Genomic DNA, 238,991 nt, shown 5'->3' with positions numbered 1-238,991 from the left:
TTTCTGAAAGCCAGTTTTTGCTTTTCTCAATATCCATCTTGATCTTTGTTATATCTTCCTGTTGAATGAAGGCCCTAACTCTATCATCTTCATAATATTGCAAAGGGTCAAAGTCCTTATTAGGTTGTAAAGCCAAATTAGTTCTTATTGCTTATGTGGATGTACCAATATGAAACCAAATCTAACTTCCTACTTAACAAATAGATCGATAATGCTTGTACCACATACCCTTGTGACGCTGGAGTTGATAACAAGCCTTTATTGTAGCTAGTGCAGATGAACAGGGTCCTAGAAACCAAAGAAGGCAGACTTTTTCATTGCAATGACTTGCCTTCTTCACAAAATTCTACATACATATTTAGTCCCCCATGAAAGAATGTATGATCATGCCCTGATTTTATGCGGGTTGGATATTCAGTCAATTAACACTGAAGAAAAAATAAAACTTAGTTTAACAAATGATATATTTAGCTAGTGTTGGCTTTTTTTGCTGGGTTCATATATTAAATATTTCAGATTTTTATTGTTTTTCTCCTAGCTTCTGAACCGTAAGTTGTCACAGTCATCAGCTCTGGCTTCTTTTCTCCTTAGCCTCCATGGCTTCTGATATTTTTCCATGAAAGAAATCTCTACATCACTTTTCAGGTTTGTTATGAAGTGAATTGACGAATATAAAGCATAAGAGAAAAAGAAAATATGAGGAAGTATTGCCTTAGTACATTACAGAGAGAGAGAATGTGTGTGTGTCTGTGTGCATGCATGTGGTGCATTCTTAGCTCTGTACCGTGTAACAATTCTTCCTTCACTAGAAAATATGAGTTTTTTTTTTTTTTTAAAGTTTATTTATTTTTGGGACAGAGAGAGACAGAGCATGAACGGGGGAGGGGCAGAGAGAGGGAGACACAGAATCGGAAACAGGCTCCAGACTCTGAGCCATCAGCCCAGAGCCCGACGCGGGGCTCAAACTCACGGACCGCGAGATCGTGACCTGGCTGAAGTCGGACGCTTAACCGACTGCGCCACCCAGGCGCCCCGAAAATATGAGTTTTATAAGTAAACTGCCACTAGTGTTTCTACAGCATAGTACTGAAAGGCCGGAGCTGTTCCATTTTTTTTCAAATCATGTATGATATAACAATAGAAGGAAATTACAACATGAGATTTTCTGTAGATCTTTTATATCTTTCACTTTGTTATGATAAAGTTGTTATCTTTCAGTGAATTTTCCACCTCTTTATACAAACAATACTAACATATTATTGATGTAGCCTTCACAGGGTCTCTCAAATTTATTTTATTTTTCTATCTACCATACTTGCCCGGGTCTATGCTATTGAATTATTAGAATACTTTTATTTTATTTTATTTTATTTTATTTTATTTTATTTTAGAGAGACAGAGAGAGAGCACGTGTAGGGGGAGAAGGGTAGAGGGAGAGAGAGAATCTTAAGCAGACTCCAGTGCAGAACCTGATGCAGGACTCTATCCCACAACCCTGGTATCCTGACCTGAGCTGAAATTAAGAGTTGGATGCTCAACCAACTGAGCCACCCAGATGCCCCTATTTGAATACATTTAAAAATTTACATTCCAAGTTCTTGTCTAATGGACAAACGTATATGTCACTGTCCAATTAAGCTTCCTAAATACTTCCTTCCTTTCTTCCTTCCTGCATTCATTCTCTCATATATTCATACTTAAACTCAATACATCCTGGTTGAATGCTCACTATATGCCATGCACAGCAGGAAGCACTGGTCAAGTGGGAAGATTGAGATAGGTAGATATTTACATTAAAGGAGGAGTACAGTAAAAACTAGTTACAAGTTTATCCTTGGTGTGTGCTAAGTACTTTATAGAAATTATTTCCTTTAATTACTAAAATAAGCTTCTGAGATAGATGTCATTGTTATTTGCATTGTATAGATGTAGAAATTAGACCCAGAGAAATTAGATAAGTTGCCCAAGATCATTCAGCTAATAAGTATAAAGCTTTTTTTCTTTTTTTGAGGAATTTGAACTCAAGCAGTCTCTCTTGAAAAGGCACTCTCTTAACTGCCATACTATACTTCCAACTGACAATAATAATAATTTTTATTGGGAACTTATAATATGCTAGGTACTGTGCTAAATGTCTTACAGGTAATATATCATTTAATTCTTTTTTTTTTTACTTTTTTTTTTTATATGAAGTTTATTGACAAATTGCTTTCCATACAACACCCAGAGCTCATCCCAAAAGGTGCCCTCCTCAATACCCATCACCCACCCGCCCCTCCCTCCCACCCCCCATCAACCCTCAGTTTGTTCTCAGTTTTTAACAGTCTCTTATGCTTTGGCTCTCTCCCACTCTAACGTCCTTTTTTTTTTTTTTTTACCTTCCCCTCCCCCATGGGTTCCTGTTAAGTTTCTCAGGATCCACATAAGAGTGAAACCATATGGTATCTGTCTTTCTCTGTATGGCTTATTTCACTTAGCATAACACTCTCCAGTTCCATCCACGTTGCTACAAAAGGCCATATTTCATTTTTTCTCATTGCCACGTAGTATTCCATTGTGTATATAAACCACAATTTCTTTATCCATTCATCAGTTGATGGACATTTAGGCTCTTTCCATAATTTGGCTATTGTTGAGAGTGCTGCTATGAACATTGGGGTACAAGTGCCCCTATGCATCAGTACTCCTGTATCCCTTGGGTAGATTCCTAGCAGTGCTATTGCTGGGTCATAGGGTAGGTCTATTTTTAATTTTCTGAGGAACCTCCACACTGCTTTCCAGAGCGGCTGCACCAATTTGCATTCCCACCAACAGTGCAAGAGGGTTCCCGTTTCTCCACATCCTCTCCAGCATCTATAGTCTCCTGATTTGTTCATTTTGGCCACTCTGACTGGCGTGAGGTGATACCTGAGTGTGGTTTTGATTTGTATTTCCCTGATAAGGAGCGATGCTGAACATCTTTTCATGTGCCTGTTGGCCATCTGGATGTCTTCTTTAGAGAAGTGTCTATTCATGTTTTCTGCCCATTTCTTCACTGGGTTATTTGTTTTTCGGGTGTGGAGTTTGGTGAGCTCTTTATAGATTTTAGATACTAGCCCTTTGTCCGATATGTCATTTGCAAATATCTTTTCCCATTCCGTTGGTTGCCTTTTAGTTTTGTTGGTTGTTTCCTTTGCTGTGCAGAAGCTTTTTATCTTCATAAGGTCCCAGTAATTCACTTTTGCTTTTAATTCCCTTGCCTTTGGGGATGTGTCGAGTAAGAGATTGCTACGGCTGAGGTCAGAGAGGTCTTTTCCTGCTTTCTCCTCTAAGGTTCTGATGGTTTCCTGTCTCACATTTAGGTCCTTTATCCATTTTGAGTTTATTTTTGTAAATGGTGTGAGAAAGTGGTCTAGTTTCAACCTTCTGCATGTTGCTGTCCAGTTCTGCCAGCACCATTTGTTAAAGAGGCTGTCTTTTTTCCATTGGATGTTCTTTCCTGCTTTGTCAAAGATGAGTTGGCCATATGTTTGTGGGTCTAGTTCTGGGGTTTCTATTCTATTCCATTGGTCTGTGTGTCTGTTTTTGTGCCAATACCATGCTGTCTTGATGATGACAGCTTTGTAGTAGAGGCTGAAGTCTGGGATTGTGATGCCTCCTGCTTTGGTCTTCTTCTTCAAAATTCCTTTGGCTATTCGGGGCCTTTTGTGGTTCCATATGAATTTTAGGATTGCTTGTTCTAGTTTCGAGAAGAATGCTGGTGCAATTTTGATTGGGATTGCATTGAATGTGTAGATAGCTTTGGGTAGTATTGACATTTTGACAATATTTATTTTTCCAATCCATGAGCAGGGAATGTCTTTCCATTTCTTTAAATCTTCTTCAATTACCTTCATAAGCTTTCTATAGTTTTCAGCATACAGATCCTTTACATCTTTGGTTAGACTTATTCCTAGGTATTTTATGCTTCTTGGTGCAATTGTGAATGGGATCAGTTTCTTTATTTGTCTTTCTGTTGCTTCATTGTTAGTGTATAAGAATGCAACTGATTTCTGTACATTGATTTTGTATCCTGCAACTTTGCTGAATTTATGTATCAGTTCTAGCAGACTTTTGGTGGAGTCTATCGGATTTTCCATGTATAATATCATGTCATCTGCAAAAAGCGAAAGCTTGACTTCATCTTTGCCAATTTTGATGCCTTTGATTTCCTTTTGTTGTCTGATTGCTGATGCTAGAACTTCCAGCACTATGTTAAACAACAGCGGTGAGAGTGGGCATCCCTGTCGTGTTCCTGATCTCAGGGAAAAAGCTCTCAGTTTTTCCCCGTTGAGGATGATGTTAGCTGTGGGCTTTTCATAAATGGCTTTTATGATCTTTAAGTATGTTCCTTCTATCCCGACTTTCTCAAGGGTTTTTATTAAGAAAGGGTGCTGGATTTTGTCAAAGGCCTTTTCTGCATCGATTGACAGGATCATATGGTTCTTCTCTTTTTTTTTGTTAATGTGATGTATCACGTTGATTGATTTGCGAATGTTGAACCAGCCCTGCATCCCAGGAATGAATCCCACTTGATCATGGTGAATAATTCTTTTTATATGCTGTTGAATTCGATTTGCTAGTATCTTATTGAGAATTTTTGCATCCATATTCATCAGGGATATTGGCCTGTAGTTCTCTTTTTTTACTGGGTCTCTGTCTGGTTTAGGAATCAAAGTAATACTGGCTTCATAGAATGAGTCTGGAAGTTTTCCTTCCCTTTCTATTTCTTGGAATAGCTTGAGAAGGATAGGTATTATCTCTGCTTTAAACGTCTGGTAGAACTCCCCTGGGAAGCCATCTGGTCCTGGACTCTTATTTGTTGGGAGAGTTTTGATAACCGATTCAATTTCTTCGCTGGTTATGGGTCTGTTCAAGCTTTCTATTTCCTCCTGATTGAGTTTTGGAAGAGTGTGGGTGTTCAGGAATTTGTCCATTTCTTCCAGGTTGTCCAATTTGTTGGCATATAATTTTTCATAGTATTCCCTGATAATTGTTTGTATCTCTGAGGGATTGGTTGTAATAATTCCATTTTCATTCATGATTTTATCTATTTGGGTCATCTCCCTTTTCTTTTTGAGAAGCCTGGCTAGAGGTTTGTCAATTTTGTTTATTTTTTCAAAAAACCAACTCTTGGTTTCGTTGATCTGCTCTACAGTTTTTTTAGATTCTATATTGTTTATTTCTGCTCTGATCTTTATTATTTCTCTTCTTCTGCTGGGTTTAGGCTGCCTTTGCTGTTCTGCTTCTATTTCCTTTAGGTGTGCTGTTAGATTTTGTATTTGGGATTTTTCTTGTTTCTGGAGATAGGCCTGGATTGCAATGTATTTTCCTCTCAGGACTGCCTTCGCTGCGTCCCAAAGCGTTTGGATTGTTGTATTTTCATTTTCGTTTGTTTCCATATATTTTTTGATTTCTTCTCTAATTGCCTGGTTGACCCACTCATTCGTTAGTAGGGTGTTCTTTAACCTCCATGCTTTTGGAGGTTTTCCAGACTTTTTCCTGTGGTTGATTTCAAGCTTCATAGCATTGTGGTCTGAAAGTATGCATGGTATAATTTCAATTCTTGTAAACTTATGAAGGGCTGTTTTGTGACCCAGTATATGATCTATCTTGGAGAATGTTCCATGTGCACTCGAGAAGAAAGTATATTCTGTTGCTTTGGGATGCAGAGTTCTAAATAGATCTGTCAAGTCCATCTGATCCAGTGTCTCATTCAGGGCCCTTGTTTCTTTATTGACCGTGTGTCTAGATGATCTATCCATTTCTGTAAGTGGGGTGTTAAAGTCCCCAGCAATTACCACATTCTTATCAATAAGGTTGCTTCTGTTTATGAGTAATTGTTTTATATATTTGGGGGCTCCGGTATTCGGCGCATAGACATTTATAATTGTTAGCTCTTCCTGTTGGATAGACCCTGTAACTATTATATAATGTCCTTCTTCATCTCTTGTTACAGCCTTTAATTTAAAGTCTAGTTTGTCTGATATAAGTATGGCTACTCCAGCTTTCTTCTGGCTTCCAGTAGCATGATAAATAGTTCTCCATCCCCTCACTCTGAATCTAAAGGTGTCCTCAGGTCTAAAATGAGTCTCTTGTAGACAGCAAATAGATGGGTCTTGTTTTTTTATCCATTCTGATACCCTATGTCTTTTGGTTGGCGCATTTAATCCATTTACATTCAGTGTTATTATAGAAAGATACGGGTTTAGAGTCATTGTGATGTCTGTATGTTTTATGCTTGTAGTGATGTCTCTGGTACTTTGTCTCACAGGGTCCCCCTTAGGATCTCTTGTAGGGCTGGTTTAGTGGTGACAAATTCCTTCAGTTTTTGTTTGTTTGGGAAGACCTTTATCTCTCCTTCTATTCTAAATGACAGACTTGCTGGATAAAGGATTCTTGGCTGCATATTTTTGCTGTCTAGCACCCTGAAAATCTCGTGCCAATTCTTTCTGGCCTGCCAAGTTTCAAAAGAGAGATCAGTCACGAGTCTTATAGGTCTCCCTTTATATGTGAGGGCACGTTTACCCCTTGCTGCTTTCAGAATTTTCTCTTTATCCTTGTATTTTGCCAGTTTCACTATGATATGTCGTGCAGAAGATCGATTCAAGTTACGTCTGAAGGGAGTTCTCTGTGCCTCTTGGATTTCAATGCCTTTTTCCTTCCCCAGTTCAGGGAAGTTCTCAGCTATGATTTCTTCAAGTACCCCTTCAGCACCTTTCCCTCTCTCTTCCTCCTCTGGGATACCAATTATGCGTATATTATTTCTTTTTAGTGTATCACTTAGTTCTCTAATTTTCCCCTCATACTCCTGGATTTTTTTCTCTCTCTTTTTCTCACCTTCCTCTTTTTCCATAACTTTATCTTCTAGTTCACGTATTCTCTCCTCTGCCTCTTCCATCCGAGCCGTGGTGGTTTGCATTTTGTTTTCCATTTCCTTTAAAGCGTTTTTCAGCTCCTCGTGACTGTTCCTTAGTCCCCTGATGTCTGTAGCAAGAGATTCTCTGCTGTCCTGTATGATGTTTTCCAGCCCAGCGATTAATTTTATGACTATTATTCTAAATTCACTTTCTGTTATATTATTTAAATCCTTTTTGATCAGCTCATTAGCTGTTGTTATTTCCTGGAGATTCTTCTGAGGGGAATTCTTCCGCTTGGTCATTTTGGATAGTCCCTGGTGTGGTGAGGGCCTGCAGGGCACTTCCCCTGTGCTGTGGTGTATAACTGGATTTGGTGGGCGGGGCCGCAGTCCGACCTGATGTCTGCCCCCAGCCCACCGCTGGGGCCACAGTCAGACTGGTGTGTGCCTTCTCTTCCCCTCTCCTAGGGGCGGGATTCACTGTGGGGTGGCGTGGCCCGTCTGGGCTACTTGCACACTGCCAGGCTTGTGATTCTGGGGATCTGGCGTATTAGCTGGGGTGGGAAGGCAAGGTGCACGGCGGCAGGGGGGGCAGGCCTAGCTCGCTTCTCCTTAGGTGATCCACTTCAGGTGGGGCCCTGTGGCAGCCGGAGGGAGTCAGATCGCTGCTGGAGGTTTGGCTCCGCAGAAGCACAGAGTTGGGTGTTCGCGCGGAGCGAGCAATTTCCCTGGCCGGAGCCGGTTCCCTTTGGGATTTTGGCTGGGGGATGGGCGGGGGAGATGGCGCTGGCGAGCGCCTTTGTTCCCCGCCAAACTGAGCTCTGTCGTCCGGGGGCTCCGCAGCTCACCCTCCCTTTGTCCTCCAGCCTTCCCGCTTTCCGAGCAGAGCTGTTAACTTATGACCTCCCAGACGCTAAGTCGCGCTTGCTGTCTGAACACAGTCCGTCAGGCCCCTCCGCTTTTGCAAGCCGGACTCGGGGGCTCTGCTTGGCCGGCGAGCCGCCCCTCCGCCCCGGCTCCCTCCCGCCAGTCCGTGGAGCGCGCACCGCCTCGCCGCCCTTCCTACCCTCTTCCGTGGGCCTCTCCTCTGCACTTGGGTCCGGTGACTCTGTTCTGCTAATCCTCTGGCGGTTTTCTGGGTTATTTAGGCAGGTGTAGGTGGAATCTAAGTGATCAGCAGGACGCGCGGTGAGCCCAGCGTCCTCCTATGCCGCCATCTTCCCAGAATCCCGCCTCATGGAACTAGTTTTAAAGGTGGTTTAGGTAGTCCAAATATTAACCATTATTCTAGGGAATGGGTCTTTCAAGCAGTTAATGGTGATGAGACAAGGAAGGCTGAAATGTGCATGGTGCAGAGACAGTGTGGACATTAGTGGTCTCACAAGGATATTGGTGCATTTGGAAGCAAACTCAATCCAATCAGTTGCATATATATGGCAGACATGACAAAATTAATCACTGTGAAAATAACACATTATTTTGCAAATATTACATCTTTTCTTTTTAAAAATGAAAGCATATTCCTACATGAAACCATGCAACAAAATAAGTTTTAAGTTGATAGAAATCTAAGTGTGAAAGACAATAGTTGCATTTGTGAAAGAAAATATAGGAAAATATTTTTATGACCTCAGGGTAGAGGTATTCACAGCATTCAAATGCTATATAAAATTTTCATCATTAAGAAAAATGTGATACATTTGACATTATTAATATTAAATACTTTAATACAAAAAATTAGGAGATATTAAAATTGTATATAGTCAGCATGAGATTACTATAAAGGACTTAGTGCAAAGAATTCCTAAAATTCATAAGAAAATGATGAATGAGACAGAAGAAGAAGGACAAAAGAATAGAAACAGTTAACTAATAGAAAAGCAAGTGTGGTAATAGCCAGTAAAACTGTGAAAAGATGTTTAGCTTCATTGTTAATCAAGGAAATTAAATTTAATTAAGATTACAATTACATTTGGCTGTTATTCAACATCCTTCATTTTGGTAAAAGGTCTGACTTAGTGATGCCAAGGATGTGTGGCAATGGAAACAATGTAGGGAAGCAATAGAAACATTGTTTAAACATTGACCTGGGAATAGAAATTGGTAAAACCTAGTGTAGTTAAAGATGTGCATTCTCTACAACCTGCAGTTTAGAGAAACTCTTGTATATTTAAATAAGGAAAAGTTGCACTAGTAATCGTTGCAGCATTCTTTGTTGAAGTAAACTAGATATCCAGCAGAAGGGTAATGAGAAGAAAATTGTGGGAAATTAATACAATGAAACACTAAACAGTAAAGATAAATAACTGCACACAGATATCAAATGTATGAATCTCAAAATCATGTGGTTAATGCCACACGGAAATTTAGAGAATAATGTAGCTGTTATGATGCCATTTATGTGCAGTCTATTTAGCAGCGATATATAAATCTGCACGGACATGATAAATACAAGATGGCAATTCCTTTTTAGAAGAGAGAAGAAAGGGTTTCTCAGAGGTAGCTAGGAGGCTTAAAATATATCTGCAATATTTATTTCTTTAAAACAAAGAAGATCTGAAGTAAACTTACAAAACTATTAACATTTGACAAAGCCAGTGGTCATCCCATGGGTCACCTAATGTCATGGTTTAAGTATCTTTTTTTTTTTTTTTTTTTGCTGTCATATCAGCAAGTCTTGAATTCATATCTCCAGATTTTTTGCTGTAAATTCCCCAAATTGTTGACTCAGACTTTTGAACTCCTGATTCTTTTAAATTTTTTTAAGTTTATTTATTTATTTTTAGAGAGAGCAAGAGAGCGTGAGCTTGGGAGGGGCAGAGAGAGAGAATCCAAAGCAGGCTCTGCACTGCCAGCACTGAACCAGCACGGGGCTCGAACCCATGAACTGCTCACTCATGACCGGAGTCAAAATCTCCCCAGGCATCCCTTGAACTCCTGATTTTAATTGGATATCGCATAGACATCCCAAACTCAATGTGTAAATGCCAAACTCGTGAACTTCTTGTGGGAACCTGGTCATCCCTCAGTGTTTTCTATCTTCATCTTCTCTTTTCTTCCAGTTTCTCAGGCCAGAATTCTTGGAATCATCCTTGAGTCCTTTTTATATTTCGCATACCACACCCAGTCTTTCAGCCAACCTCATTTCTCCTCCTCCAAAATTCACACAGAGTATTTCCTTTTCTTGCTTTTGCCTACCCTTCATATCCTGTACAATCTACCATCATTTCTTGATTATTGCAGTAGCCCCTAATTGGCCTCTTACTTCTGCCTTGGTCTCCTTCGCTATGCTCTCAACACAGCAGCCAGAGTAATGCCATAGAAGGAAAATCAGATTATTTCTCTCCTTTGCTCAAAGCCTTCCAAGGAGTTTCAAGTCAGTCAGAACAAAAGGACCGCTGGAATCTTTTGCTCTCTATGCTTCAACCTACTCTCCTTTACTTCTTAGGCCTCATTTCCTACTAATCTCTCCCACGGTCTCTGGCTCTGTCCATGCTGGCCTCCTTTCTGTTTTGTCCCCACCTCCACCCCCACTCCCAAGCTTCTTAGGATATAATTGACATATGACTTTGTACAAGTTTTAGGTGTAAAACCTGATGATGGGATGCACGTCTATATTGCAAAAGGATCACTGTAATAAGTCAGATAACACATCTGTCACCTCATAATTACCTTTTGTGGTGAGAGTCTTTAAGACCCACTCTTCTAACTACTTTCGAATATACAATACAGTATTGTTAACTGTAGTTACCAAGACGTATGTTAGATCCCCAGAACATACTCATCTTAAATCTAGAAGTTTGTACACTTTGACCAACATCTTTCCACTTTTTCCATCCCTTAGCCCCCCCCAGCAACCACCATTCTGCTCTGTTTCTATGAGCTTGTTTTTTGTTTGTTTGTTTTTTGTTTTTGTCTTTGGCTTATTTCACTGATCATATTAGTCTCAAGGTCTAACCATGTTGTCACAAATGGCAGGATTTCCTTCTTTTTTATGACTAAGTAATATTCTACTGTATGTATGTGCTGCATTTTCTTTTTCGTTCATCTGTTGATTGACACTTAAGTTTTTTCCATGTCTTGGCCGTTGCATTTCTTGAAAACAACAGTTGCTCTCCCACCTCTCAGCCTTTCTACTTGCTGCTATATTTGTCCGAAATGTTCTGACTCAAACAACCTTTAACCCATTGCTCAAATACTTTCTTAGCAAGGCTTTTCCTGACCATCTTGCTTAGAATGATACCACCTGTGCATCCCAGAACTCACTATCCTATCTCCCTGCTTTATTTTTTTTCCTTCACGCTTTATCATCTGGAATAGAATATATTTTGTCTTTATATTTCTTTGTCTTCTGTAAGTTTTTGTTAGTAAATAAACTTCACAGAGACATTAAAATTTTTTTTTAATCTGTTTTGTTCACTGACGTATTCGGAGTCTGGAAGAGTACGTGGCACATAGCGGGCATTCAATAAATAGTTTGGAATGAGTGAATAGTAGGTTCACAGGTATCATTTATTCTCTAATCTTTTCTCTGTGCTTGAAATATTTTACAAACACACACACACAAACTCCCACCAATAAGCAAGCTAAAATAATCAAGAAGGGTCTCTCAGTGTCAGAAATATGATATTTTATGGGTGGGGCTATATACTCTTCAACATTATTTGGTACCTACTTCAGTCCCACACACAAATAAATTCTTAATACATGCTTTTTATTACCACAGAGAAAATTCTACAGATATTCCAGCCACTTCTTATTTCTTCAAGAGGTGCATTGAGTTTTTTAAAAACATGTTTTGCTTTTTAATAATTATAAATTATTCATAATTATAAAATTAAGGATAGAGACCCATTAAATAAGTTCATAGATTAGACTAAAAAAAATTACATGTGTGTTATACTGTATGCTTTTTGGTTTTTTTCCCTCAGTGATGACCCAGCTAATTTTATTCTCTTTTTCTTTTAAAGTTTTTATTTATTTATTTCAGAGGGGGGAGCAGATAGAGAAGGAGAGAGAATCACAAGCAGGCTCTATACTCACTGTGGAGCCCAATGCAGGCCTGATCTCATGATCGTGAGATCATGACCTGAACCTATATCAAGAGCCAGGTGCTTACCTGAGTAAGGCACCCAGGTGCCTCTATCTTTTTTTAAGAAGGAAGAATTTGGTTAACTTGCACACTGGAATTCCTCTAGACCTCTCAGTGATGATTTTGAAAGGACTAAGCACAACAGTGGTGGTAAATATAACTAATTTCTAGTAAACATTTTCACCATTCTTATTTATTATAGAATTATATGTATAAGAAAAGAATGACTCATCTGACATTAATGAAGTCTAATTTATACTCTTCTTCTCTCTCTCTGCCACCATACACAGTCCCAACACCTTTCACACAGAACTGGGAAGAACCTAGTTTCTATAGTATGAAAAATGAAATTTCAATCGATCTGTTAGAGTAAAAACTGTTTTGCCTAGGTGAGATCGTTAGCTTTTTATTTTTCTTAGATTGCTACAACAAATTACTTTACATGTTAGAACTAAAGTTCCTTTTAGTTCTTTGTTTTTCTTGGCGAAAAATTCCTGTTGTATTACTATATAAGACCAACGCCTTCATTGTTTGTCCCAATTTCTAATTACATTAGTTATTTGCTCTAAAATATTGTCTAGTAATGGTATTTATTAAGTGAAATAAGTTTCAAATGTTCAAATAATCTAATAATTATTTTGTCAGTAAGTTATCATGGGCCAGTATAGTTGTGTCATCTTGTTATCTTCTTGGATTTCAAACTGGTGCAGGAAAATCAGTGTAGGAAAAATTAAAAATCAGTTGCACCCAATTAGGATTTCTTATAGCTTGGGAAGTGGCAGCCAGCTTGGTATTGCAGGTCTCTGACACACTCATTCAACATCTAACCTAGACATTGAGACCTACTATGTGCCCAGCTTTGTGTTGGGTTCTGGGAATACAACAGGGAACATGAAAGATACATTCTTGCTCTCGCAGTGCTCACAGTCTAGCAAAGCAGATATTAAACAAACCAATACAGGGATACTTCTTTAAAATTATGAATACTACAATTTAATGCAAAGGGTGTGAAGAGGGTTGGCTAGAAGGACTGGGGCATTTTCAAGCCACATCTGAAAGATGAAGCTGATTAGTTGGGTGTGTGGTAGCGAGGGGTGGGGCAGGAGAGGGACACCATGACAGGAAGTGGTCAACGAGCTCAGGGTACAGAGAGTGATGTGAGACGAGTCTGGATCATGCAGGTTTCTGTAGGCCTCAGTGAGGATTTTGAATAACCGAAGAGCAACAGGAAGCCACTGAAATGTTCAAACCACATGAGAGACATGATCAGGTTTACATTTTTAAAGAACTGCTTTGACATCGATATGGAAAAAGGATATAGTCCTTTTGGTTGTGTGCAGTATTGCTGCAGACTAAGAGTGGTTCTGAAAATTGATAATGCCTTGTTTCCAGAGTCCATTCTAGGATAGTACCTGGAATTTGATTAAATTCTTTTAGTCAGTTATTTCTGCCTTAATTCTGGGGTGGTTTTCAGAGATTCTGTTTCTAAATCCAATGCTCTTAACAGACTGTTCATGTACTTTGTTCTTGAGTTTATGCCACTTGTCATCAACAATGCCAAGGAGCTGGTGTTTTCTCTGGTGGTTTTGATGCCCTGGAAGAAAAGAAGGGCATAAGCTCACCATGGACTCATTCTATGGGATGTACCCATAATGCCTTGCTGATTGTAATAAAGTGAAAATACAAATAACAGATGCTGATTTAGATCCTTCCAAGATATTTAAATATGGCTCAAATAATTTCAGTTTCTATATCTCAATCTCTAACATGTTTATAATTAGGGTAATATGAGTTGTAATGGTATCTGCCAAATCTTTTTTATGAATGTTCTCTGAATGAGACTCATAAATAGCACTGTCAGCATATTTTAATAATTTATTTATTTCCTACAGCTAAATCCTAAGATGTCAGAGGACAACGAGAAATCCAGAAATGACATCATTTCTATTACGTCTTTGGAAACTCTTTGATAGGAGGTAACAGATCAGTAAGGATTTTAAGAGAAAGAAGTCTGCCACCTCCAGAAAATTCTGTGCGGAAGATGAGAAAATACCAGGTACATTGTTGATTAGCAGGGCTTAGTCAGGTGGGGGTCCTAAGACCCTTTCCCTGCAAGAGCTTCATTAACAATATCCAGCATTGTACACATTGATAATCTTGTGTTCAGAGAAGGAAAAACTAATTTTCCTAAAAAAATTAATAGCTACAAATCAGGTATGCTCTAAATACCATCCATGAATTACAAAGATAAAATAATTTATTCTCCTTTTGGAATAATTGTAAAATGAAGAAATGTGTAATGAGGAAAAACCTACTAATAGGATCTTCACAGAGTTAAGTGCTGTTAACATATTGGTGCATTTCTTTGTAGTCATTTTCCCTTTTGTATTATTAAAAATCTCTTAAAACAATTTTGTAACTGTGTAATCTATAATCTGGCCATGCTATTATTTGATTATTTCCTTTTGAAATATGGAAAAATAGATAAGAAAAAGAAGAAAAGTCTATACTCACCTCCCACAGATAATCACTATTAAAATTTTGGCATATAATCTTTCAGTCATTTTTGTTCATATAGTGTATTTTTTTTACAAGAAAATCCTTTTCTAGGGGCGCCTGGGTGGCTCAGTCAGTTAAGCATCTGACTCTTGGTTTCAGCTCAGGTCATGATCTCCTGGGTTCATGAATCTGAGCCCCATTGGGCTCTGTGCTGTTGGCTTGGGATCCTCTCTCTCCTCTTTCTGCCCCTCTCCCACTCAAACTGTCTTTGTCTCTCTCAAAATAAATAAACTTTAAAATATTTTTTAAAATTATGAAAAAATGAAAATCCCTTTCTATATTTTAACCTGTTTCTCCACCTACCAATATATAATGGGCATTCTTTTTCTGTGCTATTAAGTATACTTCTATAATAGCACATTGTTTCCTAAATTTTAAACAGCTTAAAAAAAAAGATGACACAGGCCAAACACATCTAGTAAACTTAGGTTATTTAGAAAAGTATCAAAAAAGTGAAAAATCACTAAAATTTTACCCCTCACCAAAGTTGCTTCTATCAACTTTCTGGTGACTGTCTTTCCAAATATTTCAGTGTATACATATTTATAAATATACACACAATTTCAAAATGTACATGTGGCTTTATTATTTTTCCCCATTATACAGTCTGTTTTGGAGAACTTTCTATTTCAATGAGCTAGAAATAAACTTTTCCTTTTAGTATTTGCATTACATTCTATAATATATAGAAAATATAATTGATTAATATTATTTTTTGTTATATTTTAATTACTTTGCTATTATAACCTGTGCTATGAATCATCCTATCCTTTTCTATTTACTTAAAGAAGTAACTCCTGGATCTAAGATGATGAATTTTAGGACTTTTCATCTATACTGATACATTCTTATTTAAAAGGCTATAACAATTTTGTCCTTATTTTAATATGAATACAAGCAATAATAGTGATATGTTATCAATTTATCAACTCTTATGTGAAAAACGCTGTGCTAAGTTACACAGTTAGTGAGTCATTGACTTAGGCTGGACTCGAGAACCAGCTCCTTGTGACCATTCAGCTCTAATGATTACCTTCATCAGTGGATGACAGTTCCTACTTTTTCTTTCTGAAGTTCCTCTCGACAAGGGGTTTTAATCTTGATTCTTTGAACACCAGTAACATGAGTATCCTTTCAAAATTTAGAATTCATTTGCATCTCTTCCTTATTAATTTCTTTCATGTCCCTTACTAGTGCTGTAGTATTTTCCTTTTGCTTATTCATTGCTAAGAGGTATGCATATTTAAAACATAATATTCCTTGTCATATATGATGAAAATATTTTCTTAGTCTCCATACTCTATTTTGTGCTGAAGGAAGCTTCTGTTTCTAAGGTGTTATCTGCATCTCCAAGGGTATCCTTTCACCTGTAGTTAGGCCATGCTACTCCTGTCAGGAGCTAACATTACTTAATCTGTTCTCAGGAATTCTTGAGTCCATTGATTCCATATTGAGGAGGTAGACAGTGAAGGAGAGCTAAATAAGGACACACCCCGAGTTCTGGAAAGGAAAGTTTGTCATGCATATTGGCTCTGGCAGCATTCTGTCTTGCATACGGTAGTCCAGATATTAAAATATTATACCCAATGACTGCTTCTATTTACCCCATTCAGACTAATGAGACTTCTTCTGGAAATCACTGGGCAAAAGTTCTATTTCTTCTTCAAGAAGGGCAGCATGCTACACTCCTGAGCAGTTTTTGTGATTATGCCAAAATTTGTCCGGTCTTATAAATGATATCTATCTCAGTTGAATATTAGTTTGAAATAGACTTTTTTCTTAGACTCAATCCCACAGATTTGGAATCCCAGAGCACTGATTTTCAGCACAATGGGTTAAGGAAATAATAGCTGAGGAGACAGAGAGGAAAGGCAAATAATCATGCTTGTATAAAATATAGATGCTTGCACTTTATTTAGGAACCCCAAGATCCAATTCGATGGGCTACTTCAGTGTCCTAAATGGTAAAACTAATGGCCCAAGATACTGAAGATTTGTTTCATAGATATCAAATGTATTGTCCTAGAAACATCTGTTTTATTGTTGACTTTTTTTCTATTTCTTTGTCTTTTAGAATACAAATGCAGAAAAATTTACTGAAGAAAATCAAAAGAGACAGCTAAACTAGAGAAAAGTGAAGAATTCACCTATCTATTGAAAAAGAAATTAAAGAAAATCATAGTTATGGAATAAAAAGACTAGGAGATTTTCTCCACACATGCTTTGTTAAATCTACAAAATTTACTGCAAAAATGGATGGGTTGAATGCCTGCTTCAGATTATGGATGGAATACTATTCAAAACCAGGTATAGAAGTATATTGACTTTAGAAACATTTTTGAAATAAATGGTCCAAAAGAACAGAGAAAAAGAATTGGTATTGGCCACAGAATTTCCGATTCTTCTGTCCTTTATGACTTTGGGAAATCTTTTTGATGTCTAAAGAGTAAGATTTTCTCTTGTTTAATTCAGTAATAACATCAAGGCAATTTGTGTCTGTTATAGGTATTGGTGGATGGATTCAATCTGAAAGGCAATTCAGTAAACAGTTCTTCAAGACCAGTCATGAGCTGAGTACCTTGTTAAGTGCCCATAGGGCTTCTGAAGAGAAGTGCACTGGCCCTGCTCGAAAGGTGCTTAATGATCAGTCTCAATGACACAGGCACATGTTGTTCTAACTGCAACATAGTGAAATAACCACAACCGCATGTATATTTTCATATATATTCAATTTTTACATATATGTAGAATAAGAATAATAATTTAGGGACGCCTTGATGGCTCAGTGGGTTAAACGACCAGCCTCGGCTCAGGTCATGATCTCGTGGTTTGTGAGTTCGAGCCCTGCATCAGATTCTCTGCTGTCAGCATGGACCCCTCTTTGGACCCTCTGTTCCCCTCTCTCTCTGCCCTGCCCCCATTTGTGCTCTCTCTCAAAAAATAAACAATTTTAAAAAAGAATAATAATTTATATATAAATTATAAAGAATTTTATATAAAATATAATACATTATATAAGAATTATATATAATTCTTTAATATAATAAAGAATCTAAAAGAATTTATATATAGTACATATATATATATATATATATATATATATATATCTTATTTAACTCTTACAATTCTTTGAAGTAGGTACCATTACCCTGATATTACATGTAAGAAATCAAGTTTCCAGGAGAACAAATTATGTGCCCAAATGTCAGTGGCAGAGCAAGGATTTTTTTTCTTATGAAATTTATTGTCAAATTGGTTTCCATACAACACCCAGTGCTCATCCCAGCAGGTGCCTTCCTTAATGCCCATCACCTACTTTCCCTTCCCTCTGACCCCCCAATCAACCCTCAGTTTATTCTCAGTTTTTAAGAGTCTCTTATGGTTTGCTTCCTTCCCTCTCTAACTTTTTTTCCCCCCTTCCCCTCCCCCATGGTCTTCTGTTAAGTTTCTCAGGATCCACATTAGAGTGAAAACATATGGTATCTGTCTTTCTCCGTATGGCTTATTTCACTTAGCATAACACTCTCCAGTTCCATCCACGTTGCTACAAAAGGCCAGATTTCATTCTTTCTCATTGCCAAGTAGTATTCCATTGTGTATATAAATCACAATTTCTTTATCCATTCATCAGTTGATGGACATTTAGGCTCTTTCCATAATTTGGCTATTGTTGAAAGTGCTGCTGTGAACATTGGGGTACAAGTGCCCCTATACATCAGCACTCCTGTTTCCCTTGGGTCGATTTCTAGCAGTGCTATTGCTGGGTCATAGGGTAGATCTATTTTTAATTTTTTGAGGAACCTCCACACTGTTTTCCAGAGCAGCTGCACCAGTTTGCATTCCCACCAACATTGCAAGAGGGTTCCCGTTTCTCCACATCCTCTCCAGCATCTATAGTCTCCTGATTTGTTCACTTTAGCCAGTCTGCCTGGTGTGAGGTGGTATCTGAGTGTGGTTTTGACTTGTGTTTCCCTGATGAGGAGCGACGTTGAGCATCTTTTCATGTGTCTGTTGGCCATCTGGATGTCTTCTTTAGAGAAGTGTCTATTCATGTCTTTTGCCCATTTCTTCACTGGGTTATTTGTTTTTCAGGTGTGGAGTTTGGTGAGTTCTTTATAGATTTTGGATACTAGCCCTTTGTCCGATATGTCATTTGCAAATATCTTTTCCCATTCTGTCGGTTGCCTTTTAGTTTTGTTGATTATTTCCTTTGCAGTGCAGAAGCTTTTTATCTTCATGAGGTCCCAATAGTTCATTTTTGCTTTTAATTCCCTTGCCTTTGGAGATGTGTCAAGTAAGAAATTGCTGCGGCTGAGGTCAGAGAGGTTTTCTCCTGCTTTCTCTTCTAGGGTTTTGATGGTTTCCTGTCTCACATTCAGGTCCTTTATCCATTTTGAGTTTATTTTTGTGAATGGTGTAAGAAAGTAGTCTGGTTTCATTTCTCTGCATGTTGCTGTCCAGTTCTCCCAGCACCATTTGTTAAAGAGACTGTTTTTTTTTCCATTGGATATTCTTTCCTGCTTTTCAAAGATTAGTTAGCCATACTTTGTGGGTCCAATTCTGGAGTCTCTATTCTATTCCATTGGTCTATGTGTCTGTTTTTGTGCCAATACCATGCTGTCTTGATGATTACAGCTTTGTAGTAGAGGCTAAAGTCTGGGATTGTGATGCCTCCCGCTTTGGTCTTCTTCAAAATTACTTTGGCTATTTGGGGTCTTTTGTGGTTCCATACAAACTTTAGGATTGCTTGTTCTAGCTTTGAGAAGAATGCTGGTGCAGTTTTGATTGGGATTGCACTGAATGTGTAGATTGCTTTGGGCAGAGCAAGGATTTTAATAAGCACCCTTACTCCAAAGAATATGCACAAATTAAATAATCAGTAAATTGGTGAACAACAGTGTTATAGATGAGGGCCAGAGAATGAACATTTTTGATTGAAGGGGAGATGAAAGATACTTATTGCCTAATTATGGCCACAGGGCAGTAAATATTAAAAGAGTAAATCATGGAAAGGTCATCTTAAAAAATGTCAATTGAGCCCATACTCTATATTAATCCTTAAAAGTAATAATAACTACTGCCATGATGGTATCATTTTATATGGATTGGGTTGTTTAAACCTTATAATAGCCACATGAGGTGAAACCTATTATTAGTGTCCTTGTTATGTGTATAAAGAAAATAGGGCTTACACCAAACCTCAGGGCAAATCCAAGCAACTTCCCACAGCAAGAGTCTCTAGAGCTGTACTGTTCACAAGTAAAACAAATTAATGTTTGTCAGAAGCTAGTATTTAAAAAAAAAAGAAAAGAAAAGAAAATAGCACTGAGACAGAACCTTCCAACTTCCTAAATTAAACACAAGCAAGTTAAATTTTAATTCCAGATAAACAATGATTTTTTTTTAATATAAATCTTTGTCATGCAATAATATATATCCCAAACTGGGTCTTGTATATTTTTATTTGCAAAGCTGGCATCACTCTTCTAACTCAAGAGCCCACCCTCGTAACTGCTATGATATACTGGTTCCTATGTGTTCCTTAAAAAAATTTTTTTTAACATTTATTTATTTCTGAGAGTCAGAAAGAGACAGTGCATGAGGGGGATAGGGGCAGAGAGAGAGAGGGGGACAGAATCCGAAGCAGGCTCCAGGCTCTGAGCTGTCAGCCCAACCTATATGTTCCTTAATTACTGTGGGTGATTCATATGAATATGCTTTTGTTTTTTATCCTGCAATAAAATTTAAGTTAAGTTTCTGAGGGTTTTATTATAGATATCTTGCCTAAATTAAATTATGCATGCCAATGTTTTATTCCAATAGAAGCAGAATCCAGAGATACAAACATAATAATTACCTTGATGAAAAGGATTCACATAATCCATCAAAAATATTCAGAACTATTATAAAATACACATCAACCAAAAATAGCCAAATATCTAAAATATGTTGAACTAGATAACTTGATACACTCATTATATACTCAGGTAGATGCTAAATATTACATGGCATTGTTATATGAGTGTGTGTGTACATGTATATGAAATATTCTACTGAATATATTTAAAATTAATGTGTACTAATTACATTAATGTACAGTAGATTAAGTTAATGGTTAGTCATGTATTATTCTATAGAGATATAGATCTAATATTTTTTGTCAACATGTATTTACCGAGAATAATTGTTTTATTCATACCAGGGTTGCTATGGTCTGGAAGTTGGTGTCCTCCCTAAAATTCCTATGTTGCAATTCTAATCTCCAGAGTGATGGCGTTTGGAAGTGGGTTCTTTGGAAGATGATTAGGTCATGAGAGTAGAGCCCTCATAAATGGGATTAGTGCCCTCATAAAAGAAATCCCAGCGAGCCAACTTATCCCTTTACCATGTGACCTGACAGCAAAAATATAGGTGTCTGGGCAGGCTCTCACTTGGACTTCCTGGCCTCTAAAACTGTGAGAATTAAATGTTTATTGTAGATAAGCCACACAGTTTATGGTATTTTTGTTGTTGTAGCCTACATGTACTAAAAACAGGAGCTCCCGCATCTTAGAATCAACTCTACAAAAGCCCACAGGGCCCTACATATCTGTCCTTGATTACCAACCTCTTCCCATTTCCAATCATTCCATTTGTTGAGTGAACAGGAATCCTTCTGTCTTAGAGCATTGCATCAGCTGCTGCTGCTTCTTTTTTTTAGTTTATTTATTTATTGCGAGAGAGAGAGAGAGAGAGGAAGAGAGAGAATCCGAAGCAGGCTCTGGACTCTCAGAACAGAGCCAGATGCGGGTCTCTCTCTCACCAACCATAAGATCATGATCTGAGCAGAAATAAAGAGTTGGACACTTAACCAGTTGAGCCACCCAGGTACCCCTCAGCTCCTTCTTCTATATGAACATTTGTTCTTTCAGAACTTGGCATAGCTTACTCCTTTGGTTGTTAATGGTTTAGATGAAAACCCATTTCATCAAGGAAACATTTAAGGCCTGCTTGAGACCATCCAATCTTAAGTAGCATTTCCTCTACTCTTCCCCCTTCTCAGTGAGAAATGTCTCTCCTACTCTTTTTTGACAGCATGTCATTATCCGATTTTTTTCATATATATTTTGTCCGTTTATTTATTACATATTTCTCAAAATTAGAATGTAAATTCCATAGAGGTAGCACTGACTTCTTAAATTTTCTATCTTCAGCTGTTGCTTCCAAAGAATCTCTTTGAAGAGGAAATATTTTTTTAATGTTTTTCATTTTATTTTTGTGTGAGAGAGCATATGCAAGTGGGGGAGGGGCAGAAAGAGGGGGACAGAGGATCTGAAGACAGCTCTGTGCTGATTGCAGAGCCTGATGCAGAGCTTGACCTTACAAACCATGAGATCATGACCTGAGCTGAAGTCGGATGCTCAACTGACAGCCACCCAGGTACCACATGAAGAGAAAATATTTTTTAAGTCAAAATACTTTCCAAGTAACGACTCAAGAATCATGAAGATAGTGCATTTAGAAACCGGGAAACTGCATTTGTGCTATTACTTGGTCTTGTGAAAAGTGTAGATACTTTCTGTCAGCAGAAGAATTGGAAGGGGTGGGGGAGAGGACATCAACTCAGGATACTGGCCAGCATGATGAGACATAGTTAGCCTTCTACTTCTTTCTGACCAAGTCCTTCCTTTTTTTTTAAATGTTTATTTTTGAGAGAGAGAGAGTGAGAGAGAGAGAGAGAGTCAGAGAAAGAGGGAGACACAGAATCCAAAGCAGACTCCAGGCTCTGAGCTGTCAGCACAGAGCCCAAAGCGGGGCTCGAACTCATGAACCTTCGGTCATGAACTCATGACCCAAGCAGAAATTGGATGTGTAACCCACTGAGCCACCCAAGTGCCCCAGCCTTACAAAATTTTATGGCTTGTAAGATATTGAAAGAAGCATGAAATAAGCATCTTGATGAAGCAAAGCAAACTACTACATGATTGATAATAATTTCTTTGCCTAGATTAAAAATTATAAAATAGTATACACATCTAATATTTAATATTATTTTAGGCAAAGGAATCAGGTACTGAGAAAGATATTTCTAAATATTCAGTTCACATGGGAACAGCTTGATTTCAGTTAACATACATGCGTCCTTACTTATTTCTAGAAGAAAGAAGTGATCCAGATCTCAGAGTGCATCATTTTATAACATTTATTTATTTTTGAGACAGAGAGAGACAGAGCATGAACAGGGGAGGGGCAGAGAGAGAGGAGACACAGAATCTGAAACAGGCTCCAGGCTCTGAGCTGTCAGCACAGAGCCCGATGCGGGGCTCGAACTCACGGACCATGAGATCATGACCTGAGCCGAAGTCGGACGCTTAACCAACCAAGCCACCCAGGCGCCCCTTTTTTCTTTTTTTTAAAAAAATTTTTTTTTAACATTTATTTATTTTTGAGACAGAGAGAGACAGAGCATGAACAGGGGAGGGGCAGAGAGAGAGGGAGACACAGAATCTGAAACAGGCTAGAGTGCATCATTTTATTCCAGACATATGGCAAGTATATACTGAAAAAAATCAGCAGTCTGGAAAAGTATAGAAACTTGATGGAAACAATTGGTTCAGATTTCATTGTGCACAACCATAAAATGTTTTTTTAATGTTTATTTATTTTTGAGAGAGAGAGAGAGAGAGAGCAAGTGGGGGGAGGGGCAAAGAGAGAGGGAGACACAGAATCTGAAGCAAGCTCCAGACTCTGAGCTGTTAGCACAGAGCTTGATGCGGGGCTCGAACTCACAAACCATGAGATCATGACCTGCGCTGAAGTCAGATGCTTAACTGACTGAGCCACCCAGGCGCCCCCTCAAAAATTGGTTTTATTAAATGTTAGAGCCTGGATTAAAAACTAGGCATTCTAACTCCAGTTAGACTGCTCTTAACCATTATGCCATGTAGTTGTAATATTCATCCACTTAATTTCAATTCTGAAATATAGTGCCTAATGTTTAATGATATGTATTTGACAAAAATTTTCTGTTTTTCAAAAGTAATGGTGCTTTCATATTATGCAAATGTAGCAGCCATTCGTAGTAATGTACCATGATATATCATAAATATATGGATTGTTATATACATATATGTTTTGAAGAACTTCACTTTTCTACACCCCTTGCTGACCTTTAACTTATGAACAGAAAAATGGAAATTATGAAGAATAGCAGGTTTTGGTAATTCTGAGTTCAGCCTGAGGTTCCCCAACTCAAGCTAAAAAGAATGCAGGGAGTTTGACTGCATGGTACTCTGGGAAAGTCCCTTGCAGAGATGTCTGTTTATTTATTTATTAGGGAATTTTTATCCAAGTTTAAGTAAAGAGTTTTGTAGGAGAAAGTGATGTGTGAGTTATTTCCAAAAAACAGAAAATGATGGTTCCCTTAAAGACCTCCCATCTTGAACACCAGTGTCTCAGAAGGAACTTTGAACACTAATTTACCTTAAATGCAGTTGATGTCAAACTAAATTTGACATTAAATATGTATTTTCAAAAAAATTGTGATTTTTTTTTCTTATCTAGAGGGAGCTTCTCGACATTGTAGATAATAATGAATCCGCTGTGGGGTGACTGGGTAGCTCAGTCAGTTGAGCATGCAACTCTTGATTTTGGCTCAGGTCATGATCTCACGGTTTGTGAGTTCAAGCCCTGCATTGGGCTCTGTGCTGATAGCACGGGGCCTGCTTTGGATTCTCTTTCTGTCTGTCTCTCTGACCCTCCTCTGCTCATGCATGTGTGTTCTCCCTCTCTTTCTCAAAATAAATAAACATTAAAAAAAAATGAATCGGCTGTGATTGTTGTTCTGACTTCATCAGGGAAAGCTTTCTGCTTCATACTACCGCATGGAGAAAATCGTGAGAGAGGGCAGCGAAGGGATAGTTGTTTATGTTGCCCCTACGGAGGCGTTGTGTCCATGTGACACTGCATATCTCACAGTAATTTTCCTCAACTGTAGTTTGTGTCCTCAGTCATAGGGAGGTACCACAATCTATAGGCTCCGGCATTGCTGTCATGGATGTGAGTGCTTATGTGCTTGGGACCTCGAGCCAGTGTCTTACCTTAGTTTCTTCACCTGCAAAAGGGGATAAGAATATTTACTTTATGCTGTTTTCTAATCATTAAGTGAAATGTATGTAAAGCATCTAATACATTGTCTGGATGCAAACAATGATCAATAATTGGAACCATTCACACTTACCTTATATTCATTTTATTGCTTAAAACTCTCTAGGTCCAAGTTATTAAAAGACAAGATTTGACACTTTTGACAATTATGCTAAAGGAAACCATTCGATGTCTGTGCCAGGATTACATGACTTAAGAGAGCATAGACAAGTTCATGAGAGAAAGAGGGAGAGGCAGAAGCCCATCTCAGTTTTGCCCTTGCTGGGGTTCGATATGCTCTGTGAAATAGCCCCTGATTATTGCAATAGGTTTCTTCCTTTATGGCTACTGTATAAAAGAGTCTGGAAGCTCTTGGCTAAATCAGAACTTTTCTCTTCATCTAGAAGGCACTCAGGGTGTTCTTTCTTCTCTCTTTCCATATGAGAACCCTTAACTGCAGGCCTTAGAGATGCACTAGGAAGAGAGATTCAGATTGCTAATGTTGGAAAGGGTCGTCTCTATTGTATGACCCATTTTTCTCACTTTACAGATGAGGAAACTGAGGCTTAGTGAAATTAAGTAATGTGTCCATCGTTGGATGGCTTATTTGATTTTTTAATAAAAAATAATCATCTGATTTCACCTGTACAAATATATCACATTTATATGGCATAGATTGTTGTTTGTTCGCTGTTTCTGGCTGTCACATCAATAAGCACTGGGTGATATATTATACATTAGGAAAACTTTAAAATGGAACCAGTGGGAACCATTTAGGTGAAAAATACAGTTGATCCTTGAACAACACAGGGATTAGGTGCATTGTCACCCCCACCACTCTGTGCAGTCAAAAATCCAAGTATAAGTTTTGACTCCCCAAACCTACTGCACTGTTTTTGCATGAAAATTGTTCCAGACATTAGTTCACTTTAAGCAATGTTTTGCAGTCTTGTCAATAATTATTGAAGAGCAGATTGTATATTTTAGGACTTAAGGCTCTTGTTAATCAAGTGGTAGAAACTGTCTGTAATTTATTTACCAAAGGGCTACGCAAAGGATTAGCGGTGTGTGGAGTTTCTACAAGAGATTAGTGTCATGACACCTTGAGTTGTCAGGTACGTCACAGACATGTACATGTAATGGATAATAACACATATTATGGCACTCCATTATACACTTAAAGGCTTTACTACAGGGATGAATTAAATTCACAATCACCCTGACAATTATATTTGAATGGATTAATTATAAGATTTTTCTTAATAATTTGGTCAACTTTCAAATAATTATATTTTCTTTTAATGTTTTATTTATTTTTGAGAGAGAGAGAGAGAAAGAGAGAGAGAGAATGTGAGTGTGGCAGGGGCAGACCAAGCGAGAAACACAGAGCTGTCAGCACAGAGCCTGATGCGGGACTTGAACCCACGAACAGTGAGATCATGACCTGAGCCAGAGCTGGATCCTTAACAGACTGAGCCACCTAGGTACCCTTCAAATAATTATGTTTTCTATACAAAGTAGAATGCTTTTCTTATCTGACGTTTCAACATGAGTAAGCAGCTTCCTCTAATGGTGACGGTTTCAAATTGTGATGATCTCATATTCCCAATGTCCTGTGTGCAAGAATATTTCTTAATGAAATAAGCTTAACTCCTTTTGAATGTATCAGTGACAACATGCATCTATTACACAAATTCATTACATTTTCTAACAAAGGAGATGGTTGTTTTAATGGAAATGTCAATATGCATGTTTTGTCTAAAGTATTTTATTAATGTTTAAATGTTTAAATGTTTAGAAAACTTAAGTTTTTTATTTTTAATTTTTTTTAAAACAAACCAATGTTTCTCTATTCTTTAAAAACAGCTATTGGTGACAGTGCCTCAGTTTTGGAAATACTCTTGTTATCACAAGAGTAAACAAAACTGGCAAAAAGAATGAGATACGTCATATTTTATGGAGTATACTACCTTTCAATGCCATTACCCCAGCTAAAGATTTTTTTTTTTGTATATAAAAATATGTAGCTTATATATTTGTTTTTTAAACTTTTTTTTTTAATTTTTTTTAATGTTTATTTATTTTTGAGACAGAGAGAGACGAGCATGAACGGGGGAAGGTCAGAGAGAGGGAGACACAGAATCTGAAATAGGCCCCAGGCTCTGAGCTGTCAGCACAGAGCCCGACGAGGGGCTTGAACTCACGGACCGCGAGATCATGACCTGGGCCGAAGTCGGTCGCTTAACCAACTGAGCCACCCAGGCGCCCCTGTAGCTTATATATTTAAATAAAGATGGCATTCCTATGGATGGCAATTAAAATAAATATTAATTTAATTATGGAGGGACTGTCTCTATATACTGGTGGTAAAAGGTAAGTCTGGAAGCAGTTGGGAATCAGGGCGAGAGAGAAAATTCTAGATTAAGAGTAACAGGAGCAGAAAAAAAGGATCCCAGAAATCAGTGGACACACCAATGACCAATTAGCAAATATAATTTTTTTTCTTTCTTTCTTTCAGCTAGAGAACTTTTATCACACTGAACTGGCTATCTTTTAAGGGATACTTTCCTCTTTACTTATTACCAGGTATATTACCAGGTATATTGATATTTACTTATTACCAGCTATAATTAGACATGTTTTTTCTGTTTGTTGGTTTAAAATGCGTCATACTCTCAGTCTGCATTAGTTTGATTAATTCTATTAGGAAGTAATTAAAAAAAACAAAATAGAAAGAAGCAAACAAACAAAAAATAGACTAAACAAGTAAACAAATAGGCAGGTTGCAAATTTAGAAAGATGATATGTAATTTGAATATTACTTCTTAGTTCTTTTCTAATGCAGGTGTTGAAGGTTATCTATTGATCTTCAATTACTGCATTAGCCACACTTGAAGTATTTAATTTTTTAATCATTCAGTTTAAAATGTCTTTTAATTTCCATCATGATTTATTTTTGTTCCACTGTGTATTTAAGAACTATATTTCCTAATTTCCAAAGTTACTTTTTCTTTAAACTATCTTTTGATTTTGTATTTCTAGCATAGTTGCGTTAGGTCAAGAATTCGTCTTATATTTTTCATCCTGTGCAGTTCAGATTAATAAGGGATTTTCATGGTGGCAATACATGTTGAGGCAATGAGATAAGCAAGCATTCTCAGTAGTACTTATAATAGCATAAAATATATGAAGTAGTCTGGAATAAATCTTTAAAAACATGTGCAAGCCTTTTATAAAGACATCTTTAAACTTTACCAAGTGATATTTAAATATATATATTTTTAAAAAGAATAAAAGTATTTAAATACAGATACAGAGAGGAATAGTCCATGTTTTTCTATTGGAAAATTCAATATTATGATTATAGTTGCCTGAATTTTTAGCTCAGTTTAGACACACGTATTATTAGGCCCCCAAATTGTTGTATAGATTCAGTACAATAACAATAAAATCTTCCACATTTTTTCCCCTTGTCTTTCCATGTTGTGGGTGGGGGTGGGTAGGCCCGATGGGAGGGAGAAGTTGATTACCTGATTCTGAAATTTACCTAAAAACACGAAAGAACCAAAGTAGCGAAGATACTCTTTGAAAAAGAAGATCAGGTTGAACAAACTTGCTCTATCAGGTATCAGGATTTATTATAGACCTGTGATGATCAAGACAGTGTCTACTGAAACCAGAGATAAACATATAGACAAAATGAGCCAGAGAACCCAGAAACAGAACCGCACACATTTTATTTAAGACAAAAGTGACATTGCAAAGGGTATTGGAAAAATTGGGAATCCATATGAAAAATAAATAAAATTAGATCACTTCTTCACATCATATACAAAAATCAAACCTACATGGTTGAAAAGCATAAATGTGAAAAATAAGTGAATGAAACTTTAGAATACAATATCTGGGGGTACCTGGGTGGCTCAGTTGGTTACGCGACCAACTTTGGCTCAGGTTATGATCTCACTGTTTATGATTTGAGCCCTGCGTTGCTTTCTGTGCTAACAGCTCAGAGCCTGGAACCTGCTTCAGATTCTGTGTTGCCCTTTCTCTCTGCCCCTCCCCCCCCCACTCTTTTCTCTTTCTTAAAAAAAAAAAAAGCATTAAAAAAATTAGAATATAATATCTGAAGAGAATATCTTCACTTCTTAGGAGTAAAGATCTCTTTGTTTTTGAAAGAGATCATGGGGGAGGGGCAGAGAGACAGAGAGAGAGGGAGAGAGAATCCCAAGCAGATTCCGTGTTGTCAGTGCAGAGCCTGACATAGGAGCTCCATCTCACAAACCGTGAGATCATGACCTGCACCTATATCAAGAGTTGGACACTTAACCCGCTGAGCCACCCAGGCGCCCCAGGAAAGATCTCTTAAACAAGACCTGTAAAGCACAAACTATGAAAAATAGGTTAGCCAATTTGACTATATTAGAATTCAGAATTTTTATTCATCAAAATATTTCATTAAGATCATGAAATGACAAGGCACCGAGTGGAAGGTATTTGTAACTTATAACGGTCCAAGAACTCTCATTCAAAGTATATAAAAATTTCCTTCAAATTATGAAGGGAAAAGTTATTCACAAAAGATTTCCAAGTGTCCAATACATTCCTGAAAAGGAATTCTCCTGAAATACAAATTAAAATTACAATGAGATACCTCCACCAGATCAGTAAAAATTAGAATCTGACAGTATCGGGTGTTACAGAGGAAGGAAAGCAGCAGGAAAACTCCTACGCTGCCGGCAGGTGCTGCTTTGAAAATCGTTCTGACAAAATCTGATGAAGATGGCGATATTTGATGAACAAGGAATTCCAGTTCTGATTATGTACCCTAGGACCAGAACAATAAGATTTAAGATCTTCAAAAATGAGACGAGTAAGACAATTAAATTAGCACAGCATAGAATAATTGTGGTTTTAATTAATGAATTATTTATTTATTTAGAAAGAGAGAGAGAGAGAGAACAAGTGGGAAAAAGAGGCAGAGGGAGAGGGAGAGAATCTTAAGCAGGCTCCATGCTCAGCATGGGGCCCAACGTGGGCCTGGGATCCCACTACCCAGTGATCATGACCTGAGCTGAAATCAAGAGTCACAGTCTCAGCCAACTGAGCCACTCAGTCGCCCCAACAACACAGAATAATTGTAACATAATATTGAGCAAAGGAAGCTAGACACAAAAGAACACATGCTATGCAATTCCAATTATAAAAACTTACAAAACTGGCAAAATCAACTTGTGGTTTTTTTCTGCATACACACACACATACGTATATGGAGAGAAGTATAATGAAAAAGGAGAGATAATTTTTTTTAAAGTTTATTTATTTTTGAGAGAGGCAGAGACAGGATGCAAGTGGGTTAGGGGCAGCGAGAGAGAGGGAGACCCAGAATCCGAAGCAGGCTCCGGGCTCCGAGCTGTCAGCACCGAGCCTGACACAGGGCTTGAACCCACAAACTGTGAGATCGTGACCTGAGCTGAAGTCGGACGCTCAACCGACTGAGCCACCCAGGCGGCCCGAGACATAATTTTTTTAAAGCAACACAAACTTCAAAGAAGGGGGATATTATAATATAGATTTCTGAGGTGCTGGGAACATTTATCTTGATTTATGGGCATGTTGCTTTGTTAATCTGAATATCACTTTGTTAATACGAGAGTCTATATTTTCTACAGTTTATTGAATGTTATATTTTATAATAAAGCAAAGATTAAAAAAGAATACGAAATTGGTATCAATCTTAGATATGAATAATTACATTGGACAGATCGCTATACATAAAATTATAACATCTATTGCTATTTTAATGTTTACTATGGGCAGTTGTTCTAAACAATTTCCAGCTATAAAGCTATTGACTTTTCAGAAAGATCCTGTGATGTAAGTAGTATTATTTTACCTACTGAATTGAAGCAAAGAGAGATGAACTTTCCCAAACTCATACAATGTTAAGTGACAGAGCCACGGGTAGAAAGCAGGCAGGCTGCTTCCATTTCTGTGCTTTAAATGCTCTTTAACAGGAACCCATGGGGGAGGGGAAGGAAAAAAAAACAAAAAAACAAAAAAAGGACGTTAGAGTGGGAGAGAGCCAAAGCATAAGAGACTGTTAAAAACTGAGAACAAACTGAGGGTTGATGGGGGGTGGGAGGGAGGGGCGGGTGGGTGATGGGTATTGAGGAGGGCACCTTTTGGGATGAGCACTGGGTGTTGTATGGAAACCAATTTGTCAATAAACTTCATAAAAAAAAATAAATGCTCTGTCACATTGCTGCACAGAGATACAGAGCTCTCTCTACATGTTAAAAAGATGAGGTTAAGTGTTCTCAAACATTACAATGAATTTAAAAGCTACGAAATGTTTATATAGAGTTATTTTAAGGCTTTTACGTCTTTGGTGGTTAAAACACTAGTGACTGATTCTTACCAAGTTCTCATTTCATCATTATAAATTCTGTATTTGTCTCTGATTTATCATTCTCCGGCACGGCAAACACACTCATGATTGTTGCACTTTACTAAAATGACTTTGTTATCAATATATTTTTGGTGTCCTTACATGCTTTTCTCTTTCTTTTTTCTTCCTATTTTGAAGAAAAGTCCTTTGAAATCTTCTCTTTACTTCTCCACTGTTCCTGTTTCATAGTGACCTTGATTTTTCATAGTAAAAATCAGAAATAAAGCATACACACAGGATTTTTGAAGCTGAGTTGTTTTTTTCTTTTTCTTATTCTACTACAGATGCTCTATGTAGAGCATAACATACATAAGGATCTAATTTTGCTAAATCAAACTTTATTATTAGTTGAGAATTTTTGCAGAAATTATTTAAAATCAAGTCTCATAAAGTCGTTCCTTTGTTCACATGTTACTACTAATTGTACATATCACTGTGGCAAACTTATAATGAATCATTTCACTTATCTTGCCTTTATTTATAGTTACAGGGCTCAGGCTTTCCTCTAGATTTCTGACTAGTATAGAATGAATGCTCTAGGTACATTTGCAGACTAAGGCCTGGAGTAAGTAATTGATATCAAATGAATTTATTTTATAATCATTTTTGTCTGTGTTTCAGTGGGATATTTCAGCCTATGTTTCAGTTTTTCATTTTGTCTGTATTTACTCAGAAAGAGTAAATGTTTTTATTTTGTAGAGTATTTTTTCATATTATTTTCTTTTTATGACAATCTATAATTTAGCCACTATTTCATTTGTAAATAAAAGTTACAAAATGTGTGGCTTTTGTTCTCATTTATAAATGTTATTACCCTGGCAGGTAATAGTAGTTTAGCTGTCATAATGCATGATACAGGAAGTCATTTCTCAATATATTATTGGTAAAGTCTCAAATCCACGTTAATTCTTCTCAAAATCATGTTGGATTCTTTGACCAGCTTTGTCAGTGGGTGAATGAAGTATTGAATGTGGAGAGAGAAGGGAGTAATAAATTCTGGTAGCACATTTTGGAATAAATTGTAACTGATTTTATGTTGAACCAATTTAACCACGTTGTCAGTTTCACCGTCTGGAGGCAGAAATCGGAGTAGAAGTTTGGGCACATCTTCTTGTTATGACTTGGTGTCCCTCCCTGGCACTCTCTGTTAGTATCAGTCATCCTAAACATCTCACTGAGTAAGCCTGGGTTTTACATTCATTTTTATCACTATTAATAGACATTTAATTGTATCCAGTCATGAATTATTTAAAATAATCTCTAAAACCAAACCAAAACAAACCTCTCTTCGAAGACTTGTTTTCCCTGATGGTGAGTGATATCCTGAAACCAATATTGGACTGTATGTTAACTAACTAAACTTTAAATTAAAAAAAAGACTTATTTTCTTTAAATTTGGTTGTTTGACTAGAAAGCATTTTCTCTCACCCTTGGATTAGATGTGGTTTCCATACTTCCATACTTAACCTGATTCCTCCCGAACTTTGTGTGAGATACTTTGATACTTAGGTTCTCAGAAAGCAGCAAAAGGCACTTAGTTTAGAACCACCCTTTGCACACTACTTTTCTATGCAAAACATCAACAAATGTTTTCAAAATGAGACAACATGTACAGTGGAAATGGATACACCCACTATATTTAGTCAATGCATTTCTTAAGGAATTTCAAAGTATCAGTTCTTGATATAAAAAGTAACAACTGATTAAACTGTGTGAACACAAATACAGTTTTTAATGTGTTCAAAATTAGAGGAGATTCTATTCTTTTAAAATCACCTTTTAGGGGCACCTGGCTGACTCAGTCAGTAGCACATGCAACTCTTGATCTTGGGGTCGTGAGTTCAAGCCCCACACTGGGCACAGAGCCTACTTAAAAAAAAAAACTATTTAAAAAATCACTCTTTAATAATGTTTCTTAGCAAACAAATGGTATCCTAGATTTGTTTTTCTGTGACAATACCTATCTTTTTCTGCTGTTATAACTAGGCAGTTGGTGTTAATTAAAAGATAGTGGCAAAACATTGAGAGCACAGCGGAAAATTCTAACTCATCACACATTTTGTGTTTGATGAAACAACAAAGAAAAAGAATAGAAAAGCCATTGTACAGAGTTAAACTGGGTATGACTATCGTAACCTGGGAGAAGAGCTCAGAATTACTGAGCACATTCTATGTGCTTGTGACAGATTAGAGTATTTTATACATTTAAAACAATTTGGTCTTTACTTAACCTCTGAAAGGAAATCAATTTTATTTTAATTTACAGAGGAAATAAAATAATAAATTAATTCTAGGAGATTAAGTAACATGTTGAAGTCCACACAGCTAATGGTGAACCTATTCAAGTTGAAGATTAAGCTCTTTCCAAAGATTATTTAGAAAAAAATGTGGCTCCTGCAAAATTTCATGTGGTTAAGAATAATGTAACAAGGATGTTTCACACCTTATTTTATAAGAACAAAATTAAAGTAAAAAACCTGTCTGGAGGGAGGTTTTGGCATGTTGAGAAATGGTTGCTTTGAAATCCCTTATTTCATTTGTGGCTAGAGCTATGCTCTCATTCCTGTTTCATACCACAAGAACGTCATTTCTCATGTGTTTTCTTGATGTGTGGATTATTCGTTGTTCTTCTACATCTTGCCTTTGCTTTTCAATCTCTTTATCTGGAGCGACTTTTCCTCCACATGTGAGCAGACTCTATGTATTCATTATTTCAATGACATAGTCTAGAGGCACAGCTCAAATGCCTGCCACCTTGATTCTTTCAGCTCAAGGGCCATAGTATATCCTATATTATGACATTTTCTACTGCCTATTGTGTTTTTTATATGCTTTATTTTTTTTTAAAAATATCTGACATTTTAAATATATAAGTAAATAGGCAATATTATTTATATATTAAGTATATATATTTATCTATATCATGGTGTCTTATATTTTATATGTACTCTGAATATTTTACTACTGAATGAATGAATGTTGCTATATCTTATACACATATGACTATTTCCATGAGGATTCTCTGAAGTAGTATACAAATCATAGTTTTCTGGCTATTTTCCAATGAAAAGCTGAAAATCCCTATGTAACATTCATGTTTTTACTTAACAAATATTAAAGTACCTAGAATGTGCCAGACCCATTCTAGTCCCTGGAGACAATAGGAAACAGATTCTTTGTTTCATGGAGCTTAAATTTTAAGGGCATAGTGATTAAGCAAGATGTAGAATAAGTCAAAAAATATATGCATAAATTTAAAAAATAGCACGTTAGGTAGTACTTAAAAAATCAAGTGCAATATTGATAGAGACATATGGAATATCAGCTTCTTAAATTTTAAAAAAATGGACAAGGGTCAAAAGAGGACACATATTCTTTCTGTGGCCTGGTAATATTATTCTCAAAGATAGGGAGATGACATAACATTAATAGTAATAGTAATACCTAATGTTCTTAAATAAATAACTATATGACTATACATAGATTATATCTCACAGAGGCATGCTTTACAATAATACATAGAGAAATAAATTAGAAAATAATAATTAAATACCAGGAACTGAAAAAGAAGTTGTAGATTATAATTGAAAATTAAGACCGGGAGGAAAAGTGGAGCACGTACATGCAGCAGAGGTCACTGAATCCTCTTTCAAGTTTCTTCCCTCTGCACGGCACTGGTTCTAGTGTTTTATTGACAATGGGTTCATGTATTGCTCTCTCTAGGACTTCTGATAGTTGTAATATCGTAATTACATCATTGCTTCGAAAGCAAATAGGTCTTAGCAGTCATTTCAATCCTCTCTTTGCAATATATTATAAAGAACAATACAATGATGTGTTTCCTAAAGGATAGGAACTTTCTCTTTGAACACTGTCACCCATGTGCTGCACTTACACTCAACCATGTAAGTAGAAACCAATTTGGAAGTAAGTATTCAGTTTGTTAAAAATCTGCATATGGGATGTAACGTTAATAATTTTCTATTTTATAGCTTTTAGGTAGAGAAATATGGAATACCTTTAGACCCTTGATTTTCTTCTTGGGAAACCATATTGCTTTATGATGCTATGGTATACCTTTGGCCAGAACGGCCAAGAATGCAGGTGTGTGTATAGATATATTCTATGGCTGACATTTCTAGTTCTTTGTCTATGCCAGTCCATCAGGAATAAACATATTGGTGAATGGTATATCTTCTGGATTAGATAAGAACAGCACATTTCATTGTTAAGAGGATAAACTCTAGAACTGGGCAAAATAGTTATATTTTCTATATATGCATTTTTCCCTGCCAATAAAGATAGTAATATCTATTGTATAGAGTTATTATAAAGATTAACTGAGTTGTTTGTAAAGTGGTTACAATAGTGTCTTGCCACATATAGTTTTAAAGTGAACATTTTAGGAACTTTAATTTCTTTTATCTCTAAAGCTAACTGCAATATTAAAAAATATTGTGTGTTGGTAGGTTCTAATGAAAGCAGAATCATATGCAACCATTACTTAGAGAACAGACCTGTTAGCCTATATGCAGTTAACTGAATATGGGTGGGTATTGACTGCTTGAGAGATTTACTTCATAGTAGTATAAATGGAAAGCTTTAGAAAGATGATGACTTCATTTTCCTTGGCATTTGTGGTTCTTTATTTTCAAGGATTTGGAACCTGAAGAATTTGGCTGCTTCAAAAATAAAGTAGTGATTGAGAGGGCAGATGCAAAGAAATATGAAAAGGAACTGAAAAAGGAAAGGATTTACTGGATACAGCTGGACCCAAGCAGGGTAGTTAACACCATTAGAACTTATTTAAATAGAAGTTTAACATGGAATGAGTCAGACTTCTTCATTTAGCTTCAAGAGAATCACTCATAAAGCTCTTGCGGATTTGAAAATGGATATCTCATTACCATGCTTTGCTTTTCTACCTTAAATTTAGTTAGCTAGAGGTGGAAAGGCAAAAAATTATTACTTATATCCTAGCTTGGACAACCCATACACGCTGGTACCATATCCTTTTTGAATCTGAACTTCAGACAATAAAACTGAAGTTGGGGGGTACCTGGGTGGCTCGGTTGGTTGAGCGTCTGATTGGCTCAGGTCGTGATCTCATGGGCCATGACTCTGAGCCCTTCATCTGGCTCTGCACTGGTAGTGTGGAGCCTGCTTGGGATTCTTTCTCTCTGCTGCTCCCCCACTCATGCTTTCTCTCAAAATAAACTTAAATAAACAAGCAAAAAACCAGTGGGCTATTGCTTTTCATAGAAGGAGGAGTTCCCTGATTTGTGATGCCACTGGATCATGCCCTGATTTTCTTCTCCAATATATTTCCAAGGAAGACCTTTTGTCTACTTACTTGGAAAGGTAAATGCTCAGTTTTTCTCTGTGACCAAAAAACTGAATATATAGGAGGAGTGTTAAGAAGTATGCTATTTATCTTACTTTAGGCTCTATTCTTTGATGATATTCCATTAAAAAAATACAAATGACAGTTTACTTTTTGAAAAACAGGTACTACAATATTTTAATGGCATGAGCAGTGTTACCCAGGGATAACTGATGGGACTACTAGAAGGAAAAGAATATGGATAAACACATTCATATATGCCAACATGTAATTGACCACTTGAGACCCTAGATTATGTTTAAGAGGTAATCATTTTTTGATCAGCATGGTCTCAGGTAATGGAAGATGTATTTCAATCTGTTTCTGGATCCCATCTCCTCATGCCATGTGGGAAGGAACCCATTTGTTTCTTTTTAAATTGTAATTGCGGGGGCGCCTGGGTGGCTCAGTTGGTTAAGCTTCCAACTTCGGCTCAGGTCATGATCTCGCGGTCCGTGAGTTCAAGCCCCACGTCGGGCTCTGTGCTGACAGCTCAGAGCCTGGAGCCTGTTTCAGATTCTGTGTCTCCCTTTCTCTGACCCTCTCCCATTCATGCTCTGTCTCTCTCTGTCTCAAAAATAAATAAACGTTAAAAAAATTTTTTTTTAAATTTTAATTGCGTACTGACTTGGGCATACCACCTGATCTGCCACCTGATGTCAAGAATTACTATTATATTAAATAGACGTTTTCAACACTAGCTGTTTATTAAAGTCACCTGGGGAGCTTGGTCTCATTTCTAAAAATTCGGATTAGATTGGCCTTGCCTGGGGCCAGGGAACAATGTTCTATGAAATTTTGATGTACAGCTACAGGTGAGAATCTTTGGTTCATCGTTGCCATTATCTGGCATTTAATACATCGGGATGTATAGATGCCAACCTAATCTGACTTAATCCTCTTGACTTGCCATCTCTTAGGAGGTGGCACTTTTAGCCTCCAATTAGTTCCATTCAATACCCTCTCCAGCAGACACTAACCATAAATTTCTTTCCCTTCAAACTTATGACATGTCTCATGGCAATAAACGGTGACATTCAGAACATGAAAATCCTCTTCTTATTTATTGTTATCTTGTCTAATAACTTTTGTTTGGTCAATTTACATTCTTTTCACCTAACATTCTAGTTTTAAGTATTTATTTTTTAAAATTGTTTAATTTTAGATATTCTGTTGAAAATATTCATAGACCAAAAGTGTATGAATAGGATATCAGTTGAATGAATAAATGAATAAAATTCTCTCTTTATTTATTACCAGACATCCTCTGGTATTACAAGTCATGGTACATTAGACTAAATTCTGCTTTCAATCAAGATTTATGTGGCCAGCTTTTTCTGTCATGATATCATTTTCATTCTAAATTAATTTTTCATTGGGAGGATGCTTATAAATTTTTCCCAATCATTTTACTAGATACACCTGCAGTTATTTTGGTTTTTTTTAGTTATATTGTTTCTTTGTGGTTTGATATGGCTTTGATTAATGTTATAATTTTACATGATGGGGATGTCAACACACTTTCCAATTATGAATTAGGTACCTCTCAACAGGTATTTAACAAAGTCTAAGCTGGTATACTTTAGTCTTAGAGTTACTAACATTTTTTCTTGCATTACATCTATAACAATCCTTGGCTTCTCTGTGGTTCATGGAAGGCAATTTCTTCAGTAAGTCTAGTTTTACTATGCTCAAAAAGAACTTTCATTGTAGGTGTCATTGTTTAAAATTTCTTTTTCTTTTTCTTTTTTTGTATTTTTCTTATTTTTCTAGTTCATTTTCTGTTTTAAAATTTTTTTAAGTTTATTTTTGAGAGCGAGAGAGAGAGACAGAGAGAGTCTTAAGCAGACTCCACACTCAGCATGAAGGCCAATGAGGGGCTTGATACCCCAACCCTGGGACTGTGATCAGACCCTAAATGAAGAGTTGGATGCTCAACTGACTGTGCCACCCCATGCCCCAAAGATTACTGAACACCCCAGGTGTTTTGTAGAATATGCCTTGATTGGAATTTATCTGGTATTTTTCGCATGATTAGACTAGGGTTATGTGTTTCTTGAAGGAAGACCACAGAGGTAATGTGCCACTCTTATATTAAAAATCAAGGGTATGACTACTGACATGACTTACTACTATTGATGTTAATTTTGGGCATCTGGCAAAGATAGTATTTGTTAGATTTCTCCACTATAAAGTTACCTTTTATTCCACTTTCCCTACTATCCTCTTTGAAAAAAGTCACTATGTACAGCCCACACTTAAGGAGTAGGTAGTTCTATCTCTCTCTTTTTTTTTAAGTTTATTTATTTATTTTGAGAAAGAGAGAGAGCATGGGAGCAGAGAAGGGGCAGAGAGAGAGAGAGAGAGAGAGAGAATCCCAAGCAAGCTCTGTGCTGTCAACATAGAGCCTGATGCAGGGCTCAAACCCACCAACCATGAGATCAGGACCTGAGCTGAAATCAAGAGTCAGACGCTTAACTGACTGAGCCACCCAGTTGCCCCAGTTTCACCTCTTTATAGTTGGAGTATCTATATAAATTATTTTGAATTCTTTTGCGCAGAAAATGTATCTTTTCTCCTGCATTTAGTTATGTATCCAACATTTATTTTTACCAGTATGGACACATAGATATTTATTTTATGCTTTAGATTATGGTTCAGTGCTACTTTACTTTTTTTATTGCTCAACTTTCTCCAGTTTTGGCCATTGGGAGCTCTTTCACTTGCTTCCTGAATTTCTTTGCCATGCTTCCATTATTGTGTTGTTATTGCTGCTGTCATTGTTGATCACTTTTTTACCTTCTAGCAAAATAAGATGCTGTAGGCTCACATTTTATATCCCTTGTCCCAGTTTTAGAAATATTCTTTTCTCCAAAGAGACTGAATTTTTTTAAGGCCAGTCTGAAAAACTGTTACAATCAAGAGGAACCTAGTAACACATGTCTACTAAATGTAAAGTGATACTCTGGATGGATCCAGGAAAAGGACACTAGGTAAAAACTAATAAAATCTGAAAAAAGCATGAACTTCAATTAATAATCCAATATTTTTTCATCAATTGTAACAAATGTACAGTACAAATTTAAAATATAATAGAGGAAATTAGATGCAGAGTATTTAGCAATGCTGTGTTATATTTGTAAATCTAAAAAAATTTTAATATAGAGTTTATTTAGAAATATGTTCCATACATGAATTAAATGATGTGTTCTACAGGTACTGGCTGTACTTTTCTGTAAGAGTTCTTACTTTAAATTTGTTTTATATATATATATATATATATATATACACATACATACATATAGTTGTTGTTGTTTGGTCCTCTATTAATTACTGAGGGTAGAATTATTAAGAGTGGAAAGTGTTAAAATCTCTTACTCTTATTGTAAATTTTTCTATTTCTCTTTGTAGTTTTGCCAGTTTTAATTTATATGTTTTAATATAAACTATATTGTATAAGGACAAAATACATTGAAAGCTCCCTGAGGAAAAATGAAGAGATTACTATAACAGAATGACATCTGACTTCCTGAAAACAAAAATGGAAGCCAGAAATAAGTAAAAATTTACCTTTAAAAACTGGAAGAAGGAAAGAAGGGAAGATGGCGGCGTAGGAGGACGCTGGGCTCACCGCGCGTCCTGCTGATCACTTAGATTCCACCTACACCTGCCTAAATAACCCAGAAAACCGCCAGAGGATTAGCAGAACGGAGTCACCAGACCCAAGCGCAGACGAGAGGCCCACGGAAGAGGGGCCCCTCCTGAAGTGGATCACCTAAGGAGAAGCGAGCTAAGCCTGCCCCCCCTGCCACCTTGCACCTTGCCTACCCACCCCAGCTAATATGCCAGATCCCCAGCATCACAAGCCTGGCAGTGTGCAAGTAGCCCAGACGGGCCACGCCACCCCACAGTGAATCCCGCCCCTAGGAGAGGGGAAGAGAAGGCACACACCAGTCTGACTGTGGCCCCAGCGGTGGGCTGGGGGCAGACATCAGGACTGACTGCGGCCCAGCCCACCAAATCCAGTTATACACCACAGCACAGGGGAAGTGCCCTGCAGGTCCTCACCACACCAGGGACTATCCAAAATGACCAAGCGGAAGAATTCCCCTCAGAAGAATCTCCAGGAAATAACAACAGCTAATGAGCTGATCAAAAAGGATTTAAATACTATAACAGAAAGTGAATTTAGAATAATAGTCATAAAATTAATCGCTGGGCTTGAAAACAGTATACAGGACAGCAGAGAATCTCTTGCTACAGAGATCAGGGGACTAAGGAACAGTCACGAGGAGCTGAAAAACGCTTTAAAGGAAATGCAAAACAAAATGGAAACCACCACAGCTCGGATGGAAGAGGCAGAGGAGAGAATAGGTGAACTAGAAGATAAAGTTATGGAAAAAGAGGAAGCTGAGAAAAAGAGAGATAAAAAAATCCAAGAGTATGAGGGGAAAATTAGAGAACTAAGTGATACACTAAAAAGAAATAATATACGCATAATTGGTATCCCAGAGGAGGAAGAGAGAGGGAAAGGTGCTGAAGGGGTACTTGAAGAAATTATAGCTGAGAACTTCCCTGAACTGGGGAAGGAAAAAGGCATTGAAATCCAAGAGGCACAGAGAACTCCCTTCAGACGTAACTTGAATCGATCTTCTGCACGACATATCATAGTGAAACTGGCAAAATACAAGGATAAAGAGAAAATTCTGAAAGCAGCAAGGGGTAAACGTGCCCTCACATATAAAGGGAGACCTATAAGACTCGTGACTGATCTCTCTTTTGAAACTTGGCAGGCCAGAAAGGATTGGCACGAGATTTTCAGTGTGCTAGACAGAAAAAATATGCAGCCGAGAATCCTTTATCCAGCAAGTCTGTCATTTAGAATAGAAGGAGAGATAAAGGTCTTCCCAAACAAACAAAAACTGAAGGAATTTGTCACCACTAAACCAGCCCTACAAGAGATCCTAAGGGGGACCCTGTGAGACAAAGTACCAGAGACATCACTACAAGCATAAAACATACAGACATCACAATGACTCTAAACCCATATCTTTCTATAATAACACTGAATGTAAATGGATTAAATGCGCCAACCAAAAGACATAGGGTATCAGAATGGATAAAAAAACAAGACCCATCTATTTGCTGTCTACAAGAGACTCATTTGAGACCTGAGGACACCTTTAGATTCAGAGTGAGGGGATGGAGAACTATTTATCATGCTACTGGAAGCCAAAAGAAAGCTGGAGTAGCCATACTTATATCAGACAAACTAGACTTTAAATTAAAGGCTGTAACAAGAGATGAAGAAGGACATTATATAATAGTTACAGGGTCTATCCATCAGGAAGAGCTAACAATTATAAATGTCTATGCGCCGAATACCGGAGCCCCCAAATATATAAAACAATTACTCATAAACAGAAGCAACCTTATTGATAAGAATGTGGTAATTGCTGGGGACTTTAACACCCCACTTACAGAAATGGATAGATCATCTAGACACACGGTCAATAAAGAAACAAGGGCCCTGAATGAGACACTGGATCAGATGGACTTGACAGATCTATTTAGAACTCTGCATCCCAAAGCAACAGAATATACTTTCTTCTCGAGTGCACATGGAACATTCTCCAAGATAGATCATATACTGGGTCACAAAACAGCCCTTCATAAGTTTACAAGAATTGAAATTATACCATGCATACTTTCAGACCACAATGCGATGAAGCTTGAAATCAACCACAGGAAAAAGTCTGGAAAACCTCCCAAAGCATGGAGGTTAAAGAACACCCTACTAACGAATGAGTGGGTCAACCAGGCAATTAGAGAAGAAATCAAAAAATATATGGAAACAAACGAAAATGAAAATACAACAATCCAAACGCTTTGGGACGCAGCGAAGGCAGTCCTGAGAGGAAAATACATTGCAATCCAGGCCTATCTCCAGAAACAAGAAAAATCCCAAATACAAAATCTAACAGCACACCTAAAGGAAATAGAAGCAGAACAGCAAAGGCAGCCTAAACCCAGCAGAAGAAGAGAAATAATAAAGATCAGAGCAGAAATAAACAATATAGAATCTAAAAAAACTGTAGAGCAGATCAACGAAACCAAGAGTTGGTTTTTTGAAAAAATAAACAAAATTGACAAACCTCTAGCCAGGCTTCTCAAAAAGAAAAGGGAGATGACCCAAATAGATAAAATCATGAATGAAAATGGAATTATTACAACCAATCCCTCAGAGATACAAACAATTATCAGGGAATACTATGAAAAATTATATGCCAACAAATTGGACAACCTGGAAGAAATGGACAAATTCCTGAACACCCACACTCTTGCAAAACTCAATCAGGAGGAAATAGAAAGCTTGAACAGACCCATAACCAGCGAAGAAATTGAATCGGTTATCAAAAATCTCCCAACAAATAAGAGTCCAGGACCAGATGGCTTCCCAGGGGAGTTCTACCAGACGTTTAAAGCAGAGATAATACCTATCCTTCTCAAGCTATTCCAAGAAATAGAAAGGGAAGGAAAACTTCCAGACTCATTCTATGAAGCCAGTATTACTTTGATTCCTAAACCAGACAGAGACCCAGTAAAAAAAGAGAACTACAGGCCAATATCCCTGATGAATATGGATGCCAAAATTCTCAATAAGATACTAGCAAATCGAATTCAACAGCATATAAAAGAATTATTCACCATGATCAAGTGGGATTCATTCCTGGGATGCAGGGCTGGTTCAACATTCGCAAATCAATCAACGTGATACATCACATTAACAAAAAAAAAGAGAAGAACCATATGATCCTGTCAATCGATGCAGAAAAGGCCTTTGACAAAATCCAGCACCCTTTCTTAATAAAAACCCTTGAGAAAGTCGGGATAGAAGGAACATACTTAAAGATCATAAAAGCCATTTATGAAAAGCCCACAGCTAACATCATCCTCAACGGGGAAAAACTGAGAGCTTTTTCCCTGAGATCAGGAACACGACAGGGATGCCCACTCTCACCGCTGTTGTTTAACATAGTGCTGGAAGTGCTAGCATCAGCAATCAGACAACAAAAGGAAATCAAAGGCATCAAAATTGGCAAAGATGAAGTCAAGCTTTCGCTTTTTGCAGATGACATGATATTATACATGGAAAATCCGATAGACTCCACCAAAAGTCTGCTAGAACTGATACATGAATTCAGCAAAGTTGCAGGATACAAAATCAATGTACAGAAATCAGTTGCATTCTTATACACTAACAATGAAGCAACAGAAAGACAAATAAAGAAACTGATCCCATTCACAATTGCACCAAGAAGCATAAAATACCTAGGGATAAATCTAACCAAAGATGTAAAGGATCTGTATGCTGAAAACTATAGAAAACTTATGAAGGTAATTGAAGAAGATTTAAAGAAATGGAAAGACATTCCCTGCTCATGGATTGGAAAAATAAATATTGTCAAAATGTCAATACTACCCAAAGCTATCTACACATTCAATGCAATCCCAATCAAAATTGCACCAGCATTCTTCTCGAAACTAGAACAAGCCATCCTAAAATTCATATGGAACCACAAAAGGCCCCGAATAGCCAAAGGAATTCTGAAGAAGAAGACCAAAGCAGGAGGCATCACAATCCCAGACTTTAGCCTCTACTACAAAGCTGTCATCATCAAGACAGCATGGTATTGGCACAAAAACAGACACACAGACCAATGGAATAGAATAGAAACCCCAGAACTAGACCCACAAACGTATGGCCAACTCATCTTTGACAAAGCAGGAAAAAACATCCAATGGAAAAAAGACAGCCTCTTTAACAAATGGTGCTGGCAGAACTGGACAGCAACATGCAGAAGGTTGAAACTAGACCACTTTCTCACACCATTTACAAAAATAAACTCAAAATGGATAAAGGACCTAAATGTGCGACAGGAAACCATCAAAACCTTAGAGGAGAAAGCAGGAAAAGACCTCTCTGACCTCAGCCGTAGCAATCTCTTACTCGACACATCCCCAAAGGCAAGGGAATTAAAAGCAAAAGTGAATTACTGGGACCTTATGAAGATAAAAAGCTTCTGCACAGCAAAGGAAACAACCAACAAAACTAAAAGGCAACCAACGGAATGGGAAAAGATATTTGCAAATGACATATCGGACAAAGGGCTAGTATCTAAAATCTATAAAGAGCTCACCAAACTCCACACCCGAAAAACAAATAACCCAGTGAAGAAATGGGCAGAAAACATGAATAGACACTTCTCTAAAGAAGACATCCAGATGGCCAACAGGCACATGAAAAGATGTTCAGCGTCGCTCCTTATCAGAGAAATACAAATCAAAACCACACTCAGGTATCACCTCACGCCAGTCAGAGTGGCCAAAATGAACAAATCAGGAGACGATAGATGCTGGAGAGGATGTGGAGAAACGGGAACCCTCTTGCACTGTTGGTGGGAATGCAAATTGGTGCAGCCGCTCTGGAAAGCAGTGTGGAGGTTCCTCAGAAAATTAAAAATAGACCTACTCTATGACCCAGCAATAGCACTGCTAGGAATTTATCCAAGGGATACAGGAGTACTGATGCATAGGGGCACTTGTACCCCAATGTTCATAGCAGCACTCTCAACAATAGCCAAATTATGGAAAGAGCCTAAATGTCCATCAACTGATGAATGGATAAAGAAATTGTGGTTTATATACACAATGGAATACTACGTGGCAATGAGAAAAAATGAAATATGGCCTTTTGTAGCAACGTGGATGGAACTGGAGAGTGTTATGCTAAGTGAAATAAGCCATACAGAGAAAGACAGATACCATATGGTTTCACTCTTATGTGGATCCTGAGAAACTTAACAGGAACCCATGGGGGAGGGGAAGGAAAAAAAAAAAAAAGAAAAGAGGTTAGAGTGGGAGAGAGCCAAAGCATAAGAGACTGTTAAAAACTGAGAACAAACTGAGGGTTGATGGGGGGTGGGAGGGAGGGGCGGGTGGGTGATGGGTATTGAGGAGGGCACCTTTTGGGATGGGCACTGGGTGTTGTATGGAAACCAATTTGTCAATAAATTTCATATATATATATAAAAAAAATAAAAAAAATAAAAAAAATAAAAAAAAAATAAAAACTGGAAGAAAATAGGGGAACCTGGGTGGCTCAGTCGGTTAAGCGTTTTACTTCAGCTCAGTTCATGATCTCATGGTTCATGAGTTCCAGCCCATGTCAGGCTCTGTGTTGACAGTTCAGAGCCTGGAGCCTGCTTCAGATTCTGTGTCTCCTTCTCTTTCTGCCCCTCCCTTCGGTCTCTCTCACACTGTGTCTCTCTAAAAAATAAACATTAAAAGCAATTTTTAAAACTGGAATAAAATAAGGGTCAACTTCGATTTTTACACACAGCAAAACTATTCTTCCAGAATGAGGGCAAAGTGGAAAATTTTGGACTAATAAAAACTAGGAGTGTTCATCATCTCATCCAATCACTAAAATAACATTCTAAACAATTCAGGCCAAATTAAAGTAATTTCAGGAAAATAAAAGGTGGTCAAATATACACAAAAGATTCTAGAAAATGGTAAAAGTGGGTACAATAAAACATTTTTGTAACAAATGTTTTAGTAAATATTTTTATAAAACATTTCTTACAAAAATGTTTTACTGTATCAACATTTACCATTTTTATTTAGATAAAGTAAAAATGTTTTAATGTACCCACATTTACAATTCTCATTTTCAAATAACACCTTGAAATAAAAAAAGACATAAAATATGTTATAATAGTATATGCTTCAGAAATGGAAGTTATTTGAGGTAATGTTCAAAGGGAGGATAAAATTATTGATCACTTTTTGACCTTTATAAGATAAATACAGATTATATAAATTTGTCAGTACCCACTTAAAGAACAGAATTTAAGTGTATAATGTCCAAACTACAGAGGAAAAATAAATAACATGAGAAACATCTAAATCAACGGAAAAGTAATCAAGAAAGCAGACAAAAGTATGTAAAACACAAATAGCACAATATAAAATTGTAGCTAGGTAATAAAATCTATCAATTATATTAAATATATTGTATGCATATAAACTTAATGACTCTGATAGAACTTTTAAAAAAACGTGATTAACAAAATATCCAACTAGGCTTGATTGTTTGGAACATATTTAAAACGTGAGAAAAGGAAATGATTGAAAGGAAAAAAAAATGCACAAATAACCAAAAGAAGGCTGATGTGGTTATGTCTATATCAAATAAAATATATTTTAAACGTGTATTTATTATTTATTTTTGAGAGAGAGAGCGAGCACAGGAGGAGCGAGAGAGAATCCTAAGAATCCCATCGCAGGGCTCGATTTCAAGACCATGAGATACTGCCCTGAGCTGAAATCAAGAGATGGATGCTTAACCGACTGAACGACCCAGGTGCCCCAAAATAAAATATATTTTTAAGATAAACTATTTGTTAGAGATACTGTTAGTCCCGCCATTAGAGAGGTATACTTATTTAATATTTTTACATAATATCACAAAGTCAAAAGAAGAAAGCCTAATTTTAAAAAAGCACATAGAATTGATAAATAAAATACTATATTGCTAAACTTATGTGGTACAGCAAAGCTAGTACTTGAGGAAAATGTGAGACTATAACTGTTGTCCATTTTGAAGGGAAGAAAACCTAAGAGAGAATCAAGACAGAACATAAACAACCTCAAGTAGGTAAGGTAGGGAAAAGAGAGATTATAGCTGATGGCTTCAGTTTTTTTTCTGAGAAATGTGAGTCAAAATAGCATTTTAAAATTGAAGTAGGAACGTAAAAATCCCAGGAGCTATCCTTTATTCATATATCTGATCTCTCCTGAGAACACTATTCCTTACTCAATGATGCAATCATATGTTGTCCAGAATAATTTAAAAGTCTCCTACCAGATCATTCAGCTTTCATTCATCACCTCCTAAAATTAGTTCATAGAGAAGCCAAAACAATCATAAATATTAACCATATCATGCAACTCCCCTTTCTCTTAAAATCTAAGTTCCTCACAGTAGCTTTTTTAATGCTTGATATGACCTGGTTCTTGCTTTGCTTCTGATTTTATTCCCTACTCATTTCTCTTCTTAGAAATCTTTCAATATAAACTTAATACTCCTTTTCTAACTAACCTATTGCTTTTATTTCTGCAAAAAGGAATGCTTACTGAATGACTTTGATTTCACATTATTTTTAATCTGAAAATGGTAGGTAATTGCAATATTAAGGTAAAACATTAAAGTGAATGTAAAGCTCTATGAGGCTCACAATTATTTATTCCGAATGAAAATGCAGTTTCTATTTTTGGTGACACTAGCTTCCATTGCCTGTTACTCATAATTTCAGGGAGTCTGATCCAGTCAACATTTAGTGGCTATGTATACCTCTATGTATTTGTATGTTAAATTTGTTTTTCAGATTTTTTTCTACCTTCCACCCATAGGAAGTAAAGACTACTTCAACCCTTGCTTTGTAATATGCCATTAAATCTGTTGTTTTAAAGAAGATTCTGTTTATCTGGATGCCTTGAACTTTTGACAGGTATTTATGCTACATGCCTTTTGTTACAGTTGTATACACTGGATCTGGAACATCCATTCAGTGAGCCAAGATAAACCATGTCTATTCTGAAACATTTGGAGACTACATAAAATATTTGAAAATGGGTTCTAGATATATGATATGAATATGATTATATTTAACGAAATTTTAAGCAATCATTGGCTAAATAGATTAGCTTTCTTCACAATATTCTTGCTTTGGTAAATATTATGGAATTTAAAAATACTATGAAGGAGAGGTAACCATACCTTTGGAGTTCCCAATTGGTTCCAGGCACCAATGATTGTAAATGGACTATCTACAATGGTCTCAGTTCAGACTGGTTTCTAGAAATACACTGGGAAATAAGATGAAAATTGCCCTGCTTAAAAGTGATGATCTTCAAACAGATACTACTAAAAGAACAAACACATTTTAATATTTGTAAAATAAAATGTTTTAAACTTTGCTAAAATTAATATACTAAGCAACAAAGAACTCTTTCAACATTTTTGAAATCTAATATTCCATATGATATAGGTAAGTTAGACATTAAGCAATTAGAGAGACAAGAAGTGAAGTTATTGAAAAATTATGTGATCAGCTCTTTAGATGTCCAGTCGTGCAGGAAGATATGGAGAAGACCATCTAGGAAATGTGTTCTTCTATGATATTCTATTACCTAAGATAGGCTCTTAGAGTCTAATGTGAGCAAACTAAAGGGTCAATTTCCTTTGGTTCTCAGACTTATGGTCTTCATTGCCAAAACAGATGACAAAGAGTTGCCAAAGCAAAGGGACACTGTTTCATATTATTTAAATTACTTTAATTAATATAATTATTTCAGCTCAATTTTATAATAAGTCTCATAAGATGATGGGAACAAAAAACAATGTACTGTAAATAAACTCACTGTGACATTTGATTCTATTTTACAGTACCCTTATTCAACACAAAAGCATGCTTTTAACTTTCATGCTTTCAAGCATATGGAAAATTAAGCCCATGTTTTTTCTGTTTTAATTACCCCTGGGCTCTGCATATATTAAAAAAGAAACTTTTTCTATAAATATATATAGTCTAAAGCCTTTTAGAAATTAAATTTCAAAAAAATAATTAATGGCTCAAAAATATATAAGATACTGAAATGTTCACAATTCTTGGTTCAACGTTTTTACACCTTATGTTTACTTTTCACTGTCATGCAGTTGTAATTATTCCTCTCTCCCTCTAATTTTTTTTTACCATTTTCTGTTATACACACACATTTAATATAAAACATTATGGAATACCTAATTATAATAAAAGTATTATAATAATATAATAAATAGTATATTAAAGCAATATGCAATGCCTAATATAAAATGTGAAAATATACCATACATTGTATATAGTATGTAAGTAGATATAATAACACGTTTTGTGATAGAAATGTTTAATTGTCCCTTGGGGTATTACATTTGGAAGGCACACTACCAGAATTGCTTAAAATCTAACTTGATATTTTGATATATGTCTGTGTAGCTATTATTAGTTGTCCGACATTTATTGATATCCTTCAAGCAACCAAAGATCAAGTTCATGTTAGAATTTTGTTTTATATATTCTTTGCAATTCTTGGTCACAGAGGTAAGATTTAAATCTATTTTCACTAATTTAAGGTGTTAGTACAAATTATCTCTACTAATATCTCCTTTATTAGTTTATTTGTTTGATATTTCTTATTTGTTCGATATTTCTGAGATCAAGAGACTGAGTTTAACATGATAAAATTAATTTCTAGGAATACATGAATCAAGAATGTTTTCTTATTGGATATTCTGGACTCGTGTCCCATTTGTGCCACCACGAACCTGTGAATTTTGTTTTAGTAAGCTTGCTGGTGAAAGGTTTATTTCACAGGTTGTATAATCCAAGCAACATAAAAGGTAAGCAAATAAGCTTTTCTCATACTTTTACTCATTAGACTCTGTGCACAAACACACACACACAAACACACACATACACACACACAGACCACATGTGTATATTTACATACAGCCATACATTCCCCAGAACTGCATTTACTTTGGACGGCATGCCATTTTTTAACTGCTTTTTCTTTTTTTTAAGTATTTTTTTAAGTTTATTTATTTTGAGAGAGAGAGAGAGAGAGAGAGAGAGACAGAGAGAGAGAGCATGCTTGAGGAGAAGAGCGTGTGTGCCCAGTGAGGGAGGAGGAGCGAGACAGGGAGAGAGAGAGTCAATCTTAAGCAGGCTCTGCTCTGTCAGTGTGGAGTCATATGGGGCTCAAACTCACAAATCTTGAGTTCTTGACCTGAACTGAAATCAAGAGTTAATCAAGAGCTTATCTAACTGAGCCACCCAGGTGCCCAACTGTTTTTTCTTTTAATGCAGTTTGAACATTTTTCTTATTTTTGTTGTTAAAGAGGTTTATGGAAATATTAAAATATTTATCAGTGTATTTGTAATGTTATGTAAACATTCTTAATGACCATTTAATATACTTTACATTTGAAAGAATAAACACTTGAATAATAAATATTCTTCTTCTGAAATCACAAGGCATTTTAAATATATATTAATTGATATAAATTTCTATAATTTATGTAAAGTCACCAATTTTATCTTTTTTTGCATCTGGTCATACACATGAAAAATAAGTCTTTGTGGTATCCTCACATTTAGGTCCTAATCATTAGCTGTCTTGTAGTAAAATATGAAGGTAACTGTTCAATGTCAAATATAAACCATAGGACTATATTGGAATCACAGTGTTGTCACTTGTAATGATTTTATTTTTTTAATTTATAAATTATTTTTCCCTTTTCCATAACTTTTCCATAATGACATCAACTAGAGAATAATAAAGTAGATATGATCCAAACTCAAATGCAGACAGCTGGGAAGAGGAATATATAATTAATATTCTATTGTTCATTTTATTTTTGGTAAACGGCCTAACTTATTAGAATAATATAAAAATCATTAAAATAATATTATAGAACATACCTTAGTAACTACTAGATCAAACCATAAAACCTTTAATCTGTTTGAGTCTATATTTTTCCATTAAAGGATCCTACAAAGTAATCGTCAGTGAATTTTACTTATTTTATAAATATTGTGTGTATTGTATCACAACATTAAAAGAATAAGAAAACTGAAATAATTTTTGCTATAATTCTATCGGTGTAAACACATCAAATTAACTTTTTTTTACTTGAAATCTGGAAGCTTCATTCTTAGTGTTCTTCATTTTTCCAGTAGCGGGAGGCAGCCGTGGCCTGTTTCCAAGTACTCACTTTAATATGTGTTGTGTACTCATTCATTTACTGTCTAGTGATTGAGTGGCTATCAGCGTGGGCATAACACTCTGCTAAATACTGTGGCAGATTGCAAATCAGGAATCAAACATAGGTTTTCCGTCAAGGAGATTTTGTTCCTAAAATACTACAAGGTTTTGGGTATATGCAAATGTAGGAGATAAATACTCCAGGGAAAGAAAATATGAGGAACAAAGTCATGTCAGCGGGAGCTCTAGTGAGCTCTCTTTTGACTGTAACGTGTGCCAAGAGAGAGTGAGTGGGCATAAACATATGGTCTGGAATGGCAGATAAAGAATTTGGAAAGCAACATACGGTCTTCACTCCTTAGCAAGTTTTGAACAGAGGTAGAAAAACTGAGTGGAACAAAGAAGCAGAAGGAGGATTTGAAGCCTATGATAGAATCCCATGGCAATTGTAGAACTAAGGCAAATGGCTATTCATTTCCCCCTCTACATTCCTATAGCTAACAGTGGGGACAAGGAGGGGCACCTGGGTGGCCCAGTCGGTTGAGTGCCTGACTTCCACTCAGGTTGTGATCTCCAGGTTCTTGAATTTGAACCCGGCATCAGGCTTGCTGCGGTCAGTGTGGAGCCTGCTTTGGATCCTCTGTCCTCCTCTCTATCTGCCCCTCCCCCGCTTGCACTCTCTCTCTCTCTCTCTCTCTCAAAAGTACACATTAAAAATAAAGAAAACAAAACATTAAAAAAAAAAGAAAACCAGCAATCTGTGTCAATAGAGGGTCAATTAGTTTGCATTACTATAAGGTAATATTGTAATTTATTAAGAATTTACCAAAGTCTGGAAAGTGACTTTTTCAAATCTGGTTTAGCTTGAAAATTTAAGTTTGGGTCTTAAGAACTGGCTCAGGGTATTTCTAAAATGACGAATTTTGTTCTTTAAAGTTTTGAAAAGTTAAACCCTTTATTTTGAACAGGCCAAAAGACATTTTCTGATGTGATGCAAGCTTTAGTAGTGGTGTTAGCAGATCTTTTTGGAAGAAAATGTCTTCCTCTGTGTGTGAGAAACTTTAAAAAGAAATGTTCTCATTCAGTGGTAAGAAAAATATATACCCCAACTTTATAATTTCATGTAAAATCTTTCCATTATAACATGTACTACGATCGTATTTTCCTAATAACAAAAATTTTGGTGTCATTAGTTACTTTTGCTTCATCCTGCCTCAGTCAATGAGGAAAGATTGAAGTCTTCTTTAAAAATGAACAACTTTATTTCTGATAGAGATTCTTAGCAGCAAGCTAGTAACATGATTTTTTTTTAATTACATTAAAGATGATCTCAGGGTACGGGGGTGAATCCATTGGTTGAACATCCAACTCTTGATTTCAGCTCAGTTCATGATTCCAGGGTTATAAGATCGAGCCCCGTGACAGGCTCAGAGCTGAGCGTGGAGCCTGTTTAAGATCCTCTCTCTCTCTCTGCCCCCTCCCCCATTCGTGCACTCTGTCTCTAAAAAAAAAAAAAAAGATCTCAATATTATATTCAATAGTGAAATAATAATCACAGTAACATATATATTTGAAACAAGAAGTGTTTCATTTTAGCAGCCATTTGAAAATATTTTTCTCGGAATTGTCATTGTCAAATGTCAAGAAGTAAAAATGCAATGTAACTATTGGAAAAGTAAGGTTAGTGAGCATGTGGTAGGGTATTTTAAAGCCAGATAACTAGACTCCAGCTCTGCCACTGAGCATAGAAACGGCCTTAAGAAAATTTCTTTATCCAGTCCTGTTATTATCTGTAAATTGGGGATCCTAATACTATCTGCTTCAATGGATTGCTGTGAAGATTAAATGAGTTAATATATGCACTTGGTGCTCTTAGCTCCTATTTTCACAATTCCTGTTATTTTCAGATGAAATGACCGGCTACTAAAAAAAGCCAAAAGAATCAACAGAAAAGTGATTACAATTAATGACAGTTTAGTAAGTCTTCAAATGCAAAATAGGTTTAATAAAATGTAGCTTTCCCACATACTAAAGTTACAAAGAAAAATATAATGTAAAATAATCTTACTAACAATAAAAAATGGAAATTCACATGATACTATTGTTCACTTGTTAATTTGGCAAGATTGCAATTAATAGTTATATTGACAGGACTGTAAATAGATATATCCTTTAAAATATTCTTTAATGTAGTGTTTCTACTTAGAATTTATAATAATTATATAATCAAAGATACACACAAAAAGATTGATGTAAAAATTTACTTCATTAGTTTCCTAAGGCTGCTGTGACTAAGCACCACAACATGTGTGGCTTAAACAACAAATATTTTTGGGCTCTTGGTTCTGGAGGCCAGAAGTGCAGGCATGATTGGTTCCCTCTGAAGACTGAGGGAGAGTGTTCCATGCCTCTCTCCTAGCTGCTGGTGTTTTGTTGGCAATTTTTGACATTCCTTGGCTTATAGTCACACCAGCCCAATCTCTGCCTTCATGTTCATGGTGTTCTCCCTGTGTGCATGTCTCTGTGTCCAAGTTTCTTTTTATAAGAACACCAGTCATATCAGATTAGGGGCCCATCCTACTCTAATATGACTTCATCTTGACTAATTATATCTGCAATGACCCTATTTCCAAATAAGGTTACATTCTGAGACGGTGAGGTTTAGGATTTCAACATGATTTTTTGAAGAATACAGTTCAGTCTATGACATCATGCTTGCTTATAATTGAAAATTGGTGCTACCTATCACATCCAACAAAAAAAAAAGGTTAGATGAATTTTAGCATACTTATATGTGGCTATCTTATATGCAGCCACAAAAATTCATCTTTGCGAATAATATTCTGTCACATTGGAAATGCCCTAGATATTATGTTGAGCATAAACATTAGACCATAAAAACTGAATACAACAACATAAATGTGTGTATAGAAGACTAGAAGGAAATAGTATATACCAAAATCCTTATGGCTCTATCTTCCTGTGTGGTAGGACCACAAATGACTTTAATGTTTCTATTTATACTTTGCTGTAAGTAATAGTATTCATACTTAGAAATATACTTCCATCCAGACTTTTAAAAATATTTTCACTCTGTGTCTCACAGACTTTGGTAATCTGCTTTTGTTTCAAATATCTACATTTATCTACATTTCATTGTTACTAGGTAATTCTAGATGATCTTCCCAAGGACTTTGCTACAGTGGCAACTGTGGAACCCAATAACATAATTAAAAAGAATTTTGGTTCTGGGGATCGTGGGTGGCTCAGTTGGTTAAGTGCTGATTATTGATTTTGACTCAGGTGATGATCTCACACTTAGTAGGATTGAGCCCCGCATGGGGCTACGTGTTGCCAGCTGCTTGTGAATTCTCTCCCTCTGTCTCTGCCTCTCTCTCTCTCTCTCACAAGATAAATAAATAAACTTAGAAAATATTTTGGTTCCTTCCTCCTAATGATTTCTAAGTTGACTGACATGAAAAAAGCATACCAACTACCGTTGTCAAAAATTGATGATACTGTGAATGTCTGTGAACAGAATGTGAGGTCAATAAAAGAAATAAATGTAAATATTTTGAGATAAAACTAAACTTCAGAAAATGAGGACAAAACTATTGCGAATAAATACACAGGAAACAATCTTTCAGCTCTATGCTCTAGAAATTTTATACTAGAAAGGACTTATATTATTTGGAATTAACTAATCCACCATGGATTTGACTTGACATTAAATGTGTAAAATATTTCTATGTTTTCTAGTGTCATTATAAGCTAACAAACTATTGCGTGGTCTAAATTTATTCTAGAATATCTCCTCTCCTATTGATGCTGTTTGCCTTTTAGTAGATAATGGCATTCTTAACTAGTTAAACTTTCAAATCTGGATAACTTTGAAAATATAAGAAAAGGAATTTTGGCATATTTATTTACTTATATACTTATTAAATTTATTTATCTATTTTGAGAGAGAGAGAGAGAGAGAGAATCCCAGGCAGGCTTTGCACTGTCAGTGCAAAGCCTGATGCAGGGCTCAACCTCATGAACCATGAGATCATGAGCTGAGCCAAACCCAGGTGGACACCCAACCAACTGAGCCACCAAGGCACCCCTGGCATATTTATTAAGGGCCATTAGTATCTTATACTTCTTTGAGGACTAGGGGGGACAAGCAAAGAAGGTATTTCCTATGTCTTTGAGGAAAGGATAGAATAAATGAAAATGAAGATAACACAAACATAAGGAAAATTCTGTAATCTATGCCAGTAAAGTAAAGGTATTGGAAGTAGGAGATATACTTAGTGCCCCAAAATGAAAAGATGGAGAGAAGGAGAGAGTACTAAGAGGAAAATGGAAAGGGGGCAGAATTTCCTTTCCCTTATCTCCAGAAGCAAGGAGAAAAAAAGTGAAACAGTAAGGTTTGCTTTGGTTTATTCATATTTCTGGATAGATTATTATTTTGGAATGTAGAGGCTTATGAAGGGTAAGAGAAAATGGTCAGTTTATTCAATCATGGAATAAGAAATCAGCTAGTAATGAGTCAACTTCATGGAAAAGAACTTAATTGTTCCCAGGCAATTGCCTACATTTGGGAGTTAGAGGGGTAGGTATAATTACTTTTCCTATTTGCCTCTGGGATGATTTCTGTGGCAGGCAAAATAATCCCCCTCCCTTAAAAAAAGTCTGGATGCTAATCTTGGGAACCTATGAATATGTTATGTTATGTAACAAAGGGGCAACTGACATTGTAGATTGAACTAAATTTTCTAATTTGTTGACTTTGAGATGAGGAAATTATCCTGGATTTTCTGGATTTATCCAATGTAATCACAAGTGTCCTTATAAATGAAAGACAGGGGCAAGGGAATCAGAGTCAAAAAGACATAGTACAAGAAAGATTTAACTGATCATTGCTGGCTTTGAAGGTGGAAAAGGGCCATGAGCCAAGGACTATGCTGCAGCCTAACGGGGCTGGAAAAGGCAAGGAAATAGATTCTCCCCTCTGGTCTCCAGAAGGAACCGACACAGCTCTGACTACACTTTGGTTTTAAGCCAATGAGATTCATTTTAGACTTCTGACTTCCAGAACTTCCATAACAAATTTAGATTGTGTTAAGCCAAAAGTTTGAGGTAATTTGTTATATCAGCATTAGGAGGCTAATACAACTTTTAAGAAAAGGGACATGTGAATAAAAAAACAGTAGACAAATAATAGGTCATATTTTTTTAGGTTTCTTTTAATGGAGATAAAATTCATATAACATACAATTAATCATTTTAAAGTATATAATCCTGGCATTTGGCATTTGGTATGGTAAATGTGTGATCATCACCTTTATCTAATTAAAACAAATACAACCAAATGATGGTTGTTTTTTTCTTTTTCTTTTTTAAGGTTTTTATTTTAATGCCACTTGGTTAACAGGATCAGATGATTGTAACTATTAAAAATTGCAGAGTTTCTTACTAATAAATCCAAGTCACGCATTTAATTTTGGGAGCTTAAGGGTAAACATCAAACACTAGTGTTTTGCCTCTAAAGTTGGGATTGATTGAATACTTAATGTGGGAGTGATATGGATGAAGCTAAATTAGCATGATTTTCATTCTCATTCAAATATGTTATATAAAGCATAGTCCCGAGTGAAACTTCAATTATCTGTCCCCCAAATAAAACAACAATGCTCCCTTCTTGTAGATTCTATCTTCTATGTTACCATATGACAGGAAAATACTACAATGTATCTTCTTAGCAGTCAGCTGGGTCTGAAAAAGAAAGACAAAGAGAAAGGGACAGACAGACTGACAGAGGAAGACACAGAGAAGTGTATATAGGAAAGGCAGAGATACATAAAGAAAGAGAGAGAAACAAAGACATAGAGACAGATAGGGAGAGAGAAGTAGGGAGAGATAAAAAAATGAGAAACAAATACAGAAAGACAGAGAGAGATGGACAGAAATAGAAATAGAGACAACATGGACAAAAAGGAGAGACAAGCATAGAGAGAGATTAACAGAGAAAGACAGACTAAGAGAATGTGACTGGAAAAAAAGAGAGAGCAGTATAGACAAAGTAGAGGGGTAAAGAGGCACAGCTATGACAAAAAGTGGAGAGAACAACAGAAGATAAGCAGTAGGTCAAAGAGAAACAACGAAACACACAGAGCTAAGTGTGTTATATAGTACAAGAAAGCAGTCAGAGAAGAGGATGGAAGGAAGGACCGCAGGGAGGCTGGGAGGGGGAAGACAGAGAAAAACTTGAGTGACATGACAGTAGCTCCTTCTCCCAAACTCACACCGAAGTGGGGCGGTAGGAGTGAGTTTGACAAGATCTAGAAACGTTCCTCTATTGCTTTTGCCTCCTGGTGACTGGCAGGAATTTCTTCCCTTCTGTTGGAATATGAGAGTTAACATAAGAAAGTGGTAATGATGTCAATTTTAACTCTGTTACGAGAAATTTTGTAGTTCCTGTAGCTTCAGAGGAATTAGCTGACAATGAAACATATTTTAAAGGACAGATGGATGGCATTGGTTCTTGACCTGGGATTCTCAGATCCATTAGTGTCCAGTGAAGCTTATTTCCTGCTTTGTAAATGGTGTTTATCTAATTTCTGAGGGGATAGACATGGAATTACCCAACCGGACCAACTGATGACTGCAAATAATAACGCCACTAACACATGCCAGGATGTTTAGCGTAGGAAAAGAAAAAAGCCTTCCTGGAGATAGAATTCTTAAATTTTCACCTTAATTATTTTCCTTTTTTTAAAAAAGTCAGTAATTTCCCTAATAATAGTGATATAAACAAGTATGACTTTTTTTACAATAACTTGTGTTTAAAAGAAGAATTGTTTTAAATTAATTTATTTGATTTTCTAGTTGACTTCTTATTCAACTTTTCAGGTAAAAGATGTAAAAACTCTGAACTGGGCTCTCGCCTGCTCCCCGGCCCGGAGAGTAGAACTGCTGTTTCCCCGTTTGCTCTCCTGTCCAGTACAACTGATCAAGATTTCTTCCCTATGAATGTGGTAAGTGATGTATGTGAAATTTTCTTTTATTCCATGTATTCTTTTAAAAGAAACAATTTTTACATGATTGTAATACTAGCTGTGTCCAGTGAAACAAAGCCACTTTACTCTTATTCCATAATAGCAGTACTTTGCATGGAAGTAGAAAAAAAAATTTTTTTTTAGAACAACTTGAGTAGTTTTAGTATCACAATAATTGATATAGGTAAGGAAAACGGTGTTAGTTTCTCGATTAATCATTATGTATGAATTGTGTCTTGCTGTGAATTACTATACCGTAAGCCTTTGCCACTCCAGGTGCAAACCAAAGACCAACATCAGTATCCTCTGCTAGATATGATGAAATCTTGGGAGCCATCTCAGAACTATTGAGTTCAAAATGCACAAACATTTGAGAAACCCTGCTATAAGTCATTTGAGGGCAGTTTGTGTTTGGTTACTTGTATGATCCCTCTACCTACAAGTGGTGTATGATACAGAATAGGAACTCAGTAAATATATATCAAATACTTTATGTATGTATGTTATTTAAATCCAAGTTAGTTAACATATATGTACATATATATACGTATATACATATATACACATACATATATATATGCATGTATATATATGTATATGTATTGTATATATACATATATATGTATGTGTATATATGTATGTAATGTATTACAATATATGTAATAATGATTTCAGGAATAGAATTTCGTGATTCATCACTTACACGCAACACCCAGTGCTCATCCCAACAAATGTCTTCCTTAATGTCCATCACCCATTTAGCCCATTCCCCCACCCAACACCCTGCCAGCAACCTTCAGTTTGCTCTCTGTATTTAAGAGTCTCTTATGGTTTGTCTCCCTCTCTGTTTTTATCATATTTTTGCTTCCCTTTTCTGATGTTCATTTGTTTCGTTTCTTAAATTCCACGTATGAGAGAAATCATATGAAATCTATCTTTGGCTGACTTATTTTGCTTAGCATAGTACACTCTAGTTCCATCCACGTAGTTGCAAATGGCAAGATTTCTTTTTTTCTTTTTTTTTTTTTTTGATCACCGGGTAATATTCCATTGTATGTGTATATACCACATCTTTATCCATTCATCAGTCGGTGGGCATTTGTGCTCTTTCATACTTTGACTATTATTGATAGTGCTGCTATAAATATTGGGGTCTGTGTGCCTCTAAAAATCAGCATTTTTGTATCTTTTGTATAAATACCTAGTAGTACAATTGCTGGGTCCTAAGGTAGTTCTATTTTCAATTTTTTGAGGAACCTCCATACTGTTTTCCAGAGTGCCTGCACCAGCTTGCATTCCCACCAACAGTGCAAAACAGAGCCTCTTTCTCCATATCCTTGCCAACATCTGTTGCCCCAGTTGTTAATTTTTGCCATTCTGACAGGTGTAAGGTGGTATCTCATTGTGGTTTTGATTTGTATTTCCCTGATGATGAGTGATGTTGAGCCTTTTTACATGTGTTGGTTGGCCATGTGGATGTCTTCTTTGGAGAAGTGTCTATTCATGTCTTTTGCCCATTTCTTCACTGGATTATTTGTTTTTTGGGTGTTGACTTTGATAAGTTCTTTAGAGATTTTGCATACTAACCCTTTATCTGATATGTCGTTTGCAAACATCTTCTCCCATTCTGTCAGTTGCCTTTTAGTTTTGCTGATGGTTTCCTTCACTGTGCAGAAGCTTTTTTACTTTGATGAGGTCCCAATAGTTCATTTTTGTTTTTGTTTCCCTTGCCTCCAGAGACATGTTGAGTAAGAAGTTGCTGCGGCCAAGATCAAAGAGGTTTTGGCCTGCTTTCTCCTCGAGGATTTTGATGGCTTCCTGACTTACATTTAGGTATTTCATCCATCTTGAGTTTATTTTTGTGTATGGTGTAAGAAAGTGGTCCAGGTTCATTCTTCTGCATGTCGCTGTCCAGTTTTCCCAGCACCACTTGCTGAAGACACTGTGTTTATTCCATTGGGTATTCTTTCCTGCTTTGTCAAAGATCAGTTGGCCATATGTTTGTGGATCCATTTCTGGGTTCTCTGTTCTGTTCCATTGATCTGAGTGTCTGTTTTTGTGCCAGTACCTTACTGTCTTGATGATTACAGCTTTGTAATAAAGTTTGAAGTCTGGGATTGTGATGCCTCCTGCTTTGGTTTTCTTTTTCAAGGTTGCTTTGGCTATTTGGGGTCTTTTCTGGTTCCATACAAACTTAGGATTATTTGTTCTAGCTCTGTGAAGAATGCTGGTGTTATTTTGATAGGGATTGCATTGAATATGTAGATCGATTTGGGTAGTATCGACATTTTAACAATATTTGTTCTTCCTATCCAGAAGCATGAAATCTTTTTCCATTTTTTGGTGTCTTCTTCAATTTCTTTCATAAGCTTTCTATAGTTTTCAGTGTATAGATTTTTCACCTCTTTGGTTAAATTCATTCCTAGGTATTTTATGTTTTTTTGTGCAGTTGTAAATGGGATCAATTCCTTGATTTCTCTTTCTGTCGCTTCCTTGTTGGTGTTTAGGAATGCAACTGATTTCTGTGCATTGATTTTATATCCTGAAACTTTGCTGAATTCAAAAATCAATTCTAGCAGTTTCTTGGTGGAATCTTTCGGGTTTTCCATATAGAGTATCATGTCACCTGCAAAGAGTGAAAGTTTGACCTCCTCCTGGCCAATTTGGATGCCTTTTATTTCTTTGTGTTGTCTGATTGCAGAGGCTAAGATTTCCAATACTATGTTGAATAACAGTGGCGAGAGTGGACATCCCTGTTTTGTTCCTGACCTTAGGGGGAAAGATCTGTTTTTCCCCATTGAGGAAGATATTAGCGTTGGGTCGTTCATATATGGCTTTTATTATCTCGAGGTATGCTCCTTCTATCCCTACTTTCTTGAAGGTTTTTATCAAGAAAGGATGCTGTATTTTGTCAAATGCTTTCTCTGTATCTATCGAGAGGATCATATGGTTCTTGTCCTTTCTTTTATTGATATGATGAATCACGTTAGTTGTTTTGCAGGTATTGAACCAGCCCTGCATCCCAGGTATAAATCCCACTTGGTCATGGTGAATAATTTTTTTAATGTATTGTTGGGGCCAGTTGGCTAATATCTTGTTGAGGATTTTTGCATCCATGTTCATCAGGGAAATTGGTCTATAGTTTTCCTTTTTAGTAGGGTCTCTGTCTGGTTTTGGAATCAAGGTAATGGTGGCTTAACAGAAAGAGTTTGGAAGTTTTCCTTCCATTTCTATTTTTTGGAACAGCTTCAAGAGAATAGGTATTCACTCTTCCTTAAATGTTTGGTAGAATTCACCTGGAAAGCCATCTGGCCCTGGACTCTTGTTTTTTAGGAGACTTTAGATTAATAAATCAATTTCCTTACTGGTTATGGGTCTGTTCAAATTTTCTGTTTCTTTCTGTTTCAGTTTTGGTAGTGTATATGTTTCTAGGAATTTGTCCATTTCTTCCACATTGCCCATTTTATTGGCATATAATTGCTCATAATATTCTCTTATTGTTTTTGTTTCTGCTGTGTTGGTTGTGATCTCTCCTCTTTCATTCTTGATTTTATTTATTTGGATCCTTTCCTTTTTCTTTTTGATCAAACTGGCTAGTGGTTTATCAATTTTATTAATTCTTTCAAAAAACCAGCTTCTGAATTCATTGATCTGTTCTACTGTTTTTTTTTTTTGGTTTCGATAGCATTAATTTCTCCTCTAATCTTTATTATTTACTGTTTTCTGCTGGTTTTGGGTTTTATTTGCTGTTCTTTTTCCAGATCCTTAAGGCATAAGGTTAGGTTGTGTATGTGAGATCTTTCTTCCTTCTTTAAGAAGGCCTGGATTGCTATATACTTTTCTCTTATGACTGCTTTTGCTGTGTCCCAGAGGTTTGGGGTTGTGGTATTATCATTTTCATTGACTTCCATATACTTTTTAATTTCCTCTTTAACTGCTTGGTTAGCCCATTCATTCTTTAGTAGGATGTTCTTCAGTCTCCAAGTATTTGTAACCTTTCCAAATTTTTTCTTGTGGTTGATTTCGGGTTTCATAGCATTGTGGTCTGAAAATATGCCTGGTATGCTCTCGATCTTTTTGTACTTACTTAGGGCTGCTTTGTGTCCCAGTATATGGTCTATTCTGGAGAACAGTCCATGTGCACTGGAGAAGAATGCATATTCTGCTGCTTTAGGATGAAATGTTCTGAATATATCTGTTAAGTCTATCTGGTCCAGTGTGTCATTCAAAGCCATTGTTTCCTTGTTGATTTTTTGATTAGGTGATCTGTCCATTACTGTGAATGAGGTGTTGAAGTCTCTTACTATTATGGTGTTACTATCGATGAGTTTCTTTATGTTTGTGATTAATTGATTTATATATTTGGGTGCTCTCACATTTGGCACATAAATGTTTACAATCGTTAGGCTTCTTGGTGGATTGACCCTTTGGTTTTGATATAATGCCCTTCTGCATCTCTTGATAGTCTTTATTTTAAAGTCTAGATTGTCTGATATAAGTATGGCTACACCAGCTTTCTTTTGTTGACCATTAGCATGACAGATGGTTCTCCATCCCCTTATTTTCAATCTGAAGGTGTCTTTAGGTCTAAAGTGGGACTCTTGTAAACAGCATATACATGGATCTTGTTTTCTTATCCATTCTGTTATCCTATGTCTTTTGATTGGAGCATTGAGTCCATTGATGATTAGAGTGAGTACTGAAAGATATGAATCTATTATTATGATGTTTGTAGAGTTGGAATTTCTGGTGGTGATCTCTGGTCCTTTCTAAACTTTGTTGCTTTACGTATTTATTTATTTATTTATTTATTTATTTTTTCATCTTTTCTCCCCTCAGAGAGTCCCCCTTAAAATTTCTTGCAGGGCTGGTTTAGTGGTCACAAACTCCTTTAATTTTTGTTTGTCTGGAAAACTTTTTATCTCTCCTTCTATTCTGAATGACAGCTTGCTGGATAAAGAATTCTTGGCTGCATATTTTTTTGATTCAGCACACTGAATATATCTTGCCTCTCCTTTCTGGCCTGCCAAATTTCTGTGGATAGGTCTGCTGCAAACCTGATCTGTCTTTCCTTGTAGGTTAGGGACTTTTTTTCCTTGCTGCTTTTATGATTCTCTCCTTGCCTAAACATTTTGTGAATTTGACTATGATATGCCTTGTTGATGGTCGGTTTTTGTTGAATCTAATGGGAGTCCTCTGTGCTTCCTGGATTTTGATGTCTGTGTCTTTCCCCAGGTTGGGAACGTTTTCCACTATGATTTGCTCACATAACCCTTCTACCCCTATTTCTCTCTCTTCCTCTTCTCAGACCCCTATATTCGATGTTGTTCCTTTTTAATGAGTCACTGATTTCTCTAATTCTTAAATCATGCTCTTTTGCCTTAATCTCCTTCTCTTTTTCTGCTTCATTATTCTCTATAAGTTTGTCCTCTATATCACTGATTCTCTGTTCTGCCTCATCCATCTTTGCTGCTGCTACATCCATCTGTGATTACAGCTCAGTTATAACATTTTTAATTTCATTCTGGCTATTTTTTGCATCTTTTATCTCTGCAGAAAAGGATTCTAAAGTATTTTCAACTCCAGCTAGTATTCTTATTATCGTGATTCTAAATTCTGGTTCAGACATCTTGCTTGTATCTGTGATGGTTCAATCTCTGGCTGTAGTTTCTTAGTGCTCTTTCTTTTGGGGTGAATTCCTTTGTTTTGTCATTTTGAAGGGAGAAAAGGAATTAATGAGGTAGAAAAATTAAAATTAAAAAAATTAAAATTAAAAAATATTAAAATTATAAAATTAAACACACACACACCCACACACAAATAGAATAAATGATGCCAGATCCTAGGTATGTTTTGTTCTGGGTGTTGAAAGTGGTTTCACAGATTAGAGAAAAAAAATGGGGGGAAAGAAAAAAAAAAGGAAATCGTTTGAGAATTTGAAAAAATGAATACACTGAGTTAGAGTAAAATGAGATGATCGAGGTAAAATAGAATTTGAAAAAATATATACAGAAGTAAAGAATATGGTAGAAAAAAACTGAAGAAAAATATTTTTATCAAAATTAAAAATAAAAATGAATTTTTCTTTTTATATATTCAAGAAAAAGAAAAGAAATGAAAAAGAGAAAAAAGGAGAAAAAAGAAAAAAAAGGAAATCGTTTGAAAATTTGAAAAAGTGAATACACTGTAGTAGACTAAAATAAAATGGTGGAAGTCAAATAGAATTTGAAAAAAATTTACATAAAAGAAAAAATATAGTAAAAAAATTAAAGAAAAATATTTTTAATAGATATTGAAGGTAAAAATGAAGTTTTTCTCTTTTTGCATTCAAGAAAAAAAGAAATGAAAAAGAGAAAAAAAGAAAAGAAAGAAAAAGGCGATTGAAAATTTGAAAAGGTGAATACACTGAAGTAGACTAAAATAAAATGATGGAAGTAAAATAGATTTTGAATAAATTTACACAAAATTAAGAAATATAGTAATAAAAATTAAAGAAAAAACATTTTTAATAAAAATAGAAAATAAAAATGTATTTTTTCTCTTTCTGTATTCAAGAAAAAGAAGTGTAAAAGAGAAAAAAAAGAAAGAAAATTGAATGATGGACCTGCTAACAGATTGAATTAGGACTGAAATTACTTCGTTTTCCTCTATAAGTCAATGTGGTGCTTTATAGTCCATAAACTAAGCCGGCAGTGAGACTTGAGTTCTTGAAGAATGAGGTTGGTCCAGTTGGGCGGGGCTCAGTGTAATGGCTCCGCTTTCCACTAGATGGCGCTGCTAGCCTACTTTGGTGGAGCGTTGTGGCGCTCGTAGGTGCGTATGTGCATGCGCGGGAGTGGTAAAAATGGTGTCACCCAGCTATCCAGTCTGTTTTCCTGGATCAGCAATCGCACACCCATCCTCTGTCTTCAGCTTTCGTCCACTCCCTGCTTTTTCACTGTCTGTGACCAGGCCCCAGGCAGTACCTCTCTCCGGAGATTGGCTGAGATGCGGCTGCTTTCCCCAGCCTCTTCTGAAGGACTGAGGCTTTGACCGGTTCTGCCCCTCTGCGGGAGCGTCTCAGTGAGCAATGGCTGAATGTCATCTGACCCAGGAACGCTTGTGGGACCCTGCTGCTGCCGGTGCCCCGAGACTGCGGCCAGGTGCCAGCCCGCCCCAGGAAAAGTTTGCGAGATAGTGTAGCAGCAGCTTTTCAGGGATTGTGGAAAATCACAACACGCATCTGGCAGGCTTCACTCTTAACGACCTTGTTTCAGCACCAGCGAATGTGACCACCCTCTGGGGTCTGGTGGGACCAGGTGGCTTCAACAGTCTCTACCAAATGTCCTTCCAGCAGTGGAACCGCTTTTCTCCGCTTTTCACTCTGATCCTGGGGATTCGCCCTTCCCACCAGAGCACTGCCAGGTATGGAGCTGTGGAGTTGCAGACTGCGCTCCCTTTGTTTACAGTCTCAATAGAATTTAAACCCTCTCCTTTCTCCTTTCTCCCTTTTTAGTTTAGTCTCTGCAGCTGTTTCCAATTTTCCACTTTCTCTCCAGCTCCTCTTGGGGAGCGGTGCTTTTCGCGTGTTCTCCACCCCACCCCAGTCTCTCTCCTCTCTCCACTCACAAAAGCACCTTCCTTCCTGCGCCTCTCGCTCCCCAAGTTCACTTCTTCGCGCCGGGTACCTGCTGAATTCTGTGGTTCAGTTTGTGCAGATTGTTGTGTTAATCCTCCAGTCAGTTTTTTAGGTGTGTAGGATGGTTTAGTGTTGGTCTGGCTGTATTTCATGGACACGAGACACACAAAAATCTTCCATGCTGTTCTGCCATCTTGGCTCCTCCCCATAATTTTCATTTTTTTAAAAAATTATAACCATTCTAGGGGGTGTGAAGTGATACCTATCTTATTGTGGTTTTGATTTGCATTTCCCTAATAACTTATGATGTTGAGCATCTTTTCATGTTATGGCACAATATGTATATTCTCTTTGGAGAAATGTCTATTGGAGACCTTTATCCAAGTTTAATTGTGTTGTACTTCTTTTTGTTCTTGATTTGTAGATATTCTTTATATATTTTAGATATAAACCCTTTCAAAATCTATGATTTGCAAATATTTTCTCCTATAAGTCGTTTCCTTTATTTGATAATGTTCTTTGGTACGCAAAAGTTTTTAATTTTTTTAAGTTTATTTATTTTGAGAGAGAGAGAGAGAGAGAGAGAGAGAGAGAGAGAGCACACAGGTAGGGGAGGGGCAGAGAGAGAGGGGGGAGAGAGACAGAATCCCAAGCAGGCTTTGCACTGCTAGTGCAGAGACCAATATGAAGCTTGAACCCACAAACAGTGAGATCATGACCTGAGCCGAAGTCAAGAGCTGGATGCTTAACCAAATGAGCCACACAGGTGCCCTAAAAGTTTTTTATGATGGAGTCCAATCTATTTTTCCTTTTGTTTTCATGCTTTTGGTGTTATAGCTAAGAATCCATTTGCAAATCAAAGTTAATGAAGAATTATCCCTGTGTTTTCTTATAAAAATGTTAAGGTTTAGCTGTTGAATCCATTTGAATAAATTTTGATATATATCATTGATACATTTAAAAATAAATTTTGGTATATGTTGTGACATAAGGGTCCAATTAATTCATTAACATATGAATATACAGTTTCCTAGCATCATTCTTTGAATTATGTTTTCATTCAATAGTCTTGGCACCTTCTCAAAGACCAACTGGCCATAGATGTATGGGTTTATTTCTGAACTCTCATTTATGTTCTATTATTCTATACGTCTGTGCTTGTGCTGGTACTGCACTTTTTTGATTACTATTTCGATTAGCTTTTAAAACAGGGAAATGTTTCTTCCAACTTTGCTGTTTGTATTCAATATTGTTTTGGGTATTCAAAGTCCTTTGCTGTTCCATATTAATTCAAGGATTGCTTTTCCACTTTTACAAAAAGGGATAAGGGAATTCTGATAGGGATTCCAATGAATCTACAGATCACTTTGTGTAGCATTGTCATCTTATCAGTATTAATTCTTCCAATCCATAAACAAATGTGTACTTCCATTTTTTAGCTCTTCTTTAATTTCTTCCAGCAATGTTGTAGTTTTCAGTGTGCAAGTCTTTAACCTTGAATAAATTTATGCTTAGGTATTTTCTTATTTTGGATGCTATTGTATTTGGATATTTTTAAGTACCTTGCTTGTGTATAAAAACACAACTGATTTTTGAATGTTGATATTGAACTCTATAACTCTAAAATTTATTGCCTCTAATACTTATTTTGTGGATTCTTCAGGAATTTATCTTTCTTTAATGTTTTTAATTTATTTTTGAGGGGGAGAGAGAGAGAGAGAGAGAGAGAGAGAGAGAGAGAAAGAGAAGTAGAGAGAGAGGGATACACAGAATCCGAAGCAGGCTTGAGGTTCTGAGCTGCCAGCACAGAGCCTGACATGGGGCTCGAACTCATGAAATGTGAGATCATGACCTGAGCTGAAGTTGGATGGTTAATGGACAGAGCCACCTAAGTGCCCCGTCAGGAATTTCTATATATGGGATCATGTCATCTGTGAATAGAGTTTTGCTTTCTCCGATGTAGATGCCTTCTTTGTTATTTTTCTTATGTAATTGCTCTGACTAGTCCTTCCAGTAAAATGTTGAATAGCAATGGTGAAAGCAGACATCCTTGTTCTGTTGATGACTTTAGGAAAAACATTTTGGTCTTTTATCATAATGTTAGCTGTGTTTACCATAAATGTGCTTTATCATGTTGAGGAAGTTATCTTGTCTTCCTAGTTTGCCAAGTATTTTTATTGTGAAAAAGACTTTTATTGAATGCTCATACTGCATTAACTGAAGTGATCATATGTCTTTTTACTTCACTCTCTTAATATAGTATATTACACGATTGGTTTACTTATGTTGAATCACTCATACATTCCTGGGGTAAATCCCACTGAGTCATAGTGTATAATATTTTAAAAATGCTGCTGAACTCAGTTTGCTGGTATTTTGTATCTATATTTGGATTTTTGTATCTATATTCATAAGGGATATTGGTGTGTAGTTTTCTTGTGATGTCTTAGTCTGATTTTAGTATCAGGCAATACAGTACTCATAGAATGTAAGTTAGGAAATGTTTCTACCTCTTCTGTTTTCTGGAAAAGTTGAAAAAGATAGGTTCTAATTCTTCTTTAAATGTTTAGTAGAATTACAGGGCTCCTGGGTGGCTCAATCAGTTAGGCATTCAATTCTTGATTTCCATTCAGGTCATGATCTCATGGTTGGTGAGATCGATTCCCACATTGGGCTCTGTGCTGACAGCATGGAGCCTGCATGGGATTCCCTCTCTCCCTCTCTCACTGCCCCCTGCCCCATTTGTGGACTCTCTCTCTCTCTTTCTCTGTCTCTCAAAACAAAAACTTAAAAAAAAAAAAAAAGCTTAGTAAATGTTTAGTAGAATTAACCAGTGAAGCCAGCTAGGCTGGACTTTTCTTTGTTGAGAGGTTTTTGATAACTGATTCAATTTCTTTACTTATTACAGATGTTGTTCGATTTTCTATTTCTTTTGAGTTGGTTTTGATGATTTATGTGTTATTAGGAATTTGACCATTTAACCTAGATTATATAAATTTTTTTGGTGTGCAATTAGTTGTTCATAGTACTTCTGTATAATCCTTTGTATTTCTGTAGCATCACTAATATCCTCACATTCATTCCTGATTTTATTTATTTGCATCTTCTTTCTTATTTTCTCTGTCAACCTAGCTAAATGTTTGTCAATTTTGTTGATCTTTTCTGAGATCCAACTTTTGTTTTATTGCTCTTTCTGTTATTTTTCTATTATCTATTTTATTTATCCTCACACTGATCTTCTGTCTTTCCTTCTGTTAGCTTAGGTTTTAGATTGTTCTTTTCTTTCTACTTCTTTAGGGTATAAAATTAGGTTGTTGATCTGCGATCTTTAATCTTTTTCAATGAAAATGGTATTAACTGGTATAAATTTCCTTTGAGGACTGCTTTCTCTGTGTCCCATAAGTTTTGGTATGTTGTGCTTTTACTGTCATTTATTTCTAAGCATTTTCTGATTTTTCTGTGATTTTTTTTTCTCTGACTCATTGTGTGTGCTGTTTAATTTCCATATATTTGTTAATTTCCATGTATTTGTTTAATCTCCATATATTTGTTAATTGTTAATTTGTTTAATTTCCATATATTTGTTAATGATTTTTAACTTCACTCTGTTAAAAATGAAGATACTTTCTATGACTGAAAAGATACTTTCTATGACTTCAGTATTTTTCAGTATATTGAAACTTGTTTTGTAGACCAGCATATGGTCTCTTCTGGATAATGTTTGATATGTACATGAGAAGAATGTATGTTCTGCTGTTGTTGGGTATAGTCTTCTAAATATATTCATTAGGTCTAATTGGAGTATGGTGTTAAATTAGTTATTTCCTTATTGATCTTCTGTCCAGAATTTCTATCTATTATTGGAAGTAGGGTATTGAAATCATCAACTATTATTTTAGAACTGTCAGTTCTGTGCCCTTCCATTTTGTTAGTGTTCATTTCATACATTTGAGGGCTCTTTTGTTTGGGGTTTACATATTTTTAATTGTTATATCTTTTAGATGAATTAAACCTTTTCTGAGTATATAATGTCTTTTTTATTTCTTGTAACAGTTTTTGAGTTAAAGTGTATGTTGCCTGATATTAGTAAAAGCTACTCAGTTCTCTCTCTCTCTCTCTTTTTTTTTTTGCTATTTGTATGGAATATCTTTTTCTATCGTTTCACTTTTAACATCTTTGAGTCTTTGGATCTAAAGGGAGTCTCTTACAGACAGTATATAGTTAAATCATGTTTTTTTTTTTTTTTAATCCATTCTGCCAATCTTTATTTTTTGATCCACTTACATTTAATCCATTTTACATTTAAAATAATTACTGATAACAAAGAACTTACTTTTCTCATTTTGGTACTTCTTTTTAAAAATATTTTTTTTTGTTAATGTTTATTCATTTTTGAGACAGAGACAGACAGAGCATGAGTGGGGGAGGGGCAAAGAGAGAGGGAGACAGAATCCAAAGTAGTGTCCACGCTCTGAGCTGTCAGCACAGAGCCCGACGGGGGGCTCTAACTCATGGACCACGAGATCATGACCTGAGCCAAAGCCGGACACTTAACTGACAGAGCCACCCAGGTGCCCCGGTACTTGTTTTTTATAAGTGTTATGCCTTTGTGTTGTTTGTTTCTTAAGGATAGTTTCTAGTAATTTTATCCATTAATGAGTATACTTTAATGTTTTTTTCATGTTTTTTGAGAACTGTATGTTTTGGATACTATGACGTGGTAATTCTAGAATTTTTTTTTTCTTCTTAAGTGTTTGTTTTTGTTTCCATCTGTTCACAGTAGCTGTAGCTTTGTTTAGTGACTTTCCTAAACACTTTTTATAATGTCTCTATTCTTCATCATGTGTGGTCTCTGAAGTCTTTGTTTCTTTAGTCACTGTTTTGACAGAGATTTCTTTGAACACAAGAATGGACAAGAAAGAGTGAAGAGGAGGAGGAGGTGGAGGAGAAGGAGGAGAAGGAGGAATTAAGAAAAAAATTTCTTCCATATTTTGTAGATTGGCTGTATGCTGAGATATGCCTTTCAACACTTAGACCATTTAGAACTCTGCATTGCCCTTCACTTTCTGCTTGGACTAATCCTAGAGACCAATAAGTTGACAGCTTAGAGTCTTCTCAAGTCTTTTCAGTGTGTGTCCTGCCTCAGGCATGTGCATGACTTTATAAATCCCCATATATAGGGGGAATATATAGGTTTCCCATATTTTCTTCACAGGCTTTCATCACTCAGTTGTACTGCCTCAATTGTAATCTTTTGCCCTAGGCAGCTGCAAGTGGTTCATTTGTCTTAGGATTTTTCTTCCCCGAGTGAGGTCTGGTTTGGACAAACAAAGACAAGTGCCTCACCTTGGTCCTTTAGTGAGCTCCCAGACAGAGTTAAACATATTCTGTGTTAATAAGCCAGATATGCTCCGCAGAGGTCCACAGTGGCTGGTGTCTTCACAACTGCCATTGAGTTGGGAGGAAGATGGGAAAAGAAGAAATAAAAATGTCACAAAGCTTTCCTACCTCGTGTGACTGTTTTCTTGATTCAGAGTTAATTACTATTTTCCAGAGTTCTGACAAAGTTAATTCTGGCAGCTTTTGCATGATTTTTTTGATGCTTCTTTGGAAGGATGGGCCCTTAGAGCAGCCTACTCTGCTGTTTTCAGTGTCATCACATATTTGGCATTGTTTTTAACATACGTGAAATATTTAACTCTGATAATAATAATATGCTACTAAATCAGAACACTCATTTTATTTTTTTAGCAAATGATTAGCCTCTTTACATGTTTAATCTATTTGGGCCTAAACCGAGCATAGTAAAATACTGAATGCAAAGGACACAAATACCTTTCTGCAGTCTTTCCGTATCTGGTTTTATTTTTTTCTGGACTAGCCAGTAATTCAGGTAATTTACTATTTCCTTTACTGTAGATGGGTAACAGACCAAAAGCAAATTTATTCCTTTAAATGTTTGTCTTTTTTTCCCCTATAAGTTAAATATGGGAGATGTTTTTAATTTAACCAGAGATTTTTCACTTGTTACTTAGTCCATCAGGTAAACATTATTTGTGCATTGGAAGATGATATAAACAGCTAAACATCATTAAGCACAAATAACAATGATGATAATTTAAACAATTTCTTTTATAGGACTTCACTAAGTGAATTAAGTGATGACAAAGATGACAATGTCATCTTGGCATGTAAACAACTAAGTGAAGCAATCAAGACAAAAAAAGACATTGGCAATGTTAATCTTTACCTAAGTACTGGGATGCTGGAAAACAGAGATGGTCAAGAAATTTTACCACCATTTTGAGTTTCAGAAAATGGCTTTCTAATAGAACCATTCTTCCTCATCCCACTTAGCTAAGACTTACAGATGACCTCCTGTTTACCTATAACAATCCTACACCCACCCACCCATCAAATTCCTTTCCTTGCCTCATAAATGGTTAACTGGACTGCTTTCCTCTACTGACCAATCTGGACAAGATACATACTAACTTGACTTGACTAAACTTTACTCAGGTTTCTGCCTTCCCACAGGTCCCCGACTTTAATCCGCCCTTTGTCTCCTGCTGAAAATTTACTGGAAGCATTCACTGTTCCAAATCAACTGTCTAATCTCAGATCAATGACGGGCAATGTTACCAAAGACATTCCCAGATGAATTGTCCAGCCACACCACAAATTCATCCCATCCCCCCATACCTGATTCTTTCTAGCCTTGTTTATTCACCCTTAGAAATTAAAAATTCTTTTTCTGGCTACCCTTGAAACTCCTGTAAATCTCGTGGTCAGAGCATTCTCTCTACTGCAGTCTCTTTCCCTACTGCAGCTCCTCTTTCCAATTATTGCACTAGTCCTTTTGATAAAAATCCCTCCCTATCTAAGTCTAGATTTGTATTTGATTTGGCAACACAATGCTGTACTAGAGAAATAAAAGGTATTACCTAGCTGAAGTGTAAATTCCACAATTTATTGAGCTACTTACAGAAATATATCCTAGCAAGGAAAATTTGTATTTAAATATCTAAATTCTCAGTAAGAATTCTAACATTTTTCTTATTAAAAATTGCATGTGAAAAACGTTTTATCTGGAAGAATAGCTATACTGAATGTCTCAAACAATTACTACCTTTGATGGAAATGTTAATGATATTTTTTAAAGATAAAAATCAAAGCCAGTTTAAAATGGTATAACGTCATACACCGTAGCAGTAAGTTTAAATCTTGAAAATGGTTTCAGAAGTCTAATTATTCTTAAATGTTTTATGTTGTGCCCAATTACTGTGTTCTAAACTTCCTATATCATTTTGCTTGTAAGAAAACAGGTTCTGAGAACATTTTTCATTTCTCCTGAGACTGGTAGAGACAGATATATAGGAACTGGGTTACAGGGTATTGCAAAAAAAATTCCATGTGGAGTAAAGCACTCCTATCAATTTCACCAGTTCATCTAGATTTATTGCATGTGTCCTCATTCTCCTTGTTTGACTTCATTAACTGCAGCTTCCTGTGATCTTGGATTTGTGTTTTCTCTTGTGTATAATGGGAGCCCTCCGTTACGGACTCACCCATCTCTGTTTCTGCTTTTATTCTTGGCTAGATTGTGGCATCAATCTAGATTCTCTCCCAGATGTGATCTCAGTGAGTATTTCTCCTTTGCTGCTCCTAATTTACTGAGTTTTCAGACACATGAGAGGCCAGGCTTTACTGATGGTACAAAGCACATAACTTCCTAATGACTTTGGTGCAGATGTGAAGAAGGGATGATAAAAACAATGAGCAATGGCTTTTCTGACATTGCATGGGCAAATAATAGGTTTCTTAGGCACTAATACTAAAAAAATTAGCTAAACTGCCTTTACCAGAATGATTGTCAAATACACAGACACATACATACTCACACACACATACAAGCATACACCCAATTTACATCCAAGTCTCTTACGTGTCTAAGCCTGACAAACATCTATCGGGTTGCATTTTGCTGTTTCATATCTTCATTTTCTTTTACATAAAGGCAGTTTTAGATGTTTACTCTGGGTTTATTGCATTTGTACAGAAGTCTTGAAAATTTCTCTGAGGGGGATGGCCACACACTGTGTTTTCTTTTCCCTAAGAATGCTAAAGGACAGTTGTAAGCAGACTCGTGCTCTAGGGAATTGAAAGTTCACATTTAAATAAAATATATTTCAATGAAAAAATTTTTTATTATTCCATTATACACAATTTAATAAATCACTGATTTGGATAATAAGTACAAATCTAGCCTCCTATACTTTTATCAATAGATTCTTCTTTGGCTCAGAATGATTTTAAAGATAGCAGAAAAAATATGATTCTACAGTTTTGCTACAATGCTTCTAACAATACAAATTTATCACAAACTCTATATTTTGACAAGTCTGTAGAGAGGAGTGTGCAGTCCTGCAAATCCATCTCTTGATTTAGTAATCTTCAGCATCACCAGCACAGATGGCGAGCAGAGCTTTCTCATAATGCCCTGAAGCAAAGTTCTGAAAACAAACAAACAAACAACGTATTTGAAAGAAAATGTCTTAGTATTTCTAAAAAAGAAGTGTCATTCCTCTGAACTATAGTCAGAAAGATCCATGGGCCATTAGTGTTTCCAAAATTGTTGTCTTTTTTCATCTAAAGGTTTAATATGTCCTGAGAACTATTCCCAGTGGAAGTTATCGAAAAATAATAGCATGGTGATAGGCAATAGAACAGGGTTTCTATAAAGTTGATTTAACCCTGATGTGTATTTATAAAAAGAATAACTTACAGTAGAATTAAATCTCCTCAACTTTAGGAAGAGGTGTCCTAATATTATTGTTATAAATCAGTTTAGAGTCTTGGAGGGGAAACTGGCAATAGGTCTCCAAAGACTTAAAAATGTTTATACTTATTAATGCAGTAATTCCACTTCAAGAAATATATTCTAAGGAAATAATGATCAATTATTGACGAACACAAAAATTTACATTCGAAAATATAGACAACTTTATGTATGATAGTGAAAAAGTAAAAAGCAATATTTAATAATGTGGGGTAGTTTATGTATTTTATAACTTATACAGTGGGATACCATAATTCAATGAAAGTATTCCTTTATGTAGTAAAGCATATTAATGTTTACATATATTTTGAAAAAGACAGAACCTACAACATTTCATTACTGGTTATCTGTGGTAGAGAATAAGGCAATTTTTATCTTCTTTTTATGGTCTTCTATAGTTTCTAAGTGTTTCAAAACGATAATAGCAATAAATAAATGGAATCATAAAAACTAAGTTAAAAATCAACTATCATATTAATATTCTCTCACACAAAGTCATGTAATAATAATTCACTGCTTTAAGTGCATGTAGTAGTGTTACATTAATTATATGTAAATAACAGTAGACTTTGAGGTGGCTGTGGCTAATTGCAGTAGTTTATTTGTTTAGAAAATGTATTAGGACAGGCAGTTCTCAAAGTTTAGGATATTGAAGGTAGGGGCAAGGAGAGTTTTATCAGAACCAAGGAATAAAATTCCTCTTAACTGTTGCATCAAGTCCTGCATTTGGAAACCAATTTGGCCACAAAAGGCCTAGAGGGCCATCTGGGTTTTTGTGGTCCTTTGGTCCTTGGGCTGTTATGTTGCTTCTGGATCACTCTTTTAATAAACTAAAAAGCTATTTTATGCAATTGAACATTTCAGTGTAAAACAATTTGTATAAGTAACAACATCTACCTGTGTGCAAAGTATAAGTGAAGATATATGCTCAGGGCCCTGTGCCTGGTTCAATGCTCTCCTGGTGCCATCCTCAAATTCTTTATAAGTTTTTGAAAGAGGAGTCAGACACTTGAATTGCAGATTGGGTGCCCCAAATTACCTATCTAGAGCCCTATATAGTCTAATAATTCTTTGCTAGGTTTTATCAAAATCCAGACTAAAGTTTAGACATATCAGAATGAAGAAATGGACTTGTTCACTTCTGAATCATTGCTGCTTTGCCCCTTAAGGGGTAAAGAGATGGGTGTGTACACAAAGAATTTTATGTTACTATCAACGTTAAATTCCTCCAAATTACCAGTTTATGGGATTGGACTGTCCGCCCTGCCTTCAATAACAATATGGGAAGAGAGCTGAATTGACCTAAGAAACCTCTTCACAATTAGTGTGGTCTTTTTGTAAAATGTATTTTTCCTGATGCTGATCATGCTTCAAAATTGAACTGATAAAGCACAATTACACAAGTAGGGATGAATATTTTACATGACTCTATCAACAATTTTTGTTCAAAACACATCAAAGAGAAATAAATTGTGTTACTGAGGTAAAGGGATTTTCTCATTCAGCACCTGTCGGTGCACTAAAGGCTGTCTGATGTACAAAAGTAGCTTATCTTTGTTAGAATTGTTAACTTTTTATTTTATTATTATTTTTTTAATATTTATTTATTTTTTAGAGAGAAGTGCAAGTGGGGGGAGGGGCAGAAAGAGAGGGAGACAGAAGATCTAAAGCAGGCTCTGTGCTGATGGCAGAGAGCCCTATGTAGGGCTCGAACTCCGGAACCATGAGATCATGACCTGGGCTGAAATCAGACACTTAACCAACTGATCCACCCATGTGTCTTATTAAATTTTTAGATTCTAACATGAAGTTGTTTATATTAAAGCTCTTATTTCAGTTTCAAAAGGGACAAAATATGGGTCAAAATAAATCATGTGTAGATTTACCTTAATGTCATGAAATAGGGATTTTCCGTATCTCTCTTTGTATCGTTTCCTGATGGTCATCAGGTCTATTTCACTTCTGGCAATTAGAATCCTGATTACGGTTTTATTATGGAAACCAAAGTCCTAAAAGATAGAGAAAAGGAGGGAAAAAAATAGAAAATGGTAGAAGTTAATCTAATATAGACTCATCCTCTTTTCTGTGACTATTTATTCCTCCTGTGATCCTCGAACACTGGCATTGCGATCTGGGAAGTGCCCGAGTCATACTCCCAGTGTCCTCTGTGACTTCTCCCTCTCTCTTACTGTGTGTATACCGTGAAGCAGTCTACCTATTTGACTTCTTTCATTTGCTTTACTAATTTATTTTGTTGAAATATACTATTGGTTCCAGATGTACATCATAGTGATTCAGTATTTTATACATTACAAGATGATCCCCCAAATCTAATTTTTTACCATACAGTTTTTTGCCATATAGTTATTACAATATTACTGACTATATTCCCTATGCTGTGTGTTACATCACCATGATTTATTTATCTTATAACTGGAAGTTTGTGTCTCTTAATTCTCTTCAGCTATTTTGCCTATTCCCCCACCCCTCTCCTTCTGTGACCAAGTTTGTTTCCTGTACCTGTCTGGTTCTGTTTTGTTTATTCATTTGTCTTGTTTTTTAGATTCTACACGTAAATGAAATAATATGGTATTTGTCTTTCTCTGTCTGACTTATTTAGCATAATACCCTCTAGGTCCACCCATGTTGTTGCAAATGGCAAGATTTCATTCTTTTTTATGGCTGAGTAATATTCCAGTGTGTGTGTGTGTGTGTGTGTGTGTGTGTGTGTGACACATTATTGATGGACACATAGATTGTTTCTTGGCTATTGTACATAATATTACAATGAACATAGGGGTGCATATATCTCTTCAAATTGGTGTTTTTGTTTTCTTTTGAATAAATACTAAGAAATGGAATCGCTAGATTGTATAGTAGTTCTATTTTTAATTTTTTGAGGAAACTCCGTACTATTTTCCACATTGGCCGCACCAGTATACATTCCTACCAACAGCGTATGAGGATTCTCTTTTCTTTACGTCCTTGCCAATCACTTGTTATTTTTTGTCTTTTGACAGGTGTGAGGTGATATCTCCTTGTGATTTTGATTTGCATTTCCCTAATGATTAGTAATACTGAGCATCTTTTCATGTGCCTGATGGCCATCTGTATGTTGCTTCCAGTGGGACTGCTGAAGCTGGTGTGTGGGTGAGAGGTCCAAGGCATGCTGGGCAGCTCTAGCAGGTTGGGTAGAGCACCTGCACCCTGTTCATGTCTCTGTTGTCAAGGTGGAGGGGGAATATGAAACCTGGTGCTCGTTCACACCTCTGACCCTGGAGAGAGTTCCAGCAGTTCCTTGCCTATTTGGTGACTACTTTAAGGTTAATGAATGAATTTCCTTTACTTATAGTCTAGTTGCCCTTCAAACTGCTGTTTCTTCACTGTGCCGAGGGCAGGTCAGTCTGTGTATGGGCCCCTCAGTGAGTTCACTTCCTACTAAGGTCCTTGTGTCAGGATTATTATGTTTCCAATTCTCCCATCTTTCTCTATGTTGTGAGAAACATTATCGTTTGTTGTGCAGAAGCTGTTCAGCTTTCAGTTCTTCAAGAGGAACTGCCCTCTGTGTAGGTGTAGATTTGGTGTGTTGGTGGGAGGAGGTGAGTTCAGGGTCTTCCTATATCACCATCTTGGGACCCCTTTCTATTTTGCTTCTTAAATGCCTTGTGATTTCTATTTCCATTGCGACTCCCTTGAGGCTGGCCCTTATCATTTCACCCTGATTCTGCAATAGTTCCTTTCTTTAACAGCCAACTTTTACGCTGTCTCCCTCACACTGCATTATGAAATGCAAATCTGATCATGTACTCTTTCTAGGTAAAAATTCTTCTAGGCCAGGGAGGCAGGTGGGTTTTGAATTCTGTTAGATGAACATTGGTATGTCTGAGTAAGATAGCAATTGCATTTTTATTTTATAGTCTATTATTAAAAATCGTAAAAATAAAAATTCCAGATATTTGAAATATTTGCCGAATTTAACTCAAATACTGTAAAATACAAAAATCAACTTCTGTATACTAGCTCCAGAAGGAATATTACTGGACAGACCAATTTTGATTTGTCTTTTCAAATGGAGTAATGGGGACATCCAGTGGCCAGTGAGCATAATTTTTTTGAGCATAATAAAATTTTTAATGTCTGAATGTTTTGGGAATAGACCTGCCAAGCAAATTTTCATAATTTGATGTGATTCAATTAAGTGATTTTACCCAAGTTTCCATATTTCAGTTGTATATCATTCATTAGAGTGTACTGGAGAAAAATCTCTGTAGATGTTCTTTGATTAACAGTAGTATAAACAGCTTTGGCCAATATTTTACATTTGAGGTTATCATATATCAACAACTCAATTATTCGAATATACAATCTTCTTCTTTACCTCCAAACCAGTTGTGAGTACACATATCTTTATTTTTGCATTGAAAGACACACAGAAGGAATAGGATTTTTATTCATTATTAGAATAAGTAGCCCTCTTCTTGGACAAATTTGGAATCAGAGTAATTGTGCTTCTTTTCCCATGGTCATTCACAAGTGAAACTTCATTCTGGTTTTGGGGAAGGACACTATTGAAATTGTTCAATAGCATTGCCCGATACATTATTTAATTTTTTAAAAATCAAATCAACTTTTTCTGCTTGGAAATAGAATAAAATAGGGGAAGGCCGTGAACATTAATCTTCCTTCTGTGTTCTGAGGATACATAGGTTCTTGTACGTAAATAAAAAATACTCTTTACACAAGATATATAATAGAAATATTCTTGAATATTATATTATCCCAACATGCTAGCTACTTTTAATGAACTTGTCTGTAAAAATTACTTTGGTGATAAAACACTATTAAAATTGTTGTATTACTGACTTAAAAAAATAATTTTCACTGAATTTTTGAAGCCATGATATATATGCAATGATTCGTATCAGAACTTTTCTTTTTCAAAATATGGGTCACACACGTTATGAATAAAGTGTGCATTGTCTCATGCATTTAAGTTTTTGTTTCTTTAAAAAAAATGCACCAAAAGATGTGTGATTGACTATCACACTAAACTATGAAAACTATTCTCATTTAATTATAAAATAGATTTAGAGTTTATTATTGTCTAGCCATCTCTTTTTAAGTGTTTTTTAAGATAGCACTTTATGTTTAAAAATAATTACTAACATTATTTTGTGTTTTCTTAAAACACTGAATTCTATTTTTGAACCTGTATGCAAATATATTCATTTCAAACAAGAAATGCTCAAGTGAAAAAATGTATTATACACCAGAATGAGACCCACCAAAGAAATAATGCTCTGCTTTGTATACAAATTGAGTTACCTGAGAAGTATGACTCCTTGGGGCCTATCTCCCCCCATGTGCTTTAGTTAGTGATTTGAGAAGGTAAACATGATTTCTGGAGAAATTTTTAAAAATATGTGGGTCATACTTACATGGATTGCATTATATAGCCTATAAGCAAAGTAGGCTGGTTTGTCTCGAACACATAGAACTAGAAAAAATCAGAGAGAAAAAAAGAAAGTTTGAGAGTGACAATATGTATTTTCTTCAGAATTTGGGAAACAATGAGAATACTTCTTTTTTTTTTTTTTCTGTTAAAATCCTGGAAGAGTGATACTTTTTGAGTTCTCTGTGGGATCCCTCATTGTACATTGCAGTAAAATTTCCACATTTAGAATACTGGTAAAACCATAACACCTAGAAAAATATAAAGCAACAATATTATAATGATTCATTCAGATTTTCATTTAGTCTATCTCTACCTCTTGGAGATCTGTAGTTCCTTTGCATAGCCTAGAGAAGAAAAATGTGTGCTCTTATTTGAAGATTAAATAGATCACTATTACAGATTTTTATTATTGTATAATTCAATGTGCAGTTGGCTCATTTTCCCAAACACTATTTTTTTAAATGTTTATTTATTTGTTTTGAGAGAGAGAGAGGAGAGAGTGAGCAGGGGAGGGGCAGGGAGAGAGGGAGAGAGAGAATTCCAAGCAGGCTTTGCATTGTTAGCACAGAGCCTGATGCAGGGTTCAATCTCACGACCTTGAGATCATGATCTGCACTGAAATCAAAAGTGGGATGCTGAACCAACTGAGGTACCCAGGTGCCCCTTCCCAAACACTATTTTTAATCCTTGGTAGACCTGTGAGTAGGCCTGAAGTCTCTTAAAGAAAAACTGGATGGGCCATAAGGGACCTATACCAGTGTTAGGAGTCATCTAATCAAAGCATTATGGCATTAGAACCACCAAGAGCCTAGTGAACAATTGTCCTTGATAGAAGTCAGTTGATGATCATTGACAGTCAATAATGTCTATTTGAATAAGTGAATAAATTAATGAATAAGTAACGTATGTGAGGCTTTAACTTTTAGGCAAAATAAGATAATCACAACAGTGTTTTCTCTATAATTCAAATGCTAATTTTAGGTTGTGAGACCATGCCTTCATCTTTTACCTTTATTTATAACTGTGAACCTCCTAGCACTCCCGAGTCACTGCTAGAATGTGGGCACTTTAAAGACAGGGGCTTTTGTTGTGGCTTTTGTTATTTCACTGTTCCATTTGCAGTGCCTAAATCAATGGCCAGAATGGTAGATAACTCAATAAATGTTTATTGAATAAATGAATGAATCAGTTACATTGTTTTCTGGTATTTCTCATGTCCAGTATTTCTTCTCACTCACTGCTGTGTTTGTGGTGTGGTCTACAGTGGAAAAAGAGCTATCCTGAAGCTCAGATGACATGAAGTCCTAGTCATAACTTTGTTGCTCATTAGTTGGCAGACTTTGAGACCATACTAACGTCCTTGGGCCTTGTTTGTTACATGAATTGTAATAAGATACACGGTAATTAAATTATGTTGAGACTTAGCCAAAATAAAAGCACCCTATCCCCAGAAACACATACAAATATTCATATATTGTATACTATTTCAAGGATTTCATAGAACCCACCAAATCTTTTCATGGAACCCTAGCTTCAAACTCCTTTCCAAGCTAAGCTATACACATTCTGTTACCTGTCATCTTCAATGTCCATGAATATCTGTGCCGTTCTAGGAATGGAAAATCAGACTGTCCATTTATTCAAAAAATACAAGTGATTACTTGATGTGTTCTTTATGGTGATATTTTACAAACACCCTCCATTTGTAGGTCCTGCAATGTGTGCTGTCAAGTCACAGCACAGCACAAGGTACAACATGGGTAATTTAATAGTAGTTGTTAGGAACAGCTACTACTGTTTACCTCTCTGTGGGAAGATATCTTTTCTTTGGAAAGAGCTGGAGGTATGTCTCTCTCACAATAGCCTGCAGAAGTCACTACTAAGTAACAACTTGGTAAATCTTTTTTTTTTTTTATGGTAGAACTTACCCCTAAAGGCAAAATATTAGAGACAGTGACAAAAAATTATTTTCCTCTTGGGAAAAAGAAAGCCATATTGCTAGGATTTATCTGCTCCTTAAAAAGGGAACGGAGGGGTGCCTGGGTGGCTCAGTCGGTTAAGCAGCCGACTTCGGCTCAGGTCATGATCTCGCGGTCCGTGAGTTCGAGCCCCGCGTCGGGCTCTGTGCCGACAGCTCAGAGCCTGGAGCCTGTTTCAGATTCTGTGTCTCCCTCTCTCTGACCCTCCCCCATTCACACTCTGTCTCTCTCTGTCTCAAAAATAAATAAATGTTGAAAAAAAAAAAAAGGGAATGGAAGTCAGTAACGAATTGAAAGGTGTGAGATCCCAATTGCCTGAGAGAATATCTGAGAATTCGGTGTTGCCTAGTATGAAAGTTGAACCAGTTACTAGGGAAGGGTATTAGTTCATTAAGTTATCAACTTGCCATGTTAGTGCATTGCGTCAATAGCTAATGTACCTTTCCTGTATAGAATTAACATCCTTACTAAATAATTAAATTCAGGGGAAAGTGACTCAATGAAGAGCATATTCATGCATCTTTAATTCAATCAGAGCTAATTAGCATTTATTCTGGGATAAAAAGTCTTCTGTACACCAAATAAATTATTACTTACCAATTGCAACTAGCAACTCTTGGAAGTATCCATCATAACATTCATTAATGGCATCTACTAGGTCTTGCCCAGAAATATTTTGAAATTCCTGGAAAACTTCAACAAATTGATAAAATTCAAAGGAGAGTTTATACATATTATAAATTTACAACATACATATTGATTATATTGCTATAAATAGTGAAAGTAAATAAAACATAAAGGTGCAGGTTGAGTTGGAGTAGGCTGTCTTTTACAAATTTTCAGAGTGTTTTATACAAGTAGAAACAAATTAATAAATAAAAGGAACAGAAAGGTATAGAAGTCAAATAAAGTGCCAGCTAATATTAATGCACCTTTAAGACCCATATGGCAGCTTTGCATAGATCATGACATTAATAATAATCTCCTTGACTTGTAATGGACTAAACTATGTTCACTATAGTCTCTTCAGGACAACACATAAAATGCCTAATAGGAAATAGCTAATATATTTGAGTAAATTCTCCATCAAAAACAGAGATTATTTTAAAAGATTCAGTACTTAAAGATTATATAATTCAGTTATTAGAAAAAATAAAATTATAAGAGAACTTAATTCCTTAGTAATGTCATTAGATGAGACAGATCTGTATAAACATAATTCAAAATAAGCACTTTTGTCATAGCTATATGAAACATTTCCCTTTTCTTTCTGCCAGTTAACAACTTACTTTGTATTACACAGTTAAGTAGCTGAAAAGGAACTTGATTAACAATTACCCAGCCATAGTTGTTGATAACTTTTGTTGCACAGGATCATTTGCAGCATGGTTTTGTGTTCCCCTGTCTTCTGTTGACAGGCTTCCCACAGGACCTGAAACATCATACAGCTAGGAAATAGCACCACAACCACCTCAGACATTTTAACAAAGGTTTTCCATCGTCATTTTGAGATCTGGTTCTAGTTACCATTGCATCCTGAGCAGCCATTGCAGGATCTGTGTATCCTTCTTCTCTGGTTCCCTGCAAAATAAGCACAGGTTTTCCTTTGTAAATTTTCTTAATTAACGGTCCATATAGGATTATTAGGACAAAAATCTTTGATAATTCCTGAGAAAATTCTATCATTATTTGGAGTCTACATTTGTTGAACGCTATATGAAATATAGGTCTTTTTTTAAAAAAAAATGTGCCGTTTGTAAATGTTTATTTATTTATTTTGAGGAGGGGTAGAGAGAGAGGGAGAGAAAATCCCAAGCAGGCTCCACACTGTCAGCACAGAGACCTACACAGGGCTCCATCTCATGAACCATGAGACCATGACCTGAGCTGAAATCAAGAGTTGGATGCTTAACTGACTGAGCCACTCAGGCACCCCTAAAAATATAGGTTTCATCTTGTCTTTGCACTGGTGGTAATCTTTAAAAGATGTTAAAATGCTTTTCACTCTTCCAGCTCTCTGTGCAGAGTCTTCTTCCCATCAAACTGGGCATCCAAGGTCTGGCAGTGGGCAGTACAGGTGGATTTAACATTATTAGAGTGAAAGAATGAGTGAATATTCAGTCTCTGACCTGTAAAATAGGATATATATGACAATAAAATAATCATTAAATCCAAATTTTGTGTAGTAAGAATGTTTTGCAAATTTGTTTCATGCCCAGCACCACCACCCCTTTATGACCAAGGTGATTGAAGAGATGTCCATCACAAACAGGCAGGAAGGATGGCTAGCCAGTGCAGCAGCCTGTGGTTCCCAAGAATTATGATGGAAAGAAGGGAGAAAGAATTAGGAGAGATATGTTATGAGACAGTTCATTTAACCTTTCCCTTGGTTTGAGATCTGGAGGGAAGGCTTTCTTTTTCTTTTTCTTTTTCTTTACTTTTTTTAATTAAAATTTTTTTTTCAACTATGCAAGAGAACAGTGAAAATAGGGTGGCTTTTGCTCCTTTCTTCTGTTTGAACTTTGGAAATGGCCACATTGTAATGAACTCAGGGATATAACAAGATGGGGCAGAGGAAAATCAAAATACTACTCTCTTGAATTAATATCAATCCCTAAATAGGATTAATGGGCTACTTATCTGCTCCTGATGGAGAAAATTTCTCATCTGGATCAAATTTCTTATCTGTTCTTGATGGAGGAACTTGTATGCTAGTTGAGAACCTGGCTGTGGAGGCTGACAGATACAGTTGTTTTATAACCATGACAGAGACAGATTGTTCTAGTAGCCAAGAGCTATAAGGTGGACTATACTGGTGGATTGTGTGGGACCTAGAATTTAGGGGGATTATTCAGCTCCAGTGAGAACAAAGATGAGGCTAAACATAGAAGGTTACTTGGCTCTGATCAAACTGAGACAGAAAAAGGTTCATAAATTGACCAGCTGCATGGTTTGGCAGCTAATGTTGAGAAATGCTCGTATCCTGGACATCTACATCTCATAGGCTACATGTCCAAAGTTGCCCGGAACCACCATTCCATAGCCAAGATGAGCAAGGATGGAGGCAGTGTCTTCATGATCTGAGGACACTATCACTCTCATAATGATATCTCGTAAAACACACACACATGCTTCTCCACCAAATGCTCTCTTGGTGAGAAGGAGAAGGGACGGCCAGAAATCTGACAGTTGAGTATTTACCTTAATAACTGTGTAAATAATATTGAACATGGACTCACATTAACTGTTCAAAGTATTGTATGGATTAAATTTGCTATATTAATATAATTAAATATTAGGTTTCCTTGCTAACCAAAAGCTGGAGGTATATGAGAAGGATCAATTTATTCATAAATAAATACACTATACACTTTAGTGAGTCAATGTGTAACCCTGGAAAATTTAATATGTTTTATCACAACTTAGAAGTTGTATCAACTAGAATTATCCAGCTAAGGAAAAGTTGATACAAACTTATCATACACATTTCTTCTGCCTCATTTCATTTGCCTAAAACATTAGGTGACTAAGACTGCATATGTGTAACTCTTACTTAAAAAATCTGTGTATTATTGTTATTATTATTATTATTTTTAGAGAAAGAACGCAAGCAGGGGACAGGGGTAGAGGGAGAGAGAGAGAATTTGGGGATCCATTATGGGACTTGATCCCACGACCCTGGGATCATGACCTGAGCCCGAGTCACCCAAGCACCCCAAAAATCTGTGTATTTTTGTAAGCAAGTGTGTACATATGGGCAAGGAATATAAGACAATGCTTGAGTGCAAACATAATTTTATTAAGTGGTAGAATTATGGGAGTTATTTTGCCTTCATATTGCAGAAGTTTTAAGGTGCAGGGATCTTGGGGTTGTATAGTTTTGTCTCTTATCTTAAAGATAAAAAATAAATAGGCTTACAGATACTAAATGAATTCCTCAAGGTCTTATTATTAAGAAAAATATGATTATTTGATTTCAATGCCATTTCTGGCCTGAGATTTGGTTACTATACTCTTCCCTTAGCCGAAAGAACTCATTATTTTTAGATAATATCCTCTGGCCAGTCTCTTATGGCTTTAATTTACCCAAGCAATAAATGACTGAAAGCAATAAATGTGCTATATCCTCTATGAACATATGTTGTTTCTTTAACAATATAAACTTATCATGGCAATTCATAGTCCTCATCTTATATGACCTATCAGTAGGATTTGATGCACTTGCTCTCTCTCCTTGCTATGCCTTCATCACTGGACTTGCAGGATCCTGCCCTCTCTTTTTCCTTCTGTTCTATTTCATTGGTTACTCCTTCTCAATCTTACATATTAATCCCCTTTTACTTTTCAGTCTCTTAATACTGGAAAGTTGTAGTACACAGTTTTCGGTCTTTGTCTGTGTCTATAATCTTTCCCTTGTTAATCTTAACCATTCATGTGGTTTGTATGCTATCTGCTTTGTAGTGATACCCAATTTTACATCTCTAGCTCAGATCTATCACCCAAATGTCAGATGCATATATTCTAAATGCCAAGTGAACATCTTCACTTGGTTTTCTAATATACATATTAGACTCAACATGTTCAAATCTATCTTCTGGTCTCCCTCTAACTCAAAGACCTCTTACATCCACAACCTTCCACATCTCATTTTATAAAACTCCATCATTCCTCTTGCTAAGACTAAAAAACTGAGCAATATTTTATTCCTTCTTTTTTTTTTAAGTTTATTTATTTTTGAGAGAGAGAAAGAGAGAGAGAGAAAACACAAGTGGGGGAGGCAGAGAGAGAGGGAGACACAGAGTCTGAATCAGGCTCCAGGCTCTGAGCTGTCATGCTGAGCCTGACATGGGGCTCAAACCCACAAACTCTGAGATCATGACCTGTGCTAAAGTTGGATGCTTAACCCGCTGAGCCACCTAGGCACCCCTTCTTCTTTCTGTTTTACTTTTAAATCCTCTACCCAATTCCTGAGGAAATAATATGCACACTACCTTCAAAACACATGCAGAATCTGGGCACTTTTCATCACTGCCAGTGTTCTCCTAGGAGTCCAAGTTAACATTATATCTTGACTTTGTTGATCATACAGTATCCTTACAGGCTTGTTTCTATCCTGTCTCCCTACTTTTTTTTTCTCAACACAGCATCTAGTGTGAATATTTTAAAGCATAAGATCATAATATTCCTTTTCCCAAAACCCAGAAATGATTTACCTTTGCCCATTTCAGAGCAAAAGCCAAAGTCCTTAGAGTGGCTACAGGTTTGACCTAATTTCATCACCTGTTACTTGTCTGACATTACCTACCACTACTATAGTACATTCCTTTGCTTGCTCAGATAGCACCAGCTGGCTCCTTGCTATTCTTTACAACCATCAGCCATTCCCTTGCCTTAGAACTTTTCTCTAACTTTTTCCCTTTGCCTGTATTTCCCTATTATAGCCATTCATTTGCTAACTCATTCTTTTCAAATGTTTGTTCATATCTCATCTTCTCGAGGACATTTACCCTGACCAACCTATATAATATTGCAGCCTACCTACTATGCCCAGCCCAACAGTTTCTATCCCCATTATCCTACTCTGTCATATCTTTCATCACTTTCTAACATTCTATATAATGTACCTGTTCATTATGTTCACTAGATTTTTCTTTAATTGTTCCTATTCCCCCACTACAATGTAAGCTTCTTAAGGACTGATGTGGTCTTTGTCTCTATTGTTCATTGACAATTCCCAATTGTTTAGAACCATGCTTGGCACATTGTAGGTACTTGACAAATACTAACTGAATCAATACTAAATGAGTGGAGGAAAGATAAAGAAGTGGCTTTTAGATAGCAGAATTCAAAGATCAGTTATATTACTACAGCTTTGTAATATAACTTGAAGTCTGGAATTGCGCTATCTCCACTTTTATTTTTCTTTTTCAAGATTGCTTTGACTATTCGGGGTCTTTCGTGGTTGCATACAAATTTTAGGATTATTCATTGTAGCTTTGTGGAAAAGCTGTTGGTATTTTAATAGGTATTGAATTAAATCTGTAGACTGCTTTGGGTTGTATAGACATTTTAACAACATTTGTTCTTCCAACCCATAAGCATGCAACGTCTTTCCATTTGTTTGTGTCATCTTCAATTTCATCAATGTATTATACTTTTCAGAGTATAGGTCTTTCACCTCTTTGGTTAAATTTATTCCTAAGTGGTTTATTATTTTTGGTGTAGTTGTAAATTAGATTATTTTCTTAATTTCTCTTTCTGATGCTTCATTGTTAGTTGTATGGAAATGCAACAGATTTCTGTAGATCAGTGGAACAGAATAGAAAGCCCAGAAATAAACCCACAATTATATTATAATATATCTAAAATATATTATTATAAATATATATTCCTGAGACAATGGAAAGAAAAGCAAAACTAAAATATTGGGACTACATCAAAATAAAAAAGCTTCTGCACAGCAAAGGAAATAACCACCACAACTAAAAGATCACCTAATGAATGGGAGAAGATATTTGCAAATGATATATCCAATAAATGGTTAGTATCCAAAATACGTAAAGAACTTAAACAGCTCAACACCAAAAAACACAAATAACCAAATTAAAAAATGGGCAGAAGACGTGCATAGACATTTCTCCAAAGAAGAAATCCTGTTAGCCAATAGACAAATGAAAAGATGCTCACCATCACTGATCATCAGGGAAATACAAATCAAAACCACAATGAGATATCACCTCACACCAGTCAGAATGATTAAATTGAACAAGACAAGAAACAACCAGTGTTGGTCAGGATGTGGAGAAAAAGGAAACCTTGTGCACTGTTTTTGGGAGTGCAAACAGGTGCAGCAACTGTGGAAGACATAATGGTTCCTCAAAAATTTAAAAATAGAGCTATCCTATGATCCAGTAATCACATTACTGACAATTTACCCAAAGAATATGAAGACACTAATTCAAAGGGATATATGCACTCCTATGTTTACTGCAGCATTATCTACAATAGCCAAGATACAGAAGCAGCCCAACCGTCCATCAATAGGTGAATGGATCCTGAAGGTGTGGTATATATATAATAGAATATTATCTAGGCATAAAAAAGAATATCTTACCATTTGCAACAACATGGATGGATCTAGGGAGTATTATGCTAAGGGAAATAAGCCAGTCAGAGAAAAACAAATACCATTATGATTTCACTCATATGTGGAATTTAAGAGACAAAACAAATGAACAAAAAAAATAAAGAGACAAACCAAAAAACAGTTACCAGAAGGTATGTTGGGGTAATGGGTGAATTAGGTGAAGGGATTACGAGGATACATATCTTGATGAGCACTGAGTCAACATATGAAATTGTTGAATCACCATATCGTACAGCTGAAGCTAGCATAACACTGTGTGTTAACTATACTGGAATTAAAATAAAGAATAAAAAAAGATCAGTTAGAAGATGTAGGAAGACTTTCCAGATCACTGAAGTTTTCTTAGTGATTTCCAATCAAACTATATAGCTAAGTAAACACCTACGCTTACAAAGTTTGTGGTAAATATTTAAGAATTTTCTGCAGTTCTGGGTATATGAAATATTTTTTGAAACATAGGATTTTTGACATTAAACTTAAAATGGTGCTTGTCTCTTTACTTCTTTGTGCCGTTAATTACCCAAAGCACTTTAAACAGACTGGTAGATTAAAAAAAATGTGAATAAAGTAAGTTTGTGATTTAGTTTTTTCCACCAAGGCAGAGTCAAGCTAATTTCATCATGTAAAAAGCCTAAGACAGCAGCATGGTGTGTGTAATTGATGGAAATGTCAAAGAAATGGCATCAATGAGTATAGAATTTGGGTTAGGGGCAAAGTAAAACTGTGAAAAAAAGAAATTAAGGGACTTAAAATCTAGCTGAAAATATTTGGACAAGGTAATTTGAATACAGATGATCACTGAAAACTCATGGCAATGCATCCCCTGTGGTCGGTCTCACTGTACCAGTTTGAGAAACCATTGTAAGGAAAATCCGGACAGCCAAGCATCCAATTGGGTAGTTTCCATTCTTTCTGTGAAAACATTTATCATCTCCAGTGTGATTTGCACATGCTGATTAATTAATCTCCAAGTGATTATTTTTTTTAATTATTTGACAGATAATTAGATCTCCTGTAAATCTAGTTTAATAAAAGCATGCACAAAGTGTTGAAAGTCCATTTAATGATTGGCATTCGTTTTCAACAAGATGTTCTGGCTGAGTTGTTTCCTTATTAGAAACATCCCTTTTGGAAAATACTTTAAAGATTAAGTAAAAAAATCTCTCCCAGAAAATATGACAATAATTTTCAACACTTTCATTTCATGAATACCTTAAGGCTCCTATGCTCCAATTCCCTCAATCTCTATTAATTCACAAAAAGAGGTGTGCTTAATTTTCATGATGTTAAAAAGATGAAAGCCATGGACAGTCTTTAGTTTGATTCTGAAAATAAAAATGTAGAGGGAAGTAGTGGATGTAATTTCAACAATTGAAGAATTTTAAAGTACTTGTATTGGGAGGGAATTAAAAGAAGAATGGGTTCACATTCCTTAAATTACAAAGTAAATCTCTCTAATCTGAATCTTAAGAAGGTTAAATAATAAATATAAGGACATAGAACTGATTTATGATAGAGCCAAGTGGAAAAGAAATATAGAGTGTTACACAGAGTATATCTATCTATCTATCTATCTATCTATCATCTATCTATCGCCTATCATCTACCTATCATCTCTCTGTCATTTATATATACACCGAGAAAGGGAGATTGAGAAAGAGAAAGAGAAAGACAGAGACAAACCGACAGACAGACAGACAGACACACACACACACACACACACACACACACACACACACAGAGTGAGAGAGAGAATAATGGTCCCGACTACAGGGTGAAAGATATTTGTTTACACTGAAACAGTCGTCAGTTATCTGGTCAAAACTCACCAGCTCTAAATTGCACAACTCTTTAGGAAGAAATTCCATTTCTTTTTTGTAAAATGTCCGGACAAATTCTCTCTGAAGTGGTGTACATACCAGATAATGGTCAGAAGTGATAAACTTTTTCAGTTACCTAATTCACTTTTTATCTTTTCCCAACCTTCTACATTTACTGATCCAAATGCTAAATCAGAAGCTCCCAACTGAACAGCCACTGATGTAGAAGTCAGGAGTCAATGGAAAATCTTCAAAATATTTAAAAATCTAAGAGAAATTATATATTTTATTAAGCAGTGTGAATTGCCATGAGACTTCTGGCCTTCAAAAAGGCTATTATTAAAGAAGATTGTACTAAGATATATCTTTATGTTTATTACTTCCATTTTCTATTGTAATGTAATGTAAGTAATTTTTATGAAATCCATATTATTTTATACCTATAAAGTGTGTTTTACATTTTAAGAGAAATGTACTGTGAAACCTTATAAGTATATAATCTTTAAGTAAACTATTTAATTTTCCTTGGCTTGTAGAATTTAAGTCTCTATTCACCCTCATTTTTTGATATTGTCTGTTGGAAGGAAAACTACTACACAGAAAAGCTATTTCAAAGTTAAACACACACACATAATTTCATGTTTGAACTCTGGAAAATGAAATTAGGAAGTAATACTTTATACTATAAAGTCATAATCCAAATTAGGTAAAATCCCATGGTGACATAAATCAGTGTGTTGTTTTAAAATATGTGTGTCTATGTAGATAATATTATTCTACATACAAGTACACATACATATATACTTTATCAATAATAAAGCATTATTGTTTAATTTCAGGAAAAAGGAAGTGTGATTATGAATAAGATTGATTGCCCTATTACAATGAGAAAACACTGTTTACTGACTTTTTCCTCCATGACTTATTTTCTGTCATGCTAAATTTTCAGAATGGTGTGTTTTATTTTTTCCTGGAATATAAGAATCTTTGCTTTAAAAAAAATATACACTGCAATCTTGATTATGAGATGTCGGTACTTTTAAGTGGCTTACAGTTCAACCACTGAAGAGGTACAGAAATTTTAAGAGGTCATTTGCATATCGGTCATTGACAATTTGTCAAATAGAAGTAGAACTGGAGTGGAGTCAGATGGGGTTGGAGTTAGGAGAAATTAGATTTAAACAAGGCGGGGATCGTGCACTTAGTCCTATTTCCATATTGGCCTTCTCATTCAGTATATGTGTAATGGTAATCTCTCTGAGCCTCAGTTTGCTCATCCCTGCAAGGAGGGGTTATAGTCATTGGGTTCCTTGGAAAGCTGACTCTGAGATGGAGATCAGCACATCTTGCTTGTTATGGAGTGTGCTTGGGAGCAACACTCATGGAAGGGAGAAGAAAGAAGCAGGATTCGGCAGCAGAAGCTCGACTGTGATATAGCTCTAATGGAATGCAAAGTTATCCTAATAAAATACATTTGTTTCTTACTAGAGAATGTATATTTTTCTTTAACAAGGTTTTTAAAAAATTTTTTAATGTTTTTTATTTATTTTTGAGAGAGACAGAGAGAGGGAGATTGGCAGGTGAGGGGAAGGGAGAGAAAGAGAGAGGGAGACATAGAATCTGAAGCAGGTTCCGGGCTCCAAGCTGTCAGTGCAGAGCCCAATGTGGGGCTCAAACTCAGAGACTGTGAGATCATGACCTGACCCGCAGTTGGACACTTAACCTACTGAGCTACCTAGGCACCCAAAGAATGTATATTTTTCTTTAATAAATTGAAATAAATTTCTATTTGGATGTTAAGAAAATAAACGCTTGTTTGATATTAAGATGGAACTCATCGGTTTACAATGGAACTCTTGGCTTTCCTCTATTAGGGGCAATGGCTATGCCAATGTGAATTTCTGACTGGAAACTGTTGTTTTAATTTATATTTTGCAGCCTCACTAGTTGAAAGTTTAAACTGTTTTTTTTTAAATATTTATTTATTTTTGAGAGACAGAGAGAGACAGAGTATGAGCAGGGGAGGGCAGAGAGAGAGGGACACACAGAATCCTAAGCAGGCTCCAGGCTCCGAGCTGTCAGCACAGAGCCTGACATGGGGCTTGAACCCACAGACCGTGAGCTCATGACCTGAGCTGAAGTCAGATGCTTAACTGACTGAGCCACCCAGGTGCCCCTCATTAGTTGAAAATTTAAAAAAAATAATGATCCTTTTAAACTGAGAGAATGTTTTGTTTTGTTCTGTTTTTGTTCTTTAGGTGTTTAGTTTGTATTTAAATTCCAGTTAGTTAAGACACAGTATAACATTAGCTTCAGGTGCAAAACACAACGATTTGGGGAAAAAAAGTCAGCATATGACTATGGGCCTATTTTCCTGAAGAGCTGGGGAATACTCTTTTTTTCCTAACCTGAAGTTTCCTTGTTTCCTTTAATTTTTTAAAACTTAGCTGGGACATCAAGAATTCTAACTGCTTTCTCTGTTGGAAGACGGCCAGTAAGACAATCTGAATAATAAAAGAGAGGGATTGTTGATAGCTTTTTTTTGCCTAAATACATGTCCCTTGCCTCCTGCTGGGTTTTCTCATGGTTTCTTGTCTCACTTCATCGTATATTCAGGGTACATCTGATTGATTTGATCAGTACAAACTCAATGGGAATGGAATTAAGAAATTAAAGAGATGATAAGAAGGGGAAACTAGTTTTTATTCTTAATAAGTTAGATTCTCTTAATTTAAGTCACAAGCGAGGCTCTCACTATGTTTCTTTCCATTTGTTGTGGTAAATTAGCATGACACGTGCAACTTAATTTTTTCCTACTTACATGGAGATGATAATAGATAAAGTCTTCCCAGTCATCTCTCATTCTGCCAGAAATTTCCCTGTGGCTCTCTATTGCTTACAGGAACCTCGTCAACCTGGCAATGCCGGCCAGCAATTTAATCAGACAATTTTTCCTATTTAGCAGGAGTCCTTCCAGTGAGCCAGCATGCTCAAGCAAGACGTTTCTACTTACCCTGAACCACCTCCTTCCTCTTCCCCAGGTGTGCAAATGATGTTCCTTTTCTAGAATTCTCATAGACCTATTGTATATTAAGCCTCATTTTTTACTGCAGCAAGCATTGAACTTTATTCACTCAGACTTTTAAAAGAATTTGTTCTTTGTAGCATTTATTTCCAAAAAGTCTGACTTGCTTTTTATGTATCATATACCGAGCCTAGTTCTAAAACTGTAAACTGTAAACTCATGATTGGGAAACTACTGGGAAAGGCGGATATGCAAACACATCTCACATTATGTGGTAACACTGAATAAAAATACATAAGACAGGCTTAGAGGAGAGCAATTCCTGTGAAGTAGAAGAAGACTTTGAAGGGTATGTTCAATCAGAGGCCTGATGGGAAATGATTATTCCCACACTAGTTTTCACACCAGCATTTTTGAAATTTGCTTTGTTGGAAAACAACCAAACAATCAATCAATGAAATACAGGTAAATGTTGGACAATATTTTTTCACACACACATGCTTTATGTATGCCAAAAACAAAAGAGAAGGAATAAAAGATTAAAATAGAGCTGGGTTTTTTTCTCATATGAATTAATTACACATGTTAAGATTAGTTATATAGAAATAAAAAATACAGCTAATATGTTCAGATTAACATTGTATAATATGTATATAGTATATAGTGTGATGAACGTCATCATTCTATGAGTTAGATTAGAAGTACGGCCAAGAAACTTTCACACAGTGATCTTTCAGAAGATCACTTAAAATGGTGATATGTCAAAAAACATAAAGCTTGGATAGAAATGTAAAGACATTTACTTTTAAAGTACTTATAAGAAATAATGCAGAACATTTTTATTTGTTTGTTTTTTTGTTTATATATTGCTCTCCTTTTGAAAATTCTCTTTGTGCCCAATATAGTCATCCTCATAGACTTCTTGCTTATTGCCAAGTATATCTTCATCCTTCCATCTTCTGTTGCTCACTGGCCTGTCTTGGTTTCAGTTTTCAAGTCTCATTTTCACACTGATAGGTGATCACCAAACTTATTTCATCTTCTTTGAGGACAAAAAAACAGACTATAAGGGGAATTAGCTGATGGAGGTCTAGCCAATGAAATGTGAGCAAAAGTGATAGATATCACAGTGAGGTCCATAAAAGTTCCCATGAACAATCCTCCACCCTCTTTCTGCTTCTGTAGATTGTGGATTGGAATGATGAAATTAGAAGCAAGATGTGAAGATGGATTAGCCACTAGATGGAAAAAGAATGAGCCTCTGAATCACTTTTTGGAGGAGAGCTGTAAGCTGATCAAGAGAGCCCATTCTGGTTTTCATGTGAATTTGATAACTGTCATTTACTTTATGCTTTTGGCCATGTATTACAAGAAAGAGATGAGCTCAGCAAATAATTGCCTGGTTTGCAAGCTGAAATAAAAGAGGTAGAGAGAAAGTCTAGATATTTGGTGTCCCTAACAGTTAAAAGGGGGAACCACTGATCCCAAGCAATGTAAGCTGGAACCTGAAGAAGATTTGAAAAGCAAACACCTGTTAAGACTCAGCCCTGCAGCATGTATCTGACTAAATACGTTATCTGAGAGGACTTCCAAGGAACTGGCTTTTAGTTGTGAAAAACAAGAGGCATGGTCAGGGAGAGTGCAAGGATGCAAAGAAATAGGTCTAGGAAAGAAGTTCTGGTATGACTAAGTGGTATACAGTATTCAGTGGAATCAATTACATTAGACTTCTTCCAAGTTTCTTAGAGATTTACATTTCCCAAAACATCGTAAATCCAGATTAAAGAAAAGTATGCTACTCAAGCTGCAAACAAACTGTTAGATGTCTACATTTGCCAAAATTGAGCTGTGAAAGAGATATAAGCCTCATGGAGGATATACTCCACAGCACCACTACAGATAAACCTGAACAGGACAAAGGGCAAGGAAGAACATCTCAGAGTTTGGCAATAGTGGCCATAAAAATGTTGAGGCTAAAAAAAATTCCAGGAACTCATAGAAGCAATTGGAACCAGAGGGGCTCAGAGAAAAGGAAGATAGGACATTCCATGGTCCATCCCATATTTTCATCTGATGATTCTGACTCCCCTCCTGAGTGTGTGGGGCCTTGGACTCCTGAAGGATCTCAGGCAGAATTCTTACCCTACTCTTCTCCCTCTTGGGTCTTTCTCCATCTTTCTACATATCATTCTTCCACCTTTCTTCCCTAGAGGGCTATCATTTATTCTTTTATCATTAAAGACAATGGAATTTTTTCTTAATTTTACATCCCCATGTAAAAAACCTGTCTACCTACAGTTCTTGGTGAAATTTTATGCTAGCTACTGACTACTCAGTTATGTTCTTGACATAAAGAGAGAAGTTTCGGGATTTTAGAAATGCTTGCTTCATTACATGCATTACATACACACACACACACACACACACACACACACACACACTCTCATACGACGTAAAACCAAGCCAAAATACTGGTTCCTAAGACACTTTTTCCAGTTTGGACATCTAGGTCTTCTTTTGTTAGTAAAGAACTGAATATCGATTCTCTTTACATTCCTGAATGCCTTTGCTGAATTGGATGACAGATTATATAAGACAAAGGTTAATTATATCTAAAAATATTATTATTGTTACAATGCTAATGTGTGGGATGTTTTTAAGAAATATTAATTGGATAGAAATAATACCATTTAGTCAGTAAATAAAAATAAAATGTGTCAAATTTTAATTTGAAGCAGTATTCCTTTGTGTTCATGTATAATACCACGGAATTTTCTGAGGTAGAGCTGAGGATCAGATGCTGGCATGTGCGAGTCTATAGAAATCAATTCAAATTCTGGATTTCTACTTATTAGCTCTTTAGACAGAGAGCTAGAACCTAGTAAGTTTTGTTTTACATTTTTTATTTATAAAATGCTTATAAGAATATTTATATTACAGTATTTTGTAGTTATTAAGTGAGAAACATGCTACTACTAGGCTATACTAGGACCTCAGAAGTTAGTATGCACCCAACCTGTTTAGTAGCTTTAAAAAAATAGAAATAGAATTATAATTTCTCATTAGAATTATAATTGTAACTGTAATATTTTAAATCTTTTAACTACCTTATAAGGTATAATTACTTATGTATATTTCTATAATCATAACATCTTATATGTAGTAGATTTTTTTGAGAATAGAAATGGTATATCATTCATATTTGTTAATTTCTATATCCAAATCAAGTTTCTATTATAGTGGTTGGAATTTAGCTGGCATTCAGTAAACATTATTATCCAGAATTTACTGTTAAACTGGAGTTTTCTGTTCTATTTTTTGAAAAGGAAACATATATATTTTTTAATAATGCAAAATGGTGTGAATTTTTGAATTTCATACCTGGACCAGGTTCATGAGAGTATCCCTGAAGTGTCCTGAGGTCTCTGAGTAAATGTCCTCTTGAAGGTTGCTGTTGTATTCTGGGGAAAAAAACTTCCATGTTAAAGGCATGATTTATTATAGAACCACATAACAATGTGCTTTGTATAAGTTAATGCTATTGCCCCAGTTGTGGGTGGAGAGCACAGGAAATACAATCGATCTGTTGACATCTCTTTGTCTTGAAGCCAATTTTCTAAACAGTTCTCCAAAGAAATGTGGTAACTAACAGTAGCATAGGCACAGGTCTGTTTTCTTAAAAAAAGATTGTCTTTATTCCAAAATTGAAAAACACCATTGAAAGTCGTTTCACATTCTCTAATTCTCAAAATTTGCTCTTATGCATTCTATTTCCATAAACTGCTACCCAGCCCAGCACTTTCCCCAGGTGCTCTGTCTCATTTTAATATGTAAAAAAATGTTTATTTATTTATTTTTGAGAGATAGAGTACAAGCGGGGGAGGAGGAGGGGCAGGCAGAGAGAGTGGGATAGAGATAATCCCAAGGAGGCTCCATACTGTCAGCTCAGAGCCCCAACGCAGGGCTCCAACTCATGAATCTAGAGCTCACCTGGTGAGATCATGAACTGAGCTGAAATCAAGAATCAGATGCTTTGGTTAAGCTTCCGACTTTGGCTCAGGTCATGATCTCACAGCTTATGGGTTCAAGTCCCATGTTGGGCTCTGTTCCAACTGCTTGGAGCCTGGAGCCTGCTTCCGATTCTGTGTCTCCCTCCCTCTCTGCCCCTCCCCCATGCATGTTCTGTCTTTTTCTCTCTCTCTCAAAAATAAACATTAAAAAATTAATTTTTTTAAATTTTTAAATTTATTTTTTTAAAATATATGAAATTTATTGTCAAATTGGTTTCCATACAACACCCAGTGCTCATCCCAAAAGGTGCCCTCCTCAATACTCATCACCCACCCTCCCCTCCCTCCCACCCCCCTTCAACCCTCAGTTTGTTCTCAGTTTTTAAGAGTCTCTTATGCTTTGGCTCTCTCCCACTCTAACCTCTTTTTTTTTTTTTCTTCCCCTCCCCCATGGGTTTCTGTTAAGTTTCTCAGGATCCACATAAGAGTGAAAACATATGGTATCTGTCTTTCTCTGTATGGCTTATTTCACTTAGCATCACACTCTCCAGTTCCATCCACGTTGCTACAAAGGGCCATATTTCGTTCTTTCTCATTGCCATAAACATTAAAAAGTTAAAAAGAATCGGACGCTTAACCAACTGAGCTACGCAAATGCCCCTCATTTTAGTATTTTAAGTGAAGGTTCTTCATCCCCACTGGGAAATACCCCTTGTTTTTGTTCAAATGCAACAGAGCTGACTGTCTAGAATATTTTCTTGATATTCAATGTGAGGCAATACATGAAGCAATGCAATTTAAAGCATTATATCTTTTTAAAAAAATAATTAGCTTATCTGCTCTTAAAATGTGTAGAAATTTGGTTTTGTGATAGATCACAGTGATGATGAGATTTATGCAAAGTGAACCAGTTACCCATATTTGTAGAATTTGCTAAGTGCTCATTGAACTTAGCCTTATTTCGTCTATATACCTGGTCTCTTCAGGGTAAGCGATAAAATGCTCCTGAACCACAGTGCTGGCATTTACCTGTATTAATGTAAACACTCACCTCATAGAAACTTGTAATTCTTTTCCTGGAAACTTTGCTTAACTTGATTGTGCAGAGAATTGTTTCATTTTTGGTAATATAATCATCAGTTTTACTCAGTGAGTTGATTGGTCTTGAGTAAGTGATATATCAAATTTAAGAGTGTCTTAGAAAAAACTTTAAAACACATAAACTGAAATATTTTGTGTGTTATTTGAAAAATATGAAGTTTACGTGTGTGTAAAATATATGCACATATGTATATTTCCTTACGCAAATAGTAGGCTTCTCGCATCTGGAAAATTTCTCCATTTGTTCTTGAAGCTAAAATATCAATGAGGCAATTCTCTTCAGTGCCTGCTCCCTGTCATACAGAGAAAGAGAGAAATATAAAGGCATTTGTATTGGGAATAATAGTGCATCTTATGTATAATAAAGATTTACAACATTCCTGATATTCTGAGAGATGGCAGAGAGGAAAGAAAGGATGTTTGGGATAAAGATAGGTCCTATTCAGTTCTGGCTCTGCTATTTACTAGCTGCTTGACCCTGAGGAGATATTATTATCTGAAATCCTATTCCTTCATTTAGAATAAAACAACATGGGACTTTCTAAATAATGTGGAAAAAGATGTTTGAACACGGCTCATGGCACTGATATTTTTGCTGCTAGAATATCATTCTTTGGAGAGCTGAAATTAGAACCTGGGTCTCCTAGTTTTCTAAAGATGCTTCAGGGACCACTTCCTGCCTCTCCCTAAATGTGAAATTTTGTACTATTGGTCTAAACATTAGGCTGGGTGCTTTTTATGGTCTCTTACAGCTATATGGACAGATTTTTTCTCTGATTTTTCTCTGTTGTTATAAAAACAACACATATTCCAGAAAATGTTAGAAATCCTTACCATTCCATGTAATATTGATAAAATGTAACAGTTTATTTAAACAGTAACATATGACTTCCTTCTTATAGTTGTGGTCACATCATTTAGCAAGAGGTAGGAATTGCCATATGCAACTTCAAAAAAGCAATTAGTTGAAATTCATATGAATTTTATACAATGTCTATTCTCATCTGCAAATATGATGGCCAAAATCCAAGTTCCCTTAATTTTTCCCCTTTCCTGTCTCCTGTCACACATTGTTTGCAGATTGCATAATCTGGTCATTGGCAGGAATCGTATTGGAATGACTGCAATGGTTCTGCAGGTGTTTAATATCAGCAGTTGGAAGATGTTAAAAAGCCTTTTGTACCCAATCCCTAGCCAACAAAGTCTCTATCAAATCTGTAGTCAATTTATTTCTCGGAAATGACTTTTCTGTAAAGAATTATTATAATTCTTCAGAAGTAAAAGTTTTATACTTTAAATTAAAAAAAAAATTAATATTTATTTATTTTTGGGAGACAGAGAGACGGAGTGGGGGAGAGGCAGAGAGAGAGGGAGACAGAATCTGAAGCAGGCACCAGGCTCTGAGCTGGTCAGCACAGGGCCCCGTGTGGGGCTTGAACCCACCAAGTGCGGGATCATGACCTGGGCCAAGTCAGACGCTCAACTGACTGAGCCACCCAGGTGCCCCAAAAAGTTTTATACTTTTGAGCAATAGTTTTTGGAAAGGAGTAACTTGAGGTTACAAAAATAAACAAAGATATTATCTATATTTTGTCTCTGACTCAGTATCCCACTTTTACTTAGTGAGTCCAATTTTTACAAATAATTTGAAGAGGTTCACATGTTTTATAACATTTTTGCTTAATATATGAATGTGTACTAGGGAGTGATAAATATGGACAGCCCTGGAGGCTTATTTTGTTTTTTTGGGGGGGTTTTTTTGGTTGTTCAACATAGAGCTGGGTCAGTGAATCTGAGTTTGTGCAGCAAAAGAATAGGCTGATCCAAGCTCCTGGGCTGTAGAATCCCTCTCTTCCTAACAGGGTCACTTCACCTGAGCACAGCATCGTCACTGTTTTATTTATTTATTTATTTATTTATTTATTTATTTACTTACTTACTTGCTTACTTATTTTTTAACGTACATTTATTTTTGAGAGACACAGACACAGTGCAAGCTGGGGAGGGACAGACACACAGGGAGAGAGGGAGACACAGAATCCGAAGCAGGTTCCAGGCTCTGAGCCGTCCGCACAGTGCCGGTTGCGGGACTCAAACTCGCGAACTGAGAGATCATGACCTGAGCCGAAGTCCAGCCACTTAACTAAGCCACCCAGGCGCCCCTCACTGTTTTGTTTTTGCTCAGATATTCTTTCCCCCACCCCTGATCACATACAGGAACATCACAGGGCAGTTCCCTCTCTACTGAAATATTGCCCTGCACTTGTTAACAGGTATATTTTTGTATCAGAATAGTACCTTCATGGCATGCCAGAGTTCGTGAGCGTCATAAGAAGGTGGCGGGTACATGAGGCCAACCATGACATCTTTGAAGTGATCTGAAAGTTTCTCCTTCAGGTCACCAATTAGGTCCTATGGATGGAAAAGTAAATACTTTCATTATATTAGGTACTAACTTTACAAGAGAAATGGGATAATTGCAGAAAGTCTTCTACTAAGATGTCCTTTCCTATGTCATTTCACATAGTAAGAAGCCTGGTTTTGCATTACAGGAGTGGATGGACTTGATGGGTTCGAAAGTGTCTTATGTAATCATATCTCTGCATGAGAGGTCATGTACATGGACATTCTAGTCATGTAAATACAAAATGATCTTCTTTCCCTAATCCCAGCCCCAACTTCTGTGTTGATCTCATTATGAAAATAAGTAAAATTTGAAACCTAAAAACATTATAGTTGAGAGTTCTTAGTTTTCTTATATGGAATTAATGAAACATTGGTCCTTAAATAAAATATACATTTTATTTTATCATTGAAGCAGTATCTATTAGCAGGAGTTCATGGTTATACTATTGCCAAAAAGCTGTGTAAATGAATTGAGTAATCTAAGAACTTTCATCAAATAGCCACGGTAATACATTTGTTTAAAATATTGAAAGTTAAACACTTCAGGAGAAAAACAAGCATGCTGAATTTTAGTTCTTGGAATACAGATTATAGAAGTATAAAATTGATCATTTTAATTTTCACTTTTATTTTATTAGTGTAGACTGGCTGTTTAAAAATGTGAATGTTAAATGCATTTTTTGTAGGGTTACAAAGATATTTGAAAGATGTTTAAAACTTAACATTTCTTGCTAAAATATATAGAGTATATTCAGTTGTACTTTAAAAATATGCAATATTTTAGTTTTGAGGTGATTCAATAATAGATTCAAGTAAAAGCTGCCGATAAGACATAATATGCTTTATTAAAATAAAAACAAAATAGTCATAATTTTCATTTTATTTAGTATAATCTGACAACATCATTCCTAGATTGTGGATTTTCTTATTTAGCAAATAAAGCATTTATCCATAAGTTGGTAACCAGTAATGCAGAGAATCTATTGAATTTTTGCTAGGGTCAATGCAATTCATTTAATGAGCAATTAATAAATGCCCAGAGTTGTGTCAGGTGCTTGGAGTATATACAAGAAGCATAAGATCTCCCCTTTCATGAAACTTATATTCTATTTAATTCCCTCATTATGCACCAGTGACTATTTCTAATTTATTTACCAAATAGTTGTTAAGGTGATGTGAGCCAAGCTTTCTTCTAGGTATTGGGGCTACATCAAAGAATAGAATATATATAAACATATGAGCTTGTGAAACTTATATTCTTATGCACACAAGAGCTCAATAAATTTTTTTGAGGGAAAGATTGCAGTTATTCAATACTGTTTGATTTAATACCATTTCCCAGACATAGTGGTAGGTGCTGGAGAATTGCAACACAGTCTCTGTTTTCAAGGAGATTGATATTCCACAAACCCAGAGGTAACATAAGTAAAAATGTGAGCTAATACATTTTCTAAGGCTTTCAATATCATTTTTCACATTATAAGATCCTAAAGCAGTAGTACAAAACAATTAGATGAATTCAGGTAAGAGATCAGAATGGATTTATAGGATTACAGAACCAAGTTACGTTTAGACAAGGAAGGACATGCAGCACTGTGACAGGAGATGGAGAAGCCATTGATTAACTTTATGCGTCACCTTGGTTGGCCCACAGTGCCCAGATTTTAGGTCGTACATTATTCTAGAGGTTTTGTGTGAACATATTTGGTAGATGAGTAAAGCAGTAGTCTCCAAAACATGGGTGGCCCTCATCCAGTTAGTTAAAGGCTTTAATAGAAGAAGGCTAACATCCCCCAAAGAAGAGAGAATTCTGCCTGCAGACTGCCTTTGAAATTGAACTGCCAACTCTTCCCTGAGTCCCCAGCTTGGTGGCCTACCGGGCAGATTTTGAGCTTGCCAGTCACCACAATCATGTAAGCTAATAATTCCTTAAAAAAAAATCTCTCTTTAGATTGACAGAGATTACCTTGCTCTCCTTGAACAGTTTTCCATTACTGTTACAAGAAATGTTGAGCTCCATAACATTGCTATAAGGTCCTGCATGATTTGGACAGCGAGAGAGTGAGTGTGGGAGAGGGACTGAGGGACAGAGAGATATATTTTTTCTCTTTCTTTCTTTCTTTCTTTCTTTCTTTCTTTCTTTCTTTCATAGGTGGGAGGAGGAAGTGTGGATCCTGATGGAGGGGCGGGGCCAGGATGCGCTGGGATTTGCTGAGTGTCAGGGGTGGCTGGGAGAATGGCAGAGAGAGGCCTGCGGCGCTATGGCCATACCACTCTTCCCAGAGAGAGAGCCCCATCCCGGGAGCTCAGAGTTCTAAAAGAGCCAAGAGCCAATCGGAGATTCCTGAGAGGATAAACACCTGGTGCCCCAGGTGTGGCAGATGCTCTTCCCAGACTTGTCCCGTAGGGAGTCTTACTAATGCCACCTATCAAGCAGGTATGTGCATATATGCATATGCTGTTGGTTCTGTTTCTCTCGAGAACCCTGACTAATCCACATTCAGGAAGGTAAGTCAGTCAGTAAAAGAAAAATGCAGAGCCTGCGGGGGAAATCCTTGTACCTGTATATTGGTGTTTTCCTATGGGGCGTGAATAAGTCAATCTGTAGAGACTGAAAGATCCACTTGAGGAGAAGATGGGTATTAAACTAGACTTTATAGCACAGAATTACGTGATAACTGGATCTTGGCTCCTGTGGGAACTCAGGAACCCTGGAAGATTTTGGTGACAAAGGAACTCTAAACGTGTGTCCCATTAATGCAACAAATAATTATGGCTTCTTAAAATGAAGATTTTTTTTTCTCAATGTGCATCATCAAGAGATACAAATCTTGATTAAAATATTAGCTATTTTAGCCTTTCCGGTGGTGACGACTTGCCCACGAGAACATGCCCCTCGCGAAGGACCTCCTGCACCCGTCCCCGGAAGAGGAGAAGAAAGCACAAGAAGAAGCGCCTGGTGCAGAGCCCCAACTCCTACTTCATGGACGTGAAGTGCCCAGGGTGCTACAAAATCACCACCGTGTTCAGCCACACGCAGACGGTGGTGCTATGTGTGGACTGCTCCACCGTCCTGTGCCAGCCGACAGGAGGAAAAGCAAGACTCATAGAAGGATGCTCCTTCAGATTGAAGCAGCACTAAATGCACTCTGAGTCAACATGAGTGGGGAACTATCCCAATAAACAGATTTTGGATTAAAAAAAACTAGCTATCTAAACTTTAATTTCAACCCCTTACAAATTTAAAATGTAGTATATTTTATATAAAGAGGCCTGTGCCCTTAAAATTATTTCCATAAATAATTTCCCATCATTTTGTTATTTTAAAAATCTAGGATACAATACTTCTTTTCCTAATGGTCTCTTCCAGATTAAAAAAAAAAAAAACTTTTAAAAAAGGAATCAGATATTCATGTAGGGGATCTACGAGAGTCTGCAACAGATCGAATAACTTCTTTCATTTAAAAATTACTAAGTAATTTTAATCACTCTTCCTCTTCCTCACCTTTAAGTCAAGTCTACCTTGCACAAGTGTTTTAAGGGTGAAGTCAAGTAGGAGTGGGACTGGGGTCTGGACAAGCTACATTCAAACTTCAACTTTGCCCTTCAGATCATGCTTTCTGTCCTAGACACGGAAATAGAGAGTTTAACTCCCTGACTATACTGTCCTGGCCAGGCTTTCTTTGCTTTCTCAATCCTCTGCCTGTTCACCCTCTCCCATGCCCACCTGTAGCTCCTTCCCAGTAATCAAGTCCTGGCTAGTTGGACTAGCACAGGATTGAGATGTTTCCTTCAATGTGGCTTGTGATGTACCTCTTCAAGAATTTGTTCTCTCATTACAACACAATTAACTTCAGAACTAACGATAAAAGTGTATCTAGAGAATCTGAAATATTTGGAAATTAAAAAATATACTTCGACACGATGCAAGGATCAAATAATACATCACAAGGAAGTTAGAAAATACTTTGAATTTGATGAAGGTGAAAATGCAACATGTTAAAATTTGTGGAATGCAGCTAAGATAGTGTTTGACAGTAAATTTCTAGCTTTAAATATTTATATTAGAAGAAAAACATATGAAATGAATGATCCAAGATTCCACATCAAAAAACAAAAACTAGAAAGGGTAAATTAAATTCAGAATAAGAACAAAGAAAATAGTAACAGGATCAGAACCCAATAAAACAAAAAATTGATAAATACTAGAAACTGTTAATAAAATCAAAATCTGATTCTCTAAAAAGATCAGTAATGCTAATAAAATTTTAATTGGGCTGATTAAGAAAAGAGAGGGGTGCCTGGATAGCTCTGACTTTGTCTCAGGTCATGATCTCACGGTTCTTGGGCTCGAGCCCCATGTTGGGCTCTGTGCTGACAGCTCAGAGTCTGGAGCCTGCTTTGCCTTCTGTGTCTCCTCTCTAGCTGCCCCTCTCCTGCTCATGCTCTGTCTCTCTCTCTTTCTCACACACATACACACAAAAATAAACATTAAAAATTTTTTTTTAAAAGAGAAAAAAGAAAATACAAAATATCAATATTGGGAATGTAAGAGTGTCTTGTTTTTGTTTTTTTTTTTAAACTTTTTTTAACGTTTATTTATTTTTGAGACAGAGAGAGCATGAACAGGGGAGGGTCAGAGAAAGAGGGAGACACAGAATCTGAAACGGGCTCCAGGCTCTGAGCTGTCAGCACAGAGCCCGACGCAGGGCTTGAACTCACGGACTGCGAGATCATGACCTGAGCCAAAGTCGGACACTTAACCGACTGAGCCACCCAGGCGCCCCTGTAAGAGTGGCTTGTAGAAATACTACAGACAAAGGAAAAAAAAGAGAAATATTATGAACAATTTAATAACATTAAATTGTATTAATTAATTTATTTGTCTTCGGGAATAGTAATTAGTGATTCATCACTTACATACAACATCCGTGCTCATCCTAACATCCTCCTTAATGTCCCTTGTTCATTTAGTCGATCCCTCCAACCAACACCCCTCCAGTAACCCTCAGGTTATTCTCTGTATTTAAGAGTCTCTTATGGTTCATCTACCTTTCTGTTTTTATCTTATTTTTGCTTCTCTTCTCCTATGTTCATCTGTTTGGCTTCTTAAATTCCACATAAGAATGAAATCATGTGATATCTGTCTTTCTCTGACTTATTTCACTTAGCATAATATACTCTAGTTCCATCAATGTTGTTGCAAACGGCAGGATTTCATTCTTTTTGATTGCCGAGTAATATTCCATTGTATATATATACCACATCTTCTTTTTCCACTCATCAGTCGATGGACATTTGAATGCCACTAAATTTTAAAACTAGTTGAAATGTGCCAATTTCTTGAAATATACAAATTATCAAAGAAAACTCAAGCAGAACTTTATACTCAATCTGAATTTCTTTATATTAATTAAAGAAATTAAGTTCATAATTAATCCCACCTTGCCAATCTTTAGACCCTGGTGCAATCACCAATAAAATCCATCAGACATTTAAGGTAGAAATCAAATCAACTCTACACAAAATCTTGTAGCAATAATAGATGAAAGATGACTTCTCAATTTATTTTATGTGGCCAGTATTGCCCTAATCCCGAAATCCAAAAACTTCACATGCAAAGAAAATTGCATGTTGATATCCCTTATGAACACAGATGCAAAAAAAAATGTGATATATCCAAATTTTATAAATTAAATCCATCAGTATGTATAATATGTCAAAAGAATGATATGTAATGACCAAGTAGGATTTGTCCAAGGAAAGCAAGCTCAGTTTACACTTGAAAATCAATAAATACAATTCCTCATTTTAGCAGTATAAGGAGAAAAGCTGCATGATTGGTGTAGCAAAGGCATTTGAAAAAGGTTAACACATAAACACAAGAGAAACTCTTAGGGAAGAATGAATAGAGGGGATTTTAAATTGATAGAGGGCATTTATAAAAATGAGATGATGCCTAGTAATGAAAAATGAATGCTCATATCCTAGGACTGAGAACAAGGCAAAGATACCTGCTCTTACTACGTGTATGTTATGCAAGAGGTATATACCTAAAAAGAAAAGCTAAAACTCTAATGCTTGTAGGAGAAAGCATAGGAACAAATCTTTGAGTCAGTGTAGCAAGGAATTCTTGGACAGTACATAAAAGTAACAACCCATAAATGAAAACAAAACAAAACAAAACAAAACAAAACATGATGAATTTGACTTTGTCGAAATAAAAACTTCAATTCTTCTAAGAAGATCACAGGTGTCACTCACATATTTGACAAAAGACTTGTGCCCAGCAGGTATAAAAATTTCTTAAAACTCAATAATAAGAAGACAATCTGATAAAAATACTCAGAAGGGATTTGGACTGATACTTAACCAGAAAAAATAAACAATTGGGGAATAAACCCATAAAATGATGCTTAACATTAGTCATTAGACTAATAGGAATTAAAGCCACAATGAGATAACACTACACGTTCTCTTCAGTGGCTAATATTACAAAGACTGATGATATCAGGTATTAGCAAGGATATGGATCATTTGGAACTATCCTATTAATACTGGTAGGAGTATACCACTTTAGAACTCTTGTAATTTCTAATAAATATAAACTGCATGAAATCCACTCAAAGCATTAACAAATAAATTTAAAGTTTATGAATTCAGAACATGAATGTTTATGGCAGCTTTATTCATGACAACCCCAATTGGAAATCACCCAAATGTCCTTCAACAGGTGAATGGATAAACAAATATTGGCATATACATATGTGGAATAATACTCAGCAATAAAAAGGAAATGAACCAAGAGTCCTACAACATCTATGGATGTTAAGAACTATGTGCTGAGAAAATGAATCTGGACACAAAAGAGCACATATTACATGATCCTGCTTATAAAAGTTCTAGAAAGACAAAGTTAATCTACAAATACAAGAAAAGAGAAGAAATCAGAAGAGATCACAGCTGGTGCTGTGAGCAAGAAGTTAGCAGAAGATGGCCTGCAAAGGGGGGGGGAAACAAAATTTTGGGGTGTGAGACATGCTCTATATTTTGATAGTGCTTGTGGGGACGTGAGTGAGAACTCATCAAAGTGTACTGAAATGAGTATTTTATATAACTTGTGCCTGAATATTGTGGATTTTAAATTTTATCTTAACATGTTATTTTGGCATCTACAAAATGAATGTTTTCTAAAGCTCCTATTTATTTAACTCTTTCAAATACATCCTCTACTATATTTATGTGTCATACTAGTTAATACCCAGTTTCAAATTGTCATCTTATTTAATAGTTTTTAGCATTGTTTTCCACACTAGAATTGTACACCCATCATTAATGCTGGTGCCATAAAACAATGATTCTTTAACTGGGCTGGGGTTGGGGGCCATATGAGAATCCTAGGTGAGAGGAAGAGTTTGAAAAGCTCTTTGGATGAGTAATATAACAACCTGCCTGAAGGTAGGATGCATGTTCTTTTATTCCAACTGAACATTACTGAAATGGAGAAAAACAGGACATAATGCAGTTAACTCTAGCTCTCAACAAACATTGAACTGATTTGAAATTTCAGTGTTTTAAAAGACACTTTGGATGTCAGTTATTCCAATATGCCTTCTAGTTCAGAGAGAAAAGGTCCTAAGAATGGAGATTTAAACAGAAGAGTGTGGTGATTGTATTAACCACTAAGATTTAATGTTTACTCTCTGTCAGACAGGATTCTGAGTATTAGAATAATTGTAATAACTCATTGCAACAACCCTGTGAAATAGGAAGTATAAACATCCCATGATATAGGTGAGAAAATCATGGCACATAGAGCTTAAGTAGCAAGTTTCACGTAGCTAAACAAGTAAGTGATGGAGCCAGGATTTGATATCAGCCATTCTGGCCTTCTTGTCTCCTTTTCCATGTTATGTAGGCCATAGAAAGCCACTAGTGATATATCAGCAAGGTGATGAACATATCATATAGGTGGTAAATGTAGTATTTATGAACTTTTAAATGTAGCGGCAGTGCATTGAAGGTTTAAATGCAAATGGGCCAATGTAATATACTTTTATTGTGAGAAGTTATTGGTACTTGGCAGTTGATGGAAAGGTAGAAACATTAGAATTATCTCTTTTATGAGCCTTTCTATAACTCTAAGTGAAGCTGATTATTTCTTTGCCAAAACTTCTCTAGCTTTTCATTTATTATACCAGATTTTCATGACTATATTATATGCATTCATTTCTCGCCAAAGTCTGTCAGGACATGGACTTTCACATAAATTTTACTAAATTCATTTATCTATCTCTATATCTATCTATCTATATATCTATCTCACAGTACTGAGTATATGATGTTCAGAGTATATGGTATATATAATTTATAAACGAATATATAAACAAGTGCAAGAATAAATGAATGAATGCTCATTCATTTAGAGAAGACCCTATCTTACTGATTATTTGTAAAGGATAAAGTCAATGTTCAAGCTGACAATCACTTGGGTATTGCAGGCAAGTACTTTATTTAATCTTTAGTTACATTTCTTTGATCACCATCCTTCCCAAATATTTATAACAACATCTTCGGTTACTTTACATATTATGCCATCCTATGGTAATACTGAACCCAGATGTACGCATTCCTCTGGAAACTGAGATTAGTAGTGCCACTAGATGGCGCTGGCATATCTTTGTTGTGTAACTCAGGTGTGCATACAAGCGAGCACGTGCGTGACATGGCTATCGAAACGGATTGTATAAAAGATGTCAATGAAATTATATAATTTCAGTGAAAGAAACAGTATCAGACATCATATAATGCCATTAGAGTCTACCAGCTCTGGAGGTAAAGTATTTAGGTTTGAATCCTGGCTGTGGAAAGTAGCAGCTGTGAGATTGCAAGTAGGTTACTTAACGTCATTGTGTCTGCTTCCCTATATGTAAAGTGAAAATAACAGCATCTACTCACGGGTAGATCCAAGTATAAAAATATTTAACTTAAGTGAAATCCTTAAATTTTTTTCTGGCACGTATTAGGTACTGAAAAAAATGTCTTTTCTTCAAAAATTATTAAATAATTTGCTGCGGATCAAAATGGCTAATACCGGACTGTCTCCCACTCTTTCCTCTTCCTTTCTTTCTGTCTCTCTCTTTCCACATCAGATTTTATCTGTTATATTGTATTTCCCACAACTTTTAATAATATCCAATTGTCAGTAAATTCTATTGTCTCGAAACGGAGGATTTCTTACCACTTCTCACTGCTACAGACCTCATCCAGGCCACAATCCCCACTGCCCTGTGTTAATGTATTAACCTCCAAATGACTTTCCCTTCTGTCTTTGCCCCTGACAGTCTCCCCTCAACACACAGGACAGTGTGATCCTGTAAAAATACAAATCAGATCAGTCACTCCTCTGCTGGAAATGCCCTTTCCCACTCTATACTCCAGGATAAACTAGAACTGCTTTTGTGTAGTTGATCTCAGATTAATAACAGATCTATTTCCGCCTCAGGGCCTTTGCTTTTGCCCTTCACTCTTCCTTGAATGTTCTTTCATGTGGCTCACCCTTCCCTGACTTCTTAATGAAGCTTGCCTTTGTCACACTGTTTTAAATTAAACCTGGTTTCCCCAGTACTTGCTATATTTCTTACCAGGCTTTCTTTTTTTGTTTTTGTTTTGTTTTGTTTTGTTTTGGTTTGGTTTTTTTCATAGCACTGTTCCTTTCTAACATGATACATTTTACTACCTTTTTTTTTTTTTTTTTTTAAATCTGTCTCACCCATGTAGAATATAAGCTCCATTATGGCAGGGCTTTTGGTCTTTTTTATTCATGGCTACTTCACCAGCCCCTAAGAATGTGCCTGCCACAGACTAAGAACTTACACAAATTGTTATAAAATGTATAAATGAATGAGGACCACTTATAATTCAAGAATTATTTGTTTGGAGTCATTCTTGGCCATTCAAAGATGAACAAGCCAAAGTCCCTCTCCTCAAGCAGTTTTATTTAGTGGAGGGGCAGAAACACAGAAATTACAATTACTTTGCTATGCAAAATGTGCTAAGTGCTATTGTAGTAGAAATTGTATGATATCATCAGGACATCTGGAAGGAGAGATTACTTTCTGTGGGGAAAATAAATATTGAATAATATGTTTAAATAAACTTTGCGTGTTCAAAGAGGAGCCTTCAAATAGGTGCTCTAATTAAAGCCTTAAATTCTGGCTTGGAGTTATATAAATAACTTTGTGGATGCAACCTTTGGAGTGTTACTTTCCTCAGCCTGACTGCCTCTGCTTTCCTGTTTGCCAAAGATTTGCCCTAAAGGGACTCTGTGGGAATCACAGCTTGGCCTTGCATTAAGCTAATGACTACTTGCTTTTCAAATTGAGCTGTTCTGTGCTACTGATGAAACTGTAGATTACCCATGGTGCAGCTCTTCTGACCACTCCATTTAAACTAGAAGTGAAATGGCAGTTTCCTCTTCCTTGTTCTTCACGCCTTTACATAATTATGTGTAATCAGGGGCAAGAAGTAGACATATGACTAACATTTTGCTTGTCTGAATATGCTCAGGGGAACATTTTCATATGCTTTTAACTTATATGCCTTTTACTCTTATCGTAAAAAAGGATACTTGCTCTTTAAACACTCAGTGATGTAAGCCTATATAAAGTGTGCCCAATATTCAATTCTACCTACCCCAATATTCATTGTGTAAATATTCACATGGTTTTATATTATATTATAAAAACATTTATGCAAGCTGCATCATTATAATAGTAAGTGAATATTCTTTTATAGATGTTTTCATAGTTACTTAATGATTCAATTTTCATTGGAAATTTGAGCTAATTTTTATCTGTTAATGATGATAATGCTTTGGTCTTCTGGAGAAACATAGTATATTAAAGCTAAAACCCTCCCCTCCAAATACCACAATAAAAAAATAACACACACTGTTTTAAGTATGCTTGGTTTCAGAATAAAGAAACCCCTGGGTGTAAAATCCAGGGGATAAAATGAAAACCAGAGGATAAGCAAATCAGCTGACCCTTGGAGGTGATTTTGCAGGTGACTTGGGAGAATAGAGATTGTTTTTGAGAACTATTTGTTTTGGATTTCAGTGCTCAGTGTGGAACATTATATGAGGACAGGAGAGCATTTATGGAGCCAATGTAATACAAGGAACTAACTAAGTCTGAAACCTCTATGAGGTTGGGAACCTCAAAGGATTATACCTTCAGTTAAACTATGAACTAGGAAAAAAAAAACAGCACTCAACATTGGAAGATGAGCAGAAAGCTCACCTTTCATTGTCTGGGTTAAGAAGGAGGATATTTTCCTTGAGAATCCAAAATAATAGAGCTGTGTCTCCCTTGGGCATGACTTTTAAATTTATTCTACTGTACCCGATGGGCTGAGAACTCCATGAAGAGAAATCATCATGAAAGTTGATCCAGGGCTGGTGATTCTCCTGGGACGCCAGGAAGAAGCAAATGCCAGACAAATCTAGAGAGATTCTCTGACTCTTCAGGGGGGAGAAAAAAAAACCTCACTGCAAAAGATGAGCATCACTTTAAAAGTTTTCACAACAAAAATATCTGGTATGCACTTAGAAGCAATTTTCCAGGAGGACAGACAGTGGACTCTACAAATGGCAGAATTAAAACCCCGTCAATTTGAGACAATTGATAACAATCAGAAAGAACACTATGAAAAAAAAATCACACTAAAAATGGCAAATAAGATTCTAGAAATGAAAAGCTTTTAGAATTTAAAAACACAATATATATGAGGAGTATCTAATAAACAACTGACTTGGAATTAATGAATTGGAAAAATATCTGAAAAAGTATCTAAAAAATTCCACAGAGACAGGCAATAAATAGATGATATGAATATAAAGTTAAGAGACTTGGAAGACTGAATGGCAAGAACAAGCTTTTGTTTAATAGGATTTATAGCAGGAGAGAATGTGGACAATACCAGGGAGACACTACTTAAAATATCATATAATATGTGAATCTTCAGTTATTTAGATGAAACCTATTTACTAATATCGTGAAACTGCAAAATATTAGGATTTTTAAAAAATTGTTAAGGCAAACAGAGAATTAAAGGTAATCTATAAAGGAAAACTCTTAATGAGAGAATGGATTTCTCAAAAGTTATCAGTGAAGGCTAGGAAAAAATTTAAAATTATATCTACAAAGACCAAAGAAAAAGTGACTAGCATTCAGCCTAGAATTCTATAGCTATCTAAGTTAATATTCAACCATGAAGAAAAAAATAAATAAAGCTCTTCCTAAGGAAAAGAACTGAAATAATTTAATAATTATTTATGATTTCTAGAAAAAAAAAACTGCTAAAAAATGTCCTTTGGAAAAATGACATTGAGGCCAGAAACATGGAGTTAGGTATTAGAAGAAAAATGAAAAAAGAAATAAAAATTGTGACTATAACTGAAGAAGCATTAACTCGTCAAAAGCATAATGATGATTAATTTGGGGGAGTATAAAACAAGGTAGAATAAAAATACTCAACAATAATAGTATGCTGCCTGAAAAATTCCCCTAGCTCTTATGTTAATGACAGGCAAAGACTTAAGAGTTGTTACCATGAAGAATCCATTCTTCATGTACTACAGAATCCATTTCAAAGATGGACTCATTAAAAACCATTTCAAAGATTAGCCAACTCCAAACCAGTCAAAAGGACCAAATTCTGTGCCTGTGGCCAGAAAGAAATGTGGCTCTGGCTACTGAGTCCAGAGCGCACAAAGTTGAAACATGGTTTCAGCAGTGGTGAATTCCCCACCTGATGTAAAGCTTGTGTAGGCCAAAAACATTGAAGTTCCTTTGATCAAGGTGGACACAGGTGACATACCGAAAATGAACACCTCACTTATTGTTGCAGATCTTTATCCCCTCATGTGCCTTGTCTTTCCTTCCCTTCTACCGTAGCTTCTGTTACTTTCAGGAGAGTAATAATTAGGAGTGGGACCAAGGTCTTCCTGTCCCACTGTGGACTAAAGGGTTCATGACTGTCTGAGTATGTTGGGGGACTTTGGGGAATGGAAGGACTAAACTTTTTATGAGTTTGTTGGCTATAGCTGCCAAGGTAACCATTCTATGTGGACCCATTGGTTGAATTTGGGTCTCCTCCAAATTCAGTTGATGGGTGTGGGCAAGGTTTGCAGTGGAAAAAGGGAAACTAAAACAACTTATTATTGAGGTCCTTTGGGCTAATGTCACTGTACCATAATCTATTGTTGAATATGGCTGGAATTTATGTTTATTTGTTTCTCTTGGGAATGCTGAGAAGTACCAAAGAGAATGCTCTTGATAAGAAATGAGCCACATATAGTGCTCTACCTATAGCAAATATGGGGAAGGTCTTATAACCCCAATAATTCCTATCTGCTACACAACTCTGTGACAGATGGTTTGCCGATGGGAACCTCTGGCAAGAAAAGGCAGCATCCCAGAGGTGCCTCTTGGCATTTTAAACTTGTCTCCTTCTTCATACAACTTCTGGGTATCACTTTTAGAAAGCAGCAGTTGTTGCTTGCTGACTTGCTACTGGATTCTTGTAGAAATTGAATGCCTGATGTATGGAGCCTTGTGACTTTTGTGCCTGATAGTCTCATTTTGATGGGTCAACTGGGACTCAATGACTAGCAAAGTGGGAAGAAATCAGCAAGTCTCATCGAATGGAAATGGCACACTGAAGAAAACAGCCCGCCTGGCTCCAGGAGCATCATGAGTTTACATGAAAAAATGGCAGCTATTCCTTTGGGGAAACTTTAACCCTACTCTGCTGCTTGAAACAAGATGCTGAATCAATGCGGACTTCAATCAGTTGCCCTAAGTGTCCTGACCTGGTTTATTGATGGTTCAGCAATAGCTGTGCAGAACCAAAAATGGACAATTTGTGTTCCATGGGCAGAAATCAAGATTTTTTTCATAGTTCTGCCCAGTATCCTTTGTGATAAATATTTTATCTTTTTACTCACTCTTGGGCTGTTAAGCCTATCTCTTTGGTTTAACACTTGGGAAAGTACAGATCCCACATGAAAAAGCCTCAAAGGTTTCTTTGTGGCTGTAGTCTGTCAAAATAAACTGTGGTTGCTGGTAGGAACTTTTGTGTCACTTGCATAGATTTGCACACTAAAGGCTTTTTCCTTGATGAGACCAACTAGAATCCAGCTACTAATCAAGCCTGTGTTGCCCAGATTATGCTGTTCCTACCTGGATCCATCATCATACTGGACATGACAATACATATACCATCATAAAGCAGGCATGTAGTATTTTGTGTATCTGACACCAAAGTTACCATTGCTTGCCACTGTTGTGAGTCTAGTCAAACTTGATTTGCCTTATTCATTGTGAAGGAAACTATCATTCACAGGGCTTGGCTGATGTATTTCTTCTGACTTGATCCCCTCTTGAGGTTACTAGAAGTCCTTTTAACTATTGTCACTTTTTCAAGTGATAGCGCTGCTGTCCCTGTTCAATCTGCTGACTCTGGACACAATTATGGTCCTTGAAACTAATCTGTGTCATGTGTTTGACTTTCCAGACTACCTGGTCTAACCATGGTATAGTTTTTATTACAAAAGCCACTCAACAGTAGACTGATAATCAAGGTATTTGATGGATCTTCCATAGTCTCCACCATCCATAGGCTTCTGGTATTGGTGATAACTGATTGATTCAATGAGATTTCTGAGTCTGTTTTCCTTACCTCTTTCTGATGTACATAGTTTAGTAAGGCAGTTGGTCACTGAAAACAGTTTTCCCTCCTGAATAATAATCATAATGAAATGGGGGGAGAGGGTTATTGGGATGTTATGATATCATGATCTATCTATCATCTATCTATCTATCTATCTATCTATCTATCTTTTGTCCCCCATTCCTGGCACAGAGCTCCTAAAACCTTGTAATTTCCTGATTGGAGTGAGAGGAGCATCTTTTGTTATTCATAGTAACCCTTTTTCAACCATAATTGAGTTTATGCTAATGAGATGATAGAAGAATGCGGCTAGTTGCCAGAGGAACCAACCATGTGATTATTGGGTTGTAACCCTCAGCCCTACTCCTGATCTCTAGGGACTAGAGAAGGTCTGGAGACTGATTTATTCAACAATGATCAATGAATGATTTGATCAATCGTGCTTATATAAAGAAGGCTCCATAAGAACTCTGACTAAAGAGGTTTGAGGTGCTTTCAGGTTGACAACCACATCAAGGTGCTGGGAAAGTGACATGTCCAAAGAGGGCATGGAAATTCTGCATCCTTTCCCATGTACTTTGCCCTATATATCTCTTCCATTTTGCCATTCCTGAGTTGTGTCCTTTGAAATAAACCAGTAATCATGAGCACAGCACTTTCCTGAGTTCTGTGAGCCATTCTAGCAAATCATCAAACTTGAGGAGGGGCTGTGGGAACTTACACTTTACAGCCAGTCAGTCAGAGTATAGATGACAATCTAGGACTTATGGTTGGCATCTGAGGTGGGGGATAATTTTGTGAGACAGTCCTTGCCCTGTAGGGTGTGTGGTAACCCTGGGTAGTTAGTATTAGAATTGTTTAGCTCGAGGAAATGAATCCACACATTTGGTGTCAGAAGTGAGGTGTTGAATTGTGTAGAAAGAAACAGGAGTTTTCCTATAATTACGCAGATAAATTTTGAAAATTTGGGATTCTACCCTGACCATTCTCTGGGCGTGATGATTTTTTTCTCTTAACATTGTCAACCTCAAGGTGTGCTGGTTGGTCTATACTGTGGGTGGTAGCCTAAGCAAAAGTGGGTGAAGAATTTCAAAGAATTCTAGTTCAGCCACCAGAATATCTCTGGACTCTTTAGAGCCTTGGGTCATAAGGATAAGTTGAGTACACTGCTTGTGTGACATAGTGTGTTTTTTAAAGTTTTATAAAAATGCCTTTGTCCCTCCCGCACCTGACCCTCCCAAAAGAAAGTTTGGGATGTGAGTTGGAAATAATAATAAAAATGCTGAAGTTACAACTACAAGAAAAGTGACAATTTTCTTTCTTTTTTTTTTTTTAAATTTTTAATGTTTATATTTGAGAGAGAGAGAGAGAGAGAGAGAGAGCGAGCATGAGCAGGGAGGGCCAGAAAGAGACTGAAACAGAATCTGAAGGAGGCTCCAGGCTCTGAGCTGTCAGCACAGAGCCCAATGCCAGGCCTGAACACATGAGCCGAGAGATCATGACTTGAGCTGAAGTGGGACCTTAACCAACTGAGCCACCCAGCCACCCCAAGAAAAGTGACATTTTTCTAATGGTGGAGCAAGAACAACAACCTTGCATCTGGGGAGGGACTACCTAATCACACCACTTTGTCTTTACACGGTATTGAAGACAGCCCCAACTCACTGGCCAAGATTGTTATGGATGATGATGGACTTGCTCTAAACTTCCTTCTTGTGGGCAAAGGTGAAGTCTGTGCCGTTGCTAATACATCCTGCTGTATCTAAGTAAAAACTTCAAACCAAGTGGAAAAGTCATTACTAAAACTTAAGAAAAATCCACTCAGCTTTTTAAGATAAGTCCTGATGATTTATGGAATTGGTTGAGTTCATTGTGTTCAAACCCCTGTGGCGGCATTGTTGGAATCAATACTGCCAATTGACCTCCCCTTGTTGCTTGAAATCCTTTGATAATTAAATGTTGTATGAGACAAATTGATGGATTTAGTCTCAGCCTTTGTTAGTCAGAATAATAGGAGTGGTTTAGGGATTGGTGTGTTCATAGAAAAGAAAGTCAATAGTGAAAATGGCATAGAAATCAGGGGTGAGGTTGGGAGACAATTTTCTGTAGGCCTCGTGTTTCTAAATGTTATGCAGAGTGAGGCACTGACAGCCCTTTGTTCTAGACTAACTTTCCAAGGATGTTTATACAGTGAATAGCATCATGAGAGAGATAGTGTTTCCCTTATGAGCAATGGGCAGCCATGCATTCTGCCCATTAAAACTGATTGAAGTTTCTAATCTCATGGCTTCTCTTCTGCAGTGCAACTCACTGCATATGCAAGCGTTATCTGGTCATCTTTGCTTAGACCTTTGGGATTAAAGCTCAGGGAACTGTTGCAAAAATTCTGACACTCTGGCGACTGCTATTACTCAGAGTGATAAACTGTATTTTGTCTTTGACCCAGGAGTCTCCAGTATCTATGTTAACTTGGTTGGTTAGCTTGCTATCTTGTAGGTTAAAGTCTCATACCTTTCACAGTTTTGGACACAGACTGTACAACATAGTGTGAAATTAATCCACATATTCGGAGAAAATGTTTTTAGTCTACATACACAAAAAATAACTAATGTCCAAATTATGTAAATAGCTACAAATCAATAAATGGCAAGCTACTGAAAGAAAAATACAGAGAATATAGAATTAACTTAAAAGGAGAAGAAACCAGGATGTAAAGAAACATGAAAAGATGCTCAACATTATATATTATCAAGGAAAAATGCAAGTTAAAACCATGGAGAGATCCCATTTACATCCATAAAATTGGCCCAAACTTCTTAAGTTTTATGAAGATTTGAGGGAAATGGGAGCCATTATATATTTATTGCAGGTGAGAGTGCAAATTTACAGAACTGTTTTAGACAGTGTTTTGAAGCCTAATTAGGCCCGGATTTAGCAGTATCTAATTTTCTTTCTCCTTTCTTCTTACTTCCCGCCCTCCTTCCCTCCTTTCTTCTCTTCTTCCCTCCCTTCCTGGCAGAGATTGTATGCTATTTTCAAGAGAAATAATTGTTCAGGCTGTAACAAGCATATACAGAGGTTTTTCTAAACTGACAAAATTTTTACTGATTCTATAGAAAAGCTTCTTGAAATTATAAATTATTTTCCTGGTAGTTAAGTTTCCTCAAAAGGGGTGTATGTAACTCATTATATAATTGAAAGTTAAAGTAGTTATACTATTTCAAATTACTTAATTCATGCTTATAAAATTGGTCTGTGATAAATTATGTAATGAATTTAATAGCCTTTTGAGGCTAAAACTACATCCACCCTCTCACTTCTACAGTGAAAGTGAGGATAGAGGAAAAGATACCATACTTCTACTGGCACGAGTGACATGATAATTCTACCTCTGAAGTAGCTAAGGTAATTTTCTAGCTGGCTACTTCCTAGGTATGTTGACAATTCAAGATCAATATTTTTAACCATGAACCTGAGACCTAATAGGAAAAAAAAATTGTCATGAGAACAAGATGGATCTGAAGAGTGAATTTGAACTCTTCATACATTCACATCTCTGTGTTGAGTATCAACTGCATTAGTCTGCTCAGGCTTACCATAGACTAGGTGGCTTAAACAATAGAAATTTATTTTCTCACAGTCTGGAGTCTGGAAGTCCCAGATCAAGGTACCAGCAGGGCTGGTTTCTAGAGAGGCATCTTTTTTTTTTTTTTTGGCTTACAGGTGGCTGCCTTCCTGTTATATCCTTGCATGGCCTTTCCTCTGTGCGTGCACTCCTGGTATCTCTTCCTCTTCTTATAAGAACACCAGTCCTATAGGATTAGGTCCCCACCATGATCACCTCATTTAACCTTGATCATCTCTTTAAAGGCCCTGTCTTCAAGCACAGCCACTTTGGGGGGTAGGGCTTCAAAATTTAAACTTTGAGGGGATGCACTTGAGTCTGTAACACCAGCTATGTGCCTGCCACTGTAGTGAACAAAACAAAGATGCCTCTGCTTGTGGGGCCTGAGCTAGGGGGAGGTGGAGTTCAATAAATAATAATTATGTTAATAAATTATGTAGCTTGTTAGAGGGCAGTAACTGTTATAGAAAAAAGCAGAGAAGGTGAAAGGGATCTGGAGTGCTGGCATAGGCTTTGGGGTAGGTGACAGTTTTTTTCTTAATCTTTTAAAAAAATGTTTATTTACTTTTGAGAGAGAGAGAGAGAGAGAGAGAGAGAGAGACAGAGAGACAGAGCATGAGTGGGGGAGGGGCAGAGAGAGAGAGAGGCAGAAACACAGAATCTGAAGCAGGCTCCAGGTTCTGAGCTGTCACCACAGAGCCCCAAGGCAGGAGCTCAAACTCACAAACTGCAAGATCTGAGCCCAAGTCCACCACTTAACCAACTGAGCCACCCAGGCGCCCCAGGGGAGGTGACAGTTTTAAACAGGGCATTCAGATTTGGCCCTTTTGAGTAGCTGACATCCAGCAAAGCCTTGAAGAACATCAGGCAGTCAGCAATATAGATATCTCCTCTTGTTAAATCTGGTGTTCATTCAGTTGAGAACAAGAGGAACTTAGTGAGAAGCTTAGAAAGACATGATTCAAAGTCAGAATACCTTGGTTTAAGTTCTAACTTTGTGTGATTCAAGGCAAGTTAGCCTCTGCACTAAATTACATAACCAACACCACACTTTTAAGGAATTCCAGATGCCAGGACATTCCAGAGCTGATCATTCCTGTTTCAAATGAAAACTGAAAGAACAAATTACTTCAGTGATGCATTGGAACCCTATTCGGGGATCGCTGTCTAATTGCTAAACTTATCAGGTATGCGTAGTTTATCTGCTCAGCCCCAGAGGCCTTTCATTGCTCCCTTGGTTTCACTACACTGGCTGTAGCATAGTACTTGCTTTGGTGTGGAAGATCAAGAATGACCTCATTAATTATATTGATAAATATGTCAATCAGAGGCATTCCAAAAGGTTTTTCATTTGACTGTAGGGATTAGTGTGGCTTGGGCAAGGAAAAGTTGTTGATGAAATTCAGCTGTTCTTCACTAATGTAAAATATCAAGAATTTATGGGCCATGCCTAGAATTGCACTTTGCTCAGCAGCTAGGAAAATAATTCTGTGAAATCTTGATTATCCATACCAATAAAAAATAAAAGTATCAAAGACTAACATACAGGAAATCTCACCACAGAAAGGGAAAGGTAGCAAAAGAGACACCTTGGCCAAATGGAAGAAGTAATTCTCAAAGGGAGCAGCAGAGGAGATCAGGAAGCTCTAACTGAAGATCAGGCCAATTGACCTGGGAGCACCTAGAGCAGGGAATGAGGGAAAAGAGAAATTTAGGCAATCTATGAATATTCATTAAGTATAAAGTGGATAATACAGGGATGTCCCCTCTTCTTTTTTATTTTTTTTTTTATTTTTTATTTTTTTTAAAATTTTTTTAACGTTTATTTTTGAGACAGAGAGAGACACAGCATGAACGGGGGAGGGGCAGAGAGAGAGGGAGACACAGAATCGGAAGCAGGCTCCAGGCTCTGAGCCATTAGCCCAGAGCCGGACGCGGGGCTCGAACTCGGGGACCGCGAGATCGTGACCTGAGCTAAGTCGGACGCTTAACCGACTGAGCCACCCAGGCGCCCCCCCTCTTCTTTTTTAAACAAAGTGTAAATAGGCAGAATATAATTCCTTAGATTCCCTTATTCTATAAATGAAATGCATCTTCTTTGTTAGACCCTGGATAAGCTCTGGAGAGTAGTAGCAAATAACCTAGTCCCTGATTTTCTAGAGGATTACAGTCTAGTCATCAAGACATGACAGTAAACCCACACGACCCAGCGTGGCAAGGCCCCATTATGTACAGGGAACTCTGGCGCCCTGGAAGGCAGCACCTAGCCCGGGGCAGAGGGTGAGTGAGACAGGTGGGGAAGATTTATTGGAGCAGCCAAAACTATGCCTTCACACTGTCATTCAACAAAGATAATTCAGCAATCTCTGCATGATAGATAGACATTTGCGCTCAACTCGAGGGATGGATGAAATGCATTCCAACTTTAAAGGATTTGGACTCTGGTAAAGGGAAACACGTACAGACAAGTTCACTAGCGTGTCATTAGGTACCGAGGGGGAAGTTATATAAAGAATGCAATAGCTGCACAAGTCTGTTCCACTGTGTTTGGGGTTACTGGTGTGAGGAAATGCCCAGTATCTGGGGAGATGAACAGGTGTGCAGCTTGGGGAGGAGGGGAGTCAGGCCACTGGAGTAGATGAAACACCCTGAACGAAGATAAGGGAGCAGGCACAGATAAATTGTAGAAATATAAGTAGATCAGTTTGGTTGCATTTGATGGCGTGTGAAGAAGGGGGAGAGGGCTTAAAATAGAGAATAAAAGCAAGGTTTTGTTGGCCCGGAGAAGGCCTTGGTTTATTCAGCGGACCTGTGGATATATATGTAAGGGAGAAACAAGATAAATATTCAGGAGCTAAAGCCAGAAAGCAGAAATCTAGAGTTGGAATCATTCTGGCTTCAATATGGAGGATAGTTCGGAGTAGGAAGGCACGAGGGTAGCAGGTATCAGTTAGGAGTTTCACATTAGCCTGGGCGCCAAATGAATCAAGACTGTGTTAGTGGGGAAAAAGAGAGAAATACGAGAGGAAAACTAATTTTCAAGACATGATAACTGATTGTATGACAAAGATATTTTGGAGGAAAGGGGCCTGCATGACTCCTTTTCATCCGTTGGTGCGATTGGGTGATTAGCCAAGCTTTTCCACGCGGTATGGATTATTCAGCAGAAGGTAGAGTTTAACAAACTTTACAACCGTTGAAAGTATAAATTGCTTAATAGATTTTACATTCCTTGAGTGGAACTACTACATTTTTAATCGTTTTAATCTGTTCTAGTGTAATTTTGTAGAATGTGATGAAATAATGCTTCAACCTAAACTAACCTGATGTATAAAATGTATGTAAACCTTTGGGTTAAAAAAAATACTGAAAAATGACCACTGTTCTAGCGGTACGCATATTAAAACAATATTAGATTTGCAATGCTACAACTTTTATGGTTTTTTGCATTCTCTTTCAAAAGAAAACGAGCACTGGTGTTACTGGAACATAAACTAAGGTAGCAGTTTTACTTGGGGGGGGGGTTGGGAAAAAGCATAACTGGTTTGCTTCCGTGGCATAATTCAACTAATTTCACCAGTAGTGGTAGCTTCTTCGATTATTAGTTTATTCTACAAGAGAGGGCTATCCTTTATTCCTGTATTATAGCTGTTCAAAGACTGAGGTTTAGAGATGGAGTGAATTTATAAGAGCTAACTCTATCGAGAAAGTTTTATGATAGTGTTTCATCAATAATGCTCAGTTGACAAAGTAATTGCTATTTCAGGCCCTTTTGGCCTGAAGAGTTTTTGTTCTGAATCTGTGGTTTAAATGCATAACAAAAGAAAGGAATCTTTAATGGTACTTGCTTTGAAATTAGAATGTGATTACTTTAAAGCACTAAGGATAGTTTTATTGCCTTAAACTATTTTTAACTGCCATTCTTTTTTAATGGTCTCTATAACTGCATGCTGTGAGAAGAAAAGCTAGTACAGAATTCACTTTGGTTGAGAGTTAGGTGAAGACCTGTGGGGAATTGCAGGAAAGATCTTATTTTTTTGACCTAGTGATCATTAGCCCTTTCCAGGCCTTCCCTAAAGCTTGACACAGGGGTGTTTCCAGCGCAACATTTTTAGCCTAATTGGACCAACCAGCAGTGTAAGGCCACCAGAACTTTCATTTTATGAAGCTGAGTGATTTTTGAGAAAGGACTGATGGAGTCAGTGTGAACATGCCTCACACATAGATACGTCTTTCTTACATTCCTTGAAACATGTTAGAGGCATAGGAACTCTGTGTCTGACATACAGTGGAGTCTGAGATCTTTGTAATCTGCAAGACTGAAAAGAATAACAGTATCTGTTTTCTGAGAGTGTTGTCATTTCCTAGGAGTTTGTCCTAGAAATAGGTCAAGATAAAGAGACCCTACCCGGCCATACATGCTCTGATATGCCTCTGCAATCATCAGCCTTTGTGCGTTACAACGTTGAGTTAGAATGTCGATCAGCATGTCTTTGTCACAGCCTGGAAAAGAATAATATTTGAAGATTAGTAAAGTTTCTACTTTGTAGTTTGGAAGAACCCATTATCTAAGGATCAAAAACCATTGTGCGAGCATTTTCCCTGATGGTACTTTAAAGCAGTGAGCAATTTTAACTAAAATTGGAAATCACAGAGCAACACTTGATGAAGGCTTGGTTCTTCCTATATCTCAATTTGGTGCTATTACTACAGACTTTCCTTTAAAAGGATCCAATTAAAAAATACAGAGGAATAAAAAATATGGTCTTTCTTCAGCCATCTCTCCTACCCCACTGAAAAAGGCTTCCTTGACTTTAGGCTGATTGGTGTTTAAAGGAGTACATCTTTCTCATTTAAAAGATCCTTCCTTGTGGAGAAAGAAATTATGAAAGTACAAGGGATGTGTACCCTTGTGAGGGACTGTGTGAACCTCTCATGGTTTGCACGGAATATGGTCTCTCTGTCCTGCAACCGAGGCTGTTTCTGGGCTTTATGAGGCCTCCATTTCCTTATACGCCAATTCATTATACTGATATAACACCCAAATGCACAACTAGTTTAGATAAATTTAGTTCTAATTACAGTCATAGCAGAGTGACCAAGAAGGCCTTAACATTTGCCTCAGCTTGACTAAAATTTAGACAGGTTTCTTTCCGACTATAAGCCCTTGCTTGATCTCCCCTTCTGAGAGCATTTACTTTGGAAAACTTGCAACTGTAATTTCGTTTTCCTTTGAGATATAAATCTTCTGTCAAATCACTTGCCAGTTTACAATCCAGAAATGTCTTTCCCAAAAACTTGGGAGCCATCCCTTTGAAATATAATCATCGAGAAAGATAAGAATCCCTATCTCCCAGTCTCCGTGGGAGGGTTAAGAACCTAACTTTCTTAAGTACTAGTTAGCAAACACAGATGGCCTAATCACATTGACAAACACCCCTGACTCCCAGAGTTCTCCAATACTTTTCAACTGGTTCACTGCCCTCCTACCACTCTGCTTAAAATTTCTTGCCATTTGTTTCAGAGGAACTGAGTTCAGTCTTTCTCCTCTGTTGGTAAAGTCTTGATTTCTGTTGCAATAGTCTTGAATAAAGTCTTCCTTGCCTGTTTAATTCTGTGTGGTACAACTTTTCTTTGACAAAAGGAGATATTTAGTGGAGATGAGGAGAAAAATGAATTGAAAGGCTAGACTGTTAAGCAGATCATCTTTTGGGAAATTAAAGCCATTCTGGATGCCCTTAGGTTCTTAGGAAAGCTGAGTCAGGTGCTGAAATATCCAGTCAATGAGGGCTAGTGACTAGAATTTACATAGATAACTATGCCCAGTGAAACAAAAGGAAGAGGAGGATGTTTTATGCAGGTGAGAGAAATGATCTGAAGGTGTAAAATGGAAGGAGAGAGGCAAAGAATCAGCTCCAAAAACTGAAATTTATGGTTTGTGAGAGGCAGAGAGCATCATATTCCCCTGGGGTTAGCTGGTTAATGCGTTGGACTCAAAGGATGTTAAGTAGTTCTGTAGGAATCTGTTAACTTCATGATGGGAATTCCAAAGCGAACAAATTTTTAATAATAAATAGAAGATTTTTAAATTATATCTATTGTCATTTTTACTATGATCACACTTATATAATTATTATATTCTTCTGCTTTTTGTTGTTCCATTGATATTATCTACAACCTACCTCTGACTGAATCTTCATTTTTCAAAGTGCTCTTACCAATTCTTGCTCATTTATTTTTCCAGGATATTTCAGATTAACTTAATATGGACCTCAAAAATGTATTAAACATTTTTAATTAAAATAGCTAAATTTAGGAATCCATGTCGAAAGTTGTGTTTTTGTCACTGTATTTGCTAAGTTATTTCGGTGTTTTTCTTTTCTAAAAGACTTAGTGAAGGCTTGTAGAGTTTTTGAAAATGACAAGAAACTTTATTTTGTTAAAAATATTCATATTTGCGGGGCTCCTGGGTAGTTCAGTCAGTTAAGCGTCTGACTTCATCTCAGGTCATGATCTCATGGTTCACGAGTTAGAGTCCTATGTCGGGTTCTGTGCTGACAGCTCAGAGCCTGAAACCTCCTTCTGATTCTGTGTCTCCCTCTCTCTGCCCCTTCCCTGCTCACACTGTCTCTTTCCGTCTCTCAAAAATAAGTAAACATTAAAAAAATTAAAAAAAAATCATGTTTGCATGACTGTTGACATTTAAAGTTACATCATTTGTATTTTGTTTCTTAACACATAATTGCATAATTAAATAAATGATATTGAATTTGTGTAAACATAACATTGCCTTGTATTCAGAAAAATTATTGAACCCATAATTTTTAGTAACTTTTTAGTTGATTAGCTTAGATTTTGAGATACAAATAATATACTCTGCACATAATAAGAATTTTGATTTCTTCTTTACAGTAACTGTAAGTTTTTCTTACTTACCTTATTACATTATGACAAGAATTTCTAGATAATTCTTATTTTCTGGTTTAACAGAAAAGCATGGCATCATGAACCATAGCAGTTTTGTAAGCTTTTACAATATACAGTTGATTCTTGTTATTTGTGGTAGTTTTCTACACAGGTGTCATGAACACTGAATTAACAGATACTGAACTATTTCTCTGAGGGGAAGTATACAGTTGTGTTTCTACAACCTCTGGTCACAACATTTTTGTCAACAGAAATGCCATTTACGTTACATATATTTGTTAGCCAATGTCCTGGTAAAACATGCCTGTCTCATCAGCATTGAAAGCCTTCATTTCCTCATGTATAAAATTTATATTTTTTGTATAAAATTTTTCTGTATAAAATTTAAGAGGTATTTTTAAAGAATATCTTAAGGAGGTATTCTTCTACAGCCTACTGATCTACAGAACTTGTTCAGCTGAAAGTTTAACAGTTTTATGCTCTATCACCTTTTGAAACATGCAAGCCATCTAGCACTTTCAGAAGAAAGCTGATAGCTACACTTTTTTATACTATTATTAGCTTGTCATCTCATGAACTCACAAATTTAACTGCTTTTCCATAGCTTCATAACATAGAACAGATGTTACTTTAGCATTTTTCTGGACAGCTTCATGCATTGGTCAGTGAATTTTATCTTTTTTTCGGAATGTACTATATTAGTGATTTATTCACATTGATCTCATGGCCAACAGCATTAGAACTCATGTCTGAATGAGGCTTATCCGATGCACATGTTTCCTCCATAATATTTCTTCTTGTGCTTGGGAACACTCACCAGCACTTCAGCACAACATTTGTTGGGGCATTTTAAAGAATACAACCACCAACCAAAAGCATAAATATGCAAAAAATGTAGCATTAAATAGACTACAAAAAGAATATTTGTTAACAGTATGAGAGCTGTTGCAAGGAGGCAAAGCATCATTTTGTCTAATCTTAGTTGGTAGTAGGTACTCTGGTGACTCAAAGTTTTCATGTCTCTGCACATGTCTGTTAATGACCATGAAAACACTACAAATAATGATTTTGGTGTTATAAGTAAATTTTAGCCAGTAGGCAAATGGGCAAATGTGGAATCTATGAATAATGAACATTGACTATATGGTCAAATAGGTAAAAGTGTCCTACCAGGCAAGAAAATACTTATTACTAAAATTTCAAATTATATCTAAATAACACTGAGTGGCCTACACAGATAGATTATAAGTAATGAGATAGAGGAAGATATACTATGCTAACATAATGAAAAAAAAGCTGGAGTAACTATATTATTTTTAACACAAAAGACTTCAGAAGAAGGAAAATTATTAGGGATAAAGAGGGCCATTCCATAATGATAAAGGGGCCAATTCTCCAAGATGATATTATAAATCTTAATGTGTCTGAGCCTGGTAAAAAAGCATCAAAATACATGAGGCAAAAACTGATAGAATTGCTAGGAGAAACAGATGAATCCACTATTTTATCTGGAGTTTAATGCCTCTTTATCATAAATGGATAGATTCGGCAGGCAGAAAACTTGTAAGAACATGGTTGAAATGAGCAACATCATCAATCAAGTCGATATAACTGATATCTATAGAATACTTCATCCAGCTGCATCCAAGGAAAGCAACGGATTATTTATTCTTCTATAGCTCATATGTAACACTAAGACTACATAAAATATACCTTAACTGGTTTAAAATAATAGAAACTATGCAAAATATTCTCTCAGACCACAGTGGAATTAAACTAGAAATAAGTAACAGAAAGATAGCTGGACAACTCTAAAATTCCTGGAGATTAAACAACACACTTGTAAATAACACATGGGTCAAAGTAGACTCAAGAAAATTTAAAAAATTCAAACCAAATGAAAATGAAAATATAAGCTATTAAAATTTGTGGTATGTAGCAAATGAAATGATTAGAGGAAATTTTGTAGCATTGAATAAATATGTGGGAAATTAAGAAAGACCTAAAATCACTAACCTAAATTTCCACCTTAAGAAATCAGAAAAAAAGAACAAATTAAATCTAAAGTGGGCAGAAGCAAAGAAACAATGAAAATTAAAGTAGAAATCAATTTAACTGAAAACAGAAAATTAATAGAGAAAAGCATTTAACCTGAAAGCTCATTCTTTGAAAAAAATCAATAAATTTGGTAAGCTGCTAACCAGGTTAACTAAGAAAAAAAAGAGAAAAGATATAATTACTAATATCAGAAACGAAAGAAGATATGTTATTACAGATACTATGGATATGAAAAGAATAGTAAAGGAATACTAAGAACAACTCTGTGCCCTCAAATTTGATACTGTAGATGAAATAGACAATTTCTGCAAAGACATAGTCTACCTAAACTCACACAAAGAAAAATAGACAGTATGAATAGGCCTATGTCTTTTAAAGAAATTAAATAAATATTAAATAACTTGTCAAAACAGAAAGCACCTGGCCCTGATGGGTTCACTGGTGAACTCTACCAAATTTTTTAAAAATTTTATTTTAGAAAGAGAGCATCAGTAGGGAAGAGGAGCAGAAGGAGAGAGAGATTGAGAGAGAGAGAGAGAGAGAGAGAGAAAGAGAGAGAGAGAGAGAGAGGGAGAGAAAGAGAATCTTAAGCAGGCTTCATGTTCAGAATAGAGCCCAATGAGAGACTCGATCCCATGACCCGAGATCATGACCTGAACTGAAATCAAAGCTGTATGCTCAACCAGCTGAACCACCCAGGTGCCCCTCTACCAAACTTTTAAAGAATAAAATTATATGATTTCTTTTACAATCTCTTCCAGAAGATAGTAGTAGAGGAAATACTTCCTAAATCATTCTATGAGGTCAGCATTACCCTAATACCAAAACTAGAGAAAATATTACAAGAAATGAAAACTACAGACCAGTATCTGTCATGAACACAGAAGTAAAATTTCCTTAAAAAACTGGTAAATTGAATTCAATATTGTAAAAAAGAATTGTGTATTATGACCAAGTGGTGTTTATTTCAGGTATTCAGGTCTTATCTCAGTATTTGAAAATCAATTGGTATAATAGAGAAGAAAATTGTTGACTGTATCAACAGATGAAGAAAAAGCATTTGAAAAAAATCCAACACGTATTCAAGATGAAAACTCTGAATAAAACCTATAGGGAACATTATACTTAATGGTGACAAAGACTGAACAAGGCAAATAGCATGGACTGTTTCAAAAAGATTAATTTTGACTTGTATGCAGCTTTGTGAAAATTCAGGCATGTAGTTTAAAAATAATTCAGGTTGTCCAGTATCTCACAAGGACTATTTGGAAATTATATTTGTTAACTGAGACAAAATAAACACAGTTGTTCTGAGATTACACGGATAACGAAGACAGTTTCGACTGGTAAGGAACTGGATACTGAACTGCACTATTAACGAATGTTAACTGAGAGTTATTCCTTTTTAGTATGATTGGTGAATTTTTATACAACTTAATTAAAAAAGTTTTTTAAGTTTATTTTTGAAAGAGAGAGACTGAGTATGAGTGGGGGAGAGGCAGAGAAAGAGAGATAGAGAGAGAGAGAGAGAGAGAGAGAGAGAGAGACAGAATTCGAAGCAGGCTCCAGGCTCTGAGCTGTCAGCACAGAATCTGACATGGCACTTGAACCCATGAGCCATGGGATTATGACCTGAGCCGAAGTTGGATGCGTAACCAACTGAGCCACCCTGGTGCCCCACAACTTAAGACAATTTTTGTTAAAACTGCTCATTTTCATTTGCTTTAAGGTATTTTTTTTTTCTTCCTTGTTTTTCTAAATAAAGCACAGTAGCCAGGTCAAAAATCAGCAAGTGAGACTACATTAAACTCGAAAGCTTCTGAAGAGCAAAAGAAACAACAGAATGAAAAAACAAAACAAAAAAAAACTACAAGAAAGGGAGAAAAGATTTGCAAATCATATACTTGATAAGGGATTACTGTGTTGTGTACTTGAAAGTGTCTAAGAGAGTTAATATTAAATGTTCTCACCATCACAACAAACAACACAGTATTCTTAACTGTAATCACAATGCTGTATATTAGATTCCCAGAATTTATTCCTCTAATAATTGAAAGCTTGACCAGTAACTCCCCATTCCCCACCCCTCAGCCCCTGGTTGTTTTCATTAGTTCCGTTGTTTTAAATTCTGCATATAAGTTATATCATACAGTATTTGTCTTTCTGATTCATTTGCTTATCATAATGCCCTCAGGATTTATCCATGTTTTCTCAAATAGCAAGATTTTCTTCTTTTTATGGCTGAATAATATTCCACTGTGTGTGTGTGTGTGTGTGTGTGTGTGTGTAGAGAGCGAGAGAGAATGAGAATCCCGTTTTCTTTATCAATTCATCTGTTGATGGACACTTAAGTTGCTTTCATGTTTTGGCTATTGTGAAAATACTACAGTGAATATGGGGGTGCAGATATCTTTATGAGAGAGTTATTTCATTTCCTTTAGATAAACACCCAGAAGTAGGATTGCTAGGTCATATGGAAGTTCTGTGTTTAATTTTTTGAGGAACCTCCATACTGTTTTCCATTGTGGCTATACCAGTTTACATTCCTACCAGTGGAAATTCCCTTTTCTCCACATTACTTGTCTTTTTGATAGTAGTCATCCTAACAGGTGTGAAGTGATATTTCATCATAGTTTTTATTTGCATTTACCTGATGATTAGTGATGTTGAGCACCTTTTCATGTACTTATGAGCCATTTATATGTCTTCTTTGGGAAAGTGTTTATTCAGGTTCTTTGCCCATTTTTAATAGAATTATTTGTTTTTTGCTATTGAGTTGTATGAGATTCTTCTGTAATTGATATTAATCCCTTGTCAAGTATATGATTTGCAAATCTTTTCTCCCTTTCTGTAGTTTGCTTTTCCATGCTGTTGTTTCTTTTGCTCTTCAGAAGCTTGTAGTTTCTGGCTGCTGTGTTTTATTTAGAAAAACAAGAAAGCAAAAAAAATACTCTAAAGCAAATGAAAATGAGAAGTATTAACAAAAATTGTCTTAAGTTGTGGGGCACCATAGTGGCTCAATCGGTGAAGCGTCCAACTTTGGCTCAGGTCATGATCTCATGGTTCAGAGTCATCAGGATGGATTGATGTTTAAAGCATTTTGATCTGTGTTCTTTCTCTGGCATGCCAGAGTGGACAGTATGCAATGAAAACCAAAACCTCCTGAAATTCTTCAGTCTAAAACACTGACAAGCAAAAAATTACAATGGTCAAAATGAATCCATATTCTGACCCTCCAGTTACTATGACAGGAAAATTGAAATTGGAGCAAAGAAAAATTTTTTCAGTGAATAGATTGATCTATAGTTTTAAAGCAAAAATTACTTTCCTGTAGACCAAGTTAATCTATAACTTTCTGTTAACTTGTCTCTGTATTTTTTCTATGATGACTGATATTTTAAAAGGCATGAAAGCTTGCAAACTCCTAAAGTCAACTTTAGAGAGCATATTTAAAGTCCTTTATTGTTTTCCTCTGAGATTCTGCTAGTGAATAAAACACAAAAATGAGCATGCATGCATGTGTTCATGTGCATGTACACACACACACACACACACACACACACACACACAAACACAGAGCATAGTTCTCTTAAAGGCTACCTTATCTTTAAAGTTAAGAGCTTAATTTCTTATGAAAGGCTTTGCATGTTCTGTGCAAACATTTCGATATTTATCTTCATGCTCACCAAAAATCTTAAAACAGGTTTTAGTTAAGGAAAATATATGGATGTTTAACAGCTCCATTTCGTTTCTTTTTTTTTTTAATTTTTAATGTTTTTATTTATTTTTGAGACAGAGAGAGACAGAGCATGAATGGGGGAGGGGCAGAGAGAGAGGGAGACACAGAATCAGAAGCAGGCTCCAGGCTCCAAGCTGTCAGCACAGAGCCCGACGCGGGGCTCAAACTCACGGACGGGAGATTGTGACCTGAACTGAAGTCAGACGCTTAACCGACTGAGCCACCCAGGCGCCCCTCCATTTCGTTTCTTAAAAATTAAATCTTTTAAAAAAGAACTCAATAGTTTTCCTCCCTTATCTCTATATTCCTTTTGTAAACTCTAGATTCAATTCATTGAATATCCAATTAAGAATCCGCATGCCAAACTCTATGCTCTGGGAACTCTCTGAAGTCAGTAGTGACACAAAAGGACAAGCACAATGAAAATGAGATTGGGGGTGACTGGGTGGCTCTGTCCCTTAAGCATCTGACTTTGGCTCAGGTCATGATCTCACAGTTCATGGGTTGGACCCCCGCCTTGGGCTCTATGCTGACAGTTTAGAGCCTGGAGCCTGCTTTGGATTCTGTCTCCCTCTCTCTCTACCCCTCCTCTGCTCATCTCTCTCTCTCTCTCTCTCTCTCTCTCTCTCTCTCTGTGATAATTAAACATTAAAAAATTTAAAAAAAAAGAAAGAAAATGAGATCAGTGACATAGGAATGCAGGAGAGGGTGCCCCAGAGGTTGGCATGGTTTGTTGGGTCTGGAGTCCCCAAAGAACAATTCAAAGAGGAGGAACTATTTGAAGAGGATCTTGAATAGAATTTGGATACAAAATAACAGGAGAAGAAAAAAGCATTACAGGGAGGGGATTATTGGACTAGTTTATAGAGATGTGGAAAAGCAGATCCAATTTGGGGATGATTTAGCTGGAAATGGAAGTAGCAAAAAAAAAAAAAAGGCTAGAAAACAAACAAAGGCAAAGAAAGATGTTTTTCCCCAGATTAAGGTTTTTTTGGTTTGGGTTTCATTTAGTAGTTAGTGGTGAGACATTTAAGGATTTAAGATAACAACATGTGAAGATCAGATTTGCAATTGAGAGCACAAATTAATTTCTCCATTATTGTCCTTTTCTATTATTTTTCTTCTTATTCTAGTTCATTGCCCAGCTTTTTTTTTTAATTTTTAAAAAAAAATTTTTTTCAACGTCTTTTATTAATTTTTGGGACAGAGCGAGACAGAGCATGAACGGGGGAGGGGCAGAGAGAGAGGGAGACACAGAATCGGAAACAGGCTCCAGGCTCTGGGCCATCAGCCCAGAGCCCGATGCGGGGCTCGAACCCACGGACCGTGAGATCATGACCTGGCTGAAGTCGGACGCTTAACCAACTGCGCCACCCAGGCGCCCCCAGCTTTTTGTTTTAATCCACATTTGCCTTCCATTAGACATCAGCTATTTACACCCATATTATAATATTAAAGCAAGGTAAAGTGAAAAAATTACAGTAAAAGATGATAGAAATGATCTGGCTTACCAAATCCTTGGAGTGCTCCCTCTAGCATTTGGGCGTCCATTATGGGGTTGAAATTGGGAGCTGGGAAGATGGTTCCTTGCACCTGGTGGGAAGGGTGAATGAGAAAGAGATTGCAGTGTTTTACCAGAAAGATTTCAACAGTTCTTTTTGCAGATAAATGGAAATAAAAATACATTCCATATATTGAAATTACTCTAAGACATACACATAAATCTATTAGACAGATGTGTTAATTGTGTATTAATTGCATGGAGCAAATTTGGTTGTTGTTTTTTAATCCACTGGCCTTATTATATTGACATCTATTATTCATCTAGGAAATTGAGATACTAGAACCAATAGTAGAAAATGTGAAAGCCAAATAAATATAAATCTTTGTAATAAACAGTAAACATTTTCTCAGGAGTTGATGGCTGTTTTAGAGAAACTGAAGAGAGAACTCTATTGGGGGGGATTCATGACATTCATATGAAATAGAAGTGGCACTTGCCACCATAGCTTTTTTATGCATCATGGACCTTAAAATCATGTTAGAGAAAACAGAAATATTTGAATTTGGATTATGGGATTCATAAAAATCTAGGTGATATAGATAGGGCAGAGATTTTTTAGCTGAAACTTGCAGCTGCAGAGGAAAACATAAAAACCTGACTGACATTCCATTTAAATTCTCTCTCTTGCTAATAATAAAATGGCAGAACATTTGTGTTGGGCTTTGAATACACATAGTCTATTATTTCAGACAGAGCCAGCCAGGACTAGGCACTGTAACATCATACTCAGCACAAAAGAATTGTCAATCAAAATTTATTAAGAATGGGAACTCCGCCCCTCCCCTCCGTTTGTTGTCAGTGTGGCCAGAAACATTGGGAGAAAAAGCCTTCCCCTAGCAAATGGGTCTCCTAGGCCTTGAGAACTCAAGCATTCACCAAGCTCTTCTGCAAGAATAATATCTTAGATGAAGATGAAGTTTTCTAGTGCCCATTTTCTAACAGTAGAAAATTAATTAATGAGAAGACTGCACCATCATTTCTAGTCCAAGAAATATACATATACAAATACCAAAATATTTATGAAAAGATTTTGGGGGGTTAAGAGCATTGTTCATTTGAATTAAAACTAAAATTTAAATTCTGTTTGGATTTCATTTGACTAATATTAATGATCATGAGGCTGTCTATTTGAAGGAGACTGGGAATCAATTGTGCTATGGCCATATTTTCATAAGTACAGCCATGTTAGTAAGACATTCTTCTTAATTACATATATGGCAGATGTACATAATTAAAATGAAAATATGGTATGCATCTTACATTGCTAAAGTGCATGCAGTTTGCTTCTGATATTCAAGTTTAGTGGAAATGATCCAGAGACTAATTTCTCTTGAGCCAATCCTCAATTCTGGGAGCTATTTATTAGGAGACAATATGAATGTTACCTCCTTTATCCACTAACCTATTCCATTGGTCTCTATTAAGAAGATAGACTTTGATTTTTCTTTTACTTATTAAATGCAGTTTAAATAGTAGATTCTAATGTAAATTCCTAGGTTGAGTTCTCCTCACCTGAAGCATTTTTTTTTGAATCTTGTTATCCTAGAAAAATGAAAGCTTTAAACTTTTGAGAGAACAGCCATCTATTGAATGTGAAAATTGTTTTCTGCTATTTGTCATTGCCTTTTTTGTCCACGTAGTTCTTTCTCAGTTTTTTTCCCCCATTGGGAAAATAAAGTGTTTTTTTTGAGGCATGGAAAAGAGATACTTTATTTCCCCTATTTTAGGAGTTGGAAGATTTGTTTGGATAAGTCTTGTGTGGACAATACCATTTTTTTTTTTTTTTGCCTTGGAGACCTTAATTTTGCTGTCTGCTATTAGCTAACGGGCTGTTTTAAACTATAAACGACAAAATGTATTTGAAAACAATAAGACATATTCTTAAATGTGGTAAATTAATGTAGGCAATTTTAAGCACAGAGTATGCAAATTTTCACTACAAAACATCTCATTACTGGCTAGACTAGGATCTTTCAGAATTTCTATTGGAGTGCTATAAAATAAGTGCTATAAAATAAAAGCATATACCTTTATAGGGAAGAAAAAAAACTCTAAAATTTATAGGTAAAGGAAGTTGTAAATGTTTATAATGACTTATCAGACACAATCTGTAGGTGAAAGAGGTATTTTTTCTTGTGTTAATCCTTGTACAGATTAATAGTGCAACATACTTTTACAATATAATGTAAAAATTACTTCTTTTTTCTTTATGGTTCTCATATTGTTTGCCATTTAAACTCATTATTTTCTTGTCAGCTGGCATTGTTAATATGCTAAAACTCTTCTGGAAAAAAATTCAACACGAAGTAAAGGAAAATTGTAAAAGCTTAGTAATTCACAAAGCACAATTTTTCTAGTATGTATTTGTCATTTATGCCCATTTATATATCATAGCAGAACATTTTTTTATTTATTTTTAAAGTTTATTTATTTTGAGAGAGAGTGCATAGTAGAACATTTTATTTATTTATCTATTTATTTATCTATCTATTTATTTACTATTTTAAAAATTTATTTACTTATTTTGAGAGAGAGAGAATGCATGGTGTGGAGGGGGCAGAGAGAGAGATGACAGAGAGAGAAGCCAAAGCAGACTCAGCACGGAGCCTGATGCATGGCTCAAACCCATGAGCTGTGAGATCATGACGTGAGTTAAAATCAAAAGTAGGACACTCAACTGACTGAACCACCCAGGCACCCCCATTATATTTCTTTTTATGCCAATTATTATGTCTTAATTAAGCTAAAGTGAGCAATATTATTCCATATAAGGCACACACTTAATGTTCCTTTTACTTATTTTGTCATTGTATACTAGTTTTGTCATTTATTTATTTATTTATTTATTTATTTATTTATTTAGAGAGTGAGAGTGAGGAAGGGACAGAAAGAGAGGGAGAGACTGAGAGTCCCAAGCAGGCTCCACACTGTCAGTGGGGATCCTGATGCAGGGCTCGAACTCATGAACTGTGAGATCATGACCTGAACTGAAATGAAGAGTTGGAGTCTTAACTGACTGAGACACCCAAGTGCCCCCTGATTTTGTCTTTTAATGATAGTATTTTTCCAGTTTTATTAAGCTGTAATTGATATATAACATTGTGTAAATTTAAGCTGTATAACATGATGCTTTGATATATGTATATAATGCAAAATGATTGCCACAGTAAGGCTGATTAACACATTTATCACCTCACAGTTTCATTTTCATTCTGATAGGAACATTTAAGAGCTACTCTTAACAACTTTCAAGTATATGATATAATATCGTTAACTAAAATCACCACGCTCTATGTTAGATCCCCAGACTTTTTCTCCTTATAGAAACTGGAAGCTTGTACTCTTTGACCAACATCTCCCAATTCCACACTCTCCACCCCCCTGACACATACCCCTGTCAGCCCCTGGCAATCACCAATCTTTTAATGATCATTTGAACTAAACTGACCAGTTAAGTCTATTGAAACAGTCAATTATAAATTTTTAATTTTCTTCCCTGAATTAAATAATTTGAAACAAAAAAGATTGATTAATGGTTTGGGGCCATAAAACTTTTTCAAATGACTATGATATAACTATAGGTAGATACCCATCTATTTTAAGGTAATTTGATCTTTCCTTTGGATATTTTCCCCAAAATTTGTGCTCAACCATATTCTATACATTTCTTAATACACAATACCAGTCTCTCTGATGAAATTTATGCTGACCATTTCTTTTACTAACTCCCTAGCATTTACTGCATTTTTATTTAAAATCTGTACTTTATGTTCTCCTATTTGCTATCTATTCTTAAAATGGGGAATTTCACTGTGTCGTATAGGGTACACATCGTTTTATAACATATTGCCCTAAGTATTTATTCTTTGTCTTCATTTCTTATCCTTCTAATTATATTTTATGTCCCTTGACCACAGAAGGCATATTAATTCTATGTCATGATTTTCTATGTAGTGAGACCTTTTTTAAAAATATTCTCGGGGCGCCTGGGTGGCTCAGTCGGTTGAGCGTCCGACTTCAGCTCAGGTCACGATCTCGCGGTCCGTGAGTTCCAGCCCCGCGTCAGGCTCTGGGCTGATGGCTCAGAGCCTGGAGCCTGCTTCCGATTCTGTGTCTCCCTCTCTCTGCCCCTCCCCCATTCATGCTCTGTCTCTCTCTGTCTCAAAAATAAATAAATGTTAAAAAAAAAAAGAAAAAATAAAATATTCTCATCTACTGGTGATGTTACTTAAGTTAAATGATTTCTTAAAAAATAAAATATTTGGCTGAATGACCTGGCTTTATACACAATTAATATAATAAAACTTTTTTTATTTTTTTACAAATACAGACCATACATGAATTAAGCAGATTCTTTTAGTCATTATATTTATCATATTTATTGTTTTGTATTAGGAAAATTGAACAGAGACAAATAAAGGAGACAGACAAATAAGAATTACCCTGGAGAAGACGTGTAGGAGAGGGAGATGTTCCTAGTTTGCTAGGGCAAAAAATTTTCCAACCACATGTATGAGCAAGTAAGTGATCTGGGAAGAGGGAGCACAGTAAGTCTTGAAAACTGATTCATGTGAGAAACAGGATAGAGGCGAGGAGTGGCAAAGGCAGGATTACTAAGGGACATCTAAAGACTTTTTTGGGGGGAGGTATCAAATCTTTTTTATAATTTAAATATTTATTGATTTTTGAGAGAGAGAGAGAGAGAGAGAGAGGGAGAGAATGAGCACAGGAGAGGCAGAGAGGGGCAGGGGGATGGGGGGGAGACACAGAATCTGAAGCAGGCACCAAGCTGCTGTCAGCACAGAGCCCGACGTGGGGCTGAACTCATGAACTGTGAGATCATGACCTGAGCAAAGTCAGAGGCTTAACCAACTGAGCCACCCACGTGCCTGTCAAACTATTTTATTGAGCAGCTTTGAGGGAAGGTCAAAGGGGAGGAGCAGAAGGTGACCCTACGTCCTCTGTGAGGCCAGAATCTTCCTAGCTTCACAGTCACTGAAAAGGGACATTTAAAGATTTTTATTTTTAAATGTTTTTTTTTAATTTTTTTTTTCAACGTTTATTTATTTTGGGACAGAAAGAGACAGAGCATGAGCGGGGGAGGGGCAGAGAGAGGGAGACACAGAGTCGGAAACAGGCTCCAGGCTCTGAGCCATCAGCCCAGAGCCCGACGCGGGGCTCGAACTCACGGACCGCGAGATCGTGACCTGGCTGAAGTCGGACGCTTAACCGACTGCACCACCCAGGCGCCCCTTTAAATGTTTTTTTTTTAATGTTTATTTTTGAGAGAGGGCGCGCGGGCGCGCGCGCACACACACACACACACACACACACACACACACGAGCGGGGGAGGGGCATAAAGATTTTTAAGCATGAGAGTAAAGGATGACACAAAAAAAAGTGAGGTAGGTAGCAGAGGTAGGTAATTTAGAAACCCAGTTGAGATATAATGCACTCCTGAACAGAGACAAACAGCGTGTTCTTACTACAGATTGCTTGCTTAGCTGAATGTGATTTAACTTACTAATTGTTGAGATGTATTTTAACTGAATGCAGTAATAGTATTTAGTCTTTTGGAAGGGTCAGAGGCTGTTGTTTTGGGTGTTTTGAGCATATATACCTCTGAAAGCGATGTTCTATTTTATACTCGTGTTAGAGCAAATTGGGAATTTCAAAAAATCGGACACTTTCAGATGTGACATGAAAAATAATGTGCATACGGTAAAATTATCTTATTTATCTTGCTTTGAAAATTGACAGATTTAGAAATAGTATCACTTGTCTAAGGCAAAATAAATTCTAATGCCTGTCATTTCCATTTAAATTCTTACCACAAGGTAATCAAAATATAATCTTTGCTTCTAGTCATTTGTGAATTTAGGTTTTGACAGAGGAATACAAAATACTCCCTTTTTAAAAAACAGAATAAACTGCCTCATAAACTCACTAAGCAGAAGAGCATGAGTAATTTGTAGATTTAAAGTTAGCTCTAGAATCTCCTCTGAGTAAATAATGAATAGATTTTTTTTTAACTGACAGAAAAATTTTTGAATTATTTCCTGGAACTGAATAAAAACTGAGAAAAAACACATATATCTTGCTCATGAGGTTGATAAAATTATTTGCATCATCTCAGATCAATAGGCACATCAATAAGTACATCATATTTCACTTATTCACAGCTACCCCAAGGGCCAGGGTCCGTAAAACCATATCCCTCCAAAGTCAGCACTCATAAGCTACCTACAGTTTAATCCTTTTTCTCATGTGTCTTTTGAGTTATACTCATATTGAGAATCTGAATGCCTTAAGACTTTTAGGCTGAAATATTAGCCATGCATGTTGACGATTTCATGGACTGGATGCTTGTTAGAATATAGGTTTCAGTGAATAGTTCAGCATCATCAAAATACCTTGGTTTTGGTGTAGTGGAGATGACTGTATCTCCAGTTAATTTAGTGTTGAAAAATTTTTTTATTAATATTTTAAATTTATTTTTGAGAGAGAGAGAGAGAGAGAGAGAGAGAGAGAGAGAGACAGAGAGTGAGCTGGAAAGGGTAGAGAGAGAGGGAGATACAGAATCCAAAGCAGGCTCCAGACTCGGAGCTGTCAGCACAGAGCCTGATGCGGGTCTCAAACTCACAAACTGTGAGATCATGACCTGAGCTAAAGTCTGATACTTAACCAATGGAGCCACCCAGGCGCCCCATTACTTTAGGATTTTTAGAACTCTAAGAGAAAATCTACAGAAATCTTGGGATTCCCTTTCCATAGAGCACTTCCCTTGAACCAGACATTTATTCATCTTTGGGGCATTGGTCCTTGGATCTCCATTGGCTCAGACCCAAATGCATTAAACTCTCCTGAAGGTATTCAGCCACCTAATCTCAGACTTCTATCTGACAAGAATTTTCTGATGAGGTTTCAGTGGCTTTAAACACAACACTGAAAGGTGTGTTGACAAGCATTGTTCCCCTCTCTCGCCCTTCCACAACTATTGTGCCCTTCAGTCCAGTCCTGTCAGCCCTATCCTTACAACATTTTTCATGTGATTCTCCTTTTTAAGATTTCTGTCACTACTGCTTTAGTACAAGACTTTACCACTTTCTTTTGGTTTTATTTCAATATGCTGCTAAGTAGGTCCAATTTGCCTTCACTGTCAAGGATGATCCTTCTAAAAAGATCAAACACATCATTTGTCTGTCCATGACTAAAAATTCTTCTTTTTTTAAAGTTTATTTATTAATTTTGAGAGAGAGAGAGAGAGAGAGAGAGAGAGAAATACCCAAGCAGAGCCTGACACAGGGCTTGAACCCACAAACTGTGAGATCATGACCTGAGCGAAAACCAAGTGCCAGATGCTGAAACGACTAAGCCACCAAGGCGCCCCTCCATACCTAAGATTCTTAATACTCAAAGCAATGCTTCTCAATATTTGTTTTCTACTGTGGTGCACAGAATGGATGATTTTCACATAAAAGAAACATCCCTGGGAACATCTAGGGTTATGAACACATACCAGGATGCTGGCCTTATTGACATTTTATTTTTGCCTGCTCAACAGAGTATATTGTACTGTTGTACTGTTGAGTGTACTGTTGAGTGAAATTGTACTGTTGAGTGAAAATCTCATATTAGAGAGCAAAACATGAATTGTAAGTAATGGAAATTGTAAGCAAAGGATCCATACTTTGGATTATTAGCATTAATGGCAGTATTTATTATTTTCAGTGCATGGTGCAACTCATTCCTATGACTGAGAATAGATGAATTGTGAGGTTTAGTTCAGATATTCTAACAGAGTGAACAGTGTTCTTCATGACCTCGTCCTTTACTGTCTTTGTGGGTTTATGTCTTATTTTCTCTCTCCTGAACCTCTCAACTCCCATACCATGGCATATAGCCACACACTCCAGCCAAAAGAGACAGCTGTATCTTATTTGTTCTGTTCCATAAATTGGGAATATTCCCCTTCTCCTTGCAACACACACATTCATCTCTGATTCATCTTATGATTTTTGTAAACATCTATTCAAGATTTAACTTTTAGGCTTTAGCTCCAGTGTCACCTCTCACAGGAACCCTTCCTGATGCTTTCAGTAGAACTGTCTGCTCTTTCCCTGGTGTCTACAATTTTCCTAGGCCAGAATTGTAGTATATCCTGTTAGAGCACCAGTGATGTATCAGCCAAACATATTCATTTCTAACTGTACCAAGTTTCTAAGAATAATAAATCTTCCTTTGTTTTGTTGAGAATGAACCTTAATGTGAGTAGTTGTGCGAATTTGGAGATTGAACTGTTCTTATGAATAAAGGAAGAATATTTGGATTTCCAGGAAACAATTTGGGAAGAGATGTGATAAATAACAAGAATGGATAGTGAGGTAGAATTACTTTCTGTGATTTCTCCCTGCTAGTCACAATTTTTTCATTAATATTTGTTAAAAGGTATTGTACATGGAATTTTTTTTTCAGACTGGGGAAAAGGAGGAGTTATCTGGGTGAGTCTGGGTGAAAAAAAATAATGTGTTGCTGTGTAGGCTCATATGGAGAAAAGATGTTGACAACATAAGATGTTACAAATTTAAAGTCTAGGGAAGGCTTCAGACTTTACATTACATAATCAGAGTATTTAAGGCAGTCTCATGTGTACACCCTCCACACAGACTCTGGCTTATGTGTCCTCCTGGTCCTTCAAGACTTGAACTCCCCAAAGACATAGATTGTGTGGTGTTATTTTATTAGAGGTATATGCTGTATATGATTTGACAGCATTGCTGATTTAGCCTTTGCAGAGTTTTCAATAGATTGTCAGAATTTTGATTTCACCAAATTGGCTTGAAGTTTGGTTAAATATGACATGTTCACATTAGTTCTAAATGCTGACTTTTAGTGTTTAAAATTCACAGCTGGAATTTAGTTCTGCACTATGTAATGTTATGACTGGGCTTAAAGTTTATGTGCAAATTCCCAGTTAAATTACTTAGTAGGCAATGCAATAAAAAGGTAATTATTTCCTGATCACCTTATCTCATTCAGAAACACCCTCTCCCTTCTTTTATTATCCTTATATTTCTAATGAGATTAAGAGGCTTGGAAACAAGGTCAAGATGTCACTGATCCAAAGAGACTGCAATTGACATGGACTTTGGAGACTGGGTCTTATTAGTGGAAGCTGAAAATGGAGGATAAAAAAGTTGAGTAACTAAAAGAGAATGAATCTGTATAAAAAAATTCAAGGAGAAAAATTGAGATTATAGGGGAAATAAAAATATTTTTAGCGTGCACTCTAGAATACAAGAATGTGATCTTTAACATCCTAAAAGACTTAAACTTGGAATTTAGTGCAGTAGTATAGGAAACGTTCTCAACTTTTAACTCTAAGTACTTAGTACATCACTAATGTAGTGTTAGTCAAATTTTGGAATTAACTTTAATATTATCATAATATAGAATGAGACAATTAGCTTGACAAAATATATATGTAGATATACATAAATGTAGCTCTTACTTATTGTAGTCTTATAGGATTTAAATATTGTAGGTCTTGTATTGAATAATTAGATAAATTATTTTGTGGTCACACTTGAAATAATTTCTTATTTTTATGCAGATATTTAGTGCATAATTTAAGGCACCCTAAACACTAATTTATTTTACCTTTACATATAGGTTACATATAATAGGTTATCATATCCCCTGTCAATTTATTCAATTATTTGATTTATTCAGAAAGTTGAAATAAACAGTATGTGTAATAGATTGTGCTATGTACTATCATTAATTTTACTACTGTAAATTAAATGCATACACATAACTGGTTTAAGGCAGATGAAAACTTATATCACAAAAATCTAATAAAATACTGTAGAATTTGGAGGAAAGAAATAGTCTAGCATAAAATAAGAGAGTTTAAGGGAAGTTTTCCTGAAGAAGTTTTGAGGCAATAATCTCATGTTTAATTAGATTTCAACAAGTGGAAATGTGTTGCTTGGAAGTCTCATGTTTTTTTTCAGGAGGCTCTACCTCATTTCCTGAGATAGTTTTATGGGTTAACATTATTCCTGTTTTGCTATTTCATATTATTTCTAGGCTAATTTCCTCATCACAATTACAAATAGTATTAAATTCTTGGAGCTAAGAGAACATAAGACCTATGAGACAGAGTCCTACACATCATAGAGAAATATATATCTTACCATACATTTATATTATTGTATATAATGGTTCTAAGGAAAATATTAGATAAAAATAAAGCCACTTATAGTGAAATAGAAAAACAAGCATTATAGATACTAAATGCTTTCAACTAGTAGAATTTTTATTATCATTGATGATTTGCACAAATATTCTGTATTAGCCAGATAGTTTAGAACTAATGGTATGAAATAGAATACAAAAAACTATGAATAATCATTTTTATCTCTTGATGTTATCTCTTTTTCCAAATAAATAATAGAATATGCCATAAAGGTATCATTACACATTTCAACAATATCTTCAGAATTATTTTCTTCTCACCTCATATTTTTAAAAATTTTTTAAGCAAATCTCTGAAGACCTCCTTCCACATCATGAAATGGTTTTGAGGGAGAAATTCTCTATAGTAAAGAATATAATCTATAAGCTTAACACTTTTCTTTGAGTGAAAAACTAGAAGGATTCTGAATAATTTAGGCAATAACTCCCCATTAGTTAGTATGACTTATTAGAAAAGACAGAATATTTGTAATATCGTGCAATCCCTCCTGCTTCAAGACAGCAATCACATTACAATCACTTTACCCTCAGATTGGTCTAAAGGATTTTTCAGGAGATAAGAGCACAGCATAAATCAAAGTGAATAAGAAGAACCTGCAGGGTTACAATAGCTTCTTCCTCAAAATAGAAACACACGGCTGGGACCACAGTGAGACTGATCATCAGATGATATTCTACATAATTATTTCAGCTGAAATAGAGGAACTTGTGTTTTTATAGGATCTTTTTGAAAGCTCTGTTGTTTAATGTCCTATGCTAATAAGGCTAAACGTGCATTTTTCCTTTTCTTGTATAGCTTTACAACAGTGCCCAACCTTATACAATGGCAGAGCTATACACATAGGTGAGTCCCTTGTTCACAAGAAGCTTAGTACTTAGCTCATAAGACAAAGATTATAAGAAACGTAGAGTGATGTGATTTATTCCTGCTAAAAACTGGAAGACTAAAACATGCATTTATTATTTAATAGTCTGGCGCATTTTTAAAAAAAGTTATTTTGGAGAACACACTATGACTCCAATTGTTCAAGTATCATTTTGGGGACTACCATTTCAGTATTGCTTTTAGAGCTATTTGAATATTTATCAGTTAATGATGGATTTGATGTTTCTAATTAGCCATAGGCAGGACTAATGAGATGAAACTAATACAGCTGGATAATTCCCTTTTTTTCCCTTGTTGAAAAAATACACTGTGAAATTAGTGAATCTGGAGGCAATTACTAAAATTAAGTTAAAAAATAAAAATGTGATAGTAAATTGCATGTAGTGTTTCATTACCCTATGTATCATTAAACAAAACTTCACTTAGCTCATAGGTCACAAAAAGCATGGGTTAAACAATGTGGATGGGTTTGGCTTAAACCTATCCCAACTTCTAGATATTTGTCTTACTGAGCACTGGTCTGTAGTCATTCTATAGAAGGAATGACACAAATCTCTAAAACCACCATCGTACCATAATGGGATCTTTTCTTAGTGTTTAGAATATTTTATAGTTGCGAATCAATAAAATTTCCTCTATAATAATAAACATATGAAATGTAAAAATATTTCCTTTTGTTAATTTACAGTTACTCTCAGATATATCTTATCTGGTAGTTTAGTCACAGAAAGGTGTTTATTTTATTTTACTATTTTATTTTATTTTATTTTATTTTATTTTATTTTATTTTATTTTAATTTCTTTTATTTGTAGGTATCTGAAGATACTAATTCTTTTTTTGCTCTATTGTTCTGATGATAGAGAAGGCAGTGGTAAACATCTCACCTCCACTTCTTGTGAAAATAAATGGTTACTAACCTTTTACTAGGTTAATATAACTGGCTTGGAGGGATACTACAAATGTACTCAGAGGGGGAGATGTAGTGAACGAAAGCTGGAATAAGTGAATTTGTGCAAAATCTCCAAGTGACTTAACCTCTAGTCTTAGTCTTTAGGTATCATTCATTCTTGTCATTAGACTGTTCATCACTCATTGACTATATACTTAGAGACTTAAAAACACAAAATTCTTTCTCCACTTGTTCCATCTACAGGGGTTGTATCCCACTCAAACACTAAACTCACTTTATTTTTTTAATTTATTTTAATTTATTTTTTAATTAAAAATTTTTTTAATGTTTATTTTTGTGTGAAAGAGAGAGAGAGACAGAGTGTGAGTGGGGGAGGGGCAGAGAGAGAGGGAGGAAGACAAAATCTGAAGCAGGCCCCAAGATCTGAGCTGTCAGCGCAGAGTGCAATGTGGGGCTTGAACCCATGAACCATGAGATCACAACCTGAGCTAAAGTCCGGCGCTCAACTGACTGGCCCATCCAGGTGCCCCAACACTAGACTCACTTCAAATTCTGCCTCTTGTGTGAAGTCTTTTCAGATTGTATCAATTATTATTTATCATTTACGTCTCTATTATACATGGCCTTACAGTTTTTGCATTTGTCTTTTCCTCTAAATTTTAAACCTCTGGAGGACAGGTACATTTTTTTTCTTGCTTTTCAAAGCTTTTATGCTAGTGCCTTAGGTAGAATATGGGCTCTTGGAATGTTTACAAAATACAAAAATACATGTACCACAGTGACATCTTTAGTTTACCCAGTAGTTTTTAAAATTCATTATTCATATAAGCAGGCTATGCTCTACGTATTTTCACTTTCACTTCCTTGTTAATCACCTCAGCAGTCTTATGAGACCGATAATACTAATCTTATTTCACAGATGATGCGACTATGAGGCTGAGTAAGTTGTTTAAAGCCACACAGATAGTGTGTCATGAAGCCAACACTCAAATCCAAATTTAACTTCATGGCTAGTGCCCTTTCCATTATAGCTGTAATTGATGTAAAATAAAATAGCATGTATTATTGAGGCCTTTTTTCATTTTTGCGAAAGAAATTTCTATTTGAAAAGGATCTTGTGGGTAAAAACAAAACTCTAAAAGAATAAGCTCTTACTCTTAAGTCAGTTCTAAGAGAAAAAGATTGTGTGTGTGTGTGTGTGTGCGTGTGTGCGTGTGTGCGTGTGTGTGTGTGTGTGTGTGTCTGTCTGTGTTAGAAGGAGGGATTGAGAGAATATGAAAAAGCCAAAAATATAGTCCCATTGTCTGGATCATCAAAAGACATTTAAGAACAGTGTCTAATATTTAACCTCAAGGTATTTGTAGAACCCCAATATAAACCCTTCCTGTTTACCATGAATACCCCCCATAAAGTTTGGTTGGGATGACTTTTTTGTTGATGGTATTTTGAAAGAGTGATTGAATCAGGGTTGTGTCCATGATAACCATAGAGAAGAAGTGGCATACATGGGCTAGACTAAAAAGAAATGGAAACATAGCTTGAAGAGATCTGTTAATTTTTATTTCCTGTGTTCCTCTAGCCTCAGGCAAGCATCTTTAGGGAGACAGAGTCACAGAGATAATATTTTTAGTGGACTTAATTTGAATCTTAAAGGACAGTATGACTTCAGTTTACATCTGGGCTACACTTGCAAAGAAAATATGTACGTATTGTATATATATTAAAAATAAAATCAAACAATCAGCTAACACAGCTAATGATATTAAGATAACCCTGGTTACATTATTTTTTCAAATGATGCAGAAGTATTTATAAAAATGAACAATTGCTAATTTAGTCACTATAAAGTTTTTATTTACAATTTAGTGAATAGATGTCAAGGAGTTTAAGAAAGAGAGGAGAATTGAATTCACCCACACTGCCTCTTATAATTAAGATCTGAAAGTGTCTTTAATAACATGACTGTACTCTTTTATGAAACAATTTCTTGGGAAGATATGATTGAAAATAACTTATCTTAATAACAGATGGTATTAAGTTTATCTTAATAATATGTAATAGAAGACTATTAAAGTTAAGCTAAATAGAATAAAATTGATAGCATTGAATGACTACTTACTCTTTAAGAGTAAGTACTTACTCAAGATAGCCAATTCCTACTCCCTGGAGTCTGTGCATGTTAACCTTGTTTGGCAAAAGGGACTTTGAGGGTGTAATTTAGTTAGAGATATGGAGATGGAGAGAATATCCTGGATTACCTAGGTAGGCCATAAATACCATCCTAAATGTCCTTATAAGTGGGAGGTAAAGAGGGATTTGATGATAGAAGAAGGGCAACATGATGATGAAAACAAGATGCTATATTGCTAGCTTTGAAAATGAAGGAAAGAGACATGGCCCAAGGAATGTGGGAAGCTTCTAGAGGCTAGAAAAGGCAAGAAATCATTTCTTCCATATAGCCTTCAGAGGAACCAGCTCTACTGACACCTTTATTTTTGCCTAGTGAAACTGATTCTGGATTTCTGGTCTCCAGAACTATAAGAGAGGAAATTTATACTGTTTTAAACCATTAACTACAGTAATTTGTTTCAATAGAATAAGTAGTTAATACATTCACACTGAAATCTTATCTTCTGTGTCCTCCAATTTTAAATTCTTACATCACAAATTTACCGAATCAAGCCCCCATCCCCTCATCAAAAGACACACCTTAAACCAAATCTCCAAATTTCATAAACATCCTGCCTTTCTCTCTCTACTCTGAGATGCTATAGACTGTCAAGGTAGACTTTCCCCTCAGATTTGCTTCATCTTCAGAGTGTTTTGATAGCATTTTTGGGGAGCTAGCATTTGATAAGGTATGATGAGGAAATGTGAAATAACATTCTGTCTGGATAAATAAAAGGTAATGTTTTAGGACTATTATAGTTCTATAAGTAAATAAAGAATATCACTAAATTACTAAAATGGAATAGGTATAGCATTGTAAAAGATGATAGAAGAATTTCATGTGACTGATATCAATGAGGATTATAAAAGATTGTTATTACTTGAAAATTCTGTTCATAGTCTTTTAGAATATTTAATCAGAAAAAGATATAGTGATCAGATTATAAATTATGAAAGAGAAAAGCATGGAGACATAATTCAGGATGTTACATTTAATGTATATACATCTGAAGAGAGCAGAACAAAGGAAGATAATAACAAAGAAAAGATAGAAAAAAATTCAGGTAATGAAAGAATCACATCTTTGTGAAAAGTGATCATCTCAAATTGGGGAATATTAATGAAGAAATCAAGGTTAACAATTAAGACGAAACAGTTAGACATATTCAGTTTGCTTACAAAGGAATAATCAAATTGGGATCAGAATTCTCTTCCCCAAAGTAAATGTTAGAAGGCATTTGATCAGTCTTTCTGGAACTCAAAGGGAAAGATCTAGGATTTACAAGTTTTAAAGCCAGCCAAACTATAATTTAAGAGAAAGGGCAAAAAGAAGAATTAGCATTTACATATCCTTTCTAAAACCTAATACCTAAGAATGATTTCAACCCAGTGAAATCTGAATCAGTGTAACATAGTCAAGTGAAGAAAGAAGTAGTTTAATACTATTAGTACCACAATCCAAAAATTGTCAACTCTCATTAAGTTTTCAATTTATACCAAGAATTGTTGTAAAATAGTTTATATTACCTTATTTAACTCCCAGTAATTAAGTAAACAACCAAATATACAAACAAGTGAAGTTGGTACTATTGCCACAGGTAAAGAAATTGAGATTTAGAAAGGTTAATTTCTGTTTCTAGTTTATATGGTGAGTAAATAATGGTTCCCAGATTCTGACCCAGATGCCTCTGATTCCAAAGCCTGTGCTCTTAATTGCTAGACTAGACTCCATATATAGAAGAAATATGAATGGAAAATTTTTATCATTAAATAATTAATATACACTTAATATAATAGATTTGTCAAATAAGGAAATCTCTGACCAAGAAAGGTTAAAAAGTAATTTATGACCTTATTGTCTACAAATTATTGTTAAATATTTTAATGGTTATGTTAAAAGGAAACACCTGTCAAGTATTCTTTTTGTGCTTTTCATATCTTTACATATAGTTGTATTTTCCAAATGGAAATATATATTACATATTATGTGGTAATCTGTCTTTCCATACCAGGCCATTCCATAGGAAATACCTTAAAGTCTATTCTGCAGTTTTATTACCTTTGAAGACAAAAATGTCATGGAGCAGGGGCACCTGAGAGGCTTAGTAGGTTGAGCTTCCTGTTCTTGGTTTTGGCTCGGGTCATGATCTTGGTGTTCATGAGTTCAAGCCCCATGTTGGGCTCTGTGCTGACAGTGTGGAGCCTGCTTAGGACTCTCCCTCCCTGTCTCTCTGCCCCTCCCTGGCTCTCTCTCAAAATAAATAAATACACTTAAAAAATATCATGGAGCAGATCTAAAATATACTATTAACCTTTCTTGTGAATGGTCTAATTAATAAGTTCTCATAACAATCTTTTAATTTTATTAATAATATATTATTTAAAGAGAACTAAAATGACATTTGAGTCTAATGAACATATCCATGCCCCAAATAAAATAATGTGTAAGTGTATTTTGCAAACTATAGTATTCTGGAGGTGAAGGAGGCATTTTGCTTATTATTTGTATAGCTACTTTGTAATTTAAATAGTACTTTTATATTTTTATTTAATTTGAAGTTATCAACAAGGGCATATCTGGCAAGCTAAGAGTTTTTTATTTCAATATAACATATAAAAATGACTCAGCATTTATACAGGCCTTTGGCTTAGTAATTGGCAACTCAGAATAATAGAATTCTGACTTTAAACTTTTTCAGTATATCTTATTTCTCAATTCTATTCATTTTTTATTTTTTGTTGATTATATTCTCTTATTTCAAAACATTAATGCTGCTTTCATATTTATTTCTCAAAATTGTTAAAAATATCGGGGTGCATGGGTGGCATCCCACTTTGGCTTAGGTAATGATCTCATGGTTCGTGGGTTTGAGCCCTGTGTGGGACTCTGTGCTGACAGCTTGGAGCCTGAAGCCTGCTTCAGATTCTGTGTCTCCTTCTCTCTCTGCCCCTCCCCTGCTCATGCTCTTTCTCCTTCTCTCAAAAATAAATAAATGTAAAAAAAAAATAACTTTGAAAAATTTTTAAAAATGGTTAAAAATTTCTAATGCATATAATGTAATCTAGAGGGCATAAAACATAGTAACATTTTTGGAAGGTTAAAGGAGAAGCACAGTCAGTATAGGATCTAAGTGATTGCTCATATTCATGGAACACATACAGTCCAGGATTTCCTTCTTAAGATAGAGATTATGTTCATATTTAATGTGTGAAGACCTGGATTAAAAAAAAATTTTAACATTTATTTATTATTGAGAAACAGAGAGACACAGAGCGTGAGCAGGGGAGGGGTAGAGAGAGGGGGAGACATGGAATCTGAAGTAGGCTCCAGGCTCCGAGCTGTCAGCACAGAGCCCTACGTGGGGCTTGAACTCACAAACTGCGAGATCATGACCTGAGCCAAAGTCGGTCGCTTAACCAACTCAGCCACCCAGGCACCCCAAGAACTGGATTTATTAAAAAAAAAAACTTCTACAAAATGATGTTTCAGCTCTTAGATGAGTAGTGATTCTAAAATTTCAACAACTTGCCTTTAATTTGATATTTTTAGAGCGGTTAGTTACCTGTATTCTCAAAGCACAGTAATCTGTTTCACAAATGGAATCAGCCTCCTAGTAATTAAAATTTCTTTAGCTTTTAACAGAAAAATCAATGATAATGTTATCAAGTGAACCATATGTTTTTGAAATGGTAATGAGAAAAAGAATGGCATCTCTTTGCCTACCATTTTATTTCCTTTTAGGACAATGAAAGACAACTCTGGAAAATATGGTGTTCTATTGCCAACCAAATTTACCTTTGTATTAATTCTTGGTTCTAACTGGTTTTACATTTTTTCCTTTCTCTGAGTTAATATTATCTAAAGGAAGAGAATATGATTTTAGGAAAAGCCAGTTTGCTGCTAAATAAAATCTTGACTGGGTAATCCATAAGTAAGGTCGTTACCTACAGAATAAGGAACTTTTATATTTCTGTATTAAAAGAAATTTAACCCAAACAAAAGTTTTAGAATTTTGGAAATAATCTTTATACACACATATATGTGTATATATGTAAGTGACTAATATCTAATGCAGAATTAAAGTAATAGCCAGATTCTTTAGGGTAATATTTGCTTTGAACTGTTTTAAATCAATGTCCTACATGGCATTTTATTATGTTTAGTGTGAGTCAAGATGTACAAATATCTACAAACAAGAAAAAGAAAGAAAAAATGAAGAAAATGGTATCATAATAAAGGTGGAAGACATTCATTATCAGAAGTTTTCTTTATAGACATTAGTTGCACATCTAGCCATGTTTTGCTCTGGGGATGAAGGGGATGAAGGAAGCACATTATATCTTGACTGGTTTTATGTCAATTTGGTTCACAGCTTTCTACTTCTTTAATGAAATGCATTGATGGCATTAGAGTCAGGAATCCAAGATAAGTGAGATATCTTAGCTAATTTTATTAATAGCTGAAATACTTACAAAGTGTGTAAAGTATTTGAATGTAATTTTTAAATTTTTTTTTTCAACGTTTATTTATTTTTGGGACAGAGAGAGACAGAGCATGAACGGGGGAGGGACAGAGAGAGAGGGAGACACAGAATCGGAAACAGGCTCCAGGCTCTGAGCCATCAGCCCAGAGCCCGACGCGGGGCTCGAACTCACGGACCGCGAGATCGTGACCTGGCTGAAGTCGGACGCTTAACCGACTGCGCCACCCAGGCGCCCCTTGAATGTAATTTTTAATTTCTTATTAGTACTTGGTTTTATAAGGACATTGGACTTAAATTTTATTATGCTTTTACTCATAAAAGTTCGTCAATATTCTGATAAATACCAGTGAATGATTTCATGGTGAACTATGTATCTCAGAAGTCATCAAATGTTTAGGAAGTAAAAGATGATTCAGAAAATATTGATGGTCACTAAATTATATGGTAAGGTGCCCCACCACTTTTTTTAATTTTTAAAGTAATCTATCAATCATTTGCCAAAATGATACCAGGATTGATTCAGGAAATGATTACCATCCACATAAAGGGGGAATCCAATCTTGTTATTTTACTTTTTAATATAATACACAACTTATTTTTGTACTTTGAAGCATTGGTAACGCACCTAAAATTTTTGTAATATCTATTCAAGTACAATTCCATTTTTTTGTTTTAAATTGCATTTGGGATGTTTTTACATCACTTCTCTTCATTAAAAAAATGTTAATAGTTAAATGTAAGCACTAAAGCAGTACTAGTATTTAGATAATTTACAAATATTGAGAACATATGCTAAAGGGACTAAACTTCATTAACACTCATATGGTATCTTATAGCAAAAGGAAAATCTGTGCCAAATAAATATGGTGTGTTGAATAGGAATCAGTTATGAGTTGCTCCACAAAGACATATATTAATCTCCTTTTTGGAAAGTGAAGGTTGACAGAAATATTCATTTGATAGACAAATAATAGAAAAAAATGGCAAAAAGTTTATATAGCACTATAGCAGGATTTTAACTTTGCTCCCTTTATAATTCAGTTTCCATTGAAGCTCTAACCTGCTGGCTAAACATTAGCTGCCAAGTGCATCCACATTCCAAAGTGAAGGATAAACCAGCTGGGTGGCTTTTGCAAGGAAAATTCTAGACACTAGTTTTGTAACACTTAGCCACTCACCAACCTTGAGGGATTGAATAGGCTCAATTTAAAATTATAGATGGGATTTATTGGGGTGGAAGTGATAGTGTCTGTGAGGCCTTTCTGTCATGCTACAGGAAGTGAGGTGAAAGCTGAATGATAATGTAATCATTAAGGAGACCACATAGAGAACTTGATATATGTTCATGGAGTTTGGGGAACACAGTGGATTCACACTGGGAAAGGCTAAGGGTAGACTGCATGGATAACTAACTAGCTGTTTTAAGTGAGGAGGGGTGGCTTCACAATGAATGCCTGAACTCCAAGAATTTATTGTATTTTCTGAGTTTGTCATGCTCCCAGAGTTTGTTGGGACATAGGATGTCTTGAGTGTTTATCATGGGCCAATTGAGAGACACAAAATAGGAAGAGTTAGTCGGTAAGTCATTTTCAAGGATCTGGCTCCAAATCTCCCTCAGAAGGACTGTTAGGAACTCTTAAGAGCAGACTGATAAATCAGGAGAAGATTCCTGGCAATGAGAGGTAGCCTAAAAACCTACTGTGATTCCAAAGAAACACCTTCCATGGCCAGAGAGCATCAGTGCTATGTGACTAAAATACCTGTTAAATAAAACCAAAGATATTCCTGAACATTTCCCCTACATACTCACCCTTCCCTAATCCTGGAGATATCGAAAGCCCGTTAGACTGCTCTCAGGTGTGAAGGACTGATCCAAAGAAGGATGAAAGAGTCAATCTTGATCTTTTTACTAATGGAGGATTTTTACTAATGGCCTGAAGCTGGCAGGAGCAGGTGAGGGAGAGAAGCTTTAATTAAAAAGAAATATTCAAAATTTTTGCATTGCACATAGACATTTTTTAATTTCTATAAATTTTGTGAGTGAAGTGACTTATTAATATTTAATTAGGTAAGAGTAATAAAGTCATGATGTCACCTATGAACTGAATTTTGCCTGTCCCAAATTCATATGATGAAGCCCTAATCCCCAACTTAATGATATTTGGAGATAGAGGCTTTGAGAGATAATTAGATTTAGTTAAGGCACTTAGTGTGGGGTCCCTAGGATGGGATTAAATATCCTTGTAAGAAGAAAAAGAGACCAAGAGAGAGTTTCTGTCTACCTTGTGAAGACTCAGAGAGAAGATAGCCTTCTGCAAGCCAGGAAAGAGGGCTCTCACCAGATAGTGAATCTGCTGTCACCTTGATCTTGAACTTCCTAGTCTTTAGAACTGTGAGAAATAAATGTCTGTTTTGTTAAGGTACCCAATTCATTACATTTTCTTATAGCACTCTGAGTAAGCTAAGACAGGACCTATATGGGAAACTAACCCTATAGAGTTTAAAAGGACAGTGTAAGAATAAAAAAAGCCACATATATAATTGTTTCTAATTAATAACCCAAACTTAATTTAACTACCTGAAAAATTATTCTGCTGTTTTCCAAAAATACCTGTTAAACAAAGGATGAATACTATAATAGTGCATTAATTTATATTAACAACGTGTCAGAGATATTCATTTAAAAAAACTCTAAAGCTTAAGTTGCTTTGTATCTTTCACTGAAATTCTTTGTTCTGTTTCACCCCATTACCTCTCTTAATTGACTTTCTCAGTCTATATTTCATTCTCAAAGAAATATTTAATAATGAGAAGTGAAACAAATTAATAGCCATTTTGACTACCAATTACAAAGCTTTGTTCCTCCTGTTTTTATTTTACATCAAGTTGGATTATTCAATCTTTCATTTAAAAATAATTTTTTAACGTTTATTTATTTTTGAGAGAGAGAGTGAGAGAGAGACAGAGCATGAGCAGGGGAGGGGCTGAGAGAGAGAAGGAGACACAGAATCTGAAGCAGGCTCCAGGCTCTGAGCTGTCAGCACAGAGCCCAATGCGGGACTAGAACTCAGGAACTGTGAGATCATGACCTGAGCCAAAGTTAGACGCTTAACCAACCAACTGAACCACTTGGTTGCCCCTTCAATCTTTCATTATTAATCAAGTAAATCCATACCTTCTCTTTTTGATTGGTCTGCTTATGCCATTGCCAATGGGGTCCATATGAAAGAATACTGATATGGCAATGATTTCATAGTGTACTCTGTCTTTTGATGACTCTCCAGAGAGAAGTTATGAGGTTCCCCACCTAATGTGGAGTGTTAACTCTTCTAGAAACTGCATGAAGTCAATGCTTTATGCCACTGATTTAAACACCTCCATCTCTCTATCTAATGCATCTTTGTTCTCTATTATCGTATTCTTGAGTAGAGGAAGGGGGCATGAAAAGAAACATACATATATCAAGTAAGTGAAAAATTAAAACAAATATCATTCTAATATATAACTAGGAAGCATCTGATAATTACAGTCTCTGGATATTGTAAAATATAAAAAGTAACCAGTAAAAGTTAGGACCTTCTCTTCCTTTCCCTTGTTGATGAACACATAGATCTCACTAGAGTAAGGCTGGCTTGATTTCTCTTGAGTTGTTATGAAGATTAATGGGATATATTACAGTCAGTAGTCATTATTATTAATCTTATTCCTCTTCCACCTCTTCTCCATTATCATCATTAACTTCAACCTATAATCCCACCTAGGTTTTAATTGTTCTTATGAGAGTGTCATGGGACACTATCATTTTCAAGAATCATTTTGATACAAAATTAGAGTTGTAAAATATTAAAACTTGTAGTCTTTTAGGTACCCACATACATATTTATGATATTTTCCCATTTATTATGTATCTTAGAAATCTATAAATTCATAATAAATGCTTTAAAATATTATTGATCTAAAACTGTTTATACTGTGAAACATTCAGAAGATAATCACACATCTTAGCAGCTTTCAAGACCATATGGACTTTTTCCCTATCAAAGACTAGAGAAACAAAGTCAATGATCTACATTCAACATGCAAGTTTGGCATCTACAAAAGCCAATTTTTTTCAGTACTTAAAAATTAATAGCATTAAATGCATATGTTAAAACAAAAGAAAGTTCTCAAATAAAAATTTTAAGCTTTTATTATAAGAAATTTAAAAATAATAGAAAATTATACTCAAAGCAAGCAGAAAGTAGGAAGTAACAAAGACAAGTGTAGAAATACATAAAATTTAAGCAGAAAAACAAAGAAAATAAGTGAAAACATAAGTTTATTCTTTGAACAACAATAAAATTGATAAAACTCTAGCCAGACTAACAAAGAAAAATAGAGAAGATACAAAATATAAATATGAAAATATCTGAGGAAATCACTATCAAAAAGAATGCTGTGAGCAATTCTATGCCAATAAATATGACAATTTGAATTCCTTGACAGACAAAATCTATCAAAACTCACTCAAGAAAAACAAATGATATAAAATGTCTGATATCTGTTGAGGAAATTGAATTCAGTTAGACAATGAAAAGAACTTTAGGGACATAATTTTACTGGTGATTTCTACCAAACATTCAAGGAATAAATAGTAACCAATGTTACTGAATCTTATAGTAAACAGAAGATAACACTTTCTAACTCATTTTATGAAGCTGTAATTACACTAGTACCAAAAAAACCCCAACATACAAGAAATAAAACTTACAGAACAGTAATCCTTATGGACAATGATGCAAAAATACACAACCTAATGTAAGAAAATTCAGTGCAAAGAATGTGTAAAAAGAATAACATAGCATGACCAAGTGATGTTTATTCCAGGTATGCATAGCTGATTTGACATTAAAAAATTAATCAATTTATATAATCACATTAATAAACTAAGAAGAAAACTCATGATCATCAAAACATGCTGTAAAAACTTTCAACAAGTATAACATTCATTCATGTGTAAAATCCCAACAAACTTGAAAGAGAAAGCAACTTTTTAAAAATTTATTTTTAATTTATTATTACTTTTTAGAAAGCAACTTCTTTGTTTTATTTTTTAAATTTTTTTGATGTTTATTCATTTTTTGAGAGAGAAATGTAAACTCATGATGTAAACTATGAAAATGATAAAACATTGATGAAAGAAGTTGAAGACAACACAAGCATATGGAAAGACATTCCATTTTCATTGATGAGAGGAATAAATACTATCAAAATGTCCGTACTACCCAAAGCAATCTACAGATTTAATGCAATCCATATCAAAATACCAATAGCATTTTTCACAGAACTAGAACAAATGATCCTAAAATTTGTATGGAACTACAAAACACCCCAAATAGCCAAATCAATCTTAAAGAAAAACAAAGCTAGAGGTATCACAATGCCAGATTTCAAATTATATTACAAAGCTATAGTAATGAAAACAATATGGTACTGGCACAAAAATAGACACATTGATCAATAGAACAGAACGGAAAGCCCAGAAATAAACCTAAGATTTCATAGTCAATTAATCTTTGACAAAAGAAGTAAGGATGTGCACTGGGGAAAAGACAGTCTCTTTGACAAATGGTATTGGGAAAACTAGACAAATACAGGTGAAAGAATGAAACTGGACTACTTCATGACACCGTACACAAAAATAAACTCAAACTAGTTTAAAGACCTAAATGTGAGACCTGAAACCATAAAAACCATAAAAGAGATCATTGGCAGTAATTTCTCTGACATTGGCCATAACAGTATTTTTCTGTATATGTGTCCTGAGACAAGGGAAACAAAACAAAATTAAAGTATTGGGACTATATCAACATGAAAAGTTTCTGCACATCAAAGGAAACAACCAACTAAACTAAAAGACAACTTACTGAATGCAAGAGGATATTTGCAAATGACATATCTGATAAAAAGTTACTATCTGAAATATATAAAGAATGTACACAACTAAACACCCCAAAAACAATTTAGTTAAACAATGGACAGAACACCTGAACAGACATTTCTCCAAAGAACAAATTCAAATGCCAACAGACATATGAACGGGTGCTCAGCATCACTCATCGTCAGGGAAATACAAATCAAAACCACAGTGAGATACCACCTCACACCTGTCAGAATGGCTAAAATCAGCAATACGAGAAACTTGTGTTGGTCAGGATGTGGAGAAACTAGAACCCTCATACAACTTTGGTGGGAATGTAAACTGGTACCACCACTGTATAAGACAGTATGAAGGTTCATTAAAAAATTAACAATAGAATTACCAAATGACCCAGTAATCACACTAGTGGGTATTTACCCAAAGAATACAAAGACATCAGTTGAAAGGAATATATGAACCCCCTATATTAATTATAACATTAATTAATTACAGCATTATTTAACAATAGCCAGAGTATGTAAGCAGCCCAAGTGCCCATCAATAGATGAATGGATAAAGAAGATGCTATAAAGAAGATATATATATATATATATATATATATATATATATATATATCGCACACACACACAATGGAACATTATTCAACCATAAGAAAAGATGAAATTCATATGATTTCACTCATACGTGGAATTTAAGAAACAGAACAGTTGAACAAGACAGATGAACAGAGGGGAAGGTGGGAGAAAAAAAGAGAGATAGAGGGAAACCATAAGGGGCTCTTAACTATAGAGAACAAACTGAAGGTTGATGGAAGGGAGGTGGGTGGGGGATGGGCTAAATGGGTGCTGGGTATTAAGAAGGGGACTTGTGATGAGCACTGTGTGTTATATGTAAGTGATGAATCACTAAATTGTACTCCTGAAACCAATGTTACACTATATGTTAGCTAACTAGAATTAAATAAAAACTTGAAACAAAAAAAAATAAATAAAAGCAAGAAGAAACAGAGAAAAAATTAATGAAATGTTGCCATTTGCAACAACATGGATGGATCTAGAGAATATAACCCTAAGCAAAATAAGCCAGTCAGAGAAAGGCAGATGCCATATGTTTTCATTTATTTGTGGAATCCAAGAAACAAAATAAATGAACAAAGGAAAAAAAAAGAGAGAGAGAGACCAACCAAGAAACCACGAAACAGACTCTTACCTATAGAGAACAAACTGATAGTTACCAGTGGAGAGGTTGGGTGGGTGATGGGTGAAATAGATAAGTGGATTAAGGGTATACTTATCTTGATGAACATTGAGTTATATATAGAATTGTTAAAGCACCATATTGTACACTTGAAACTAATATAACACTGTATGGTAACTACACTAGAATTAAATTTTTTAAAAGGCATATATATTGGACAGAAGAAACAAAACACACTTGACAATAATTAAAGAAGACATAAGTTAATGGAGATATATATACTATTTTCATGGCTGAAAAACTTAATATTGTTAAGATGTCAATTCTCCCCAAATTGGTCTGTGGATTTAATACAATCCCAATAAAAATCCCAGCAGCATTTTATGTAGATTTGAATAATTGGATTCTAAATTACCCATGGAAATGCAAAGGACCTAGAACAACTGAAACAAATTTGAAAAAAAAAATGGAAGAATAATGCTGATTTTAAGAATTGTTACAAAGCCACAGTAGTAATGATAGTGTGGTGTTGGCTAATGTTGTAGAAAAAGAGATCAATGGAATAGAATAGGGAATCTGACAATAGAGCTGCATAAATATAGACAAATAGCTTTTGACAAAGTTGTAAAGTAATTCAATGGAGAAAGAATAGTTTTTCCAAGAAATTGTCCTTTAAAAGCTGATGTCCATATGAAAAAAAATAAAGCTTGACCTTACACACCTTACACAAAAATTAACCCCAAATTGATCATAGCCCTAAATATTAATGTAATTGTATAAAATATCTGGAAGAAAATTGTATAAAATATCTGGAAGAAAATATTATCTGGAAGAAAATATCTGTATAAAAATAGGAGAAAATCTGCATGACTTTGGGTTAATAAAACAATTTTTAGCCACGACAACAGAAATATAATCTATAAAGAAAAAAATACATTGTGTGGGGGGGTACCTGGGTGTCTCAGTCGGTTGGGCCTCTGACCTTGGCTCAGGTCATGATCTCAAGGTTTGTGGGTTTGAGCCCCACATCGGGCTCTGTGCTGACAGGTCACAGCCTGAAACCTGCTTTGGATTCTGTGTCTCCCCCCTTTCTCTGCCCCTCCCCTGCTTATATTCTATCTCTCTCTGTCTCTTAAAAATAAACAAAACGTTAAAAAAATTTTAAAAATCCATGGGACTTTGTCAAAATTGAAAACTTGTAATCTGTGAAAAACACTCTTAAAAGAATGAGAAGATAAGTCATAGAGTCAGAGAAAATATTTGTAAATCACATTTTTCATAAAAACCTTTTGTTCAAAATATATAAAGGCCAATAAGAGATCAACAAAAAAACCTGAAGTAAAAAATAGTTAAGCCTTATGGAAGACATATTCCCAATGAAGGTATAGTAAATAAGCATATGAAAAACTATTAATATCATAATACGTTAAAAATACAAAGTGAAACTACAATGAGATACTGCTACAAAATGTTGCCAGTGGTATGCAAAATTGTACAGCAATTTTGGACAAAGTTTGGCAGTTTCTTATAAAGTTAAACATACTCTTACCATATAACCTGGCAATTCCACTCCTAGATCATTATCTAAAAGAAATGGAAACTTATCTTCACACAAAAACCTTGAGTTTTCATAGAAGTCTTATTTCCAACTGGTAAAAGCTGGAAACAACCCAGGTATCTTTCAAACTGAATGAATAAACAAATTATGGTACATTCATTCAACAGACTACTATTCAGCAATAAAAAGATACAACTATTGATTCATGCAACAACTTGGATAAGTGTTAAATGCATTCTACTAAGTAAAAGAAGGTTTATTCATAAGGTTTCACAGTCTTGAATTTATTTATGTGACAATCTGGAAAAGGGAGCACTAGAGGAATGGAAAACAGATCAATATTTGCCAGGACTTGAGGGTTTAGGGATGTGGTTGACTATAAATGAGAAGTGTGGAGGATATTTTGGATGATGAGAGTCTTCTATAAGGAAATGTAGTATTGGATACATGACTCAAAACTCAAACAACTGTATACCGCAAAAAGCATATTCTGTCACACATAGAGGGAATCCAACAAGGAATGCAGATTGTAGGAAACAAATCTAAATTACAAACGAATCTCATAAACACAGTAAAGAAGGGACGCATCCCAAGTAACTTTGGCAAATAGCATTTAACCGGATATTGTGAAGCAAAAGATGAAAAGAATCCAATGTCGTGTTGTTGGCAAAATTGTTTCTCACAGGGCTGTGGCTTGGTACATTTTAAGGTATGTATGCTAGGGTCCAGCAAATAAGCATATATTTTAGATATTGACATTCACGATTTTTACTGTGAGGAATTCTAAATAATAGAGGAGGTTAAAATTTTGGTGCTGGGTTAGACTGAAGTTGTCAATAGGAAGAGATAATAGCCAGAGAGAGAGAGAGAGAGACAGACGGTTGGACACACACACACACACACACACACACACACAGAAAGGCAGGTAGGTAGATAGATGGATAGATAGATATGTAGGTAGATCGGTAGATGTAAACATACATATGTGTATGTATCCAAACACACATGTACAGAAATAAATATAGATGCGTGCAGATATATAGGTTAGCATTTTCAGATATTTCGTTGCTCTGTCACCTTAAAGAGCTTATAAACAGTGATGCCCCTGTAGCAACGAGCACACCCAGCATCCAGATCTAGGTTTTTAAGTATTATTATTCAATGAAGGGCATCAGGGCTCCTTGGAGAAGTGGCTAATTCCAGGACTGGGGCAGGGGAAAGTACAGTAGACCATGTAATGCACTAGAGTACATTATACCTATTCTAACAATTAGTTCCTACATCAAATTTTAGATTACGTGAATTTCCTTTTGAATACATTTCCTCTCTAAATACATGAAGGGAATTAAAAAAAAGAAATGAAATAAATATAGATCATAAAGCTGAACTCCTGCATCTTTTTTTTAAGAGAGCATATGAAGCATAATATTTGAGAGGGAGGCTGACTCACCTGTTTCTTGGTTTTTATTGGCAGACAAGTTATACATAATCCTGTGATTCTGAGAAGGGGTATTATTTAATACTTACTTCCCTCTGCAAATAAGTTAAATGACATTTTCTGAAACTATTTCCATCTCTGAAGCATTGAGATTAGTCTACATCATTATTTTACATAAGAAGAAGACCAAGTCCACTAAATCATAAAATTAGAGAACATTTAATATCTTGAAGGAGGAACTGGCATATCCACACACCATCATCCTACTATTCACCATAGGATGAAACAGAATATGAACTGTAGGGGAGTGAGACAGTGAAGAGCTTCTAGTGGACGTTATGCTGTGATAGGTTCAGTTGTGACCTTGGTTGCACAAAACAATCTTCGTTTCAAAACCAGTAATTTCGGCTATCTTGAGGGTTCATAAATCTGACCCCTTTTTGCTTTGAAGGGACTACTGTGCTCACTATAAATATTTACTTTTTTATATATGAGCTGCAAGCTTGATTAAACACACAGTAGTCAGCACAACAGGTGATGAAAAGTACACAGAGGGTGTGTGTGCCCCCAGGCACCAATGCCTCTATCTTATAGCACCTTTGTCTGGTTTCTCACTTACCCTTTAAAACACTGATATTTTGAGACTGACAGCTAAAGGACAGTCTAGAAGAATGTGTACATATATTCAACATCTCTAAAGAATTGAACAATAATTCAAGAAGATTACTATTGTAGTGATGACAACAACACAAGAATCTCCAGCTGTAAAATACCATTGTTCATATATTTTAAAAATCATTACTAATACACATTACTTAGAACAATGTGTCTACTGGGGTTAAAGTGGTTGTTTTTTAACTTGAAAAATAAAATAGCACAAATGTTGCAATTAAGAAATAGGATGATAAAATACATTAAGACAGCTTATTGCTTTATTATAAATTGCCACAAAATAAGGAAGAAAAGCCAATCCAAAGCAGCTTGAGTAACACTGATTCCCACTTTATCCATAATAATACATAACCTATATCTTATGTACAAATAGCCTATGATTACTTTTATGTTTTTACATGATACTTATTATACTGTTAACATGTTTTTCTGGTTCCTTCTAGCATAATTACCAGAATATCTGAAGAAAGACATAAATAGAAGAGTAGTGGGAAAAGAATATATTTATAATTATGTGTTCTGATAAGGTGGGATGTTGGCAAAGAAAATGGGTCTTAAGAAACAGTGTTTTTAATTCTTTGAATGAGAAAATCAGGTCCACAGGTTATAAGCAGAGTTTTAAGAATCTTTGGAGACTTTTCAAAAGAGGCTGAGTCAAGGAGATTGATAGCATGAACTCTGAAGTACTTAAAAAAAAAAATCCTGCAATGCATTCTTTTTTGGTGAATCAAGCCAGGATATTCCTGATTACAAGGAGTTTCTGCTGATAGAAGAAATCTATGGTAGATAGAGGGCTGGGTGTTGGTCTCAGAGGTGTACTACAAAAGGACAAATCAGCAAGTAATGCCCTCTAACTGGTGTCTTTCTATTTGCTTTTTCCATTCCACCTAGTCCCAGAAATACATGACTCATTAAAATAACTATGAGTCTTGTTACTCAAACATAATTTCTTAAGACTTCAATCTTGTGATTTAACAAAAGTAGTATAGTTTTAAAAGTGATTTGCAGTAATCTGATGACTTTTTTTCCTGTGGTGTCTGTTAAATAGGTTGATTAATTACAAGAATTAAAAATATAGTTAACCATATTTTTTCTGCTGTGACTTTTACAGCTCTTTGTGTTCTTTAAACTTGAAGAGGGTTTGGGTTTAACCTAATGTGTATTTTAATGAGTGTACTGTATCAATGTTAATAGCAGAAATATAATGTCAAAATAACTTCCTGAATGACTTTAAAATCATACGGACACTCTAGAATTTAAGAGAAATCAACAAATCTAGACAGGAATGTCAGCGCAGTATCATCTTCCACAGGTGCTATGATCTGTATACTATAAGCATTTTTGCAAATGGAAATGATTCTACAAATTTAAGTTTTATTATTGTTCTTGCTATTATAATAAATACTCTAAAAATGTGTAAACCAGGACAAAATTTTTCTCACAGTCTCCTCTTTAATGGTTTTTTAAAAAAATTTGTTTGTTTGTTTGTTTGTTTATTTATTTATTTATTTATTTATTTATTTATTTATTTATTTTAAGAGAGAGCAAGACAGCAGAGGAGGGGCAGAGGGAGAATCTCAAGCAGGCTCTGTGTTGTTAGTGCAGAGCCCAGTGTGGGGCTTAAGCTCACAGACTGTGAGATCATGACCTGAGTTGAAAACCAAGAGTTGGATGCCCAACCGAGTGTCTAGGTGCCCCCCTGCTCTTTTCTAAAAAAATTTTTTAATGTTTACTTATTTTTGAGACAGAGAGAGACAGAACGTGATCAGGGGAGGGACAGAGAGAGAGAGGGAGACACAGAATCCAAAGCAGGCTCTAGGCTCTGATGCCGGGCTTGAACTCATGAACTGCAAGATCATGACCTGAGCCGAAGTTAGATGCTCAACTGACTGAACCACCCAGGTGCCACAGGTGCCTACTCCCTTTTAATGTGTTACCTCTTATTTCACGACTTTGTTGAATTCTGGAATAACGGTATTTCCCATACATCACTGGAATACAGATTTCAAGAATGCAGAGGTTTTAACAATCCTATTCACTGTGGTATCCCTAGTACCTAGAAGTGAGAGCAGAGATGGAAATAAGAGAGACAAGATAGGAAGCTATTGCATAAAGTTTGCAAGTGATGATGATGGTAGCTTGGACCAGGGTAGTTGTAGTGGAAGTAAGAGGTGGTCAGATAATATATTGTTAATGTAGAGCCAAAAGATTTTGTTAATAGGTTAATTCTAAGGTATGAGGGAAAGAGAAGAGTCAGAGACTCTTTTTCTTTTCTTTTCTTTCCTTTCTTTTCTTTCCTTTCTTTTCTTTCCTTTCCTTTCCTTTCCTTTCCTTTCCTTTCCTTTCCTTTCCTTTCCTTTCCTTTTTCCTTGTCCTTTTCCTTTTCCTTTTCCTTTTCCTTTTCCTTTTCCTTTTCCTGCCTTGCCTTGCCTTGCTTTGCCTTTCTTTTTGACCTGAGGTGCTAGGTCAATGCAGTTTCTACTCACTGAGCAGGCACCTGGTTATGATTCTGAGATTCTAGCATAGATGTTAGGTTGACATATAAATTCAAAGAAGGCTCTGTGTATACATTGTAGTGTCTACATTATAGACATTATTTTGGATGTAAGGAAAAAATGAGTGACTATAAAAAGGAAAAAGATAAGTTTCAAGAATTGAACCCTGGGATATTCCTGGCAAAGGAGACTGTCAAACAGCACTCACATATCTAATAAGATGAGGATGAGAACTGGGTATAGGTATCAGGGAATCAAGTCACTGTTTATATTCTTAAGGACAGTTTAAGTGAAGTGAGTGAAAACCCAATTAAAATGGATTCAGAGAGGGGCACCTGGGTGACTCAGTTGGTTAAACATCTGACTCTTGGTTTCAGCTCAGGTCATGATGATCTCATGGATTGTGGGATTCACCGCCGGCTAGGGCTCCATGCTGACACCATGGAGCCTGCTTAGGATTCTCTCTCTCTCTCTCTCTCTCTCTCTCTCTCTCTCTCTCTCTCTCTCTTCCCTTCCCTCACTCGGGAGCACATGTGTGCTCTCTCTCTCTCTCAAAATAAACTTTTTAAAAAAGTAGATTCAGAGAGAATTGGAGTAGAGGAATTGAATATATTGAATGCAATGAACTTTTGAAGAATTTTACTATAAAAAAAAAGAATTTACTAGTAACTGGTGAAGGAAGTTGGATTATAAAATATTTTTACTATGCTAGAAGCCATTTAAAAATAAATATTATGCTGAATCTAAAAGACTATTTCCATTCATGTTATTCAAATTTGTTAATAAATTTTATTAATGCACACATATATTGTGGGGCGCCTGGGTGGCGCAGTCGGTTAAGCGTCCGACTTCAGCCAGGTCACGATCTCGCGGTCCGTGAGTTCGAGCCCCGCGTCAGGCTCTGGGCTGATGGCTCAGAGCCTGGAGCCTGTTTCCAATTCTGTGTCTCCTTCTCTCTCTGCCCCTCCCCCGTTCATGCTCTGTCTCTCGCTGTCCCAAAAATAAATAAACGTTGAAAAAAAATTTTTTTTAAAAAAAATGCACACATATATTGTGTGTATGTATGTATGTGTGTTTGTGTTTATTTTACTTTTATTTTTTTTTTAAATCTTTTATTTATTCTTGAGAGAGAGAGACCTAGTGCAATCAGGGGAGGAAGAGAGAGGGGGGGTGGGAATCTGAAGCAGGCTCCAATCTCTGAGCTGTCAGCACAGAGCCCAATGCAGGGCTCGAACTCACAAACTGCAAGATCATGACCTGAGATGAAGTCAGATGTGTTAACCGATTGAGTCACCCAGGTGCCCCTGTGTGTCTGTGTTTATATACAAGTGAATGATTATACGCATATATATGTGTGTATGTGTAAACTTAACTTGCTAACAAACTTAATTTCATCTCTAGAAGTAGTGCATTGGCTACTGAAGGGCAGGGCTTTTGAGTTAGAGTAGGTTTAAAACGTTGGAACTGTTGCTACATAAACACTAATAATAGAGCACCTTTTTGAGGTGTTTTATAGTTGTATTTGCCCAGCCCTTATATTCAAAAGCAATAGATAGCTATTATAAGGGGGCTTAAAAATTTTAACAGCATGCTTATATATTGCTTCAAGGAAAAAGTTACTACATTTAATTTTTCCAGTTCAATACATATTAGTTCAACAGAGGCTTCAAAAAAAGTTGAAGCATAACTAGCATGATTCATAACTTTTGTTGAATCAAAGTGTGTAAAGTTCAGACAATGTAGTCTTGTGATAGTAGAAAGCAATCTAAAGTATGAATAACCTTTCATTAATATTTGTTCAGTAAGTCATATTGCAGATAAATAATCAAAGTCAGAGTTTTTGGATGGAAACTTTTCTCTCAGGAATATCCTTCAATAGAAAAAGCCTGATTTAAAAATAATCTTGCCTAATCAACAGCTCCTGCTCCCATGGGAGGTCTTCTCAGCTTGCAATCACTCCTGGATAGAATGCCCTGAATTTGTTTCTGATTTACTGAGTGCTCTTCCTTCACTACCTCTAATTCATTGCTAAGTGTCAATGCATTTGCTCCCTATTAGTTGGGCTAAAATGTAGAATGTCAGGTTGCCCACACTAGACGTTGTGTAAATTGCTGTTTGGCTTTGATGCTCTTTGGTGAGCACTTTTGGGAAAAATTTATGAGTAAGAGCATCTTTGTAACAATACTGCTGCTGATTTTCTAACTCTTAATGGCGTTCCCAAAGGACCTACTTTTTGCTTTGTAACATGAAGTCAGTAAGTATGTAGGATCATCACACTTATGCAGTTTTACTTTTTGTGTGTGTGAGAAATGGTTTTGGAGTTAGACAAGATCCAATATCACCACTGCTTGGCTTTTCACTTGGAGGAAAGTACTGACCTTCTCTGAGCCTTAGTATATTCATGTAGAAAATGGGAATACTTTCCTTGAAGATTGTGAAGACTAAAAATAATGTATTATAGAACCACTGAACAGAATATCTGGTGTCTCCAAGAAGACAAAATTTCTGCATGTTAAATGGTATTCTTATGGAAAGATTTGCTGTGAACAACTAAATTAGACAAGTTATTTAAAGCTCCTGATGTATGGTAGAGATTCAGATAATTTTAATAATTGTTTTTCTACTTTAGTTATAATACATAATGTTAATTCAGATATGGACTATGATATCAATATGTTGTATTTATTGTACTACTCCTAAAATTAATATTTTTCTATCAATCAATAAATATGGTAGAAATAAAATATTGTCAAAAGGCTAGGAAAAGGAATAAAGATTAAAGTTTACTTTGAGTCAAAAAGGAAGAGTATAATCAAATAAATCTATCTATAGTAAATTAAATGCTACTGTGTAAAAAGGGGGATTAGTTGATGACACAACAGGACAAAAGCAGCCAACAGTTTCACTAGAAGAATCAGGCCAATATGTTTGGAAGAGGCAATATATTATAGTGGATAAAATCTCAAATTATAATGACATAGGGATGACTGGATTTAGATCCTGGCTTTGGCAAATATATGTATTTTAGTACTCTACAATGCAATTTCCCTCAATGTAGGGAGGATATTTTAATAACATCTTCCTGAAAGGTGATTTATATCTGACTAATTAATAAAACACCTCCAGACTTGCCATAATCATTTAATTAAATCTTGCTTTCAATAGACAGCCTTATGGTCAAACACATAAGTAAAATACACTTATTGCATTAAAGGTAAATTTACCCTCTCAATGTAGCTAACCCACTTAAACTAACCATTAAGGGTTATCTACCTCCTTAATTCTAGAAAGTAATTTTAAAGGATTACATATGATTATTTCTTACAGAAACGTAACTACTTTTCTATGATTCTTGCCTCTTGCTTGACTTACATTTAAATTTTCTCTATTAAAAAATTAAAAAAAAAATTTAACGTTTTTATTCATTTTTTGAGACAGAGAGAAACAGAGAATGAGCAGGGAAGGGGCAGAGAGAGAGGGAGACACAGAATCCAAAACAGGTTCCAGGCTCCACCCTGTCAGTAGAGAGCCTGATGTGGGGCTCGAACCCATGAACCTGAGCTGAAGTTAGCTGCTTAACCAACTGAGGCACCCAGGCAACCCAAATTTTCTTTATTTTTAATTGATATTAATGAATTACTGCAGTGGCTCTCAAAAACTGGTCACATATTTTCATCAATCATATAAGTTCAGATGTCATATATTGAATAGAAATTGCTCAGTGGAGGGCCTAAGAGTCTGTTTTTAAGAAGCAACCCAGTGAAAATTCATCCACACCATAAGAACTTCTGCTTTATTGCCTATAGAAGAACTTGTCTTTTGCTTGAGAAACCCGGACCCAAAGTAGAGATTAAACAGATGAACTTAACCTCAACTGGTGGTCTGTAAAGAGACCGAATTCTAATGCCTGGGCCATATATCTTAAGAAAAGAAATTATTGCTTTAAAATAAAATGACATTGATTATGTAAAAACCATTCAATGCTCAAAAATACTTAAAATGAATATTTCAGTCTCTTTAATCCATCTCTTTACTCTTTGATATTTTTATCTGCTCCAGAACCATGGCAAATCATCGAATTTCCTTAAAATCTTGTCATCACCATAACTTCTAATATTCCTTGAAATATGACTTAAATATTCTCTTAATGTTCCTTTGATAAATTGGCATATAAGATTGTACACAATATACAGAATATAATACCATTTCCAAATAATTGTACTTGAATGAATGGAAAGGGACAATAGCTTTTTACAAATTAAATCATTTACCATGCTGGTCTAAATTACCTAAGGACTCCTATTTCTCTGTAGTGAAATGTAACTGCTGCATAATTAATAAAACAGTAATGATAAGTCTCAACTGCCAATGCGATCCTAAAATCTCATGATGAAATTAAGGTTTCTTAAGGCAACAGTGATGGGAACTGGACACATTTTAGATGCTCATTCAGTATTTAATTTGAAAAACAAAATAAATAGAATTTTCTTGGAAATTGATACTTTTAAAATAAGTAAATAATATTATTTTTGTCCCAAAGTTAACCAAATAATTATGCTGTTATATTTTTTGCATAAAAAATTTGCAGTAAAAAATAAAAAGCTTCCTAAAAACTTTTTCTATGAGATAGATTTAAAAAATATCAACACAGAACACAATTATATATAATATCTAAGACCATGTGAAACGGCTATCTTTTAAAAATGAATATTTAGATAATCTGGGTTTTTGTAGTCTCTTCAAAAGTTTGTGGACTGTTAGAGCAGTTGGATTGAAATGCTTTCAACACGAAAACAAAATACATTGCTTAAATTCAACAGTCATTCAAAAATAAACTATTTTCTGAAGATATTATAGATTTAAAATAAAAATTAATTAGTTTATTTTTAGTTTCTTATAGAAGTACATATTGAGAAAAAGCTTAGACTTCGGTGAGAATTCAGTCAGGTTACTTATGAAACAAGAGCATCTAAATTGCCCTTATGGAATAATTACTTCAAAATTAGAATAGGATTGAGATTTAATAATATTATCTTCATTTAATAGTTATATTGAACATCCACTAATTAATAATTTAATGAAAAATAAATTATAACATCAATATTTTCTGATGAAAATGTCGAGAACCACATATGAAATTTTATAAATAAGGTTCAAATCTCAGGAGACTCAGGAAGTATTGAAATAGCCATTATACTTACATAATCTCCGCAGAACATTTTGATGATGGTGGTTAACTTCAGAGTGGATTAAAAGAGTTTTACTAAGTGATCAATTGCATAGACTTGCTTTCCTATGTAGCTAGAAAGAATTGAAGTTCACTGTTCAATCAAATTTATATGTCTACCATTCACCTCAGATTCTCAGGAAAGAAAACGTAGAGTCAATTCTGGATACAGCATGTCTCAAGATACAGTATTTACACTGAACTATCGGTCATAAGTGAGTAGGCAGAATTATTGCACAAAATAAATAGAACCCCAGTCCTGTGTTGATTTAAGAAACATACATTAGCCAACCAATGAAAGAAGTGTAATCTTTAGAAAAAGCAGATGACTTATGGAAAGGTAAGTTGATTAACCACAAAGTTAATGATTTATTTTCTGTGTTATCATTTTTAGATATTTTTTTAGGTACACTGGTCCCTAGCTTCATGTTTCAAACTGCTACTAGGTTCTTTGTGCATCTATACCATTCTTTAAGTATCTTTAACTACTATATATCTGGTCTTAAATTTAAAAAAAAATGTATTTAGGTCAGAATTGAATACCCACCAATAAGTCTTTGGAGAAACCATATATATTCACCATTATTTTCACACTCCATATATATTTTTATTTTAATATTTAATTTTATTACATTTTAAGGAAACAATTTAAAAAATACCTTCAAATTCTAATATATTGTTAGGAAATATCTGTCCCTATAAGCTTCATCCATTATTCCAGACATCACAAAACTAATGTATATTATATCATTTCACTGCCATTTAGTGAACAATATAGTGTTCCTTTAGGCTATAAGATTTTTAAAAGATTTTAAAAATGAATTACAGATAAATAATTTTTGGTTGAAAGAACAGAAAATCACAATAAGTATCAACTAAGCAGCATCCATAACTACTTTCAATCTGATGTTATATATGGTTAAAGATCATTAAGCAGGATTTCTTAATGTAATGTATACCATGAGCAGAGAAATATCTGATGTCCGCAGTATTCAATTCATAAGTCTGATTAATTTAGTAATATACTTGGTACCGTTTAAGATGTAAAGAAGCATGATGCCTGCTTTTGAAGATGTTGTAATCTGGTAAATAATTCTATGTACATGTTGTGTTTTCTCTGTGTATATTTAAAAAGCATATAGTAATTACTAAATAAGTTTATACTTATACATATAGGATTCAAAATTTAAAACAAAAGAAAATGAGTTTTTCAACTAAAAGTATTTTCTTATGATTATTTTTAAAAGCTGTGTGATTTATGGCTCTAATTAAGTGTGTCAGTGTGAAATGTGAATTGTGAAAATACTTGAGGCAAACATTTTCTCTAATATTATCAGATAACTGAGAGAAAACGGATTTGATAATATTTCTTAATTTCCTTTCAGATAATGATTATTTTACTTGTCCTCATCATTACTTTATGACTTAGCTTTTTAAAAATGTATTCAATTAGGCGTCTCTGGGTGGCTTAGTCAATTAAGCATCTGACTCTTGATTTTGGCTCAGGTCATGATCTTATAGTTCATGAAACTGAACCCCACATTGGGCTCTGCACTGATAGCGTGGAGTCTGCTTAGGATTTTCTCTCTCTCTCTCTCTCTCTCTCTCTCTCTCTCTAAATAAATGAACATGTAAAAAATTTTTAAAAAATAAATAATGTTTTCAATTAAAACAATGATGTCTGGGATTTGCTTTATAACAGTTCATGCAAAAAAGGTATGGGAGTTATTAATTCTGTATGGAAAAATCTTGAAAGTTGTTGGGGAGATGGCAGTCCATTAGATAATTAGGTACTTCTACTTTATTATTTTTGAAAATTTTCATAATAGTTTGAGTTTGGCCTATTCACTCATTTATATGTAATTTGAGTACCTAATATAAAAACATTTAAAATATAAATATAATATATATAATATATATATTTGCTTGAAACAGTTATTGTTAGCATTTATTACTTTGTATTTTTATATTTTTATTTTTTATATTTTGTTTATATTTGTATTTATATTTCTATAAATTATATAATTTAATTATATAATTATTATAAATTAATATAAATTATAAATAAATATTTATATATAAATATAAAAATATAAATATATATAAATATAAATAAATAAATATATTTATATATAATTATATATAATATATATTAAATACATATATTTATATTTATATTTATTTATATTATTTATATTTATATTATATTTATATTTATATATAATATGTATTATATATTATATAATACATATTATATATTATATATATTTATAAATATTATTTATATTTATATAAATATTTATATATATAAATATATATTATATATAGAATATAAATTTATATAAATATAAATTTATATAAATATAAATATAAAGAAAATATAAAAAATAAAAATATAAAAATACAAAGTAATAAATGCTAACAATAACTGTTTCAAGCAAATTTACCTCTACACATGAATTTAATTCTCACAACAACTCTATGGACTATGTATATTTTCATGAGGAGGATACTGAAGTACTGTGTAGTCAGAATACCTCCTAAGAAGTGGTACAGTGGAAATTTGAGCCTAGGCAGTCCAACATCAGAACTTATAACATCAGTCTCTGTGCTAATATTGTGTTAAGGAATAAAACAAGACAACTATTACATAGGACAAAATTAAAAAGCATATTTCTTGATTCGAAGGTATTTATATTTTGGTAGATGGGTAAAATTCATAGAATACAAGATGAGAATGCTAAGCGCCATAAGCAAGTTACCTAATACGGTATGGGCAATTTCCCAATAAGCAAGTACATTAAGACATAGCATTTGAAGTGTGGCTTAGAAATTGAAGGCAAAAGCCTTCCATTGGAGAAACCAAGGAACCAACACTCAGGGATAGAGAAGGGAGGTAGAAGGTCTCAAGTGTGTACTATAATTGTCTTAATTCTAAGTTTTACTTTGAATAGGTAGTTACATATGGCCTTTATCAACATTTTTTCTACTACATTTGAGCTAAAATTCAACCTAATAGGTACAAAGGAGAAATACTAACAGCATTCAATATCTTGGAATTAATATTGTCCCCTGGTCATAAATCAGCATATATTGGATCAGAAAGAAGATATGCTAAATCAGTCTAAAAAGACAGAATGACTCCTAGGCCAAGAAGACATGGTTGTAACCTCTAAAAGTTAATGATTAAAAAAATATTTGGATAAATCCAAAGGCAGGTGGATTAGTTAGAAAAGCATAGAAAAATCGGGTAAGTATTGGTAGTACCCACGAATTGCTTATGTTAGAGGTGCATCGGCCTGAATACCAGGTATGTTGTAGATTATATTATTGTTCACAATCATTCACTTTCTTCATTTCTGTTATATGCGTATACTTTTATCTACCTTTGATTTGGGGTTTAGCCATGTGGCTTGCTTTAACCAATGGAAAATGAGCAGGTGGTAGTATGGTATATCTGAGCACAGACTTTTAGATACATGGAGATTTTCTGCTGCTCTTTTCTGTTGCTTCTGCTCTCTTGCACCATAGGAAATCCACAACCTCTTAGACTTGGATGAACTAACTAATGCAATCCCAATGTTGGCAATATTTATCATGTTATTCTGGCTGGAAGCCTTTCAACATGAACCCTATGATTTTTTTTTTTTTTTGAAAACTATTCACCAGGCAATCTTCTAGATAAAATTTAAATTTCTGTGTAGTATGCCATGCCAAACAGTCATTTAATCCTTCTTGGGTCAAAATTTACATCATTCATTCAATTTATTAGTAAATATTTATTAGGCAACTAATACATGCCTAGAAGTACTAGGTGCTTGGGATACTTCACTGAACGAGACAAAGATTCTTGCCTTGTGGTGCTTATATTTATTAATTAATAATTTGGAATTCTTATTTTATACATGATTCCAAAAAAGTGCTATTAATGTAAATTGTTTAATATAAATTTTTATATACTTATGTATAATAACACTGCCTCCTTGAACACTGCAAAATGTCTAAAACAGTTGAGACAAGGTGGCTTTATATAGAACAAATTTCTTTCCAGTAAGACAGTGGCCTTCAAACTGTTTCATCTCAATATTCCCTAATGAATTTTGAAAAACTGTACCTCCTTATCCTCTTTAAAGGGGTCATATAAATACTTTTATTCAAAATTAGATAGTTGCAATTTACCTTTTTACTCATCTAAAAGCATCCAATGAAATCCAAATACCATAGCAACTCCATTCCCATTATCATATAAAAAACATACAATAAGCTCTTATTCAAGAGTTGAATACTTAGCATCCTTCCTCTGCCACTCTGAACTCTGATTTCCATTCTACTTCCCTTTTAGATGTTTATCATGAGGTCATTTATGTTTGAATGTCTCTTGGAGAGGTCATTTTATTAGATTATGTGTATACTGGGGTGCCTGGGTGGGTTGGTCAGTTAAGAATCCAGTTTGGGCTGAGGTCATGATCTCCTGGTTGGTGAGTTTGAGCCCTGCACCGGGCTCTCTGCTGTAAGCACAGAGCCTGGAGCCTGTTTTGGATCCTCTCTTTCCCTCTCTCTCTGCCCCTCCCCTGTTTGCATTCTCTCTCTGTCTCTCTCAAAATAAATAAGTAAATTTTAAATAAACAAACAAACAAATAAATAAGTGTATACATTCTTTTTTTTGCTAAGCTAGCTTGTAAAGGTTTCCATTTTCCTTTAAGCCAATAGCTCTTTTCCAGTAATCTTTGTTATTTTCATAAACAAGCTTAAATTGTCTACAATTAACTGCATTCAGTTGGAAGTGTATTAGTTGCTAAGTTTTGAAGGTGTAAAACTGAAACCATTATCAAGATTCAAAACATTACCATCACCCACAAAGGTGTTCCCAAATCTCTTTGTAGTTTCTCCCTCCATCCATCTCTTGCTCTAGGAAACCACTAATCTGTTTTATGCAACTATAGATTAGTTTGCTTTATCTAGGATTTCTTATAAATGGATTCATATTATATGTACTCTTTTTTGTCTGGATGTGTTTAATAGACTATTTTGAGATTGATTCATAATGTATATACCATAATGTATATTCACAATGTAAACAGTTCATTCCTATTTATTGCTGAGTAATATTCTGTTGTATGGATATACTACATATTGTTTACCCATTTACCTGTTGATCACCTAGCTATTATAAAAATAAGGATGCTTTTATGCCAACACTTCCTATTATCACCTTTAAAAATTTTAATTATATAATTGTGTAGTTATATCACATTGTGCTTCTAATTCGCAATTCCCTTATAACTAAGGTTATAGAGTATCTTTTCATATACTAAATGTCCACTTTTACATCTTCTTACATAAATTGTTCAAATCTTTTATCTATTTTCCAACTGAGTTGATGGTGTTAGTACTGAGTAGTAAGAGATCTTTGTACATTCTAGACACATATTGCTTATCATCTTTGATTCACAAATGCATGCTTTCATTGTGTGCCTTGTCTTTTTATTTTTGAAATGGTGTCTTATGGGGGCACATGCGTGGCTCAGTCAGCTAAGCATCCAACTTCGGTTCAGGTCACGATCTCACAGTTCATGAGTTTGAGCCCTGCATTGGGCTCTGTGCTGACAGCTCAGAGCCTGGAGCCTGCTTTGGGTCTGTGTCTCCCTGTCTCTCTCTGCCCTCCCCCCCCTCGTGCTTTGTTTCTCACTCTCTCTCTCTCAAAAATAAATAAACACTAAAAAAAAAAAGAAATGGTGTCTTATGAATAGGGAAGATTTCTTTATTTATTTTAAAATTAATAAGTGGACAAAGTCCAATTAATAGTTTTTAAGTTTATGCTCTTTGTGTTTTAAAAGATTTTTGCTTATTCCAATGTCACAATATTTCTTTTAGAAGTTGATAGTTATTTCTTACAAGATATATGATCTATTTTGTGTGGTATAAAGTAAGAGTCATGCTTTATTTTTTTCCCACAAAAACTCAGTTTTACAGCACCATTTGTTTAAATCATTTTTTTTTCTCCATGAATTTGTCCTGGCATTTGAGTCAAAAATTGTTTTACCATATATGTATGGGTCTATTAGTGGACTTTACATTATGCTCCATTGTCCTGATTGTCTTTCCTTTCACCAATATTACACTTTCTTAATTAATAACTAAGCTTTATAATAAGTGTGAAAATGAAGTAATGTGAATTTTCTAACTTTATTGATGTTCTTCTCTTCTTCTTCCTTTTTTAATTGCTTTGGCTCCTGTGAATTATTTCCATTATTTTATGAATCTTAAAACAGCTCATCAATTTCTTTTGATTGGGATTTTACTGAACTTATAGGTTCATTTTGAGGGGAAATGATCTCTATACAAGATTTAATTTCCTGATTCATGAATATAGTGTATTTCTCAATTTATTGAAGTCTACTTTTTTCATGAATATTTTTTGTTTTCAGTACATTAATTTTATCTGAAATACCTTGCATTTTCTGATTCCATTGAAAATCATATTGTATTTGGTATTTTATTTTACAGTTATTTAGTATTAACAAATGAGACTGCCATTGATTTATGTATATTTACATTGCATTCTGTGGACCTTGCTAAGTTAATTTGTTAGTTTTTGCAGCTCTTTTGTAAATTTTTAGGGTATTCTACATAAACAGGCCAGTTTGAAGAAAAAAGATAGTTTTACCCTTTCTTTTCTGAACTGTATTTTTTAAATTTTTTTTTATTTTTTTATGTTTTTTTAACGTTTATTTGTTTTTGAGACAGAGAGAGACAGAGCATGAACAAGGGAGGGTCAGAGAGAGAGAGAGGGAGACACAGAATCTGAAACAGGCTCCAGGCTCTGAGCTGTCAGCACAGAGCCCGATGCGGGGCTCGAACTCACGGACCGCTAGATCATGACCTGAACCGAAGTCGGACACTTAACCGACTGAGCCACCCAGGCGCCCCAGAACTGTATTTTTTAAAATTTATTTTTCTTTATTTTTTTGGCTAGGAATTTAGTGTAATTTTGAATAAATGGGAGAGCAGGCATTCTAGCCTTTATGGATCCTAGAAGGAAGTATTTAATTTTTTATTTTAATTGTATTATTAGCTATGGTCCTTAAAAGATACTTTTTCAGTTTGAGGATGTCTCCTTCTATCCATAGTTGACTAAGAGTAACTTTTTTTCATTATGAATGATTTGTGGATTTTTAAATTTTCTTTTTCTGAAGGTATTAAAATAATCAAACTGTTTCCTTTATTCTATCAATATGGTGAGTTATACTAATTTATTTTGAATGTTAAATTAACCTGTATTCCTAGAAAATAACTCTGCTAGGCCATAATGCATTATATTTCTAATATATTATTGAATTTGATTTGCTAATATTTTCTATAAAAATTACAACTCATATTTATAAAAATATGATATTGGTATTTTCTTTTTCATAATTGATTTGTCTAGCTTTGTTATCAGAAGAATAGTAACCTCATAAAAATCAGTTGTGAGGTGTTTCTTTTTCATCCAGTTTTAAAAGAATTTATGTAATATTAATATTTTTGTGTATTAGTATTTGTGTATTAGTATCTTTAGTATTTGGTTGATTTCACTAGTGAAACCAAAGTTGTCTGGAGTTCTTCTTGGAAAATTTTATTTCTATTATGGACTTAATGTCAACAGCTATTCATATTTCTATTTCTTCTTATATCCAAATATTTATAATAGAGGCTTTGAGGTCTTCTCTTAAATTCATGTGTGGGCTCACTTAGAATTAGTTTCTACTGACTATCTACTGAATATGTGTCACATTTTGCTGTTTCTTTGAATGTCTAGTAATTTTTGTTTTAAATTTCCAGCTGCTCTTCCAATCCTAAACTCATTTCTGGTATTTTGACTATGTAACATGTTTTTTGTTTTTTGTTTTTTTGTTTTTTTTCCTGTCTGTTTGCATCATTGTAGCCGTGGGGTTTGAGAGAGCTAATAACACAAAAGCCACAAACTTAGGCCCTAAACCCTAAACTAGGCCCTCAAATTCACATTTCTTATTGTTTAAGAACTGATTTTTGAAAGTAAAATTTCCTATGGCTCTGTCTGATTTTAGACGATTTCTAGTATCTTTACATAGGTGACTTTTTGTTTTATCCAGTTATTATAACTGTCATCCATTATAATTATTATCTATCTACAATGATTGAGTCTATACAACCACGTTACTTGGACATCATTACTGGAAATTCTCCCTTTATACATCAGAATTTAATTTTTTTAAATCCTTTAAAAATTTTATTTATTTGCTTATTTTAAGTAATCTCTACACCCAATATGGGGCTCGAACTCATGACTCTGAGATCAAGAGTTGCATGCTCTACTGACTGAGCCAGGCAGGTACCCCCACCAAAAACTTGCTAGAACTGATACACAAATTCACCAAAGTCACAGGATACAAAATCTATGTACAGAAATCTGTTGCATTTCTATACAGTAATAATGAAGCAGCAAAAAGAGAATTCAAGGAATCAATCCCATTTACAAGTGTACTAAAAACCATAAGATACCTAGGAATAAACCTAACCAAAGAGGTAGAAGATCTATACTCTGAAACCTTTAGAACACTTATGAAAGAAATTGAAGAGGACAAAAAGAAATGGAAAAACCTTCTATACTCATGGATTAGAAGACAAAACACTCTTAAAATATTTATATTACCCAAAGCAATCTACACTTTGAATGTAATCCCTATCAAAATACCACCAGAATTTTTCACAGAGCTAGAACAAACAATCCTAAAATTTGTATGGAACCACAGAAGACCCCAAATACCTAAAGCAATCCTGAAAAAAAAAAAAAAAGAAATCTGAAGTCACCATGATTCCAGACTTCAAGCTATATCAGTCACGAGGCTCTAGTCATCAAGACAGTATGGTACTTGCACAAGAACAGATCAATGGAACAGATCAGAAAACCCAGAAATAGATCCACAACTATATGGTCAGTTAATCTTTCACAAAACAGGGAAGAGTATCCAATGGAGAAATATCTGTTCAACAAATGGTGCTGAGAAAACTGGACAGAAACCTGCAGAAGAATGAAACTGCACTACTTTCTTACACCAACACAAAAATGAACTCAAAATTTATGAAAGAACTAAATGTATGACAGGAAACCATTAAAATCATAGAGGACAACACAGGCAGTAACCTCTTTGACGTAGGGTGGAGCAACTTCTTACTAGACACATTGCCAGAGGCAAAGGAAACAAAAGCAAAAATGAATTATTGGGACTTCATCAAGATAAAAGGTTTCTGCACACAGAGACAATCAACAAAACTAAAAAGCAGCATATGGAATGGGAGAAGATATTTGCAGATGGCATATTAGATAGAACGTTGGTATCCAAAATCTATAAAGAACTTATCCAACTCAACAGCCCAAAAACAAATAGTCCAGTAAAGAAATGGGCAGAAGACATGAATAGACATTTTTCAAAAGAAGATATCCAGATGGCTAATAGACACATGAAAAGATGCTAAACATCACTTATCATCAGGGAAATACAAACAAAACTACAATGAGGTATCACCTCACACTTGTCAGAATGGCTAAAATAACAACACAGGAAATGACAGATGATGGCAAGGATACAGAGAAAAGGGAACCCTCTTACACTGGTGGTGAGAATGCAAACTGGTGCTGCCACTCTGGAAAACAGTATGGAGGTTCCTCAGAAGTTAAAAATAAAACTACCCTACAACCCAGCAATTGCATTACTAGGTATTTACCCAAATGATACAAAAATACTGATTTGAAGGGACATATGCACCTGATGTTTATAGCAGATTATCAACAATAGTCAAATTAAGGAAAGAACTCAAATGTCCGTCAACTGATGAATGGATATGGAAGATGCGGCACACACACGCACACACACACACACACACACACACACACACACACACACACACACAGAGGAGCATTACTCAGCCATTAAAAGTAATGAGTCTTGCCATTTGCAATGATGTAGATGGATCTAGGATGTGTTATGTTATGCAAAACAAGTCAGTCAGAGAAAGACAAATACCATGATTTTCCTCATATGTGGAATTTAAGAAACCAAACAGATGAACATAGGGGAAGGGGAAAAAAAGAGGGAAGCAAAGAAAACTATAAGAGACTCTTAACTATACAGAACAAACTGAGGGTTGATGAGGGGAGTTGGGTGAGGGATGGGCTAAAATGGGTGGTGGGCATTAAAGAGGACACTTATGATGAACACTGGGTGTTATAGATAAGTGATGAGTCACTAAATTCTACCATTGAAACCAATATTACATTGTATGTTAATTAACTAGAATTTAAATTAAAACTTGAAAAAAATTTTTTTAATTTGTTTTTCAAATCCTGTCAACATAAGACTCTAAGTGTTAAAATTGTTTCTTCTTGAGAGATTTCCTTGGACTAACAGTGCACATTTTGCCAAAAAAATTATCTTTAAAATATATTGTAATATAATGAAATAGATAAATTACTTTCTCAATAAGTACATGTATCCAGGGATGAATGTGACTAACAGCCATGATGAGACAGTATAACATACGTTTTAGTTTTACTCTTTTAATAGGTGTAAACTCTGAGAAGGTGTTCAGATAAGTACTTTGGTAAGAATGGTACTTTTGTTACAAGAATGTAACTCAATTCCATAAAGCTCTGAGTGATATGAACATTGTAATTTATTATCAAAATATCAGTTTATTAGTTTACAAATATATTTGGTTCAGAAGGATTTGCTATCCAATCATAATAATCATTCATCTCAATTTCTAGTAAATTTACCAAAAAGCAAAACCTCTTAAATGACTATTGAATTTGCTCGTATTCTTTTCTTAAACTTGCTCATATTCTTTTCTTAGATGCATCTTGTTGTCAGAGTTAAAATTAAACATAACTGGAAAAAAGCAACTCTATAAACAGGAAGATTTTTGGTCAAACTTTCTGTTACTAGGTAACGAAGACCTATATATTTATGCTAATGTTTAATTTTATTTCTTATGGTTAATTACATTATCTTTTAGTCCCTTGAAAAGTCTTGGCAAATGGACAGAAGACAGACATTTTAGAAATATTATATAGGTATATTAATAATTTCATATCATGTTTGAACATAATTAAGTTTCTGGCACCTGGGTGGCTCAGTCAGTTAAGCGCCCAGCTTTGGCTCAGGTCATGATCTCGCAGTTCGTGAGTTCGAGGCCCATGTTGGGCTCTGTGCTGACAGCTCAGAGCCTGGAGCCTGCTTTGGATTCTGTGTCTCCCTCTCTCTCTGCCCTCTGCTCACGCTCTGTCTCTCTCTCTCTCTCGCTCAAAAATAAATAAACATTAAAAAAATCTAAAAAGATAATAATTAAGTTTGTAATTTTGACTTTGACAGAGTTAGAACAGCAATAAATATCTGAGAAAAAGTCATTACTCTTATTTTAAATGATGATTGTTTTCCAAAGTCCTATGTCCCAGACTGGAGTGAAGGATATTTTGTCCTATATCCATAGTTAAATTGATGTCCTTTTTAGAATGCAGATTTATGTACTTCACAGATATTAACAATAATGAAGTGGGTAACTATTGAGCCATTAAAAAGTACAAAGCTTACAAATCGCACTAATAATTCTTGCTAAGTCAGTTGTTTACTGTAAAATTAGCATGCTTGTCTTATTTTGATCAATCTAAATCTAATAGATATGTGGCAAAATGTTTATGTGCAGAGAGAAATATATATGATCACATCACAAAGAATAAGGAAAACATATACACAATAAAAACACTAGATTGGGTACAATTTAAACATGTGACTGAAAATATCAAGTGTGTGATAACCAATTCTGAAAATCCTGCTCAGCTTTTCTACTCTCTTGAAGACTGTCACTTCAAGTTTCATCAAACCTCAACCCCCTACACTCTTCCACACTTCTAATTTTTATTATTTTAATTTTTAGCAGATGCCTCTCATTGTTTCTTTGAGGAACTATCCATTAGTATAATTCATGAAGTTTTTGTACATCATGTGTATCTGTACATTTATATTCTTCCTCACCACCTGTAATGATGGTTGTTTTTCCTAACTTAGGCCCTTTTCCTATCTGTATCCAAGCACTTTATTTATGCATTCTCTCTTAACTTATACAAGGCCTTTAATCTTGAAATCATTCCATTTCTACTCATCATCATCATTTGATTCTTTTAATATTTCCATTAGCTCCGAAATGTGTCATAGCAACTGTCATTTAAAAAAGCAAGCAACAAGGGGGCACCTGGGTGGCTCAGTTGGTTAAGCGACTGACTTCAGCTCAGGTCAAGATCTCATGCTTTAGGTTGGTAAGTTTAAGTCCTGCTTCAGGCTCTGCAATGACAGATTGGGATTCTCTCTCTCTCTCCCTGTCTCTCTGCCCCTTCCCCACCTGCATTTTCTCTCTTCCTCTCTCAAAATAAACTTAAAAAAAAAAAAAAAAAAGGAAGCAACCAACCAAGCAGAAAACAAATTCCCTTGATTCCCCATTCTTTGCCAGCTACAACTCCATTTTTCTTTTCCTCTATATAGGAAAACCTCCTTCAAACTGGTATCTATACTGTCACTCTCTACTTTATACATGCTTTGTGTCATTTCAGTCAAGTTTTCCCCCACTACTCTGAAACTGCTTTTTTTCATGAATGATGGTCATCTTTGCAAATCTAGTGGCTTATTCTCTGTTTTCATCTTATCTGGAATAGTTGTCATCTAGGTCTCATCTTACTACTTTGGTCTACCCCGAAGCATCAGCGAGTCCTATCGGTACTATCTTTATCACATATCCTGAATATGATCACTTTCATCCCTTCCACCACTACTGTCTTAATCCAAGCGGAGAGTACCACAAAATCTTCCTCACAGAGCTTCTTTGACAACTTGTTTTACTATATAGGGTCCATTCTCTACACAGGAACCAGAGTAAATTAGATATGTTACTCATCTTTTCATAATTCTTCAGTGACTTCTGAAAACCCTTCAAATAAAACTCAAACTTCTTCCCAGTATAAGGCCCTCCATGATCTAGCCCTATCTTTCTTTCCTCTTCTCTAACCTCTTCTCCCATGGCTCATTCTACTACAGACTGAATGTCATCTTCTTGATGTCTTAGAGACATCAAGCTTGCCTCTTACTCAAAACCTTAGCAGTTAACATTTTACTTGCTTTTCATTTATGTAGACCCTTGATCTCCATGTTTTGGCAAGGGTGACTCTTTCTTTTCATCTAGACCTTTGCTTAAATATTGCCTCCTTAGAAATATCTTATCTGACCACTGTGTTTTTAATAGACCCTTTCACTTATAGCCCTATTTCTCCCTTTATTTTGTTTTCTTTCTTCACCTTCTATGTAATGAAAATGATATTTTTCTTTTATTAAAAAAATGTGTCTCTACCACTGATTAAGCCCTATGAAGACAGATGATTTCTTAGTCTTACAATCAGACTCAACATAAAATAGTGTATAAGATGTAAAAAGCACCCCAAAAGTATTTTTTGAATAAATTATTTTGATTTTCTCAGAACTTAGAACTGAGGACAAGATCATTTATCATGTTGGTGGGGCCATTAGACTTTCCCTAGTGATGAAGGAAAACTCTTAGGTACATACAAATTATTAGTTAGCTTAAAGACCAAAATTATGTGTCACCCAAATCCATGTACCATATTTTTAAAAGATTTATTGTCCTGCAATTTTAAAAATATGATTATTGGTCATCCTAGCTAGCAATCTCTATAGTCTCACTTTTTGTATACTTCAAGATTCTTTCTGGGCAAAATAGCAAAAATTATCTTTCCTAAATTATATTGCTTATTTATTGCTTATAACGATAGATTTTTACTCAGTGTACCACGTGTCCTACTCAAAAGAACACTTCAATTTTTATAAATTGGCAATGATAACTGATGTTGAAATGTAAGTACTTTTTCAAGCAGATTCACATATAATTCACAACATATATCCATGTCATGGATAAATGAACAAAATGTGATTTTAAAATTATCTTTATCTCTGCACTTTGGACATATTCTGATATTATAAAGCCCATTTAAATTTCAATCTAATTGGAAGTTTGCACTGACCCTTTCCATTTTGTAGCAATAGAATTCATGAATAAAAATAACCCATTTTTAATTATTTTTCAAATCAGATCTCCAAATCCTTATAGAAGAAATTTAATTAAAAGCCAAGGAAAAAAGTAACATACTATAAAATTATTTTCATCACTTTGAAAATTAGATTCTAGCACATTAGTCATGTATATTAAATTGAAACAAAGTTCATATTCCTAGAATAATAATTTTTATGTATTTCACAGAGAAGTCAGAGAATCATTGTCATTAATGGAGAAGAAATAGTTGTGCTGTTAAATTGGTCTCATTTGAAATTAATATCAAAAACAACATATACTAAAAACCAGTATCAAATATTTCTGCATCATATTTAGCTTTTGGTTTATAAATACCTTTTCTTTTGTTTTGAAATAAAACATATGATGCATCTCATTCATCTGGGACATGGTTAACCTGGTAATAGAAACATGTGTTCTTCTAGAGCAAATGTGGCCAAAGTAGAGCCTTAAACTTGATGTAAATTTTCTTGAAAACAGAAAATAAAGCTCATATCGTAGTATGAAAATATTCTGTTTTCAACAAATACATATGCTAATCGTTTTCGTTGAAATAAGAAATATAGTTTTGGTAAAATAACACATTCTGTTTTGATGTGTGACTATGGAGTAATTAAAAAATAAACAGTAGAATTCATATGTCCAAGTATGTATGGCTCTTCACCTTGGGAGATTATACACTGATTATACCACTGATGCCATTGTTCCAGTGATAAAAGAATATTGTTAAGTACCTAATGTTACAGCTTCGTTGTGAACACTGTAAATGATTTAATTTATTCCTCAAAACAGTCCTATGAAGTAGGCCTTATTGGTCCATAATATAGATGGAGATTGAATAGATTGAAAATTAGATTCAGATAACCTTTGTATAGGTTTTTAACAAAGGTAAGGACACAATATGGAAGGAGAAAGAGACTTCGGGGAAGCAGTAGGGGCCTGCTTATCAGGGTCCTTCTTGTTTGCAAGGTTATGATTTATCTTCAAATTGAACCATTATTTGTGCAATCTACCTTGCTTTGGGAGACCTTGCTGAAAGTTTCTGCTAAGATCTTTTATGTCTCTCTGCTATGTAGCTAAGCCAGGCTAATAGCTAGTAATAGCAGTTATGGGTTATTGTGGGAGTTAAATGGGGGTTATTTTAGAAATGCTGCATTTTGACACCCACCTCTAATTCCATGACAAATGTCATACAGCACCCCACACTGGTGTTCCTCTGTCTTTCAGTTATCTTGGGCTCATTTTCTGGACCATTTTGCAGCTCCGTTGGTTATTACTCAGGAATTGGCAAAAGGCACTTTTGCTGATATCTAGTTCCTCTGATGTTGCAAGGAACACTCAATTTTGCCCCTTGACCAGATTTATCTTTTATCTTTTTAATTACTGTATTGCCATCAACACTCAACAGTGTAGCTGCTTTCTAGATTGAATGCAGGTTGGGCTGGTCTTCTACCTTTGATGACCATCTACAAACCATACTGCTTTTTAGGCACCCTTTGATAATGTGTCATAGAGAGGGGACCATTCTGTTAAATCCTTATATAACTCCACAGTGAGATATAGGACCCAAAGGGATGGTAGCTTCCTGTTCACATATGTGATAAGTACCCTAGTAGTCATTATTATTGTATGTTCTTTTTTTAATCTTTTTTTAAAAAGTCCATTTAGGGGCGCCTGGGTGGCGCAGTCGGTTAGGGTCCGACTTCAGCCAGGTCACGATCTCCGGTCCGGGAGTTCGAGCCCCGCGTCAGGCTCTGGGCTGATGGCTCAGAGCCTGGAGCCTGTTTCCGATTCTGTGTCTCCCTCTCTCTCTGCCCCTCCCCCGTTCATGCTCTGTCTCTCTCTGTTCCAAAAATAAATAAACGTTGAAAAAAAATTTTTAAAAAAATAAAAATAAAAAGTCCATTTATTTTGAGAGACAGGAGAGGGGCAGAGAGAGAGGGAGAGACAGAATCCCAAGGAGGCTCTACACTGTCAGCACAGAGCCTGAATTCACAAACCAGGAGATCATGAGCTGAGCTGAAATCAAGAATCTGACAGTTAACCTACTGAGCCACCCAGGCGCTCCTATTATGTGTTCTTGAATACACTATTTTCATTTAAAGAGGAAATTTGTCTCTCCGTTTTCTTCCATATGACATAATCCACAAAAATGGATATCTCAAGTCTCAAAATAAATTTAAGTTCTCTATAATACAAACAGTTTCAATCAAAGCCCCAATAACAATAATAAGCTGCGTTATTTTCAAGTGATGCACTTTCAAGTTTGTTACTTTCTAGTCCAGAGTATTAGCAGCTACCTCTGGGTGGCAATAATGGACTTTTCATGAACACTTCCCAAATCATTTGAGCATGGGGAGAGAGGGGCTTGTCTTGAGATGAACGTGGGAAAGTAAGGTTATAAAGGGCTTGATCGTGCTATGTTTTTTAGATCCTCCAAAAAAGAAAAAAACTTACTGTCTCTCAAAGCCCTACTCAAATTTAGGGTTTTATTTTTTTTCCTTTTTTTTTTTTTTGGTAATTTGATGACTAGGGGCTAAGAGATTTCTCAAATGTTTTGTGTGATTTCTATAGAAACTGAAAAACTTATTTTAGTACCTTTTGTTCTGATTTTGGAGTTGACAAGAATAATAAATTATGTTTGTCTGAGGAATGTCCTGGTCACCCTTGTCCAAGAGATGTCTAGGCACTTTACCATTTTTGTTAGGCCTTGTTCTTTAGTTGAGTTAATCAGCCATCCTCTGGGGTCATATGACTAACAAGAAGTTATAATTTTAGCATAAGGTTCAGATTGATATATAAATATTATATCATTAATAAAATAAGTAACCATACTTTCCAATTGAATCAAGTCTGTCTCTAATACTCACAATGTATAAAGAATACATACAACAAAAAATGGGGATTGGAGCTTAATAGACATTTCTCCAAAGGAAACTTATTATACAGGGGTGCCTGGGAGGCTCAGTCAGTTGAGTGTCAGATTCAGTTTCGGCTCAGGTCATGATCTCATGGTTTTATGAGTTCGAACCCTGTGTCAGGCTCTGTGCTGACAGTACAGAACCTGCTTGGGACTCTCTCTCCCTCTCTCTCAGCCCCTCCTCCTCTTAGGCTGTCTTTGTCTCTCTCAAAAGAAATAAATTAACTTAAAAAAATTTTAAAATTAGAAAACCTAGTATACGAATGTCAAAGAGGCACATGAAAAAGTGCTTAATGTTGTTATTAATCAGGGAAATGCAAGTCAAAACCATACGATATCACATTACTCATTGCCAATGGCTATCATTAAAAAGAGGAGATAACAAATTTTGGTGATGGTGTGGAGGAAGGGAATTCTTGTTCACTATTGGTGGGAATGTAAATTGGTATAGCCACTATGGAAAATGGTGTGGAGGTTTCTCAAAAAATTAAAAATGGAACTGTCATATGATCTAGCAATTCCACTTCTGGGTATATATCCAAAGGAAATAGAAACAAGATATTGAAGAACATGTATTGGTACACGTTCACTGTACAATTATTCACAATAGCCAAAGTATGGAAACAACCTAAGTGTCTGTCAGTGTATGAATGGGTATAGGAGATGTGGTTTATATACACAATGGGGTATTTTTTTTGGCCATGAGAAAGAAGGAAATTATGCCATTGTGGCAACATGGATGGTCCTTGAGGGCATGATGCTAAGTGAAATAAGTGGGAGAAAAGCAAACACTCTATCCTTTATGATCTCACTTATATGTGGAATATTCAAAAACTGAAGTCACAGAAACAGAGAGTAGAATGGTGATTACCTGGGCTAGGGTAAGGTAGGGGAAATGGGAAGATATTGCTCAAAGGGTATACATTTGCAGCATGGTGAATAAATTTTGAGGGTTTAATGTAAAGAAAAAATACCTTTACCTCATTAGGTATAGCAATAGCAGAAGAATTTAAATATCTTTGTGAAAACACAGTAAAAGCATAATTTTCCATCCATCTCACATGAATGCAAATTGGCCTTGAATTTCTTTATGAGTAGAAAACATTAGCCAAATTGATCACAAAATTACAGTCTCCCTTAGCTTGTTGCACAGTTTGAATATGTAATATCATATTGTGTATTCCTTATGGTGTGGGCTGTTATTTATTAAGATTTCTGTAATCTACAGTGAATCTCTCCAGGATTCATCAGCTTTTCTCACAGATCATTAAATAAGGAATTTGTGGGTATTGATATACCTGCATCTAAAAGAACTTTAATTAAAATCAGAATTTCTTTATGCACCCCAGGTATCCAACCCTAGTCTTTCCTAATGGTTTTAAATTATCCACTTGATTGGGCTTAGATCATTTTAAAAGTTCCCATCTACCATGCTCCATTAAAAAAAGAATGCAAAACAGATTTTCAAGACAACATTTCCCCAATAATTTGGGTAAGGTAAGAGTCTCCATTTGAAAATTACATCTGTTCCCATAATACGTTCTGGCAGGATAAGACAATCACACGAAACTTTGTTAATAAATTCCTATATTGTAAGCCATACTTTTACCTGTATCCTGTACAAATGCTCATTACATCTCTTCAGATGAATTACATTGCCTGTTAACTTTTCATTATTCCATTTAACATGACATTATATTGGGCACCACTGTCCGGCAATCTAAAGTTTCTTCACCACCCTCGGATCATTTTACCCTTATTAATATTAGCAGCCTTGGATCCCTTGCTAGGGGTTTGAGCTACGTGACTTTGGCCCCACTATCAATTGGGAGTCATATTCTTTACTTTTCTCCCACCCAATTTTAATTCCCATTGACTCAGGAATTATAAATTCCTTTTTTAAATGGTAATCAGAGTTTTAAAAAATTATTAAGGCTAGGAAACATTGAGCAAATCTGTCACAGTCTTTGCATAGTTGGTGGGGCAGTCAGATCACCTAATCTTTATACAGTGATTCATTAAAATTTTATTTATACTATTTACAGTCTCCTTTTTTAGTGCTGTTTTATTATTTTTTTATTTTAAAGAGAGAGCACCATGTGAGTGGGGAAGAGGGACAGAGGGAGTGAGAGAGAGAGAGAGAGAGAGAAAGAGGGAGAGAATATCTCAATCAGGCTCCACACTCAGCACAGAGACTGACATGGGGTTTCATCCCACAACCCTGGGATCATGACCTGAGCTGAAATCAAAAGCGGACACTTAGCCAACTGAGGCACACAGGCACCCCAGGGCTATTTTAAATGACTCTTCCGAATACTTAACATTCAGTTTGAGTTTTTTTTAACTCCTTTTATTCTCAGTTTCTTTCTTTTGAATAATCATAATTATTTGTCCATCGTTAGTTTCCATTTGCAGTAACTGGGCAAGGAGTTCCACCATAGTTCCCCTCACTTCATCTTGTCCCTAGAACAATTAAGTCCTATCAGGAGTTCAAGCAGATGGAGCGTCTTCTATCAAAGCACCAATCATATAGAGTTAGAGAACTGTAGCTATAGAGTTAGGAGAAATTTGGGAGTTACCAGAACTAATCAAAGTTGCTTATATTCTCTGCATCTCAGTGGCCTCAGAAGAAGTATGCTTTAATATTTAAGGATAGATTTGGACAATTGCCCTGTGTAGGTTTGTGTTATTTACCTTCCTCTCCACAGAGCTTAACAAATTTGGATTTGCCCCTCTATCTACATTTCTGCAAAAGCTTCAGTAAGTGAAGGTCCTGAGTAAAACTCACATGCTTCTCCAACAGTATCTGATGTAAGGGAAATACCTCTTTGATTTCCTAAGCATAACGGTTGATTTCCGTAGGGGTTCAGGAATGACTTTGGAATCATCTACAAGGTAGCTTAATGACTGAACTGAATATGTTTGTGTTTTTGTAGTCTCTTGATGTTCTCCCCAATTTGTAAACTTTTAGTGGTTTTTGTTCTTATAAGGACCATATGTTAACCAGAACAATTACTTCCAAACTCTCATTGGCATTACAGGCTGAATCACATGCAGTAAGTCTGTGGCCATAGAAGCCACCAGCTGTTTCTGTTACTATATTTTTCTCCAGAAAAGACAAAAACAGCCAAAGTGCATTATGCTTGGTTGACTTGCCGTCTTTTTGAATTTTTTTCTGTAAATTTATTTAGCGCTTTGCCCTAGCCAAGGATCTGTGTCTCCAACATCCACTGCTAGGCATTCCGCACAAAGATGGTTGCATTTGTGCACCTTCATGCCAGGAATGGGAGTGGGGAAAAGTCATCTGGTGGCGATGGTTCCTGACCTCCCCTCTCTTCATTTTTTATTCTTCTAAAGCGAACCTTCACCATTACTTAAATGATAAACTATGCTATCTGCATAAATTGCAACAGGTCAATTATATATTGAAAGTACTCCAAAGATTCCGCTTTTTAATAAAGGTGGGAGAGCAGTAGAAAGACGATGGGGAAGCACCAATATCCAGGAGAGATTTCCACGTGCAGCTTCTCAAAGTCTTTCTCATTTGCACAGAACACATTTCATCTCCAGATTGAACGATCATGATGTGTCTGATAAATCTTAGTTTTGGGAGACATCCCTAAAAGTTTCCAGTGGGATTTTTAATGCCTCTAACCAATGAAAGGTGTCTAACTGGAAATACCAGGTGTAAGCCATGAATAACTTTACCAGTTTGAACTTTAAATACTACGTTGTAAGTTATTAGTTATAACACTTGCTTCCCTTATTTTGACCTAGAGTCTGTTCATGAGCTTGGGTGGCTCAGTCAGTTAAGCATTCAACTTTTCATTTAAGCTTGGGTCATGATCTCATGGTTCATGGGATAGCAGGGCTCTGTGCTACCAACATGGAACCTGTTTGGGATTCTCTCTCCCTCTCTTTTTGCCCCTCCTGTGCGCTCTCTCTCTCTCTCTCTCTCTCTCAAGAATAAGTAAACTTAAAGAAAAAAAAAAGTCCGTTCCAGACTTCCAGTTGACTCCAGAGATAAGCATAGAGGTGTCTTGCTTCTGCTGTAAAATAACTCTTTTACCCAGACATACTAAGGCACAGGAAGCCTGGCCAAAGTTTACACAGTTAATAGGTAGTAGAACAAGATTTTTTAAAGAATTTTTTTAATGTTTATTTTTGAGAGAGAGAGAGAGAGAGAGACACTGAGTGTGAGCAGGAGAGGGGCAGAGAGAAGGGGAGACACAGAATCCAAAGCAGGCTCCTAGCTGTCAGCACAGAGCCTGATGCGTGGCTTGAGCTCATGAACTGGGAGATCATGACCTGAGCTGAAGTCGGACGCTTAACCGACTGAGCCACCCAGGTGACCCGGCAGTAGAACAAGATTTTGAACTCAACATTCTGGCTCTGTGGGCCTACACTAAGCCCTAAGTCCTTGGAAGCATTTCTGTAGTATTTTTGTAATTATTATAGAGTCATTTAGAGTCTCAGAAGACAAAAACTGGCACTGCTAATATACAATTGAATCACTCTCTATGATTATTGAATTATTGCAAGTGTATTAATGAGGTTTAATACTGGATACAGACTCTAAAACACTGAATGGAGATTTCAACTTTCAATGAACTCATAGGAGAGGAGAGTCAGGAAGATGTGGGGTCTTGCAAAGCTCCATTGATCCTCACTGCTATTTAACTTGGCACCAGATTGATGGGTTAATCCCAGCACAGGACACAGTGAAGCTAACCTGGTCCTTGAAGTAGATCACTTAGAACTATCACCTGCAGCTGCTTGCAGGGTGTGAATACATCAGAAGCAGCAAGTGGATGTCTGTGCTTCACAGGGACTCATAAGGAAGGTGGCTCAGGCAATTCAAGTCTCCCAATAAGCCAGACCTCAATTATGTTTCAGTTTTAGGCATATTTTTATTTTATGTAAAGCTTTGCTGTTAACTACTTAATTTTCTACCTTCACATGTGTATAGGCTTAGTCCTGTAACTAACTCCTAGTTTATGTAAATTGTGAAAACAAATAGAGTTTTTTCTTTTATTTCTCAAAAAAATTATTACTTTCTCATGTATTTATTTTAAAATGATGAGATATAAATGTATGACTATTAATGGCTATAATTTGATTAATTTCTTGAGGCTATATCCATTATGATGCAAGTTTATCTTAATGCAATTTTCTTTTATCTTTTTAAAACAAAGCCAATGATGTCAAGATATTAAGCTATATTAAAGTACATCAACAGGGACAATATTAATAGTTTTATTAATATGAATGTATGGTCAAGTCTGTTTCCTCAATAATTTCTAGCTCTATTGGAAGCTAACTTCATAAGAAAATATGGGAAATGTATAGGAGCCACGTAAAAGTAACAATAATTCATTTATTTCTAGCCCACTGTACACCTCAGTTCTGTTAAAAAATACATCATAGGCACACAAATTACTAACAGGTAAATATCACTGTGAAGGAATGGTTCCCTAAATGTGGTTGTTAGATCAACAGTGATATTTCACTTGGAAAATTGTAGGAAATGCAGATTTTTTGGTCCTACCTCAGACCTCCTGAATCAGAAGTTCTGGGGGAAGAAATCTGCAGTTTTTGTTTTAATCAAATGATTCTGCTGAACACTAGCATGAAAACCGCAGCTTTCAAGGGTAATTGTTCTTCCCACAAATTGTCAAGAAGTAGGATTTATAATTCAAGGGAATCTGCTCTTTGTTTCCAATTTCTACTCTTCTCCAAATATTAATCTTTCCTCGTAGCCTTCTTCTTATCTTGAACTTGGCCATGACAGGATGGTACCAAAGTTGTGTTATGGCTCTCAGAACTAGAGGTTGGGCCAAGGGCAAATTCATCTGGGGATGAATGAAGAGGGGTGGGTGTAGTGTTATAAACTAAGAGTGAAGAACCGGTATAGTGAGAACGTGGAGAAAAGAGAATCCTTGTGCACTGCTTGGGGAATGTGAACAGGTGTACCCATTATGGAAAACAGTGTACAGGTTTCCCCCAATATTAAAAATAGAAATACCATAGGATTCAGCAATTGCCCTTCTGTGTATATATCCAAAGAAAATTATGAAAGCAAGATCTTGAAGAGGTGTCTCCACTCATATGTTCATTGCAACATTATTGAAAATAGCCAGGATATGGAAACAATCTAAATGTCTTTCAATAGATAAACAAATGAAGATGTGTTATATATAAACAGTGATGTATTCAACTATGAGAAAGAAGAAAATCCTTCCATTTGAGACAACATGAATGGGACTGGAGGGCATTATGCTAAGTGAAATAAGCCAGACGGAGAAAGACAAATACTACATGATATCATTTATATGAGGAAACAAACAAAAAAGGTTAAATAAATAATAAGTCAAACTCACAGAAAAAGAGAAAAGTGGTTGCCAGGGTCTGAGAGTAAGGCAAAATAGGGAGAGGCCAGCAAAAGATACAAACTTTTAGCTATGAGATGAGTAAGGTCTGTGGATCTAATGTAACATGGTGACTTTAGTTGATAACACTGTATTGTATTACTGAAATTTGCTAAAAGGGTAGAATTTAAATCACACACACACACACACAAAGATAAATATGTGAAGTGATGGATATGTTAACTAAATGGTGGGGGGGAAATCTGTCTACAATATATACATATGTCAAATCACCACACTATTCACTTTAAGCATCTTATAATTTTATATGTCAATTGTACCATAAAACTGAAAAGGACGACATAGAGTGAAGGCTTGAAATTGGCTATGCTTTCACAAAGTTGCTTTGGCTCTCAAGCCAAGACCTGTAAAAAGAGGGCAAATAAATCACAGGAGGTGTAAGTTTACATTATTCATATAATTTGCAGTTTCACCCAGCTATCCCAGCCATTTCATGAAGGGCTTTGATGTGATAAATAGCAGGACTATCATTCATCAAAATCCTGTCGCTGAGCCCTGTGTGATTCCAGTCACTTACTGGTGGCATATTTTCGTCCAAGTAATATAACGTCTCTCAATTTATATGATCTAACTTTTTATGATGTATTACTGAACATCAATCTAGCTTATTTATTGTGGGCTCTTTAGCTTTATTTAAATAATCATATACCTTTATTTAATGTGTCATAAATTGTGGAGCCAATTTAAAAGATAAAGCTGCTAGATTTTAATATATTATGTTTTATTACCACATGTATTTTCACATGGCACCTTATTACATGCAACACATTTGCCCATGTGTCTTTCTTCACGGGACCATGGAACAAGAGTATGTTAAACTGAAGGGCATCCATATGAAAACTGCTTGATGTAAACACAGAGCCAACTGTATGCTGGCAGCTCTCTTCACATAGTTACTCTGTGTGGTTGTGTTGAAGATAAACTCGTGGGTTTTAAAATCATTATCACTGTTTGGGGTGCCTGGGTGGCTCAGTCGGTTAGACGTCCGACTTCAGCTCAGGTCATGATCTCACAGCATGTGAGTTTGAGCCCCACATAGGGCTCTGTGCTGACAACTCAGAGCCTGGAGCCTGTTTTGGATTCTGTGTCTACCTCGCTCTCTGCCCCTCCCCCACTCACACTCTGTCTCCCTTTGTCTCAAAAATAAATAAACATTGAAAAAATAAAAAAAATAAAATAAAATCATTATCACTATTAAATAAAGGGCAGCCATTTTTAAGAAAGTGAAAGAAGCTGGCGCCTGGGTGGCGCAGTCGGTTAAGCGTCCGACTTCAGCCAGGTCACGATCTTGCGGTCCGTGAGTTCGAGCCCCGCGTCAGGCTCTGGGCTGACAGCTCAGAGCCTGGAGCCTGTTTCGGATTCTGTGTCTCCCTCTCTCTCTGCCCCTCCCCCGTTCATGCTCTGTCTCTCTCTGTCCCAAAAATAAATAAACGTTGAAAAAAAAATTTAAAAAAAATTAAAAAAAGAAAGTGAAAGAAGCAATTTTGTGTAGTTTGGATTCTATTTTTTTTGACTTGAGGGAAGAAATAAACAGCAATCTTTCTGCCCATGAAAATAATGTGGCTGCCACTTTGAACTGTAATTAACCTAAATTGACATTTTGCTTATTAATTTGCATCTTGACTTGCCCTTTCTTCTGGGAAATCTTTAGGAACATGAATTTCCATTATTTAACTATCCATTTAATCATTTCCCCCATCACCTATTAAATCATCTTCATTTATTAAGATATAGATTTAAAATGTGAAAATGGTCCTTTTAATCACGTTAAATTCAGAACTTCAGAGAAAATGTGCAAAGCATATCAAGCATTCACTGTTTACTAATTTAGTTGAAATTAAGTAGACACATCAATAAAACAAGAACACAATTTTGATAAAATGCAGTGTATTTCTCTACACAGACTCTTCATGAAAATCTCTTATGTTGCTCTTGAAGTACTTTGAATGCTGATTATTTCCCAAAAGGACATTTGTGGTTATGACTCATAATTATATTTTAGTTGTGATAAAATATGTGACATTAGAAATTGATGATTTGCAATTGCAGTAGACTGACTTTGCCAATGGGAAAAGACATTCTTGTTGTTTATTGATCAGTACCTATTCTGGAATAAATAGGAAAGAACAAATAATGAAGAATAGCACTTGAGTCATGATATGCTTTCATCAAAAGGGAAAGATTTCTTCATACATAATTTTTATTTAATTTTTTCTTGTAGATAGATTTTTGGATTTCTTTCATTTTTTAAACTGCCATAGATCTAAAATATTTAAATATATAGTAGATATTGTATTTGCAATATATTTTTATAAAATATGCTATTATTCACACAATTTGTTGATGCCTTGATGTTTTCTTTGTATTTGTTTTGTTTGGGGTTTGTTGAACATTTTGAATCTGTAGGCTTAGACTTTAAAAGAAAATGTTTAATGTTTATTTATTTTTGACAGAGAGAGAGAGAGAGAGAGAGAGACAGAGAGAGAGGGAGACACAGAATCTGAAGCAGGCTCCAGGCACTGAGCTGTCAACACAGAGCCTGACACGTGGCTCAAACCCACAAGATTATGACCTGAGAAGAAGTTGGATGCTTAACTGACTGAGCCACCTAGGTGACCTGTAGGGTTATAATTTTTACATTATTTGTAAAAATTTGGCCACTTCTCTTTTTTTTTTTTTAATTTTTTTTTAACGTTTATTTATTTTTGAGACAGAGACAGAGCATGAACGGGGGAGGGTCAGAGAGAGGGAGACACAGAATCTGTAACAGCTCCAGGCTCTGAGCTGTCAGCACAGAGCCCGACGCGGGGCTCGAACTCACAGACTGCAAGATCATGACCTGAGCCGAAGTCGGCCGCTCAACCGACTGAGCCACCCAGGCGCCCCTGGCCACTTTTCTTCAAATACCTGTTTTAGTTCTTGGTTTTTTACTCCTCTTTTTTGGATCTTCAATTACATGTCTGTTAGACAGGTTGATATCCTGTAAACTCCTCAGACTCTGTGTGTTAACTAACAGCCATTTTTTCTTCGTGTGCTTCAATTTGCATAGTTGATATTAGTATATCCTCAAGTTCAGTAATCTTTCTTTCTACAGTGTTTAATTTGCTTTTCATCTCAACCAGGGAGTTTTTTGTTTCATAATTTTCTTTTTTTTATATATATATGAAATTTATTGACAAATTGGTTTCCATACAACACCCAGTACTCATCCCAAAAGGTGCCCTCCTCAATACCCATCACCTACCCTCCCCTCCCTCCCACCCCCCATCAACCCTCAGTTTGTTCTCAGTTTTTAACAGTCTCTTATGCTTTGGCTCTCTCCCACTCTAACGTCCTTTTTTTTTTTTTTTTTCCTTCCACTCCCCCATGGGTTCCTGTTAAGTTTCTCAGGATCCACATAAGAGTGAAACCATATGGTATCTGTCTTTCTCTGTATGGCTTATTTCACTTAGCATCACACTCTCCAGTTCCATCCACGTTGCTACAAAAGGCCATATTTCATTTTTTCTCATTGCCACGTAGTATCCCATTGTGTATATAAACCACAATTTCTTTATCCATTCATCAGTTGATGGACATTTAGGCTCTTTCCATAATTTGGCTATTGTTGAGAGTGCTGCTATGAACATTGGGGTACAAGTGCCCCTATGCATCAGTACTCCTGTATCCCTTGGGTAGATTCCTAGCAGTGCTATTGCTGGGTCATAGGGTAGGTCTATTTTTAATTTTCTGAGGAACCTCCACACTGCTTTCCAGAGCGGCTGCACCAATTTGCATTCCCACCAACAGTGCAAGAGGGTTCCCGTTTCTCCACATCCTCGCCAGCATCTATAGTCTCCTGATTTGTTCATTTTGGCCACTCTGACTGGCGTGAGGTGATACCTGAGTGTGGTTTTGATTTGTATTTCCCTGATAAGGAGCGACGCTGAACATCTTTTCATGTGCCTGTTGGCCATCTGGATGTCTTCTTTAGAGAAGTGTCTATTCATGTTTTCTGCCCATTTCTTCACTGGGTTATTTGTTTTTCGGGTGTGGAGTTTGGTGAGCTCTTTATAGATTTTAGATACTAGCCCTTTGTCCGATATGTCATTTGCAAATATCTTTTCCCATTCCGTTGGTTGCCTTTTAGTTTTGTTGGTTGTTTCCTTTGCTGTGCAGAAGCTTTTTATCTTCATAAGGTCCCAGTAATTCACTTTTGCTTTTAATTCCCTTGCCTTTGGGGATGTGTCGAGTAAGAGATTGCTACGGCTGAGGTCAGAGAGGTCTTTTCCTGCTTTCTCCTCTAAGGTTCTGATGGTTTCCTGTCTCACATTTAGGTCCTTTATCCATTTTGAGTTTATTTTTGTAAATGGTGTGAGAAAGTGGTCTAGTTTCAACCTTCTGCATGTTGCTGTCCAGTTCTCCCAGCACCATTTGTTAAAGAGGCTGTCTTTTTTCCATTGGATGTTCTTTCCTGCTTTGTCAAAGATGAGTTGGCCATACGTTTGTGGGTCTAGTTCTGGGGTTTCTATTCTATTCCATTGGTCTGTGTGTCTGTTTTTGTGCCAATACCATGCTGTCTTGATGATGACAGCTTTGTAGTAGAGGCTAAAGTCTGGGATTGTGATGCCTCCTGCTTTGGTCTTCTTCTTCAAAATTCCTTTGGCTATTCGGGGCCTTTTGTGGTTCCATATGAATTTTAGGATTGCTTGTTCTAGTTTCGAGAAGAATGCTGGTGCAATTTTGATTGGGATTGCATTGAATGTGTAGATAGCTTTGGGTAGTATTGACATTTTGACAATATTTATTTTTCCAATCCATGAGCAGGGAATGTCTTTCCATTTCTTTAAATCATCTTCAATTACCTTCATAAGCTTTCTATAGTTTTCAGCATACAGATCCTTTACATCTTTGATTAGATTTATTCCTAGGTATTTTATGCTTCTTGGTGCAATTGTGAATGGGATCAGTTTCTTTATTTGTCTTTCTGTTGCTTCATTGTTAGTGTGTAAGAATGCAACGGATTTCTGTACATTGATTTTGTATCCTGCAACTTTGCTGAATTCATGTATCAGTTCTAGCAGACTTTTGGTGGAGTCTATCGGATTTTCCATGTATAATATCATGTCATCTGCAAAAAGCGAAAGCTTGACTTCATCTTTGCCAATTTTGATGCCTTTGATTTCCTTTTGTTGTCTGATTGCTGATGCTAGAATTTCCAGCACTATGTTAAACAACAGCGGTGAGAGTGGGCATCCCTGCCGTGTTCCTGATCTCAGGGAAAAAGCTCTCAGTTTTTCCCCGTTGAGGATGATGTTAGCTGTGGGCTTTCATAAATGGCTTTTATGATCTTTAAGTATGTTCCTTCTATCCCGACTTTCTCAAGGGTTTTTATTAAGAAAGGGTGCTGGATTTTGTCAAAGGCCTTTTCTGCATCGATTGACAGGATCATATGGTTCTTCTCTTTTTTTTTGTTAATGTGATGTATCACGTTGATTGATTTGCGAATGTTGAACCAGCCCTGCATCCCAGGAATGAATCCCACTTGATCATGGTGAATAATTCTTTTTATATGCTGTTGAATTCGATTTGCTAGTATCTTATTGAGAATTTTGGCATCCATATTCATCAGGGATATTGGCCTGTAGTTCTCTTTTTTTACGGGGTCTCTGTCTGGTTTAGTAATCAAAGTAATACTGGCTTCATAGAATGAGTCTGGAAGTTTTCCTTCCCTTTCTATTTCTTGGAATAGCTTGAGAAGGATAGGTATTATCTCTGCTTTAAACGTCTGGTAGAACTCCCCTGGGAAGCCATCTGGTCCTGGACTCTTATTTGTTGGGAGATTTTTGATAACCGATTCAATTTCTTCGCTGGTTATGGGTCTGTTCAAGCTTTCTCTTTCCTCCTGATTGAGTTTTGGAAGAGTGTAGGTGTTCAGGAATTTGTCCATTTCTTCCAGGTTGTCCAATTTGTTGGCATATAATTTTTCATAGTATTCCCTGATAATTGTTTGTATCTCTGAGGGATTGGTTGTAATAATTCCATTTTCATTCATGATTTTATCTATTTGGGTCATCTCCCTTTTCTTTTTGAGAAGCCTGGCTAGAGGTTTGTCAATTTTGTTTATTTTTTCAAAAAACCAACTCTTGGTTTCGTTGATCTGCTCTACAGTTTTTTTAGATTCTATATTGTTTATTTCTGCTCTGATCTTTATTATTTCTCTTCTTCTGCTGGGTTTAGGCTGCCTTTGCTGTTCTGCTTCTATTTCCTTTAGGTGTGCTGTTAGATTTGTATTTGGGATTTTTCTTGTTTCTTGAGATAGGCCTGGATTGCAATGTATTTTCCTCTCAGGACTGCCTTCGCTGCGTCCCAAAGCGTTTGGATTGTTGTATTTTCATTTGCGTTTGTTTCCATATATTTTTTGATTTCTTCTCTAATTGCCTGGTTGACCCACTCATTCGTTAGTAGGGTGTTCTTTAACTCCATGCTTTTGGAGGTTTTCCAGACTTTTTCCTGTGGTTGATTTCAAGCTTCATAGCATTGTGGTCTGAAAGTATGCATGGTATAATTTCAATTCTTGTAAACTTATGAAGGGCTGTTTTGTGACCCAGTATATGGTCTATCTTGGAGAATGTTCCATGTGCACTCGAGAAGAAAGTATATTCTGTTGCTTTGGGATGCAGAGTTCTAAATATATCTATCAAGTCCATCTGATCCAATGTATCATTCAGGGCCCTTGTTTCTTTACTGACCGTGTGTCTAGATGATCTATCCATTTCTGTAAGTGGGGTGTTAAAGTCCCCTGCAATTACCACATTCTTATCAATAAAGTTGCTTATGTTTATGAGTAATTGTTTTATATATTTGGGGGCTCCGGTATTCGGCGCATAGACATTTATAATTGTTAGCTCTTCCTGATGGATAGACCCTGTAACTATTATATAATGTCCTTCTTCATCTCTTGTTACAGCCTTTAATTTAAAGTCTAGTTTGTCTGATATAAGTATGGCTACTCCACCTTTCTTTTGACTTCCAGTAGCATGATAAATAGTTCTCCATCCCCTCACTCTCAATCTAAAGGTGTCCTCAGATCTAAAATGAGTCTCTTGTAGACAGCAAATAGATGGGTCTTGTTTTTTTATCCATTCTGATACCCTATGTCTTTTGGTTGGCGCATTTAATCCATTTACATTCAGTGTTATTATAGAAAGATACGGGTTTAGAGTCATTGTGATGTCTGTATGTTTTATGCTTGTAGTGATGTCTCTGGTACTTTGTCTCACAGGGTCCCCCTTAGGATCTCTTGTAGGGCTGGTTTAGTGGTGACAAATTCCTTCAGTTTTTGTTTGTTTGGGAAGACCTTTATCTCTCCTTCTATTCTAAATGACAGACTTGCTGGATAAAGGATTCTTGGCTGCATATTTTTGCTGTCTAGCACCCTGAAAATCTCGTGCCAATTCTTTCTGGCCTGCCAAGTTTCAAAAGAGAGATCAGTCACGAGTCTTATAGGTCTCCCTTTATATGTGAGGGCACGTTTACCCCTTGCTGCTTTCAGAATTTTCTCTTTATCCTTGTATTTTGCCAGTTTCACTATGATATGTCGTGCAGAAGATCGATTCAAGTTACGTCTGAAGGGAGTTCTCTGTGCCTCTTGGATTTCAATGCCTTTTTCCTTCCCCAGTTCAGGGAAGTTCTCAGCTATTATTTCTTCAAGTACCCCTTCAGCACCTTTCCCTCTCTCTTCCTCCTCTGGGATACCAATTATGCGTATATTATTTCTTTTTAGTGTATCACTTAGTTCTCTAATTTTCCCCTCATACTCCTGGATTTTTTTTATCTCTCTTTTTCTCAGCTTCCTCTTTTTCCATAACTTTATCTTCTAGTTCACCTATTCTCTCCTCTGCCTCTTCCATCCGAGCCGTGGAGGTTTCCATTTTGTTTTGCATTTCATTTAAAGCGTTTTTCAGCTCCTCGTGACTGTTCCTTAGTCCCTTGATCTCTGTAGCAAGAGGTTCTCTGCTGTCCTGTATACTGTTTTCAAGCCCAGCGATTAATTTTATGACTATTATTCTAAATTCACTTTCTGTTATATTATTTAAATCCTTTTTGATCAGCTCATTAGCTGTTGTTATTTCCTGGAGATTCTTCTGAGGGGAATTCTTCCGCTTGGTCATTTTGGATAGTCCCTGGTGTGGTGAGGACCTGCAGGGCACTTCCCCTGTGCTGTGGTGTATAACTGGAGTTGGTGGGCGGGGCCGCAGTCCGACCTGATGTCTGCCCCCAGCCCACCGCTGGGGCCACAGTCAGACTGGTGTGTGCCTTCTCTTCCCCTCTCCTAGAGGCGGGATTCACTGTGGGGTGGCGTGGCCCGTCTGGGCTACTTGCACACTGCCAGGCTTGTGATGCTGGGGATCTGGCGTATTAGCTGGGGTGGGTAGGCAAGGTGCACGGAGGCAGGGGGGCAGGCTTAGCTCGCTTCTCCTTTCGTGATCCACTTCAGGAGGGGCCCTGTGGCAGCCGGAGGGAGTCAGATCGCTGCCGGAGGTTTGGCTCCGCAGAAGCACAGAGTTGGGTGTTCGCGCGGAGCGAGCAATTTCCCTGGCCGGAGCCGGTTCCCTTTGGGATTTTGGCTGGGGGATGGGCGGGGGAGATGGCGCTGGCGAGCGCCTTTGTTCCCCGCCAAACTGAGCTCTGTCGTCCGGGGGCTCAGCAGCTCTCCCTCCCTTTGTCCTCCAGCCTTCCCGCTTTCTGAGCAGAGCTGTTAACTTATGACCTCCCAGACGCTAAGTCGTGCTTGCTGTCGGAACACAGTCCGTCAGGCCCCTCCGCTTTTGCAAGCCGGACTCGGGGGCTCTGCTTGGGTGACGAGCCGCCCCTCCGCCCCGGCTCCCTCCCGCCAGTCCGTGGAGCGCGCACCGCCTCGCCGCCCTTCCTACCCTCTTCCGTGGGGGTAGCGGACTCCGTTCTGCTAATCCTCTGGCGGTTTTCTGGGTTATTTAGGCAGGTGTAGGTGGAATCTAAGTGATCAGCAGGACGCGAGGTGAGCCCAGCGTCCTCCTAAGCCGCCATCTTCCCCGAGTCCTGTTTCATAATTTTCAAGTTTGTTTGTATGTTTGTGTATATGTGTCTTGTATTTTGTCCCTATCTTTTTCCTTTTTATTTTTATTATTAGTTTCAATTTCCTGGATATTTTTGCAATAACTGTTTTAAGGAACTTGACTGTAAATTCTAATATTTCTGTCATTTTTGGTCTGTTTTTATGAACTGATTTTTACCCAGTTTACAGATCACATTGTCTGTATATTTGCAGAGGGGAAGAAAGATTATATGACTATTTTTATTAGACACTGGCATTGTATTTATTACATTGTCAAATATTTATATTTCTTGTCTTTCTCTGTAGAATTTTTGGCCTTGAGTTGGCAGGCATCTTTGACTATTTCTGACTTCTTCTGAAGCCTATTTGGATGGGTCTGAAGAGCTGCCAGATTAAAATATAGGAAACCCTGTCAATTTGAAATCCAGATAATCAACAACTCACTTTTTTTAGGATAAGTATGTCCTATGCAATACTATAAGTAAAAATTGGGACATTGAAACTTCAGTTGCAGTATTTGAGACATACTTGTATGAAGCAATGTTGTTTATCTGAAATTCAAATTGCCAAGGTATCCTGTATGTTTATTTGCCAAATTTGGCAATCCTAGGAGTAGGCTGTTAGTCTACTAAATGACCCAGATATTCACCCAGATCTCTCTTCTTTGGCAGGGTGGAAATTGACCATGTCCTATCCCTGTTTGACCTCTGGGAATTTTTCAGCTTATAATTCGCTGGAATTTTTGTTTGCTTGACTTTTTGGATTTTCATTCTATATGGTGCAGTTTAATTTTCAGACAAGGACTTAAGAAGAATCTTGTATACGTGTCCTAGACTCTGTTTAGTTTAGTTTCCTATGACTGAAACGATTATTGCAGACATATTGGCTTAAAATGACAAATTTATTCTCTCATAGTTCTGCAGGCTAGAAGTCTAAAATTAGTATCACTAGACTTAAGACAGTTGTATCCATCTAAAAATGGGCAGATTTTTAGCACATGCAACACTCTACTGTCCATTCTTTAGAATGCAGATTCTTACATTCTTTCCATTGCCTATTAGCATAGATTCCATGTGCTTGAAATGACCTTTCCATTGTTCACCAAATTTCTTTTTTTAAAAGAGAGAGAGAGAGAGGGAGAAAGAGAGGGAGAGAGAGAGAGAATGAGCGGGGCAGAGAAAGAGAGGGAGACACAGAATCCGAAACAGGCTCCAGGCTCCAAGCAGCCAGCACAGAGCCTGATGCAGGGTTTGAACCTATGAACCGTGAGATCATGACCTCGGCCAAAGTCAGAGGCTCAACTGACTGAGCCACCTAGCCACTCCTCACCAAATTTCTAATTGGCTTTCATCTCTTCTGGGAAACACTACTTTAATTCCCCTAAGTAAATAGCACATCCTCACCCTGTGTTTATCTTTTATATATCTTTTGTAAATACCCTTTATATTCCTTCAATTACTTATACACACCATTGTGAAATTAGAACATAGTCCACAAGATTAGTTTCAGATCTGATAATTTTCTGGGAGGACTCGCAGAATTCATTGAAAACTGTTATATTCTCAGGAATGGTTTATTAGAGCTAAAGGATACATATTGAAACCAGCCAAAGGAAAAGGTGCACAGGACAGAGTACAGGAAATACCCGAATGTGGAGATTCGGGTTGTCCTCTCCCTGTGGAGTCGCGGATGGCCTTATTTTTCTGGTATCGGTGGGTAACAGTACACATGGAGTATCGCCAACCAGAAAAGCTCACCTGAGCCTTGCTGTCTAGAAACTTTCATGGAGCTCTGTCATAGACTATCTGCAAAGCTGACCTTCAGTCTCCAGCCCCTCCAGAGGTAGAACAGATATTGTGTAGCTGATAGTAGCCCGCCGGCCCTTACAGGGGTAGAGGATAGACTGTGTGGAACAAAGCTCCTGTCATAATTGACACTGTTGGGTTGTTCAGTGGCCAAGGCCTCCAGATACTGTCATCGGGCAGAACATTCCAAAGGCATAAAGACCAGCTCCAGGCAGTTGAGACAAATCCAGATGTCTCTCCAAGTAAGTTTAATGTTTCTCACTAGAGCTTCATACGTTTTATCATCTTTAGCTTATATGTTTTATAATCTTTACAAAAATAATAGCCATTCTGTAGATATTCTCATATTAATGAATAAATATTTTCAAGTGAATATGTGAATGTGATATGTGTTAATTTAGTTTTCAGTATGTGATTCCTGTTTCCTGAGTATATACTACTACTTTTAGGGTGGAAGAGAAAGATTGATACATAACATCTAAGCAGTGAACTCTATGTTTATGTTAATGATTAGCATGATTCTAATTTGAAGCAAAATCGTTTCTTACTTTGCATATGACAGAAAGTATGAGAGTAGAGGGAGTGGAGCTAAAAGATTAGTTCAAACCAAGGACACTGAGTTCTGAAGGATTGTTATGGATTGAATTCTGTCTCTACAAAATTCATGCGTTGAAGTCCTAACCCCATTACCTCAGAATGTGACTGCCTTTGGAGATAGGGCCTTTAAAGTGATGATTAAATTAAAATGAGACCATTAGATGGGCGCTAATTCAATATGCCTGGTGTCTTCATAAGATGAGATTGGGATGCACAGAGAGACACCATGGACATATACAGAGAAGAAAGATCATGTGAAGACCCAGTGTGAGGCCATCTGCAAGCCAAAGAGAAAGACCTCAAAAGAAAGGAGACCTGCTGATACCTTGATCTTGGACTTTTACTTTCCAGATCTGTGCAAAAATCAATTTCTGTTGTTTAAGTCACCCAGTCTGAGGAATTTTGTTATAACAGCCCTAGCAGACTAATACAAGGATCCTTCTGCAAACTCCACAAAAAGCAGTTCATTTTATTTCCAAGACCAGCCCATGAAGAATCAGTTGAGATTTAAATACAACTCAAAGCTCTAAATCCTGACACCTGCTAGAAATGGCTCATCTTGAATTGTTTACACTTACAAATCAAAGCAATAGTAGTAAATGGGAGTGAGACTTCAGGAATTCCCACTCACAGACGTCTGAAAGCCTGATGCTATTTGAGACTGCTGAGAGTAATTATACATGGGGATATAATTCTGTCACAGATATCAGCTGCTTTAAGTTAAAATACAGCAGGAGTCCTCATAGCAAAAATCATCACAATGTAATCTTGATTAAATGCAGTTAGGAATAAGTGAGACACTGTTGCATAATAGAAGGATCATTGAAAAGATATATTAATACATATGTGTGTCTAACCTTGTTGCAAAGTTGCCCGAGCCATGAGTGGGAAAAATGTAATAAGATGAGAGAGAGAAAAAGAGGAAGGGATGGAGGAGGTGAGAAAGAGAGAGAGGGAGGAATAAAAAGTAGTGAGTATAGGGGCACCTGGGTGGCTCACTTGGTTAGGCGACCCACTTCAGCTCAGGTTCATGATCTCCTGGTTCCTGGGTTCCAGCCCCGCAGTCTGTGCTGACAGCTCAGAGCCTGGAACCTGCTTAGATTCCGTGTCTCCCTCTCTCTCTGCCCCTCCCCTGCTTGCTCTCTCTCTCTCTCTCAAAAGTAAATAAAACATTAAATTTTTTTTTAAAAAGTAGTGAGTGTATATTGTATATAGCATGTATCAAGCAAGCAGTGGACATAAAGTCATTGACTAGTTATTATTGGAAAGAAACTAAAATGATATTGCAGGTGTGATTAACTAACTACATTGAAAGGATTTTAAATGAATTTTGCATAGGATAAGAAATCATTGATAGTGGTTTTCAAAATACTTATGTTGCTGAAACAGTAAGTAACATGGAGTGGTAGCATGAGAAGAAAACCACAGACATGTGACCTTACTCTAAGTCTTTGAGTCTAGCTGCAGAAAGACTTTCCCTTCTTTGTTCTTTCTAAGGCAAGGTGCCTGAAGAGTATTCTTTTACAAAAATATCTTGATAATTTATTCAATAATTAATTCAAAAGTGTTTATTGACTACTTCTTTTTAAAAAATTTTTTAATGTTTATTTATTTTTGAGACAGAGACAGAGCATGAATGGGGAGGGTCAGAGAGAAGGAGACACAGAATCTGAAACAGGCTCCAGGCTCCGAGCTGTCAGCACAGAGCCTGATGCGGGGCTCGAACTCATGGACCACGAGATCATGACCTGAGCCAAAGTCGGCTGCTCAACTGATTGAGCCACCCAGGTGCCCCTATTGACTACTTCTTCTGTGCCAGGCTCTACTCTGAGTGATAAGGTTACAGATATGAACAAAACAGACAACAATCACTACCTCACTACTATCACAAGGTTAAACACTTAAAGAGGAGAGCAAAAACAAAATACATTTTAAAATATAAAGAATGTTAGAGGCTGTACTTGCCATTGAGAAAAACAGCAGAGCAAGGAAATAAGGGGTGCCATGCTTGGTGGAAGTTTCCATTCTAAATAGGGTAGCCTTATTAAGTGTGGAAGGTGAACTCACTGAGAAAATGGCTTTTGGAAAAGACTTAGAGGAGGTGAGGGACCATATCATGTGAAATGTGTTTCAGGCTTAGGAAAGAATAAGGTCAAAGTCTCCAAACTTAAAAAGTCCCTGGCATGTTTAAGAAAAAAGCAAGAGGCTAGTGTTTATGCAGTCAAGGGAGACAGGGAAACGTAGCAGGTAATAAGGCAAGTGAGGGGAAACAATTGGTGAACTCATTCAGGAACTTGCAGGCAAGAATAGCATGTTTGGCTATCATTTTAGGAGGGATCAGGAGACAGTGGAGGTTGGCCTGAGAGGTGATGTGATCTGACTTAGGTTTTAAATGAATAACTCTGATTATTGGGTTGATGATAGACCAATGGGGATAAGGAAACAAACAAGTAGAGTACTTAGGAAGCTCAAATGTAAAAACATGTCATGATATAAGCCAGGTAAATAGCATGAATGTGGTAAGAGATACTCAGAATGCAAAGGTAGAGCCAACTTGATTTCCTGCTTCAGATTCTGTGAATCTGATAAATTTAGGATATGAGAAAAAAAGATGAGTCAGTTTTTGGCTTGAGTAACTGAATGGATTTAATTTCTAATAATTGATATGGGAAAAATTGAGAGTTGATTTTGGGTAGGAATGAGTATTGTATTATCATTATTATTATTATTATTATTATTGGTATATTGAGTTAGATCTTGCTAGCCTTTGATGTAGAGATAAAGTATATGCATTATATTAGCAAGGCTGGATTTCTGAAGTGAGGTCAAGACTGGACATATGTATTTGGCAATCCTCAGCATATAGATCTTATTTATAGACAGAAGACTTGATGCATTCCCCAATGGCACTAGTATTGAGTAGTTATTTAAGGATTGAGGCTTGATACAAATAGCTTTAAGAGGGCTGGGAAGAGGGAAAAGAGTAGTCAGTGAGTAGGAGTAAAATTAGGAAATCAAGCAAAGAAGTGTTTGAAATACATGATCAAGTTGTTTTTTCTTTCTTAAATGCTGCGGATAGATCTATAAAGAGGATCAATGTCTAATCATTGAATTTTGATGGAGGTAATGAATGACTTCAATAAAAGCACTTTTTGTAGGTCAAAAACCAAAGCCTGATTTCAGTGGATTTATATCCCATAAGGCTTGATGTTGATAGCAAATTCCATAAAACTCAATAAAGATGTTTACAAGGCAAGCCATGGACCATCGTCCTCTAGGGCTGACCCGAATGATGTTGGAAGAGAATAGGTAACCTATTAAGAACAGTCTTACTATAGTGATGGATTAAGATCTAGGACAAACTGAATTTTTAATGGGAGTATTTGGGAAAGGTAATGATTAACACAGGGGAATGCTATTTAACAAATTCATTGAATGGGGGAGGCTGGGTGGCTCAATCAGTTAAGCATCCAACTGTTGATTTCGGCCCAGGTCATGATCTCATGACTTGTGAGTTTGAGCCTCGAATTGGGCTCTGCACTGACAGTGTGGAGCCTGCTTGGGATTCTTTCTATGCCTCTCTCAGTGCCTCTCCCCCACTTGCTCTCTATCTCTCAAAATAAATAAATATTTTAAAAAATATTGAATGGATGGGAAAATAATTTTTGTGTAGTAAACATTTCAATAATTCTTCATTTGGACCATTCTTGCTTGCAAAGAGGCAGATTAGTGGTGTTAGGAAAAGATGCATCTGAGGTTTTTGATATCATTATTTGTCTTCCTTTGGTAGAGAGTTTGAATGGAAACAAGCAAAATAAAACCTACACAGGGCCACCAAGTTCATGGATTATTAAATCCATTCAACAACTTTTTTGAAAATTTCTACAATATGTAGTTGAGCTCTCCTCAAAAAACAAAAAACAAAAAAAAGGTTGAGTCTTTGAATACATTTTGGTTTGGAGTAATTTTGTGACATTATTATGGAGGATTAGTGAGCACTATTCAATGTATCACAGCTTTTGTTACATAGCACTGTTTGTGATGTTATTATGGAGGATTAATGAGCACTATTCAATGCATCACAGATTTTGTCACATAGCACTGTACTAGGCACTGTCTTGTTCTGCATAAAGAAATTGTGCCTATATTTTATAACCTCTTGTAATCAGTAACACTTTTTACAAGTAAGACAATTTTCTAATTCTTACCCAGGTATGAGTTGGTTGCAGCTTAAGTCTGTTCTGTCTTAATCTGATCACTCTCCAAAAATTAACTTTCTTTTTTTTTAATGTTTATTTATTTTTCAGAAAGAGAGAGTGGGGAGGGACAAAGAGAGAAGGGGACATAGAATCTGAAGCAGGGTCTGTGCTGACAGCAGAGAGCCCCATGTAGGGCTTGAACTCACGAACCATGAGTTCATGACCTGAGCCAAAGTCGGATGCTTAACCAACTGAGCCACCCAGGCACCACTCCAATAAACAATTTCCATATACAAATATCTTTCTATATCTATCACCTTTCAGAAACCATGGAAAAAACATCTCCTTAATTTGTGAAGGGAAAAAAATCAACTAAAAACAAAGTACAGTAGCAAAAGCTACTATGAACAGATGTCACTCTCTGTTCCTCACTGTATTTACTACTACAACTTCTGTTCACCCTTAGACAACTTTTGCTACGTCAAAATAAATCAGCTCTTGGTCATAAAAACTCTGCTTACACACTGAAACTCATTTTAATCAAGTTACAGAACAAGGTAGTGATCTGTCGTTTTTGAACCAGCCAGTTACTTGTATTCATCCGCCCTCTCTCCATTCCAGCCTCCCATCCCATGACTCAAAATCAGCTTAAAATTTTTTTAAGTGTTTATTTTTGAGAGAGAGAGACAGAGAGACACACACAGAGAGACAGAGTGCGGGCAGGGGAGGGTCAGAGAGAAGAGACATAGAATCAGAAGCAGGCTCCAGGCTCTGAGCTGTCGGCACAGAGCCTGAGGCGGGGCTCGAACCCACAAGCTGGGAGATCGTGACCTGAGCAGAAGTTGGTCGCTTAACGACCGAACCACCCAGGTGCCCCTCAAAATCAGCTTTTAAATGGATCCCCAGTGTAGTTAATTTTCATGAGCTGTGGTCCAATGTATCTAAACTTTAAGTAAGGTTCTGTATGCCCACTACTAAGAGTAAACGAACAAAACAAAAGAATTTCATGTGAAATCTATGTATTTTATTACCAAAATGTACAGAAAGAGAGAGTTTGTGTCTAAAGGAAAGCAAAATGCTAAGTAAAGGTGCAAGCATATTAGGGTCTCTATGCAGATCTCTAACTCTTGGTGTTCTCATTCTCTGGCAGCGTTCCATTTGATGCTAAGTGGTATGATTTTGCCATTAATCAACATTGGTTTGTGGACAAGTGTTTGGGAAGCACTAGTGTGGTCCAGAGTTTCTCACACTTGTGCATGCATCATTATAGCCAGCAGGATAAATTGGGACATATTGCTGGGTCTACCCACAAAATCTTTGATTCCATAGTGCTGGATTGAGTCCTGACAATTTGCATTTCTGATATGTTCTCTGGTGATGCTGATGTAACTTATCCAGGGACTACACTACAAAAACCGCAGGTCTAGATAATTTTTAATATCCTCAATATACTAACCTTTATGATGGTGCTGATTCTTTTTTTTTTTTAAATGTTTTTAACGTTTATTTTTGAGACAGAGAGAGACAGAGCATGAATGGGGGGAGGGTCAGAGAGAGAGGGAGACACAGAATCAGAAGCAGGCTCCAGGTTCTGAGCCATCATCACAGAGCCCGACGCGGGGCTCAAACTCAGGGACCGCGAGATCACGACCTGAGCCAAAGTCGGATGCTTAACCGACTGAGCCACCCAGGCGCCCCTGTGCTGATTCTTTTATAACTAATCATAAGCAAATCAGAGACATACCAGACATTGTTATGAATAAATATGATATATTTTCTACCTACCAAAGATGTTTAAACATCAAAATTTTATTGAGGTATATTTAACATACAGTGTTATATTAGTTTCAGGGGTACAATATGATGATTCAACAATTCCATACATTTTTCAGTGCTCATCAAGATAAGTGTACTCTTAACTGCCTTTATTTATTTCACCCATCTTCCCATCTGTCTTTTTTCTGGCAGCCAGCAATTTGTTCTCCATATTTAAGGGTCTGGGTATTTTTGTTTGTCTCCTTTTTTGTTCATTTGTTTTGTTTCTTAAATTTCACATATGACTGACGTCATATGGTATTTGTCTTTCTCTGACTCACTTATTTCACTTAGTATTATACTCCTTAGATTCAACCTGGTTGTTGCAAATGGCAAGATTTCATTCTTTTTAATGTCTGAATAATATTCCATTGTGTCTATATCTATATCTATCTACATACATACATACATATATGCCACATCTTTTGTTTGTTTGTTTCTCCATCAATGCTAGGTTGCTTTTATATCTTGGCTATTGTAAATGATACTGCAATAAACTTAGGGGTGCGTGTATCTTTTTGAATTAGTGTTTTCATTTTCTTTGCGTAAATGCCTAGTAGTGGAATTACTGGGTCATATGATAATTCTATTTTTAATTTTTTGAGGAACCTCCATACTGTGTTCCACAGTGGCTGCACAAATTTGCATTCTCACCAGCAGTGAACAGCTGTTCCTTTTTCTCCACATCCTCACCAAAACTTGTTATTTCTTGTGTTTTTGATGTTAGCCATTCTGACAGGTGTGAGGTGATACCTCATTGCAGTTTTGATTTGCATTTCCCTCATGATGTGATGATTGAGAATCTTTTCATGTGTCTGTTAACCATCTGGATGTCTTTTTTGGAAAATATCTATTCAGTTTTCCACCCACTAATTTTTTTTTTAACTTTATTTATTTTGAGAGAAAAAGAGAGAGCAGGAGAGGGACAGTGTTAGAGGAGAGAAAGAGAATCCCAAGCAGGCTTTGCACTGTCAGCATGGAGCCAGGCATGGGATTTTAACTTGCAAACCATGAGATCATGACCTGAGCCAAAACCAAGAGTCGGACTCTTAACCGATTGAGCCACCCAGGCACCCCAGTTCCCTGCTCACTTTGATTTGAATTATTATTATTATTATTATTGGTGTTGAGTTGTATAAGTTCATTATATATTTTGGATATTAACTCCTTATCTGATATATCATCAAAAATTTAAACATTTTGTAATTCATATAACGTATTCATCTTGTAATTAATATGAGAAAATTTGAGCTTAAATATTACTTTTTTATCTACAAGTGCTACAAAGTATGAAGTATTTACACACTAAAAGTTAAGACTCTACAGAAGAAGTAACACCAGACATTGAAAAGGAGATTGAACAAAAACTCTCTTGTAAATATATTTTTAAAGTTTAGGGAATGTGAATTAGAAAAAAATTACAATCAAGTGATTCTTTTAAGGTCTGATATGTAACTTTTTTTTGTAGATGATTTATGTGAAAGTGAAATGGATGTGCAAACCTTTTTAATTTTACATAAAGTGGCTTCTTTTGAAAGGAGGAGAAATCTCACAATTTTGTAAAGCATATTTTTCTAACTAGTAATATAGAAATATCTAGAGATATAAATACTCCGTAATTATTTGCTTTAAAACCTAGACAAGGATACAATCAGGCATAATTAATAGTGTTTCAATATAACTTTAATGGTAGTGTTTAAATGTCATAGAAAGAGTATCTGACCTAAGGATTGTACTCTCGTAGATGTTTGACTTTATACCCTATGCGCCCATCTAGGAAGCAGATTGCACAAGTTAAAGGAGAAAAATAGCCGCCTTTTAGTATTCAGCTGTTACCTTGACAACTGATAATTGGTATTAACTGTTGTTTCATTTGTAAAGTGAACTGATTTGTTAAATAGGCACTTTTATTAATGGCAGTTAGTTTAAATATATAATTGTGGGCATCTCCGCGTAATTGGCATTGTACTGCAGATGACTGAAAATGTCACTGTAATTGCTTTATATGATTTTAACTATAATACCCATTTATAAGCAAATGTATATCATTTAGCCTTCTAAGGGATAGGGCATGAAAATAATTCCTTTTTATTATTTGTCATGTTTGTCCCCCTGCACCCCCCTAAGTTTTATTATCTATTTATCTATCTATCTACACATATATACTGGTGCTTGGCTTTTCAGTTCATAAAAAACTACCTATTTTTGCAGACTACAGATCTTAGGGAAATTATATAAGCAGACATTCAAATGAGAAAATTAAAGAAGATTATCTTATGGTAAGGTTATTAATAATTTATGTTTGGGATGTTACCATACACCTGATAATTTTCCTCTGGATATAAGGCTTTGGGTAAGGAACCTTAAATTTTACATCATCATTGAAAGAAATAATTAAGGAGAGGATGCATTCTTAATGGAGAAAAGGACAGTATTAACCTGAGGCAGAGCTTTTACATTATCAGGAGATAAGGAAAAAAAAAAGAGTAAATACCAATAGGGCATGTACTAGTCTTCTTTATGACTATGATCCCAGGGGCTATAAAAGCCAGATTGCATTGGCATATACTGCTTTTCTTTTGATTGAAGATTTCACTGAGAAATTGAGAGACATTTGTGTTTTCACCTCTAATATTCAAAGGATGCCTCCTGGTTGAAACACATAATTGAAAGTGGCCCAAAAATAAGGACAAAGAAAGCAGTTGGGTGAATAGTTTAACCCAAGTGAGAAATAATGACGGTATCAGAGAAGAATAATAGAAGACAAGTTCAGGAGATATTTTGGAAGTAATACTGTAATATTTGGTGCTTATTAAATATGTGGTGGTGAAAAGTAGATGTGGGTAAGTCTATGGCTCTGAGTGCAAATAGGTGACTTTTACTCCATTAATACAGATAGGACATTTGGGGTATTTGAATTGTCAGTAACCATTTAGACACAAATAGACAATAAGCAGTTGAAAAGACAAATATAGAACTCAAGAGGGAAATTTAAATTGAAGAACCATTGGGAAATCCTTAGCCTATAAGCTGCAAGCTGATAGCTTCAGAGACGAGAGGAGATTGGGCGTGTTCAGGGTAGTATGGCCGTAGACTGCAAGCTCATAGTAGGAGTGTGGATTATATAATTGAAGAAGGATACATAAAACAATACTAGAACACAATTGGAACAGATCCCCTGGGGAACATCAATCAATATTTGAAAGGAATTAAAAGAGAAACCATTCTATCAAATATTTAAGGAAGATAGAATACTTGTACCTCATAAAATCTTCCAGAAAATGGGGGAGAAACCACTTAACTTATTTTATGAGACCAGTAATGCCAAACCCAGACAAAGATATTATAAGAAAACTAGAGGCCAACACCACTCATGAACATAGATGCAAAATTTCTTAATAAATATCAATAAACCATATCCAACAACATATAAAAAGGGTTATATACCATGAACAAATAGAATTTATCCCAGTAATTCAAGCTTGATTTATCAGACCATTAATTAATGGAATGCACCATATTAATAGAATAAAGGACAAAACTACATGTTCATGTCAGTAAGATATTAAAAAAAGACAATATCTGACATCTGTTGTTGATAAAAACTGTCAATAAACTGGAAAAAAATGAGCTCTTTCAGGGGCACCTGGGTGACTCAGTTGATTAAGAGACATAGTCTTGATTTCACTCAGGTCATAATCTCATGGTTCCTCAGTTTGAGCCCTGTGCTGGGCCCTGAGCTGACAGCACAGAGCCTTCTTGGGATTCTGTCTCTCCCTCTCTCTTTCTCTGGCCCCCTCTGAATAAATACATAAACATTAAAGAAAAAGAAAATTGATTTCAAGAAAACAAAAGTGAGGCCTTTCAACCTGACATTGGGCAGGTAAGAAAAAACTAAAGCTAAAATCATACTTATGGTGAAAGAATGAATGATTCCCCCTTAAGTTTGAGAACAAGGGAAAGAAATTTATTCCTATTACTACTATTCATTGTTGAATTGGGATTCTACCTGTGTAACAAGGGAACAAAAAGAAACTAAAGGCATCTGTATTGGAAAGGGAAAAGTGAATTTGTTTTTATTTATAGATGACATGACTCTGTAAGTAGAAGTCCCAAGGAATCCATAAAACCACTTCTAGAACTAATAAGCAAGCTCAGCACAATCACAAACTATAAGAGCAAAGTACACAAATCAATTACATCTCTGTATACTGGCAGTGAATGATACTGAAATGACATTCAGAATTCAATTCACATTGGCATCAAAAAGAGTAAAATTTGTAGAAATAAATTTAGCAAAAAAGTGCAAAATCTGTACACTGAAAACTACAAAATATTATTGAGAGACATTAAGGAAGATTTAAATAAGTTGAGACATGTTCATGGATTGGAAAATTTAATATTGTTGAGAATGGCTATCTCCGTAAAAATCCAACATTTAGGATAGCATTTTCATGTCAATCCTAAAACTTTTATGGAAAGGAAAAGGATCCAGAATAGCCACAATAGTTTTAAAGTAAAGAATGAACATAGAGGACTTATACTTCCTGGTTTCAAAATTTATTTATGAAGCTACAGTGATCAAAACAGTGTGGTATTACCACCAACATAAGCATTTAGATCTATGGAATAGAATTGTCTACATAAAAATTTACATTTATGGTCAGTTGATTTCCAACAAAGAAATCAAGGGAATTCAATGAAAAATATATAGCCGTTTCAACAAATAGTTCTGGGACAATTAGATATTCACATACACAAAGGTGAATTTGGACTGAACTTCATAAAATACCCACCTAAAAATAACTCACAGTGGATTGATTCAAAGGTAAGAGATACTATAAAATTTTAAGAAAAACAAGAGAAAATCTTTAAAACCTGAGTTAGGCAAAATGTTCTAAAATAGGGCACCAAAATCATAATCAAAAAAAGAAAAAAAAAAGGGGAATTGATTAATTAAACTCCATCAAAACTAAAAATATTTAACCTTCAAAATATTCTGTAAAGAAAATGAAGAGAAAAGCCACAGACTTGCAGAGAAAATACTTCAAAATTAAATGTCCTATAAAGGGCTTGTATATATATATATACAAAGAATATATAAAGGAGCCTGAGAATCAAAAGACAAACAAGCCAGGGGTGCCTGGGTGGCTCAGTCAGTTAAGCATCCGACTTCGACTCAGGTCATGATCTCACGGTTCATGGGTTTAAGCCCTGCATCGGGCTCTGTGCTGACATCTCAGGGCCTGATGCCTGCTTCAGATCCTATGGCTCCCTCTCTCTCTCTCTCTGCCCCTCCCTGGCTCACACTCTGTCTTTCTCTCTCTCTCTCAAAAGTAAATAAACATTAAAAAAAAAAGACAAGCCGTTTTACAAATAGGCAAAAGATTTAAATAGCCATTTCACTAAAGAAGATATGCAATGCAAAGATGTGGCTAATAAACACATGGAAAAACACTTCTCGTCATTACTTTTTAGGAAAGTGCAAATTAAAATGACAATGAGATATCACTTCACACCCACCATGATTTTAAAAAATGTAAAATAGCAAATATTGCTAAGGATGTGGGGAAATTAGAACTCTTGTACAATACAAGTAGGAGTTTAAAATGGTACGGCCACTTTGGAAACTGTTTAGTAGTTTCTTAAAATGTAAAATAAAAGTTTATCTTACAACCAAACAGTTCGACAACTAGGTATCTCCTCTAAAATAATGAAAACATATATATATATATATATATATATATATATACAAAAAGACTTGAACTTGAATGTTAATAGCAATATTGTGCACAATAACCAAAAAGTAAAGATAATTAAAATGTCCATAAACTGGTAAATAGAAAAAAAAATGGTATATCATTTAAAGGAATATTATTCAGCAATAAAAAAGGAATAAACCATTGATCCATGCTACAACATGGATAATCCTCAAAAAATATTGTCAAGTGGAAAAGCTAATTCAAAACTGATTCTTCATATACAGAAACAGAAGATTACGTTTTGCCTGGGACTGTATTGGGGGTGGGTGGGACAGGGCAGAAGAGAAGTGATTGACTCAAAAGGGGCAGGGAGATCTTTTTGTAGAGATGGAAATATTCTAAAATGGAATTCTGTTGACAGTTATACAACTCTGTAAATTTACTAAAGAGCATTTATTTGTATACCTTACTTACTGTCTGAAATGCAATTCAAGACCAGACAGACAGTAAAAGTTAAGAGGAGAAGAGATGTTTCTCTTCCTTTATTACATTCCAGAGACAAACAACAATCAAAACAGAAGTCTGTGAGCATAACCACCATAGAAGTCATTTAAAAATTATAAAGAGAAAGGTATTTCAGTTAAACATGGCTGTAGATGTATGTAACACATATTCAGAATAAAAAATATATTTATAATATAACAGATTGAGTAGTTTCTCATCATTGCATGTGTAAGATCGATTAAACTGGTTGATGTAAAAATATATTTAACATGCTGCATCATATTTGATTTGAAAGAAACCTACAGGAAAACTAAGGCTTAAAAAAATCCAGATAAGATATTTATTGTTTACAGCATAACTTAAAATAAGAATAACGCAAATTTTATCTCGCTTTAGAAATTCACTGAACTGGTGCCTGGGTGGTTATGTCTAGTGAGGGTCTGACGCTTGATTTTGGCCCAGGTCATTATCTCATCGTTGTGGGATTAAGCCCCATGTCAGGCTCCGCACTGAGGAGCCTGCTTGGAATTCTCTCTCTCTATGCCATTTTCCTGCTTGTGTGTGTATTCTCTCTCTCTTTCTCTCCCCATCTCAAAATAAAATAAACATAAAAACAAAAGAAATTTACTGAACTGAAAGCCACTTTATGGGCTTTTTGATAATCATTTATATATGGTTGATGAATTAATATATTAAATAATCACTTTCTTTATCTGGATACCAAGATTGGATATTATGACCCACCCCAAAAAAGATTTAAAGAAAATCGCTGACACTTAATAGCATAAATAAATGAATAAGGGTGACAATTTTAAATTCATTGTAAGTTTTGATATAGGAACAAATGTTTCCTTTCTTCTGTGTGAACCCTGTGACACAAAGAGCCTGATAGCTATAAGTGTGTGTGTGTGTGTGTGTGTGTGTGTGTGAGTGTGTGTGTGTGTGTTGTGTGTGGCAGGTATAGAGGGATGGTGGGTAGAGAGAGGGCATTAAGGCATAATTGGAGGGAAAAAATCCAATACATATTTTTTCCTAGGAGATTTGTCTAAAAGATTGTCTTGAGTATATTTTCTTTTACCATTTTTCTCAAATGTTGCTTGTGTGAGATGCATGAACTTAATCAGAGGCAAAAAATCTGCTAAGAAAATCTGCAGAGAGACTCATTATGTAAAAATCTTGAAAAATGCTTCATTTCAACATGCTTCAATCATGTTTCTCCTTGATTATTATGGAGACATAGTTAGGGTGATTAGTTTTTACTCTTTTTCTTTTGGCAGAAATTCATCAGTTGTAGTGAAATTGTAGGTAGTGTCCAGATCAGCAAATAACTACCCATTTTATTGCTATATTGAATTGAATACTTACCCATTTTATTGCTATATATATATATATATATATATACACATACATATATATGTATACATATATCTGTGTGTATATATATATATATATATATGTGTATATATATATATTAGTTTTATAAAAAGGCCATTTTCTTTAACTTCAACTATTATCTTTCCTTTAAATTTTGGTAGTGTAGTGATATTTCACTCCTAACATAACACGTGTATGTTAGTCATGTAAAGAGCAAAGGCTGAATATATATACTTAATTTAATCATGTTGAATCCAATGATAAAATACTACAAATACCTTTTTTATTATAGAATATGTTTAATTTTTGTGAAGTTGTGGCACAATTCTGTATGTAGTAACTTTTACCTCTTTTTTTTTTTAAACAATGGAGTAAATTACATCTGTTTCCAATGATAACATTCAGAAGATATGGTTTATAATTAAGGTTCTTTTAAATACAGAGGGTGCTTTTGCCTGGACAGATTCCAAAACTGTCATTACTTTATTTGGTTGCTAAAACCAGTATTTAACTGTGAAAAAGGTAATATAAGCCATTACACATGAGACAATGTAGTCTTAAGTAGATTGTTTTGATACTTATTATTCCTCTCCCATATTGTGCTTTTAGCTGAAATAATAAATATGAGATTTTATTATCTCAAGTATTAGATGTTACAAACTATTTGCTTCACACATATGATAGTTACAATTTTTTATTTTTTATTTCTGTAATTTGAAGATCATATTAAAAAAATTTTTTTTCACATTTATTTATTTTTGAGAGACAGAGAGTGAGCAGGGAAGGGGCAGAGAGAGAGGGAGTAACAGAATCAGAAGTAGGCTCCAGGCTCTGAGCTGTCAGCACAGACCCTGATGCGGGGCTCAAACCCACCAATCGCGAGATCATGACCTGAGCCGAAGTCAGACACTTAATCGACTGAGCCACCCAGGCGCCCCTTGATGATATTTTTTATGATTCTATTTATATTTTTTATGATTCTATTTATATTTTTTATTGTTTATATAATCCATATGAAATTATTTTTTATTGTGCTATAGTATGCATGGATATATAATACATATATTATTGGGCAAAGAATATTTTACAAGATGTTTACCCTCTTAAATTTGTAAGTGTAAAATAGGCATAGTATTATACATCAGATTCTAGAACTTTTTTTTTTAATTTTTTTTAACGTTTATTTTTGAGACAGAGAGAGACAAAGCATGAATGGGGGAGGATCAGAGAGAGGGAGACACAGAATCTAAAACAGGCTCCAGGCTCTGAGCTGTCAGCACAGAGCCTGATGCGGGGCTCGAACTCACGGATTGCAAGATCATGACCTGAGCCGAGGTCGGCCGCTTAACCGACTGAGCCACCCAGGCGCCCCCATCAGATTCTAGAATTTATTCATCTTGTATAACTTGGATATTTTTAAAATTACTTTTAATAAAATCAAAGTATGTGCAAAGGAAATAATTTTTTGCACTGATATTTATGCCTTTATTATTTATATATTTATTTGATACATTTGACATGTTATAATTTGTAATTTTAAGGTATAGAGTTGCTTAGATACATTTATATATTGCAATATGATTGCCATTGAAGCAATATTTATCACATTATATCATTATACTACAGTATTATTGAGCATATTTATTTTATTATTCAACTTCATTTTATTTAACTTTTTAAAATCATATTCATTTTACTGTACACTAAACCTCTATGGCATATTTACTATGCATTACAGGTTTGTACCCTTTTTTAAAAAATTTACTTATTAAGTCAGTTAACATACAGTGTAGTATTGGTTTCTGGAGTAGAACCCAGTGATTCATCACTTACATATAACACCCAGTGCTAATCCCAACAAGTACTCTCCTTAATTCCCATCACCCATTTGCCCTCTTCCCCTCCAGCAACCCTCAGGTCGTTCTCTATATTTAAGAGGCTCTTATGGTTTGTCTCCCTATCTAGTTTTGTATTTTTTCTTTCCCTTTCCCTATATTTCACTGTTGTGTTTCTTATATTCCATATAATGAGTGAAATCATATGATATTTGTCTTTCTCTCACTGACTTGTTTTCTTAGCATAGTGCCCTCTGGTTCCATCTACATTGTTACAAAAGGCAAGATTTCATTCTTTTTGATTGCCAAGTAACATTCCGTTGTGTGTGTGTGTGTGTGTGTGTGTGTGTGTGTGTGTGTGGTGTGTATACACATGTATATGTACCACATCTTCTTTATCCCTTCATTGGCCGATGGACATTTGGGCTCTTTTCATAACTTGGCTATTGTTGATAGTGCTGCTATAAACATTGGGGTGCATGTGCCTTTGAATCAGGATTTTTGTATACTTTGGATAAATACCTAGTAGTAAAATTGCTGAGAGTGTAATTCTATTTTTAACTTGTTGAGGAATCTCCATATTGTTTTCCAGAGTGGCTACACCAGTTTGCATGCCCACCAACAGTGATAAAAGTGATCCACTTTCTCCGCATCGTCGTCTATATCTGTTGTTTCCTGAGTTGTTAATTTTAGCCATTCTGACAGGTGTGAGGTTGTATTTCACTGTGGTTTTGATTTAGATTTCCCTAAAGATTAGTGATGTTGGGTGTCTTTTTATGTGTCTATTGGGCATCTGGATGTCTTCTTTGGAAAAGTGTCTATTCATGTCTTCTGCCCTTTTCTTCACTGGATTATTTGTTTTTTGGGTTTTAAGTTTAATAAGTTCTTTACAGAATTTGGATATTAACCCTTTATCTGATACGTCATTTGCAAATATCTCCCATTCCATTGGTTACCTTTTAGTTTTGGTGATTGTTTTCTTTGTTGGTTGTTGAAGACTTTTTACCTTGGAGAGGTCCCAATAGTTCATTTTGACTTTCGTTTCCCTTGCTTCTGGAGACATGTCTACTAAGAAGTTGTGGCGGCCAAGGTCAAAATGGTTGCTGCCTGTGTTCTCCTGGAGGATTTTGATGGTTTACTGTCTCACATTTATGTCTTGCATCCTTGAATTTATTGTTGCATATGGTGTACGAAAGTGGTCCAGTTTTATTCTTCTACATGTTGCTGTCTAGTTTTCCCAGCACCACTTGCTGAAGAGACTGTCTTTATTCCATTGATATTCTTCCTGTTTTGTCAAAGATTAGTTGACCATTCATTTGTGGGTCCATTTCTGGGTTTTCTATTCTGTTCCATTGATCTATTGTCTGTTTTTGTGCCAGTACCATACTGTCTTGATGATTACAGCTTTGTTATGCAGATTAAAGTCTGGAATTGTGATGCTTCCAGATTTGGTTTTCTTTTTCAACATTACCTTGGCTATTCTGGGTCTTTTGTAGTTCCATACAAATTTTAGGATTATTTGTTCTATTTCTGTGAAGAATGCTGGTGTTATTTTGATAGGGATTGTATTGAATATGTAGATTGCATTGGGTAGTATCAACATTTTAACAATATTTGTTCTTCCAATCCATGAGCATGGAATTTTTTCCATTTGTTTGTGTCTTCTTTAATTTCTTTCAAAAGATTTCTATAGTAGCCAGCATACAGATCTTTTACCTCTTTGGTCAGGTTTATTCCCAGGTATCTTATGGTTTTTGGTGCAGTTGTAAATGGGATTGATCCTTGATTTTTCTTTCTGCTGCTTAATTGTTGGTGTATAGAAATGCAACTGATTTCTGTACATTGATTTTATATCTTGTGACTTTGCTGAATTCACATATCAGTTCTAGAAGTTTTTTGGTTGAGTCTTTCAGGTTTTTCATGTAGAGTATCATGTCATCTACAAAGAGCGAAAGTTTGACTTCTTCTTTGCCAATTTGTATGCCATTTATTTCTTTTTGTTGTCTGCTGAGGTTAGAACTTCCAACACTATGTTAAGCAACTGCGGTGAGAGTGGATATCCCTGTCATGTTCCTGATCTCAGGGGGAAAGCTCTCAGTTTTCCCCTATTGAGAATGATATTAGCTGTGGGGCTTTTATTATGTTCAGGTATGTTCTTTCTATCCTGACTTTCTTGAGGGTTTTTACCAAGAAAGATGCTGATTTTGTCAAATGCTTTTTCTGCATCTATTGAAAGGATCATATGGTTCTTATCCTTTCTTTTATTAATGTGGTGTATCACGTTGATTGATTTGTGGATGTTGAAGCAGCCCTGCAGCCCAGGAATAATTCCCACTTGATCATGGTGTATAATTCTTTTAGTGTACTGTTGAGTTTGATTTGCTACTATCTTGGTGAGAATTTTTGCATCCAGCTTCATCAGGGATATTGGCCTGTAATTCTCCTTTTTAATGGGGTCTTTTTCTGGTTTGGGAATCAAGGTAATGCTGGTTTAATAGAATGCACTTGGAAGCTTTCTTCAATTTCTATTTTTTTGAAGTTTGAGAAGTTTGATAAAAATTGGTATTAACTATTGTTTAAATGTCTGGTAGAATTCCCCTGGGAAGCCATCTGACCCAGGACTCTTTTTTCATGGGAGATTTTTGATAACTGATTCAATTTATTTGCTGGTTATCAGCCTATTTAAATATTCAATTTCTTTCTGTTTGAGGTTTGGAGGTGTGGGATTTTCTAGGAATTTGTCCATTTCTTCCAGAATGTTTGGTTTGTTAGCATATAAATTTTCATAGTATTCTCTTATAATTGTATTTCTGTAGTGTTGTTGGGAACTCTCCTCTTTCATTCATAATTTTATCTATTTGGGTCCTCTCTTCTTTTTGAGAAGTCTGGCTAGGGATTTATCAATTTTGTTTATTCTTCAAAAAACCAACTTTTACTTTCATTGATCTGTTTTATTGTTTTTTGTTTGTGTGTTTGTTCCTATATTATTTATTTCTGCTCTAATCTTTATTATTTCCTTTTTTCTGCTGGCTTTGGGTGTTATTTGCTGCCCCTTTTCTAGCTCCTTTAGGTGTAAGTTTAGGTTGTAGTTGAGACCTTTCCTGCTTCTTGAGATAGGCCTGAATTGCAATGTACTTTCCTCAAAGAACTGCCTTTCCTTCATCCCAAAGTGTGTGGACTGTTGTGTTTTCATTTTCATTTGCCTCCATGTATTTTTTTTATTTCTTCTTATTTTTCTGGCTCATTCATTCTTTAGCAGGATGTTCTTTAACCTCCATTTATTTGAGGGCTTTCCAAATTTTTCTTTTATTTGACCTCAAGTTTCATAGCATTGTGATCTGGAAATATGCATGGTATGATCCCCATCTTTTTGTACTTGTTGAGGGCTGATTTGTGTCTCAATATGTGATCTATTCTGGAGAATGTTCCATGTGCACCCAAGAAGAATGTGTATTCTGCTGCTTTAGGATGAAATGTTCTGAATATCTGTAAAGTCCGTCTGGTCCAGTGTGTCATTCAAAGCCATTGTTTTCTTGTTGATTTTCTGCTTAGATGATCTGTCCATTGTTGTAAGTGGGGTGTTAAAGTCTCTTATTATGGTATAAATATCAATGAGTTTCTTTATGTTTATGATTAGTTGATTTATATATTTGGGTGCTTCCAATATGGAGACAGACACAGAATCCAAAGCAGGCTCCAGGTTCTTAGCTGTCAGCACAGAGCCTACCACGGGACTTGAACCCACAAACCGTGAGATCATGAAATGAACCAAAGTTAAACGCTCAACCAACAGAGCCATCCAGGTGCCCTTCAGTTATAGAACTTTTTAATTCATCCTGATTAGTTCTTAGGTCTCTGATCTCTGTGGCAAGGGTTTGTCTGGTGTTTTCTGTGCTTTTTTTTTTTTTTTCAAGCCCAGCTAGTAGTCTTATGACTGTTGTTCTAAATTCTTATTCAGATATATTGCTTATATCTGTTTTGATCAAGTTCCTGGCTGTGATTTCTTCTTGACCTTTCTTTTGGGGATTTCCTCCATCTCGTCTTTTTGGCTAAGTTTCCGTCTTTTGCCTTTAAAAGCTTGTTATGTTTCCTGCTCCTGATAGTACTATATATTAAAAAGTGTCATATACTGTCCAGGGCTTGGCACTCCAGGAAGTGTTTCTGGTGTATGCTGTGTGCATTTTGCTGTTATATTTAGGCTGCTCTTTCCCACTGGTCAGTGTTCTGCAGAGCTCCTCCTTGCTTGTAGTGGTGGAATGTTTGGACCTTTAACTGGGTTTTCTTTAATTTGTTGAGGTAACCCTGGAAAAAAAAGGGGAGGGGGAAACCTGATCCCAAAAAAGGAGAAAAAGAAAGGGAACAACAACAACAAAAACAGAGAATCAAAAACTATAAGCCTGATTTCAAAGAAAAATAAAGGAAAAATAGAAAAAAAAAAGCAGAAGAAAAAAGAAAAGAAGGGAAAATAATAAAAAAGCCTGATCCAAAAAAAAAAAAAAAGGAAAAAATGAAATAGAAAAAAGAAAAGGAACTGTGAGCCTGATTCCAAAAGACAAAAGGAAGAAGGTTGAAAAGAAAGCAAAGAATTGTCTGTTGATGCTTCAGGGTGCTGGCTGTGCTGGCTGTGCTGGTCTGGAGGAAAGGCTGGCCGCATTGGCCCAGATTCCGTCTTGCTCCACTAAATAAACAGTCGCCAGGCACAGAGGAGCAGGGTTTGGTGTAAGTGAGAAAGTGTCTTCAGCAAATTGTGCTGGGAAAACTGGAGAAACACATGCAGAACAATAACATTAGACTGCTATCTTACACCATTCACAAAAAATAACTCAAATGGGGGCACCGGGGTGGCTCAGTCAGTTAAGCATCCAACTTCAGCTCAGGTCCTGATCCCACCATTTGTGAGTTCAAGCCCGAGATCAGGCTTTCTGCTGTCAGCATGGGCCCCCTTTGGAATCTCTGTCTCCCTCTCTCTGCTCCCCCTGTGCAAGCACACATGCATGCTATCTCTCTGAGAAATAAATAAACATTAAAAAAAGATTTAAATAACTCAAAATGGGTCACAAATTTAAATATAAGACCTGATATTATAAAACTCCTAGAAGATAACATCGGGAAGAAACTCATCAGTAATGGTCTTAGCGATGATTTTTTTGCACATGACACCAAACACACAAACAACAAATGCAAAAATCAAGGAATAGGACTACATCCAACTCAAAAGCTTATACACAGCAAAATAAATAATCAACAAAATGAAATAGTAGCCTACAGAATGGGAGAACATTTTGCAAAAACATATATCAGATAAGGAGTTAATATAAAAAATATATAAAGAATAACCTATATATGTATGTGTATATATATATATATATATATATATATATATATATATAAAGAATACATATATATATATTGATTCACAGGAATCAATTATTAGTAGTCATTCTCATAGTGTACATCCTCATGTTGGGAACTTTTGGTCAGAAAATCATGTTAAAGACATGCTTTGGAGCAATAAGTAGAATGAGGTCAATCAGACCTCCTTGGAGAATATTTTATTAAATTAAAAAAATTTTTTTTAACATTTATTTATTTTTGAGACAGAGAGAGACAAAGCATGAACGGGGGAGGGTCAGAGAGAGGGAGACACAGAATCTGAAACACGCTCCAGGCTCTGAGCTGTTGGAACAGAGCTCAACGTGGGGCTTGAACTCATGGACCGCGAAATCATGACCTGAGCCGAAGTCAGCCGCTTAATGACTGAGCCACCCAGGCGCCCCTAAATTTTATAATATATCCCAGAAATATGGGAGTTTTCTGCCTACACAGTGTAACTGTGGTGCTTTGGATCATAGCACACTTTCTTTTGCACACATTGTTACACCGTATAGCTACAAATTCTCAGTCTCCAGCTTCCCTTAGACATAAGATATACACATATTTATTAAAAACATACTGGAATATGGTGGCATAGGAGGACACTGGGCTCACCTCGTCCTGCTGATTGCTTAGATTCCACCCACATCCGCCTAAATAGCCCAGAAAACCACCAGAAGACCAGCAAAACAGGCTCTCTGGAGTCAAGCATAGACAAGAGGCCCACGGAAGAGGGTAGGAAGGGCAGAGAGGCAGTGCGTGCTACACGGACTGGCGGGAGGGAGCTGGGGCAGTGGAGGGGCAGCCGGCCCTGCAAGGCAGAGCCCCTGAGTCTGGCTTGTAAAAGCGGAGGGGCTGGACGGAGTGTGTTCTGACACCCAGTGGGACTTAACATCTGGAATGTTATGAGTCAACAGCTCTACTCTGAGAGCAGGAGGGCTAGAGGACAATGGGAGGGAGAGTTGTTGAGCCCTGGATGACAGAGCTCAGCTTAGCAGGGAACAAAGACACTGTCAAGCGCCATCTCCCTCTTCCATCCCCCAGCCAAAATCCCAAAGGGAATGAGTTCACCAAACTTGCTTGCACCTTGCAAACACCCAACGCTGTGCTTCTGTAGATCCATCCCTCCAATGTGTCTGCCTCCCTCCTGGTGCTGCAGGGACCCTCCTGCAGGGGACCACCAGACGGCAAAGCAGCAAATTGAGCTGAGCCTGCCCCTCCTGCTCCTGTGCACCTTGCTGATCCACCCCGGCTAATACGCCAGATCCCATCCAAGCAGCACCACAAGCCTGGCAATGTGCACGTAGTCCAGACAGGGGTCACACCACTGAACAGTTAGTCCTGCCCCTGGGAGAGGGGAACATAAGGTACACACTAGTCTGACTGTGGCCCCAGCGGTGGGCTTGGGGCAGACATCAGGTCTGACTGTGGCCCTGCCCACCAACACAAGTTATTCAAGGCAACACAGGGGAAGTGCCCTGCAGTTCCACGCCACTCCAGGGACTATCCAAAATGACGAAACGGAAGAATTCTCCTCAAAAGAAACTCCGGGAAGTAGCGACAGGTAATGAATTGATCAAAAACTATTTAAGCAATATAACAGAACATGAATTTAAAATAATACTCATAGGGGCGCCTGGGTGGCGCAGTCGGTTAAGCGTCCGACTTCAGCCAGGTCACGATCTCGCGGTCCGGGAGTTCGAGCCCCGCGTCAGGCTCTGGGCTGATGGCTCAGAGCCTGGAGCCTGTTTCCGATTCTGTGTCTCCCTCTCTCTCTGCCCCTCCCCCGTTCATGCTCTGTCTCTCTCTGTCCCAAAAATAAATAAAATAATACTCATAAAAATAACCGCTGGGCTAGAAAAAAGTATAGAGGACAGCAGAGTATCTATTGCTACAGAGATCAAGGGACTAAGAAAGAGTCAGGAGGAGCTAAAAAAATGCCATAAATGAGGTGCAACATAAAATAGAGGCGACCACAGCTCAGGATGAAGAGGCAGAGGAGAGAATAGGTGAATTAGAAAATAACATTTTGGAAAAAGAGGAAACTGATAAAAAGAGAGATTAAAAAATCCAGGAGTATGAGGGGAGAATTAGAGAACTAAGTGATGCAATGAAACGGAACAATATCCGTATAATAGGGATTCCAGAGGAGGAAGAGAGAGAAAGGGGCTGAAGGTGTACTTGAACAAATCATAGCTGAGAACTTCCCTGATCTGGGGAAGGAAAAACGCATTGAAATCCAAGAGGAACAGAGAACTCCCTTCAGACATAACTTGAATTGATCTGCACGACATATCATAGTGAAACTGGCAAAATACAAGGATAAAGAGAAAATTCTGAAAGCAGCTAGGGATAAACATGCCCTAACATATAAAGGGAGACTGATAAGACTAGTGATGGATCTCTCTACTGAAACTTGGCAGGCCAGAAAGAAATGGCAGGAAATCTTCAATGTGATGAACAGAAAAAAAAATTTAGTCAAGAATCCTTTATCCAGAAAGTGTGTCATTTAGAATAGAAGGAGAGATAAAGGTCTCCCCCCAAAAAAAACTGAAGGAATTCATCACCACTAAACCAGCCCTACAAGAGATCCTAAGGGGGATTCTGTGAGTGAAATGTTGCAAGGACCATAAAGTACCAGAGACATCACTACAAGCATGAAACCTACAGACATCACAATGACTCTAAACCCATATCTTTCTATAATAACTCTGAATGTAAATGGACTAAATGCTCCAACCAAAAGACTCAGGGTATCAGAATGGATAAAAAACAAGACCTATCTATTTGCTGTCTACAAGAGACTCATTTTACACCTGAGGACACCTTCAGATTGAAAGTGAGGGGATGGAGAACTATCTATCATGATACTGGAACTCAAAAGAAAGCTGGAGTAGCCATACTTATATCAGACACACTAGACTTTAAATTAAAGGCTGTAACAAGAGATAAAGAAGGGCATTATATAATAATTACAGGGTCTATCCATCAAGAAGAACTAACAATTATAAATGTCTATGCACCAAATACAGGAGTCCCCAAATATATAAAACAATCATAAACATAAGTAACCTTATTGAAAAAATGTGGTAATCGCAGGGGACTTTAATACTCCACTTACAGCAATGGATACATCATCTATACACTGGATCAATAAAGAATCAAGGGCCCTGAATAATACATTCAATCAGATGGACTTGACAGGTATATTTAGAACTCTGCATCCCAAAGCAACAGAATATACTTTCTTCCTGAGTGCACATGGAACATCCTCCAAGATAGATCACACACTGGGTCACAAAACAGCCCTTCATAAGTATAAACTAATTGAGATAATACCATGCACACTTTCAGACCACAATGCTATGAAACTTGAAATCAACCACAGGAAAAAGTCTGCAAAACCTCCAAAAGCATGGAGGTTAAAGAACATCCTACTAAAGAATGAATGGGTCAACCAGGCAATTAGAGAAGAAATTAAAAACATATGGAAACAAATGAAAATGAAAATACAACAATCCAAATGCTTTGGGATGCAGTGAAGGCAGTCCTGAGGGGAAAATACATTGCAGTCCAGGCCTATCTCAAGAAACAGGAAAAATCCCAAATACAAAATCTAACAGCACACCTAAAGGAAATACAAGCAGAACAGCAAAGGCAGCCTAAACCCAGCAGAAGAAGAGAAATAATAAAGATCAGAGCAGAAATAAACAATATAGAATCTAAAAAAACTGTAGAGCAGATCAATGAAACCAAGAGTTGTTTTTTTGAAAAAATATACAATATTGATAAACCTCTAGCCAGGTTTCTCAAAAAGAAAAAGAAGATAACACAAAAAGATAAAATCATGAATGAAAGTGGAATTATTACAACCAATCCCTCAGAAATACAAGCAATTATCAGGGAATACTATGAAAAATCATATGCCAACAAACTGGACAACCTGGAAGAAATGGACAAATTCCTAAGCACCCACCCACTTCCAAAACTCAAACAGGAAAAAATAGAAAACTTGAACGGACCCATAACCAGCGAAGAAATTGAATCAGTTATCAAAAATCTCCCAACAAATAAGAGTCCAGGACCAGACAGCTTCCCAGGGTAATTCTACCAGACATTTAAAGCAGATATAATACCTATTCTTCTCAAGCTGTTCCAAAAAAAAAAAGAAAGGGAAGGAAAACTTCCACTCATTCTATGAAGCCAATATTACTTTGATTCCCAAACCAGACAGAGACCCAGCAAAAAAGAGAACTACAGGCCAATATCCCTGATGAATATGGATGCAATAATTCTCAATAAGATACTAGCAAATCGAATTTAACAGCATATAAAAATAATTATTCACCACGATCAAGTGGGATTCATCCCTGGGCTGCAGGGCTGGTTCAACATTCACAAATCAATCAGTGTGATACATCACATTAATAAAAGAAAAGATAGGAACCATATGATCCTGTCAACCGATGCAGAAAAAGCATTTGACAAAATTCAGCATCCTTTCTTAATAAAAACCCTCGAGAAAGTCGAGATAGAAGGAACATGCTTAAACATCATAAAAGCCATTTATTAAAAGCCCACAGCTAATATCATCCTCAATGGGGAAAAACTGAGAGCTTTCCCCCTGAGATCAGGAACACAGCAGGGATGTCCACTCTCACTGCTGTTGTTTAACATAGTGTTGGAAGTCCTAGACTTAGCAATCAGACAACAAAAGGAAATCAAAGGCATCAAAATTGGCAGAGATGAAGGCAAGCTTTCACTTCTGCAGATGACATGGTATTATACATGGAAAACCCGATAGACTCCACCAAAAGTCTGCTAGAACCGATACATGAATTCAGCAAAGTCACAGGAAACAAAATCAATGTATAGAAATCAGTTGCATTCTTATAACACTAATAATGAAGCAACAGAAAGACAAATAAAGAAACTTATCTCATTCACAATTGCACCAAGAAGCATAAAATACCTAGGAATAAACCTAACCAAAGACGTAAAAGATCTGCATTATGAAAACTATAGAAACCTTATGAAGGAAATTGAAGAAGATATAAAGAAATGGAAAAACATTCCGTGCTCATGGATTGGAAGAATAAATATTGTTAAAATGTCAATACTATCCAAAGCTCTCTACATATTCAATGCAATCCCAATCAAAACTGCACCAGCATTCTTCTCGAAGCTAGAACAAGTAATCCTAAAATTTGTATGGAACCGCAAAATAACCAAATAGCCAAAGTAATTTTGAAGAAGAAAACCAAAGCAGGAGGCATCACAATCCCAGACTTTAGCCTCTACTACAAAGCTGCAGTCATCAACACAGCATGGTTTTGGCACAAAAACAGACATATAGTCAATGGAATAAAATAGAGACTCCAGAGTTGGACCCGCAAATGTATGGACAACTAATCTTTGACAAAGCAGGAAAGAATATCCAATGGAAAAAAGACAGTCTCTTTAACAAATGATGCTGGGAGAACTGGACAGCAACATGTAGAAGGATGAAACTAGACCGCTTTCTTACACCATTCACAAAAATAAACTCAAAATGGATAAAGGACCTGAATGTGAGACAGGAAACCATCAAAACCCTAGAGGAGAAAGCAGGAAAAAACTTTTCTGACTCAGCCGCAGCAATTTCTTTCTTGACACATCCCCAAAGGCAAGGTAATTAAAAGCAAAAATGAACTATTGGGACCTCATGAAGATAAAAAGCTTCTGCACTGCAAAGGAAACAATCAACAAAATAAAAGGCAACCAACAGAATGGGAAAAGATATTTGCAAATGACATATCAGACAAAGGGCTAATATCCAAAATCTATAAAGAACTCACCAAACTCCACACCCGAAAAACAAATAATCCAGTGAAGAAATGGGTGGAAAACATGAATAGACACTTCTCTAAAGAAGACATCCAGATGGCCAACAGGCATATGAAAATATGCTCAACGTCACTCCTCATCAGGGAAATACAAATGAAAACCACACTCAGATATCACCTCACGCCAGTCAGAGTGGCTAAAATGAACAAATCAGGAGACTATAGATGCTGGCAAGGATGTGGAGAAATGGGAACCCTCTTGCACTCTTGGTGGGAATGCAAACTGGTGCAGCTACTCTGGAAAACAGTGTGGAGGTTCCTCAAAAAATTAAAAATAGACCTACCCTATGACCCAGCAATAGCACTGCTAGGAATTTACCCAAGGGATACAGGAGTGCTGATGCCTAGGGGCACTTGTACCCCAATGTTTATAGCAGCACTCTCAACAATAGCCAAATTGTGGAAAGAGCCTAAATGTCTATCAACTGATGAATGGATAGAAAAATTGTGTTTTATATACACAATGGAGTACTACGTGGCAATGAGAAAGAATGAAATATGGCCTTTTGTAGCAATGTGGTTGGAACTGGAGAGTGTTATGCTAAGTGAAATAAGTCATACAGAGAAGGACAGATACCATATGTTTTCACTCTTATGTGTATCCTGAGAAACTTAACAGAAGACCATGGGGGAGGAGAAGGAAAAAAAGTTAAAGAGGGAGAGAGCCAAACCATAAGAGACTCTTAAAAACAGAATAAACTGAGGGTTTATGGGGGGGGGAGGGGAGGGTGGGTGATGGGCACTGAGGAGGGCACCTGTTGGGATGAGCACTGGGTGTTGTATGGAAACCAATTTGACAATAAATTTCATATTAAAATAATAAAAAAAATAAAAACATACTCACACCATTCCAGACAGGTTGTATTACAATCAAACTGCTGTTGTTTTATTTAACTCTACTAAATCTATCTTTTCTTTTTTATGTTTCCTGCTTGAAACTTAGCTTTGTATCTTTCTCACGTTCTCATCACCAACGCATACCCAAGTCATTTCATAGAGTAAGTTAATTCTATAAACGAATAAGGTCATCCATTAGACTGTAAACTATATGAAGTCAGAGGGTTTTTTTCTGTTTTCTTTACAGCTTTAAAAGGTTTAAAAATTTTTTTTAATGTTTATTTATTTATTTTTTTTTTGAGAGAGACAGAGAGCAAGCAAGGAAGAGGTAGAGACAGAGGGAGACACAGAATCTGAAGCAGGCTCCAGTGCTCCAAGCTGTCAGCACAGAGTCTGATGCAGGGCTCGAACTCACAGACCGTGAGATCATGACCTGAGCTGTAGTTGGCCGCCCAACCGACTGAGCCACCCAGGCATCCCTTAAATGGTTTTTAGAATATTGCTTGATATGTAATAGAGACTCAATATACATTTGCTAACAGAATGAACAAATCTGGGCATGCTGACTCATGCTATTTTTAGAAAGTAACTCTGCCCCTTTATTTTGGGAGTAGCTGTGTAACTCTGCATGTAGTAGTTAGTCCCCCTGGCCACACAGCATTTTATCTAGCATTTTGTGTAGCAACGCATGTGCAGAACTCTCAAAACTAGGTCAGAAATGAAGCACGTTGTCTGGTTTGTTCACATGGACTACGTAGTTAATGCACTTTCCTTGCTTTGGTTTCTGCCAGAGGAGGTATGAAGATGGGCGTATTCCTAATGGTCTACTGTATTTCGTGACCAGTATCACCCCCACCCGCTACAAATTACACATTTCAGACAGTGTTCGTTCTGCCATTTGCCTGGTCTCCAAAGCCAGATATCAGCACAATGTACAAAAAATCGCCCAAAACTAAAGATTCTCCCCCCTTTGTTATTTTCATATAGTTTATGACCCTGACATCACTTGATTGATCTATGAAAATAATCCCCTGTATGGCAACAGACTATATGCCAGCTACACTTGTGGTGAGCATGGCATAATGTAAATAGTTGTCAAATCATTATATTGTACACCTGAAACTAATATGACATTATGTGTCAGCTTTACTTCAATAAAAAAAAAATCTTCTAATTGATCTTATCACTAAGTTCCTTTTGATTTTGAATACATACCCTTCATTTTCATATGACTGCCAGGATTTTTTTCCAAAGATATGTTTCTACAAAAAAATCAAATTTTAAATTGGTTAATGTTTTTCTTGCCTGTAAGATAAACTAAATATCTTATCTTGATTTTATGAGCCTGTTTAGAATCTAACACTAACCCATCACCCAAGCTTAGTCTCCAGTCATAATCCAAGCTTTCCCCTTTCTCCTGCTTTACACCTTGTCTACATGAAGTCACTTTCTAAATATGCCAGATCCATATCCCTGAAAAGACATTTTTTTCTTTTCAGTTTGCAAGCACTTGACATTTCTCAAGACTTAGCATGTGCTAAAAGGTTTCTTAACCTATCATTGAGAAATAAGAAATACAAATTTTGTTATTATTGAAGGTATTTTAAGTTTCAAAAGTTATTTTGTATAATATCCATAAAATGATCATAACTATTTTTAAATTCTAGTGAAAGTCATCATCATTAAATAAAATATTAAGTATGCTATCTGGCTAATATAAATTTGATGTCATAATATTAATTTCTCATTATATTTTTGTATTGTTTCTGTTGATATTCTTTGTATCTATAGTAAATTATCCCAAGATTTATCTCTAATAAGATTATACCAATTAATTTGATTGTCTTAGAAGTATATATTGAATTACAGAATAATTCTCAAAATCTTTTGTTTCTGAATGATGCATTGTTTAATTAGCAATATTCAACACTTCACCGTTAATATTGAATTTCAACGGGACTCAGAAAATTGAATACATAAAATTAACTGCTAACAAATTATTAGAGAAAATGAAAAACTGTATATGACATGTGCTTTGTGAATTAGAATTTATACTCTTGCAGTATGCCAGTGAACATAAATAATGTTTTGTTAACATGATTATGTTTACAATATGGACAAGTTTCTTTTAGTAATTTAAGGATTTATATAGAATATTTTAAAAAACAAGCACATCTTTTATTTATACCTTCGTTTTAAAGTTGATTACTTGGTCTTAAAGTGACTATGAAATTCCATAGTAAAATAGATTTTTTTAAAAAGTTTATTTATTTTGAGAGAGAGAGAGACAGAGCACATGAACAAGGGAGGGACAGAGAGAGAGGGAGAGACAGAGTATCCCAAGCAGGATCTGCACTGCCAGGACAGGGCTCATACCCACAAACCGTGGGATCATGACCTGAGCCAAAGTCAAGAGCTGGACACTTAACCAACTGAGCGCCACATAAACCAGAATTTTTGAGAATGTATCAAGCTTATGATTATCACAGTTTAGATGTCAGGGTAAAGTTAATCTTCCTATAATAGTTAAGGCATATATCCAAGACTCTGTTCTTTCCAAGCTTGCAATGTGTTTGTTCTAGGTAACCTGAAAATTCCAAGTTGTCACTGATAACCTTTTTTTTTTTGGTGGGAGAATGATTTTAATTTATAATTTCAAACTTACAGAAAAATTGTAAAAACAGTACAAAGAAATCCCAATAACCTTGCTCATTCTATTTAACATTCTCTTCAATTTGCCTTATCATCTGCTCACTCTTGCTCACTTTCTTTGTTCTTTCTATTTTGTATCCATCCACATACAAATGCACATGCAAACTTGTATCATTTGAGTAAATAGAGAGTAAATAAACTGAGAATAAAAAATTGAGTCATTTGAGGGTAAATTGCAGGCATTAAGTTTGCACTTTACCCCTAAATGTTTTATTCAGTATTACCTAAGGACAAAGAAAATTTTTCTTTCAGAACCATTATACATGCATATAAAGAAGGAAATTTAATATTATACAATGCTATTATTTAATCTCAGCTTATATTAAAATTTTACCCTTGTTCCTACTAAGGCCATTTATGGCTATTTTTGTTTTTGACTCAGGATCTCGTCAAATATGCACTGTTTTCCATTGTAATGTCTTTTTAGTCTCCTTTAACATGAAAAAGTTGTTAAAATTTTCTTTGTTTCAGTGACCTTGACATTTTGAAGATACAGGCCAGTTTATTTTCTAAATACTTTCTGGTATATGTTTGTCTGAGGTTGTTTTCATGATTATACCAAAGTTAAACATTTTTATCAGGAACACAAGGTACTGATTTCCTCCACACTGCATATCAGAAGGTGCATGGCTTCAGTTTGTCCCCTTATTTGTGATCTTAAATTTGACCACTTGGTAGTTTCTGCCAGATTTCTTCACTGCCATGTTATTATTGTTCCCACTGTAATCAATAGGTAATTTGTGGGGACATGAGTCTAAAGCAGTATAAATAGCCTAGTCTTCATCAAATATTTACCCCTTAGGTTGAGCTTTCATTGATGATTCTTCCCTGAAATAATTTTTAATGTGGCTAAAATGTCATTTTCTAACTCTGTCATTTTTTCTACATTTATTAGTTGACATTCCACACAGTAAGGAAGAGCTCTCTCAGTCGTCATCCTTTTTTGTAATTTTTTTCATTTATTTATATTAGTATGGACTCATGGATTATTTTACTCACACTTTATTTATTTCAATGCCTTAATTGTCTCAGATTTGGCCAGTAGGAACTCCTTGAAGCTCATTTCTGTATCCCTTTGACAAGGTTCCATCAGTTTTTGAGAACACCTTGAATTTACAAAGTGTTTGAGGATCATGTTGTACTGCTCTGCTTAGACCTATAGGCAGTCACCACCTCCAAAGACCCTCAGTTCTTTTTAGTGGAAAATGGTATTTAGGAGTGAATATCTATATCTATTACTACTAGGGTGTCATTGCTTTTAGGCCTTCTTTAGCAGACAGGCTTAGGAAATTATCATCTATTTTATCTATCTATCTATCTATCTATCTATCTATCTATCCATCTATCATCAACTTCTTCAATTCTGTTTACAAAACGCATACATGTATATATACAAGCCCATACTATACATATAAAACTTTTATCTATCACCTATCTATCTTTTATCCATCTGTTGTTCATATATTAAAAAATGAATTCACTCTGACACTTTTAATTCCAACATAACACCTCATGGTTGATATTAGTTTCCACCTTTTCTGCATTTGTAACTTCTTTCCTTAACAGTGAGAAATCTGCCTCTATTATCCAATATATTAATCATTTGATTAATCTTATAGAAATACAGACAAAGTAGTCCAGGAGTGTTAGTCCACACAGTGAAAAAGATACCAATTAATGATAGGTCAATAATTCTTTTCAGTTCTGTTTTGACTTTGGGCAGGTTATGTTACTTGAGTTAGTTCTTTCTTCCCTTTCACTGCAGAAATTGTGTATTTATTTGATATATTGTTGAGTTCATTTATTTCTCTTTTGTATTCTATTTTATGGTAATTACTTTACTTCTTTTTTTTTTTAATTTTTTTTTTCAACGTTTTTTATTTATTTTTTTGGGGACAGAGAGAAACAGAGCATGAACGGGCGAGGGGCAGAGAGAGAGGGAGACACAGCATCGGAAACAGGCTCCAGGCTCCGAGCCATCAGCCCAGAGCCTGACACGGGGCTCAAACTCACAGACCGCGAGATCGTGACCTGGCTGAAGTCGGACGCTTAACCGACTGCGCCACCCAGGCGCCCCACTTTACTTCTT

General features: G+C 35.9%; 1 protein-coding gene and 1 pseudogene across 1 annotated transcript; one reads left to right on the top strand and one right to left on the bottom strand.

The window, feature by feature from the left end:
• Nucleotides 1-74,466: 74,466 nt before the first annotated feature.
• Nucleotides 74,467-205,994, bottom strand: ANXA10 (annexin A10). Its single transcript, XM_047092300.1, has 13 exons — nucleotides 205,910-205,994; nucleotides 194,539-194,630; nucleotides 134,401-134,482; nucleotides 124,574-124,668; nucleotides 101,697-101,810; nucleotides 99,601-99,691; nucleotides 97,669-97,748; nucleotides 83,823-83,876; nucleotides 83,634-83,727; nucleotides 82,893-82,988; nucleotides 80,300-80,358; nucleotides 76,748-76,870; nucleotides 74,467-74,535 (listed from the first exon to the last, which is right to left on the bottom strand). Exons 1-13 carry the CDS (start codon nucleotides 205,992-205,994, stop codon nucleotides 74,467-74,469), a joined length of 1,134 nt encoding a protein of 377 aa, XP_046948256.1.
• LOC124520593 (40S ribosomal protein S27-like) lies at nucleotides 104,694-104,946 on the top strand (annotated as a pseudogene).
• Nucleotides 205,995-238,991: the final 32,997 nt, after the last annotated feature.

The sequence above is a fragment of the Lynx rufus genome, unplaced genomic scaffold (genome assembly GCF_022079265.1).
Source record: "Lynx rufus isolate CCGP_SWC_20201006 ecotype Redwood Valley unplaced genomic scaffold, mLynRuf1.p SCAF_3, whole genome shotgun sequence".
Lineage (NCBI taxonomy): Eukaryota > Metazoa > Chordata > Mammalia > Carnivora > Felidae > Lynx > Lynx rufus.
Note: the sequence above shows the minus strand (reverse complement) of the source record. Positions and strands in the feature narration are given on the sequence as shown.

Coding starts and splice junctions, on each gene's coding strand:
- ANXA10 (XM_047092300.1), bottom strand. CDS start 205,994: ATGTGTACTGTTACCCACCGATACCAGAAAAATAAGGCCATCCGCGAC. Junction 194,631..205,909: donor ACCCGAATCTCCACATTCGG/GTATTTCCTGTA, acceptor CTTCACTCTTAG/TTTATAACACTACACCCACC. Junction 82,989..83,633: donor TTATCAACAACTATGGCTGG/GTAATTGTTAAT, acceptor AATTTGTTGAAG/TTTTCCAGGAATTTCAAAAT.